This window comes from Cervus canadensis, chromosome 14 (genome assembly GCF_019320065.1).
Source record: "Cervus canadensis isolate Bull #8, Minnesota chromosome 14, ASM1932006v1, whole genome shotgun sequence".
Lineage (NCBI taxonomy): Eukaryota > Metazoa > Chordata > Mammalia > Artiodactyla > Cervidae > Cervus > Cervus canadensis.
Window position 1 is genome coordinate 4,308,205 of NC_057399.1, and position 288,358 is coordinate 4,596,562.

General features: G+C 37.6%; 2 protein-coding genes across 3 annotated transcripts; both read left to right on the forward strand.

The window, feature by feature from the left end:
* Positions 1-46,122: 46,122 nt before the first annotated feature.
* On the forward strand, positions 46,123-220,268 carry GLRA3 (glycine receptor alpha 3). Of its 2 annotated transcripts, XM_043487336.1 has the most exons (10): positions 46,123-46,560; positions 82,071-82,198; positions 97,764-97,831; positions 141,083-141,306; positions 154,626-154,708; positions 186,461-186,598; positions 188,214-188,428; positions 205,794-205,937; positions 208,181-208,225; positions 219,755-220,268. In XM_043487336.1, exons 1-10 carry the CDS (start codon positions 46,490-46,492, stop codon positions 220,031-220,033), a joined length of 1,395 nt encoding a protein of 464 aa, XP_043343271.1. In that variant the 5' UTR covers positions 46,123-46,489; the 3' UTR covers positions 220,034-220,268. The 2 variants fall into 2 exon arrangements, with proteins under 2 accessions (XP_043343271.1, XP_043343272.1); XM_043487337.1 differs by lacking the exon at positions 208,181-208,225 and having other exon boundaries at positions 46,490-46,560.
* On the forward strand, positions 91,407-93,123 carry LOC122453349 (aurora kinase A and ninein-interacting protein-like). Its single transcript, XM_043487338.1, has one exon. It carries the CDS (start codon positions 91,457-91,459, stop codon positions 92,390-92,392), a length of 936 nt encoding a protein of 311 aa, XP_043343273.1. The 5' UTR covers positions 91,407-91,456; the 3' UTR covers positions 92,393-93,123.
* Positions 220,269-288,358: the final 68,090 nt, after the last annotated feature.

Sequence of the window (288,358 nt, forward strand, 5' to 3'; positions counted from 1 at the left end):
ACCTCGAATAAACAATAAGGGAATATTACATTTTTCTTGGAAAGTATTTTTGGTAGCTGCTGCTGCTGCTTCTTCTTCTGCCATACCACACAGCATGTGGGATCTTAGTTCCCCAACCAGCGATCGAACCCACACTCACTGCATTTGAAGTGTGTAGTCTTAGCCACTGGGCCACCAGGGAGGTCCCTTTCGTAACTTTCATAAACCCCTTCCTATTTTCCAGTTTGGACCTACCTGAGAACAGAGAAATAGGCTACATTTTACTCATTTGAGGATACTTTAAATGCCCTAAATAGTCAAGCCTTTCATAAAATACATGCTCCAGTATATACTCTTAAACAATTTCATCTCTTATTTCCCAATTTTTCTTCTTTTCACACTGAAGTCAACAAAGCTGTTTATTGTCTCTGAAGTTTACGAACCCATCTGTGCCTTCATGAATTATGTATTTCCTACTGTGAATGTCTTTTCTCTCAGTCACTTCCAGTTGAATTCTACACTGGCTGCCATAGCATCTATAAAAGCTTAGCCACTGGAATTCTTACCTGCTACTAAGTCACTTCAGTTGTGTCCTACCCTGTGCGACCCTATAGACATCAGCCCACCAGACGCCCCCGTCCCTGGGATTCTCCAGGCAAGAACACTGGAGTGGGTTGCCATTTCCTTCTCCAATGCATGAAAGTGAAAAGTGAAAGTGAAGCCACTCAGTCATGTCCGACTCCTAGCGACCCCATGGACTGCAGCCTACCAGGCTCCTCCTTCCATGGGATTTTCCAGGCAAGAGTACTGGAGTAGGGTGCCATTGCCTTCTCTGAGAATTCTTATCTGAGACACAGTAAAACAAGTTTTATACATACATATATATATACATATATATATATATATGTAAATATTATCCTTATATCTGTACTTCTGCCGAGTTGTATTATGGGCAGTGTTAGTTGCTCAGTTGTGTCCAACTCTTTGCAATGCCATGGACTATAGTCCACCAGGATCCTCTGTCCATGGGATTTTCCAGGCAAGAATACTGGAGTGGGTTGGCATTCCCTTCTCCAGGGGATCCTCCTGAGCCAGGGATCGAACCTGGGTCTCCTGCATTGCAGGCAGATTCTTTACCCCCTGAGCCACCAGGGAAGCCCAGCTGTATTATAGAAAGGGAAGAATATTGTCCCAAATTGTTGTCTTTGCTTTCAATACAACTTATTTGTTTTATATATACATATGTATACACTATGCATTAACACATATATGATATATACACATATGTTTTATATATATATATACACATAGAACAGATAAACTATATATAATACACCTATTATACATACATATGTATATATTTTCAACACACTCATATAAACACACACACACATATCATAATCTTAACAAGTTCACAGTATTTCTGAAATGTAATAGTCCACTCTTGCAAGCTGAGATGAGCCTTCCCAAGCACATCACTGATTGGACTGCTTTGCTTCTGGTGAGCTGCTGCTTCAGATTGCCTGGGTACCTCCAAATAATAGAGATCAAAAATTCCTTTCCAAAAACAGTCCCTCTCTCTAGTACCCCCAGACTCTCAAAAATGGTGAGCAAAGTACTTTCAAACATAGTGATGCTTTATCCTACTTTATTATCCTTGATGAACTAAGAAAACTCTGCCTATAATGCATGTAGAGGATAATGAATTAGAAGTTATGAGAGACACTCTATATACTCACTATTTAATATTTCTGAGTTTCCAGGACACTTCAGTTATTTTACATGATCTGATCTGATTATTACCTGAAAACTAAAAATTCTGCTTTTTTTAAAAAATTTTTCTCTGTCTTGTATCATCATCCCACAACTTATTTTATATAGCATACTGACTCTTAGGGATAGATAAGTTCATTACTCTGTCATTTGTGCCATTTCTAGTTTTTAAAACATCACTGAGTAAGTTTAAAAGTAGTATTTAAGACACTACTTCAGTGTTTAAGTAGCAACACACTACTTACTGTGTTTAAGACAGTCTGGTTCTCCCACTGACTTGCTGTGTTACCTTGGCAACTCACCTGACTCAGTATTACTCCAATCAACCAGACAGGAGATTTGGTGGGGGAAGCCAAGGAGTAAGGGTTTCTTTCCTACTACTTGTTGGTGAGAGGAATCTTTAAAGATGAAAGATAGTCTAAAAGTAAATTTTTATGTAAAGACAAAATAAAAAAAACCAAGCATATAAATAGAGTGTAGAATAGAAATTAAAAGGTTAAATTAAGGTCAGTAAAGTATTATATGCGTGCATGTATGCTAGGTTGCTTTTATTGTGTCTGACTCTTTGTGATCCTATGGACGGTATTCCAGGCTCCCCGGTCCATGGGATTTTCCAGGCAAGTATACTGGAGTGGGTTGCCATTCCCTTGTCTAGGGGTTCTTCCCAACCCAGGGATTGAACTCTTGTCTCCTGCACTGCAGGCAGATTCTTTACTGACTGAGCCATCTGGGAAGCCCAAAATATATATTTGCTCCCCAAATTAGAACAAATAAAATAATACCAGGTTTTCTTTTAACTGTGTCTATAACAAATGAGAAGGAAAAATAATTTCCTTGAAACAAGTAAATATTTTTATCTCTGACTCATAGTTAAGCATAATAGTAAAAAAAATGCACTCATTATACAGAAAAATGCTAGCAATTAAAATATAAAATAGATCTTTAGACATTATTACTTTAGATACATATGAATAAAAAGAAGATGTATATAAGTAAAAACCAGGTATTTCATATGCTCATAAAGACCACTACAAAGAAATGTCCCAATTGTTCTGATTATGGTCATCATCTTTGTCTATTTGGGCAGCTATCCCAAAATACCATAAACTGGGAAGCTTGTAAACAACAGAAATTTATTTCTTACAGATCCGGAGGCTGGAAGTCCAAGATCAGGGAGTCAATATGGTCATATTCTGGTGAGTACTCTTCTGCCTGTTTTACCATGAATGCTTCTTGGTTGTGTCTTCATAGGGTGTAAAGGGCTAGGGACCTCTCTGCAGCCTCTTTTATCATTAGGGCAAAGCCCATCCAGAGAGCTATGCCCTAATAACTTAAGCACCTCCCACTGGCTCCGCCTCCTAACAACATTATCTTTGAGGTTTAGGATTTCAATGTATGAATTTTATGGCGACATGAACACTCAGACTATAGCAATCATATTACTTTAAAAAGATTTTTCATAAATAGAAAAGTAATTAAAATATCACACACACACTTCCTCTCTCTCTTTACAGTACATAGAGTGCCAGACCCATTTTGGTTAAATTAAGCAGAAAATTTTGTAACACTTTGCTTAGTTTATTGGCAAGAATATTATGAACACTTGTTAAATGAGTGACATGCATTCATTGTTTTCTATTTCTGCATCACAAATTACCATAAATTAGTGTTCTCTGCTCAGAATCTCTGCAGACTGACAATAAAGCGTTTGCCAGGATTGGGTTCTCAGCTGGATGTAGGGGGTCCTTATCCAAACCATTCAAATGTGGATAGAATTTAGTTCGTTGCAGTTGCAGGATCGAGGTTCACTTTTCTTCCTTGCTGTTGGCTTGGGGTTGCTCTTGGTTTGTAGATGCTACCACTTGGGTCATGTAATCGAGCAGCTTCAGTGACGTTATACAGGAGTCAGTGAACTGTTTCTGCGATCAGTCAGATGGTGAACATTTTAGGTTTTGAGGGCCCTTGGGTGTCTGATGCCACTGCTAAAGTCTGTTGATGTGTAACTATTCAACCCTGTTATTAAGCAGAATTACTTCACTCTATGGTTGTAGTGCAGCCACAGCCACAGACAATACATAAATGATATGGCTGTGTCTCCATACAATTTATATTTGTATTGAATTATAAAAATGGGCCCCGAGTCAGATTCGCTCCCCATGTTGGGGCTTCCTAGGTGGCTTAGTGGTAGAGAATTCACCTGCCAATACAGGAGACTTGAGTCTGATTCCTGCTTCAGGAAGACCCTCCAGAGAAGGAAATGGCAATCCATTTCAGTAGTTTTGCCTGGGAAATCCTATGGACAGAGGAGGCTGGTGGACTACAGTTCGTGGAGTCACACAGAGATGGACGTGACTGAGTGACTGAGCACATAGTTGATTTACAATATTGTCTTATTACATGTTGTCGGATGTACAGCAAAGTGATTCAGTTGTACGTACTCAGGGAAGAGTTTTTAAAGGCAACATTTGGAGTGAGAGTTGCGGAATGTGTGTTCAGCTCATGGACATTCTTCTGATTGGTTGGTGGTGAAGTAACAGGGTGATGTTTAGAGAACTTTAATCATTGACTTTCTGGTTCCAACCAGTCTGAGATCTTCATGCTTGTGATCTGCATGTGGTCACCATCCCCAGCCAGGTGAGGGTCTTAGTTTCACAGAACAACTCAAAGATCTGCATCACATTGTTACTATATCCCTTTAGGAGGAACTAAGAGTCATGTGACTATTGTTTAAGCTTCTGTTATGTCTCTTGCTTGACTGCTTTCCTTTGTTTCTGCCTTTTCCACTTTTATAATCATCTAGTGTTTGAGTCTGCTCTTTGAAGCTCTGGGAAAACCAAATAAGAAGTGAAGGATACAGAGGGGCTTATACCTAAGTGTATATGTGTGTTAAGTTGTTCAGTCATGTCCATTTCTTTGCAACCCCATGGACTGTAGCCCGCCAGGCTCCTCCGTCCATGGCGATCTCCAGGCAAGATTACTGGAGTGGATTGCCATGCCCTCCTCCAAGGGATCTTCCCAACCCCCAGTGATCGAACCAGAGTCTCTTATGTGTCCTGCATTTCAGGTGGGTTCTTTACCACTAGCGCCACCTGAGAAGCCCTAGGAAGGCTCCATAATGTTCTGCTCAGTTTCATAGTGAATTTGATATCCTTTATTCAAGGGAAAACAATCCATGGATTTGATGAGTACTGCTGCTGCTGCGTCGCTTCAGTCGTGTCCGACCCTGTGCGACCCCAGAAACGGCAGCCCACCAGGCTCCCCCTTCCCTGGGATTCTCAAGGCAAGAACACTGGAGTGGGTTGCCATTTCCTTCTCCAATGTGTGAAAGTGAAAAGTGAAAGTGAAGTTGCTCAGTCATGTCTGACTCGTAGCGACCTGATGGACTGCAGCCTAGCAGGCTCCTCCGTCCATGGATTTTCCAGGCAAGAGTACTGGAGTGGGGTGCCATCCCCATCTCCCATTGGATGAGTACAGTGTCTCACAAATAGTGGAGCACTTCCCAATGGACATGTTAGCCAAATTTCAGAAACAGAGACCTGATAGAAATTAAAATATTTGGGGCTTATCTAGGACTGTCGTGTGGGGAAAGATTCTAGGACTTGAATTGTGTTCCCTCGGACTACAAAATGGGGGAGGCTTATAAAGCCAAAAAAGTTGCAAAGTTATATTTAATTACATGACTTGTTCATTAAGAATTATAATTGGAGCTGGCAAGAATTGGGATGCTTGTTAAGTAAGGATTGATTGGGATCCAAAAATGCTGCATAGTTACAAGGGAGACCTTAAGACCACAAGGTTGAAGCTGGTGGGTGTTCTGAATACAGTTCGCGAAATCCTTGGACCCGGAACAGTTCAAAGAAAGTTCAAGCTCTCGTGGTGCAGAGACATGTTTGAGTCCAGATCCTCTATTTTTGTGTGCCTGAACTGTGATTACTCCATTATGATTTAAATTTGTCATCAAATATTTGGGAAGAGTAAGTTTTATAAAATTTTGGAAATAGCCATTTGGAAATAGGGCATGATGGGCTTGGAGGTCAGGAGTTTCCTTAAAAGTTGGCAGGTCAGTTGGGGAATAAGGAAAGGGGATTTGATTTAAGTTGGTTGGCTGGGGTTGTATATCCAACCTTATTTAGAACCAGGAAATCTTTACAGCTTATTGGTAATCGAGAATCAGCTGCCTGGATACACATATTACGTTTCTGGTCAAGTGGACCATTTACAGGGACACTAAATTTATTTAAATTTCAGTTTTCTGACACAGCACAGCAAGTAGCAGCAGCTCCATCTTGGACTTAACTTATTTCAACACTACGTTCTCAGTACACATGGAGTGCCTTGTAGTTTGTAAAACAGACATTAAGGATCAAAACAGTCAAATATTATAAACTGTCTTAAGTGGTCTTACAGAAAACATGAGTACTAAGAGAAATATGAGAACTACTTTAAAACCAGGTTTCTGGGCAAAAGTATCACTGACAAAATGTTAAGAAATATGAAAAATTAGAGGATGGGAGAAAAAGGAAGTAAGGGGGAAAAAGGAAGTAAGGAAAAAACGTCTTAAGGTTCAGAAGAGCTTGGTACATTCAAGGAATTGAAAGAAGGCTAAAAAAAATTATCAGTATGCAGAGATAGGAGGGAAGTTTGAGGTGAGAGAGGTGGGCATGAGACAGATTTCAGTCTCATGTAGGGGCATCCTTCTTAATCAGGGCAACAGTGCCCCCAAGGGGACAAAAATTGGTTTTGGGTCAGGAAGGAGGTGAATCTTACTCTATGAAACACAGATACTTACTGTAAATTAATAGGTATAGATTATATCTATGGTGTTATGATTTAATGTAGAGGCCATGATTAGGAAAAAAGTGTCTTAAATAAAAACTTTCTAAGGACTGAAAATGAGTATAAGTTTGAGAACCATCAACTTAGGGTAGCACCAGTCCTATAAGAAATAATTCTCCAATTTTAGTGGCCTAACAGCAGTACATTTCTCACTAGTATGTTCATGTGGCTTTGCTTTCTTCCACTTGATGATTCAAGCACACATTGCTTCTAAATTTTGGTTCAGACAGTTCCCAACGCCTTAAAGTTCTCTGCTCTGAGCTCAGAACCCAGTATCTTGCTGTCAGGTATATTGTCATGGTCCTATTCTCTATTAAATAAAAGATGATCATATGCCCTTGTCCCTTCATCCCTCCATTATACAGTTACAGAGCAGGGACGAGATATCCATTATAAAAAATACCTGAACATTCAGAGAGGGGTAGATATGGGGGTGGGGTTGGGGTGGGGAACACTAAAAACACAGTCCTGTAGCAAGGCACCATGAGGACCTGCCCTGGCAGAGATGGAAAAGTTACTTGATTAGATCCTGGTTCTCATCTGAGACCTAGCAACTGGGAACTTTGTCCTCTATGAACCTCAACTGTATTCTGCATGGTTTTTCCTACTTCATTTTCCTGGATAGTCACAGGTAAAGTGGATGTTAGTTATACACTCCATGCTGGTTGTAAGGTTTTGGCAGACTGCTTTCTGCTTAGGTAAGTTTGGGGATCTGGCGGCAGTTCTAGCTATAAATGTTAAAGGTTTTCTGTGCCGGAATTTGGTTTCTTTGACAAGAAAATCCCCTACAACTTGGGTGGGCTTCTCAGGTGGTGCTAATGGTAAAGAAGCCATCTGTCAATGCAGGTGATGTAAGAGACTTAGGTTCTATTCCTGGGTGGGGAAGATACCCTGGAGGAGGGCATGGCAACCCTCTCCAGTATTCTTGCCTGGAGAATCCCATGGACAGAGGAGCCTGGTGGGCTATAGTCCATAGCGTTGCACAGAATCAGGCACAATTGAAGCGACTTAGCATAAATGCACAACTGGGGAAAGTTTTTGCTTCTAGCCAGTTCAGGGTATCAGGAACCACACCATACTTCTTACTTAGAAATAGTTTTCAAGCCTGTCTTTTCTTTTGGTTCCTCTCCCCAACACCCTTCACTCTGTGGGACTTTTAGGCTCTGAAATGACAGCTTGTATAACTTGGCAGATGAGTAAACAGAATAACTCCTTCTGGTGCCCACTAAAATGGACTTCTTTCTGTGCTCAACAGTAGTTGATTTTCACAAATATTTCCAGGAATCCTCATGTGTGAACTGTCCAGCCACTCACATTTGTTCATCTGTCATTTTTTGGTCAAATTAATGCACATCTTCCACCACTATCACAAATAAATATCAACATTTCAGTCAGTATACTAAAAAATTATTTCTCTCTTATCTAACAGAATGGCCAGTTTTCCCTCTTAACCTAAGGACTGTCTTTCATCGAACAATTCAGAGAAACAATTTCTTTCATTGTGTGCTTCTGGCTGGTAGAGGTAAAAAAGGAAGGTGGGAGGGGAGTGAAGTAGGAAATGGCAACCCATTCCAGTATTCTTGCCTGGAAAATTCTATGAACAGAAGAGCCTGGTGGGCTACAGTTTATGGGGTCACAAAGAGTCAGACACGACTGAGCACAAACAAGGGGCCACCCTGAATCCAGGGTAATCTCATCTCAGAATCCATAATTACATGTGCAAAGGTCATTTTTCCACAGAAGGTCATCTTTGCCGGTTCTGGGGATTACAACCTGGACATACCTTTTGGGGACCACTGTTGAACCTGGTACAATCTGGTTAAAAAAAAGCCCCCCCAAAAATAAATAAAAGGTAGAGTGGGTGAGAGGACAGACCATGCATTTAACTTTCTCCTCTGTCTTGGTGCAGATGTAACATATATCACCTTGTTGAGAACTGTGAAAGGTCTGAGAGTTTTCGCTACTTGCAGATCAACAGGTTGGACTGCCACAGCTTCATGAATGCAGACAGAAGGCACGAGAATCCTGAGTCAGAAACTGTGGACAGTCTATCACTTACCCCAAAGCAGGTAAAGGGTTTTGAGCTGTCTTCTGCTGTTTCAATAGAATATCAAGGAGGTCGATGATCAAACTGTGTTTAAGTCACACAGGTGATGATTTGGAGGCCCAGCAGTTATGAAAACTTTGCCAGCTGCGTGGCCTGAAGGATCTTTGTTCCAGACCATGGATTCTACTTGTGCCCCCTGCAGGGGAAGCTCAGAGTCCAAACCCTGGAAAGTGGAAAAAAGTGAAAGTCCCTCAGTCATGTCTTATCTTTGTGACTCACTGGACTAGTGAGTAGGCCAGCAGGCTTCTCTGTCCATGGGATTCTCCAGGCAAGAGTTCTGGAGTGGGTTGCCATTCCCTTCTCCAGGAGATCTTCCTGACCCTGGGATTGAACTCAGGTCTCCTACATTGCAAGCAGATTATTTACCCTCTGAGCCACCAGGGAAGGCCAACCCTTGGGTCACCAGGGAATTTCAGCAGGCAGTAAAATTTGGCATCAGTGTATACGTGGGAGATATGCCGGAAAGCTGAGTAATTGTCCAAGTGACCAGCAAAATATCATCTTCAGCTAAAGACAAAAGAAAGATACTGAGGAGAGAAGAAATTCAATTCAAGGGAAGGTGAGTGTAGAAAATGTTTGGTAAACAGAGGTTGCCCTGCCCTGCAGATAAGTCTCTCAGGTGAAAAGTTACCTTTGATAATAGGTCCTTTCCCAGGTGGCACTAGTGGTAAAATAACCCACTGGCGAGTGCAGGAGATATAAGAGATGCCAGATTCCTAGGTTGGGAAGATCCCCTGAAGGAGGGCATGGCAACCCAGCTTCAGTATTCTTGCCTGGAGAATCCCCATGGACGGAGGAACCTGGTGGGCTACAGTCCATGGGGTCGCAAAGAGTTGGACATGACTGAGCGACTTGGCAGGCACAGAGACCCCTTGCAGGTACAGGTCCCCTTTCTAATGTAAAATAAATGTAGATTTCCTTTAGTAAAGGGTAACCTCTCTGTTTTCAGAGTTTCTCCTATGTCTGCAGCTTTTTTTTTTTTTTTTTTTAATAGCTCAAAACAATCCTTATGCCAAGAAGGCCCACTCTCGGACCATGGAAGGGATCCCCCTTCCTGCAACAGAAGTGTGCTACCTTCCATGGTTTGGGATGACATACTCTGCTGCCCTGCAATAGTCAAAAAGGAGGGACAAAAAATAAACAAACAAAAAAACCAAAAAGGAGGGACACTAGGAGGTTCACAGGGGTCACTGGTCCAGCAGCTCTGAAATATAGCTGGTCACATGTTTCACATCTCTTGATTAGTTTTGAAAACCTGGGGTTAACCCTACCTGTCATTCAGCTCCACTCTTTGGTTTTCTCCTTTTTCATGGAAGGTAGCACACTTCTGTTGCAGGAAGGGGGACCCCTTCCACGGTCCGAGAGTGGGCTCTTGTCGAACACTAGAAATAATCATATGAGGAGACACAGGTGCTAACAAAGCAAAAGACTTTATTGGGAAGGGGTGCCTGGTTGGAGAGCAGAAGGGTAAGGGAACCCAGGAGAACTGCTCTGCCATGTAGCTCGCAACACAGCCTTGGGTTTTATGGTGATGGGATTAGTTTCTGGGTTGTCTCTGGCCAATCACTCTGATTCAGCATCCTTCCTGAGGGCGCTTGCATGGTTCAGTCAAGGGGGATGCTAGTGAGGGGAATCCTGGGAGGTGGTAGGACATATGGGTTGGAGTCTCCTCTCTTGAGATTTCCTGAGTTCTTTGGTAACATGTTAGTGCTGTGTTCCTTACCAGGACCTCCTTTTTAAGATAACTTGTTCAAGTGGTTGTTACTATGGTGACTGTCCAAGGCGGGTGGTTTCAGTGTTTTCCCCAACTCTTTTAAAGCTGAATAATTTTATCAGTGTTCTTCTGCCAGCAGAATTTTGGAGATTTGACAACTTCCTTTCATCTTGCACTCTGTCTGCCCTTTCAGTCCAATAAACAGTGTTCACCGCACCCCGCCCCCCACTTTTTTTTTTTTTTAATAAGCTTTTCAAAAACTTTGTAGGGCTCCCCTGGACTTCAATGGAGTTAACTCCACTTGATAAAACCCATCTCTACAGATCTTTCCAAATTAATGCCTTCTCTGTTATAGCTTCCTGCTGAGATGGATAAGGGTCAGTGCCCCTTAAACCTCCTGGAGGCCCCTGGTTTGATTAAGAGAATCTAAGAGGCACACCCTTCATCTTTGCAAAGGATTTTTTGTGTGTGAGTGGATACTTTCTTTTTTTCTGAAGTTTCAGCAGAAGTTTAAAAAGTCACATTTTTGGCTTTTTCTTTGCCATCTTAACACCTGAGGATGTCCAAATTCAAGTCCTGGATCCTTTTTGTTTAACAGTTTACCCTCAATTTCTCTTTCTTGTATTTTTACTATAACCAGAAGAAGAAACAGGTGGCACATTTACCACTGGAAAATATTTACTTTTCATGGAATGCAAGATCTTAGTTCCCTGACTTGGTCTTGAACCCATGATCCCTGCAGTGGAAGTGCAGAGTCTTAACCACTGGACTGTCAGGGAAGTCTCCCAGAGCATTAAGTTTTATTCAGTGGGAAATTTTAGGACTTCAAGCCCCTGAGGCTGCATCTCAAGTAACCCTGAGAGAACTGCTCTGAGGAGGCGAGAGGAGGAGGAATCAGGTTATATAGAAGGTTTGCAACAAAGGGAGAAGGAAATGGCAACCCACTCCAGTATTGTTGCCTGGAAAATCCCATGGACTGAGGATCCTGGTAGGCCTGGGGTCGCAAAGAGTCGGACAATACTGAGCGACTTCACTTCACTTCACTTCACTTTGCAACAAAGGGAAGGTGGTCTAAACATCAAAAGACGATTGTTAACTAAAGAAAGCCAGGTATCTGAAGTTAAGGAATTTATTGCTTTTATATTTATAGGAAGATACAAGAGTCTGGGCTCATTGAAATCATTCCTTTGATATGCACCTCAGCTATTTGGGGCCAGTCTCTGGTATTCTCACAGCCTGAGTTTCCTCAGGGCTCAGCCTAGGGAAGGGCTTCCCTGGTGGCTCAGACATAAAGAATTTGCCTGCAGGGCAGGAGACCCCATTCAATCCCTGAATCGGGAAGATACCCTGGAGAAGGGAAAGACTTACACACTCCAGTATTCTTGCCTGGAGAATCCCATGGATAAAGCCTTTATATTAGCTCCCTTGGACTGTCATAAAGTACCACAAACTAGGTGGCTTAAAGCAACAGGAATTTATTCCCTCACAGCTCTGGAGGCTGGAAGTCTGAAATCAAGGTGCCAACAGGGCTGCATTCCTCTGAAGTCTCTCAAGAAAGATCCTTCATTGCCTCATCCTAATATTACTATTAATACTTGGTGTCCCTGTCGGTTCACTCCACTCTTAATCTCCATCATCATGAAGGAGGTTCCCTGTCTTACACCTTCAGATGGTGTCCCCTCCCTGTGTGTCTGTCCAAATGTACTTTTTCTTACAAGGACACCAGCTATTGTACTAAGCCCACCCTAAATCCCTTTGTGTGTATGTGCTCCATTGCTAAGTTGTGTCCAACTCTTTGTGACACCATGGACTTTAGCCTGCCAGGCTCCTCTGTCCATGGAATTTTCCAGGCAAGAATACTGGAGCGGGTTGCCACTTCCTACTCCAGGGGATCTTCTCGACCCAGGGATCAAACCACATTTCTTGCATCTCCTGAATTGTCAAGCATATTTTTTTAACCACTGGTGCCACCTGGGAAGCCCTCTGATCTCAATTCATTAGCCACTGAAATTAAAAAAGGTAAGAGTGCAGTACCAAAGTTAGAAGCAACTTTCCTAAAACTCATGGGAGAATCCCTTGACAATATTGGGATGGGAAGTGCATACATATAATATACCAGTTCCTATTAGATGTAGAAGCAACCAAAAAAAAAAAAAAATACATCAAATTGGTTCATAGGTCCCACCCACAAGGTCACATCAGCTTCCCTCACTTACTGTGCCTCTTATGAAAGTGAAAGTGAAAGTTGCTCAGTCGTGTCCAACTCTTTGCGACCCCATGGACTACACAGCCTATGGAATTCTCCAGGCCAGAATACTGAAGTGGGTAGCCTTTCCCTTCTCCAGGGGATCTTCCTAACCCAGGACATAACCCAGGTCTCACGCATTGCAGGAGGATTCTTTACCATCTGCGCCACCAGGGAAGCCCTGACCCCTATGAACCCTATCCAAATTGTATTAACTGTATTTGGGCATTTCTTCTTTCCTGGGCACCCCTGGGCACCTCTTCTCACTTCCATGAAAGTGAGAAGGTTGGCCCTTTGGGTGCCTTATCCTATAGAGTCACAGAAGTTTAAAACCCTCCATATCCCAAAGTTCAGAGTGTGTATGGCCTTTGATCCTCCTTGGGACCAGAGAGACCTTGGCCCTACCACAAATTCTTTTTATCCTTAAAGCCAATGAAATTGGAATAGAATGGGAGTGAGGGTCCAGTGGGTGAAGAGGGAGATCACAGCTTCACATTGGTTGGCAGGACACATTTTTTTTTAGGTTCAACTGTCAGCCATTCAGGGCTCAACCAAATGAAGTTTTTTTCTCTTTAAATATTTATTTATCTGTCTGCACTGGGTCTTAATTGCAGCCTGTGGGATTTTGTAGTTGAGGTATGTGAACTCTTAGTTGTGGTTTGTAGGATCTATTTCCCATCAGGAATCAAACCTGGGCCCCCTGTACTGGGAGCGGGGAATCTTAGCCACTGGGCCACCAGGGAACTCCCTCAACCAAATGAACTTCTAATGCTTTTACTACATGTAGATTTCCACATTATATAGCAAGATCCTCATTGCCAACATTATTTCAGCTTAGGAGTTCCTTGGCTCAGGAGCCACAACAGCATCATCTTTCGTATGGAGCCGTGGAACTGTGGAGAGCGCCCCATCTTCCTGACAATACCTCTTCCTCTACTTGCCCAGATAAGAGTGAAAATATCCAAGGCACTATTTGACCAGTTTGAATCATATTTCTCATCACTCAGCCTCTTTAACTTCTTTAACAGGCAGGGCACTGCTGCCCCCTCATCCTCCTACCGTCCAGTACATGGGTGACACCACTCAGTAATGAATTCCTGGAAATCAAGCCACTGATCTCAGAGTGTGGGATCATTGTCCTTTCTCTTTCATAGACAGAATCATCAAGAACTGTGAAGAGTTTGAGATTTTACCTTTGTTGTTGCAGTTGTTGTGTTCAGTTGTGTTCAACTCTTTGTGACCCCATGGACTGCAGCATGCCAGGCTTCCCTGTCCTTCACTATCTCCCGGAGCTTGCTCAAACTCATGTCTATTGAGTTGGTGATGCCATCCAACCATCTTGTCCTCTGTTGTCCCCTTCTCCTCCTGCCTTCAATGTTGCCCAGCATCAGGGTCTTTTCTAATGAGTTGGCTCATCACATCAGGTGGCCAAAGTATTGGAGTTTCAGCTTCAACATCAGTCCTTCCAATGAATATTCAGGACTGATTTCCTTTAGGATGGACTGGTTTGATCTCCTTGCAGTCTAAGGGACTCTCAAGAGTCTTCTCCAACACCACAGTTCAAAAACACAAGCCTTCTTTATGGTCCAACTCTCACATTCATACATGACTACTGGAAAAACCATAGCTTTGACCAGATGGACCTTTGTTGGCAAAGTAATGTCTCTGCTTTTTAATATGTTATAGAGGTTGGTCATAGCTTTTCTTCCAAGGAACAAGTATCTTTTAATTTCATGGCTACAGTAACCATCTTCAGTGATTTTGCAGTTTGAGAGTCACCATCCACAGTGAAGAGTTTGAGATTTTACCCTACCTGCCGGTTAACCAGGGAAGGGGACCAGAATATGCAACCCTAAAACATACTACTTTTGCATAACGATTATTTTGAGTTGATGGCAATTGAGGAACATTGGACACAGGGAAAGCTCTAAAAACAGAGCATACCTTTTCTTTGTGTATAAATAAATTAATTTTTATAAAGAAAATTTAAATGTGTAAAGGTGTCTCCTCTTCCTGGCAGGGGAAGAGGAACTCTTCATCCTAAGAACACAACACCTGAGATGACTCTAGATTCTTATCAGCCATTCTTTCCAAAGTGAAGAAATTCTTGCAAGGCTCTCGGCAGGTGAAATGGTACATTCTACTTCTAACCAATTAGCTTTAAGATTTTTAGTTCAAAAAATTATTTACAAAATCAAGAAAATATTCTTATCTTTATAGTCTCAATTTATTGATACTATTTCATGGTGTCAATGTATCATATGTAGATTATATTGAGGTGCTATGATTTATCTTGACACTTTATAATGCTAAACACAATCATTAGCTATACAGTATTAAAACTCTATTGTTTAAAATAAAATAAAAATTAATTCATGAAGTTATTTGAACTACTACCATATTCTAGGACACCAGCTTTTGCTAATTGTTTTCTATTTTTTGGTGATGGACCCACATTAATCCTCAGAGCTACTTGAGACCAATTAAATGTGTCTGTGAATGGCTAGCCAAGGTTAGCAAAACATCCACTTGAAATTAAAATTTATTAGCAGCATAGTTCTAATAGCCTGCCTAACTAGCTATAGACTATCATACACATTGAATATTATTTTAAAACAGAAAAATCAATTAAACCTCTCATGACTCTAAATATATTTAGAGTCAAGGCAGTATATCCTGTTGAAAGCAGCAAGAAATCAGGTCATCTTCCTTACCCCTCCACTCAGAGGTGGGTAAAATTTAATTAATATTCCATACACGAAAGTCAGTGTAATGTAGGTAAGAATATGGCCTTTGGAGTCAGACAGGCATTAGGACTGAGTCATATCTGCTCTCTGCTGTTTGGCCATAAACAAGTTACATAATTTTTCTGTTAAAAACAGAATTCAACTGAGTAAATTTTAAATTTATTCAATGATTCATGAATGGGCAGAATCCAATCTGGCTGATAGAAAGGGGTGCCAAGGAACATTGTAAAGTGAAGGATGTTCACGGGCAGAATGGAGTGGGAACAAGGAAGATAACAGGCAAAAAGCAGGCTGGTTATTGCAATTTTACTTTCCTTTGGAGGCTGGCGGTGACCTGTCAGGTAGATTAACTAGTGCTGATCAGGTGATTCCTGATTTTCTGGTTTAAGATTCCATTACAAGGAGAAACTGTAGTTAGGTTAAGTCTTAAGTTGGTGACATAGGGTTTAGCATAGGTAACTCCATTTTGGGTCTGTCATCTTGTTTTTAACATCCTTAAGTGTCAGTTTCTTCTATGTTACAGAAATAAAATTGGCAACTCTTTTATCAGTTCTTGATAGAATTAAGGAGAGATAAAGTATGTGAAATTTTACCCCAGTACCTGAAATTAGTACATACACAATTAAAGTTTGCTTTTTAAAAAATGTTTTATTGAGTATGTGTTAAGGTTATGAGGCTTCCCATCATAATGCAAATGTCCTAATTTTACATTCAGTTCAGTTCAGCTGCTCAGTTGTGTCTGACTCTGCGATTCCATGGACTGCAACACACCAGGGTTTCCTATCCATCACCAACTCCCGGAGCTTGCTCAAACTCATGTCCATTGAGTTAGTGATGCCATCCATCCATCTTATCCTCTGTTGGCACCTTCTCCTCCTGCCCTCAATCTTTCCCAGGATCAGGGTCTTTTCCAATGAGTCAGTTCTTCACATCAGGTGGCCAAAGTATTGGAATTTCAGCTTCAACATCAGTCCTTCCAATGAATATTCAGGACTGATTTCCTTTAAGATGAACTGGTTGGATCTCCTTGCTGTCCAAGGGACTCTAGAGTCTTCACCAACACCACAGTTCAAAAACATTCATTCTTCAGCGCTGAGCTTTCTTTATAGCCCAAGTCTCACATCCATACATGACTACTGGAAAAACCATAGCTTTGACTAGATGGACCTTTGTTGGCAAAGCAGTGTCTCTGCTTTTTAATATGCTGTCTAGGTTAGTCATAGCTTTTCTTCCAAGGAGGAAGTGTCTTTTAATTTCACGGCTGCAGTCACCATCTCCAGTGATTTTGGAGCCTAAGAAAATAAAGACTGTCACTGTTTCCATTGTTTCCCCATCTATTTGCCATGAAGTGATGGGACCCAATGCCATGATCTTAGTTCTTTGAATGTTGAGCTTTAAGCCAACTTTTTCACTCTCGTCTTTCACTTTCATCAAGAGGCTCTTTAGTTCCTCTTCACTTTCTGTCATAAGGGTGGTGTCATCTGCATATCTGAGGTTATTGATATTTTTCCCTGCATTCTTGATTCCAGCTTGTGCTTCATTCAGCCTGGTATTTGCATTGCTCATGATGCATTCTGTGTGTATGTATATAAATTAAATATATGTATATACAAATGTATATATGTATATACATGTATGTATATAAGCTAACATGATGTATATAAGTTAAATAAGCAAGGTGACAATACACAGCCTTGAAAAACTCCTTTCCCAATTTGGGAAATTTGTTGTTCCATGTCCAGTTCTAACTGTTGCTTCCTGACCTGCATACAGATTTCTCAGGAAGCAGGTAACGTGGTCTGGTATTCCCATCACTTTAAGAATTTTTCACAGTTTGTTGTGATCCACACTGTCAAAGGAGCAATTTGATCTCTAGTTCCTCTGCCTTTTCTAAATCCAGTTTGAACATCTGGAAGTTCATGGTTCATGTATTGTTGAAGCCTGGCTTAGAGAATTTTGAGCATTACTTTGTTAGTGTGTGAGATGAGTGCAATTGTGCAGTAGTTTGAGCATTCTTTGGCATTACCCTTCTTTAGGATTGGAATGAAGACTGACTTTTCCAGTCCTGTGGCCACTGCTGAGTTTTCCATAGTTGCTGGCATATTGAGTGCAGCACTTTCACAGCTTCATCTTTCAGGATTTGAAATAGCTCAACTGGAATTCCATCACCTCCACTACCTTTGTTCGTAGTGATGCTTTCTAAGGCCCACTTGACTTCACATTCCAGGATGTCTGGCTCTAGGTGAGTGATCACACTATTTGGTTATCTGGGTCATGAAGATCTTTTTTGTATAGTTCTTCTGTGCATTCTTGCCACCTCTTCTTAATATCCCCTGCTTCTGTTAGGTCCATACCATACCTGTCCTTTATTATGCTCATCTTTGCATGAAGTGTTCCCTTGGTATCTCTAATTTTCTTGAAGAAATCTTTAGTCTTTCACATTCTGTTGCTTTCCTGTATTTCTTTGCATTGATCACTGAGGAAATCATTCTTATCTCTTCTTGCTATTCTTTGAAACTCTGCTATTCTTTGAAACTTGATGGGTATATCTTTCTTTTTCTCCTTTGCACTTAGTTTTTCTTCTTTTCTCATCTATTTGTAAGGCTTTCTTTAGACAACCATTTTGCCTTTTTCCATTTCTTTTTCTTGGGGATGGTCTTGATCACTGCCTCCTGTAAAATGTCATGAATCTCCATCCATAGTTATTCAGGCACTCTGTCTATCAGATCTAATCCCTTGAATCTATTTGTCACTTCTACTGTATAGTCGTTAGGGATTTGATTTAGGTCATACCTGAATGGTTTAGTGGTTTTCCCTACTTTCTTCAATTTAAGTCTGAATTTGGCAATAAGAAGTTCATGATCTGAGTCACAGTCAGCTCCCAGTCTTGTTTTTGCTGACTATATAGAGCTTCTCCATCTTTGACTGCAAAGAATATAATCAATCTGATTTCAGTGTTGACCATCTGGTGATGTCCATGTGTAGAGTCTTTTCTTGTGTTGTTGGAAGAGGGTGTTTGCTATGACCAGTGCGTTCTCTTGGCAAAACTCTGTTAGCCTTTGCCCTGCTTCATTTTGTACTCCAAGCCCAAACTTGCCTGTTATTCCAGGTACCTCTTGAGTTCCTACTTTTGCATTCCAGTCCCCTATGATGAAAAGGACATCTTTTTGGGGTGTTAGTTCTAGAAGGTCTTGTAGACCTTCATGGAACCGTTCAGCTTCAGCTTCTTCAGCATTACTGTTTGGGGCATAGACTTGGATTACTGTGATGTAGAATGGTTTGTTTTGGAAATGAACAGAGATCATTCTGTCTTTTTTGAGTTTGCATCCAAGTACTGCATTTCAGACTCTCTTGTTGACTATGATGGCTACTCCACTTCTTCTAAGGGATTGTTGTCCACAGTAGTAGATATAATGGTCATCTGAGTTAAATTCACCCATTCCAGTCCATCTTAGTTCGCTGATTCCTAGAATGTCAGTGTTCACTCTTGCCATCTTCTGTTTGACCACTTCCAATTTGCCTTGCTTCATGGACCTAATATTCCAGGTTCCTATGCAATTTTGTTCTTTACAGCATCAACTTTACTTCCATCACCAGTCACATCCACAACTAGGTGTTGTTTTTGCTTTTGCTCCATCTCTTTATTCTTTCTGGAGTTATTTCTCCACTCTTCTGTAGTAGCATATTGGGCACCTACCAACCTGGGGAGTTCATCTTACAGTGTCCTATCTTATTGCCTTTTCATACTGTTCATGGGGTTCTCAAGACAAGAATACTGAAGTGGTTTGCCCTTCCCAGTTCTAGTGGACCACGTTTTGTCAGTGGACCATGTTAATTTTACATTAACTAGGTTCATATACCTTTGGAACAAACCCTAAGAAATACAAATTTCTGAGTTTTTAAAAACATCATAGAGAAAAAATTTAAAGTCAGTATACAAAGCCTTAGTGGATTAAACAGCTAGGAATCAAGTGCATTTCTAGTTTAGGTATCCCATCTGAAGATGGGATAAGATTCAGGCAAAAAATACTAGAAGAACATGGAAAAACACGTGCAGACACTGTTAGTCTGCCTAGGCCGCTGTAACAAAATAATAAGACCTGGTTTAACAAGAGACATTAGTCTTTCACAGTTCTTAAGGCTGAGAAGTCTAAAATCAAGGTGCTGGCAATTCAGTCCGTGGTGAAGACCCTTCCTGGATAGCACACAGCGCTGGCAATTCAGTCCGTGGTGAGGACCCCTTCTGGGATAGCACACAGCTTCCTTCTGGCTCTGTTATCAGGTGGTGGTTCTGATCCTTTTTCCTCTTCTTCAAAGTGAAAGTTTCTCAGCCATGTCCGACTCTTTGCAACCCCATGGAATACACAGTTCATGGAATTCTCCAGGCCAGAATACTGGAGCGGGTAACCTTTCCCTTCTCCAGGCGATCTTCCCAATCCAGGAGTCGAACCCAGGTCTCCTGCATTGCTGGTGGATTCTTCACCAGCTGAACCACTAGGGAAGCCCTCTTCTTACAAGTCCTCTTCTTATAAGGCTGCTAATCTCTGTAAGTCTCTCATGACATTATCTAAACCTAATTACCTCCTGAAGCCCCACCTCCAAAACCATCACTCTAGGGGTACTAGAGCTTCAACATATGAATTTTGGGTTGTGGGGGGAGTAATAGAAACACTTAGCCCAAACATATACTCTGGTAACTCCCATTTTTCTATTTAACAAATTGTCATGAACATTTTTTCATATTAATAAATGTTCTCTGAAAGCATGAAAAAAATTCTGTAAAAAGACACGGCTCAGGGGGTAGGGTAAACGTCTAGAAGCATTTAGTCAAGCTTGTTGTAACAGAGCAGTGCAAAAGTTGGGGCTGCATTTCAAGTAGTTTGAGAAATTAAGATGGTTTGAAGGTTGTGATCAAGTTGTTCTTTTAACAAGACATGACACTGAGAGCCAAGATCAAGAGTTCAGGCAAGAACTCCATCAAACAGGCAGGACACCTACTGTGTAGTTCAGTTACAGTAACTAAAGCCCAGAGCTTATGTGAACACATTTGGGGCTACATTTATCCCAAACTAGTTTGAGAATTGGGTATACTGAAACCTCCACATGAATCAAGGACTCTCAGACAGACAGCACTCCTGCTGTGAAAATATGATTTGTCCAAGCTTCCAGCTCTAGGAACAAGGCACACAGGTCATGATTTCCAGTTTGTGGTATATATTTCTTTCCAGATCCATCACTTTCTATTGATTGAAGAAGGAAAAAAGGTAACATTTCTTTCAGTTTGTTAATAAGGAAGCAGTTGTTACTGTAAATGACAATACATCACAGTCTTTAGGCTAAAATAGTTACTATTTAAATTTGTTTTGTGACAATATCTGTTGTCCTAAAAGATGTGGCTATTCTCATAAACAATAATTCATTTATTTCTTTTGCTATTTATACTGTCTTGTCCTCAGAGGCATAATATTATGCTACTATATTTGCCCTAAAAGTTGAAAGCAAATTCAAAGCACTCTTAGTTGGACAACCATGTGGCAGTGAGCTTCTTCCCTTTGTGCACTGTTACAGCTTTTCCAAAGATGCTAATCAGCTAAGGATGTGCAGCAATGAGATGGAACTGTGTTAGGCATATGCTGGAGGCATGTAGTTCAGTTCACCTAGTAAGAAACGTGGCACCTAACAAAGAAATGTTATGCATCACTTTTCGGGTTTCTGATGCTATACTTTATAAGAACTAGACCATAAATCAAGACAATTATGAAGATCCACCTCTTAAATGCCAGAGGACAGGTAAAGACTTTTAGGAAGAAAAAATACAAATCGCTTCAGTCACTTAATTGGAAATATTTTCTCCATGTCCCCACTAGACCTTTGTGATAGTGAACTATCATTGTATGATTTCTAATATGTTAATGCTCAGTTACTTTAGTATTGAACCCTTTTATTTTACCCTAGCTGGCTTCCCTGGTGGCTCAGATGGTAAAGAATCTGCCTACAATGTGGGAGACCTAGGTTCAATCCCTGGGTTGGGAAGATCACCTGGAGAAGGGAATGGCAACCCACTCCAGTATTCTTGCCTGGAGAATCCCATGAGCAGAGGTGCCTGGCGGGCTACAGTCCATGGGGTCACAAAGAGTCAGACATGACTGAGCGACTAACACACATATATTAATGTGCCCGTGTGCTAGGTCACTTCAGTCGTGTCTGACTCTTTCCAACACTGTTGACTGTAGCCCACCAGGCTGCTCTGTCCATGGGATTCTCCAGGCAAGAATACTGAAGTGGGTTGCTGAGCCCGGCTCCAGGTGATCTTCCTGACCCAGGGATCAAACCTGCGTCTCTTGCATCGCCTGCATTGGCAGGCAGGTTCTTTACCACTAGCACCACCTGGGAAGCCCATTATATATTAATATGTTATACTAAAGATTTTGAGTAAAAATGAAAGAAAGCTAAAGATTCATGTTTTAATGTGAGTATAGTTGGAAGGAAAGAAAGTAACTATTCATTATGTACTATATATATATAAATATATGATTTATTAGATCTTTTAGAAATGTTACTTTATAAGTCCTGCTTTATAGATTTATAAATATCATTCTTATTTTCTTTGTATAAGAAACTGTATTCTTTTAGACATTTTTACAAGAATATAAAATACATAATGTCATAAATTGGAGAGAATCCAATAACAACTATAATATGCACCTGTTTTACCCAGAGCAACATTGGAAAATCATTGAAAAATAAAAGGCATCACCTTTATTTTTGACCATCAGATCTCATCTCTAAGTTCAGAAATGCCCTTTAGCTATTTCTAAATTGAATTCACTCTTGGATAAATGTGAGGATTGAACAATAAGTTTGACTTTAGTGTTCATTTATAAACACAAAATATCATTTTACCTGAAAATGTTTTAAGATTTTGTTAGCCTGTAGGTTTTCCAAGAAAGCATGCAGTTTCAATACAACCTATATGCAGGTTGTAAGACTTGGATGAAAAATTATGACTCAGGATCCTGGACCTTAAAGGTAATGCATGATATTCAAGTACTGCTAAAATGATTATCTGTAGAGAGAAATGGTAGATTAGTCTAACTATAAAGTCATCGTAAGAAACAATGTCTTCTATATGAAATAGATTAGAGTAAGACACAAGACAACTCACATTACTCACCAACTCACCACAAGAAGTTACACAAAGTATGGGAAAAAAAATTCAAGAGCAATGATCAAAGTGGATCAACTCAACATTTATTTGTGAAACTCTGTGACCAAGTTGACATAATTTTCACAAGTATGAAAAGCTGACATATAAAACATAGGTAACCACCAGTGCTCCATTTTTAGGGATGGAGACAGCAAAGAGCAATACTCACGAGATTGGGTTGCTAGAAATTTCATTTTGTGCTACAGGAAAGCTAAGCCACCCAAGTAAAGTGTTTCTATCAGCTTTTTCCTGGAAGAAAAATTACATAACATGATTGGGATATGAGAAAATTTGGAAAAGTGGAGTAATAATATTTGATGTAATTTTTCCTGCATTAAGTTGGAGAGAACTTGGCTTTGAGCTCAAGGCACTAGAGAAAAGCAATTACTCTAAACACCTATGTCCCCCTAATTTATATGGCTAAAGAAAGAACAATTACGTGTTTTGTATTTTTATATTCTCTTGTGTATAGAAAATCCTTAGAGATAGGTGATTTTTGTTTGTTTGGTTTCCCGATTTCTCTCTTGAAGGGACAAATAAGATTAATTACTTACCGAAGGAAACCTTTATTTCTTAGATGTCATTTGACAATTAGAAAAGATGAAAAGCAAGCAAAGTAAAATTTCTCAGGCCCTGCGTGTTCTTATTTATTCTTCAGGAAATCCAGTCTCCCCCTAGATAATCTTGAGAAGTTCCTGGAATTGTCATACCCACTGCTCCAAGAAATGAGTCGTCTCCATGGCTACTGCATGCATTTTAGCACTTTTCTCTTTCTTATTTTGCTGAGTATCTCAGCTGTTGCTCTTCCCCAAATGTCAACTGTGCTACCAATACCCACTGGAGACACAACTGCTCCTGCTACTGCTACAGAGTCCCACAGCGGCCCCGAGAGCTGGCCTTCGTGCTGACCTTTGCACCAACTACTGATGACTGATAGTGTTGATGACCACAGCCTAGCCCAGGAGTACTCCCAAATTTGTCATCCTTCATCTTTATCTTCACTAATCAGCATAAATGTTGTCTCAGATCTGAGTTCTCAGATTTTTGTGTCCCACATTATAGAAAAACATCTATTTCCCTTCTCTCTGTCCTAGTCTGTCTGTCCCTTTTTTTCCATTGTCTTCCTTGCATGTTAGGACACAGGAAAATGCAGGTGAAAAGTCAAGGAGGATATTTACCTCTTGGACCTTACCTTAGGGGAGGAGAGACAGAGAATACATACATACATACATAATCATTACCTGTGAAGTAAATAAAGTTGTTTATGTGTTAGAAAGTTATAGGTATAGTGTCTGCTTTACACAGTCTAGTCAGGAAAGCCTTCCCTGAGACATGAAGGACAAGAGGAATTAATAAGGCAGAGAGTAAATATTCCATTTAGAGGCAATGATAAATTTAAATTCTTTAGGCAATAGAGAGCTAAGTATATTTAAGTATACTGAAAAACTGAAATGAAGCTGATCTATCACTGAATCTCCATGACTTGACTTGAATTTAAAATAAGTTTTTTCCCCTCCTTGGTATTCACTTACACATGTACGTAGGCCCTACTGCCTTCTTGAAATGTCCTAAGTATACCTACATCTTACAGTGAATATGATTTAGTCTCAAGTGAAGTCTTCTCTACAGGCTAAAATATGCAGTAATTAAAAAGCCAAGAAATTCCCCAAAATATGGAAATCCCCAAAACCTAAGATCAGGTCAGGCTTTTAAAATACTTTAAAACTATAAGAAACTTCAGCCCTCAGATTGGGAGAAAATAATAGCAAGCAAAGCAACAGACAAAGGATTAATCTCAAAAATATACAAGCAACTCCTGCAGCTCAATTCCAGAAAAATAAATGACCCAATCAAAAAATGGGCCAAAGAACTAAACAGACATTTCTCCAAAGAAGACATACAGATGGCTAACAAACACATGAAAAGATGCTCAACATCACTCATTATTAGAGAAATGCAAATCAAAACCACAATGAGGTACATTACACACCAGTCAGGATGGCTGCTATCCAAAAGTCTATAAGCAATAAATGCTGGAGAGGATGTGGAGAAACGGGAACCCTCTTACACTGGTGGGAATGCAAACTAGTACAGCCGCTATGGAGAACAGTGTGGAGATTTCTTAAAAAACTGGAAATAGAACTGCCATATGACCCAGCAATCCCACTTCTGGGCATACACACTGAGGAAACCAGATCTGAAAGAGACACGTGCACCCCAATGTTCATCGCAGCACTGTTTATAATAGCCAGGACATGGAAGCAACCTAGATGTCCACCAGCAGACAAATGGATAAGGAAGCTGTGGTACATATACACCATGGAATATTACTCAGCCGTTAAAAAGAATTCATTTAAATCAGTTCTGATGAGATGGATGAAACTGGAGCCCATTATACAGAGTGAAGTAAGCCAGAAAGATAAAGACCATTACAGTATACTAACACACATATATGGAATTTAGAAAGATGGTAACGATAACCCCATATGCAAAACAGAAAAAGAGACACAGATGTACAGAACAGAATTTTGGACTCTGTGGGAGAAGGCGAGGGTGGGATGTTTCGAGAGAACAGCATTGAAACATGCATATTATCTAGGGTGAAACAGATCACCAGCCTAGGTTGGATGTATGAGACAAGTGCTCGGGCCTGGTGCACTGGGAAGACCCAGAGGGATCGGGTAGAGAGGGAGGTGGGAGGGGGGATCGGGATGGGGAACACATGTAAATGCATGGCTGATTCATGTCAATGTATGACAAAAACCACTACAATATTGTAAAGTAATTAGCCTCCAACTAATAAAAATAAATGGAAAAAAAAAAAGAAACTTCAGGTTTCTTGTGCAGCCAGTCACTTCATCTCAACAATAAGTGAAAAGTTGAGCAAACTGAAAAATCAACAGCTCTTCTTAAATTCTTAAGAGAAAAGTGAAGTCACAGGGCAAGCCGGTGCCATCAAATTGAAGAGACTAATAGGCAAATACAGAGGATTACAACTTGCTCGAGCAGAAACCCACTAGCAGACACCATCACAGGAACCAGGGCCAGGGAAGGGAAGCCTGAATTTGCTCAATGATGAATTGATGGAGACTCTGTGTAGAAAAGTCTGAGGCAGAAAAACCCCAGAGGACCCAGAGTCATTGGAGGGTCTCACACTTCTGTGAAGTTTACAACCTGGAACTCTACCAGGTTCTCAGGGTGAATATCAAAGAAAAATCCTCCCATGTTTTCAGCAGGGTGATGGGGAAAGGAACTTTTTTGAAATACACCAGAGCATTCTGTACTTCTTAACAAGGTCTGTCCTCAGGAGACACTACTTAAGTATAGCCTAACTTAAGCTGCTTGGGTTTTATCAGAACCTAATTGATCTGAGGGAGGAGAGATATCCAACTCCAGACCATTCTAGCCGTCTTGTAAAGAAAAAAAAAAAAAAAAAAAAGAAAAGAAAAGAAAAAAAAAAAAAAACTGAGAGGCACTGGTGAAGTTCACCATCTACAGGCTCATTAAAAGACTGAGAATGAGAACTAAGCATAGAGCTGAAATGTATCCCCAGCTCATCATAACATTACTAAAGTTTTGTGTACAACTAGTTCCACTATTGCAACTGAATTCACTGTCATAATTGGAGAGTTCAGCACACCTCTAGCAGAAAATGGTTTCAGCAGGGAGAAAGTCAGTAAGGACATAATTGAACTAACACCCCCATGAATCAACTGTATATAATGGATTCTATAGACTACTTCATTTAACTTAAGCAAAATACTACATTTTTTTTCAAGTTCATCTGAAGCAGTCCTCAAGACAGACCACATTCTGGGCCATAAGACACTTCTTAACAAACTTAAAAATAATAAAAATCACATATCTCTTCTCACTGTCATTGTTTCATCCTTAAGTCAAGTACAACTCCTTTACGACCCCATGGAATGTAGCTTACCAGATTCCTCTATTCATGGGATTTCCCAGGGAAGAATACTGAAGTAGGTTACCATTTCCTTCTCCAGGGGATCTTCCCAATCCAGGGATCAAACCTGGGTCTCCTGCATTGGCAAGCAGATTCTTTACCACTGAGTTATCTGGGAAGCCCTATCTCTTCTCATACCACAGTGGAATTTAAAATAGAAATCAATAACAGAGAGATAATAAGAAAGTCCCATGATACAAGAAGATGAAACAACATACTTCTAAATAGCCCATGGGTCAAAAAGAAATCTCAGGAGGAATTAAAACCATTTTGAACTAAATGAAAGTAAAAGCACAATTTATCAGAATTTGTGGAACACAGGAAAAGCGATGTTTATAGGGAAAGTTAGAGCACTGAATGAATATATTAGAAAAAAAGGTCTAAAAGATTCCACTTTAGGAAACTAGTGAAAGCAGAGCAAATTCAATTCAAAGTAAGCAAAACAGATGCAATAATAAAAATTAGAGAAGAAATCAATGGAATTGAAAGAGTAGGTGAATGAAAAGATAAACTATGGTATATCAAGGTGATGGAATATTTTTTGCTACTAAAAAGAAATGTTATTAAGCCATGAAAAGACATGGAGGAAACCTAAATATGTATTAATAAGCAAAAGAAGCCATTCTGAAGAGGCTACATACTGCATGATTCTACCCGTGTGAAATACTGGAAAGGCAAAACTAGAGACAACAAGAGGTCAATGTTGTCAGGATTTGGAAACAAGAAGGGAGGAATGAATAGGTGGAGCACAGTTGACTTTTAGGACAGTGAAGCTATTCTGTATAATATTATAATAGTGGATACATGTCCTTAAGACATTTGTCCAAGTCCATACAATATAGTACACCAAGAGTAATGCCTTCTAATGCAGAGGGTACCTGTTCAATCCCTGGTCAGGTAGCTAATGGCTCGCACATGGCTCGCAGCCAAAAAGCAAAAACGTAGAATGGGAGCGTTATTGTAACAAATTCAATAAAGACTTTAAAAATGATCCACATCAAAAAATCTTAAAAAAAACTTTTAAGGTAAACTTTGGACTTTGGGTGACAGTAATGCTTAATGTGGGCTCATCAATTATAACAAGTATACTAGTTTGGGAATGTTGATGATGGGGAGGCAATGCACTTGTATGGGCAGGAGGTAAATGGAAAATCTCTGTGCTTTCTGCTCATTTTTGCTGTGAACATAAAGCTGTTAAAAATAAACTCTATTAAATACAAACAAAGTCTATTGAATAAAAACAAAGTAAGTCTATTAAATAAAAACAAATTAAGTCTATTAAATAAATACAAAGTCTATTAAATAAAAGAGAACCATTAGTACTTATATTTGCTAGACATCAAACTAATTTAAGATATCAGGGTCAGTGTATTGTATACAACAAATCTGAAAAACATTATGGTAATGAAAGAAATTAGTCACAAAAGCACACATCTTGTATTACTTCATTTATATGAAATGTTCAGAATAGGCCATTTTATGGAGGCAGAAAGTAGATTTGTGGCTCCCAAGGGCAGAAGACTGGGGAAAATGGGAAGTGACTATTAATAGGTATGGATTTTTGTTTTGTTTTAGGTGGTTAAAATGTTCTAAAATTGGATTGTAGAAATGGTTGCATAGTTACATAAATGTACTTATAAACCACTGAAATGCACATAGAAGAATGTGCATTTTAAAGGGTGTGTAATTTTAAAGGATGAATTTGTAAAATATGAATTGTATTTCAGTAAAGTATACTTACAGTAAATTATGTTTCAATAAAGCTATTTTTTAAAAGATTAATAAAATAGAAATACCTTTAAACCTTAAAATATTTTTAAGTAGATAAAATCAAATAGTAACAAGATTTACAAACGTTTCAGTTAATAACTAGGCTCCTCTGTCCATGGAATTCTCCAGGCAAAAATACTGGAGTGGGTAGCAATTTCCTTCTCCCTCCCAATCCAGGGATTGAACCTGGGTCTCCTGCACTGCAGATGGATTCTTTATCATTTGAGCCAGCAAGGAAGCCCTTTTAAGTAGATAAAATCAAATAATAATATAGATTTACAAATGTTTCAGTTAATAAGTATGGATGTTTCAAGAGAATTCTAAAGAAGTCAGAATTATTTGGAGAAACTGAAGCGTAAAGGAAAATATATAAAACATTGTAACTTTAATTTTATAATAAGTAACAAAAGGATTTTGTCCAAGATAACACAGAGGTAAAGTGACAGTCCTGGGACCTGAGTATCCATTGCTAAAAATCTTCTTTTGATATTAAAGTTTCCTTAAAATTCCAGTGTCTCAGCAAATAAATATCTTTTTCACCTTGAGTCATATTTTTAGGGGACTTCCCTGGTGGTCCAGTAGTTAAGACTTCATGCTTCCACCACAGGGGCCTTGGGTTCAATCCCTGGTGGGGTAGGTAAGATTCCAGATGCCACACAGCAAGGCCAAAATGAAAACAAACAAACAAACAAAAAGATCATATTTCTAGAACACAATAAAAAATCTATAAGGTGTTAAAAATAAATCCTTTTAAAATATTTACACCTCTCACAAATTTCCTCCAGGACATAAGAAAGGGAAAATGCATATTAAGTATTTTAGATAATTAACATTTCAAAAATGTCCAGAAAAAGACTAATAAAAATTCTTTGTATGCAAATAGAATACTAACTATCATGACAATAGATCTGAAACTGCAGCTGTGAAACAATTGTTTGGTTTTGTGGCATCAAAGCTCCGTTTCATTTGTTTTGGGCACCTAATTTAGGAACTTCTGTTTAAATAGAATCTGTTTAGTATGAAAAATATCCTTTGGTATGAGAATAGGCTGAATTGATGTTTAGACCATTTATTAGTTCTGTTACTACTAAGTGAAGGCAAATCAGTCACCCTAGCTAAAAATTCCAAATTACCAAAAAGATGCTATATAACTGTTCATAAAAATACACATTTTGCTCATTCATTCATTTAAAATATTTGTTTAGCCTCTATTCTGTGTCAGGTACATCAGTAAGTTTCAAAGCTGTGATGTAGACCAAAAAATATATATTGAATATTATCCTTAAAGGAATTTGCAATTCAGCTGAAGAAACAAGCAAGTAAATAAAAACTTGAAATACTTATGATAAATTCTATAATTGGTTTAATTTACCAATTTCATTAAAATGGTGTAATGTTTTAATTTTAGCATAATATTTTCTGCAGCATGCTTGGTGATATTTATTGCATTCAAATATTTTACAAGCATACTGCTTTATTTGTTACACTCAGAAATTTTATCAAATCTTGCCAAACTCCATTAATGATATGTTTTACTTCTTAAATTTGCTGATAATTGATTACAATGGCACATTTCCTTATACTGAAAGACCCTTGTCTTCTTCCTATAAACTCCACTTGGTTATAAAGAACTTCTTTCTTGGATAAATTAATGAGTTCTTTTTTTTTTTTCTAATAGTTTATCTAGGTTTCTGCATTAGAATCTGTCTGAAAGCTCATAGTGTTTTTTTTCTTGATTTTAAACTTATTTCTTGGTTTTCAGCTTTTTAATCTTTGGAATCAAGATTGCTGGGAGAAATATCAATAACCTCAGATACTCAGATGATACCACTCTTATGGCAGAAAGTGAAGAAGAACTAAAGAGCCTCTTGATGAAAGTGAAAGAGGAGAGTCAAAAAGCTGGCTTAAAATGCAACATTCAAAAAACTAAGATCAATCCAAAAGTCTACAAGCAATAAATGCTGGAGAGGCTGTGGAGAAAAGGGAACCCTCTTACACTGTTGGTGGGAATGCAAACTAGTACAGCCACTATGGAAAACAGTGTGGAGATTCCTTAAAAAACTGGAAATAGAACTGCCATATGACCCAGCAATACCACTTCTGGGCATACACACTGAGGAAACCAGATCTGAAAGAGACACGTGCACCCCAATGTTCACGCAGCACTGTTTATAATAGCCAGGACATGGAAGCAACCTAGATGCCCATCAGCAGATGAATGGATAAGGAAGCTGGGTACATATACACCATGGAATTTTACTCAGCCGTCAAAAAGAATTCATTTGAACCAGTCTAATGAGATGGATGAAACTGGAGCCCCTTATACAGAGTGAAGTAAGCCAGAAAGATAAAGAACATTACAGCATACTAACACATATATATGGAATTTAGAAAGATGGTAACGATAACCCTATATGCAAAACAGAAAAAGAGACACAGAAATACAGAACAGACTTTGAACTCTGTGGGAGAAGGTGAGGGTGGGATGTTTCAAAAAGAACAGCATGTATACTATCATGGTGAAACAGATCACCAGCCCAGGTGGGATGCATGAGACAAGTGCTCGGGCCTGGTGCACTGGGAAGACCCAGAGGAATCGGGTGGAGAGGGAGGTGGGAGGGGGGATCGGGATGGGGAATAAGTGTAAATCTATGGCTGATTCATATCAATGTATGACAAAACCCACTGAAATGTTGTGAAGTAATTAGCCTCAAACTAATAAAAAAATTAAAAAAAAAACAAACAAAAAACAATGAGATGCCATTTCATACTGACAAAAAAAAAAACAAAAAAAACAAAACTAAGATCATGACATCTGGTCCCATCACTTCATGGCAAATAGATAGGGAAACAATGGAAACAGTCTTTATTTTCTTGGGTTCTAAAATCACTGGAGATGGTGACTGCAGTCGTGAAATTAAAAGTTACTTGTTGCTTGGAAGAAAAGCTATGACCAACTTAGACAGCATATGAAAAAGCAGAGACATTACTTTGCCAAAAAAGTTCCATCTAGTCAAAGCTATGGTTTTTCCAGTAGTCATGTATGGATGTGAGAGTTGGTTGAACTACAAGGAAAGCTGAGCACTGAAGAATTAATGCTTTTGAACTGTGGTGTTGGAGGAAACTCTTGAGAATCCCTTGGACTGCAAGGAGATCCAACCAGTCCATCCTAAAGGAAATCAGTCCTGAATATTCATTGGAAGGACTGAAGCTGAAGCTGAACCTCCAATCCTTTGGCCACCTGATGTGAAGAACTGACTCATTGGAAAAGACTCTGATACTGGGAAAGATTGAAGGCAGGAGGAGAAGTGGATGACAGAGGATGAGATGGTTGGATGGCATCACCAACTCAATGGGCATGAGTTTGAGCAAGCTCCGGGAGTTGGTGATGTGACAGGGAAGGCTTGCGTGCTGCAGTCCATGGGGGTCACAAAGAGTCAGACATGACTGAACGACTGAACTGAAACTTATTAATTATAGCAGAGTATGCCTAACTTTATTTTCTTTAGAAACCTGCCTCAAACTTAGATTCATCAATCTGATAATTTGGTGATAAATTTATTCTTTATTCAACTCAGTAGGAATTTCCTTCATATATTTGTTACTTTCTTAAACTCTGTCATTTTTTTTTTTCTTATGGAAGTCCTTTTTCTTCCTTTTAAGTTTGGGTTTCCCTGGTAGCTCAGATGGTAAAAAATTTGCCTGTATCAGGGGACCTGGATTTGATCCCTGGGCCAGGAAGATTGCCTGGAGAAGGGAATGGCCACCCACTCCAGTATTCTTTCCTGGAGAATTCCGCGGATATAGGAGCCTCAAAATGAAGAACTGCTTAGTTTTTTTCCATAATAATTTATACCTGTTTACATTATTTGTCTGTGTTTGAAACATTTCTTTACTAGATCTTTCATATCTATAAATGGGTTCCAGTTTAGGTATAGTTCTATCAGTTTACCTACTGAAGTATTTAGTTGGAAAGTCATGTGATTTTAGTTCCAGAAAGAGTTTGTGATTGAGATACACTTGAGTTTCCTTAAGTGTTTTGTTATTTGTTTGTTCAAGTGGCTTTCTGTCTATTGTAGCAGCTCTACTTTGTTGGCATGAAACGTGTTTGTCATGACTGGATCTTCCTTTCTCTGGCTGTTAGAACATCTTAGATAGTTTGTGTTTTCTATATTAGCCCTCAGATCTGGTGGAAGTAAACAAGTGGAGACAGTCTGGCGAGCTTTACAAAACTGAGCTAGTTGTGTGGCACAGAAGGGCTGCAGGTCCCCTGCTGAGGAGCAATAGGGGGATGAAGCTTTCCTGTTCCCAGATCTATAAGCATACTCTCAACTTCAGGAGCAGAGGACCTAGTCGGGCTCCTTCCTGGTCCTCAAGGTCACACTTACTGGACAAATTTCCAGCAATGTCAAAATTTCCTCTGAGAATCTCTGTACTAGGATTTTCCAAGATTGTGGTTAACTTTACTCTACCCCAAGCCTGATGTGCTGCAATCCATGGGGTCACAGACAGTAGGACACGACTGAGTGACTGAGCTACAGCAGCAACAACAACAACAGCAACAACAACAACAGCAGCAACAACAGCAACAACAACAACAGCAACAACAACAGCAACAACAACAGCAACAACAACAACAACAGCAACAACAACAACAGCAACAACAACAGCAACAGCAACAACAACAGCAACAACAATAGCAACAACAACAACAGCAACAACAGCAACAGCAACAGCAACAACAACAACAGCAACAACAGCAACAGCAACAGCAACAACAACAACAGCAACAACAACAGCAACAACAACAACAGCAACAACAGCAACAACAGCAACAGCAACAACAACAGCAACAACAACAACAACAGCAACAAATCCCTTCCTTTGTAGAAACAAAGGAAGAAAGACTCTGTACCAGTTCTCTCCATCAAGATCTCCTCCAAGATTAAACCCTCACCTGTTCCCCCATATAAGTCAATTTCAACAGCAATTTGACTTGGAAAAGAGAAGTAGTCAAGAATTTGGAGAAAAGCTTTAAGGAGTCATATTATTAATTTGGTAGGGCATAAAATCACATAAAATGTGATACAAATGGGGTGGCTTAAACAACTGAAATTTATAGTCTTACAGTTCTGGAGGGTAGGATGTCAGCATCAAGGTGTTAGCAGAATTGGTTCTTTCTGAGGGCTGGCAGAGAAGGATTGGTTCCAGGCTTCTCTCCTTGAATTGTTAGATGGTCATCTTCTCCCTGTGTCTCTTTATATCATCTTCCTTCTAAATACGTCTAATCTCTGCATCCAGATTTCTCCTTTCTAAAAGGACATCAGTCATATTGGATTAGAACCCTAAATTATGATTTGTTGTGACTTGATCATCTCTATAAAGACCCTATCTCCAATTAAGGTCACATTTTGAGGCTCTGAAGGTTAGAAATTCAATTATACCTCTTTTCAGGTGATATAGTTCAGCCCACAATGGCCATGTTTAAGTCAGTTGTCTGTCCCTGATACTCTACTGAAGATATTAATTAATCTCTAGATTGGTGATGGCCTCAGATGCCATTAAGGAGGGCAAGTTTCACAAAATTCTGGAGATAGATAGAATAATGAAATGGCTCTAGTCCAAAGGACCTGAGGGGGATCGTGAGAACCATAAAATCATTATTATAAGAAAGCCTAAAATTTCATGTACATACTATGTATTACCAGTTGAAAAATAAGTGAGCATTTATAAAAAGGTGATAGGTTCCAAAATCACTGCAGATGGTGCCTGCAGCCATGAAGTTAAAAGATGCTTGCTCCTTGGAAGAAAAGCTATGACCAACTTAGACAGCATATGAAAAAGTAGAGACATTACTTTGCCAACAAAGGTTCATCTAGTCAAAGCTATGATTTTCCAGTAGTCACATATGGATGTGAGAGCTGGATCAAAAAGAAGGCTGAGTGCTGAAGAACGGATGCTTTTTGAACTGTGGTGTTGGAGAAGACTCTTAAGAATCCCTTGGATTGCAGGGAGATCAAATCAGTCAATCCTAAAGGAAATCAGTCCTGAATATTCACTGGAAGGACTGATGCTGAAGCTGAAACCCCAATACTTTGTTCACCTGATGCGAAGAACTGACTCATTGGAAAAGACCCTGATATTGGGAAAGGTTGAAGGCAGGAGCAGAAGGGAATGACAGAGGATGAGATGGTTGGATGGCATCACCAACTTGATGGACACAAGTCAGAGAAAGCTCTGGGAGTTCGTGATGGACAGGGAAGTCTGGCGTGCTGCAGTCCACGGGGTTGCAAAGAGTCAGACATAACTGAGCAACTGAAATGAACTGAACTGAACTGAAGGGATTGCTAAAATTTTTAGTTTTTTATAGCTTAGAAATGTATCACTATATATGAGTATTCTTCCTTTTCAAATTAATTAAGTCAGAGTTTTAGAGAAAATATTCTATTGAATTTTTCTGAAAGTAGTGTTGTTACTTTATTTAGAAATAACATATTGTAAAATACTCCAATCTGTAGCTGACAGCCATAATTCATTTAGTATATAAGACACATATATAATACTGAGAATGAGTATCAGAGTCAAAATTCACCTCAGGTGAAAAATGAAAAGAGCAGTCAAGGTTGTGTCATTTGGCGTTTTGTCTATTTTAAAGCTCTTTTATTTTTCTTATATTTATATAAGAGGCCTATGATGAAAAAAATCTACATGATAAGGAAACCTCCGCAGGAGTGTGGATATGAAATGGAGGTTTCATTGGTGGATGTATTAGTAAGTGGTGGAAGAGGGCATGGCAACCCACGCCACTGTTCATGCCTGGAGGATCCCATGGACAGAGGAACCTGGTGGGCTATAGTCCACAGGGTCACAAAGAGTAGGACACAACAGAAGTGACAGCACATACACACACACTAATAACTGATGAAGGTATCTCCTGACATTACAACCACATTTACTTAGCAGTAACTTTTAATTTTGTTAATTATTTGATGCAGTATCTATGTCCTCTATGATATGCCTGAAACCTGTTTCCTGCTATTTTCCTTCAGTCATCACTTTTTTCCCTACCAATAATATAAATTGTTGAGAAGTCAGATAAAATCTGAATGTAATTTCTGCCTTAAAATAATAATAATGTGATATTGGAAAAGCTTCTTAAATTCATGGGAACACATGATTAAAACATGAATAGGATTATGTATACCTTAGAATCTTGAGAGCAGAAATAAGACATAAAGTATCCAATACAGTAGGGCTTCCCACGTGGCTCCGTGATAGAGAATTTGCTTGCCAATGCAGGAGATGTGGATTAGATCCCTGGGTCAGGAAGATCCTCTGAAGAAGGAAATGGCAAACCACTCCAGGATTCTTGCCTGGAAAATTCCACGGACGGAGGAGCCTGGCGGGCCACTGCCCATGGGGTCGCAAAGAGTTGGACACAACTTGGCAACTATAAATAACAACATCCAATAGTAAACTGCACAGATATTATTACTCAAATACTATTAACCCCAATTTTTTCTGCTTCTATGATTTGAAGTTTTTTCACCCTTCTACAAAGTTTTCCAGTATACTTTTCATATATTCAAATTCTAAAAATGAACAGTGAACTGGTTTCAAAGCTTTGTTAAATATTCCCCACTCTATCCACATTTTCTAATCTCAAGCTTTCTATTTTGAAATAATGCTTTTGAACTCCCATAGCATTTCTCTTTGCTTCCTTCAATACTTACATTCTATGAACTATTATGAATATTCATGTATATCTTACACACAATGTGGAATTGTAGTTCTCCTATTCACATATGTATCACAGAAAGCTCCTAAAATTGTGTGTATTATAAACCTTGTATTTGTGAAGAAACTGCTTAGGGAAATAATTTGGAAGTACTTTTACAAGTTGTGTTTACTTGAAACCAAACATTCAGAGAAAGAATGAAATATCAAGTCAATTCAGTTCAGTTCAGTCTCTCAGTCGTGTCCAGTTCTTTGTGACCTCATGAACCGCAGCACACCAGGCCTCCCTGTCCATCACCAACTGCCAGAGTTTACTCAAACTCATGTCCATTGAGTCAGTGATGCCATCCAACCATCTCATCCTCTGTTGTCCACTTCTCCTCCTGCCTTCAATCTTTCCCAGCATCAGGGTCTTCTCAAATGAGTCAGCTCTTCGCATCAGGTGGCCAAAGTATTGGAGTTTTAGCTTCAGCATCAGTCCTTCCAATGAACACCCAGGACTGATCTCCTTTAGAATGGACTGGTTGGATCTCCCTGCAGTCCAAGGGACTCTCAAGAGTCTTCTCCAACACTATAGTTCAAAAGCATCAATTCTTCAGTGCTCAGCTTTCTTTTTTTTTTTTTTTCAGCTTTCTTTATAGTCCAACTCTCACATCAATACATGACTACTGGAAAAACCATAGTTTTACTAGATGGACCTTTGTTGACAAAGTAATGTCTCTGCTTTTTAATATGCTATCTAGGTTGGTCATAACTTTCCTTCCAAGGAGTAACTGTCTTTTAATTTCATGGCTGCAATCTGCAGTGATTTTGGAGCTCCAAAAAATAAAGTCAGCCACTGTTTCCCCATCTATTTGCCATGTGGGACTGGATGCCATGATCTTAGTTTTCTGAACGTTGAGTTTTAAGCCAACTTTTTCACTCTCCTCTTTCACTTTCTTCAAGAGGCTCTTTAGTTCTTCTTTACTTTCAGCCATAAGGATGGTGTCATCTGAGTATCTGAGGTTTTGATATTTTTTCCAGCAATCTTGATTCCAGCTTGTGCTTCTTCCAGCCCAGCATTTCTCATGATGAACTCTGCATATAAATTATATAAGCAGGGTGACAATATAGAGCCTTGACTTACTCCTTTCCCAATTTGGAACCAGTCTGTCATTCCATGTTCAGTTCTAACTGTTGCTTCCTGACCTGCATACAGGTTTCTCAAGATGCAAGTCAGGTGGTCTGGTATTCCCATCTCTTTAAGAATTCTCACCAGTTTATTGTGATCCACACAATCAAAGGCTTTGGCTTAGTCAATAAAGCAGAAATAGATGTTTTTCTGGAACTCTTGCTTTTTCGATGATCCAACGGATGTTGACAATTTGATCTCTGGTTCCTCTGCCTTTTCTAAATCCAGCTTGAACATCTAGAAGTTCATGGTTCACATATTGCTGAAGCCTGGGTCGGAGAATTTTGAGCATTACTTTACTAACATGTGAGATGAGTGCAATTGTGTGGTAGTTTGAGCATTCTTTCGCATTGGCTTTCTTTGGGATTGGAATGAAAGCTGATCTTTTCCAGTCCTGTGGCCACTGCTGAGTTTTCCAAATTTGCTGGCATATTGAGTGCAGCACTTTCACAGCATCATCTTTCAGGATTTGAAATAGCTCAACTGGAATTCCATCACCTACTAGCTTTGTTTGTAGTGATGCTTCCTAATGCCCACTTGACTTCACATTCCAGGATGTCTGGCTCTAGGTGAGTGATCACACCATCGTGATTATCTGGGTCATGAAGATCTTTTTTGTACAGTTCTTCTGTGTATTCTTGCCACCTCTTCTTAATATCTTCTGCTTCTGTTAGGTCCATACCATATCTGTTCTTTATTGAGCCCATCTTTGCATGAAATGTTCCCTTGGTATCTCTAATTTTCTTGAAGAGATCTCTAGTCTTTCCCATTCTATTGTTTTCCTCTATTTCTTTGCATTGATCGCTGAAGAAGGCTTTTTTATCTCTCCTTGCTGTTCTTTGGAACTCTGCATTCAAATGGGTATATCTTACCTTTTCTCCTTTGCTTTTCACTTATCTTCTTTTCACAGCTATTTGTAAGGCCTCCTCAGACAGCCATTTTGCTTTTTTGCATTTCTTTTCCATGGGGATGGTCTTGATCCCTGTCTCTTGTACAATGTCACAAACCTCTGGCCGTAGTTCATCAGGCACTCTGTCTATCAGATCTAGTCCCTTAAATATATTTCTCACTTCTACTGGATAATCATAAGGGATTTGATTTAGGCAGGAGGAGCAGCTCAAGAGCGGCTGAGAGGAGCTACCCCATGTCCAAGGTCTGGAGTGGTGACTGAGAGGAACTCCCCCACATCCAAGGTCAGGAGCGGTGGCTGAGATGAGATACCCCATGTTCAAGGTCATGAGCATGCTGTGCTTTGCTGGAGCAGCCATGAAGACATACCCCATGTCCAAGGTAAGAGAAACCCAAGTAAGACAGTAGGTGCTGAGAGAGGGCATCGGAGGGCTGAAACCACAATCACAGACAACTAGCCAATCTGATCACACAGAGCACAGCCTTGTCTAACTCAGTGAAACTAAGCCATGCCATGTGGGGCCAACGAAGATGGACATGTCATGATGGAGAGTTCTGACAAAAGGCAGTTGATTGGAGAAGGGAATGGCAAATCACTTCAGTGTTCTTGCCTTGAGAACCCCATGAACAGTATGAAAAGGCAAAAAGATAGGACACTGCAAGATGAACTCCCCAGGTCGGTAGGTGCCCAATATGCTACTGGAGATCAGTGGAGAAATAACTCCAGAAAGAATGAAGGGATGGAGCCAAAGCAAAAACAACACCAAGTTGTGGATGTGACTGGTGATAGAAGCAAGGTCCGATGCTATAAAGAGCAATATTGCATAGGAACCTGGAATATTAGGTCCATGAAGCAAGGCAAATTGGAAGTGGTAAAACAGAAGATGGCAAGAGTGAACATTGACATTCTAGGAATCAGTGAACCAAGATGAACTGGAATGGGTGAATTTGACTCAGATGACCATTATATCTACTACTGTGGTCAGGAATCCCTTAGAAGAAATGGAGTAGCTATCATAGTCAACAAGAGTCCAAAATGCAGGACTTGGATGCAATCTCAAAAACGAAAGAATGATCTCTGTTTGTTTCCAAGGCAAACCATTCAATGTCACGGTAATCCAAGCCTATGCCCCAACTAGTAACACTGAAAAAGCTGAAGCTGAATGGTTCCATGAAGACCTACAAGATCTTCTAGAACTAGCACCCAAAAAAGATGTCCTTTTCATTATAGGGGACAGGAATGCAAAAGTAGGAAGTCAAGAACTTGGAGGTGTTACACCTGTGACACCTGGAGTAACAGGCAAATTTGTCCTTGGAGCACAGAATGAAGCAGGGCAAAGGCTAATAGAGTTTTGCCAAAAGAACGCACTGGTCATAGCAAACACCCTCTTCCAACAACACAAGAGAAGACTACACATGGACATCACCAGATGGTCAACACTGAAATCAGATGGATTATATTCTTTGCAGCCAAAGATGGAGAAGCTCTATACAGTCAGCAAAAGCAAGACTGGGAGCTGACTGTGGCTCAGATCATGAACGCCTTAGTGCCACATTGAGACTTAAATTGAAGAAAGTGGGGAAAACCACTAGACCATTCAGGTATGACCTAAATCAAACCCATAATGATTATACAGTGGAAGTGAGAAATAGATTTAAGGGACTAGATCTGATAGACAGAGTGCCTGATAAACTATGGACAGAGGTTCATGACATTGTACATGATACAGGGATTAAGACCATCCCCATGGAAAAGAAATGCAAAAAAGCGAAATGGCTGCCTGAGGAGGCCTTACAAATAGCTGTGAAAAGAAGATAAGTGAAAAGCAAAGGAGAAAAGGAAAGATATTCCTATCTGAATGCAGAGTTCCAAAGAATAGCAGGGAGAGATAAACAGCCTTCTTCAGCGATCAATGCAAAGAAATAGAGGAGAAAAACAGAATGGGAAAGACTAGAGATCTCTTCAAGAAAATTAGAGATACCAAGGGAACATTTCATGCAAAGATGGGCTCGATAAAGAACAGATATGGTATGGACCTAACAGAAGCAGAAGATATTAAGAAGAGGTGGCAAGAATACACAGAACTGTACAAAAAAGATCCTCACAACCCAGATAATCACGATGGTGTGATCACTCACCTAGAGCCAGATATCTTGGAATGTGAAGTCAAGTGGGCCTTAGAAAGCATCACTAAGAACAAAGCTAGTGAAGGTGATGGAATTCCAGTTGAGCTATTTCAAATCCTGAAAGATGATGCTGTGAAAGTGCTGCACTCAATATGCCAGCAAATTTGGAAAACTCAGCAGTGGCCACAGGGCTGGAAAAGATCAGCTTTCATTCCAATCCCAAAGAAAGCCAATGCGAAAGAATGCTCAAACTACCACACAATTGCACTCATCTCACATGTTAGTAAAGTAATGCTCAAAATTCTCCGACCCAGGCTTCAGCAATATGTGAACCATGAACTTCTAGATGTTCAAGCTGATTTTAGAAAAGGGCAGAGGAACCAGAGATCAAATTGTCAACATCCGCTGGATCATCGAAAAAGCAAGAGAGTCCAGAAAAACATCTATTTCTGCTTTATTGACTAAGCCAAAGCCTTTGATTGTGTGGATCACAATAAACTGGTGAGAATTCTTAAAGAGATGGGAATACCAGACCACCTGACCTATCTCTTGAGAAACCTGTATGCAGGTCAGGAAGCAACAGTTCGAACTGGACATGGACCAACAGACTGGTTCCAAATAGGAAAAGGAGTACGTCAAGGCTGCATATTGTCACCCTGCTTATTTAACTTGTATGTAGAGTACATCATGAGACATGCTGGGCTGGAAGAAGCACAAGCTGGAATCAAGATTGCTGGGAGAAATAGCAATAACCCCAGATACTCAGATGATACCACCCTTATGGCTGAAAGTGAAGAGCAACTAAAAAGCCTCTTGAAGAAAGTGAAAGAGGAGAGTGAAAAAGTTGGCTTAAACCTCAACATTCAGAAAACTAAGATCATGGCATCTGGTCCCATCCCTTCATGGGAAATAGATGGGAAAACAGTTTAAACCATGTCAGACTTTATTTTTTGGGCTCCAAAATCACTGGAGATAGTGATTGCAGCTAGGAAATTAAAAGACGCTTACTCCCTGGAAGGAAAGTTATGACCACCTGGATAGTATATTTAAAAGTAGAGACATTACTTTGCCAACTAAGGTCCATCTAGTAAGGCTATGGTTTTTCCAGTAGTCATGTATGGATGTGAGAGTTGGACTATAAAGGAAGCTGAGCACTGAAGAATTGATGCTTTTGAACTGTGGTGTTGGAGAAGACTCTTGAGAATCCCTTGAACTGTGGGAAAATCCAACCAGTCCATCCTAAAGGAGAATAGTCCTGGGTGTTCATTGGAAGGACTGATGTTGAAGCTGAAACTCCAATACTTTGGTCACCTCATGCGAAGAGTTGACTCATTGGAAAAGACCCTAATCCTGGGAAGGATTGAGGGCAGGAGCAGAAGGGGATGACAGAGGATGAAATGACTGGACGGCATCACCGATTGATGGACATGGGTTTGGGTAGACTCTGGGTGTTGGTGATGGACAGGGAGACCTGGCATGCTCTGATTCATGGGGTCGCAAAGAGTCAGACACGACTGAGTGACTGAAGTGAGCTGAGGGGATTACGGCAAATATCACTATAATTTGGAGAAAAGATGACAGTATGAGAGTTAAAAAAGTAAATATCATAATACAGTGGGATGTATTGTCTTATTCATAAATAAGTCACTCTCAGAGTGAACCAGGGACACACATATAAACTCAAAGGTTACTTTTACATGGCCAAAGAGTATGTCTGGCAGTGCAATCTAAACAATTTTATGGAAAAAGAATAGGTTAAAAGAGATTAGTAGGAATGACATCTAGAAAAGAAAGAACTAAGGAGCAGAGAAAGTGTCTGCCTTTGTTTATACACTCAACAAATATTTCTTGATCATTTAATATCTGCCAGACATGTGCCAGGCATAAAGATACAAAGTTCTCCATCTTTCAGAAGTAAACAAAGACAAATTATGATTTGATCTGTGAAGGAAACAAATCCTGATATAAAAGTGAATGGGGGAAATTTTATTGAAAGGAGAGAGAAAGAGAGATATTTCAACCATGAGTTAATGGCTAGAAAGAGACTGGACACAGAAAGTCCAAAGGAAGAAGTTTTAAGTGGAGAAATGGTGTGATAAGAAATGGCTCATGTGACTAGTGCATGGGGGAAAGGGGCACCAGTGAACAGTGAGGCTGAGGAGATTGTGTCTTTTAGAACCAGCTGTGAAGAGGAATGTGGATTTCAATCTGTTGTAATGGAAAGGCATTGCAGTGTTTTAGGAATAGAAAGGAGCATCATTTGATTTAGTAAAACTAACAAAGTGCAAACAAAAATCCCTTAATATTTACAATGGAGGGTTAATCAAGGGAACTAAGAGATCAAACCAGAGAAGCTATTTGGAGACTGTTGCTGAGATCTATGTGAAAGAAACTTGTGGACTGTTCAAAAAAAATGGGTATAAATCATTGGATATTTCTATCACTATTTCAGAAAAAAATGGGTCATTTGATCAGCTAGCTAGTCACAATTAGTCTGTTCAGGAGGTAGATCTCTATGCAAAGATAAATTCACTAGACACACATACTTGGAGGTGATATCTATCACCACTTAAGATTAATTTTCCTTTACCTAATTTGTATTAAACAAGTGATTTTCTGATTGACTTTTTAAATTAAGACTTTTTAAATCTTCCCAGAGAGTGTTAATTCAAAAAAATGACTGTTCTAATTATTCTAAAAGTGGCATTGCTTTTTATAAGTTTAAAATCTGACATTTCACTCATACACAAGCTTTTGATGAGACGGCTAGAAAGACCTAATGCTACTGAATCTGATAAACTCTCAGTAAATGCTTTTAACCCCATACTACATTGAAAAATTATTTATTATTTATTCAAAAAATAAATAAAGTTTTCATTAAATAGGTCATTTTAGCAATATGTACAAAATATTATGTATGTTTTAGCTCATTGGTAGTAACAAATGAACATATGAAAAAAGCTTTGCCTTTACATCTAAATCGATCTACTTTTCTGTAGTTTAGGTAATATGCTTATATCTTGACACAGTAGTGAAAATACAACATTAAAGATAGCTCTGTGATTGTATGCAAAATAGTGGACAATGGGCTAGAAGCACCAAATTCAAGTTTGATACTGTCAACTTGCTGAGTACAAAGGTTCATAACCATCACTTTGGGCTATAATTACTTGCTGTAAAAGGAAGATATTAAATATGATGATTAATATCTCATTTAGTTCAAAAAGTCCCATGTCTGTCCAATGTGAAATAAAATCTATTAGTGCAAAAAGGAAATAATATAGACTTGAAGAAGAAGAGTAGAGACTTGGCCATATCAGAATCCAGCTTAATTTTACATGAATGGGCTGGTCAGTTACTCATCAGTCATGAAATGCTTTTTCTTTTCCCTCATAAACATACTCTTTCACCTACCCATAAAATCGGGACTATTAGTCTCAAAAGAGTAAAAGTTACAAGAATGGCTATCACATATGCAGTTGTATAAAATTTATTTTGACTTCATAGAAATAAAGAACAAACAATATAAAAATCCATAGGCAATAAGTGGAATTGCTAAATAACTGGTAAATTAATCATCAAATGTTAAGCAAGGCACTACAACCCACTTTGATTCATTTCTAATTATTTAATCAAAGTTAATCTACTAACCAATGCACTGTAACAAGCTTATTTGCTTACTAATTAAAAGTATCATGTTTCTAGTATGATCATGGATACATTTAACAAATATTGCTTATCAACTATATGCTACTTGCTATGCTAAATAACAGCCATTACTTCACTCTGGTGCAAAAGCCAAACAAATAAATGAGGGAAACAGTAGGTTGTTATAAGTAATTTGAAGGAAGTAATCATGATGATATGAAAAACAAGTAATATGGGGATTCTAGCCACCCTCTTATATGACATTATATCCAATAAGCTGATTTACTACATATAAATTTGATAAAGTATAGCATTCCAGTGTTTTCATGTTAATGATGAGATGAAATAGCAAACTATCCTGCCTTTAAACTATCATGTAACATAACTGTCTAGATTAATGTAAACAGAACTGTAAATATTATTCATTAATTTGTTCACTTAAACATTTGTTTGCTATTTTGGGCCAGGGAATGAATCTCAAAGGTTCTTTAATTCAATTCCCTCAATTTATTTTCAAAGGCATATTAAGTAAAGATATTTTAAAAGATATATTACTTTTCCAAAGATAGTGATGAAGCAAGGAACCCACATCCTCTTGAAAGACAGTAAGTTTTGTTTTTTTGGTTCTGGTTTTTGAAATGATTACTGCTATTCAAAAATGACCAACTAAACAGCATTTGCACTTAACTTTCAAAAGATTCACTGAAAAACTGGGTTGAAAAAAATTATTTGAAACTTCTCAAGATGGAAACATCCATAGGGCAAATCAATGATATTCCCTAAGAAGCTTCTGGAAGTTTTGAGATTTTTTTTCAGAAAACCAAATGTGAACAGAGACAGGTTTAGTAATAACATATAGAAATAAATCCAAAATTTACTTATACTGAATATAAATAAGCTTGTCCACTAAAGAGTAAAGACTTCTTTTCATGGTGCCCTCATTTGAGAGGGTTAAAAGGTGGTGACATAGTTTTCCAGTTAAATAGAGAACTATGGGATAATTGATATGTCCATTGTTGTTGGATTTAATTGAGAAGAAAAGGTTTGTGAGAAAGAAGAAAACATTTTTGGAGTATAGTTTAGTCATTGAGAAAGATAAGAGATTAAAGTAAGGCTTTCAGAATAAATACCTGAGGGGGTTTTGGGAAAAAGCTAAGATTCAAGGGGTGAATATTTCGACCCTAGTTTGTAGTAAATAAAAGCCACTGTAAGGTTCTAACAGCATGTTTTAATTATTAAAAATCCTATCATTTTGAGATGCATGAACAAACATAGAAACATGTGCACGCTTGCACACACGTACACACTTGCACACACACACACACATTCTTTCCCTTCCAGTCTTCCAATCCAAGTTCCTATATAAACAGTCATGGAGGGGAGAGGGAGGAGAAAGATGACACAAGAAAGATGTACCATATGATCTAGTTGTCCCTCTCACTAGACCTTAATGTTTAGACATGGAAAATGCGTAAGAAAAATGGTGTGTAGCGTTGTTCCCCACTAGTAGCCATCTCTTTAGATTTCCCACCTTCACCTTTTTTGGACCCTTATTGTGAGCGAATGAAACTCAACTGACAAGTCAGCAACGCTTCTCTGCCAGAAGCTGGCCAGGGTTGTGAGATGATTCTAGAAGCAACTGACTCCGCACCACGTTCTCTGCTCTTCCTTAGCCCTTTCCAAGGGTCTGGGTTCACTGCTGACTCTTGCATTTTGATGTAAGGTTAAAGAGACAGGGTCACTTCCGAAAAGACCTTTTATTACTAAAGTGTGCCTTCTGCCGGAAGGCAACAATGGAGGGTCCCTCTAAGTGCGATTCTGCTACCTAATCCATAGAGGCTGCTGACTCCCCCAGTTCTCAGCGCTGAGGATTCCCTCCCCCAATTCCCTCCAGTCGCGCTTTAGGCTCTGCACCAGTTACTCAATGCTTTTTTTGAAGTCCGGCTAGCTAAGCACCGCCTTCCGTCGTGAGTGGCCCGTCACTCTGCCCCGCTGTGCAGTTGTGATTGGCTGGCAAGGCGGTGTCGTTTGGCCCCGCCCCCGCTTCCCTTTGCCGCGCTAGTGGCTCGGGATTTACCCAAAGGTGGAAAGTGGGATTCCAGCGGGCGGCGCTTGGAGCAGGTGCAGACGCATTCCTGTTCCCGCAGTTGCTGTTTTTTCTCCTCCAGTCGTGAGTCTGAGTCAGGAAAGGACTAGCCGTCTCCCTTTGCCGCTAGAGCTCCAGTGAACTGCTGCCCAGAACCTAGGCACCTCAGACATCTCATTTCATCCGTTATTCCGCGGTCACTGTATAAATCACCTGCACGTTTGTAATCCCGTGAATCTCGCCGCAGCTCAATGCTCAGAGAAGGTGTCGAAAGGGAATTTCAAGAGTTTGAAAGAGAGGGTCTCCTTGGACCGCGGGGAGCTGTCTCAGGTGCTGAAGCTTTCCAGTCGTTGGTCTCTGCCAACACGACACGGAGTCAGGCAGCACACTCTCATTCCCGGCTCATTCACGGCTTCCCCATGCCTTGGATAAGACTCATTGCAGAGTCGTGAATATATCCCTCCGTATCATGGCCTACGTGAGACACTTTCGGACTTTAGTTTCGGGATTTTACTTCTGGGAAGCAGCACTGCTACTCAGGTGAGTCCACTTGTATTTAACAGTTGGAGAACTCATTCAAGCCTTACAACCGCTTGTCATTGATGTAACCAAGAATGCAACTCGAGGTTGACTTGTTGAAAGTGTCCCTTAAATAGTATTGTTTTCTATCTAACAATCTGTTTTCTATCTAGCAGTTTGTCTCTTGAGACCTCTAAAATATGTAACTTTGCTTTATTTTCACCAATTAATGTATTTTATTAACTGGCATCATCTGTTATTTGCAACTGAGGTTACCCTAGGAAAAAAAATATTTCCAAAGCTTAGGATTTTCCTTCTCAAATTGCATTTATAGTTTCTTTTTTCCTAAGTGAATTATAAATTCTGGGTGTTACCCTTGTTTTGAAAGTTAAAAAACATTTAGTAATTAGAAGTGGGACATTACTTACATTTTAGAAGACAAAAAATATCTAGAACATAAGCATTTAGTGATCAGAGAAATTCTGAATATTATTTATCTATCCAGAGGTTAATTTTAAGTGAATAAAATAATAAAGGCCTTGAAAGTACTGTTTTCTAAAGAACTTAGTTCATGGAGGCAAAGTGATAAATAAATCATTAGGTATGTTCTATGCCAAGAAAAATCATTTTGTAGAAAGTAATAAGAAGCCTCTGGAACAGTAAAATTGTTCTATGACGTGCTGTTTTCTTATCATCTCCAGTCACATTTGGTAGGCTCTTTTTCCTCGTTTTTCTTTTTAATTAAAAGAGAAGACATGCTAAGCACAAGATCAGTTAATTTAACCCCATTCTCAATGAAACAATATATAAGCCAATGCAAACTTTAATTTACTATTATAATTACCTTAAAATTTCCATTGTATGGTTCACAAGCTTTTCAAAAAGATTGAAATAAAAAATTTGAGTATTAAGTTATGTGTATAATGATTTCTATTTGATGTATGTAATTATTCTCTCTGAGTTGCTATGTCAATTTTTCATCTTTAGGCACCTTGAAAAATATAGCATAACTCATAAAAACTACCTTTAGTAACCAGGAACTAATTGTGAAGGCTACTATATTTCTGAAATTACTGATTTTTCCTGAAGTAAAGGGTTGAACCATTGTAAATCAGAATGTTTTCAGTGAAAAATATTTTAACATAGTAAATTTTTGTAACTTTATAACTGGTACAAATTTCATATGTAGTGATAAAAGCAAAGAATGTAGAGCTTTTACATTTATGTAAATTTTATGGAAAAGTGCAAAATTCATGTCATAAGTTGATTATTTTATTATAATTATCTGTTAGTATCTTAGATGATAATATTCATACTTATCTTCTCAAAGAAATCAGAAGAGCTTAGTTGATACTTAGATTTAGGAACTTTAATGTTGATAACTAAAATATTTTGATTGATGAGGTCAAATTTGTATAATAGAAAATCACCATGGTATTTGCTATAATATATTCTTAGAAAGAATTCATGTTAATTAATATTAAATAATTTAGTTTAAAATCCTTCTTATGAATAGTTCAGAAATGTAATCACTCAAAAAAGATATATTCAGTATAGAAATTTGTGCAATACATATATTCTTCATCATTTTCTTTTTCTTTCACAAATCAAATAAAAATTTTCTCTTTTTTCTCTTAGATAAAAGTAGCTCATCACTCTGAAGAATTTTTAATCATACATAAAAAAATCAAATATTTTAATTTTTCAGTGATGGTCCTTGAAGGAAAATTTCCTATAGAAATTTCCTTTTGAAAATGAAGCTCCCTCTACTGGAAATATCTTATAAAATACAGTTTCTTTACAGAAACTCTTTGCTCAGTGAGCCTATTTGTGAGGTATTGAGCAAAAAAGGAAAACATGTAAAGGAAAGATAAATTCAAACAAGTATTGTTTTAAGTTCACAAATATATCTTTTTAATTTAAAAATACTATTTCCAGGGAAATTTGGAAGTAAGAACAACAACCAGAAACCATAGATAGTTATAATTAAATGGCATACTAGTAGAAGTGTTTTTTTATGTTTAGTTTAAATTTTTTTTAACTGAGATTATAAATACACACAGAAAAGTACAAAAATAGCCACGTTCCATGTAAAGTGGCACAAACGTAATGCCCTCATGTAAGGAGACCCTGGATCAACAAGCAGAATTCTCAGTATTATAGAAGCATTCACCCTGCTCCCTCTTACCACCATATCCCTTCCTAAGCATTACTTTGCCTGAAGATAATCTCTATCCTGACTTATGCAACAATAACATTTTTTCCTGCTCTTGAACTTTCTATAAATACTTATTTGGGTCTGCTTTATTTTATGAATTGTATGTGTTTTAGCTATGTTGTAGCATGTAGCAATAACTTATTTTCAGCTCTATATGGTATTCCATTATGTGGGGGGTTCCCTGGTAGCTCAACTGGTGAAGAATCTGCTTGCAATGCAGGAGACTCTGGTTCAATTCCTGGGTAGGGAAGATCCCCTGGAGAAGAAATAGGCTACCCACCCCAGTATTCTTGGTCTTCCCTGGTGGCTCAAATAGCTTTAAAAAATCTGTCTGCAATGCAGGAGACCTGGGTGCAATCCTGGATGAGGAAGATCCCCTGGAGGAGGGCATGGCAACCCACTCCAGTATTCTTGCCTGAAGAATCCTCACGGGATCCTGGTGGGCTACAGTCCATGGGGCTGCAAAGAGTCGGACACGACGGACTTACTAAGCCCAGCCCAGCATATTCCATTATATGAAGACATAACAATTTATCCCTTGTCCTACTGAGGAATATTTGGGTATTTAAAAAAAGTTTTTGGTTAGTGCTGCTATGACCCTCCTTGAGCTTGCCTTTTTTGGTGAATACCTGTGAATACGTGCATTTTGGGGACCATGTGAGTTGGGTCCAAGAGTTTCACTGGGCAAAGAATTGCTGTAATATTGGATGGATATGAGTATGTCTAGCTTTAGTAGATACTGCAAGTTTTCTGACATAGTTGTACCTAGTTACATTTCTGTTAGTAATATATGAAACTTCTTATTGCTATTACTAGTAAAAAATTTTTATCAGTGAAGTATTATTATAAACATTTATAGCACTTTCTTAGACTATTATTGCAAACCCACAGATGCGATTGAAGTTTTTACTTTGGCATAATTTATACATTTTAGTAAATTAGTTTTATTAAAGCAAACAGCAGAACAAAAATATTTACTACTATAGTACAATTAGGAGTATTCATTATCAGAATACACCAGGTTATTAGAAACATAGTGTTTAAAAGGGACTTATTAAAGAAGATAATTCTTTTAATAAATACAAGTCGGAAACAGACATAAGAAATCTAAATTTCCTAGTAGTGACGTTTTTTAAATTTTCACCCTTTGCTCAGATATTGCTGTTTTTGAAAAAAAATTTTCTTTGGCTTTTGGATTCTAGTTCTCATCCTAGTGAAATAAAGAACAAAACACCAGTGTTCAGCTTTCTTTGAAATGTAAATAAGTGATGATTATGAAGAGCTTGCAGAGCAATTTCCAAAAGCAAGAAAAGTGCCAAAAGTATTCCATCTAAATTAATTATTTTCACAACATGCAATTTTGTTTTTCATCTTGATAGTTTGATAGCAACATAGACTTGCTATTTGGATAAAGTATGGTACATTGTGTCAAAAACTGAATGTATGAATTTCAGGGTTTATGATAATCACAAATAAAATGTTTTCTTGATTGACTTCAAAGTCTAGGAAAAACATTTTGGCCTAGAATGTCTTGTTTTTTTCCTTTTGGTATGTTTTGGAAGATGGGGAAAATTCTTTTTAATGTTGGGTCTATTTTCTTATGTAAGACTTTGAAGAAAAATGTACTTTAAGGAACAAAGTACTATTATTTATTCTTCTATTATGATAATTTCTTGTATGTAGGTACTGTAGCAGGATTCTATACAGTAAACATAATATATGCTTCTTTCCTTTGTTTCTATAAATACTATTACATTTTCCTAAGTATAGAAGGCTCATGGCCCAGTTCTTCAGTCAATGCCTCAAGCAGTTTGCCCTGCCGATTCAGGAAACAGGAAATAAAAATATTTTCTCCTGTATATAATTTTTCTCTTCCTTGATCCCTTGATATACTGAGGCCAGTCAATCACCAAGTATGTGTTTAATGTGTAATGTTAAGCAATTCAGCAAGATTTTTCACCATATTCTGTGCACACATGTTTGTGCTAGGTACAGTTTTGGCCATGGGTGATTGAGAAATTATCACCTTTTTCATAGTGAAACTTAGAGCCTAGAAGGAAAGAAAATACAAATGTCCAAGTGACAAAACAACAACAGAAGTGGCAATGTTTTAGGGATTGTGAAACAGGGAAGTTCTCCAGAGAATTAGTACTTGCACTGGATCTTATAAGATGCTTTTTCAATGGGCAGAAGTGAGATATAAAGAAAATATTCTATTTTCTATTTCATTTCCTATCATTAGGAAATGTATAGGAATGTAAAATCATTCCTATGATACAATCCTATAGAATGCTGAGGGAATGGTGATGGCCAAATTCAGTTGAAATATCTCCAGTTCATTGTTTAATTTCATATCTGCTAGCAACAACTATCAGAGAAGGCGATGGCACCCCACTCCAGTACTCTTGCCTGGAAAATCCCGTGGACAGAGCCTGGTAGGCTGCAGTCCATGGGGTCACTAAGAGTCTGGCACGACAGAGCAACTTCACTTTCACTTTTCACTTTCATGCATTGGAGAAGGAAATGGCAACCCACTCCTTGCTGGAGAATCCCATGGACAGAGGAGCCTAGTGGGCTGCCATCTATGGGGTCGCACAGAGTCAGACACGACTGAAGCGACTTAGCAGCAGCAGCAAGCAACAACTATAGAGCTGACTACAATAATAAACCTGCTGAAAGGTGGAGGAGTTGCAGCTTCCTTTCATAATGGAATATGGATAAAGTTTAGAAGCAAATAATTTAATTATAACTGAATAGTTATCATTATAGGAATGGTCTTGTAACTTGGCTCAAAAAAGCTCTACAAATCCTTCTCTCTCAGAGGTAGCATTTACCTCAAAATTACAATTAATCAGAAGATTGCTCATAACCATCAGGAATAGTAAAAACTATAATATGTAGACAGACAACAATGACAAGACTACTAGAAGATAATGACAGTCTGCTTGTTTTAGAATTTGGAGATCATGTTTGAATTTATCATCAAAATATGATCTCTCGAAAAAAAGGCTGTCAGGTAGAGGATTTGGATTGTTGGAAGAAAGGATGCCAGTGAATTTGGTTTGGGGTGTTTTGAGTCTGAGATGCTAGCAGTAGATTTGTTGTATCTTGCTGTCAGCTGAGAATGTAGAGACCCTGCTTGAACTGTAGATTGAACAGTTAAACTGTTACAGAGGTGATCACACTGTGTGCAGAAGAGAAAAAAAAAAAACAGAAACAATATTTATCTGAAATGAAGGCAGAACATTTAGAGCAGGCATAGAGAAGTACTCAGAGAGAGTTCTGAGCTAAACTGTGGTGGTGGAACTGGTCATAAACAAGTGACAAAGTAACAGATTTATCATAATTTTATGCTGTCAATCTCAAGGACTTGCTTTTATCAATAGCATATATCTATCACTTTTCTATAGAGCCTTCAAATGCTCTGTAGGTATGTTATTTACTCAGTCATATCCAACTCTTTGTGACCCCATGTACTGTAGCCCTCCAGGGTCCTCTCTCCAGGGAAGATTCTCCAGGCAAGAATACTGGAGTGGTAGCCATTCCCTTCTGCAGGAGGTTTTCCTGACCCAGGGATCGAACCCAGGTCTCCTACACTGCAGGCAGATTCTTCACTGTCTGAGCCACCAGGGAATCAATGCTCTAATTTCAACTAATCTCATAAACTAGTCCACAATCATGGATGGTATATTTTACCCACTTAAGTTTCCTGAGGGGATTTTTAAAGGAATTATTTTGGTGAAGATGCATCTTTAACTTTTCTTTACTTCATTAAGCATATAACATGGAGCCTCTTTGATTTTCCCAGCAAACCTGTCTCTTAAACTCTTCTCCAAAACTCTTGTCTTATCCTTATACTCGGATTAACTGTACTTATTGAAAATGAACTCCTGTGCATGCAAGTGTCCATGTTGAAACATGGATGGCTTGTCTCTCTCCACTAAAAGAAAGCTATAGTTTTGTTTTGCTTAGGAAAATACATCAAGTAGAGAAACAAGTGAGTCACCTTCAGATAACTGGTTCTGGAGTGAAGGCAGGCATTCTAAGACAGGACCAACTGTTTGGTAACAAGCAGAAAGTGTGTGAATAGAATGAGCTGTTCAGCCACAGAAAAGCTGTTCTAACAACTGCAAGGCAGCCACACACACTTTAGGAAATAAAGTTTGAAATCCTTAGATGCTGGCAGAGGAGGAAACAAAGTAAAATAGTTAATAAGCAGCCTCACTATAAAGCATTCCTGAAATTCAGAATCTCCATACTAGAGATGCTTTTAGAAGGAAGTATTACCAGTTACCTCTCAGACAACTTAATACACAGAGGCAATAACCTCAGTGGTACAATTAAGAATATCATAAAATGGAAATGCTATCAACATCCTCTGAAATAGTTTATTGCATGGAATAAGTTCCAATGCGAATGATGAAGAATTCCTAGGAGTTCATGCAAAATTTGCATACAGACAAAAATAACCAATTAGGAATGATAAACTCTGAGATATTTCTGATCCTATTTTACAAACATTGCCAATATAGGATGGTTGGGCTAACATCAGAGACAACTAGTTCATCCAATATCCTACCTAAATTTGAAAATCTTTCAAAAATATCTACAACAGGTAGTTATCCTGTGAACATTTAAATTTCCAACAATAAGGTCCTCTTTACCTGAAAAGGAAAATATTTATCAAGCCATTTTAATAATAAATAAAAAACAAAATGTTATTTTATTTTCTCCTGGCCATAGGAAACTTTCTCTTGCCACCTGTGGTTTCCCCTTCCTGCCAATATTTGTTTGTGTATTTTTTCTTCTTCTTTTTTTAATGCTTGCCTCTTTACTGAAAATGACTCATGGAGAGTGTGTTTTCTATTTGAGGCATGTTTTGAATCGATAGCCTTTTCCATGTGGTTGCTCCTTGTGTGAAGCTTATATGCTCCAGGTCTAGAGTGCCTGTAGCTCTAGAATCTCTTTGTAACATTATAAACATCTATTCAGCAATTATTACCTTCCAGGAAGAGTGCAATGTGCTTGGAGCAACAGAATCTCAACTCTCTATAATAAACCATTGTGGGTGTGTGTGTGTGCATGCGCACATCACCTTCACGTGTATGTTTTAGGTTTTCATGCAGGTCTTGTCTCTCACTCTTAATTGTTAGTCCCATGAGGATTGGATTGTTTTTGGTCTTGTTTTACTGCCGTAATATTTAATTCAATATCATGCGTGGAGTAGAGCTCCACAAACAACAAATACTGAGATGACGCATCTGTCGCCTCTCTTTATCTATAATTTTAGATTTGAATTTTATTTAAATCTGTGTTATTTACTTGGAATGAGAAGGGAATCTTGTGCTTTAGACACCATAAAGGATATAAAATCAAATAAGATGCCTTGTAAGACATTACCTGCTCTGAGAAGAAGTTGTAAAACAGATGAAAATTGTCAGCACCTAGTGGAAAAATAATGGATTTACTTCTCCTTATCACCAAGAGAAATTGAAATTTCTATTGTATAATGCATTATTTCTCAAGCTTTTTTTCCCATCATTGACTCCTAAAGAGCTTTTTGAGAGATATTTTTAGACTTTCTAATTGACTGCATGAAATTATAATATCACTGTGTATTATATATTTACTCATGTGTGGTATATAGATACAAATACATAGAGATAGATCTGTGCTTTATATGTAAGAAGAAGAAAATTTTTCACCCTAGAATCTGTTTGGAAATAAAAGAATAATCAGTAATACAATATCAAATGCCATAAAAACAAAAAGAAGTGTAGAAGATTATTAGCCACCTTTTCAGGAGCACTCTATGTACAAAAGCACATGTGCAAATATGTTATTATAATATGAATGGTGAGTTAAAGAAAAAGATAGGCAAAAAGATTCCCTTTTTAAAAATTAATTTTTATTGGAGTAGAGTGACTTTACATTGTTGTGTTAATTTCTACTGTACAGCAAAATGCATCCGCCATGTGTACACACATAGCTCTTCCCTTTTGGACTTCCTCCCCATTCAGGTCACTGCAGTACATTAAGTAGAGTTCCTGTATTACACAGTATGTTCTCATTAGTTACTTCTTTTATACATAGTATCAATAGTGTAATCCTTATATCCCAAGAGGCTATAACAAGGGAAAGTAACAGTGGACACAGTGAGATTGATAGTTCCTGATTTGTTTGTTTAATTTTGTGTTTACAGTGAAAGGGAATTTGAGCTTGCTTACATCTTGGAGAAAGAAGTCAGTAGATCAGGAAATGCTTAGAAAGACACAAGAAGGTTCAGGAGAGGAGAGGCAATGTCACTGATGAGATGAAAAGAAAGAGTTTTCGGAGCAGTAGTTGAAGGGTAGCTTTTGAGCCAGAAGCGTGTAAGTCTTTCTCTGGGACTAGATGCAGAATGTGACAGGAGTAGAGATGGGAACTGAGATTTTGTAATTCAGCAGCTGAGCACTCAGTTATCTCTTTGAAGTGGGAGACAAGGTCATTAGTCTGGGATAAAGATGAACAACAGAGCAGACAGGTTTAGGCTGATTTAGCAGTTACAAAACATAGAATAGAGCCAAGTCCATGTTACTTCTGCTACAAGGCAGGCTGTGCTCCCAGCTCTCCTAGAAGGGTTGGTCCAGCCTGCTACAGCAGAAGCCCCCTTCACCCTGCAGAAGAGCGGAATGAATTCTAGGATGCGATCTTTATTTTTTTAATTGATTGATGATGAGCTTACAATATTGGTTTGATTTCTGTCAGACATCAACATGCATTAACTATAGGTATACATATGTCCCCTCCCTCTTGAGTCTCCCTCCAAGCTCCCACCCATTCCCATCACTCTCGGTTATTACAGAACCCCAGTGTGAGTTCCCTGAGTCTACAGCTAATTCCCATTGGCTGTCTGTTTACATACACTAGTGTATATGCTTCCATGCTACTCTTCATTCATCTCACCCTCTCCATAAGTCTGTTCTCTATGTCTGCATCTCCATTGCTGCTCTGTGAGCAGATTCGTCGTCAGTACCATCCTAGATTCCATATATATGCATTACCCACTTAGGACATGATCTTTATTCAGGCCTCACTCATTTAGGTGGCAAAGACAGAGATAGAAACCACATCACCTAATTCAAATGAACTGCTTATTTTTCCAAAGAAGTACAGTGATTTATGTTCTCCTACGGTAGAAAAGAAAAGATCATACCCTTCTTTAAAAGGTGAAATATGACTCATTCAGTTAAAATCACAGTAAAAGTTTTAATTAACAGTTTCATAAAAAAAAAATCTAAGAATGAGACCCACTTTCAAACTTTCTGCTCTTCTCAGAGATCTATACATGCACACAGTGTAGGTGTGTACACTCACATCTCTGACCCTTTTCTTTTGCATCTTGAGAATAGGTAGTCTTTTCCTATGAGGCATTATCTCTGGGGATTTTGTTATGCTTGATTAAAGGAAAACATATATTCTTATAGGAAGAGGAAATAATGTCTATAATCCGGAAGCTTTTATAATCTTTTTGTTTCCCAGGAAACTGTAAATGTCTTGCCCAAAATGATTGATGTAAAGGGGAAGAAAGACTGGAGATGAGGGTTGAGTATTAGCTGAATATTAGCTTTAACTAATTGATATAACTAATTGATTTAAGGTAACCAACTGATTTAAGGTACAATCACTGATTGTATCTTGCTAAGATCTTCCCTCTCTTAATTTTTAAAATTAATTAATTTATTTTAATTGGAGGCTAATTACTTTACAATATTGTAGTAGTTTTTGCCATACATTGACATGAATCAGCCATGGGTGTACACCCTCTCTTAATTTTGAAAAAAATATAATCCAATAAAACCTTGATATATAGTCTCATTTTCACTAGAGGGAATTGAACAACATACTCACTACTATGTTTACCTTTCCTTACCACTTCCAATGATAAACTCCTTTTTGCTTTATTGTTGATTCCCTTCATTCTGCATCATTTCTCTATCCTTAAAGGGACGTAACAATCAGGTAAATGTAGGGCTTCCGTCACCACAGAAAAAAAAGTGTCCAGTAACTCAGATATGCTTAAGTCAGAACACATTCCACTGAAAGGTGACATTAACATAAACATTTGTCGTCACACAAAAGGGAAAAGCTACCATAACCTGAATAAGTCAGTGCTCTGTTGGTTCAATATTATTATGGAAGACACCTGAGTATGGCTCTGTTTTAATATTCTGTGTGTACATCTTTTCAGATTCAGAGACCCAGAGATTGGTGCTTTAAAATATCATTCTTTTATGCCCTCAATCTGGTTGATTTGGGGATTTATAAAAACACATTTTATTAGTAAGCGTTCATTGATGTAAGCACGATCAGTTCAAAGTCAAGCAGTACTATTTCTGCTGTATCACTTCTTTTGTAAGTATAACTCAGTTAAATATCTCAAGTAAAAGGATGATTTCTGTATCACTCACTTCTGGCTGGTGGGATTACAGTGCTTTTACCCCCTTATTTTTACGGTATTTTTATGAAATTTTGGGTACAGTCGACATAGACTAAAATGAAATTTACAGAATGTTTATAAAACAAGTTTTATGCACATTTTAAAGGTCTAAGAAGTGTTTTGTCAAATAAGATTCAGAAGAGAAATACAGTTCTTAACATTCCCTGCACATTGGTTTGATGTAATTACTTCTTAATCATCACTAGTTCCGAAACCACACACTTCAGGATGGGGAACACATGTAAATCCATGGCTGATTCATGTCAATGTATGGCAAAAACCACTACAATATTGTAAAGTAATTAGCCTCCAACTAACAAAAATAAATGGAAAAAAAATCTGTTAATAAAAAATAAAAAAACAAAAAACCACACGCAGTGATGTTTGGACAAGTTAAACTGGTTGAGGTATATTTGGAATAGAAGAAACAATATACTCTTGGATTGAATTTCAGAATACTCACACTTTATCAAATTGAGCTGTTGTTGTTTAATTGCTAAGTTGTATCAACTGTTTCACGACCTCGTGGACTGCAGCCCGTCAGGCTCCTGTGTCCATGGGATTTCCCAGGCCAGAATACTGGAGTTGTTACCATTTCCTTCTCCACGGGATCTTTCTGACCCAGGGATGTAACCTGTGTCTTCTGCATTGGCAGGCAGATTCTTTACCACTGAGCCTCTAGGGAAGCCAGTGAAGTTATATATTAGTGCTATTTGTTGATTTAGTTCCAGTGAGATGATGAGTGATGGGATCCAGTCTCTGCTTCATTACCCAAAGTTTCCAGCTAGCAGAGGAGATCATGGCATGAAAGTGTTAGGTGTCCACAATGGAAACGGGTGATTGATGAGAACAGATGGCCTGTAAGAATCCAGTGTAGAAGAGACCAGTTCCCACTCAGTTAAGCTAATAAAGGCAATGTGGAGGACCTGGCATTTAAGCAAAAGAACTAATAAAATTCTTTAAGACAAACATGTGATTGGGGCACATTCTGGGTTTTGAAGGATTACCACTGAAACTCTTAGGGTGCCCTGAGTGTTTCCTGACTGAAAGAAAATTAAGTCTGTTCTTCCAAGAAGATTTTACCTTTCTAATTTTGATTTTGTTGATGACTCAGTGTTTTTATTGGCTTTATTGTCCAAGAGTACACTGTACTCCAGAGTCAGATAAAAATCCCTGGTCATTTTTCAGTTGCAAAAAATAATATTTAGAGGTGGTGAAGTAATTTATGCCTCCTGGTGTGTGTGTGTTTGTGTGTGTGTGGTGAGTGGACACAATTTAAATAAGAGAGTTTCAGAAGATCATTTGTAGAGATTAGGGTTTAGAATCAGGCTAAAGGAGGAAGTTTTTTTAGGATAAGTCAGAGTGAAAAGAAAGAATACCCATTCCCAGAAGCAAGAGAGGGTCAACATTATTTTTGAAATTCATGATTGGCTTAAAGAAATCAAGTGGTATTTCACTGATTTGACAAAGAAAAGGTGATATTGCTAACATATTTTCCAGTGAACTTTGCCATTGGACTTTAGAATGTAATTAGTGTTTTTTTGAAATGCTAAAGTATGCAACTGCTGTAGCTAGCAATTGATGCTCAAAACCCATGCATCTGTATTTATAATTATGAATTTAATCATTATAGACACTTAGTTAAAATCAGTTTCCAGGGGTTTATGTGAACCCATATTACTTAAGTAATACATGATTGTGTTTTTGGTATGAAACTTCAAATATTTCAGGTAGATCAACACCCTCCCCCACCTTCTTCACCACTGCTCTTAATCCTTTCCTTAGATGAATGACTGAAATGATTTGGTGTGCTTTTTTTCCAAGATCATATTCCATATATTTATATAAATGTATGTGCACATAAAGAAACACAGAGTGATTTTTACATTTTTTAAAGAAAAAAATTTTAATTAGAGGAAGTATAAAGTTTGCCCACTTCATGTGTTTTCTTTCGGGGGGTGAGAGGTCCCATCAAGAATTTGTTTTGACCTTTTACCATCCTCTTATTTATTCTACCCTAGAAGAGAAAACTTAGTCTTCTATTTGAGGAGTTTGGAAGGAAAATCTGGGCAAGTGTAGCCTGGGGCCTGTCTTTGTCCTTTTTATGTGGGGCTTTGAATGAGGTGGGGCACGGAGGTATCATTTTCAATTCAACATTAGGAAGCCAGTGTGTCTTCAGATAGATAATTTCCCCCAAGTCATCTTTGTAACATCAGTTTGATCCCAATTTTTTTAAATCTTTTTGAAAAAAATTTCTTGAGTTTGGTATTTTGAGGAGTGGAGGAGAGGATGCTAATTTGAAGTCTCTTGGATCTCAAGAGTTATATTTAATAATAACTATCGTTTTGTACTTGCTATTTGTTTCACTCAACGATATTTCTTTAAACACTTAATACTTCAGAAAATGTACAATAGCCTTATTTTGCTTCAGTTCAGTTCAGTCACTCAGTCGTGTCTGACTCTTTGCAACCCCATGAATTGCAGCACGCCAGGTCTCCCTGTCCATTACCAACTCCTGGAGTTTACTCAAACTCATGTCCATTGAGTCGGTGATGCCATCCAGCCATCTCATCCTCTGTCGTCCCCTTCTCCTCCTGCCCCCAATCCCTCCCAGCATCAGGGTCTTTTACAATGAGTCAACTCTTCGCATGAGGTGGCCAAAGTATTGGAGTTTCAGCTTCAGCATCAGTCCTTCCAATGAACACCAGGACTGATCTCCTTTAGGATGGACTGGTTGGATCTCCTTGCAGTCCAAGGGACTCTCAAGAGTCTTCTTCAACACCACAGTTCAAAAGCATCAATTCATTCGGCGCTCAGCTTTCTTCACCGTCCAACTCTCACATCCATACATGACTACTGGAAAAACCATAGCCTTGACTAGATGAACCTTTGTTGTCAATGTCTCTGCTTTTTAATATGCTGTCTACGTTGGTCATAACTTTCCTTCCAAGGAGTAAGCGTCTTTTAATTTCATGGCTGCAGTCACCATCTGCAGTGATTTTGGAGCCCAAAAAAATTAGTCAGCCACTGTTTCCACTGTTTCCCATCTATTTGCCATGAAGTGATGGGACCAGATGCCATGATCTTAGTTGAATGTTGAGCTTTAAGCCAACTTTTTCACTCTCCTCTTTCACTTTCATCAAGAGGCTTTTAGTTCCTCTTCACTTCCTGCCATAAGGGTGGTGTCATCTGCATATCTGAGGTTATTGATATTTCTCCCAGCAATCTTGATTCCAGCTTGTGCTTCTTCCAGCCCAGCGTTTCTCATGATGTATTCTGCATATAAGTTAAAGAAGCAGGGTGACAATATACAGGCTTGACGTACTCCTTTTCCTATTTGGAACCAGTCTGCTGTTCCATGTCCAGTTCTAACTGTTGCTTCCTGACCTGCATATAGGTTTCTCAAGAGGCAGGTCAGGTGGTCTTGTATTCCCATCTCCTTCAGAATTTTCCACAGTTTATTGTGATCCATACAGTCAAAGGCTTTGGCATAGTCAATAAAGCAGAAATAGATGTTGTTCTGGAACTCTCTTACTTTTCAAATGATCCAGCAGATGTTGGCAATTTGATCTCTGGTTTCTCTGCCTTTTCTAAAACCAGCTTGAACATTATTTTGCTTACTGCTGTACAAATCTAAAGTAGGATTACATTAGAGATTTAAGAAAAAACACATTGATAGCTATCTAGGTGATCTTAAATTTTTATTGATGCCAACAATGGTACATCAGATAGTGGTGGGTCATAAGGAAGATGTGTCAGTAATTTAAATACAGACCATAAAGTTCCCTCTTACAATGACTGTTTATGCTGCCTTTCAATGTATTGTATAGACTTCATTTAAACAGCTTTGCTGTTTTCTTCTCTCCTTCCCCATCTCTTCTCTTTCCATTTGTACTTACTTCTTTGGTCACCTCCTCTAGTCACAAGGCTTCAAATATCAAATATTTGTCTATAGCACTTTCCAAACAATAAAAAAAAGATGTCCTTTCCCAGTCTTTGGACCCAATCAACTAACTGCATACTCAATATCTAGGATGTCATATGGACATCTCAAACTGCACACGTACAAAATCAGTCTCTGAAGTCTTGCTGTAAACTTGCTTCACTCACCGTTTCCCCCATTTCAGTTCATCAGATTTCTTCAGTTGTGTAGGCCAAAAATATGAACTTCTCCTTGACTACTCTCTTTAATCTCTTAGAAAATCATCTTACCTCAAGCTTCAAAATACATCAAAATATGACCAATTTCCATCACCTCCAATATGACAACTCTGTCTGAGCCACCATCACCTGAACTCTGGCTATGATCTAACTGATCTCTGCCAAACATCTGCGCCCCACTCTAGTCTGATTTAATAGATCAGTCATGGTGATTCTTCACAAATGAAAGGCAAGCCATTCCAGGTGCCTACACATTGCTTTAACAACTTCCATTTCACTCAGAGTAAAAGCAATTTGCTTATAAAGACTCATATGTTCACAAGTGGTTTGTTGTTCCATTTAATCCTCTGATCTGATTTCTCTCTATTATCCCCCCCTTCTAACTTGATTCTGGTCCCTTTTGGTTCTGTGAATACATCAAGTGTGTCCCTGGCTTAGACCTTTGCACTGGTTGCTCTCTCTACCTGGAATAGATACTTTGCTTCAGGTGGCCACCTCTGTGACCTCCTTCAACACCTGGATAAAGTGACCCTTCCTCAGTGAAGCTTACCCTAACAACTCTATGTAAAGTGTTCACAGGTCCCCCAAGTCCTGTCACTTCTGTTTATCTTTTGCTTTGCTCTAAATTTTCCTTCCTTTCAAAATAGCAAAGAATTTACTACTTTGTAATAGGTTTTGTTAATTGTGTCCCAGTCTGCTGAAATATAAACTCATGGAAATAAAGGATTTTGGTTTGTTTTGGTTTTTGCTGAATTCAAAGCCTCCAAACAATGCTAGGCATATTGTACATTTTTCAGCATCTAACAAAGACAAAGAGTAAGTGTAGGTACTAAATGCATCAGCCTTCCTTTTTTATCTTGCCTTGTCCATGACAAGTTATAAATAAATTCTTGTATTTTTAAAATCCTTTACTATAATCTTTTTTTCAAAGTATAATTTGCATATGGATTAAAAATCAAATGGGACAGAAAGCTGAAACATTGTTCATAGCCCATCTCCATCCCATCTTCATTGCACTTAATTGTCCTTCCTAAGAACAATCAGTTTTAAATGTGTTTTACTTATTCTGAAGGCCTTTTCCATAATCTGAACAGTATTCTTCTATTATTACTGTTTTATGTTTTGTTTCCTTTGCCTTTAGTTATAAGAAATGCTTCTTCAAAGACTCACTGTCTTTTCCCTCACACTCTTAATTCTAGGCACATATTCTAAACTTCATGCCCCTGTGAGCCTGATAGCAAAACGACCTTCCTAAATTTCTTTCTTCCAATAAAAATCAGATTGTTTTCTGATGTTTTTCACAGAGAACTCATCTGAAGAAATCCCACAGCTACTTTCTAAGTTGTATCAACTACTTCCAGGGTTCTATTTCTTAGTTTACTTCCTCATTTCACTACAGTATATTCTCCATGATTTTCTCAAGAGAATGTTTATGCAGGTATACTGTTCCATTCCTTGAATTTGTGGCTGCTTAACAACTTCTCCTTTGATTCATAGATTGGCTGTAATACTCGATTGGATATATGGAATGAAAGAACAAGCCAGCAAGAACTTTGCTGGCTTTTTCTTGTTGTCTGGTAGCATATACAAATGCCCATTTGCCATTCTTTTGTGTTTTCCTTTTTCTTTCAAATTCCTTTGGGATCTTCTCTTAAATCTTAATGTTTGGCAATTTTTCAATAATAGGTCTACCATAATTCTCTATTTGGACTCAGTGGGCTCATTCACTTTGAAAATATATGTTTTTATCTATTTCTGAAAATTCTCCCTCACCTCTGTCTCTCCATCTGTCTCTCTATTTGTTCTTCTTTTCTCATCTTGTAGAACTTGTAGGAATCTCTTATTTGCTGACATCTCATTCCTGTTGTCTTTTAATTAACGTTTATACCTCTTTTGGTATATTTGGTGTTATTTTTAAAAATATTACAAGAAAGAGGGAATAAATACACACACTTGCTCTTAAACTATTTAAAAACATACATTTCATTATTTACATACTTAGAGCTTTAACCATCTGAAAGTAGTTTATATTCATGCTATGAAATAGATCAAATTTGTTATTTTTGCCAATAATATGTGGTTGGTTATTGCTGCGCTGGTGGTCTGAACCTGTTACCTCTGCCAGAGACATCCTTGCCTTTGCTCCCACTCAGCTCACATTTCAGTCTCTTAGAAAGTCTTCATCAACCATGCCATCCAGCATGGCTGCTCTCATTTATTTTGTTTTGTCATCCTGGATATTTTCACCTGAGAACTTACAGCAATCTCTAATCATCTTGATTACTTATGTGTTCCTTTATTGTCTGTTTACATACATATATTTATATGATACATATTAAATAAAATATAGAAGAACAAATCCTCTTCTTCTTTTTTTTTTTTCAAATCCTCTTCTTTGTCTTATCTTGGCAACCTGCTCATTTTACTCTTCTATAAAATTTTTGAAATTTTGTTGTTGATATATTCTTAGATTCCTAAAAACTTGCTTTTGTTGTTATTTGGGAAATTCAGTGTACTTTTACTGAAACACTTATGCCTACAGTGATTAGTGTAATTATATATGTGTATAAAACTAAAGATTTAAGTTTATAATTTTAAACCTAATTATTGTAAATGCCCACTTCACAACTTTGTTCTCAGGTTAAAAAAAATGATTTACCAAGAGTATTTAAAGGGAATAAGAGCATGAACTATAATCTTTAGAAGTTTTTGCTGTAGCTTGCTCCTGATCTTTTCAAGGAAGATATTTTTTTTTGAAAGAATATATAAAGTAGCATCTGGACAAAGGCTCTATGTGCTCTACTTCCCAAAGAGACAGCAATATTCTAAATCAAATAAAGGGTGCTTTTATTGCTCTTTGGAGCTACAGTAAAGTTGAAAGAGCTGAATCACTGACTTTATCAGATAGCATCATTGGGAAAACATATCCTTACTTGAACTGCTCTCTTGAAGACCTAATGTCTGTGAAAATAATAACACATTATATGATTTATTGAAAGCTTACTGAGTTCCAAATCTTCTTGATTTTATATATATATATAGTTTATCCATCTTATGACATAGTTCAAGTACTATTTATTCATATTCCAAAAAAAATTATATAATATCTCCTATTTGCCAATCAATGCTCCAGGATTTGGGGATACAGTAGTAAGTAAGCAAAAATCCCTGCTCTTATGATGTTATCTTCTAATAGAGGAAAACATCAAATTAAGAGGGAATAAATAGTAATTTTAGCTCATGATATATTTTATGGAGAAAAGTAAAGCAGAAACAGAAAGGGAAGAGAGAATATGTGAGAAGGGAAGAGAGAGTATGTGAGAAGGGAAGACTTTTTCTTTTTTAAAATGAATTTTTATTGGAGTGTAGTTGATTTACAATGTTGGGTTAGTTTTAGGTGTACAACAGAGTGAATCAGTTGTACATATACATGTACATATGCATTCTTTTTAAATATGACCCATGACAGTGTATTGAGTAGAATTCCTTGTGCTATACAGTAGGTTTTTATTAGTTGTTTGTTTTTTATACGTGTATGCTTAGTTACTCAGTCATGTCTGACTCTTTGTAACCCCATGGACTGTAGCCTGCCAGGCTCCTCTGTCTGTGGGATTTTCCTAGGCAAGAACACTGGAATGGGTTGCCGTTTCCTACTCTAAGGTATCTTCCTGACTCAGGGATTGAACCTGGGTCTTCTGCAAGTCTCCTGCATTGCAGGCAGATTCTTTACCCACTGACCCATCAGGGAAGCCCATATAGTAGTGTATATATGCAGAAGAGAAGACAATTTCAAGGAGACCTTTTGAGTGAAGACTTGAAGGTGATGAAGGAGCAATATGGTGGATTCTAGATGAAACTGTCCTAGCAGAAGAAGTGGCAAGTGTGAGGGCCCTTAGATGCCAGCATGCTTATTAAAACTTTTCAAAGAAAGCATCCAGTAAAAAATCATCAAAAATATTTTTGTTTTTCAATGGAGATAACCTATTATACTGGGTAAATTTCTCTTAGATGTTTTAAAACCATACTTTAATTCAACAGGTCCAAAATTGAACCCACTGTCATACTTTCAAAGCTGGTCTCCATTTACACACTGTCCTATATTGGTGAATGATGTTTCCATCTATTTGGTGCTCAAGCCAGAAAGCTAAGAGTTGATGTCACTTAACTAATGCTGTATAACGCATTATCCTGAAATGTAGTGGGTTGAAAGAAAAATGAATAATTAGTCCATGGGTCAGAAATTCAAGAACAGCTTAAGTATTAATAGATGTTCTAGGTAAGAATCTTTCATTAGGCTACTGTCAAGATGTCAGCCTTGGTTGCAGCTACATGAAGGCTTGACTGGAGTAGAGAATCTGATTTCAAGGTGTCTCAGTCTGATAACTGGTGGGTTGGTGAATCCTACTGATTTTCTTCTATGTAGCTACTTGAGTGGCTGAGGAAGAGTGAATAATCCAAAAGAGAGCTGAGTGGAAATAGCAACACATTTTACAATTAAACTACAGGATTTGCATCATCAAGCAGTTACTTTGCATAGGGATCATTCAAGAAGAGGAAGATTAAGTTCCACCCTTGAAGAGAAGAGTGTCAAAAAATTTGAGTAAACAGACTGGTAGGTTGTACCAAAGGAGCTGAAGATAGAGATGTGGTTGGATTACTGATAAAATTAGAAAGTAGGACAAACTGGATGGATATGAATATGATATGTGGAATCCAAGAACAGTTGAGTTATCAAAGATTTTCCTCCTGAAAAATGTAAAGATGGAGTTGCCATTAGCAAAGTTTGGGAAGAATGGAAGAGAAACAAGCTTGTGTGAGAATAGTAAGAGTTTGCTTTATGTTTGCTTTTGTTAGAGAGCTAGGCTGCTGGCAATCTGTGACTATTTTATTCCAGTTTCAGAAACAGTGAGAATTTCAAGGGATGCTTAGCTTCCTGCTAAGACCTCTGTATTTTTGATTCATTCTTATTCAACAGTTGTAATTCTTTGTGCTTTCAAACCAACTCATAGGTATTCACTCCTTTTTATGTCCCTAAAATCCATAAAGCTTTCAACATGTGTACAGAGATTGTTAACCACTCAGCTGGTACTCTGAAGTTTGCTGCCATCCCTAAAGTACCTGGTTTACTTCTGTGAGTTTACTTTGTCTTAGATCCTTGTGCTATGTTGTGCTGAGTTGCTTCAGTCATTTCCGACTCTCTGCACTGTAGCCCACCAGGCTCCTATGTCCATGGGATGCTCCAGGCAACAATACTGGAGTGGGCTGCCATGGCCCCCTCCAGGGGATCCTCCCCACCCAGGGATCGAACCCCACCTCCTATGTCTCCTGCATTGGCAGGCAGATTCTTTACTGCTAAGTCACCCACCAGGGAAACCTGTCTTAGATCTTAGCCACATGATTTTTTTTCACTGTGTTTTTAGCTCTCTCATGCATGGTTTTGTTTTGTTTTCTTTTGAACCTAGTCTAGTGTTTTCAGTGGAAAGTTTAATTTGACTTAAAATATTGGCTTATAAATTCAATGTCTGATTGGCCTGGGGAGAAAACACCCTGTAGTTTCTTCATCTGTAATACACAAGTAATAATATCTAGCTAGAAAAGTCGTTATGAGAAAAAAATGATACCATATTTATATGAATCTTGTGCTTGAGAGATCAGGAAGCAACTCCATTTGTACTGTTAGGTTAATTAAAATATCCCAGGCCTCACCAAACTGCAGGGGGAAACAAGATCACTTTATTTATTTATTTATTTAAATTTGGCTTTAAGAGTCCTTGACTCTTTTTTTTTCCCCATTTATTTTTATTAGTTGGAGGCTAATTACTTTACAATATTGTAGTGGTTTTTGTCATACATTGACATGAATCAGCCATGGATTTACATGTATTCCCCATCCCGATCCCCCCTCCCACCTCCCTCTCCACCCGATCCCTCTGGGTCTTCCCAGTGCACCAGGCCCGAGCACTTGTCTCATGCATCCAACCTGGGCTGGTGAACAAGATCACTTTAAAATGATAATTATATTTCACTGGCACATTGCTCACAATGGTAAGAATTAAGATCCCAGTATTCTGTTAATTTTTATTTATATCTCTGAATCTCCAAAGATGTTCTAGAATCAGTCCAGTCAGTTCAGTTCAGTCGCTCAGTTGTATCCAACTCTTTGTGACCCGATGGACTGTAGCACGCCAGGCTTCTCTGTCCATCACCAACTCCCGGAGCTTACTCAAACTCATATCTATTGAGTCGTTGATGTCATTCAACCGTCTCATCCTCTGTTGTCCCCTTCTCCTCTTGCCTTCAATCTTGCTCAGCATTAGGGTCTTTTCCAATGGGTCGGTTCTTTGCATCAGGTGGCCAAAGTATTGGAGTTTTGGCTTCAGCATCAGTCCTTCCAATGAATATTCAGGGCTGATTTCCTTTAGGATGGACTGGTTGGATCTCCTTGCTGTCCAAGGGATTCTCAAGAGTCTTCTCCAACACCACAGTTCAAAAGTATCAATTCTTCAATGCTCAGTTATCTTTATAGTCCAACTCTCACATCCATACACGACTACTAGAAAAACCATAGCTTTGACTAGATGGACGTTTGTTGGCAAAGCAATGTCTCTGTTTTTTAATATGCTGTCTACGTTGGTCATAACTTTTCTTATAAGGAGCAAGTGTCTTTTAATTTCATGGCTGTAGTCACCATCTGCGTGATTTTGGAGCCCGACAAAATGAAGTCTGTCAGTGTTTCCATTGTTTCCCCATCTATTTGCCATAAAGTGATGGGACCAGATGCCATGATCTTAGTTTTCTGAATGTTGTTTTAAGCCAACTTTTTCACTTTCCTCTTTCACTTTTGTCAAGAGGCTCTTTAGTTCTTTGCCTTTTGCCATGAGGGTGATGTCATCTGCATATCTGAGGTTATTGATAGTTCTGCCGGCAATCTTGATTCCAGCTTGTGCTTCATCCAGTCCAGCATTTCTCATGATGTACTCTGCATATAAGTTAAATAAGCAGGGTGACAGTGTACAGCCTTGATGTACTCCTTTTCCGATTTGGAACCAGTCTGTCATTCCATGTCCTTTTCTAACTGTTGCTTCTTGACCTGCATACAGGTTTCACAGGAGGCAGGTCAGGTGGTCTGGTATTGCCATCTCTTGAAGAATTTTCCACAGTTTGTTGTGATCTACACAGTCAAAGTCTTTGGCATAGTCAATAAAGCAGAAATAGATGTTTTTCTGGAACTCTCGCTTTTTCAATGATGCAACAGATGTTGGCAATTTGATCTCTGGTTCCTCTGCCTTTTCTAAATCCAGCTTGAATATCTGGAAGTTCATGGTTCATGAACTGTTGAAGGCTGGCTTGGAGAATTTTGAGCATTACTTTGCCTAGTGGGTGAGATAAGTGTAATTGTGTGGTAGTTGAGCATTCTTTGGCATTGCCTTTCTTTGGAATGAAAACTGACCTTTTCCAGTCCTGTGACCACTGCTAAGTTTTCCAGATTTTCCAAACTTCCTGTGTCATCACAGCAAACAGTCCTTTCTCTTTAGGAAGGAATGATGCTTTAGTGCAAAATGCTCAAAACTGCAGGTGTTCTCAGATGTCTCAGTTTCTCTTTAGTTCTCCTGTAAAGAGACTAAAACCATAAAGAACTGGGAAGAACTGGCTCATCTCTCCCATTCTGGGTTTTATTTTTCAAACTGAGGCTTGAAGTGTCAACTGCTTGTTCTGACAACTCAGAAACTTGCAACTAATGATGTGATTTTTTTTTGCCCCCACTAAGAATTGTAACCCCATGGGACTGGTTTCTAAAGCTAGAGAATACATGTCCAACTGTTTTTCTCCCATATACCCTGAAACTTCTCTACTCGGGAGTCTGAGCACTGATTTATTCCCCACAGGTCACTTTTTCTTCTGGGCAAACCAACTCAGGAAAAGAGATACACAAAGATTTGTGCCCCCAGGTGCCAAGACTTGTCTCAAACCCACATTATGTTTCCTAGCTACAGCTTTCATATTTTCTCTCAATTTTAAGGTGCATTTTAGCAGGCAACTATATTCATCTTTAAAGCATCTATTATTTAGTGGTTATTTCTGTTTTCCAAACTTGGGTAGATTTTACTTTCTTGTTTCGTCAAAGGGGAAGGGAGGGAGTACAAGGGAAGGGAAAGAGACTTATCTTTTTGATGAATTTTAATATTTGATTTTAATGCTTAAGAAAATAAGTTTCTGTCAGTCTTTCAGAAATTGAAGTCTCTGAACTTTCAAGTGGCATGTCATTATAAAAATAAGAATATATAAGATTCTTAAGTGAAAAAAGTGTTCATGATGTGAATGTGTATGAGCCCACATAGACTTTCTGAGAAAGCTAATAGTAAATTTAGTATTTGGTACAGCATAGAAATGACAATCCAAGTGTGGGAGGCAGGCAGATCAGTGCAGAGATTTTTCATAAACAAAAGACTCCTAAAATATCCAAAGGTGCTTCCTTCAAAAGTATTGATCATGAGTGATTTGCTAACAACTTAGTAACTTGCTGTAAATACGACAGTTGTGTTGAAAGTATGAGGTTTAGACCAAAGAAAAAAGTTTCCTATCCAAAATTCATTCTAAATGCATCTTAGATTTCTTCTTATTGCCTCCCCTTACCCTGAGTTTATGTCTTTTAAAAAAATTTTTATTTTATATTGGATTATTTTGGGCTTCCCTTGTGGCTCAGCTGGTAAAGAATACACCTGCAATGCGGAAGACCTGGGTTCAGTCCAGGTCTTGGGTTGGGAAGATCCCTTGGGGAAGGGAAAGGCTAACCACTCCAGTATTCTGGCCTGGAGAAGTCCACGGACTATAGTTCACGGGGTCACACAGAGTTGGACACTATTGAACGACTTTCACTTTCAGTTTTCATAGTTGCTTTACAATGCTATGTTAGTTTCAGGTGTACAACACAGTGATTCAGTTATGCATATATATATATATATTCTTTCCCTTTAGGTTATTACAGAATATTGAGTAGAGTTCCCTGTGCTATACAGTAGGTCTTTGTTGGTTATCTGTCTTCTTTATGTAGGATGATGTTTATCCCAAGCTCCTGATTTATCCCTCCCTCATCCCTTTCCCCTTGGTAACCATAAGATTTTTTTCTACCTGTGTGAGTCTGTTTTTGTTTTGTAAATAAACTCATTTGTATCATTATTTAATATTATACATATAAGTAATGTCATATAATATTTGTCTTTCTCTGTCTGACTTACTTCACTTAATATTGTAATCTCCAGGTCCATCCATGTTGCTGCAAATGGCATTATTTCATTATTTTTAATGGCTGAGTTGTATTCCTTTGTATATATGTACCACATCTTCTTTATCCGTTTCTCTGTTGATGGACATTTAGGTTGCTTTGATGTCTTGGCAATTGTTAACAGCACTGCAATCAATATTAGGGTGCATGTATCCTTTCAAATATATGCCCAATAGTGGGATTGCTGGATCATATGGTAGCTCCCTCTACCCTGAGTTTTAATAACTTAAGAAACATAGTTTTGAGTATGTATTTAGAGATGATGTTGACTATTTAAAAATTAAAATAAGATTCCAGATTGGTCATGTGGAGTGCCACACTATGTATGCATGTATTTATTACCATCAGCTTTCTTAAATGATTACAGTTCTTTGAAGACAGTCTACTACAGTCTACAGTGTTGTTTCAGATATTACTGTAATTGGAAGAAAGATCTAGAAAAAATATACCATAGCAAGAATAGTAGGTGATTGGAAGCCTGCCCATATGCACAGCCTCCATCACTTTCATAAGTGGAGGGATAGCCTGAGTAGAAATGCTTTTAAGCCAAATAACCAATGTAATTTTGCTGATAATTCCTTTTGAGTCAAAACTGTGAATCTTTAGAAGTAAAAGATTAAAATTAAAATTAATTTAAATTAATATTAAAAGATTAACACAATAATTTATTAACCTTAAAAGAATCAAGAACTATTTCATCTTGCTCAAACAATAGTACTCTTGATTTCATTATTTAATTATTCAAATAATTTCATTTTATTCAAACAATTATATTCTTGGTTTTATTATTCAGTTATTAAAATAATTTCATCTTATTCAAAAATAATAAGTTTGGTTTTATTATTTAATTATTCAAATAATTTGAGATAGTTCTTGGTAATAGAGTTTAAGACATTCCACCAGGAATTTGGGACAGTGCAGGTATAATGTGTGTGTATGTGTTCTGTGGAAGAGGCTCAGTAACTATCTGGTAAGATGGTGGTGAGTCATCTTGCTTCTATTCAGATACATACAGAGAGGAAGCAGGTAGAACACAGCATACTGTTGCTACTCTCTATTTCTTTATGTTAAAAGTCAAGTGCAGAAATAACTGTTAGTGGAATCATACATTAATCACAGAAAATCTTATATTTTGATTGTGTAATCCTGTTATCTTCCCCTAGGGGTGCAGAATTCCTGGGGTTCTTAAGTAATGTGATGACACACCATACAAGCTACAACATAACATGTCTCCAGCGTGTTAGTACTGACCACTAGCTTGAATGTGGGGTAATAATTAGAGAAAAAGAATATACAGTGGCATCTCTAACTACTGGGAAATATTCACTGTCTTATTCTGCACATTAGTCCAAATATGAAACTTTTATAATAACCCATTACAATGAATAAATGATTGCTTGATAGGAGAGGAAAAGTTTTTTTTTAATGTTCTTATTCTATTTTAACCCTTAAAAATGTTTTTAAATTGAAGGATAATTGTTTTACAGAATTTTGTGGTTTTCTGTCATACATCAACAAGAATCAGCCATAGGTACACCCATGTCCCCTCCCTCCCGTCTTCCTCCCATCTCCCTCCCCACCCCACCCTTCAGCCTGTCACAGAGCCCCTGTTTGAGTCCCCTGAGTCATACAGGGAATTCCCATTGGCCATCTGTTTTGCACGTGGTATTGTAAATTTCTGTGTTACTCTCTCCATATATCCCCCTTCTCCCTCCTCTACTCCCACCTTGTCCATAGGTCTGTTCTCTATGTCTGCTTCTCTATTGCTGCCCTGAAATTAAATTCATCAGTGCCATCTCTTCAGATTCCATATATATGTCAGTATATGGTATTTATATTTTTCTTTCTGGCTTACTTCACTCTGTATAATGGGCTCTAGTTTCATCCACCTCATTAGAACAGATTCAAATGCATTTCTTTTTATGGCTAAGTAGTATTCCATTATATATGTACCACAGCTTCTTTATCCATTCATCTGTCGATGGACTTCTAGGTTGCTTCCATGTGTTAGGTATTGTAAACAGTGCTGCAGTGAACATCGGGGTACATGTGTCTTTTTCAGTTTTGATTTCCTCAGGGTATGTGCCTAGGAGTGCGATTGCTGGGTCTTATGGTAGTTTTATTCCTAGTTTTTTAAGGAGTCTCCATACCATCTTCCATAGTGGTTGTATCAGTTTACATTCCCACCAGCAATATATGAATGTTCTCTTTTCTCCATACCCTCTCTGGCATTTATTGTTTGTAGACTTTTTGATGATGACCATTCTGACTGGTGTGAAGTTGTATCTCATTGTAGTTTTGATTTGCATTTCTCAGATAATGACTGATGTTGAGCATCTTTTCATGTGTCTGTTAGCCATCTGTATGTCTTCTTTGGAGAAATGTGTCTTCAGGTCCCTTTCCCACTTTTTGATTGGGTTGTTTGCTTGTCTGATACTGAGTTGTATAAGCTGCTTGTATATTTTGGAAATTAATCCTTTGTCAGTTGTTTCATTGGCTATTATTTTCTCCCATTCTGAGGGTTGTCTTTTCACCTTGCTTGTAGTTTCCTTTTCTGTGCAAAAGTTTTTAAGTTTAATTAGGTCCCACTTGTTTACTTTTGTTTTTATTTCCATTACTCTAAGAGGTGAGTCATAGAAGATCTTGCTTTGATTTATGTCATCGAATATTCTGCCTATGTTCTCCTCTAAGAGTTTAATAGTTTCTGGTTTTACATTTAGGTCTTTAATCCATTTTGAGTTTATCTTTACGTATGGCATTAGGTAGTGATCTAATTTCATTCTTTTGCGTGTAGCTGTCCAGTTTTCCCAGCACCACTTATTGTAGAGGCTTTCTTTGCCACATTGTATATTCTTGCCTCCTTTGTCAAAAATAAGTTACCCATAGGTACGTGGGTTTATCTCTGGGTTCTCTATCTTTTCCATTGGTCTATATTTCTGTTTTTGTGCCAGTACCACACTGTCTTGATGACTGTAGCTTTGTAGTATAGTCTGAATTCAGGAAGGTCTATTCCTCCAGCTCCATTCTTCTTTCTCAAGACTACTTTGGCTATTTGGGGTCTTTTGTGTTTCCATATGAATTGTAAATTTTTTTGTTCTAGTTCTGTGGCCATTGGTAATTTGACAGGGATCACATTGAATCTGTATATTGCATTTGGTGGTATAGTCATTTTCACAATATTGATTCTTCCTATCCAGGAATTGGACTGTCTCTTCATCTGTTGATATCGTCTTTGATTTTTTTCATCAGTGTCTTATAGTTTTCCATATACAGGTCTTTTATTTCCTTAGGTAGGTTTATTCCTAGATATTTTATTTTTTTTTATTGCAATGCTGAATGGTGTTGATTCCTTAATTTCTCTTTCCGATTTTTCATTGTTAGTATGTAGGAATGCAAATGATTTCTGTGTATTGACTTTGTATCCTGTGACTTTGCTGAATTTGCTGATTAGCTCTAGTAATTTTCTGATAGTTTCTTTTGGGTTTTCTATGTATAGTATCATGTCATTTGCAAACAGTGAGAGTTTTACTTCTTTTCCAATCTGGGTTCCTTTTATTTCTTTTTCTTCTCTAATTGCCATAGCTAGGACTTCCAAAACTATGTTGAATAATAGTGGTGAGAGTGAATACTCTTGCCTTGTTCCTGATCTTAGAGGGAAAGCTTTTAGTTTTTCACCATTGAGAATAATGTTTGCTGTGGGCTTTTCATATACGGCCTTTACTATGTTGAGGTAGTTTCCTTCTATGCACATTTTTTGAAGCATTTTTTATCATAAATGCATGCTGGATTTTGTCAAAGGCTTTTTCTGCATCTATTGAAATGATTATATGGTTTTTATCTTTCAATTTGTTGGTGTGGTGTTATCACATTGATTAATTTGTGTATATTGAAGAATCCTTGCATCCTGGAATAAAGCTGACTTGATCATGGTGTATGAGCTTTTTAATGTGTTGTTGGATTCTGTTAGCTATATTTTGTTGAGGATTTTTGCATCTGTATTCATCATGATATTGACTTGTCATTTTCTTCTTTTGTGTTGTTTTTTCCTGGTTTTGGTATCAGAGTGATTGTGGCCTTGCAGAATGAGTTTGGAAGTGTTCCTTCCTCTGCAAATTTTTTGGAAGAGTTTCAGAAAACTAGGCATTAGTTCTTCTCTAAATGTTTGATAGAATTCCTCCGTGAAGCCATCTGGCCCTGGGCTTTTGTTTTGGGGGAGATTTTTGATCATTGTTTTAATTTCAGTGTTTGTAACTGAATTGTTCATAATTTCTACTTCTTCCTGGTTCAGTCTTGGGAGGCTGATCTTTTGTAAGTATCTGTTCACTTCCTCTAGGTTGTCCATTTTATTAGCATATGGTTGCTCATAATATTCTCTTACAATCCTTTGTATTTCTGTGTTGTCTGTTGTAACTTCTCCTTTTTTATTTATAATTTTATTGATTCAATTTTTCTCCCTTTTTTTCTTGATGAATCTGGCTAGTGGTTTGTCAATTTTGTCTATCTTTTCAAAGAACCAACTTTTAGTTTTATTAATCTTTGCTATTGTTTCCATCATTTCTTTCAGTTATTTCTGCTCTGATTTTTATGATCTCCTTCCTTATGCTGACTTTGGGGGTTTTAGTTCTTCTTTTTCCAGCTGCTTTAGATGTAGCATTAGGCTGTCTGTTTGATGCTTTTCTTGCTTCTTGAGGTATGATTGTATCACTATAAACCTCCCTCTTAGAACTGCTTTTGCTGAGTCTCATAGGTTTTGGGTCACTGTGTTTTCATTGTCATTTGTTTCTAGGAATCTTTTGATTTCTTTTTATTTCTTCAGTAACCTCTTTGTTATTTAGTAATGTATTGTTTAATCTCCATGAGTTTGTGTTTTTTGCCATTTTTTCCCTGTAGTTGGTATCTAGTCTCATAGCATTGTGGTCTGAGAAGATACTTGATACAACTTTAATTTTCTTAAATTTACTGAGGCTTGACTTGTGGCCCAAGATGTGGTCTATCCTGGAGAATGTTCCATGTGCACTTGAGTAGAAAGTGTATTCTTCTGCATTTGGATGGAAAGTCCTGAAGATATCAGTTAGGTTCATTTGGTCTAATGTTTCATTTAAGGTTTGTGTTTCCTTATTGATTCTCTGTTTTGGTGATTTGTCCATTGATGAAACTAGGGTGTTAAAGTCTTCTACTATTATTGTGTTGCTGTCAGTTTCTCCTCTTATGCCTGTTAGTGTTTGCTTTATGTATTGAGGTGCTCCATAGGTCTATGCATCTATGTTGGGTGCATAGATGTTTGCAATTGTTATGTCTTCTTCTTGGATTGATCCCTTGATCATTATGTAGTGTCTTTCTTTGTCTGTTAGGATATTCTTTATTTTAAAGTCTATTTTGTCTGAAAATAAGGATTACCACTCCAGCTTTCTTTTGGTTTCCATTTGGATGGAATATCTTTTCCCATCCTTTTACTTTCAGTCTGTATGTGTCTCTAGGTCTGAAGTGGGTCTCCTGTAGGCAGCATATATATGGGTCTTGTTTTTGTATCCGTTCAGTCAGTCTGTATCTTTTGGTTGGTGCATTTAATCTGTTTCCATTTATGGTAATTATTTTGATACGTATGTTCCTACTGACATTTTATTGATTGTTTTGGGTTTGTTTTTGTAGGTCTTTCTTTTCTCTTGTGTTTACTGGCTATGTAAGTCCCTTTAGTATTTGTTGCAAGGCTGGTTTGGTCATGCTGAATTCCCTTAACTTATGCTTGTCTGTAAAGCTTTTGATTTCTCTGTTAATTTTGAATGAGATCTTTGCTGGGCATAGTAATCGTGGTTGTAGGTTTTTCTCTTTCAGTACTTTAAATATATCCTGCCATTCCCTTCTGGCCTATAGAGTTTCTGCTGAAAGATCTGCTGTTAATCATATGGGTTTTCCTTTGTATGTTACTTGTTGCTTTTCGCTTGCTGCTTTTAATATTCTTTCTTTGTGCTTAGTCTCTGTTAGCTAGATTAATATGTCTCTCAATGTGTTTCTCCTTGGGTTTAACCTGTAGGGAACTCTCTGCATGTCTTGGATTTGATTGACTCTTTCCTTTCCTATGTTGGGGAAGTTTTCAACTATCATTTCTTCAAAAATTTTTTCAGTGCCTTTCTTTTTATCTTCTTCCTCTGGGACCCTTATAGCTTGCATGTTGGTGCATTTAATATTGTCCCAAAGGTCTCTGAGGCTTTCTTCAATTCTTTTCATTCCTTTCCCTTTATTCTGCTCTTCAGCAGTAATTTCCACCATTCTATCCTCCAGCTCACTTATCCATTCCTCTTCCTCAGTTATTCTGCTATTGGTTCCTTCTAGAGTATTTTTAATATAAGTAATTGTGTTGTTCATCTCTGTTTGCTTATTCTTTATTTCTTCTATGTCCTTGGTGATTGTATTAACTGTGTTAAATGCTTCTTGCATTTTCTCCATTCTATTTCAAGTCTTTGGAGCATCTTTACTATCATTATTCTGAATTCTCTTTCAGGGAGATTACTTATTTCCTCTTCGTTTATTTGGTCTTGTGAGTTTCTACCTTGCTTTTTCATTTGTGCTGTATTTCTCTGTTTTTTCGTCTTTTTTTTCTAACTTGCTCCATTTGGGGTCTCCTTTTCCCAGGCTTTAGGGTCGTATTACATCTTCCTTTCGATTTTTGCCCTTGGAGGGAAATGTTGGTTGGGTGGTTTGTGTTGATTTCTTGTTGGGGGTGACTTGTGTCTGTGTTCTCACTTCAGGGAGCTTAGCCTGTCCCCCTGGAGGCCTGGGGTCTTCTGCTGTCACCCAAAAGTTGCTTTGTAGGAGTTGTTCTGTATCTTGATGAGTTTTTGATGTATTTGGGGGGAGGCTTGTGATCTTCCCATCTTACTCCTCTTCCATCTTCTTCCCAGCCTCTTATTCTATTTTAAGATTAATGTTAGATGTAACATTTGAAAAAAATTATTTTATAAGTAGGTTAATAAAAGGTATTAGGAAAAGACAGACGTTTTTGGAAGTTAGGTACTGTATGAATGCAAGCAATTATCATTAAAATTTAGCATTTATCTGCCTAAAGAAATCAAATTGCTTCTATTTTGCTAAAATTGTAGGCATGCAGTATGAATCTTAATTACATGTGTTGCCCTTCATGGTTTTGTTTCTTTATTGTGCTATATGATACTTAATATATCTGAAAATTTACTGGTAGTTAGTTAATTAAAATTGTTGACTATTCATTACAGGGCAACCCAAAAGGTAAACTCTGTGTCTTTTCTTTTAAAAGCGAATCTTTACATTACTTACAAGAAAATATTTTTAAAGAGTTCTATAAAATAGTATTATGGGAATTAGCTGTTACCATGGGAGTAAACATAATTACCAAGCAGAGAAAGATGGATGGAGCTGTGAGCAGTGTGGTTCTTTAAATCATAAATACAATAAAACAAATACAAAAAGGAATCTGGGAAGACACTGTCAGAACAGTGATAGCAAAATTAATAGAATACCAACTTCTGTAAACTCCTTCCTCCGTGAAAGCAATGAGAAAACTGTCGAAAAAAGTGACAATCAGCGTTTTCAGAACTCTGGTAATTAATCAGAGACTTTCAGTAATCCATGAAGTAGTTTAATCAAGGAAAACATCTGAACCTTGGTAAGAACAATGGGATTTCTGGCTTGTAATTTGCCCTATTCCCTTCCTCTTTTCTGAGCTCCTTGGTAGCGTTGTAAGCCAATAGCACACAGTCACAGTAAAAACAGCAGCCTGGCAGCTACAGAGGGGACAGGATGGAATTCGAATTTCTTTAAAATCATATTCTTGGAAAATTGCCCTGATTTTACGTTTCTGGAGGTTTTCTGGGAGACTCCGTTTGCTTTTTCCTGAAGACGTTTGTGTATTTCTTAACTTCATGGGTACCTGAGGCAGTAGAGAACAGTGAATGCAAACAACAGACTAACCAAGAAGCTTGAAAGAAAAAGCAGTGGAAGGATAAATATCCATAGGGGTTTTGAAAAGCCCCACATATTCCTGGGCATCTACAAGTCCACACATATATCTGTGGTCATGAGATCCAGTATAGTGGGCTGAACTGCATGTTTTCAAAATTTACATGTTGAAGTTCTCACTCCCAGGGTCTCAGAATGTGACTTTATTTGTTGATAATTAAGATGTAATGAGGTCACATTGGTAGACTCCAACCTAACGTGACTGGTGTCCCTCTGGGAAGAGATTAGAACACAGATGCAAGAGAGGAAGGACCATGTGAAGACACAGAGAGAAGACGGCCACCTAGAAGCAAGGGAGGGAGGCTCTCGAAGGAAACTAACCCTGCCAACACCTTGATCTTGGATTCCTAGCTCCCAGAACTGTGAGAAAATTAATTTCTGTTGTTTAAACCATCAGTCAGTGGTACTTTGTTAAGAGAGCCCTAGCAAACGAATACCAACATGACCCTGAGCTCCTTCTGGTGTCTTTGGATCTTTTACGCAAATAGGAAGGTAAGGCTACAGCAGATTCATCAACTGCATGAGTCAATGTTGAAGAATAGGCCCATGAACTTAGGGCCCCCAGAAAATACTGGGAGACTTACTAGCCCTAGGAGTTTAAAAAAAAAATCACTGTCTAATTATTAGTTGGTCTCTAAGTCAACTAAACAGATATTCCCATAGTCATATATGATAAAGAATGTAGATTTTACTGAATTAGTTCAGAAAGGTCACTAGCCAAAGACATAAAATCAGCTGTTTTAAATATGTTCAAAGAACTAAAGGATACCATGCCCAAAGAACTAGAAAGAAAGTCATGACAATAGTATCTCACCAAACACAAAATACCAACAGAGAGATGGAAATTACAGAAAGACACAGATGTAAAGAACAGACTTTTGGACTCTGGGAGAAGGAGAGTGTGGGATGATTTGAGAGAATAACATTGAAACATGTACATTGCCATATGTAAAATAGATGACCAGTGCAAGTTTGATGCATGAAGCAGGGCACCTAAAGCCCATGCTCTGGGATAGCCTGGAGGGGTGGAGGGGGGAGGAGGGAGGTGGAAGGGAGGTTCAGGATTTGGGGGACATGTGTGTACCTCTGGTTGATTCATGGTGATGTATAGCAGAAACCATCACACTATTGTAATTATCCTCCAATTAAACAAATAATAAAGAAAATAAATTGCAGGAAGAAGAGAAGAGTAATTCTTCAGTTGAAAAGTGGAGTAAAAAAATTCACCAGAAGGCTTCTATTAGATTCCTATGACTGTTGTAACAAGTTACTACAAATTGGGTGGCTTAAAACAACAAAAATTTATTTTCTCACAGTTCTGGAGTCCAGATGTCTGAAATGAGTTCACTGGGCTCCAGACAAGATGTGAATAGGACCGCCCTCCCTCAGAGGCACTGTGGGAGAATATGTTCCTTCCTCTTCCAGTCTCTGTTGATCACTGGCATTCCTTGGCTATGGGCACACCCCTCTAATCTCTGCCTCTGTGGCCACACCGCCTTTCCTCTTCTACTCACAATCAAATATTCCACTGCATCTCTCTTCTAGGACTATATGTCACTGCATACAGAGCTGACCCAGATAACCTATGATAACCTTCTCCACAAATTCAAAATGTGAGTGCTTGCCAGTTCAGGGTATGCAGTCGTCTATTATTTTTTAAAAGTTGATGGGCAGAGTATTGAGATCCAGGTAAGTTGGTTTATTTGTTGGTAAAAAATGTAGAATTTTATTTTCTAACAACTGAAAGGAAGGGTTTTGCAAAGGAAACCCAGGGTAGTTTAGAAGCAGCAGTATGTAGCCAGGAGAACCCCAACAATGCCCTTTTCTGCTCACTGTTCTTGGACTATGGAAAATGAGCAAATGCTGAAGGACAGGCAAAAGTTTCTTAAAGCCAGATGGTAGGGGAAAGTTCTAGAGTTATTGAGAAGAGAGTAGGTTTTTTTTTTTTTATGATGATTATTGTGACTTTAGAATAAACTTTCCAGAGATCACCATGGCAAGCGGTTCAACTGACCAGTAATGATCAGAGATAAAGGATTACAAAGTAACATGGAGGCAACAGAATAGGGAGAGAAGAAGCTTCTGTTTAGAGAGAAAGCAAGAGAGACAGAATTCGAGTTATTGGGAAGATAAGTGACTTAGACTGTCCAGAACTAGATACATCCTCTAGAACAGGACAAGAGTTAATAGATGCTGTTAGCTGTGATACCATACTTTCATAAATGTTTTTCTCACATTATCATTGATATTAGATTTTACAGTTATGCTTATTAATTACTGAATATATGAGTGTAGTAGGTAATTTAATGGTTATGGCTCTAAGCCCATTTTCACTACTTGTTGGAAATTCTGGCAGGAGGAATTTAATAACTTGATACTTCTGAGAGTGACCACAAAGGTTCAGAGTTTGATAACGCTCTGAGTGACAGAGCTGAGGATGCGATTACTGACAATCTCTAGGAAGTAACATCAGGTCAAATATATATATATTTATTTTTATTATTATAATTATATATATATAACATATATATATATATATATATATTCAAACACATGTGTCCTCAGAAAGTCTACTTCACTTTCTTGAGCAAAGCTCTGTAGATAAAAAGATTCATTTGACACTAGCAAGCAGGCCCAGACCTTCTGGGGACTAGCCGAGGTAAATGAGGAGCTGAGTGGGGGTGTAGTCACTTGTTGGCTTCTAAGGAACATGTCTGAATGAAAAAAAATTACAATAACCCTCTACCTTTCCCGGACACAGCTTCTCATTGGATAATAGCCAAGTACACAGAACCACATTTATGGTAATTTCTCAATCTCCACGCACACATTTTAGATCTGAACAAAATGTACTGTAGAAGAGAGACACACAGTGAAAGCATAATAAATGTAACTGAATATGTTACTAATATAGGAAGCACTCATTCTGGTTGATGAAAAGAACATTATTGTTTAATATTTAGGGCAGAAGTTTTATTGCTGTTAAGAAAAAAAGGTGGTGTGTTTTTCCTCTATAAAAGCTATAGGAGCTATATTTCACAGCTGAACATTCACATTTTCTTATTCTTGAATCACACAGGGTAATTTTAGCTAAAAATTGCAATCAGAAATAAAGTTTGGATAAATACAAATTTTGAAAGCCTAATACTTTGGAGTAGCTTTGTTTCCAGACTTAACACAAATATTGTCACTGCTAAATACATGTGAAAACGTGTGAATTCTGACTGTAAATCTATAAATACCTGTCATGATAATATTAACTCTACAGTATATAAACCTTTTTTTGGGTTTGATTTCAAAGGTACTTTGTGCTTAGCATTTTAATATTACATTTTAAGGTAACAACTGTTAGGAAGACTTTTTGGTAAAAATCTTTTTCTTTCTTTCCTCACTTGCAGTTTGGTTGCAACAAAGGAAACAGACAGTGCAAGGTCTCGAAGTGCCCCAATGTCACCTTCTGACTTTTTAGATAAATTAATGGGAAGGACGTCGGGGTATGATGCCAGAATCAGACCCAATTTTAAAGGTAATTGTTCTGCTTACTACAATATATATAATTAAGCAAGATAAATTTCCAAATTGATTCTCCCCCAAATTCTAATACTTATTTCCAATAATCCTCCAAGCACCATGTTGATCAAAGAAGAAATATATTCTCGTGTTAATAGCTATCATAATTTGCCTTCTTTGGATCGTACAACATTACGTTGGTTTTAAGTGTACAGCTTCATGATTCGATTTTTTATACATTATAAAGTGATGGTCACAGTGACATTAGTTAAAAAAACCCTTAGAGAGTTTGTGGGAGAATGAACACATGTGTTGAATGTATGTATGGCTAAGTCCCTTCGCTGTTCACGTGAAACTGTCACATTGTTAATCCACTATACCCCCATACAAAATAATTTTTTTTTTTAAAAGAGAAAGGTGACAAAAGGAAACTCTTAGAAAATGCCTAGATAGATGATTAGACAATAGAAAAATGTTTTTAAAATACAAAATTCTTGGGAAAAACTTGTGGTGTGTTTGACCTCTCAGTAATTTATAAATTTTGAAAGAAGAAAACAAAAAAATCTTGGTAGAGACATTCTCAGACAATTTGCAAAAATTAAATAAGAATATTCAATCTAATTAACAGTCAATGAAGTTTAAGTTGTAATAATGTGATAGCACTTTCATCTTTTAAATTATTAACATTTAACAATAAGCAAGGTGAAAAGACAGCCCTCAGAATGGGAGAAAGTAATAGCAAGCAAAGCAACAGACAAAGGATTAATCTCAAAAATATACAAGCAACTCCTGCAGCTCAATTCCAGAAAAATAAATGACTCAATCAAAAAATGGGCCAAAGAACTAAACAGACATTTCTCCAAAGACGACATACAGATGGCTAACAAACACATGAAAAGATGCTCAACATCACTCATTATCAGAGAAATGCAAATCAAAACCACAACGAGGTACCATTACACTCCAGTCAGGATGGCTGCTATCCAAAAGTCTACAAGCAATAAATGCTGGAGAGGGTGTGGAGAAAAGGGAACCCTCTTACACTGTTGGTGGGAATGCAAACTAGTACAGCCGCTATGGAGAACAGTGTGGAGATTTCTTAAAAAACTGGAAATAGAACTGCCATATGACCCAGCAATCCCACTCCTGGGCATACACACTGAGGAAACCAGATCTGAAAGAGACACGTGCACCCCAATGTTCATCGCAGCACTGTTTATAATAGCCAGGACATGGAAGCAACCTAGATGCCCATCAGCAGATGAATGGATAAGGAATCTGTGGTACATTTACACCATGGAATATTACTCAGCCATTAAAAAGAATTCATTTGAGTCAGTTCTAATGAGATGGATGAAACTGGAGCCCATTATACAGAGTGAAGTAAGCCAGAAAGATAAAGACCAGTACAGTATACTAACGCATATATATGGAATTTAAAAAGATGGTAATGATAACCCTATATGCAAAACAGAAAAAGAGACACAGATGTACAGAATGAACTTATGACTCTGTGGGAGAAGGCGAGGGTGGGAAGTTCTGAGAGAATAGCATTGAAACAAGTACACTATCAAGGGTGAAAAAGATCACCAGCCCAGGTTGGATGCATGAGACAAGTGCTTGTGGCTGGTGCAATGGGGAAACCCAGAGGGATCAGATGGGGGGTGGGGTGGGAGGGGGGATCGGGATGGGGAACACATGTAAATCCATGGCTGATTCATGTCAATGTATGGCAAAACCCGCTACAATATTGTAAAGTAATTAGCCTCTAACTAATAAAAATAAATGAAAAAAAATAAAATAAAATGTCAAAAAGAAAAAAAAAGAAAGTGAAAGAGGAGAGTGAAAAAGTTGGCTTAAAGTTCAACACTCAGAAAACTAAGATCATATCATCCAGTCCCATCACTTCATGGCAAATAGACGGGGAAAGAGTGGAAACAGTGGCTGACTTTATTTTTTTGGGCTCCAAAATCACTGCTGATGGTGATTGCAGCCATGAAATTAAAAGACGCTTGTTCATTGGAAGGAAAGTTATGACCAACCTAGACAGCATTTTAAAAAGCAGAGACATTACTTTGCCAACAATAATCTTAATTATTTCAGTCTCAAATACATTATTATAAAATTTATTTCTGGAATACTGGTTTCAAATTTGTGGTTGTTTTCACAAGTACATTTGCATTAAAGTAGAATCTATGTTGCGGAATTGTTCTCCAATGTGGAGGACAATTCTTAAAAAATATTTAAGGTGACTTCATTAAAACATAACTTTGTATTTTCTCTTTTATATACTACTAACTTATAAAAACTGTAGATGTAGACATTTTTCTTTAAACAAAATTGTGATACTTATTTGTATGATTTTGTGTAATTTCTCTAAAATATAGTACATTTTAAAAAATTTGATTTGCTTGAGATTAAATATTTTAAATATTATTAAAATGCATTATACAAAAGTAGAAATAAATAATTCTCTTAATTTACTTTAAATTGGTCCTGAGCACAGATAGAATGGTCTCTTCCATTGAAAATTATCTTAGTAAATAATTAAATATAAATGTTAGCTATTTATAAAAATAAATGTTTAAAGACATTAAAACACTTAGATGTCTAACTTACTGAGATTATTATTTTTTTCCCTTCCACGCGTTAATCAACTATTCTCTTCCCCTCCAGAATAGTCATAATTTATCTTAAACCTTTCTGAGAATCAAGTTTCTCTAAGAAAGACTCTGTGCCTTTACCATAATTGGAGTATGAAATCTGTTATGTTTTAGTCCTATTAAATATAATGATTTTGAACTATTATAAAGAATGTGTTTAATAACTATAATTGGGTTTAGAAATAATCTTGGAGTCTGCTAAAAAAGAATTGGCAAATAAAGCTCCATATCTCACTAAATTAGTTAATCATTCAAAAGAAATCAGAATTTTGTACAAATCATTTAAAAAATTTGGTCTTAGGCCGAAGAAGTGATGTTTATAGAAGCAGTTATTTCCAATTTGAAAAAAAAAATAATAGGTAGATGCTAGTACTTCTTTCCTGGAATTTGAAATGTTTCCTTTAGAACTTTCTATTTAGGAAATAGAATGGAATGGAAGAGGCACAATTTATCAGGCAGAAGCCACACAAACTGCAGAAAGCTGGTGCTCCAGGTTGCTAGGCACGTGCTACTTTATATGTTTATCTGTTTGTTGTTTTATGACAGTAGTAAATATCATGTACCTGAACTTGGTAAAAACTAAATTGTCCAAAAATATTAGTGATGAACAGCTTCAACAGTTCTTCGGCACAATTCTACTTCTTAGAGGCAAACACTCCAGAAGGAAAATTGGTAATTTGCAGTGAGCATCTGTTTAATCTCTGATGGCTTTTTAGGCCCCTTACAAAGAAGGTGTTATGACCAGTTCTTTGCACTAACTAGACTGCTAATTGGATGCCTCCATTCTTGCATTCCACCTCGTCTGTTTGACTTTTTTTGGGCCAATGATTTTTCTTCCTGCAGGAGCAATATTTATTCATCTTGTTCACTATCTTTCAGTTGTTAGTTTTCTTGCATGTAATAGAAATGCTCTGTAGTTTAGGAGGGACCAAGTCCATTAGACTGGGTGCTGATACATGTTCTATCTGCTCTGTGTGTGTGGAAGGAGGTGGTTTTGTGCTATCTTTCTTGGGAAAAGGACATGTGACAGAGATGGTTCTGCCCTGGGCACAGCTTTGCTTTAGGTGAGGGCTGAGTTGCTAGGCTTTGGTCTGGGGTTCTCCAAATGCCAGAATAGAGATGACTTTAGTTTTGAGGTACTGTCAGGAACTCTTTTTTCCCCAATCATTTTTATTTATTTATTTATTTTTTGCAAACAGAAGTTGAATAAATTCTGGGAATCTAATGCATAACCTTGAGGTTATAGTTAATAGTTCTGTATTATATACTTAAAAATTTTTTTCTGAAGTACATTTTAATTTATTAATAAATTTTTTTTGAAGTATAGTTGCTTTACAATGGTGTGTTAGTTTCTACTGTACAGCAAAGTAAATCAGCTGTCTGTGTAAGAATATCCCCTCTTCCTTGGATTTCCTTCCCTGTAGTATACCACAGAATGCCGAGTAGAGTTCCCTCTACTATACATTAGGTTCTCATTAATTATCTATTTTATGCATAGTATCAGTAGTGTATATAAGTCAGTCCCAATCTCCCAGTTCATCTCACCTCCACAATCCCCCTTGGTGTCCATATGTTTTCTGTTTTGCAAATAAGTTCATCTATGACATGAAGTGAAGTGAAAGTCGCTTAGCTGTGTCTGACTCTTTGCGACCCCATGGACTATACAGTCCATGGAATTCTCCAGGCCAGAATACTGGAGTGGGTAGCCTTTCCCTTCTCCAGGGGATCTTTCCAACCCAGGAATCGAACCCAGATCTCCCACACTGCAGGCAGATTCTTTACCAACTGAGCCACAAGGGAAGCCCAAGTTCATCTTTACTATTTGCTAATAGAGTAGATCTTAAATGTTCTTACCACAAAATGAAATAGTAAGTACGTGACATGATGGAGGTGCTAGCTAATGCTAAAGTCATAATCTTATTGCAGTATATAAGTGTACTAAATCAACACATCGTATTAATGCATTTTAAGCTTATACAATGTTGTATGTCAATTTTATCTCAATAAAGCTGGAAAAAGAAAACACTTAAAAAGTTAGCATTGCTTACAGACTCATATTATTTCGAATCACCTTCATAAATTATGTCTGCAAAAAGAAAAGAAAAGTGCATCCTTCAAACCCATGGAAACCACAGGCCAGCCCTACTCTAGGGGACAATGGATGGCAGCAGGGAGCTTTTTGGAACAGGTATCCATGGCCTCTGCTATCCATCTAATGCCCCACCTCCTTTCCTGTTAATGGTGACTGAATTTTGTGCCTCTTAGCACGTTAGCTTCCTTCTTCATGTTGTACTAATCATCACTTATTTAGGCTTTTCTCTGTTTCATGTATCAACTATTTTCTTCTGCCTTCTATATTTTATATCATTAAACCAATTCTGACTTTCCTGTCATTCTCTTTGGTGTGATATGTCTAGTCTCAGTTTTATTCACTAATATCATTTTTATGTCCTCGGAAAGTAAGACAACCATGCTCAATCTTCCGTCTTGAAATAGAAGCTTCCAGGAGTCATTTGAAACTAGAAGCCAGTTTAACAGATAAAAAGCAATCAAACAGCAAATAAAAGTACATCCATAGGCAATAAAATATTATTTCACCAGACTATTTTGCTAGCTTTTTCTAGATTTTATTTCTTCTCTTTGACTCTATTGTTTAGGTCCTCAGTTGGTCTTTATAACCTTAAATCTAATTTGGATCCAGGCAGAAAGGACTGCCAGCAGTCACCTGTTTGTGTATTCCTCCTGTACATTTACCACATTTGTGTTAAGTTTTTTATTGTTTCCAGCGACCATTCCCTTTATCCAGGAATAACATTGTTTGCCTTCACTATGTCTTTGTGTTTGCTGTCTTTTCATCTGTGATATCCCTCTCTATTAATCCTTTTACCCCATTTCATAAATCCAATTTTCATATAGTCTATTCTGCTATAACACATTCTATCCCCAGAGTGGTATATGTACCCAATACTCATTTCTGCCCATTTTTTTTTCAGGGAAAGTTTTAGAATCTGTTTATCCATTTTAATTATTCCTATCCATCCAGACACTACTTTTCTTGAATAAAATTAAGTTTTTTTAAAAAAAGCTGTATTTTCTATTTGCATTTTTATATCATGCAAGGTCATTTTAACAAGAAAAATTCCTAATAATAAATCTTTCTAAAATTGTAGACAAACACCTGAGTCACAGATTTAAACTCTGCACCATAAGTTTTTAGATTTTGTTTGATTATTCTTTAATATATTCTCTCTGTAGTGGTTATTTCTCTTTTTTGTTTTAAAACAATCTCAGACTAACAGAAGATTTTCAAGTACAGCTTAGCACAGACTATTTTTTCCCCAAACCACTTGAAAGTAAGTTGTTGACCTGATGCCCCAATAGTTGGATGTATCATACAGATAAGAATATTATCTTAGATAGCCGCAGTCTCATCACCGAAACAAGCAAATTAGCATGGATATGTTGTGCTCAGTCGTGTCTGACTCTTTGAGACCCCTTGGACTGTAGCCCGCCAGGCTCCTCTATCCATGGGATTTCCCAGGTAAGGATACTGGAGTGGCTTGCCATTTCCTTCTCTAGGGGATATATTGCCACCATCTAATTTAGAGCTCCCATTCAGATTTTATCAGTTATCTAAATAATGGCTTCATAGCAAAAGAATCCAGTTTAGAATCACGTCTTATGTTTCATGGATCATTTCTCATTGTCTTCTTTAGGCAGAACAGACCCTCCTTCCTTTGTCATGATCTTGGCATTTAGAAAATATTATTCCTTTATTTAACAGAATGTTTCTCAATTTGCAATAGTCCAATGTTTCCTCATGATTCAGTTTAGATAATGCATCTTGATAGGAGTATCACAGAAATGATGCTATGTTCTAATTGCACCTTCTTAGATTGTGGACCTTGTAAATTTTTACCGTGACTGATGATGTTAATTTTTATTAACTGGCTAAGTGGATTCCTGATAGAATGTGTCTCTATATATACACATATACATGTAAGTATTCATATACATACATATTAATTTACATCTATGTATTTATATCTCTATCTTTTGAAAACCATGAGTTGTCCCTGATAGCTATACTACCCTACATTTATTCTAGTTTCTGAATTTCCATGTTTTAACTCCTTCATTTGACAGTAAGGCTCCCATTATTTTCTTTCTTTCTTTATTTGAATGCACTGGATCTTGGTTGCGGCATGTGGACTCTTAGTTGTGGTTTGTGAGACCTAGTTCCCTGACCAGGGATTAAACCTGGGCCCCCTACATTGGGAGCATGGAGCATTAGCCGCCGGACCACCTGGGAAGTCTTGGCTCCCATTATCTTTAATATAATTACATGTTTGATCAATACTTAATGAATCTCCTTTGTCTGTTGCGACTCCCTCTCCTGCCTGACTCCTGATCAGACTGTCACTCCCCTTGCCAGGATGCCCCCATGTGGACATGCTCCTCACCCTTCTCTGGTTCTAAAATCCCACACCTGGCTGCCTCACTCAGGCTTCAACACCCGGTGCTGGTGCTGTGAAATCCTTCTCACCCTGCTCTAGTTGACCACACTCCTGCAGCCATCCCCAGCTTGAAGCCTATTGTACACTGCCCAAGTGAAGGGCTTTCGGCTACGTTTTTCAGGAAGGAAAGGTAAAGGGAAGGATAAACTGGACCCTATTTTTAGGCCATCCTTTTCAAACCTTTTTTCTAGTATCTGAAACATAATTGAAAATATGGATTTAAAGTCATCAAATATGCTTTTGTCAATCAAAATAAAGTATCTTTCCTCATGACATGGCTACTATATATATATATATATAATAAAAACAAATCTAAACATAAAAACAAAATCTAAACAGATTTTTAAAAAGTTTAATCTTTCGATTGCATTCTTGTATCTTTAATAAGGGTGAGGCTTTAATGCAACATTAAAAATGTTTAGAGTCATTTTCATGAACACTTGTATTGTTTTTTTGTCTATTTGTTTACTCTGTATCTGCCTGGTGAACAATTCTTCCCCAACATGAATGACAATAAGGTAACTGCCAAGGCTTTGCATTGTACTTTGCCATTTTGCCTTGGTCCACCTCTGAACTTAAAAGCCACATTCTATTTAAGAAACATCTAAAAGAAAAAATGCTGCTGAAAACGTCTGCAGCTACTGTAATTTGCTTTTCAGGCCAATGATGGCTAATGCAGTGAACAATTTTAAAGCACAACTTGCCATATAGATCCTATAGCAGTTATTTGTTCTGTTGCTAAACATAGAGGTATATCAGATGGATGTAATAGCTTTTGCTTTGGCACAGAAGTAGCACATTGACCAAACGACTGCTAAACAGGTGATCTCTGTAATGGCAATAGAAGATCTACAGTCTTCTCTGAGCATCATTTTCTACACAACTTTTTAATACTGTATATATAATCAGGTCAGTTCAGTTCAATTGCTCAGTTGTGTCCAACTCTTTGTGACCCCATGGACTGGGGCACACCAGGCTTCTCCGTCCTTCATCAACTCCCGGAGCTTGTGCAAACTCATGTCCATCTAGTTGGTGACGCCATCAAACCATCTCATCCTCTGTTTTTCCCTTCTCCTCCTGCCTTCAATCTTTCCCAGAATTAGGGTCTTTTCCAGTGAGTCAGTTCATAGCATCAGATGGCCAAAGGACTGGAGTTTCAGTTTCAGCATCAGTCCTTCCAATATATATTAATAATGAAGGTAAAAAGACTTCTCCATGACCTGCCCTGATCTGACATGGACCAGAAGCTTAACATGCAGAATATACTGCTTTATAAATATTATGGTAGTGTATCTATCTTGTTCCTGGTAACCTATCTCCACCGTCACTGTCCTTGGTCAGGGCCATTCTATTTCCCATCTGAACAGTTACAATAAATCTGTTTTTTTCTGTCTCTAAGCTTTTGCTATCCATTCAACCATTCACCATGTTGTATTGGTTTACTTCATTCTCATGATAAAGAATCTTGTAATGACTCCATCATGTTCATGAAGTAAATTACAAAATACTGTGATTTTACTTTGTAGGAATTCTATGATCTAGCCCAAGACTATCTTTGGAAACAATAGACATTTTTTCACATTGCTTCATAATATATTTTTAAAATTAAAAAAATTAATTCTATTATGTTTTCTTTTAATTAGTTGGAGGCTAATTACTTCACAACATTTCAGTGGGTTTTGTCATACATTGACATGAATCAGCCATGGAGTTACATGTATTCCCCATCCCGATCCCCCCTCCCACCTCCCTCTCCACCCGATTCCTCTGGGTCTTCCCAGTGCACCAGGCCCGAGCACCTGTCTCATGCATCCCACCTGGGCTGGTGATCTATTTCACTATAGATAATGTACATGCTCTTCTTTCGAAACATCCCACCCTCACCTTCTCCCACAGAGTTCAAAAGTCTGTTCTGGGCTTGGGCCGGGGCGGAGCTGACGCTGAGGGCGGTGCCTGCGCCGGGGAGGTCGTGGCGTAGCTCCGCCCCCAGCGTTGGCGGGGAGATTCGAACGTCTGCCGAGTCTCTGATGGCGGTTGCGTGAAGTGGCTCGAGCTTCCAGCGGGTATCCTGTTGGCTTGGTCTTCTCAGCGGCCATGAGGCGCAGAGGCCCGGAGAAGGAGGAGGAGGAGGCCTGCGGCGTGTGGCTGGACGCCGTGGCGCTGAAGAGGCGGAAAGCGCAGGAAAGACAAATAAATGGTGCTGACCAGAGGAGTGTTTCATCTCATTCAGAAATTCAGACCAACAAAGAGTCTAAGGAAGACGCAACCCAGTTGGAACATCTGACCCAGGGCCTGGCGGATGACTTCATGGCACCCCCTTTAGTCACTTCAACCCCTGCAGACATCCAGGAAGCTGGACTTTCTCCTCAGTCTCTCAAGGCTTCTTGCCACCATGGAATAGAAACCCCATGCTTGACTGTGCTGTCTTTGTTCCGGCCTGATACCTCAATCTGTGCTGGAGAGAGTAAGGCCTCACTGGCCAGCACCTTCACCCAGGACCTGGAGAGTTCTTGCTTGCTGGACCAAAAGGAGGGAGAGGATTCTTCCTGTGAAAGGGAATGGCTTCATGGATCTAAGAAAAATAATTATCAGAGTGTGGAGAGACACAGTAAAACTGGGCACAAGGGCCATCAGCTCTTGGATAAGAGTAACTTGGAAGATGTGTCTGCCAAAAGAAACAGGCAGGCCCCTGTCCTTCAAACATACAAGGATTCCCGGAGTGAAGCAAACACAAAGGCAGTGAAACAAAGCCCTTGTCCTATTCCTGAGTTTTCCTGGGACAGTGAAAGGAATGACAAGGACTCCTGGAGTCAGCTTTTCACTGAGGATTCTCAGGGCCAGCGGGTCATTGCCCACAACTCTAGAGCTCCTTTCCGAGATGTAACCAATGACCAAAATCAGGGCTATGGGCAGGTCCCTAATAGCCCTTGGGCTCAGTGCCAGGACAGGACCACCCAGTTCAATCTGCAGCCTGATTCGCTCTTTACCCAGGACTCTGAAGGTAATCAAGTTATCAGGCACCAAGCCTAAATGTCTTTGTGAGGGTTTGGGTGTTTGTTTCTAAAAGTACCTAGAAATGACATGTAAGAAAGCATCTGCAGGGGGTGAGTATGTTTGAGTAGGGGAATGTAAGATCTTTGTTTTAGAAAAGTCATTCAGGAGAATGATCTTTGGTAGGAGGGAGGAGTGGGATGAGGCTGTAGTTATTGAGCATTTTCTTTGTGTCAGTAAAGCAGGTGGTACCACTTGTTGAGATAGTGTGATTGGCTTCATGTCTTGCCCTGAGGATGAGGTGGCTGGTGAATTCCCTGCATGAGTTGTGGTGAGCACTGAAGGGGCAGGGCAGGTACTCATCCCTCCACTAGAGCTTGCTATGCAGCCTGCACAGAGGCACCTCTTTGCCCTTACAGATGCTTCTGATTTGGAAGCTGCTGCTTATGGATGTGTGTTTTTCTAATCTTTGGCTGTAATCTTACCCACTCAACCTAAGCTTGTCACCATTATTCTTGACACTTTTTTGAGTGATGTTAGGCAATTCTCCCAGACCCAGGCATACAGGGGCAGGGAGGATAGACAGAGAAGTAGAATGATTAGGTACTTTTGTTATTTTATTTTTGTGGTAAATTTACAGCATTTTAAGGTTATATATGTTTAAACATCTCCCTGAAAAGGGCTGACTTATAATGAACTAAACGTGACTGTATCATTCTTCTACTACAAGGTGGGAGAGAACTCCCTTTGTAAAACTATGAATCCAAATAAATGACTGTTTACAAAAAAAAAAAAAAACCAGAAAAAACAAAAAACAAAAGTCTGTTCTGTACTTCTGTGTCTCTTTTTCTGTTTTGCATATAGGGTTATCATTACCATCTTTCTAAATTCCATATATATGTGTTAGTATGCTGTAATGTTCTTTATCTTTCTAGCTTACTTCACTCTGTATAATGGGCTCCAGTTTCATCCATCTCATTAGAACTGATTCAAAAAAAAAAAAGAAAATAAATAAATAAAAAAATTAATTCTATTATGGATATGTATTTCAGATATATGCATATATACATATCATGTGGATATATATATATATATATATATATATATATGTATATCTTTCTAATGAATGCTCTATTTTTGAAATTAAGATTTGGTGTCTGTGTGCACCCCAATGTTCATCGCAGCACTGTTTATAATAGCCAGGACATGGAAGCAACCTAGATGCCCATCAGCAGATGAATGGATAAGGAAGCTGTGGTACATATACACCATGGAATATTACTCAGCCATTAAAAAGAATTCATTTGAATCAGTTCTAATGAGATGGATGAAACTGGAGCCCATTATACAGAGTGAAGTAAGCCAGAAAGATAAAGACATTACAGTATACTAACACATATATATGGAATTTAGAAAGATGGTAACGATAACCCTATATGCAAAACAGAAAAAGAGACACAGATGTACAGAACGAACTTTTGGACTCTGTGGGAGAAGGCAAGGGTGGGATGTTTCAAGAGAACAGCATCGAAACATGTATATTGTCTAGGGTGAAACAGATCACCAGCCCAGGTTGGATGCATGAGACAAGTGCTCGGGGCTGGTGCACTGGGAAGACCCAGAGGAATCGGGTGGAGAGGGAGGTGGGAGGGGGGATTTGGATGGGGAATACATGTAAATCCATGGCTGATTCATGTCAAGGTATGGCAAAAACCACTACAATATTGTAAAGTAATTAGCCGCCAACCAATAAAAATAAATGGAAAAAAAAAAAGATTTGGTGTCTGAATCCCTTTACCTTTCTTTCTGCTGAAGAAGAGAACACATAACAGATAAGCAGTAAAATAGAAACCAGATCTGCTCTTTTGTTTGTACCAATAACCAGGCGAGGAACACGTCTGATAACTGCTGGATTGGACAATAAAGCTTAGACATGAAAGCACTGGGATTTACTTTACTACACATCAAACTGAGCTTTTGAAGCCAGGTTGCCTTTCTGTTGTTAGGAAGATTATATTGCATCTGGTGGGAGGCATGTTGCAGAAGCAAGACCTAGAGTCTTGTTCATTCGATGTGAGTCATCATGCTCCCAACCGTTAGGAGCGGTCCTCAGTAGCCACTTCTCCTACAAGTGACCATGGCTCTTCTGTGGAAACGTGCTATTTTAGAGAGAAAACAAGTGCACCCCAGGAGCCCTCCTTCCAGCACAGTGCTTAATACTGTTCCTTGCAGAATTTTTCTGGAGTCATTAGGTCGTACCGAACAGCGCCTGGTCCCAAGGAATGCATCAGAACAGACTTTATCAACTTCAGGTTACCAAAGCCTACACTGAATTTTCAACTTTAATCCAGCTTTTCACCAATTTTACCCACAATTTTATACATAATAATTAATTTAGAGGATGAGACCAAATAAATAAATAAAGTGCCTGTTCCTTGCTAAGTTAAAATAAGAAAATCATCTTCCCACTGTTTTATTTATTCCAATTTCAGCCAAAGAGATTGCACTCAGATTGAGCTGACAGTTCTGTAGCAGCAGTTACATTTGGGGCCATGTTTCCCCAACATAAATGTACCTGAAGTCGCATTTTATTGGAAGGTGAATTAACCCAATACTAAAACATTTGCGTTTTCCCTCTTCCAATGGATTTGAGTCAATAAAGCACAACAGAATTTATCTTAAGCAAAAGCGTATCCCCCAGATTCACATTGCTGTCACCAGCAAAGGAAAATAGCAGAGTTTTAGAGTTCTCAAGAGAAAAAGAGAATAACTTAGCTTCCTTGGTGGCTCAGAGGGTAAAGAATCTGCCTTCAATGCAGGAAATGCAGGTTTGATCCCTGGGTCAGGAAGATCCCCTGGAGAAGGAAATGGCAACCCACTCCAGTATTCTTGCTTGGAGACTCCCATAGACAGAGGAACCTGGAAGGCTACAATCCACGGGGTTGCAGAGTCAGACACAACTGAACAACTAACACTTAGAAAGTATCAAAGATTGGTTTTTAGTTTTTCAAGATTTCAGTCAGCCTGTGCATAAAGCAGAGACATTACTTTGCCAAAAAGTCCATCTAGTCAAGGCTATGGTTTTTCCAGTAGTCATGTATGGATGTGAGAGTTGGACTATAAAGAAATCTGAGCACTGAAGAATTGATGCTTTTGAACTGTGTTGGAGGACTCTTAAGAGTCCCTTGGACTGCAAGGAGATCCAACCAGTCCATCTTAAAGAAAATCAGTCCCGAATATTCATTGGAAGGACTGATGCTGAAGCTGAAACTCCAATACTTTGGCCACCTGATGTGAAGAGCTGACTCATTTGAAAAGACCCTGATGCTGGGAAGGATTGAAGGTGGGAGGAGAAGGGGAGGACAGAGGATGAGATGGTTGGATGGCATCACTGCCTCAATGAACATGAGTTTGAGCAAGCTCCAGAAGTTAGTGATGAACAGGGAGGCCTGGCGTGCTGCAGTCCATGGGGTTGCAAAGAGCTCAGACTGAGTGACTAACTGTAACTGTATTTATTTTAGAGTTCACCACCACTTACATTAAGTAAAATGCATATATACATATATAACTATATATATGTATCTTCTAACCATTAATTGTGACTTCATATTTCTCTTATGATGGGATAAATTAACCATAGAATAAAATATCTGTGCTTTTTCTTCTCTTTAGTCAGTTCAGTCCCTCAGTCATGTCTGACTCTTTGCGACCCCATTGACTGCAGCACACTAGGCTTCCCTGTCCGTTATCAACTCCTGGAGCTTGCTCAAACTCATGTCCATTGAGCCATCCAACCATCTCATCCTCTGTCATCCCCTTCTCCTCCTGCCCTCAATCTTTCCCAGTATCTCTCCCAGTCAGTTCTTTGTATCAGGTGGCCAAAGTATTGGAGTTTCAGCTTCAACATGAGTCCTTCCAAAGAATATTCAGGACTGATCTCCTTTAGGATGGACTGATTTGATCTCCTTGCAGTCCAAGGGACTCTCAAGAGTCTTCTCCAACACTGCAGTTCAAAAAACATCAATTCTTCAGCACTCAGATTTCTTTATAGTCCAACTCTCACATCCATACAAGACTACTGGAAAAACCATAGCTGTGACTAGATGGACCTTTGTCAGCAAAATAAAAGAAGACCTTTGCCTGCTTTTTAATATGTTGTCTAGGTTGGTCATAGCTTTTCTTCCAAGGAGCAATCGTTTTTTAATTTCCTGACTACAGTCACCATTTGCAGTGATTTTGGAGCCCCCTAAAATGGAGTCTCTCAGTTTCCATTATCTCCTATAAGAGGATGATGGGAGAGCAAGAATGACTGTTATGCTTCAGGACAATAAATCTAGAATGGAGTAAGCCTGAAGGAAGAGAGAGTTAACAGAATATCTGATGAGTCTGATATGGAAGTTTAGACATTTCAGAACTTGTGGATAATCTGATGACACATATGGAAGAAACTATATGAAATATATAAAACAATTATCCACTTCAGGAACATGTTTTGCAGAAAAGAAACAGTGATCATAGTGTATTATACGGTTAGTTGGCATACCATTTACTTTGTCATAATAATGTAAAACTGGGGACTTTCCTGGTGGTCCAGTGGCTAAGACTGCATGTTCTCACTACAGGGGGCCCAGGTTTGATACCTAGTCAGGGAACTAGGTCCCACATTGTTGTTGTATCGTCCAGTCATGTCTGATTCTTTGTAAATCCATGAACTGCAGCATGCCAGGCCTCTTTGTCCCTCACCATCTCACAAAGTTTGCCCAAGTTCGTGTCCATTGCATCAGGGATGCCGTCCAGCCATCTCATCCTCTGACACCCTCTTCTTCTTCTGCCCTTAATCTTTCCGAGCATCAGGGCCTTTTCCAGTGAGTCAGCTGTTCATATCAAATGAATAAACTACTGGAGTTTCAACTTCAGCATCAGTCCTTCCAACTAGCATTCAGGGTGAATTTCCCTTAAGATTGACTGGTTTGATCTCCTTGCTGTCCAAGAGACTCTCAGGAGTCTTCTCCAGTACCACAGTTTGAAGGCATCAGTTCTTCGGCGCTCTGCCTTCTTTACAGTCCAGCTCTCACAGCTGATTGAGAACTCAACTATGTTCATGTGAAAGTGAACTAACAAAAGAATTAGCATTAGGTATCAGTTTTTGTGATTTTATCTGACTTGCTGAGACAAGATGAACTGAATTATTTTAATGCCTATCACACAGTATTTCAGTGTTTTTTATTTATATAGCTATCAAGCCTAATAACAAGGCTTATATAATATCAAGCCTAATAACAAAGTTTTTAGCCAGATAATGAAATGCTTTGAATTCTTTTTTTAAAATGACATATAAGATGCATGGAATTATTTGAAAATATTTTAGATAAGCATCCAATGAGCCCTTCTGTTTTAATCTCTCTTTCAGGCCCTGCAGTTAACGTCACATGCAACATATTCATAAACAGCTTTGGTTCTATTGCTGAGACAACCATGGTAGGTAGGCCTGTTGACTTTATAATGAATTGCACACTGGAGTAATTTATAATCATGTTCATGTCATTTTTTTCCTGCTAATCTTATGTAATGTAAAGCTAAAATTCATATAATGAGATTTTAAAAGATAAAATTGATTGTATAATTAAATTACAATCAAGGCAGATAATATGTTTCATTTAGAGATGGTATATTAGTGAATAAAAGTAAGTGAAAACACAATTGATCTCTCCCATTTCAGTAACTATTAGATCTCACATTAAAACTAAAATTTAAAAAAAACACTAAAATTTTACCATATGAATTATTCATTTGCAATGTTCTTTAATAAGCAGAAATAAGCATAGGAGTAACTAATGTCATGTTTAATTATTCTGTATGCTTAAGTGTGCTTATAATGTTATTTTAAATATTTTGATTACTTTTCCAAATAAATGTGGTATCTGCTTAAATATCGTAAATATTTTGCAAATTGTGGTGTGTGCTTTAATTTAACTAAACTCACTGAACTGAGACTTCATTACTGCGTGATTGAGAACTTAATCAAGTTGTTAAAGCCCAACAAATTATCATTCCAAGCCCAACTTATTCTGCTTTGGATTTTATAACTTTCTCTAAAGATCATGTTGTATCTTTTCTTTGTCCTATATTTTCATTGTGCATTTTAGGGAAAATAAAAATGCAGAGATAGACTCATGAATCACTGAATATCTGTTAAGATTATCAGGGACATTTTTTAAAATTGAAACTATGTATTGTGCTTCTTAAATTACCTAGAGTTATACTTCATTCCTAAATTTAGCAAATGTAATCCAAATTAATTTTCAGAGTTGCTTTTAGCTAAAATATGATATGAAGAACTTAGATTTATTAGCTAAAACCATTATTAAAAGAATTATTCTTATTTTACATGTATCAGAATAACTTGAAGCAAATTTTCTAAGGAAAAATAATCTAATATGTAAATTATTTTATGGGGAGCTGTGTGGAGTTGTGTGTGTGCACATGTGTGTATATATGTGTACATAGAAGATCTTTCTCAACAGGAAGAGATTTTATTCAGGCACCACTTTTTAAAATGCTGTTTTGCTCATGTATACATTTAGTCATTTACCAGCATCTCTGTGGTTCTATTAAAACTCAATACAGTGTAATTACAATAAAAGTATCACTGGAAAAGAACTGAACTCATTTTGGGGAAATTGCATAGAATTTTCCTCATTGGACTATGTAAGTTAACACTTAGGTATGTACATATGTGTAAACACAGAGAAAATTATATTATTTGCTTGTATAAGAATACTGTGGTTCTGGTGCAAGTTTGATCCAGAAGTCACTATAATCCCGTTTCAGAAGTTGACCTATTATGGATTCTTGTTGAATATATGGCCCTGATTTATAATCCTGTATTTGTCCATACCCCATTCAAATCATATTCATAGATAAAGGAAACTCTACTGAATTTTTTTCTAACTAGACTTCCCAAATTATACTTCTAGCCCTGGCAACTTTCTCATTTTAATTGCTATTATACAACACTGTGTCATCCTGAAAGCCTGGACATATGTTTATACTTTCTCTTTTGCAAGATCACTTCAGTGAAACAGTTTCAACAGCAATAGTTGGAAAGGTTTCTAGCCTGATTTGTTTTTGTGGGATGGAGTAAGGGATTTGGAAAAAAGAGAGAACATGGCCAGATTTCCTCATTAAAACCTCAAAAACTGTCATGTTCCTGAAGGTCTCTGCTTTTTGTGACATTATTCATCAGTCTACCACCAAGTGGTTATAACACAAACTTCATAGGATGACTGTACCTACTAAACTTCTTACCCTTAATAATTTTAAACAGATTTCTTTGCAGAATACTACTATACCCAAAGCTTGAAAAGTATTACAGATACACCTTCTCAGGGACACTCAGTTTTATTTCCCTTCTCCAATGTAGAAATCCTGTCCATTCTTTCATCCTCTATCATAACGTATCACTTTCAAATCATTTTTAGCATCTATCATCTTCTTCTCCAGTTACGAGCAGCATCAGTGAATACTAATGAAACACCCTAGAGGTAAAATATTATAAAATTAATTAAGTCCACCTTAGTATCTTTCCTTTTAGTCTCCAAGACCCCTAAATATGTGACATTATTTTTATCCACGTAATCAGATTCAGTTTTTTTTTTAAATTAATGGTTTTAAATATAGTATCTGAAATATGGTGTCTGTCTATACAGGCATAGAGAGAAATTAGAACTTGTTGTTATATCGTTTACTTTAAAATCTTAAAATATTTTGCTACACTTAATTACTTTGATGTATTATATGCATCATTTACAACATCACTGATTTGCAACTAAACTTTATTCCATTGTTTTACTTGCCATAATATTAAGTTAACTTATTTTTACAAAGTCGTTCATACATTTACTCAACATTCACTTTTTTTTTTTTAACATTCACATTTTTTATACAAATATACTTTTCTTTTGTTCTTACAATAAATAACTGAATTCAACTAAGACAATGTGTTACATTGAGAGGACGGAATTTCAAATGACCTATAATTGTTAACAGATATCTTTGCATCTGAGAATTCATATCTAAAATAAAGCTAAATAATTTTCCCAATCTTGTCTTTGCTTAACAAAGGCCTTAACCATGCTCAGTGTTTTTACCAACCAACTAGATAACGCTCCCTCTACTGATCTAGTCTCTAACCTATTGTATCTCTCCCCATTTAAGAATAAACATTAGTCCATTTGAGGTAATGATTTGATTTTTGAGAAAATTTCTCTAGCTGATATTCTGCTTATTTAGCCATTTTTTTGAAAATTAAGTTAATTCAAATCTTTAACTTATTTTGCATTTACTTCTTGCACCAACTTTGTTTTTCTTAATATTTATGTGCATTTCTTCCCAATAGCATGAGTTCAAACTTCTTTTAACTATGAAACTCATCCTTTCCCGATGTTGATTAGTCTAAATAATACATTACCAGTCATTCTCACTTGAGTACAATTTTATTATTCTTGAGATAAAATCATTGAAATTTTTCTATGTATGTAGTGGAAATACTGAAGTTCCTTACTTCTCTTATGTTAGAGCCCTGGTGGCTCAGCTGGTAAAGAATCCTCTGTAATACGGGAGACCTGGGTTCGATCCCTGGATTGTGAAGATCCCTGGAGGAGGGAAAGGCTACCCACTCCAGTATTCTGGCTTGGAGAATTCCATAGACTGTATAGTCCATGGGTCACAGAGTCGGACACGACTGAGGAACTTTCACTTTTTTCAGAGTCAGATGTCATTATGTGTAATGAGATTCTCTAAGGATTTGTTCAGCCTCTATTCTACCAAATTCATTTTCTTCTTTGGCAGGTAATGATTTAACAATTGTCAGAAACCACAGTTCTTAAAAAGATTAAATTAAAAATATAACTTGTTTGCTATCATGAGTCACCCTTCTGTTTTACAGCATGGCCTTGATGAGAGAGGTGCATTTATCCTGATTTTTAAATGGGGTGGCAAGAGGAGCTCATAATTGTTTTTTTTTTCAGTTCCCCAAATAATAATTTATTCTGTATTTACAGTAATTGTTTTTATTGTTATGATGAGGTGAAGCTTAACATCTCTGCATTAAGTGCTTCTTGGTAAGCATACTCCTGTAAATCTGTGGTGAGTTGTGCATAAGGATTATATGCCAGGATGACAGCGTTTGTAAGTTGGGCTTTTTTTTTTTAAAAAAAAAGCCTCATATATACCTCTGCAGCAGTTTGGGTGTGTATATAGCATAGTATTTCAAAGTAGATGTATTGGCATAACCTCCTGCCTTCAGCAAACAGATGGCTCTCCATCTTGCCACACATATGTTGGAGAGAGAATTGCTCTGCTGTGTGCCTTAAGTCAATATTTACTCAGTGAACTGTGGCTTTTCACCAGAGCCCATAGAATAAATTAATTTCACAAAATAAAAACAAAAAAGGTGAGATGTTTGGTATAATGCTTTTTCAGATGCCTGTCTACGGAGATGTATGGTGGGATGGGTGAGAGTGTCTGAGGGTCTGCTGTGATCTCACAGAATGGTTGGACTGTATGCTTTTTCCATTTTCCACACAAATTATAGGTTCACATTTTAGTTGCAACAGTAATCCTGCAGATGTAGGTGTTACTTCAAATCACTGGATCATTAGATTCCCCAGAGAAATCTAAGCTAATATGGCATAAAAAATTGATAGTGTCATTTACATGTTCTTAATGGAATCTTTAAAACTCCTACACTGTCTTTTTTTCTAAGTATATTTTTATCAAATAAAGTTATGCACTTTTTGCAGAGCTATTAATAATAACATAATGCTTATGCAACTGTCACCATCTTAAGAAACTAAACATTACAAATACAAATTGAAATTGACTATGAACTCTTGCCCAAAGCGCATTTCTCTACCTTCCCAAAGAAAGCTTTGTTCCTGAATTTAATATTAAAATTCATTCTGCATGACTGAAAATGTCAATAGGATTGTCATACTGTAGTACTCACATATAACTTGATTTTTTTGGTTCAAATGTATATTTTTTGAGATAAGCCTTGTTTTTAGGCTTATCTTTCACTTTCATTTGAGCAAATATTCCATAATGTAGTTATCTGTTCTACATTTGTTGGACTTTTCGGTTGTTTGTAATGTTTTGCTTCTATAAAAAACTGTGCCTTGAAAATTATTGCGCGTTATCTCCCAATATACATACGTAGGCTATTCTGTAGGGGTATGTGTGAGTGGTGTGTGTGAGTGTGTGTGCACTCAGTCACTTGGTTGTGTCCGACTCTTCGTGACCCCATGGACTGTAGCCCGCCAGGCTCCTCTGTCCACAGGATTTCCCAGGTGAGAATACTGGAGTGGGTTGCCATTTCCTTCTTCAGGGGATCTTCCCCACCCAGGGGTTGAACCTGTGTCTCCTGCATTGGCAGGCAGATTCTTTACCACTGAGCCACCTGGAAAGCCCTCTTCTACACAGTATATACCCGGAATTGGAATAATTTGGCCCAAGTTGATATTCTCAGGCATAAAATCACTTGGTTCAGACACTGCTTTCCAAATTGGCCAGTCTGAAATACCTACTAGCAGATTTATGAGATTTCTTGTTTTATGTTTCCCACAGCTAGTATTTACCCACTTGTGATTTACTTGTTTCTTATCATATACTTCCTTGATTAAGAGTGAGATTATGCATTTTTCTTGAGTGTTTTGGAGTCACTTTGGTGTTCTTTGTGCAAAATGCCTCTATGCATTGTTTCCCAATTTATATTGATTTGCTTTTATTGTATACACACAAATGTAACCTCCAGCCCACCCACACACGTACATGCATTATTCCAAAGGTGAAAGAATACTTTGTCAGTTGCATGCATACAAATACCAATTCTGCTCTTTTCAATGTGTTTATGATGTCTTTGGATGTATAAATAATTTTAATTTTTGTTTACAAAATGTAACCTTGTTTTACTTACTGGCTTGTGTTTCTTTATCTTAACAAATTCTTCTCTCACCTAAGTTCACAAAGATATCTTCTTATATTTTCTCCTAAAAATGCTTTGCTTTTCCTATCTAGGTTTGAATTCACCTGGAATTTTGTGCAGTTCTATGTGTGTGTATGATGTGCAGGAAGCATTAATTTTCATTTACTTCACAATTGAGTAATTCTTTCCAATAATCCATAACTATACATCTGTCATATATGTTCCTAAGTTGAATGAGTCTGTTTCAAAGTTCTCAGTTCTGTGCCAATGATCAATGTGTCTATGCTTATCAATGTCATATTGTTTTTATTTTATATGTTAAATTAGACTCAATATTTAATACCTCCCAAACTCACCTTTTATTTGCACATCTTCCCTTCCAATTTTTATGCTTTAAATTTCGCATACTTTTTCTATCCTTCTCCTTTCCTACTCATCTCCTCTCCATTTTTCCTCTTATCTTACTGTACTAATTCACAATTTATGTATGATGCTAAAAAAATGGATGAAGATTAGCCACCTTGTCTTTTTTTTGATACCAGTTAGTTAGCATACAATATTTCACAATGAAGAATAGTATTAATTTTAGGTTTCTCCTAAATGATCTTTATCACACTGAGGAAGTTTTTTCCCATTAATTGGATGCTGAGGTTTTTTTCTTTAACTGTGAAGAGGCACTGAATTTTCTTCAGTAGTATCTCAACATTCATTTTTAAATGATTGCCTTCTCTCTTTTATTCTGTTAATATTATGGACTATATACAAATAAATTAATTGATTTTCGAAGAGTAAATCATCTTGTATTCCTTGGTTAAATCCTACTTGATCACAATTATCCTTTTGTAGTTTACTTGATTTAATTTTCTAATATCAGGTTTAAGATATTGAACTATGAATTTCTTTTTTCTACAGTGCCAAGAGCACAGTGTGGTAAAAATATTATGCTATGTTTCAGACAGTTAGGAAGTATTCCTTCTTCTACTCTGTGAAATAGTTTGTGTAAAACCAGTGTTATTTCTTCTAGAAGTATTTGGTAAAATTTAACAATAATGCTTTCTGAGTTAGTAATTTTATTTGTTGAAAGATTTTAAATGACAGATAAATAGTTTGTGTAAAACCAGTGTTATTTCTTCTAGAAGTATTTGGTAAAATTTAACAATAATGCTTTCTGAGTTAGTCATTTTATTTGTTGAAAGATTTTAAATGACAGATTTCATTCTTTGAACAAATATTGGACTATTTATTTTTTCTATTGTATTGACAACTAGCCAATCTGATCACACAGATCACAGCCTTGTCTAACTCAGTGAAATTAAGCCATGCCATGTGGGGCCACCCAAGATGGACAGGTCATGGTGGAGAGGTCTGACAGAATGTGGTCCACTGCAGAAGGGAATGGCAAACCACTTCAGTATTCTTGGCTTGAGAACCCCATGAACTGTATGAAAAGGCAAAAAGATAGGACATTGAAAGATGAATTCCCCAGGTCAGTACGTGCCCAATATGCTACTGGAGATCAGTTGAGAAATAACTCCAGAAAGAATGAAGGGATGGAGCCAAAGCAAAAACATCACTCAGTTGTGGGTGGGACTGGTGATAGAAGCAAGACTCGATGTTATAAAGAGCAATATTGCATAGGAACCTGGATTGTTAGGTCCATGAATCAAGGCAAATTGGAAGTGGTCAAACAGGAGATGGCAAGAGTGAACATTGACATTCTAGGAGTCAGCGAACTAAGATGGACTGGAATGGGTGAATTTAACTCAGATGACCATTATATCTACTAGTGTGGGCAGGAATCCCTTAGAAGAAATGGAGTAGCCATCATGGTCAACAAAAGAGTCCGAAATGCAGTACTTGGATGCAGTCTCAAAAACGACAGAATGATCTCTGTTCGTTTTCAAGGCAAACCATTCAATATCACGGTAATCCAAGCCTATGCCCCAACCAGTAATGCTGAAGAAGCTGAAGTTCAACAGTTCTATGAAGACCTACAAGACCTTTTAGAACTAACATTCAAAAAAGATGTCCTTTTCATTATAGGGGACTGGAACACAAAAGTAGGAAGTCAAGAAACACCTGGAGTAACAGGCAAATTTTGCCTTGGAGTACAGAATGAAGCAGGGCAAAGGCTAACAGAGTTCTGCCAAGAGAACACACTGGTCATAGAAAACACCCTCTTCCAACAACACAGGAGAAGACTCTACACATGGATATCACCAGATGGTCAACACTGAAATCAGATTGATTATATCCTTTGCATCCAAAGATAGAGAAGCTCTATACAGTCAGCAAAAACAAAACTGGAAGTGGACTGTGGCTCAGATCATGAACTCCTTATTGCCAAATTCAGACATAAATAGAAGAAAGTGGGGAAAACCGTTAGACCATTCAGGTATGACCTAAATCAAATCCCTTATGACTATTACAGGGGAAGTGAGAAATAGATTTTAAGGGACTAGATCTGATAGACAGAGTGCCTGATGAACTATGGACAGAGGTTCATGACATTGTACAGGAGACAGGGATCAAGACCATGCCCATGGAAAAGAAAGGCAAAAAAGCAAAATGGTTGTCTGAGGAGGGCTTACAAACAGCTGTGAAAAGAAGAGAAGTGAAAAGCAAAGGAGAAAAGGAAAGATATACCCATTTGAATGCAGAGTTCCAAAGAATAGCAAGGAGCGACAAGAAAGCCTTTCTTAGCAATCAATGCTAAGAAATAGAGGAAAACAATAGAATGTGAAAGACTAGAGATCTCTTCAAGAAAATTAGAGATAATAAGGGAACATTTCATGCAAAGATGGGCTCAATAAAGGACAGAAATGGTATGGACCTAACAGAAGCAGAAAATATTAAGAAGAGGTGGCAAGGATACATGGAAGAACTGTATAAAAAAGATCTTCATGACCCAGATAATCATGAAGGTATGATCACTCACACTAACTTAGAGCCGGACATCCCGAAATATGAAGTCAGGTGGGCCTTAGGAAGCATCACTATGAACAAAGCTAGTGGAGGCGATGGAATTCCAATTGAGTTATTTCAAATTCTAAAAGATGATGCTGTGAAAGTGCTGCACTTAATATGCCAGCAAATTTGGAAAACTCAGCAGTGGCCACAGGACTGGAAAAGGCCAATTTTCATTCCAATCCCAAAGAAAGGTAATGCCAAAGAATGTTCAAACTACAGCACAATTGCACTCATCTCACACACTAGCAATGTAATGCTCAAAATTCTCCAAGCCAGGCTTTAGCAATACGTGAACCATGAACTTCCAGATGTTCAAGCTGGTTTTAGAAAAGGCAGAGGAACCAGAGATCAAATTGCCAACATCTGTTTGATCATCAAAAAAGCAAGAGAGTCCCAGAATAACATCTGTTTCTGCTTTATTTACTATGCAAAAGCCTTTGACTGTGTGGATCACAATAAACTGGAAAATCTGAAAGAGATGGGAATAACAGACCACCTGACCTGCATCTTGAGAAACCTGTATGCAGGTCAGGAAACAACAGTTAGAACTGGATATGGAACAACAGACTAGTTCCAAATGGGGAAAGGAGTATGTCAAGGTTGTATATTGTCACCCTGCTTATTTAACTTATATGCAGAGTACATCATGAGAAACGTTGGGCTGGAAGAAGCACAAGCTGGAAATCAAGATTGCTGGGAGAAATATCAATAACCTCAGATATGCAGATGACACCACCCTTATGGCAGAAAGTGAAAAAGAACTAAAGAGCCTTTTGATGAAAGTGAAAGAGGAGAGTGAAAAAGTTGGCTTAAAGTTCACCATTCAGAAAATTAAGATCATGGCACACAGTCCCATCACTAGATGGGGAAACAGTGGAAATAGTGGCTGACTTTATTATTTTGGGCTCCAAAAATCACTGCAGATGGTGATTGCGGCCATGAAATTAGAAGACGCTTACTCCTTGAAAGGGAAGTTATGACCAACCTAGACAGCATATTAAAAAGCAGAGACATTATTTTGTCAACAAAGGTCTGTCTAGTCAAGGCTATGGTTTTTCTAGCAGTCATGTATGGATGTGAAAGTTGGACTATAAAGAAAGCTGAGAACCTAAGAATTGATGCTTTTGAACTGTAGTGTTGGAGAAGACTCTTGAGAGTCCCTTGGACAGCAAGGTATCCAACCAGTCCATCCTAAAGGAAATCAGTCCTGAGTATTCATTGGAAAGACTGATGCTGAAGCTGAAACTCCAATACTTTGGCCACCTCATGTGAAGAGCTGACTCATTTGAAAAGACCCTGATGCTGGGAAAGATTGAGGGCAGGAGGAGAAGAGGACAACAGAAGATGATATGGTTGGATGGCATCACCGACTCGACGGACATGGGTTTTGATGGACTCCGGAGTTGGTGATGGACTGGGAGGCCTGGCGTGCTGCAGTTCATGGGGTCATAAAGAATTGGACACAACTGAGCAACTGAACTGAATTTAAGGCCTTTTCACTACTTTCTGAATCTATGATTAATGTTAATCTTCTAAGAATAATACTACTCAAATTTTATTCCTCCATTTGTTCCTTCTGTGAAACCTCATTCTCTCCATCAGAGTCTCTCTTTTTATTTCTGTGCTGCATATTTCCTGTCTTTAAAAATTATCATTAGTAAATACGTTACAAGGAATTCATGAGTCCCAAATAAGGTGTAATTTCATATCAATCCATTTTAGATTCCTTCAGTACAAATAACTCAACCACTTACACAAAGAATATTTATTCACACACTACAATGATGATTGCTTAAATGCTACTTTGTCTCTGTTAGAAAGTTATTTAATTCCTTCTTCTGATTATCAAATTGACTTCATTGACATCCTATATTTTATCCAATTTACTTTTAAGTTTTATTCATCTTTTCCTTTTTAATATTTTGTTTAAATCTATGGGCATTAAAATTTTTGTTGTTGATTATAGGCTACATGGAGCACAGTCCACTCTGATAAATTAATCATTATATCATTAATAACTAGATTAATCTTAGCACAAAGTAGCTCTTAGATATATTTTGTTGAATATATATATGTACACATATAAATGGATATATATTTGTGTGTGTGTGTGTGTGTGTGTGTGTGTGTGTGTGTATGTTAGTCATTCCGTCGTGTCTGACTCTTTGCGATCCCATGAACTATGCCCTTCAGGTTCCTCTGTCAGTGGGGTTTTACAGGCAAGAATACTGAAATGGATAGCATTCCCTTCTCCAGGGGATCTTCCTGACCAGGGATCGAATCCAGGTCTCCCACTTAGTAGGCTGATTCTTTACCATCTGAGCCACCAGTGAAGCCCCATATATTTATGTGTGTGTGTATATATATATATATATATATATATATATATATATATATATATATATATATATATATATATATCTTGTATATACATATATAGGCTAACCAGAAGTATTGTTTCTAAAAAGAGAACTTTGCTATTGTGTACTTAACACAAGTGGATAATTTTTATTTTATTTTATTTTTTTTTTACTGTTTTTTCAGTATGATCTGTTTTTACAGTCTGAGTCCTGGTCACCATCTTAAATTGGTGCTAAAGTTTCTAAAACAGGAGCTAAGTAACTATTGTACATAATGCTGGCTCTTACTGCCCAAATGAACTTGACTTTTTAATTCACATGTTCCCATGGAATTTTATAATCTTTCCTCAAAATGGATGTTTTTAGCTGTATTGATAGATAAATTCAGTAAGAATGCTAAAATACAGTGTGAGAAGTTCTCTATGATAAGAAATAAAAGCTACCATATAGTGCTTATGGTAATTGAAGAGTAATGTTTCAAAATAAAAAATATCAGGATGCAATTATTTCAGGTATCAACTAGGTTTCACAGTAATGTTTTCTTTGATACTAGGAATGAAGTGTGTATAATTTGAAAAGTCCATTTTTTCCTGTTTTTTTGTAACCTTTCCCCAAATGAGTCAAGGGTCCTCTAATTTTTTTGCCAAACAATTCAGTTATTGTAAAAGAAGTTATTTAATGAGTGCCATAATAGTGTTCAGTGACTAGTTCTGTCTAATTAAATCTCAAAGTTAATAATGTGAATATAACATATAATTAGATAAATGCTATTTAACTTACTTTAAGAATAACCTGAAAGCATCCTGCTATCTTTTTCACAATGTATCTGTTAATATCTTATCTTCACTGCCTTATTTTTCTTACTTTGAGAAATGGGTAAAGCCTCAACAGATACAGCAGTGGCATTGGTCTGAAAGATTTTTAATTTCAAGCATGAGTAACCAGTGACTGGCAGCATGAATGTGTTCTGAACTCTCATTTATAAGCATGAATCAGAAATAGGCCATGTTTATGGGGGAGGTTGCAGAAAGATAGGTATCATGAAGGTTACACATCCTGGTGACCCCATAGAAAGAGGAATAAATCTCTGCCTAGTGTAGTCATCTACAAACCATCCTTATAATTACTGTATCCCCAAAAAAGACAGTCTACATATCCTATTCACCCAGGTAAATTTTTCTTATAAAGAATATCAAAAAGAATACAATTGTCCAGTTGTGCCACAATATTGTTAAAACAAACACAAAGTTTGAAAGCATATTTTCAATTCTGTGGGGGGAAGTGCCAAAGAGAAACTAATGCAAGAAAACAGAAATAAACTATTCAGAGCAGGGAGTTGTTGGCACATAATTCTGTAATTTATCTCCTTCCTTTGAACATGTGTTCTTATATTAATAGTTTCCTTTTACTCTGGCGGAGTAGATTGAAAGATTAATTGTATTTTGTTTTGAAATATTTGGGTTGGGAAAAATGAAGACAACTATAGGGGTAAATTTAGTATCAAAGACACATGCCACTTAATTTAACTCTGCTCTCTCTGCCTTACTGTAGACAAATATGCAATAGAAAGTGACTATTACTTGCACATAGTCCTCCCTAGTGGAGGACATTCTATAAAATGAATGTCTATAATTCTATAGAATTTACTGTCACAAGATCAATTAAGCACTTTTGTTGGCTGCCTAACAAGACATGGAAATGATCCGAGTCCAAGAATGGTTCACAACAATGGTGTTCCTCTTCATGGCATTTATATTAAGAGGTTTAATGAACAAAATTGATCTTACAACATATATCAACATTAAGAAGATAAAATGCAGATATTAACAAATCAGTCCTGGGTAGCCATCATCTGTCCAACCCATTCAGTTTTTCTGTAGATGATAATAAAGTCTTGTTTTTCACCTTAGGGTAGGGAAGACATTTGTGAGTGCTTGTTTCTTAAGTCTTCCAGCCCAACTAGGACTCTTCTTTCCATTCATTTTTTCCCCTTGGAATTAGTGAAGAATCCGCGCCGCCCCCTCCCCCCCCCACCAACTTTAGCCTACTGAGCTCTTATCTCCTCTATCCACTGCACTTGCCTCCATCCCTTTAATGGTGTTAGGCAGTGACATTGTTTCACTTCCAGACTTCCTCTTCAATTTGACTTTGAAACTACTATATTTGACCATTCACACTCCTTCCCTGTGTAGGCTTGTTACACACCAGGGCTCTGGTCCCTCCATTCATCTAAGATTTTGGCAGCTGTCCTCTGTCTCCAGGTCAGCCTTAGTTCTAAGTGGGTGCAGCATCCAACATCTCCATCCCCCAGACCTCATCTTCTGTAAGCATCTTTCTCACTTCCATCACCCACCTCTATGGATACCCGGGACTTGGTCAAAAATGAAATCTACTTGAAAGTTTGAACAGATTCAGACATCTCAACCTTTGATGTTAATTTCAAATCTCTTTTTGTCTCCTTTCAACATCAACTTGCATAAAAACAAAGCATACTGTAGTTATTTTAGGTTGAAATGGATACAGTGCAAAGATGAAAATTCTTATAAAAGTGTTGGAAGGATTGGTAGAGGCAGCTCCAGGTTGATCATCACTCAGATCATCACTAGATCACTAGATTACTTGATCATCACTAGATCACCAGAGTTGGCAGTCTCATGGTTACTTAATGAATGGGCAAAACATCATACACAGTGTGGTTTGTGTTGCTGCCATAACTCAAAAGGACCCAGGCAGGTCATACCACAACTCTACTCCAGTAAAAATTAATTAAAAAAAAAAGGCCCAGGAACATTGTAAAGCAATTATACTCCAGTAAAAATTAATTTAAAAAACAGCGCAATCAATCAGTATTGCTTCTCATTCTTCATGGGAAGGAAACAACTTGTAAAAGACAAGTTTTTTATTTAATTTTTAAAAAAATTAAATTTTACTGGGATATAGTTGGTTTACAATGTTATGTTAGTTTCTACTGAACAGCAAAGTGAACCAGCTATGCATATACATATATGCTTTCTTTTTTGGTTTTCTTTCCCATTTAGGTCATCATAGAGTGTTGAGTAGAGTTCCCTGAGCTATGCAGTAGGTTCTCATTAGTGATCTGTTGTATACATGCTGCTGCTGCTGCTGCTAAGTCGCTTCAGTCGTGTCCGACTCTGTGCGACCCCATAGACGGCAGCCCACCAGGCTCCCCCACCCCTGGGATTCTCAAGGCAAGAACACTGGAGGGTGTATACATAGTATCAATTTTATATATATATATATATATGTCAGTCAATCTCCCAATCAACCCCACCATCTCTCCCTGCTTGGTGTTCTTGAATTTGTTCTCTTCCTCTGTGTCTCTATTTCTGTTTTGCAATTAAGATCATGTATACCATTTTTTTTTAGATTCCACATATATCTGTTAATATATGATATTTGTTTTTCTCTTACTTCACTTACTAAGTGAAGTGACTTACTTCACTCTATATGACAGTCTCTAGGTTAATCCACATCTCTACAAATGACCCAGTATTGTTCCTTTTTATGGCTGAATAATATTACATGTCCTTGATTTTTAGAGTTATCCAGTCATACTCTAATCCCTCTATGCCCTAAAACATTGCTGAAGTCTCCTGGGGCCTATCTTCCATTCTCTGGCTCTTCCCAAGGCATCTGCTCTTTTCTACTCACCTATTCTATCAGCATGGTATCTTCAATATAGCAGACCAGTAGGGTGTCTTGTGAAGTTGGATGATCAATGTTCTCATAGACTTAGTTATGGCACAAGGCTGCAGGATTGGATCTATTCTGTTTTTACAAAGCAGCAAAGCTATCTCTACTGGATGCAAGTTGATGGTTCTGATGTTCTCTGCTTTAGGATGTAGAAAAAGTATATCATCAATTCATCAATCATAAAGCAGGTGCCAGTGAATGTAAAATAATTTGCTCTGATAAAGAAATTAAATATAGAACAACAGCTATCATGGAAGTAATAGCTGAATGAAATTAAGATTGTCTGTTGTCATTTATCAAGATTCAAGTCTTTTCTCCATAGTCTTAAAGGAAAGTTAGATGGAGATGTGAGGGGAATCACTGCTGCACCATGATACAGACTTTTGAAGGAGTCACTCATTTCTTTGGCTCCCTCAGGAATTCCATGCTGCTCTTCCTTAGCTATACTGAGAAGAAAACAGCTTCAGAAGATTCCATGTGCATCTTCCCATCTTAATAATTCTTACTTCATAGGTCAAAGAGATTATGTCAGGATTCTGCAGTTGGTGGGGTTTTATATACATAAACTCTATAGCCATTCATTTAGAAAAAAAAACATAAAATAAATTCACAGAATCATTGAAACCAATGTGAGATAAGCTCTCATCAAAATTTAATGACTATCTTTGTCTCCCATAACTTGTTACTCTGACCAGCTTACATAGTAGTATTTTGTATGTCCAGGCACTGGAATTAACTAAGAACTGTGGTCCAACATTTTCAGAAGCATTGATCCTTGTAGTTCCTGTTTCTCAGCATATATTCATAATATATTGCTTCTGAGTTCTATAGAAGAAACACAGCATGCATTTGTGATGTACTAAAGGTCCTTCTCCAAGGGAGCTTGACTCTGAATTCACTCACGTCTTCTAATTAAATGACGTTTGTGTGTCTCAATAACTTGAATAAATTCTCTATTTTTCAGCCTTCAAGTTCTTTTGATTATTCATGGCAAGTTGGATATCCCTTAATGAGTTACCCATATAGCTCAAGGTTATTGTCCCTGTGATCAACCATCTACCATCAAAGACCACTGTGATTCACCTGTTCTGAATAGGAACTCCAACTGTGCTCCAGTTATGGGAACTAAGTCTGCTTTGTCTCTGGGGTTAAGTATAATAAGTAATGCTAAGTGATACTTGTCACCCTGGCAACTATCTCACCACTAAACTCTAGGAGCCTTTTCAGTGGCCATATCTTATGATGGCAATAACTTTCAGAGCACACCCATCCCAGTGCTTTTTAAAAAGATCCCGTTCTGAAGCTGAAGCTCAAATACTTTGGCCACCTGATGTGAAGAACTGACTCATTAGAAAAGATCCTGATGCTGGGAAAGATTAAAGGCAGGAGGAGAAGGGGACGACAGAGAATGAGATGGTTAGATGGCATCACCAACTTGATGGACATGAGTTTGAGCAAGCTCCAGGAGTTGGTGATGGACAGGGAAGCCTGGCGTGCTGCAGTCCATGGAGTCTCAAAGAGTTGGACATGACTGAGCGACTGAACTAAACTGAACTGAACTGTTCTGAAGGAGGTGGGAGGGAGATTCAACAATGAGAGGACATATGTATACAAATGGCTGATTTATGCTGACTTCTATTTGGCAGAAACCAACACACACACACACGCAAAATAAACTTTCTAAAATGTGGGGAAAAGACCCTGTTCTGTGTATTTTCCAAGAGTACAGAGCTGGCTACATCCCAATTCTTAAGTCTTTAGAGATCTTTGATGATTGACTAACAAATGTATAGCATACCAGCCTCATTCTGCACATGTCCCTGCTGGTTCTAGCTTTTAGTTAACCAACTCAGCAAGCAACTGGAACCACTCCTAACTCCCTGAGCTCTAACACACTAAATCCAGAATCTCAGTAAGTGCACCCAAATCAATAAATTTAACCAGTTCTAAAATTTCATTTCACACGCCGTGGTCTAGTACTCTCAGAATCCATTCCATGTATAAATATTTATGCATATATAAATTAGGAGCATCTAGCAGTGCCTTGGGGTGTAAAACTTCTCCTGGAATTGGTTGTAACTGACTTGCTGACTGCTTTCTAAGATCTAATCTTAATTATAAGGTCAAGCGGGGAGTGTTGGATGGTAGAGATAGAGTCCAGTGAGAACAGGCATACCCCTCATCACTCTGGCCAGAAGAAGTTTTTGCAAACACAGGAGCAGTAGAGTTTTGTTGCTCAGCATACTTGGAGGTTTCTAAATCCTCCTAACCCATTCAAATGCTTGAAGCTTCACACCTTCTCAGTCAAGGCCCTAACATTAACATATGTCACTCTGCAAAGAAGTGAATCGTATGTTCTTTCTGGTTTAGTATCCCACAGGTTCATCCTTTGCATCTATTTTTTAGTCATGCAACCCTCACCCATGAAGCTATAGAAGATAAGACACTGTTTTACTTGCCAGGTTTATTCACAGTAAATGTTTTACCTCAGCAAAAACAGACAAATAATTGAAATCAGCCAGGATTTGAGATGGGCAGACCCCCGATATAATGCACACAGTAACAGATAAACTTCACTGTAGCATTACTGGGAATAACCCTGGAAGACACCACTTACCTAAGTAATCCAGCTTAACATTACAAACGATGAGGTGTGGCAACATTGACTGTCCCTGATGGCATGCACTTGGAAGAAAACAATATTCTTTCAGTGGATATTCCTGTTACAAATGAACAATATCAACCCAATTGTGAGACAGTATCAGACAAACTAAAATTGAGGGACATTCTGTAAAACCACTGGCCAGTATTCTTCAAAAGTGCCAAGGATATGAAAGCCAAGAAAAGACTGAGGGTCTCTCACAGACTGGAGCTTGTGGATAGCTGAATGCATTGTGGGATCTTGCATTGGATCCTAGGCCAGGGAAAAGAAAGACATTAGAGGGGAAAATTCTTGAAATTTAAAAGAAAGTTTGATAGTATGGTATCAAGGGGCTTCCCAGGTGGCACTAGTGGCCCCAGCCTGCCAGTGCAGGAGCCATAAGAGACGCAGGTTCGATCCCTGAGTTGGGAAGATCCCCTGGAGGAAGTCATGGCAACCCACTCTAGTGTTCTTGCCTGGAGGATCCCATGGACAGAGGAGCCTGGCCGGCTACAGTCCATAGGGTCGCAAAAAAATTGGACACTACTGAAGTGACTTAGCACAACACAGCACAGTATGGTGTCAGTGTTAATTTTCTGGTTTCAAACACTATACTATTGTCAGAAGATAATAACCTTAGGGGAGGGTGGATCATAAGTGTATAGGTAACTCTCTAATATTTATGTAAATCAGCAAGTCTAAAATCAGAATGAATTTATTTCTGGATTTATTTGTTTACTTTATTTCTGGATTTCCTAAGGGAATGTTTTTATTCTACAATGTATATGGAAGTTTGTACAATCCAACAGGTTGTTCTTTCTTGCTGCTGTGAAATGAGAAAAATGCAGGTAAACAGAAGAGGCCTCAGCGTGGACCTCTAGGCATCTGCCATCTCTCCTCTGTGCCATTGTTCTTTCCCATCAACTGTGTTCCTTCGAATGGGGATTGGGTTTCATAAGGACTTGGTGTCTTAATAAGAGGGTGTATTCACAGAAATTCTCCTCTAGGAATTCATGACCTTCTGGGAAAGCTGATCAAACGGCTCTAAGAACTGTCATTTGTCTGCTGTGATCATGGTGACTTTACAACTTGCAAACGGCTTACATTTCAAGTCCGAATTCCTGCCTAACTTTTTTTTTTTACTCTTGAAACAGAGAGGAAAAGTCAAACATTTCAAATATGAGAGGGGTATTTTACCTTCTTAAATTTCTGCATCAGTTGAAGCAGGATCTTGCCCTGTAAAAAGCCCAGTGGCTATTAGATTCAAAAGGCAATATATTTTGTAATCCTCTTTCTTTTCTGGGGCTTTGATTTCTTATTGCTTACTAGGGCTAAATTGTTTGCCCTTGACAATTTTTAGTACTACAGCTATTGAGGATTATGTTATAAAACTTAATCCATTCTGACCACGTCAACAGTCAAAGCAAGCTTCACTGCTCTTACTTTTCAAATCATATTTCTCAATATATCGCATATATATTAAAAACACTGAATGATTTGCCTTAACCTCAAATTATTTAGATATGCTTCTGGTCAATATGAATGCAGACATTGAACCATTGACTCAATTTTGGCTTCTCAGCTTCCTAATAAAATTGTTTCTTAAGATTTTAAAATATTTTCTTCCTATTTTTCCTTTAAAAACAACGCAACAGTTCATTAGTTGCATTTTCTGTTTCCCACATACTGAGATGACAGCATTACCAAACATTCTGCTGCTACAAAATAAAGGTTTTTTTTTTCTTCCTTTAATAACAATTTCCTCCTCATACTTTCAGCCCTTGCGTAAGTCTCTAAAACCCTTGAAACTTCTGCCTGCTACCTGGTTTCTAAGTCAATTGCATGTGTTTTACAGTTTTCTCACTGGAGGACCCATTTCTAGTTACCCAACTGAAGAAGATCAAACCACTCAATCCTAAAGGAAATCAACCCACTCAATCCTAAAGGAAATCAACCCACTCAATCCTAAAGGCAATCAATACTGAATATTCGCTGGAAGGACTGATGCTGATGCTGAAGCTCCAATACTTTGGCTAACTAATGTGAGGATCCGACTCAATGAAAAAGACCCTGATGCTGGGAAATATTGAGGGCATGGGGAGAAGGGGATGACAGAGGATGAGATGGTTGGATGGCATCACTGACTCAACAGACGTGAACTTGAGCAAACTCTGGGAGATAATGGAGGATAGAGGAGCATGGTATGCTGCAGTTCATGGGGTTGCAAAAAGTTGGACATGACTTAGCAACTGAACAATAACAAACTCCATTTCATGTACTGCTGCATGGCAAACTCTCCCAAAACGTGGTGGCTTACAAAAACAATAATTTCATAATTTTGTAGGTCAGAGTTTGGGGCAGTTTTTCTGGGCCTTTTTCACATGATTTCGACAGAAGTCACAGTGGGATGGTGCTGGTGGGTGGACCAGCAGAGAAAGTAATCAGCCACCACAGAAGAGGGCCGCCACCCTGGCTTTGAGCTGGCATTGTCTGTAGTAAGCAGTAGACTAAGACTCATGCAGTGAGGCCTGAAGGCCTGAATGAAATTGAGGGAGATCTCAGCATTTGTTCTTGTCCTATAAAATGGCATCAGTGAAGACAATTTACTCCATGCATACTCACCAGTAAAAATAATTTTCCTGTTATGAAAGCATTCAAGATTCAGTAGCAAGCTAATTCAAAGGGAAAATAATACACCAGGAGATTAAAAAATGAGCCAGGAAAAAACTAGATGTGGAAATTAAATAATCATAGATAAGTATTCCTAGAAGTTCTCACATCCAAATTGTGCTAAACCCACTCCAGAATTTGCATTTAATAAAGAATGTGTGTCCGTGAGCTTACAAATTCAAATAGAAGAGCCAACCTACAACTTGCCAAATATTTTGTCAAAGTGAAAACACATGGAAACTTGGCAATTTATATTTTGCCTGTGATGTTACTCTACACCTGAATACTTTTAAATATATAAGCATCATCCTAAATATCAGTAAATATAGAAATACTGAAATATTTAATGTTTTTTGCCCAAGAAGCAAAATACCTACTGATTGACTACATTTTCTTTCTGATTTTTGTGGGTTGCATATGTGTTATAATATTTAGGTAATATTGCCTTAATAGTAACTTGTCATTTTTTTTAAGGAAATGTTTCATTTGATACAGAAGAAGCAAACACTTCATCTGTTACTCTTAAGAACTATCCTAAATAAGGCTGTAATTGTAATCATTTCTAAAAGAAGCTAATTCCTCTACAGCTTTAAAGTGCAATTAATAGCCTCCACACAGCTTCTTGGCCAATCTCCAAATCATCAAACAGCTAGTGGAGAATTATCTGGATTGCTCAGAAGGAAAACATTGTTCTAAATACAATTTAATTTTGTCTTGAACATTTAATATATGTCTCACTAAAACTTCTCCAAAGTGAAATTTTTTCTTTTAATAATCAACATCTACCATTTCAAAGTAAATAATATACAATATAAGCCCTCATGAATTAAAGATTCTCCAAAGTCATAGGAGGTTTTTCAGAAAAACCACTGAAAATTTATATATTCATTAAAATATAAAGTGTTAAGAACAATTTAAAATTACTTAAACTATTTATTGGAATAATTTGTTTGCATGACCAATTTTTTCTACTGAGGACAAGTGTAAAAACACAAAATTCCTTTGTCAATAAGATATATTTATTTTTATGTATCAAAGCATGTTTTTTCCCAATCCAAGCTGTGTTCAAATTTCATTAAAATTATGAAGGGAAATGTGAACATTACTGCAAAATAATAAATGTAAAAATTGTGCTGGTGTATAACTAAAAATCTAAATATACTTAAAGGTTCAGTTCAGTTCAGTTGCTCAGTCATGTCTGACTCTTTGCAACCCCATGAATTGCAGCATGCCAGGCCTCCCCGTCCATCACAAACTCCCGGAGTTTACTCAAACTCATGCCCATCGAGTCGGTGATGCCATCCAGCCATCTCATCCTCTGTCTTCCTCTTCTCCTCCTGCCTCCAATCCCTCCCAGTGTCAGGGTCTTTTCCAATGAGTCAACTCTTCGCATGAGGGGGCCAAAGTATTGGAGTTTCAGCTACAGCATCAGTCCTTCCAATGAATACCCAGAACTATTCTCCTTCAGGATGGACTGGTTGGATCTCCTTGCAGCCCAATGGACTCTCAAGAGTCTTCTTCAACACCATAGTTCAAAAGCATCAATTTTTCGGTGCTCAGCTTTCTTCACAGTCCAACTTTCACATCCATACATGACCACTGGAAAAACCATAGCCTTGACCAGATGGACCTTTGTTGGCAAAGTAGTGTCTCTGCTTTTTAATATGCTATCTAGATTGGTCATAACTTTCCTTCCAAGGAGTAAGCGTCTTTTAATTTCATGGCTGCAGTCACCATCTGCAGTGATTTTGGAGCCCCAAAAAATAAAGTCTGACACAGTTCCTACTGTTTCCCCATCATTGTCCCATGAAGTGATGGGACTGTATGCCATGATCTTAGTTTTCTGAATGTTAAGCTTTAGGCCAACTTTTTCACTCTCCTCTTTCACTTTCATCAAGAGACTCTTCAGTTCTTCTTTGCTTTCTGCAATAAGGGTGGTGTAATCTGCATATCTGAGGTTATTGATATTTCTCCCAGCAATCTTGATTCCAACTTGTGCTTCTTCCAGCCCAGCGTTTCTCATGATGTACTCTGCATATAAGTTAAACAAGCAGGGTGACAATACACAGCCTTGACATACTCCTTTTCCTATTTGGAACCAGTCTGTTGTCCTATGTCCAGTTCTAACTGTTGCTTCCTGACCTGCATACAGGTTTCTCAAGAGGCAGGTCAGGTGGTCTGGTATTCCCATCTCCTTCAGAATTTTCCACTGTTTATTGTGATCCACACAGTCGAAGGCTTTGGTCTTCAAAGTAGCCTATTGAGTACTATTGGGAGTCAATAAAGCAGAAATAGATGTTTTTCTGGAACTCTCTTGCTTTTTCGATGATCCAGTGGCTGTTGGCAATTTGATCTCTGGTTCCTCTGCCTTTTCTAAAACCAGCTTGAACATCTGGAAGTTTTCGGTTCATGTATTGCTGAAGCCTGGCTTGGAGAATTTTGAGCATTACTTTACTAGCATGTGAGATGAGTGCAATTGTGTGGTAGTTTGGACATTCTTGGCATTGCCTTTCTTTGGGATTGAAATGAAAACTGAGCTTTTCCAGTCCTGTGGCCACTGCTGAGTTTTCCAAATTTGCTGGCATATTGAGTGCAGCATTTTCACAGCATCATCTTTGAGGATTTGAAATAGCTCAACTGGAATTCCATCACATCCACTAGCTTTGTTCATAGTGATGCTTTCTAAGGCCCACTTGACTTCACATTCCAGGATGTTTGATTCTAGGTGAGTGATCACACCATTGTGATTATCTGGGTCGTAAAGATCTTTTTTGTACAGTTCTTCTGTGTATTCTTGCCACCTCTTCTTAATGTCTTCTGCTTCTGTTAGGTCCATACCATTTCTGGTACTTAAAGTAGGAATACCTTAATGTAAAGAAAGGATTTGCATAATTTATTTACTTTGGTAGTGTTTAATGCTATATAGGTTCAGTATAAATCTTCCTTCCTTTGTTAGTCTGTTTTATAATATTAGTCCCCAATTTCAGGTAGTGGTAAAATAAGACCTGATTGTTGGGAAGTGACTAGGTAATGCTCTGACAACATCAGACTCTGCTATCAGGAAAAATACTTGAAATGCAAGGTGAGGCTGTTAGTCATTTCCAAGATTAAATATATTCCTGAAGACTTGTATGCAAGGCAGATTATAATAAGTATTTATTTTCAATTATAAATTTTATTTAAGCCATCTGGTTTCAAGCCTGAAAGTTAGTAATCATTCAGTTTACATAGTTACTGTTTTCATCTTTTATGTTGATTGTGGAGATATATATATACACACATATATGTATATATCTATATACATATAGATATATATCTATCTATATATATGGCATTCATTTCCAAAAACATTTATATCTTTAAAATTATATCACCTTGCAAATATCTCAATGAGATTCTTCAGTTTTCTGTAAATTAAACAGATGATCTCTATGTATTTTTAAACACACTTTAAAACACCCATATAATAAACCATGGGAATATTATGCCAAGTGAAAGAAACCAGACGCAAAAGACCATATATTGTGTAATTCCATTAGTATGAAGTCTTCAGAGTAGGCAGAGCTGTAGACACAGAAAACAGGTTAGTGGTCACTTGGAGGGAGGGAAGATGACAAGTGACCCCTTAGTGGACACTAAGTTTTCTGGAACTAGATAGAGTGATGGTTACACTATATTGTGAATGTACTACATGTCATTGATGTCTTTTTCAAGAAAAAGACACATAAAATATAATACAGCTTACATTAGATGTTCAAGGAAACATGGAAGATCTTCCAAAAATTATTATTCTGTGGTTCTGTTACCCATCTTTTAGACTAAGTGTCCCTCAGCTATCCTTGGAAAAGTATTCTTCCTGTTAGAGGGTCCTTAGAATTTCTTGTTTGATTTGAGGAGCTCTAAAGTGACAATAGGATGTTCTGAAGACCAAATGATAGTTCATTTTCCAGGAGAATTTGATCTTTTTGTTTGTTTGTTTTTTGACTGCATCATGAGTCTTGCACGAACTTTGTTCCCCAACCAGGGATGGAACCCAGGCCCCCTGCAGTGGAAGCATGAAGTCCTAACCATTGGACCACCAGGGAAGACCCAACTCTGATTTTTTTGTAATCCAAGTCATATTTCCAGTAGTGAAACAATTACTTAATGGAAGACCTGAAGATAAATTATAATAAGTCACTGCCAACATGTCATTCAATATACAAACTGAAAATTAAGAAGCGATATATGTAAAGGGTTGGGTTAATTTTAACATGGCAATTTTGTGATTAACATTAAGTAGAAATACAAAAAACAAATGAGCACATTCTATGTTGGTATAAATTTTGATAGAAATTTTGGGTCATGAATGGAAATGGTAGTGACAACATTTCTATGTCTGTGTGACTTCAACCAGCAGAAACATATAAACTTCCTCTTCCTACTTGGTATAGTATAAAGTAGAGTGAACAAACATTTTAGGGGCTGATTTTGGCAGAAATATAAGGCAGGAGATGATGCCATTTTCTGCATCTGTAGATTTGTTGGTATGACTTGGTGTGAAGGAGAGAAAGCATTCTGCTTGACTGTCTGGCACAGTTTGTGGGAAGGCTGAGCGTTGGGCATGCAGTTTACAGATACCAGTGGGTAGAATAAGGAGGCAAGAGAACCCTGGGGACAGAAGTGCATTGCTGGATAAACGGAGCCTTGTGGAGCTATAAAGGCAAAGATTCCTTTGTGACGTTACAACCAAAGAACAACATTAATTACTAGTTTTCATTGAAAGGAAGCAACTATTGGAAGTACTAACTGTGTGCAGTCTTTTTTTAAAAAAATTAATTATTTTGGAGTATAAGTTGCTTTACAATGTTGTGTTGTTTTCTGCTGTACAGCAAAGTGAATCAGCTACATGTATACATATATTCCCCTCCCATAAGATCATGGCATCTGGTCCCATCACTTCATGGGAAATAGATGGGGAAACAGTGGAAACAGTGTCAGACTTTATTTTTTTGGGCTCCAAAATCACTGCAGATGGTGACTGCAGCCATGAAATTAAAAGACGCTTACTCCTTGGAAGGAAAGGTATGACCAACTAGATAGCATATTAAAAAGCAGAGACATTACTTTGCCAACAAAGGTCCATCTGGTCAAGGCTATGGTTTTTCCAGTGGTCATGTATGGATGTGAAAGTTGGACTGTGAAAAAAGTTGAGCGCTGAAAAATTGATGCTTTTGAACTATGGTGTTGGAGAAGACTCTTGAGAGTCCCTTGGACTGCAGGAAGATCCAACCAGTCCATCCTAAAGGAGATCAGTCCTGGGTGTTAATTGGAAGGACTGATGCTGTAGCTGAAGTTCCAATACTTTGGCCCCCTCATGTGAAGAGTTGACTCGTTGGAAAAGACCCTGATGCTGGGAAGGATTGGGGGCAGGAGGAGAAGGGGATGACAGAGGATGAGATGGCTGGATGGCATCACCGACTCGATGGACATGAGTTTGGGTGAACTCTGGGAGTTGGTGATGGACAGGGAGGCCTGGCATGCTGTGATTCATGGGATTGCAAAGAGTCAGACACAACTGAGCGACTGAAGTGCACTGAACTTTTGGATTTCCTTCCCATTCGGGATACCACAGAGCACTGAGTAGAGTGCCCTGTGCTATAAAGTAAGTTCTCATTAGTTATCTATTTTATTATAGTATCAACAGTATATATTTGTCCATCCCAATCTCACAATTCCTCTCATTCCCCCTTTTCTCCTTTGGTATCCACATATTTGTTCTGCATATCTGTGTCTCTATTTCTGCTTTGCAAAGAATATCAATCCCTTAACTTTATGTTTCCAGGTTCGTATATAGTTAGATTTTCTTAAAAATTATAATTTTAAGTAATTCTTCCCTTTTTAAGAGTATAACTAAACATATGGATAATGAAGAAGTCAAGGGGAGATTAGAAATAACCTTTCTGAGCCTCAAAAGAATTCTTATGAAACTGCTTTCTTCCCTGTTGGTGTAGCAAGTGAGAATGGAAAAACATTTTCCCAATGGGCCATTATTTCAGAATCAGTGGCCCCAAATGACCATCCCCCTTGTGGTGAGGTTCCTAGAGCAGATGGTACAAGCAACAAGGGCTTATGTTAGGAGCAATTATTCCACTATTGCCTATTGAGTTTCAACTTTGTGAAGCATGGTAACCTATGTTGGCTGTACTGAATTAGAAAATCTTATAACACTAAACCAGAGAAACATTTGTTAGGGAGTTTGCACTTTATCCTTGTTTCTTTTAGAAAGAAAAGCTATTTTCTGATTATTTGAAATTAGGGCCTCTGATTAGGGCTTTTATAAACAGAAAGCATTCTAAATTATTTCTTTCACTTGTCTATAAATCCAGTGATTTTTTTTTGCCTTACATGTCCTACTTTCTTGAATGACTAACAAAAAACCCCGAAAAAACAAAAAAACTTGTTCTAGAACTGTCTTCAAAAAGTGAGGATGAGAATGTATGGGATTTTAAGGGACACACACACACACACACACACACACACACACACACACACACATCTGTCTCTTAATGCTGCTGTAATAAACTGCCACATACTTAGTGGCTTAAAACAACAAAGATGTATTTTCTTATGATTCTGGAGGTCAGAAGTCCAAAATGGATTTTACTGGGCTGAAATCAAGGCTTCTGAAGGGCTTTGATTTGGAGGCTCTAGGAGTGAATTCACCCCCTTGCCTTCTATAACTTCTGGAGGCTGCCTACATTCTTTGGCTCATGGTCCCATTCCCTCATTGTAAACCAACCCATTCCCACACTAGGTCACTCTGACACTGACTCTGCCTCTTTTTCACTTCTATGGATTCTTGTGATTACATTGAGCCCACCTTGGATAACTCTCTAGGTTCTTAGTCACATGTGCAAAATCTCTTTTGCCAAATAAAGTTAACACCTTCACAGGTCCTGAGGATTGAAATTCAAATGTCTTTGGGCCACCACTCTACCTACAAAATAATATAAGATGTGCATAGAAAGATGTTAATAAAAAATGTTATAAATCATAAAATATATCACATTAAGTATATAAAGGGTTTCCCTTGTGGCTCAGCTGGTAAAGAATCAACCTGCAATGAGGAAGATCTGGGTTCGATCCCTGAGTAGTAAACACCTTCCAACAACACAAGAGAAGACTGTACACATGGACATCACCAGATGGTCAATTGATTATATTCTTTGCAGTCAAAGATGTTGAAGCTCTATACAGTCAGCAAAAACAAGACTGGAAGCTGACTGTGGCTCAGATCATGAACTCCTCATTGCAAAATTCAGACTTAAAGAAAGCAGGGGAAACCACTAGACCATTCAGGTATGACCCAAGTCAAACCCCTTATGATGATAGTGGAAGTGACAAATAGTTTCAAGGAATTTGATCTGATAGACAGAGTGCCTGAATAACTATGGACAGAGGTTCGTGACATTGTACAGGAGGCAGTGATCAAGAACATCCCCAAGAAAAAGAAATGCAAAAAGGCAAAATGGTTGTCTGAGGATGTTTTACAAATAGTTGAGAAAAGAAGAGAAGCTAAAGGCAAAGGAGAAAGGGTAAGCTATATCCATCTGAATGCAGAGTTCTAAAGAGTAGCAAGGAGAGATAAGAAAGCCTTCCTCAGTGATCAACACAAAGAAATAGAGGTAAACAATAGAAGGGGAAAGACTAGAGATCTCTTCAAGAAACTTAGAGATACCAAGGGAACATTTCATGCAAAGATGGGCACAATAAAGGACAGAAATGGTATGGGCCTAAGAGAAGAAGAAGATATTAAGAAGAGATGGCAAGAATACACACAAAAACTATACAATAATGATCTTCATGACCCAGACAACCATGATGGTGTGATCACTCACCTACAGCCAGACTTCATAGACTGTGAAGTCAAGTGGGCTTTAGGAAGCATCACTATGAACAAAACTAGTGAAGGTGATGGAATTCCAGTTGAGCTATTTCAAATCCTGAAAGATGATGCTGTGAAAGTGCTGCACTCAATATGCCAGCAAAATTGGAAAACAGCAGTGGTCACAGGATTGGAAAAGCTCGGTTTTCATTCCAATCCCAAAGAAAGAAGATGCCAAAGAATGTCCAAACTACTGCACAATTGCACTCAGCTCACACACTAGCAAAGTAATGCTCAAAATTCTCCAAGCCAGGCTTCAACAGTATGTGAACTGAGAAATTCCAGATGTTCAAACTGGATTTAGAAAAGGCAGAGGAACCAGAGATCAAATGGCCAACATCCACTGGACCATAGAAAAAGCATGAGAGTTCTAGAAAAACATCTACTTCTTCTTTATTGACTATGGCAAAGCCTTTGTTTGTGTGCATCACAACAAACTGTGCAAAATTCTTAAAGAGATGGGAATACCAGATCACCTTACCTGTCTCTTGAGAAACCTGTAGTAGGTCAAGAAGCAGCAGTTAGAACTGGACATGGAACAACAGATTGGTTCCAAATTGCTAAAGAATTATGTCAAGGCTGAATATTATCACCCTACTTATTTAACTTCTATGCAGAGTACATCATGCAAAATGCTGGGCTGGATGAAGCACAGATTGGAATCAAGATTGCTGGGAGAAATATCAATAACCTGAGATACACAGATGACACCACCCTTATGGCAGAAAGTGAAGAAGAACCAAAGAGCCTCTTAATGAGTGTGAAAGGGGAGAGTGAAAATGATGGCTTAAAATTCAAGATTCAAAAAATGAAAATATGGCATCCAGTTCCATCACTTCATGGCAAATAGATGGGGAAACAATGAAAAAAGTGACAGACTTTGTTTTCTTGGGCTCCAAAATCACTGCAGATGGTGACTGCAGTCATGAAATTAAAAAATGCTTGCTCCTTGGAAGAAAAGCTATGGATGAACCTAGACAACATATTAAAAGCAGAGACATTACTTTGCCGACAAAAGTCCATTTAGTCAAAGTTATGGTTTTCCCAGTAGTCATGTGTGAATGTGAGAGTTGGACTATAAAGAATGCTGAGTGCCAAAGAATTGATGCTTTTGAAATGTGGTGTTGGAGATCACTCTTTAAAATCCCTTGGACTGCAAGGAGATCAAACCAGTCAATCCTAACGGATATCAGTCTTGAATATTCATTGGAAGGACTGATGCTGAAGCTTAAACTCTAATACTTTGGCCACCTCATGTGAACTAACTCATTAGAAAAGACCCTAATGCTGGGAAATTTGAAGGCAGGAAGAGAAGTGGATGACAGAGGATGAGATGGTTGGATGACATCACCAACCTGATGGACATGAGTTTGAGCAAGCTCCAGGAGTTGCTGATGGAAAGGCAAGCCTGGCATGCTGCAGTCCATGGGGTAGCAAAGAATTGGACATGACTGAGCAATTGAACGGAACTGAAAATATGTAAATGGAAACACACTACAATGTGTAGGGTATTACCCTGAATTAACATGGTAGTTCCAATGGGCATTTCCGGTGATTAATTTCATATTCATATATTAATATTTTGGTAAGTAGTTACATAAATCATGTATGTGACAGTGTATAATTTAATAACACACTGTTCTATCACCACCAAATTTCAAAACTGAAACATTACCAATATGAAACATACCTATATAACCCTTCCCTAATCCCATTCTCCTAAGGTCTCCCTAGGTTACCATTGTCAACCATTTTGTGTTTATAATTGTTTTGCCCTCAAAATTTTATTAGAGAGATGGAAAGAGATACAGATAGATAGATAGATTGGTAGGTATGTAGGTTGGTAGATGAGAGAGAGACACATTGCTTGGTTTTTAATTTTACAAAAGTGGTGCTATAACATATTTTTTATTTATTTATTTTTACTAAATTTAACATTTCTAAAATTTAGCCTCATTGCAAATAGTAGTATTAATTCATATTCACTGTTATATTGTATCTGATTTTTTTGACATATTATGATATATTATACATTTTTCTGCCAATGAATACTTGGATTGGTTCCAGTTTTTGTTTTGTTTTTCACTATCACTAACAGTGCTGCTATAAATATTTTGTTAATATCACCTAGTGTGCAAGTGGAAGGATTTCTTAAGATTTATACTTAGAACTAAAATTTTGGTATCTTGAATTTCACAGATCAAATTTACAATACAGTTTTTGCAATTAAAAAATTGCTGTGTCAATTTTCCCCACTTTTTCTACTTTCAGCTGCAGTATATAAGCTATCATTTGGCTCTATGTTTTTGCCAAAATCTGTGTCATCAAACCTCTTATTTTTAACAATCGAGTAGGTTAAAGTGGTATCTCAATTTCCAGTGTTTTAAGGAATCTCCACACTGTTCTTCATAGTGGCTGTACTAGTTTGCATTCCCACCAACAGTGTAAGAGGGTTCCCTTTTCTCCACACCCTCTCCAGCATTTATTGCTTGTAGACTTTTGGATAGCAGCCATCCTGACTGGCGTGTAATGGTACCTCATTGTGGTTTTGATTTGCATTTCTCTGATAATGAGTGATGTTGAGCATCTTTTCATGTGTGTGTTAGCCATCTGTATGTCTTCTTTGGAGAAATGTCTGTTTAGTTCTTTGGCCCATTTTTTGATTGGGTCATTTATTTTTCTGGAATTGAGCTGCAGAGTTGCTTGTATATTTTTGAGATTAATCCTTTGTCTGTTTCTTCATTTGCTATATTTTCTCCCACTCTGAAGGCTGTCTTTCACCTTGCTTATAGTTTCCTTTGTTGTGCAAAAGCTTTTAAGTTTAATTAAGTCCCATTTGTTTATTTTTGCTTTTATTTCCAATATTCTGGGAGGGGGGTTATAGAGGATCCTGCTGTGATTTATGTCGGAGAGTGTTTTGCCTATGTTCTCCTCTAGGAGTTTTATAGTTTCTGGTCTTACATTTAGATCTTTAATCCATTTTGAGTTTATTTTTGTATATGGTGTTAGAAAGTGTTCTAGTTTCATTCTTTTACAAGTGGTTGACCAGTTTTCCCAGCACCACTTGTTAAAGAGGTTGTCTTTTTTCCATTGTATATCCTTGCCTCCTTTGTCAAAGATAAGGTGTCCGTAGGCATGTGGATTTATCTCTGGGCTTTCTATTCTGTTCCATTGATCTATATTTATGTCTTTGTGCCAGTACCATACAGTCTTGATGTCTGTGGCTTTGTAATAGAGCCTGAATTCAGGCAAGTTGATTCCTCCAGTTCCATTCTTCTTTCTCAAGTTTGCTTTGGCTATTCAAGGTTTTTTGTATTTCCATACAAATTGTGAAATTATTTGTTCTAGTTCTGTGAAGAATACCATTGGTAGCTTGATAGGGATTGCATTGAATCTATAGATTGCTTTGGGTAGTATACTCATTTTCACAATATTGATTTTTCCAATCCATGAACACGGTATATTTCTCCATCTATTTGTGTCCTCTTTGATATCTTTCATCAGTGTTTTATAGTTTTCTATGTATAGGTCTTTTGTTTCTTTAGGTAGATATACTCTTAAGTATTTTATTCTTTTTGTTGCAGTGGTGAATGGTATTGTTTCCTTAATTTCTCTTTCTGTTTTCTCATTGTTAGTGTATAGGAATAGGCATACACACCAAGGAAACCAGATTTGAAAGAGACATGTGTACCCCAATGTTCATGGCAGCACTGTTTATAATAACCAGGACATGGAAGCAACCTAGATGCCCATCAACAGATGAATGGATAAAGAAGCTGTGGTACATATACACTATGGAATATTACTCAGCCATTAAAAAGAATTCATTTGAGTCAGTTCTAATGAGATGGATGAAACTGGAGCCCATTATACAGAGTGAAGTAAGCCAGAAAGATAAAGACCAATATAGTATACTAGCACATAAATATGGAATTTAGAAAGATGGTAACAATAACCCTATATGCAAAACAGAAAAAGAGACGCGGATGCACAGAACAGACTTTTGGACTCTGTGGGAGAAGGTGAGGGTGGGATGTTCTGAGAGAATAGCATTGAAACAAGTATACTATCAAGGGTGAAACAGATCACCAGCCCAGGTTGGATGCATGAGACAAGTGCTCAGGGCTGGTGCACTGGGAAGACCCAGAAGGATGGGATGGAGAGGGAGGGGGGAGGGGGGATCGGGATGGGGAACACATGTAAATCCATGGCGATTCATGTCAATGTATGGCAAAAACCACTACAATATTGTAAAGTAACTAACCTCCAACTAATAAAAATAAATGGGAAAAAAAATGGTATCTCAATATCTTAATTAGCACGTCTTTATTTACAAATGAGTTTGAACGTTTTTTCACATATTTATTGGACATTTGTGATCTCTGTCCAGTGAAGCATTTCTTTTTTTACTGTAGTCTGCTCAGTTGTTTGTCTTTTTCTCATACATTGGTGTGAGACTTTTTATATTTTGGCAATGGCCAATCATAAGTTCTACCACTGTGGCAAATATCTTTTTCCATTGTGGTCTGTTTTTTCATTATCCTTAAATAGCCTGTTGGTGAATAGAATTTCTTAATTTTGACATCATAGAATTTATTAAAAAATCTACCTCACGTCAAGGCCATAGAATATTCTGCTATATTTTCTTCTATTTTTTCAGTTTTACTATTCTGCTTGAACTTTTAATCTACCCAAACTTGATTTCTTGGGTGGTATCATGTAGACATAGAATGTGACCATTTTGCCATAGGCAGAATCATTTATTAAGCACCCAGCTCTCACCTAAAAACTTTTTTTTTTTGTCAAATAAGGACTGTTTTCAGGCTCTTCCTTTAGTCCTATTAGTCAGTTTATCTTTGCACCAGTATCATAATCTCTTACAGCATTTTAGTCATTTTAAGCATCTATTACATGAAATCTCTCTACATTTGTTCTTTATTTATAAGCATGTCTTAGCTATTCCTGGGTCTTATAATCTATAATCATACAATTTATAAGATTTTCTTGTCAATTTCCTCAAAAAACTTGGTGGACTTTGATAAAAGTTGCGCTGGATCCAACAACTAATTTAGAAAGAATTGCTCACTTCATAATATTTAATCTTTTTTGTTTAATCATGGCATCTCTCTCCATTTAAATATTTACATTGTAAAGAAATTATGAAATGTTCTGCATGAAAGAGTTTAACATATTTTAGAGGTATCTCTACATATGATTTTAGTCTTAGTATATGATAATATCTTTTCAATTTTTCAGTTCATTTGAACCCCATAAATTCAAAGACTAGTCAAATTTATATCCACTTGGATCAGTTTGCATTCATCATTTCTTTTTGCATTTCAGAACAGAATTCTGTGGGTTTTGTACTGTCTTTTTAAAGTAAATCAATTAGAAGTTCATTTTGTAAATGTTCAAGATTAAACTGTGTATTTTTCTGTACTGACTCACCTTCAATTTTGGAGATTATATTACTGAGTACACTATTCAAAGTCAACTATAATTTCCTCTTAGTACTTTGAGTAATTTGACCCATTGTATTGTGAGTTTCATTATTAATGTTGAGAAGTCTGCTGCCAGTCTAAGTATTTTCCAGTGTAGGTGATAAGTGCTTACTGTACACATGCCAGACAATTAATCTAGCTGAAATTCTATAGACTTAAGTGATTTTCAGTATTCACACAGTTGTGCAAACATCATCACAGAGATTTTTGGATATTTATTTTTCCCTAAAATTCATGTCACTCCCTGGTTCCCCTCAACTAAGAAACTATTTACTGTCTTTTAATGTGGGATAAATAAATGTTTATTGGAAAACACTAAATAACTTTGATCTTTTAATACTTTTAACTTGAATAAATTCTGGTGAGTTTTTGGCTAAGATAATATATTCTACGTCAACTTTTCAACATCAGTTCAGTAGTCGCTCCATCGTGTCCCACTCTTTGTGACCCCATGGACTGCAGTATGCCAGGCTTCCCTGTCCATCACCCAACTCCTGGAGCTTGCTCAAACTCATATTCAGTGAGTCAGTGATGCCATCCAACCATCTCATCCTCTGTCATCCCCTTCTCCTCCTGCCTCAATCTTTCCCAGCATCAGGGTCTTTTCCAATGAGTCATCTGTACCCAACAGGTGGCCAAAGTATTGGAGCTTCAGCTTCACCCTCAGTGCTTCCAACAAATAATCAGCACTGATTTCCTTTAGGATGGACTGGTTGTATCTCCTTGCAGTCGAAGGGACTCTCAAAAGTGTTCTACAACACCACAGTTCAAAAGCATCAGTTCTTCGGAACTCAGCTTTCTTTATGGTCTAACTCTCACATCCATACATGGATACTGGAAAAACCACAGCTTTGACTAGATGAAACTTTGTCAGCAAAGTAATGTCTCTGCTTTTTAATATGCTGTCTAGGTTCATCATAGCTTTTCTTCTAAGGAGCAAGTGTCTTTTAATTTCATGGCTGCCGTCACCATCTGCAGTGATTTTGGAGCCCAAGAAATTAAAGTCTGTCACTGTTTCCATTGTTTCCCCATCTATTTGCCATAAAATGATGGGACCAGATGCCTTGATCTTAGTTTTTTGAATGTTGAGTTTTAAGTCAGCTTTTTCATTCTTCTCTTTCACTTCAATAGGCTCTTTAGTTCTTCTTCACTTTCTGCCATAAGGATGGTGTCATCTGTGTATCTAAGGTTATTTATATTTCTCCCAGCAATCTTGATTCCAGCTTTTGCTTCATCCAGCCTGGCATTTCTCATGATGTACTCTGAATATAAGTTAAATAAGCAGGGTGACAATGTTCAGCCTTGATGTAATTCTTTACCAATTTGGAACCAGTTCGTTGTTCCATGTCCAGTTCTGACTGCTGCTTCTTGACCTGCATACAGATTTCTCAGGAGGCAGAAAAGGTGTTCTGGTATTCCCATCTCTTTAAGAATTTTGCACAGTTTGTTGTGATGCACACAATCAAAGGCTTTGTTGTAGTTAATAAAGCAGAAATAGATGTTTTTCTAGAACTGTCTTGCTCTTTCTGTGATCCAGTGGATGTTGGCCATTTAGGCTCTGGTTCTTCTGCCTTTTCTAAATCCAGCTTGAACATCTGGAACTTCTCAGTTCACTTACTGTTGAAGCCTGGCTTGGAGAATTTTGAGCATTACTTTGCTAGTGTGTGAGCTGAGTGCAATTGTGCAATGCTTGAGCATTCTTTAGCATTGCCTTTCTTTGGGATTGGAATGAAAACTGAGCTTTTCCAGTCCTGTGACCACTGCTGAGTTTTCCAAATTTGCTGGCATATTGAGTACAACACTTTCACAGCATTATCTTTGGGGATTTGAAATAGCTCAACTGGAATTCCATCACCTTCACTAGCTTTGTTTGTAGTGATGCTTCCTAAGGCCCACTTGACTTCAGAGTCTTTGATGTCTGGCTGTAGGTGAGTGATCACACCATTGTGGTTATCTGGGTCATTAAGATCTTTTTATATTCTATCTCAACTTTTCAACATACAGAAAATAAATATATTCCATCTCAGCTTTCAACATACACATGCTCAAATACATGTATGTACTGTTAAATATTCACATCTTACTTTTTGCAGAAAGTAACTGAATAATTATATGCTGGGGCAAAATTTTTACCAAGTTAAAAATTACATGAATATAAAATATATTTCCAATAGTTTAATCAAGCTAAGTACCACTTCTTAACAACATCTTTGATAACATCATCAATAACTTTAAAAATAGGGATATCAACTGAGCTCTTTAACCTGGGAAAAAACATCCTTTTCAAAATTTAGTATGTGAATGTATAATTTGTCAAGCCAATCTCATTAAATCAAATTATAAAGAAGAAGGGCAGTGATAATTGCCACTATAAACCCAATTTTAGAGCTAAGTTTTACAGTCAATTGGGAAATATTCAAGTGATCCAGAAAAAAATAGCCTCTTTGGTGTTTCTTGTTCTATTTTGTAATGATTATTTTTACAATACCATTTTCAAAGTCTTGTTTTAGAAATATCTTCTTTTTTTCAACATGATTAAGATTTATACAGTTTTCACACAACAGCAGGATACAAATTCTATTCAAGTTCCCATTGATTATATACCAGGAGACACTGGAACATATCCAGGGACATAAAACAAGGTGCAAAAATTTCATGGTCTAAAGGTATTACAATCATACAGAGTCTGTTCTCTTATTTCTGTGGAATTATGTTAAAAATCAATATCAAAAGATATTTGAGAATAACCCATATATTTTTAAGTGCAAAATGACATTTACCAAGAGAGATCTTTGACTTAGCTATTGAAAGCTTCAATAAAGTTAGACTAAGTATGAACAGTGGAGAAGGAAATGGCAGTCCACTCCAGTATTCTTGCTGGAGAATCCCATGGACAGAGGAGCCTGGTGGGCTACAGTCTGTGGAGCTGCAAGCGTCAGATACAACTTAGCAACTAAACCAAAACTACAACCACAAGTATGAACAGAATGCTAGATTTCCAATTTATATTCACTGAAAACTTTGATATAGTTCCATTTACTCTGGCATTTAATATTACTGCTAAAAGTGTAGAAAGCTTATTATTTTAGCTTTTTAAAAACCTTTTTGTTTCCAAAAAGTAATTTTTTTATTTAAAAAATTTTTGAATAAGACTTGAAGCTTCCAATCCAATTCTGAATATAAATACTATGTTGTTTTTAAAAAGCCCAGTAAATTAATATGTGATACAGTGTTATTAACTAAAGTACAGATTTTATTCAAATTTCACAAAATTTTATGCTAGTGTCCATTATTTGTTTTCACACCTTATTCAAGATTCCATGCTATATTTAGTTGCATTGGGCAGTTTCAGCTTCATGCAACAAATTCTGATAAATTATTTTTTCATTTTTATTGCTACAAATATTTTCTAATTTTCCTTGTTATGGCCTCTTAGATAAACCCATCATTTAAAAGTGAACATTTAATTTCCAAATACATGGAGTTTTTAAGTGTCTTTGACATTAATTTCTAATTTTGATATTAATTTCTCACTTAAATGCTTTCCTCTCAGAAATATTGTCTTCTGATAATATGCTCCACAGATTCTTTGTTAAGTATTTTATAATACTAATTCTTGCTCAGATTTATTGAGACATAAAGAAAAAATTTCTTTGGCTATTGAAAATAAATGAGCACTTAAGTTTTTTCACAGATTGCATAATTCCATATGCACTAGATCCTATTCAATCATATGAAAAAGTATTTGTGTTAAAAAGTGCATCATATAGCCACTGGAATGATGAATAAGAAGAATACCAGGAAATGCTAAAATACATTAAGTGAAAGGAAAGATGCAAAAGTGCAGCTAGGATAGAATTTCAACTGTGTGACAGTGTGTGGGAAAAAGAAAAGAAAGAAGGCAAAGGTATCAAGTTATCAACAGTGCTAGCATTGTTGACATCTTTTTTTTTTTTTTTGATCTGTAACAATACAATGTAAAAACACCTGCACACAACAATTAAACAGAAACAGCAGCAGGTCCTAAAGAGGTAGTAAGGTTGGGTGTGCCATGTGCATGTATGAGTGAGGGACAGGAGGAGAAAGATGAAGGAGGAGACAGAGACACAGAGACAGGAATAGAGAAGGAAGGCAGGGAAGGGTGGGGGGCAGGCTTAGTTGCTGGGTTAGAAATTTCCTGAAGCACCAGGGAATTTAAAAATGAACTGAATTATGGATCACGGGAAAGAGAAGCACTTAACTTGCTTTGTTAACATTAGGCTATTATTTCTCTCTACTATTTTTTTTTTTCCTAATTGGTCATTTCAGTTAGTTGCTAGCAATCATATACATCCCTATAAGACAAAAGATGAAAATAATATTCTATATGTCATTTTAGCTGATCTAATACATAGTGTTATGTTTTCTACTGAATTTGTTCTCCCACCAGGGTACCTTTTATAGAGAAATGACAATGTGGCAACTATTATTTAGTCTGGGCACACTTAGATTTAGTGCTTGTAATTTACCATCAGAGAGCATGTTGATCAGTAAATCCCCAAATTCCTTACCAAAAAATCCCCACCATTAACCCCATAGACCAGAATCTGTATTTGTTTATAAAATGTTTGGTTTGCATACAGGGGAATCATGAATGGCTGTGGATCACACAGTCAGTAAGTACATTGTTAAAACTCTGGAAACACAACTTCTGGGCCTGAATTACCACTCTGCTATTGATAGGTCTGTAATTCTGCTGAAGTTACTTAATGTGTCTTTGTTCTGTTCTCCAGACCTGTGAAGTTAAGTACACCTAATAACACTTACTTTATAGATTTTCTCTGATGATAGTAGAAGTAATCCATGGAGCACCTAGTGTAACATTAGCACAAAGTGAAATGTGAACTGTACTTACTGTGATGGAAAAGAGCCTTATATACTCAAAACAAATTTAATATATGTATATGTATGTATGTTTATATATAAATGGGGGAGGAAGGTCGATAGAATAAACACAGAAAATATAAAAATACAGAAATGTTGAAATACAAAAGTTAATGATATTTATCATAATAGTCTTGCAAATTTTCAAAGATATTTTTATTCACCAGATTTCAGCATTACAGTTATCCATCCCATGTTCTCTTCCATGGCAAATTCAGTTACCCCAAATTCAAATAAAAGTGCCACTAGTACTTCAAAACTAATTTAGACAGAAAATACAAGAAAATTTCTATTTACTATGGCTGTTAATTTTGAGAGTCGAACATTTAGTGAGTGTGGTTCCAAGTACGTGACGTAGATCAATCCAGTGCTCACAAGAGCCCTATCAGGGGAAGTGGTGTTATAATCATCCCTGTCTCACCACTGATCAAACAAGGTCCAGAGAGAATAGAAAGCTATTCACTACATTTCATTCCTTTGTATGGCTGAGTAATATTCCATTGTATATATGTACTACATTATCATTTGTAGAGACATGGCTGGACCTTGAGACTGTTACAGAGAGTGAAGTAAGTCAGAAAGTAAAAACAAATATTTTATATGAAACAAATATCACATATATGTGGAATATAGAAAAATGGTATAGATGATCTTATTTGCAAAACAGAAATAGAGACACAGATGTAGAGAATAAACATATGGACACCAAGGGGGGAAGAGGTGGGTGGCATGAATTGGGAGACTGGGATTGACATATATACACTGCTATGTATAAAATAGGTAATTAATGAGAACCTACAGTGTAGCTCAGGGAACTCAGTGCTTTGTTGTGACTGATATGGGAAGGAAATAGAAAAAAGAGGGGATACATGTGTATTTATAGCTGATTCTCTTTGCTGTGCAGTAGAAACTAACAACACTGTAAAGCAATCATACTCCAATAAAAATTAATTTAGAAAAAGAAAAGCTATTTGCTGGGAGAGCTGACATTTGATACCAAGAAGATTTACTTCTGAGCCTAGTGTATTAATCATTATAATATTAACCTAATAGAATTACTATTTACTTGTATCTCGTAATGTAAAATTTCAAATACTAGGAGAGAAAGTGTAGTGTGGTTCTGTAATTATTTACTATGTGACATACATAGGGAATTTAAAGTACATTTTAATGAATGCTTACTTTCAAATCCAAATGTGGTATATAATTTTACTTGATCAACAGAATGTTTTCGTGCACAATTAATTTAAAGTAGTTAGAATAACATGATACACTCTATTCTAATAATAATAATAAACTTGAACTCCAAAATGTCAAAATTAGTCTTTATATATTTATGAAATAATGATTATGCTTCTATCACTGTTGTGTAAGATTAATACACTGGTATAACATTTAGAAACAACTTATTAATTATATAACATGCAAAATGATGAAAAAATAAAATTAACTTCTGAAGGGTTTGCAAGTATATATATATTACTACAAAAGACATTTCTAGGGGAAAAGAATCATTAATGTCTCTGTCCTAAAATATGATTCCAGGCATGTAAATGTCAATTCAGCTGCCTTATAAGACTTAGGAATAAATTTAATAAATGGGTAGATTTTAGAAATGTGAGATAAAAATATTGATTTTGCTATGATGTATTGTCTCATTTTTTTAAAACTCACATATGACCTTTCTACATTTTCTCCCTTATAGAAGCAGAGCCAGGAGAACAGGGAAAATCCTATTAATAAAACACACCTGAAACTAACACAAAATTGTTAATAAAAATAAATAAATAAAACAGAAAACCACCCAAAACAAACAAAGACACTTAGTCTTTAAGTATATCCAAGGAATGACTGAATTTTTAAACTGACTTTAGTAAGTCCATTTAACGTTTTTTTTTTCCTCTATAGGCTGCATACACATTTATTGGTCTCTGTTTTGCAAAGCTGTTTCCTTCCTTGATCTGTGATCTTTTGTTACAAACAATTTATTTCAAGTTGAGTTACATGGATAACAAGTTGAGTTACTCTTCTTTTAGAGTGGTATTATTTGAATATGTTGTTTTATACCCTTTTCTTTGCACATTTTCACATATGATCAGGATTCAAAAGGGATCCTCTGGTGGCTCAGACAATAAAGAATCTACCTGCAATGTGGTAGACTTGGGTTCAACCCCTGGGTTGGGAACATCCTCTGGAGAAGGGAATCACAATCCACTCCAGTATTCCTGCCTGGAGAATTCCATGGACAAGAGGAGCTGGCAGGCTACAGTTCATGGGGTTGCAAAGAGTTAGACATGACTGAGAGACTACACTTTCACTTCCTTTCAGAATTCAAAAATAATTAATATAATAGGTTGCTGAGCATAGATGGGATACATTGGCTTGAGGAGTTGGGCTTAAAAGTTTATTTTCAAAAAGCTGAAGTTGACTGTTTGATAGGGAAGCTTCCCATCACAACGTTCATTTGCAGGCAGGTCAAAACCTAAACTGTGTGGACTGTTAAAACCTAAGTTTCTGGGTTTTCAGGAAATAGTCATTTTTCAGTTATGCTTTGGACTCTGGCTCTAAACCATAGGCCTAGACATGTTAGTAAACAAAGATAGTTCTGGTTATTCACAGAAGGAGCACACTGGATATAGGAAAACATTTGGCTGTGGTGACAGATGACAGCTGATGTTTTCCTTGTGTGAGTTATAAATAAACTGAAGGCTACTTGATGTCTTTTTTCCCAGCTCATTCTTGGAGCAAAAAGTGTTTCTGGAAGAATCTGCTATTGTATGTATCAAATTTATCACTAAATCAATCACTTAAAGATGAGGAGAGTCAACCAAATTTTATCACATATGGGCAGGCTAAGTTGCTTCAGTCATGTCTGATTCTTTGCGACCCCGTGGAGTCCTCCAGGCTCCTCTGTCCATGGGATTCTCCAGGCAAGAATACTAAAGTGGGTTGCCATGCCCTTCTCTAGGGGAATCTTCTCAACCCAGGGACTAAACCTGTGTTTCTTAAGTCTCCTGCATTGGCAGGTGGGTTCTTTACCACTAGGGCCACCTTATCACATACGCTGCAGCTTGAAAGTTCTCAGCATTGCAGAGTACTCCATCAATAAATTAGTTACAATATAAAAATACGGCAACTTTTTAAAAAAAGTCTTAAGAATCAGTCTTAAAGGAATAATCAGTTATTTTTCCTGGAAGATATCATCATAACTTGTCTTGTTTTAGTCTTTCCCTAGAGGTCAGGCAGAGGCAAACTGACTCTAGTCCCATCACTGATGCATTTGGTGGCAGTTAGGGTGGAGGCACAGATTACAGGACAGTGAGGGATATGGGAACTGACTACCAGCCATGAAACTATACTTCTGAGCCCTATGTTAGGGTAGGATGACCTATCCTTGTGGCTTGTGAGATTTCCACATCAATATGAGTTTTGTGGTAGAAAGTTGAAGTGATCTCTGCTCTGTTGTCACTTTAGAAGATACATGGGGCAACTGGAAAGCAGAAAAGTACTATCTGGTGTGTAACCTCAGTTCCAGTTAGAATATAAGAGTCCCAGTGCAAAAATAATGATCAAGGGAACATATATATTTGTAACATTCACTTCAAACTCTGAATTTGACCTCATTGCAAGATAACCAATCTTTGGGTCTAATATTATGGAAGCATTTTTTCTGATTATTTGGTTACTCAATTCTGTTGACTGGTAATTTGGTGTTTAAAGAATGATAAAATAGATGAAAACAGATATTCAGTTTCTCTGAATATCTCCAGCCTTAGCTATTTTCCATGGAAATTAAGCTTTCTTAAAAATGCTCATTTTACTTATGCTTGTACTAAGTCTGCATGTTTATTTGCTCATTTCAAAATTTTTTAGTCACAGATAGTACTTACATACTGTGTACGAATATAACACAAACACATGGTTGTCGATCTTTGTCACTCTATACCTTAGTCAAGGCTATGGTTTTCCCAGTGGTCATGTATGGGTGTGAGAGTTGGACTATAAAGAAAGCTGAGTGCTGAAGAATTGAAGCTTTTGAACTGTGGTATTGGAGGAGACTCTTGAGAGTCCCTTGGACTGCAAGGAGATCCAACCAGTCCATCCTAAAGAAGATCAGTCCTGGGTGTTCATTGGAAGGACTGATGTTGAAGCTGAAACTCCAATACTTTGGCTACCTGATGTGAAGAACTGGCTCATTTGAAAAGACCTTGATGCTGGGAAAGATTGAGGGCAGGAGAAGGGGATGACAGAGGATAAAATGGTTGGATGGCATCACTGACTCGATGGACATGAGTTTGAGTAAACTCTGGGAGTTGGTGATAGACAGGGAGGCCTGGGGTGCTGCGGTTCATGGGGTCGCAAAGAGTTAGACACGAGTGAGTGACTGAACTGAACTGAACCTTAGTCTGGAAACTGTAAGCAAGAATTTGATTGGAATCTTTGACTTTTCTTTCATTAATAACTATGAAAGATCTAATTGGGAAATCTCATAAGCCAAATCTTAAAGGATTACTGGCAATAGCTTTCCTTTATTATTCCAAAACCACCTTTTATTTTTACCACTTCACCAGTTTCATAGAACCTTTGTGATATATTAAATATGAGAAAATGGGGCTTTATTGTAAAAAGTGCATATGTTTATTTTCACAAAATAAGCAGCTTTCAATAAAATTTTACTAAATGCATTCTGGATGCTAATGGATACCTACAAAAAGAAGTGATTCTAAAATATTTTATTCTGAGTGTCCAATAGCAATTCAGTATTTTATTCAAGAGAGTAAAATTTGAATGGCACAGCAAAATATAAGCATGATAAAAGTGTGGTCTTCTGTGACCTTTTCTTTGGAGGCATGTAGAAACATTGGCAAAGCCTCAGAAGTAGAGGCTCTTGGTGGTAACGACTGAGGATTGAGGGGTATGGAAATCTCACATGGATGTCAGCAGTTTGTGCTATAATTCAGAGAAGCCAAAAGACTAACACATACAATTCTAAGCTTTTAAAAACAAGCCTTTGCCCCTCTTTCTTTCTTCTGTCACAGGATTACAGAGTGAATATTTTTCTTCGTCAGAAATGGAATGACCCGCGTCTTGCATATAGTGAATACCCTGATGACTCCTTGGACCTAGATCCTTCCATGTTGGATTCCATTTGGAAACCTGATTTGTTCTTTGCCAATGAAAAGGGAGCCAACTTTCATGAAGTGACTACAGACAACAAGTTGTTAAGAATTTTCAAGAATGGGAATGTTCTTTATTCAATAAGGTGAGCATTTAAGTGAAACACAGTAGTGGTTTGTTTGTTTTTTAGCTTTTAGGGAGTGTTTTGAATGTTTGAGTAAGTGCTTTCATTGTCCCACTTAAGTTCCTATGATATACCATTTCCCAAATATATTTAATTAACATTAAGATACCAAGTTCCAGATCCAGGAACTATATGAGTAATTCTTGGAAATCCACTTTTTAAAATAAATGGCCTAGGTTCTTACATCAGGCAAATTGGTGGGTGGTTTAAAGGTAAATTGAATGTAGTTTGAATCATATGTTGTGATTACATTTTTCTGTATGCATACTTCCTTTAAATATTTATACATGAGGTAATATTTAGGTTTGCTTCTCTGGGATCCATTTCCCATAAATTATTTATCAGGTGTATGTAGTTTTTAAAGATGTCCTTGAACTTCTGTGGTCAATCTTTAGAAAAAGATCTAATTTACATTTTAGTTATTTACTATACATTTCTCAGAAGACCATGTAGCCTTTCAAAGCTAATACCAAAACATAGCAATAATATCAAAATATAAACACTAATAGTAACATTTCTTGACAGTTGAACTTCGGAACTCATTCAAATTCAGCTTTGCTATTTATACCTAATATCAAATAGGTATAAATTCAGTAAATAGGTACTTACACTAATCTACTTGAAGAATTGTGCTCCATCTGAAAAAAGTCTAAACTAAAATGACTGTCTTATTTATTTTAATTTTATCTTAATTTATCTCAATTTTCTTAATTTATCTTAATTTTCTCTTAATTTATCTTGATTTTCCATAATTATTTTTAGTCACTTAGTTAATTTTTTTGAAAAAGAAGAGAAGGTTAGGATCAGAATTCATATCATATTTCTTCGAAGAGACAATATACTCTATAGCAATAGGTAATTGCTTCAAAAATATGTGTATCACCAGTAACATATTTTAAAAGTATCAAGGTAAACTAGGCATTGTATCTATAGCTTGAAAGTTAAATCCTTAGATTTTTACCTCTCTATTTTCTAGTTTTTAACTTTTCTTTTCACCAGGAATAGGTATATTTGCTTTTGAGTTCATCTGCCCAATATCAGGTATAGTTGTTATTTTTTCCATGAAATAATATAAAAATAGAAATAACAGGAATGAAAATTTAATCTTACTACCTTAGTGATTTTGAAAACATTTTTATACAAAGTTGTTTTGTAAATCATGCTAATTCCTTATCCCAATATATATGATTTTCATATTTTTTTATTCCATGTGAAAAGAGGAAAGAACCAGTGAACTCTAAGAATAATAAAATCACACATTCTAAACAACAGAGAAATGATAGATTGGGGGCCAGTGGAGGACACCTCAGGCACCTGTGGCAGTATAACAAATGATCTAACATTTGTGTCATTGGAGTCTCAGATGGAGACAGAGAAAAAGGTATAGAGCTACAAAAAATATTAAAGGAATTAATGGCTGAAATGTATATATTTTGCAAAAGGCATAGATCTACAAATTCAAGATACTGCCTAAATCCCAAATCACATCACACACAAACTTCTGAAAACTAAATAAAAATACAGATAATATTGAGAGCAACAAAACCTTACATGCAGGGGAAAAACAATTGAAATGATAACTAATTTCTGATCAGAAATCATAGAAACCAAAAAGAAGACATGCATTTTTCAAGTGCTGAAAGAAAGGAACTGGTATCCCTGGAATCTTGTTCAGTCGCTTAGTTGTGTCTGACTCTTGACGACCCCATGGACTGTAGCAGCACACTAGGCTTCCTTTTCTCCTGGAGTTTGCTCAAACTCCTGCCCATTGAGTTGATGATGCCATCCGACCATCTCATCCTCTGCCACCCTCTTCTCCTGCCCTCAGTCTTTCCTTTCACCAGGGTCTTTTCCAGTGAGCCAGCTCCTCGAATCAGGTTGTCAAAGTATTGGAACTTCAGCTTCATCATCGGTCCTTCCAGTGAATATTCAGGGTTGATTCCCTTTAGGATTGATTGGTTGGATCTCCTTGCTGTCCAAGGGACTCTAAGAGTCTTCTTCAGCACCACAGTTCAAAGGCATCAGCTTTTCAGTGCTCAGTCTTCGCCATGCTCCAAGTCTCACACCCATACATAGCTACTGGAAAATTCATAAATTTGATTATATGGACCTTTGTACCTGGTGAAGGGCTTCCCTGGCGACTCAGCCAGTAAAGAGTCTGTCTGCAGTGTGGGAGAGCTGGGTTCTATCCTGGCGTCGGGAAGATCCCCTGGAGAAGGAAATGGCAGCCCACTCCAATATTCTTGCCTGGAGAATTCCATGGACAGAGGAGCCTGGTGTCACAGAGTCGGACATGACTGAGTGACTAACGCTTTCACTTTCACCTGGTGAAAATATCCTTTAGGAATGAAGGGGAAATTGAGACATTCTTGGATAAAGGAAAATTAAGAGAATTTGTCACAAATAGACCTCATGGCGCTGCTGCTGCTGCTAAGTCATGTCAGTCGTGTCCAACTCTGTGTGACCCCATAGACCTCAGCCCACCAGGCTGAGTGGATTGCCATTGCCTTCTCCCCCTCATGGCACTAGTGGTCAAGAACCTGTCTGCCAATGCCAGAGAAGTAAGAGAGGGTAGTTTGATCTCTGGGTTGGGAAGATCCCTGGGAGGCAGGCACTTCAACCCACTCCAGAATTCTGGCCTGGAGAAACCCATGGACAGAGGAGCCTGATGTGCCACAGTCGATAGCGTTGCAAAGAGAGTGGGACACGACATGACTGAAGCGACTTAGCACCAGATAGGTGGGCAGACTTCCCCTCAAAGTACAGCTAAAGGAAGTTTTCTAAACAGAAAGGAACCAACAAGAGAAGAAACACTGAAGCATCAAGAAAGAAGAAAGGAAACTGTCATCAGAAATATGAGCAAATATAATAGACTTTTCTTCTCTTCTTTAATTTTCTAAATTATGCTTGACAGTTAAATCAGGAATTATAACATTGGTGTAAGAAAAAATGCCAAATAAGAAATAAGAGAACTTTTTATAATTACATTGGCAGAAATTAATAAGATGTAATATTTAGTGCTAATACCCTTTTGTAGGCAGGTGACTTGATATTAACTTTCAGAAAATGATTTGTTGGGTTATATAAAAATGTAAAATACATTTATCCTTCAACCCAACAATTCTGCTTCTAGGAATTTATTTTATTTATGTGTTCATGTGTACAACAAGACACATTTACAAAGATACACACTACACCACTGATATAGCAACAAAAGACCCTGTATATTCACTAATGAGAACAAGGCAGAACAAAACTACAGCCCCAAATCATGAAATACTCTTCAGGATCTAGACCTAAATGTATTCATAAGAAAATGCCTTCAAAATATCCTTAAGGTTAGAAATGTTTCATGCTTAGTTTTGTTTAAAACATTCTATATATTTAAGCATAACAGTGTATGTAAAAACATACCTATATCTGGGGGGAGCTGGACAAACTGGGAGAGCAGTGTTGACATATGTACACTTACTATATACATGTATAAAGTAAGTAGCTAGTGGGAAGCTGCCGTATAGCACAGGGAGCTCAGCTCCATGCACTGTGGTGACCGAGAAGGGGGGGTGGGGGTATGGGGTGGAGGCTCAAGAGGGAAGGGAGATATGTATACATATGGCTGATTCACGTTGTGCAGCAGGAACCAACACAACACTGTAGAGCAATTATACTCCAGTTATAAAAAACAAATAGACATTGTTCTCTTAACTGAAAAAATAAAATAAAATATAAAAAAATACACATATATCTAATTCCATACAAGAAGTTCAGAAGGATGCTCACAATTTGTTAAAAATAATCAATTATGGAAAAGAACCAGAGAATTTAAGTAGAATTAAAGGTGAGCTATAAATTTCCCTATATGTAAGTTTATATTATTTGAACTTTTTAGTAAGAGTTATATTTTACTTATGAATTAAATACCTATATTTTAAGTGACAGAGGCTTTTAACCTGAAGTCATGGTCTTGATTCCTCTGTGATGTGACTTTGTGATGGCTATCAGGGGATCCATAACAGGCATAAACAAATCAAATTTACTTCTTTTTCTGAAAACAAACTTTGTGGAAGATATAATTTGTTTTTAATTTTAAGGTGCTGTTTCATTTCAGAGATTTTGGGTGTCACAAATTGCAAGAATATATCACCAAGTAGCTTGGAAAATCATTTTGCAAAATTATAATATCTAGATTTGTTGAAATAACAGTGTGTGTGTTTTATTGTATCCTGATGATTATGGCTATTTAGTTGTTTATATCAAGTCTTAATGGACTTGGAAAATGGTGCCATCCATTATAAATTGCCCACATTTCTTCTAATATTTTGAGAAAAGTTATAGAATAATTCAGAATTGCATCTTTCTTCTTTCAGTATGAGTTCAGATGAAACAAACGATGTCTCTTGGCATCTAGTTTTTGTTTGCTCTATCCTGGCTCACATGATCAAAGACTAAATTCATGTTTTTTTCAGTTGTTTTTGGAAATTTCACAGGACTTTGAAATTTCAAATGGCAAGCAGTTTCTTTGTTAACAAAAGTTGTGCTTGGGAAAAAAAATCTTATTCGATTTACAAATGGAGCACCTGTGATGTTTCGTGAGCAATCTGCTTTCTTGCTTGCTCAAAGAAAGAAGAATGTCCTGGCAAACCTGACCTATTGAACTTACTATTTGTCTGTACTTCCTCCTTAAAGCCACTAAAACAAAGAAATAAACTGAGTAAGGAATGAAATGACATTAACACACAGGAAGATGAAAAGAATGGGAAATAAGAGTGACAGATGAGTGATGACGAGATATTTTAGGAAGCTTGAAAATGAATGCACTTGTGAAAACTGACTTCACAGAGATAGCCAAAACCTAAGACAAAATGGGGGAACCTAAAAGGAAGAAAATAATATCCTCAAATTTTTAGAAATTTAAGACAGCTAAGACATCAGAAAGAGGGGGCTAGAAAGGAGATTAAAAAAACAAAGAGTTGAGTGACTTCCCTGGCGGTCTAGTGGTTAAACATTCACCTTCCGGTGCAGGGGGTGTGGGTTCAATCCCTGGTTGGGGAGCTAAGATCCCACATGCCTCTCAGCCAAAAAACCAGAGCATAAATGATAGAAGCAATATTGTAACAAACTCAATAAAAGACTTTAAAAATGGTCCACATCAAAAAATCTTTAAAAATTAAAAAAAAAATTTGATGTAAACTTTACAGGAACAACAGTGAGCCCTTTATCCTCACTTTCTTGCCCATGTTTCCCAGACTAGGATCTGCTTTTATGCCTTCTGATCTGGGCAGAAAGCAGAAGGACAGAAAACTCCAACAAGGGTGTTCCACGAACTTCTGGAGTAGGGACTACAGGCACAACTGGTCTGTCACGAAGCATCACAGCAAGGAAATGAGTACTGGGAGGTTTGCACACCTGTCCTCTGCAGAATGTCTAAGAGGAAAGATCTACAGACAACTGGGGAATCACCAGTGAAAAGTCTGAGCAGCCATCCCATGATGAATGAGTCGTGCCATTACTCAATGAATCATCTTCTGCTCATTGAATTCCAACTAGTTTTTATTACCTCATTCTTAAATATAAACAGACATTGGAGGACATCCTATAATAATAACAGTAATAAAAAAAGAAGCAGAGGTCAGAATAAACATGCAGAAGAAATAAAGAGCAAAAAGAAGAAAATTAAAGAAATAAAGAGAAAAAAAATTACTCAAGAGAAAATGCAAGAAGCAGAAGAGACCATGAAAAGAAATCTCTGGGCAGAAATTAAATAGGAGACTTTCAGGAAAGGAGAAATGAAGTCATTCAGAGCATAGGAAAGTACAGATAGTAAACCAAAGTAGGAAAAACATTAGTGGAATATTTGAAAGATGAAATGGAGAAATCTGCCAAAAAGCTGAATCAAGATACTGAGAAATAGGAAATAGGAAAGAAAGGATATGAAATGCAGAGTATCAATACGAAGGTTCAATATCTGACTTGAAAAGAAATAGAGACCTCCATGAAAAATAAGGAAGAGATCCACTGTCTGCTCTGTTTAATCATTGAGAAGGCCTTGGTTCTGATAAGGAGTTTGTTGAGTTTGAAGTAATAGTAGGGAATAGAAACTGAAGTGATCATTAAAGTAAGACAGTTATTAACACTGGGGTAAACAAGCACCATCTAAGAGCTGTAATTATGGCAAACAACTAAACTTAACTATGAACATTAATTGCATATTCACAACATGTAAACACTGAATATTAATTTCACCATTAATTTTTACATAATTAAATTTTGAATTCTGCTGAAATGTTAAGTACATAGAGTGTAGTATAAGGGAAGTAAATTCTTATTTTCCTTTGTAGCAAATTAATAGGAAACTTCACACATTTTACAAATCCAGCATAATGTGCTAGCAATTTAGATACAGAATGTAAATCCCAAACAGATTTCCAAAGAAGGCTGCCTCTGAGGAGCTAGAACTGAATTGGGGGTAGGGATGGGTGGGGCAAAGCTCTTTTCCACATGTTTTATGTAATTGTCAAGCTTCTAAATGACATCCGTGAATTACATTGATAAATTTTAAGTAAACTATATTAACAACTTTTATTATAATTTTTAATTATGTTGATAATTTTTCTGTTCTTTTTTAACATGATTTTTATTCATTTACTTGCAAGAGAAGAATTCTGCATTTATGTCAAATTTAAAAAAAAAATTGGAATATAATTGCTTTATGACATTGTGTTAGTTTCTGCTGCACAACAAAGTGAATCAGCTGTATGTAAACACATATTCCCTCCCTCTTGGAGTGGAATGCTTTTCAAGCGAAGGTGTTCGGACAAGACACATGATTTTGGATTGTCAAGTTTGGGATTTGACTTTATTCTACTTACAAGGTTAGCTTATTATGTACTTCATGGGTGCTGACTGCAGACACAGGTCTCTGGGATCAGAGACAGAGGAATGAATTACTCACTGCCAAGCAGCAGGCGCCTCGGCACATTTGCCCAACTTCCTCATTGTCCTCAGGTCTTGTGGGAACAATACAGCAGACACAGATGGACACAACACATCCAGGGATCTGCCACACAATTGTGGAACCCTGAGACTGGGGATCCACTGCTTTCATAGCAAGCTGCAAGCAAGCCTTCTCTTTGTCCACGGGAATGTGATCTCATCTCTCAGAATTAGCAGCTACACGAACAACCCTGAGAAATAAAATGGTTCAGGAGAAAGTATCGTCAGGGTCTTCCATTCTCAACAGACACAACAGGAGGTAAATTTACTTACTGGCTGTGGTTTGGGACAGGTCTCTTTACCTGTGAAAGGCTCATTTTTCTTACATGCATAATGGTGAAAATACTGAATACCTTGAGCTTGCAATCAACTACATAAATGACCTAGATAGTGCCAGGCATACAATTAGCACTAAAGCTTTTATTTTTATCTTTCTGAAGAGAAAACAAAACCCCCAGAAGTTTAAATTCTGGTCTTTTCCAGAATCCATAAATGAGCAAATTTGTGGACTTTTGCAAATTGTCAGTCTAAGCCTTGGTTTTATCACTTGTGAAATGAGAATGGCAAATCCTCATCACAAATTAATGAAAGCACATTATTGGCAGTTCAGTACTATCTACTGCTTCCTTTAAGTGAAAGTGAGTGAACTCGCTCAGTCGTGTCTGACTCTTTGCAACCCCGTGGACTGTGGCCCATCAGGCTCCTCCATCCATGGGATTCTCCAGGCAAGAATACTGGAGTGGGTTGCTATTTCCTTCTCCATCTTCCCGACCCAGGGATTGAACCCAGGTCTCCCGCATTGCGGGAAGACACTTTTACCTCTGAGCCACCAGGGAAGCCCTGCAAATGCACACTAAGACATTCAACTGTACTGTTTATACTGCAGAAGCATGATTGTATTAACCATCAAATTCCAGGAAGAAACTTTACCTCAAAAATACCATGCACAGCAACTTGTCAAAGATAGTAACATAATTTCAACTTTTACTTAAGCTGACTGTGATCACAGTTCCATATACTCAAAGCTATGGTTTTTCCAGGAGTCATGTATGGGTGTGAGAGTGAGGGCCAAAGAAGGCTGAGGGCTGAAGAATTGATACTTTCAAATTGTGATGCTGGAGAAGACTCTTGAGAGTCCCTGGGACAGCAAGAGATCAAACCAGCCCGTCCTAAAGGAAATCAACCCTGAATATTCATTGGAAGTTCTGATGCTGAAGCTGAAGCTCCAATACTTTGGCCACCTGATGTGAAGAGCTGACTCACTGGAAAAGACCCTGATGCTGGGAAAGATTGAGTGCAAGAGGAGAAGGGTGTGACAGAAGATGAGATAGTTAGATGGCATCAGCAACTCGATGGACATGAGTTTGAGCAAACTCCAAGAGACAGTGAAGTACAGGGAAGCCTGGCGTGCTGCAGTCCATAACAGGACTTAGTGACTGAGCAACAATACTTATTATTATCACTCTTTCTTTGAAATTTGGTTGTGAAAATAATTAAAGATTACTTATACAATATATACTTTTTTGAAATTAGTCATTAATTTTTAAATAAAAAAGCAAATATTTCAATTGATGCTTTTTAAAAATTTTCTAAAAATTTATGTTTAATTGAAAGATAATTGCTTTACAGAATTTTGATGTTTTCTGTCAAACATCAACATGAATCAACCATAGATATACATACATCCCCTCCCTCTTGATCCTCCCTCCCACCTCCCTCCCCATCCCACCCTTCTAGGTTGATACAGAGCCCCTGTTTGAGATCCCTGAGACATACAGCAAATTCCCATTGGCTATCTATTTCACATATGATAATTTAAGTTTCCATGTTACTCTCTCCATACATCTCACCCTCTTCTCCCCTCTCCCCATGTCTGTAAGTCTGTTCTCTGTGTCTGTTTCTCCATTGCTGCCTTGCAAATAAATTCATCGGTACCATCTTTCTAGATTCCATATATATGCATTAATATATGATATTTATCTTTCTCTTTCTGACTTACTTCACTTTGTATAATAGGCTCTAGGTTTATCTACTTCATTAGAACTAACTCAAATGCATTCCTTTTAATGGCTGAGTAATATTCCTTTGTGTATATATACCACAACTTCTTTATACATTCATCTGTCAATAGACATTTAGGTTGTTCCCATGTCCTAGCTATTGTAAATGATGCTGGGGTGAACACTAGGGTACATGTGTCTTTTTCAATTTTGATTTCCACAGGGTATATGCCTAGGAGTGGGATTGCTGGGTCATATGGTGGTTTTATTCCTAGATTTTTAGGGGATCTCCACACCGTCTTCCATAGTGGCTGTATCAGTTTACATTTCCACCAACAGTGCAAGAGTATTCCCTTTTCTCCACACCCTCTCCAGGATTTATTGTTTGTAGACTTTTTGATGAGGGCCATTCTGACTGGTATGAGGTGATGCATACCTCATTGTAGTTTTGATCTGCATTTCTCTAACAATGAGCAATGTTGAGCATCTTTTCATGTGTTTGTTAGCCATCTGTATGTCTTCTTTGGAGAAATGTCTGTGTAGGTCTTTTCCCCACTTTTTATTGGGTTGTTTGTTGTTCTGGTATTGAGTTGTATAAACTGCTTGTATATTTTGGAAATTAATCCTCTGTCAGTTGTTTCATTTGCTATTATTTTCTCCCATTCTGAGGGTTATCTTTTCACCTTGTTTATAGTTTTCTTTGCTGTGCAAAAGTTTTTAAATGTAATTAGGTCCCACTTGTTTACTTTAATTTATCTTTGTGTATGGTGTTAGGAAGTGTTCTAATTTCATTCTTTGTTGATGCTTTTTAAGATGCTGTTTATTCAAGGGAAAGTGGTTTACAATGCCATAAAATATATGTTGTAAGAATATTTTGCATGTGTTTGATTATGTACAGTCTTTTGAAGAGGCCCATAGCTTATATTAGCTTCTTAAAGGGACCATTAACAAGACTGAGATTGCACAGGTGATGAGTTAATAAGCTATGATCATCTCTATAATCAGAGGACAACAAGACTCCAACTAGAACACTAGTTCCAATCTTCCTTCTGGTGCTCCAACAATATGATCTCCTGAGAGTTATTTACTTAGTTACTCTTTATAGAATTATTCATGATGAACCCAAGTAAATATGTAAAATCCATGGGCAGATTTCTTCTATTTTCTAAAGTTTAATGACTAAGTTTCTTTTTGAACAAACCACATATGTCATTTACTTTAAAAACTCATAGTGTATGAAAATCATCATTTTTTATGTTACAGAAATGCACATTTTCAAAGTCATATTAATTAAAGAACTCATTTTCATGAAAAGCATTCTAATGCCCTTGAAAGGCAGTTGACTTAAAGGTTAAGGGCATAGAATCTACAGCTAGACTCTCAGAGCTATTGATTCAGCTCTATCAATTTCTGCTTTACATATCAGGTGAGTTAAGTCTTAATCTCCTCATCTCTAAGTAAAGGTAACATCACTTAGCTGTGTTATAAATTCATATTAAGAAATAAACAAATTAAGGCATATATGAAGTATTTAAAATAGTGCCTGTCACATAGTAAGCAAAAAGTATTACCTAGTATGATATTACAGATAATATTTCAATGCTGATAGTTGAGGCAATTGTCCTTATAACAGTATGTTTAGAAATATTAAAAGCTAATAAAATACTTATCATTTGCAAATAAAGCCTAAAGTGGAGTCAAAAAGCCTTTTTACGAAATACTTCAGTTAATGGTTGGGACCACATATTCTGGGCAAACAAGCAATGCTTGTTTAAAAATTGGTAATACCTTGATTTTAATGAGGTGAATTGTTTAGAATAGATTATAGTCATCATCTTTTTTTTTTTTTTTTTTTTGGACGTTGCTGCTTAACTAAGCCAAGATGTTTTAAGGGAAAATGAAAGAAACACACATCCTGTTTGTGTGTCTTGTTTCATAAAAGAGAACTCCATGTCCTCTCTTACACAATATTTCCTAAACAGTAGAGAATGTGATTAGTTACATCTTGATTTAGTTTTCTTTTGATGTGGTCAGGACAAATCTTTAATTTATATGTTTTAATAAAGAAATGCAGGATCACACTCACCAAGGTGACACATTTTTTCATCCCTGTGCTGTTAAAGAAGTTATTGTATTATACCTTAAACAAAAAGAAAGTCAACAAATAGATTTTTATTCAGGGTATGATTTATGACAGAAATTCTACAAACAGTGTTTTTCCTTGCCAAATAATTCCTTCCAAGTATCTTTTTTTTTTTTTTAAGAATTATGCAATGTCTATTTTTTTTTTTACACCAGAAAAATAGCGAAGATATGAATTTGACATCACATGCATGGTGAGAGCCTGGAAAAGATTCTAAGAATGCTATTTACTTCCATACAAAAGGTCACAGAATTAATTCTCTAAGCCAATATTTGAAACTGACTGGCTAGAGAGTCTTGGATGTTTGGGAAATTAATGAGTGTACATTCAAATTGTACTTGTACATATACTTCTAATAACCCTTTTCACAAGACAGAGAGCATTGTGCCCAGCAGATTTTACAATTACCTTTTGAAGAGAGAATTTTGCAGATGGACAATAAGACACTTGCAGGATCACTTAACCTAGCTGAGTTAGGAGAAAACTTGCTTTTGAAGAATCAATTCCGTGGATTCTTTTAGTGTGCTATGGACTCTAACTTGAATGAATTGTCAGATGACCCCCTGGGACTTTTAAAAATTCAGCAGCTTCACCTCTGTCAGCTTATGCCTCTCAAATGACATCACTGGGACCCCACCAAGAGTATTCACTGTCAGATGTACATCATTATAGCTTTATGTCTATGGCCTACATAAAAATGCTACTTCAGGGAATGTGGTTGCATTTAGTAGAGCTGATGGCTAGTTTTTGCTAAAACTTAATTTTTTTAAATAAGTGATTTAATTCTGTCATCTTTGTGTTCATACTGTATAATTTGGGGGAGGAGGAAATGGGGAAGTCTGGGGTAGTGAGAATGTGCTAATAATCCTTAATAACTAACATTGATTGTTTACTAGGTGTCAAGCACTTGACTGAGCATTTCACAGATTAACTAATTGCTCACAACCTGTCTCCAGAATAGGTATTATTATTACCTTCCTTTTGGAGATATGAAAACTGAAATAGAGTGAAATGACATAATTGGAGACCATAAAGACTTTGGTCACAGAGTTTAGATGAATGACTCAGTCTAGGATATCTACTAATACACTGCATTTCAGTGGGAAAGCTTTCAATAAAAGGGGCTGGCTAGAGAGTTCTTAGAAAAGAACTTCATTTGAATAAATTTGGATTTATTTGGATCTGGGTTTCTTTTTCTCATATCCAGAAACTACAAATTCTTGGAAATCCATGAAGATAGGTAATCCCTGAAGTCATGTACTCTTTAAAGGAAAAAAAACAAAACATTCAAGTAGTGAATTACCTGGAAAGTCAACATTATAATACATTCTGAAATGAGGAAAAGTAGGGTTCACCATCATGTCGTCTCACTTTGTGTGAAGTTACATCAAAAGTTTGTTTGGTGAACACAGAATATGTCACACATGTTTGAGAGGGCTATTTTGTGGACCTAATACAATATGGTGAAATGCTGTAATTCCACAACAGGGAAGCCCTAGTACTGAGAATTTTGGAGTCCTCTAGATCCAGAGTTTTTTCCGCTGGATGTTCACTGAGAAGATCTTCAGTGTAGTTAAAAAGACAGTAAAAGATGTCACATGAAATTACTTTCTGGCACCCAGACTTTTCACATCCAGATTCCAGACCTTGGATCTATTGGGTTGGCCAAAAAGTTCATCTGGGCTTTTCTGTAACATCTTATGGAAAAACCCAAATGAACTTTTTGGTCAAACCAATACTTGCCTCAACCATATTGTCTCTGTGATTTGGGGGAACTGTGTCTTTTGGCCTTTGGTATTAATTTTGTAAAGCTTACTCTCAAGTATCTTTTTTAAAAGGGTCTTTTCTGGAAATAGAGACCGCTCTTAGATATCTCCATCACTATCTAAAGGAAAGCATAAATATACAAAAAAATAACTGTGATTAGATGTTTATATATACAGCTTTTCTTCCCTCCAAAACCAGATTTATTTAAAGGATACAGTTATTTCACACTAAATAATATATACAAGCTGGAGCAAATTTTCTTGAGTAGATGTTAGCCACAACCAAAACAGCATTGTTTTCCATTGTATCCTGAACAATAGACTATTAATATGACATTATAAATTTCTTTGTAAAATGATTACTTCTAATTCTTTCAGGTTGACATTAACACTCTCCTGTCCAATGGATCTCAAGAATTTTCCGATGGATGTACAAACATGTATAATGCAACTGGAAAGTTGTAAGTAAGAATAACGTATGTTTTCCTGAATATTTAAAAAAATATAATAGATATAGATACTCTCAGATTACTCTCTGAATATCATTCTCAGAATACCATCTCACCCTCCTTCTCTCAGAATTCCCTTATACTCTTTCTCATGGATAATGAAATCAAACCCTCCCTCACTCAGATACCCTTTAACCAAACTTCTCAAAGTAATTCCTGTTATCATTCTTCTAAAAATTACCTCTGACTCTTCTCTCAGAATTCTGCAGACTCTCTTCTTTCTCTTAGAATTCCCTCAGACTCTACTTACTCTCAGAATTCCCTTGGAATCTCCTTCTATCTCTCAGATTTCCCTGACTGTCAGTCTTTCTCCCATAATTACATGAAATCTCATTCTTCACAATAATATCTCAAATCTTATTTTCTCAAAATTCAATTTAAAGGTGTAAAAATTCCTCTATACTCACCTATAAGCAGGATTCCTTTCACCAAACCTCTCTCTGAAATAAGTATAAAATTCCTTCACTCAGAATTGCCTCCTACAAACCTCACTCAGCATTTACTTAGAAAAGTCCTGCTTTCTCTCAGAAATCTTTCATTCTGTCAGATTTCCCTCGAAGAAAAGTCCTTCTTTCTGTCAGAAATCTTCTCTCTCTCAGGTTCCCCTAGAAGAGACCTTCTTTCTGTCAGGTTTCTATAAAATAACTTTTATAGATATCTTCTTTCTATCAGGGTTCTATCAGAAAGGGTTTCCCTGATATTCAGTTGGTAAAAATCCTCCTGCAATGCAGGAGACCCCGGATCGATTCCTGGGTCAGGAAGATCTGCCAGAGAAAGGATAGGCTACCCACTCCAGTGTTCTTAGGCTTCCCTTGTAACTCAGCTGGTAAAGAATCTGCCTGCAATGTGGGAGACCTGGGTTGGGAAGATCCCCTGGAGAAGGGAAAGGCTACCCACTCTAGTATTCTGGCCTGGAGAATTCCACGGACTGTATAGTCCATGGGGTTGCAAAGAGTTGGACACGACTGAGCAACTTTCACTTCAATCAGAAAAGTCCCTCCTTTTGTCAGAAATCTCCTTCTTTCAGTCAGCTTTCCTCAGAGAAGTCCCTCTCTCAGTCAGAAATCAGCTTCTTTCTGTCAGGTTTCTCTCACAGGAAAAATCTTTCTGGAAGAAAACTTCTTTCTGTCAGTATCCCTCAGAACTATTCTTTCTGTCAGAATCGCCTTCCTTCTGTCAGGATTCTCTCCCAGAAAAGACCTTTCTGTCAGAAAACTTCTTTTCATTATGTTTCCCTCAGAAACATTCTTCTTTCTGTCAGAAGTCCACTTCTTTCTGTCAGGTTTCTCCCCTCAAAAAACACATTCTTTCTATCAGAAATCTCCTTCTTTCTGTCAGTTTTCCCTCAGAAACATCCTTCTTTCTGTCAGAAATTCTTTCTGTCAAGTTTCTCTCCCAGAAAAGACCGTCTTTCTGTCAGAAATCCCCTTATTTGTGTCAGGTTTCCCTCAGAATCATCCTTTTTTTTCCTGTCAGAAATTGCCTTCTTTCTGTCCCTATTTGTCTCCCAGAAAAGACCTTCTTTCTTTTTGATATCTCCTTCTTTCTGTTAGGTTTCCCTCAGAAACACCCTTATTTCTGTCAGAAATCTCCATCTTTCCATTAGGTTTCCCTCAGAAATATCCTTCTTTTTGTCTGAAATTTCCTTCTTTCTGTCAGGTTTCTCTCCCAGGAAAGACCTTTCTGTCAGAAAACTCCTTCTTTCCATCAGGTTTACCTTAGAAACATCCTTCTTTCTGTCGGGTTTCTCTCCCCAAAACATATTCTGTCAGAAATCTTCTTTGTGTTTGGTTTCGCTCAAAAATGTCTTTCTTTCTGTCAGAAATTGCCTTATTTCTGTCAGGATTCTCTCCCAGAAAAGACCTTTCTGTCACAAAACTCCTTTTCATCAGGCTTCCCTCAGAAACGTTCTTCTTTCTGTCAGAAGTCCCCTTCTTTCTGTCAGGTTTCCCCCTCAGAATCATCCTTTTTTTTTCTGTCAGAAATTGCCTTCTTTCTGTCACATTTCTCTCCCAGAATAGACCTTCTTTCTGTCTGATATCACCTTCTTTCTGTTAGGTTTCCCTCAGAAACATCCTTCTTACTGTCGGAAATCTCCTTTCTGTCAGGTTTCTTTCCCAGACAAGACCTTCTTTCTGTCAGAAATCCCCTTCTTTGTGTCAGGTTTCCCTCAGAATCGTCCTTTTTTTTTTCTGTCAGAATTTGCCTTCTTTCTGTCACATTTCTCTCCCAGAATAGACCTTCTTTCTGCCCGATATCTCCTTCTTTCTCTTAGGTTTTCCTCAGAAACACCCTTCTTTCTGTCAGAAATCTCCATCTTTCCATCAGGTTTCCCTCAGAAACATCCTTCTGTCAGAAAGTGCCTTCTTTCTGCTAGGTTTATATCCCAGAAAAGACCTTCTTTCTGTTAGAAATACCCTCCTTTGTGTCAGATTCCCTCAGAAACTTCCCTTTTTTTCTATTATGTCAGAAATTACCTTCTTTCTGTCAGGTTTCTCTCCCAGAAAAAAACCTTCTTTCTGTCAGAAATCTCCATATTTCCATCAGCTTTCCCTCAGAAACATCCTTTTTTTTTTTTTTTTTTTCTGTCAGATATTGCCTTCTTTCTGTCAGGTTTCTCTCCCAGAAAAGACCTTCTTTCTGTCAGAAATACCCTTCTCTGTGTCAGGATTCCCTCAGAATCGTCCTTCTCTTTTGTCAGAAAGTGCGTTCTTTCTGTCAGGTTTCTCTCTGAGTAAAGACCTTCTTTCTGTTAGAAATCCCCTTCTTTGTGTCAGGATTCCCTCAGAATTCTCCTTTTTTTTTGGTCAGAAATTGTCTTCTTTCTGTCAAGTTTCTCTCCGAGAAAAGACCTTCTTTCTGTCAGATACCTCCTTTCTGTTAGGTTTCCCTCAGAAACACCCTTTCTGTCAGAAATCTCCATCTTTCCATCAGGTTTCCTTAGAAACACCCTTCTTTCTGTCAGGAATTGCCTTCTTTCTGTCAGGTTTCTCTCCCAGGAAAGAACTTTCTGTCAGAAATCTCCTTCTTTCCATCACATTTCCCTCAGAAACGTCCTTCTTTCTGTCAGATTTCTTTCCCCCAAAAAAGGGCCTTCTTTCTGTCAGAAATCTCCATCTTTCTGTAAGTATTAGCTCCCCCCAAAACACATTCTTTCTGTCAGAATTCTCCTTCTTTCCATCATATTTCCCTCAGAAATGTCCTTTTTGTCAGAAATTGTCTTCTTTCTGTCAGGTTTATCTCCCAGAAAAAACCTTGTTTCTCTCTGGAATCTTCTTTCCATCAGGTTTCCCTCAGACACGTCCTTCTTTCTGTCATCTGTCAGAAATCCCCCTCTTTCTGTAAGGTTTCTCTCCTAGAAAAAGACGTTCTTTCTGTCAGAAATCGCCTTCTTTCTGTCGGGTTTCTTTCCCAGAAAGGACTTTCTGTCAGAAATCTCCTTTCTATCTGAATTCTCCTTTTCCCCCCAAAAAATTCTAGAAAAAGCATGTAAAAAATTAGTAGATTTATAAAAACGGATGGTATGTATTATTTGTTTTTTAGTTTTTTTCTGACATTTACTGAAAAGACATGTTATTTTGCACCTGTTATGGATTGGTATCTGTCTTACATACACTCTATACACTCTATACTGGTATTTAAAGTAAATTTGAAACTAGAACTACCATTTTTGAAGATTAAAAAATATCTATTCTCTTTATATGCATCAATGGTAAAATGGATGCTAACTTTGAAAAATATGGTACTTTTTAAAAAATTGAGCGCGTGCTGAAATACAAATCTTGTTATGTGTTATTTCTCATACACACAGCAGAACTGTTTTTATTGTCATGTTTCCACCTGTGTAAATCGTTACTTTGAGTATTTTTACCCCAATTTATCGAGGTGATAAGTACCAACTACGCCTTCTTTCTGTCAAGTTTCTTTCCCAGAAAAGACCTCCTTTCTGTCAAAAATCTCCTTCTTTCTGTCAGATTTCCCTCAGAAAGGTCCTTCTTTCTGTCCAAAATATTAACACATGAAAACTTTAGGTCCTTTTATTTCTTTAAACTTATCTGTTTATTACCCCAAAGTTGGTTGGTTTTCAGTTTTTAATGCCATACACAAAGATGACATTATGTAATTTTTTTAAATACTCCGTCATACTCAGAAAAAAATGCCTGTTTGACATATTCTTTTAGAAGAAAATTGCAGCCGGAACTTCAGAATTGGGTGGCATGAGTCCTGGCCTGTAATGTGGTGAATCTGCCACTAGAGGGCATACCTACTTCGTAGGGGGACTTGCTGCCAACCCTGCACCCTGGTTTTCTCTTAAAGTAAGGAAGTGCAAATATCTATTTCTCTGATAATAAAATTTAGAAGATAATATAATATCTTCTTGTTAAATTTTAAATACATTATATAAGTAAGTGGATTAATTTAATTAACATAAGTTAATTAATGTGATTATATTAATTTACTCAATTAATATTTACATTTTATTAACTTAAATATTAGTCACATCCATGGATAAATTACTAAATTAAATGAAAGGAAAATAAAAATTTAGTTTTAATTGGGAGATCTATTTAGCAATAAAAATGGGAGGTTGGAGTTGGGAGTGGGAAGCAATACAGGATTGCTTTTCCTAGCTTTGCAATTCCTAGCATTGTTGATTTCTAACTCAACCTTGAAGGCATTCTGAGGACAGGTATCTTTGTTGCAAAATTAGGTACATGGGAGAGTGTGGAGGAAAAAAAATTATTTGAAAAATAGTCTAAGACAGACTGGTTCCCAAATTATTAATTCAAGAATACTAAATATTATCCAATAGTGAGGAGCTGTGGAAGATTTAGGAGCAAGAACAGGAGTTGGTTAATATTATGCTCTTGAAAATTCTCTCATACAGATGAATCAAGTTATTTAAGAAGGTTCTATAATACTCCAATGAAAAGAATAAAAGTAGGAGCAGAGAGGAGCAGTGTGGAAGGTAGATACAATAGAGATTGATGCTATAGAGGAGGCAAAATGTTATCTTTACCTTCTTAGACTCCTCAGCCTTGGCCTGAAAATTAAATAGAAATAAAACATGAACAGAAGAAAAGGATACAAATTTATTTAATATAAGTTTTACAGAGGGAAATGAATAGTCAAGGAAGTGGCAAAGCCTAAATGCTTTTATATCAGGTTGAACAAAGAAAAGCGAGAAGCAGCTGTGGAAAAGTAATGCTATGTGAGGAAGCGAAAGGAAGGTGAGAATTATTTTAACAAGGTCTGTACAGAATTCTCTTGGCTTTGTTCCCCTGTTGAAGAGTGTTTCTTTTTCTCCTAGTACAAGGAATACATCTTTCACATGGAAGATTTTACTCTACTGTTTTCGGAAAGAAAATGAGAGATTAGAATGCTCTTCTCACACCTGCTGTTTTTCAGGTGCCTTTAAAATAATTCTTCTGCCGAAGTGGCATATTTTGGGGGTGCATATTCCACTGCTCTTCATTCACTTCAATACAAAGTGGATGCAAAGTCTCTGAGTGCCCACTTAGTCAGAGACAAAGAGCTTAGATAAGTAGAATCATTTTGGAAATACTGACAGAGAAAAAAACAGAATGAGAAGTAAATGTTAAAAGGAATATTGATAAATCCAGTTTTAATATATTTGTGATTTGGGAAATGTACATAAAAAGCCAAAGGAAGGAGTTAGAAATGAAGAGGTACTGTTTTTTGTAATTTATTTTTAAGTGAAGGAAAATTACATTACAATGTTGTGTTGATCTCTGCTGTGAAACAAGGTGAATCAGCTGTAAGTATACACACATCCCCCCCTCTGGAGCCTCCCTCCCATGCCCCATCCTACCCCTCCAGTTCATCACAAACACGGAGCTGAGCTCACTGTGTTATGAAGATGTACTGTTATGAGCCATCTACAGAGTAGTTCAACAAGATGAAATTTCTAAAGGAGAGAGTATAGAGATGCAAGCACACCCACAAAGAAGAATCAGCTCTTAAGAAAGATCTACATTCAGAGGTGGTTGTTGTGCAGTTGCTCAGTCGTGTCCAACTCTTTGCTACCCCATGGACTGAAGCATGCCAGGCTTCCCTGTCTTTTACAATCTCCCAGGGTTTGCTCAAGTTCATGTCCATTGAGTCAGTGATGCTATCTAACCATCTCATCCTCTTCCACCCCCTTCTCCTCCTGCCCTCAGTCTTTCCCAGCATCAGGGTCTTTTTCAGTGAGTTGGCTCTTTGCATCAGGTGGCCAAAGTATTGGAGCTTCAGTGTCCTTCCAATGAATATTCAGGGTTTACTGGTTTGATAACCTTGCAATCTAAGGGATTCTCAAGAGTCTTCTCCAGCACCACAGTTTGAAAGCATGAATTCTTCTTTCAGCTCTCACATCTATACACAACCACTGAAAAAACCATAGCTTGACTATATGGACCTTTGTTCGAAAAGTGATGTCTCTGCTTTTTAGTACACTCTCTAGGTTGGTCATTGCTTTCCTTCCAAGGAGCAAGTGTCTTCTAAGTTCATAGTTGCAGTCATCATCCACAGTGACATTGGAGCCCAAGAAAATAAAATCTGTCATTGCTTCTACTTTTTTCTCCTTCTATTTGGCATGAAGTGATGGGAGCAGATGCCATGATCTTAGTTTTTAAAATGTTGAGATTTAAGCCAGCTTTTCGACTCTCCTCTTTCATTCTCATCTAGAGGCTCTTTAGTTCCTCTTTGCTTTCTGCCATTAGAGTGGTATCATCTGCATATCTGAGGTTGTTGATGTTACTCCTCGCAATCTTGATTCTAACTTGTGATTCATCCAGCCCGGCATTTCGCATGATATACTCTGCATATAAGTTAAATAAACAAAACGACAGTATACATCCTTGTTGTCCTCTTTTCACAATTTTGAACCAGTCAGTTGTTCCATTTAAGGTTCTAAATGTTGCTCCTTGATATGCATACAGGTTTCTCAGGAAATAGGTAAAGTGGTCTGGTATTCCCATCTCTTTAAGAATTTTCCAGTTTTTTTTTTTTTTTTTAATCCATACAGTCGAAGGCTTTAGCATAGTCAATAAAGCAGAAGAAGATGTTTTTCTTGTATTCTTTCCTTTTTTCTATGATCCAATGAATGTTGGAAATTTGATCTGTGGCTCCTCTGCCTTTTCTCAGCTCAGCTTATACATCTGGAAGCTCTGGGTTCATGTACTGCTGAAGCCTAGTTTGAAAGATTTTGAGTATAACTTTGTTAGCATGTGCAATGAGCGCAACTGTACGGTGAAGAGGAGGGAATGGGAAACCACTCCAGCATTCTTGCTGCGGGAACCCCATGGAGAGTATCAAAAGGAAAAATGGAAACTTTACCCTTAGATTAACCTGAAATGCTAAATCCTATCACTGAGAATTCCACTGAAATAAAGGAAGAATGTTGTCCATTTATATGGCCCAAGTTCAGATCTTTCCTTTATGAAATCTAAAGGCCTGTCGCATAGTCCAGGGGTCCCCATCCTCCAGGATCTAATGCCTGATGATCTGAGGCAAAACTGATGTAATAATAATAGAAATGAAGTACACAACGAATGTAACAAACTCGAATCATTCCCAAACCATCTCCTCCTTCCCCTGGTCTGTGGAAATATTGTCCTCCACAGAAATGGTCCCTGGTGCCAAAAAGGTTGGAGACCACTGCCGTAGTCTACTTATTCCTCAAATCTCAACAGAGGTTTAGCCAACTACTTTTATTTATCCCAAATTTTAATATACCATTTCTTCTGGTCTTGAATATCCTTCATTCAACCTCAGAAGAGAATTCTGAAAAAAAATACAGTGAATGCTTGCTTTGGGGTGAAAAGAAATTGTGTTAGCTTATTTTTCTTTCTTGGTAGTAGTCATTTTTTCACTCTCCAAGTCCAGCCAGAAAATACAGGCCAATTACCTTGACAATTTGCATTTTCCAAAATTTACATCAGTAGAAACCTAATAAAATATTAAATAATATACACTACAGAGAGCATTCTACAATGAAGCTTTTTGTTAAGTGTTTTATTTAATTTTTAAAACAATCTATAACTTGCACCCCAATTTTTGCTGGCAATATATAAAACTGAGTGGCATTTCTAGTGAAGATGAAATAAATATTAAAGTGATCGCTAACTTTGCTTCTGAGAATTAGATGTACTAATTTAGTTTACTGAAGTTCAGGATTCAATACATGATTCATTTTTTTTTAGTTGACTGTATGAAGTAAGTCAACTAAAAAAAAACAAAACAAAACATACAGTTGACTGTATGAAGTAAGGGGCTTCCCTGGTGGCTTAGAGGGTAAAACGTCTGCCTGCAATGCAGGAAACCCGGGTTCAATCCAGCGGTCAGGAAGATCCCCTGGAGAAGGAAATGGCAACCCACTCCAGTACTCTTGCCTGGAAAATCCCATGGGCGGAGGAGCCTTGTAAGCTACAGTCCATGGGGTCACGAAGAGTCGGACACGACTGAGCTATGATGACACAGATATGAAGTAAAACATAGGGCTATCTTTAAAAAAAATAAATTTTTATTGATATTACTGTTTTACTTATAAAAGCATCTTACTTGTTTCCTTCATAAATAGCTAATCTATGAGGGAAGGAAACATAGCTATTTTATAATTTATACTACACCCTTAAGGAATTTACAGTGCAAATCAATGTGCAGAAATAGGGGTAAGGAAAAAAAGATTTAATTTTCAGCTTTCATTTATGCCATAAAGAAACTTTCTAAATGGGCAATTTTTTTCCCTAGTTAAAAAAAGAAATAGAGGATATGTTTAATCTTGAAAGAATATTGGATAGTACTTTCTTTGAGTCATAATAAAGCTTTCTTGATCATTAAAAGACAGTGTTGACTTTAAAAAATGTACAACATGAGAGTTGTGAGTTAAATCTTATTTGGGACAAAATGAGGACTTAGCCCAGGATATATCATATCAGATAGCTCTGAGAAGCTGTTCCAAAGAGCCAAAGGGGCAGGGGAAGAATGGGTACATATGTGATTTTGGTGAAGAGGGAATACATGCAATCAAACACATAATTTTTATAGGTTTCTGTTAGTCACAAGAAGCAGTCATCTCCATGAAGGATTGTAGTGCTTTTCTAGTTATGAGGAAATATGAGAACTGGGCTCATAAAATTGGCTCCTGAAAGTATCTGTCTGAAGCCCTGTTCTGCCAGTTTTTCCCTGAGCACAGAATGCCTCATTTCTATTCTCCACCCTGAACTCCTTTCAGTGGGTGTTGAAAATCAGCAGCTGCAGCAGCACGTGATTTAATCTTTGTAGAGGGCTTCCCAGGTGGCTCAGTGGCAGAGAATCCACCTGCCAATGCGGAGGTGCAGGAGATATGGGTTCAATCCCTGGGTTTGAAAGATCCGCTGGAGAAGGGAATGGCAACCCACTCCAGTCTTCTTGCCTGGAGAATTCCATGGGCAGAAGAGCCTAGCAGGCTACAGTCCATGGAGTCACAAAGAGTCAGACACGACTGCGTGACTAATACTTTCTTTCAAGAGGTAAATAGCAAGTGCCTATGGCGAGTGCCAATTTGTAGTTGGCGACAGTATGACATAGGATACATAAACTATCACTATATTCAATAAACAGTATAATTATGTGTTTCACATCTAAAGAGGAATGTAGGTAACAAAAGAGGAAAACATCACCAGAGAAAGTTAAAGAAATTTTAATTATTCAAGTTGGAAAAGAAAATATGAGAAATAATTCATTGATGAAAGAATTCTTTCTGCAAAGAACAGTCTAAATCCCTAAAATTACAGTAAAAGTTACTTATAAGAGTTAAAATGAATAAAAATTACTGACTGAAATTTTAAGAAGCTTTTGAAATATGCTTTAATGAGGTTTTCAAATAGATATATCTAAAATAGATGGGAGGTCTTTGCTATTTAATTTTTCAGATTCATTTCTAAACCATGTCTGATAAGATTCAGATTGGTTAATCTGGAATTTATGTTAAGACTAATTTTGAAAAAGGTTACAATTATTCCCTAATAACTTCTATTGTTATTCAAGCTTTTTCATAATTTAAAAAAGGTGTGAATATTATTCAAAATAATATTATGCTTTTTGCCTGGCTAGTTAGAGATACAAATTGTTCTTATTTTCTGAGTAGTTATTACTTAAGCCTCTGTAGTTACAATGGTGGTTAGAAAGCAAGTTATCTCAAGACAAAAGTTTTCACTATTGAACTAACTAGCTACTTGGAAAATCAGTTCCCACTTAAACATTAAATATTCCATTCTATTTAACACATTTATTTAACATATTCTATTTAACTCTCCTAATTTGTCCATATATTTGTAATTTGAATTTTTGCTAATTATCAGGTAATCTGAGTGATAATCTTTGCTTACAAAGCTTAAGAGACTTTCCCAAAGTCACACAATTAAGAAGTAGACAAAGCAAATTCCTGTGAATTAATAGCCCACAAACTTACATCAAGCAGCATTCATTCAGTCACTTTGAACTCTATCTGACAATTTCAAAATATTTATAATGTGTGATTATGGTATACATAATTTAGCTCTACAGTTAAATATACCCAGTAATTTTACTTACTTTCTCAGATGAAAAGGCTTATAGTTCCTTCTTCTGCCTATTTCTCCTCCCCTGAATGTCTTCCCTTGTATTATAATTGGCCTAAACCAAGTTGTGGGTTTCTCAAGTGGTTCTAGTGGTAAAGAACACACTTGCCAATGCAAAAGATGTAAGAGATGTTGGTTCGATCCTGGGGTTAGGAAGATGGCCCTGGAGGATCCTGAGGACAGAGGAGCCTGGAAGGTTACAGTCCACAGGGTTGTAAAGAGTTGGACATGACTGAAGCCTCTTAGCATGCATGCAAACCAAGATGTACTCCTCCCCACCCACCAATGCACATCCCCCCACCCCTGTTCCACCTTGGCTGACAATGCCAATCATTTTGTGACATGCAGTCTAAGATTTAAGATCACAGGGAGCTGCAAAACACTCTTGACCCAGACCACATCTACATCAGCTACTGTAGATACCACAAGTAAGTTCTACGTTATCTTGTTTCATGTCTACCCAATTGGGTGACTTTTTTTGACTAATAACAAGTTTGCCTTTGCCCCAGTTAAGCATCATTATGTTAGATTCAGCCCATAATCCTTACCTGATGATCTGTATCTTTTCTGGTTAATAGTCTAGAGAATTGAGCAACATACCATTATACAATCCGAAAAGGGCCCGTCTGAGAAAATTCTTCAACAATGCCCTAGAGGTATTCTTCTAGATGGAGTACTACTCAAAAGAAAAAAATTAACAATTGTTCTTTAAATCAGTTATAAATCACTTATGCATATTATCCTTAACAGTATTTTGAAATCCTTGTTCATAAGGGTAACCTAAGAATTCATTCAATATCTACATTTACCTTAGAATTCCAGCACACTTGGTCATAAGATCATGATATGATGATAATAAGCATGGCTTTTCCTTTATGACGCTATTGGCATCTACTGACCATGGATGGCTTCCTAACTTACCTGCTTACAGGCTAAATTTTAACCTCTCCAGAATTTTGTGAGTTTGGTATTAAGATCCTTTATCTTTAATGCACAGGCTACCTGTTAATAAACTTGAATATATTCTCAGCTTTAATCTCATAATAGCTTAGCAGTTCTTCAGGCCACTTCTGACCACCTTTTCTCACAAGTCACCCTCTATCCAATTATATTTTTATATTTCCTTAATAATAACTATTACTATATTTCCTTGATAATACCTATTATATTTCCTTAATAATATCTATGAGTTCCAACCCTGCCACTACATCCAAGCTCCTAAAAATTGTCTCTTTTATTCCCAGAAATTATGATGAAAATTAAGATAATGTTCTCTTTTCTTTCTCCTAACCACAGATAATCATGTGTGCATGTCTTACCTAGAGCAGTTAAGGTGGCCCACTGTGATTATATTTAAACCATGGATTCTTTATTTTATTGGAATATAATTGCTTTACAATACTGTGTTAGTTTCTGCTGTACAATGAAGTGAATCAACCATATGTGTACATATATTCCCTCCCTCTTGAACCTCCCCCTACCCGTCCCTGTCCCACCCATCTAGGTCATCACAGAGAACTAAGCTGAGCTCTCTCTGCTTTACGGCAGCTTCCCACCAGCAATCTATGTTATGCATTGTTGTTGTTCAGTCCTTCAGTCGTGTCTGACTCTTTGCGACCCCGTGGACTGCAGCACACCAGGCCTCCCTGTCCATCATCATCTCCCAGAGCTTGCTCAAACTCATGTCCATTGAGTCGGTGATGCCATCCAACCATCTCATCCTCTGTCGTCCCCTTCTCCCTCTGCCCTCAATCTTTCCAGCTTCAGAGTCTTTTCAAATGAATTAGTTCTTCGCATCAGGTGGCCAAAGTATTGGAGCTTCAGCTTCAGCATCAGTCCTTCCAATGAATATTCAGGGCTGATTTCCTTTGGGATTGACTGGCTTGATCTTTTTGCTGTCCAAGGGACTGTCAAGAGTCTTCTCCAACACCACAAGTTGAAAGCATCAATTCTTCGGCGCTCAGTCTTCTTTATAGTCCAACTCTCACATCCATATATGACTACTGGAAAAACCATAGCTTTGACTAGATGGGTCTTTGTTGGCAAAGTTAAGTTTCTCCTTTTTTAATACTCTGTCTAGGTTTGTCATAGCTTTCCTTCCAAGTAGCAAGCATCTTTTAATTTCCTGGCTGCAGTCACCGTCCGCAGTGAGTTTGGAGCCTCCCAAGATAAAATCTGTCACTGCTTTCTTTTATATTTTGTCCTACCTCCTTTCAAAGACAATGGGCTGCTTTTCTGGGCGTCTGATGTCCTCTGCTAGTGATCAGAAGTTGTTTTGTGGAGTTTGCCTAGAGTTCAACTGTTCTTTCAATGAATTTGTAGGGGAGAAAGTGGTCTCCCCTTCCTATTCCTCTGCCATCTTAGCTCCTCCCCGTCTGTCACTGTTTTCACTTTTTCCCCATCTATTTGCCGTGAAGTGATGGGACTGGATGCCATGATCTTAGCTTTTTGAGAGTTTTAAGCCAGGCTTTTCACTCTCCTCTTTCACTTTTATCAAGAGGCTCTTTAGTTCTGCTTTGCTTTCTGCCTTGAGGGTAGTATCATCTGCATATCTGAGGTTGTTGATATTTCTCCTGGCAATCTTGATTCCAGCCCGGTATCGTATGATGTACTCTGCATATAAGTTACATAAGCAGGGTGACAATATACAGCCTTGATGTACTCTGGTAGTGTATATATGTCAATCTTTTTCTCCCAATTTATCCCACCCTCCCCTCCTTGCTGTGAACTCTTTAAAGAGATTATCAATTAGCTCTGTGGAATAAGTGCCCCCTCTACACACAGTGAATGCCTTGAGGCTAACTCATCATTTTACCCATGCTCTACTTTTAACTCATGCCATGATACCACTAAGGTCTTCTGTAAGCTATGCTGTTCTCATTCTTCTTCTGCCTCAGACTTTCAGGAGTTTTTCTTTTTAACTTTTAATTTGGTAAAATACACATACGTAAGGGCTTCCAAGATGGCTCAGTGGTAAAGAACCTGCCTGCCAATGCAGGAGACATGGGAGATGTGGGTTCAATCCCTGCGTGGATAAGATCCCCTGGAGGAATAAATGGCAGCCCATTCCAGTATTCTTGCCTAGGAAATCCCATGGACAGAGAAATCTGGCGGGCTATAGTTCAGTGGGTTGCAAAGAGTCAGACATGACTGAGTGCCTAGGCAGGCCTGTACACATACATACTTAAAATTCACCATCTTAACCATTTTCAAATGTAAAGCTCAGTATTGTATAGCAATCGCATTGCTGTACAACCAGTCTCCAGAATTTTCTCATCTTGTGAGACAAACTTTGTACCCCTGAAACAACTCAATATTTCCTCCTCCTTGCAGCCCCTGGAAATCACCGTTATATTTTCTGTTTCTGCCAGGATCCAGCCTCGGCAGGATCCAGGGGATACCCTCAGGATGAACGGCGTTGGTGAGAGAGAGACGTGAGACCAGCCTTGATAGGGCCAAGTCTGCGAGGGAGAGAGAGAGAGAGAGAGAGACCAGACAGGGGGTGCAGCAGGGTCTGGCAGAGTCTGGCAATGCTTTATTTTTTACCGTGGCTTTTATACCCTAAATTAGTACATTTCTAAGGGGAAGATAGTTAAACATTACATCAGCTTGTTCTTCACGAAACCAGGGTGTTTTCTGCATGCTTCTTTGTTTATGAGGGTCTTGTACATTATCTTCTGGCCTTGGGGCCTATTGACATTTTATGACCTAGGTGAATGCAAAGCTGTTTTCCGTAATCTATTCTTTAATGAACACAAAGGTCAGTCCTTTTGCAGAAGTTATCTGTTAAATTTATCTAAAAGGTTTACCACACAAAGACTCTGCAGCTCCCCTGAGGCAGCCCCTGTTTAGCATTCCTGGTTAAAATTAACAATTCTAAACTCTTATTTTTCTAAATCTTTAACTATAACCGCTTTTAGAGTAATATTTTATGTTCTTTAGTAGGGCTTCCTCACCCCCGAAGGGCTCTGTGCCTATTAGGGCCTTTATGTGATCAGGTTCTTTATGCTGTTTATGATTAAGGTGTTGTGAGCAGTCATGTGCACTAGTACGCTTTTGCCAAGCAGGCTAGAATGCCAGCAAAGGGGTCTAAGTTGAAACACTCCTTTCATCCTGGATAATCTTATAGGATACCACCGTCCGGCAGACATATTAATTAAAGTTCTAAGTTGATTCTGTTTGGAAAGAGATCGGGGAAGGCCTTCTACCTGTGTCACAGAAATTAGGGAGTAGTCTAATATAGCAAGCATCAGAAAGACAGAGATCATCTTTAAGGTGAGCGCTGGGGCAGCTTTTCGAAATCCCTGAAGTCCTGATCTGCCTTGCTTGTCAGGTCTCCTCCTCACGACCTTGTCATGGGTGGGATCTCGTGTGCTGGCTCCCGGCATGTTTCCATGGGTTTGATTACTCTAGATACTTCATATATGTGAATTGTACATTATTTGTCTTGTTGTGAGTTAACATAATACCCTCATGGTCCATCCATGTTGTGGAATGTATGAGAGTTTCCTTCATTTTCAAGCGTGAGTAATATTCCATCGTGTGCCACATTTTGCACGTGATATACTTGAAATTCATTCATTTGTTGATGGATACTTGGATTGCTTCCACCTTTTAGCCACTGTGAATAGTGCTGCTATGAAATGGGAGTACAGATCTCTCTTCAAGACCCTGCTTTTAATTCTTTTGGCTATATATCCAGAAGTGGAATTTCTGAATCATAAGCTAACACTATTTTTAATTTTTTGAGGAACTGTCATCCCATTTCCCATGATAGCTGCACCATTTTCTGTTTTCACCAGCAGTGCACAAGTGTTCTAATTACTCCTATCCCTGCCGACACTATCTGCATTTTTTTAGTAGCCATCCCAATGGGTAGGAGTTTCAGTAATCCTTTTAGAATACTCAAGGTCAACCTAGAGGGATGGAATGGGATGGGAGGGAGGTTCAAGAGGGAAGGGACATATGTATACTTATGGCTGGTGCATGGTGATGTATGGCAGAAACCAACACAATATTGCAAAGCAATTATCCATCAATTAAAAAGAAAAAGAGTACTCAAAATCACCTTCAATTTAAAGTGTTATGTCATTTTTCTGGGATCCTACCATTTTCTATTTATAGCTCAGAGTTGTCACAGTTTTCTTTCTTGCTCAATTAATTCCCCAAGTAACCCCAGTTCCTCCAGCCCTCCTATTTGCCACCTACTCCAAATGATCTTTCCAGAGTATGCTTTTTTAAAACTTGAATAATCCCTTCTCCAGAGGTTGTCCTATGTTCAATCTCAATAACTCCTTAAACTGTGCGATGCATTGCCACTACCTATATAAGAGAACAAATCCAGGAAAATTCATTGTACCTTCGTCTTTCATTAAGAAACTATGTAAACTATGTAGATCTATTATTTTTCCTGATATTCAGTTTTCTCTTTTGTAAGATAAATGAACTGCATTAGATGACAACAAAGGTTCCCTCAACTCTAGGATCCCATACATTTTTCAAATATGCAAGACCATAAATCTGACATGTAACACTAAAAACATCACATCTAAAAATCATGGTGTATCTACAAAAAGGAATTGAGAAAAAAAAATGAACAATGAAAAAAAATTATAACTTGAATTATCTATAATGAAAATCAAGAGGAAAACAAGCCAAACTAAAACACAAAAAAATGAAAATATGAAAGAAAGATAAAAATATGTAATGAAAGTTTGGAGAAAATATTTTTTTTTTAATGGAACACAAGAATGTGATTAAAGAGTTTACATGAATACACTGATGAGATGGTCTTTAGAAGCATTTATAATGCAATACTGAGGTCAAAACTCAGGACCAGTGGTGATGACAATGCCCGTGGCTGATAAATTCACTTTTCCCTCTGGGGCAGCTATGGCCATAGATTGCTTGTGTCATGTTGTACATATCCTGTTCACTTTCCAGAAGATTTTAAAGTCTCTAAGGCATTTATAGAATGCTTAATCAAATTTCTGGAATCTCTTAAGTCCCAAGTAAGCTTATGTCTTTTTCACAAAATATCCTACCTGTGGTAGCCAGTCCCTAGAAATTTGTTGATTTCTTTGCTTTCTGCATAAGAGTGGAAAGAGAGTCCATATGCAAATTTATAAAACAGAACAAAATGAAAAAAATAAAAAGCCAAACCCACTATCAAATTGTTAGCACTTGTTAGGAGTAAGGACTCATATCATTGCCAGTCCTTAGGTCTGCTGGAGAACTTTTGACTTAAAATAATAAATACAATCATTATAATGAGTTCATAAATGTGAGCAATTTCTGCAGTATGCTCTTTATATATTAATATGATACAAATATGCCATCAATAGGGGCTTCCTAGGTGGTGCTAATACAACACCTGGTAATGAACCAGCCTGCCAGTGCAGGAGAGATAAGAGGTGCAGGTTTGATCCCTGGGCCAGGAAGATCCCCTGGAAGAGGGCATGACAACTTACTCCAGTATTCTTGCCTGGAGAATCCCATGGAAGGAGGAGCCTGGTGGGCTGCAGTCCATGGGGTCACACAGAGTCAGACACGACTGAAGCCACACATGCCATCAGTAGAAGTCAGAGCTTTGTCTAGGAATAGTGAGTTTTTTCCCCTAAGTTAACAGCAGTTTCATAAAGTTTTCCAAAATTACTCTTTTGGAACTGATGTGAGTAGTCTGGACACAAGTTCAATCACTCAGTTGTGTCTGACTCTGTGCTGTCAGCCCATGGGCTGTAGCACCCCAGGCTTCCCTGTCCATCACCACCTCCTGGAGCTTGCTCAGACTCATGTCCATCGAGTTGGTGATGCCATCCAACTATCTCATCCTTTGTCATCCACTTCTCCTCCTGTCTTCAATCTTTCCCAGCATCGGGGTCTTTTCCAGTGAATCGGTTCTTTGCATCAGGTGGCCAAAGTATTAGAGCTTCAGCTTCAGCATCAGTCCTTCCAATGAATGTTCAGGACTGATTTCCTTTAGGACTGACTGTTTTGATCAATGTTTTGATCTCCATGCAGTGCAAGGGACTCTCATGAGTCTTTTCCAACACCGAGTTCAAAAGCATCAAATCTTTCTTTATGCTCCAAATCTCACATCCATACCTGACTACTGAAAATACCATAGCTTTGCATAGATGGACCTTTGTTGGCAAAGTAATGTCTCTGCTTTTTAATATGCTGTCTAGGTTGGTCATGGCTTTTCTTCCAAGGAGCAAGAATCTTTTCATTTCATGGCTGCAGTCACCATCTGCAGTGATTTTGCAGCCCAAGAAAATAAAGTCTGTCAGTGTTTCCATTGTTTCCCCATCTATTTGCCATAAAATGATGGGACAAGATGCTATGATCTTAGTTTTTTGAAAGTTGAGTTTTAAGCCAGCTTTTTCTACTCTCTTCTTTCACTTTCATCAAGAGGCTCTTTAGTTCTTCTTTGCTTTCTGCCATAAGGGTGGTGTCATCTGTGTATCTGAGGTTATTGATATTTCTCCCTGCAAACTTGATTTCAATTGTGCTTAATCTTGCCTGGCATTTCACATGATGTACTCTGCATATAATTTAAATAAGCAGGGTGACAATACACAGTCTTAACGTACTCCTTTACCAATTTGGAAAATCTGCCTGCAATGCAGGAGACCTAGGTTCAATTCCTGGGTTGGGAAGATACCCTGGAGAAGGAAATGGCAACCCACTCCAGTATTCTTGCCTGGAGAATCCCATAGACAGAGGAGCCTGGCAGGCTACATGGGGTCACAAGAGTAGGACACGACTTAGTGACTAAACCTAAACCTTACCACTTTGGACCCAGTCCATAATTTCATGTCCAGTTCTAACTGTTGCTTCTTGACCTGCATACAGATTTCTCAGGAGGCAGGTCAGGTGGCCTGGTATTCCTATCTCTTTAAGAATTTTCCACAGTTTATAGTGACCCACACAGTTAAAGGCTTTGGCATAATCAATAAGGCAGAAAGTGAAAGTGAAGTCGCTCAGCGACCCCATGGACTGTAGCCTACCAGGCTCCTCTGTCCATGGGATTCTCCAGGCAAGAATACTGGAGTGGGTTGCCATTTCCTTCTCCAGGGAATCTTCCCGACCCAGGGCGATAAGGCAGAAGTAGATGTTTTTCTGGAACTCTCTTGCTTTTTCTATGATCCAATGAATGTTGGCCATTTGAGCTCTGATTCCTCTGCCTTTTCTAAATCCAGCTTGAGCATTTGGAAGTTCTTGGTTAATGTGCTCTTGAAGCCTGTCGTGGAGAATTTTGAGCATTACTTGGCTAGCATTTGAGATAAGTGCAGTTGTGCAGTAGCTTGAACATTCTTTGCCATTGCCTTTCTTTGGGATTGGAATAAAAACTGACCATTTCCAGTCCTGTGGCCACTGCTAAGTTTTCCAAATTTGCTGGCATTTTGATGCAATACTTTCACAGCATCATCTTTGAGGATTTGAAATAGCTCAACTGGAATTCCATCACCTTCACTAGCTTTGTTCATAGTGATGCTTCCTAAGGCCCACTGGACTTTGCATTCTGGGATGTCTGGCTCTAGGTGAGTGATCACACCATTGTGGTTATCTGGGTCATGAAGATCTTTTTTGTACGGATCTTCTGTGTATTCTTGTCACCTCTTCTTAAGCATCTCTGCTTCTGTTAGGTCCATACCATTTCTGTCCTTTATTGTGCCCGTCTTTGCATGAACTGTTCTCTTGGTATCTCTAATTTTCTTGAAGAGATCTCTAGTCTTTCCCATTCTGTTGTTTTCCTCTATTTCTTTGCACTGATCACTGAGGAAGGCTTTCTTATTTCTCCCTGGTATTCTTTGGAACTCTGTATTCAGATGGGTATACCTTTCCTTTTATCCTTTGCCTTTAGCTTCTCTTCTTTCCTCAGCTGTTTGTAAGGTCTCCTCAGACAACCATTTTGCCTTTTTGCATTTCTTTTTCTTAGAGATATTCTTGATCACTGCCTCCTCTACAATGTCACAAACCTCTATCCATAGTTCTTCAGGCACTCTGTCTATCAGATCTAATCCCTTGAATCTATTTGTCACTTCCACTGTATGATCAAAAGGGGTTTGATTTAGGTCATACCTGAATGGGCTAGTGGTTTCCCCTACTTTCTTTAATTTAAGTCTGATTTTTGCAATAAAGAGTTCAAAAAAAAAAAAAAAAGAGTTCATGATCTGAGCCATAGTCAGCTCCCAGCCTTGTTTTTGCTGACTCTATAGAGCTTCTCCATCTTTGGCTCAAAGAATACAATCAATCTGATTTCTATTATGACCATCTGGTGATGTTCATGTGTAGAGTCGTCTCTTGTGTTGTTGGAAGAAGATGTTTGCTGTGACCAGTGCATTCTCCGGACAAAATTCTGTTAGCTTTTGTCCTGCTTCATTTTGTACTCCAAGCTCAAACTTGCCTGTTATCTCTTGACTTCCTACTTTTGCATTCTAGTCCCCTATGATGAAAAGGATATCTTTTTTTTTTTTTTTTTTTTGGTGTTAGTTCTGGGAGGTCTTGTAGGTCTTCATACTTCAGCTTCTTTGGCATTAGTGGTTGTGACATGGACTTGGTTTACTGTGATACTGAATGGTTTTCCTTGGAAACGAACAGAGATTATTCTGTTATTTTTTAGATTTCACCCAAGTACTGCATTTTGGACTTTTTTGTTGACTATGAGTGCTAATCCATTTCTTTGAAAGGATTCTTGCTCACTGTAGTGTATATAATAGTCATCTGAATTAAATTCGCCCATTCCAGTTCATTTTAGCTCACTGATTCCTAAAATGTCTATGTTCACTCTTGGCATCTCCTATTTGACCACTTCCAGTTTACCTTGATTCATGAACCTAACTTTCCAGGTTCCTGTTCAATATTTTTCTTTACAGCATTGGACTTTACTTCCCTTCCATCACCAGTCACTTCCACATTTGGGCGCTGTTTTTGCTTTGGCTCAGCCTCTTCATTCTTTTGGAAGTTATTTCTCCACTCTTCTCCAGTAGCATATCGGGCACCTACCGACTTTAGGGAGTTCATCTTTCAGTGTCATACCTTTTTGCCTTTTTATACTCTTTATGGGGTTCTCAAGGCAAGAATACTGAAGTGGTTTACCATTCCCTTCTCCAGTGGACCACATTTTGTCAGAACTCTCCACCACGACCCGTCCATCTTGGGTGGCCCTACACAGCGTGACTCATAGCTTCATTGAATTAGACAATGCTGTATTCCTTGTGATTAGTTTGATTATTATTCTGTGATTGTGGTTTTCATTCTGACTGCCCTCTTATGGATAAGGATAAGAGGCTTATGGAAGCTTCTTAATGGGAGAGACTGACTGTGGGGGAAACTGGGTCTTGTCTTGATGGGCAGGGCCATGCTCAGTAAAACTGTAATCCAATTTTCTGTTGATGGGCAGGGTTGTGTTCCCTCCCTGTTGTTTGACCTGAGATCAAACGTGTTAGGGGTAATAAAGATAATGGCGACCTCATTCATAAGGACTTGTGCATGCATTGTTGTATTCAGCGCTCCCCACCCTGCAGCAGTCCACTGTCAATCCACACCTCCACCGGAGACTTCGAGACACTCACAGGCTGCATCAGTCTGCTAAAAATTGCTCTGGAAGTAGCTGACATTCTCATTGGTGATTAAACCTTCCTTCTCAGCCTGTAATGATCACTGTTTCTCTCATCTCCACTAGCAAATAGCCACGATATAATCCTCTGGATGCAAAAATCCTCAATTCTTAAAATTAGTTTTTCATGTTTACCTAGCATTCAGCTAGCAACTAATGACTTAGAGCACAAAAATACTCTGGTAGCATGAATTACAATAAAATTGAATAATTTAACAAAAAATTTTGTTAAATAACAAATATTAATTATCTCAAATAATATAAAGATATTGCCAACTGAGTAAAGCTTTAAACTTCTGGTTCATTTGTGATGAGCGATTTAAGACACATGCAACTTTAAGTAGTAAAGCCCTCAACACCTTTTGGTATGATGAGTCCATCAAAAGTCCATCCCATTTGTAAACATACTAGTTTAGTTGAAATTTTATTATTGCAAGTTCTCACAACTGTATTTATGGTTCCTATAAATCTACCTTTTATGAGTCAGTGCTGATTTTGCGGCATAATTTATTTGAGGATAAAAAGAATAAAGTCATTCACTTCCTGTTATTCAGATACTTCTCTGCACAGATGTCACTTTCATCTTAGGTATATTTGATGTTATAGATGTTGACCTAACTAAAGAAGTAAACAAAAGCAAGCTCAAATGACCAGAAATTGAGTTTACTGGGAATAGCAGAGGAAATGCAATTCGAGAAATCCATGCTGTAGCAAGTTCCAAGACGTCCATAGAGGGTTTTGTTCTTGGAATGCCATTTATGGGCAAGGAGTGCAAAGAGGGACAAGTCCAGTCAGAGTCCAAGCAGGAAGTTCATTGTCTTGAGGGTGGGGAGACATTCTTGGTGGATGTTTATTGGTCAGGAGGTAAGTCTCCATCTCTGTAAATCAGACTTTTGCAGAAAATCAGTCTCTCAGTTCTTAAGTTCCTTTCTGAGGGTACATGCCTGAGATTCTCCATTTTATATCCTCCAGATTCATTTCATTTTAGATAGAAATTTTTTTCACATATAGGCATTTATTGTATATAAAACATCAGCTATCTTTTGCCGCATTTGGCAATGCTTAAAGTTCTAAAAAATAATTAAAAAGATTAAGAATAGAAAAAAATATATAAATTCCAAGAGACCTGAGAGGAAAAATGTAGTTTGTTTATATGGAAAATTGTAAAATAATAATTCTATATTTCATTTTTGTTGTTCTATGTATTAAATGTGAATTTCAACATTCGACATCCATTTATTACCATAATGCTAATTATATTGTCTTGTGTACGTCAATGAAGGTATTGTAGTGAGAGACATTTTATAATATTTCATCTTGAAGAGAAGTTGAACTAAAATTTTTAAATTTTATTCCAGCCGTGTTAAAATTTCTGTTATTTTGTAATGATACTCTTCAAATGCTTCTGGAACTAAGATTCTGAAATGGGTTCTCTTGCTAATATCATGTAAGACTTCCTTCTCTAAGGTTAACCTAGCTTTTGGTTCTTGTGAATGATTAGTTATACTGACATATCAGGCATCAGGAAAACTTTGGTCCAATCAAAGGTTTATAGCTCCTTCCTGTTCTTTACTCAAACCTTATACAACCTTTGCTGCTGCCAAGTTGCTCAGTTGTGTCCAACTCTGTGTGACCCCATAGATGGCAGCCCACCAGGCTCCTCTGCCCCTGGGATTCTCCAGGCAAGAATGCTGAAGTGGGTTACCATTTCCTTCTCCATTTACATAGACTTAAGGTGTTGCAAAACTGATGTTGGCTCACAGAGTCTGTTTGAATTGTTTGGGTCTATGAAATAAACAAATCAATTTATAAATTTGAGCAGATCTGAATCTCCAACACTCTGATAGGCAGACACAAAGTGTTTTTCCAAAGAGGTAGACAGGCAGAGCCCTCCCATACCTCTCCCAGGGCAGAACCAATTATATACCTTTTCCTCATTAAAATGGGATCAAAATTAGGTCCTTTTCTGACTTTAGTTGAGATTTCTCATAAGAACTTTAAAACATGGTACATTCAATGTGTGATAATTTTGTGAAGTTTCGAAAAATGTGAACAAAGTTATCAGAGTGATTGTCATTTGAGAAGACTGACTTGGAGTCAGGAATTTCATTTCCAACATTATCCTAAGAGAGAAAGAGAGAAAGCTTACACGGATGATCTATGATAAAGTATTTTAGGTCTTCAAAGACAAATGTAACCAAAATACTAGTAGAATAATATTTGTGCATGTTAAGTCGCTTCAGTAGTGTCTGATTCTTTGTGACTTTATAGACTATAACCTGCCAGGCTCCTTTGTCCATGGGCTTCTCCAGGCAAGAATAACTGGAGTGGGTTGCCATGCCCTCCTCCAGGGGATCTTCCCAACTCAGGGATCAAACATGCATCTCTTAAGACTCCTGCAATGGCAAGTGGATTCTATACCACTAATGCCACCTGGGAAGCCCAGGATAATCATTATAGGTTATTTATACCAGGGAATTTTAGTGAAAATAATTTAACAAGCCTAAGAACTTAAAACCACATATAACAGTCTGCTTTATGGTAAAATTATTCAAATGAAATGCACACATTATGAATTACAACGTTTTAGTTAAATACATTTTGACATGGCAGTCAAATATATCAGGTCAATAAAGTTTACTGAAGTAACATCTCTTCTGGACAAAGACTGACAGCATCTGCCAAATGTGAGCATTTTCTTCCTTTAGTTTTTAAAATTCCAGCTGTTCATTAAGAACAGGAGATTTCAAGCTGGATTAAATCCAGCTCCGTCTCTCTCTTTCTCCTTATCATCAGGGTGACCCTATAATTTATCATCAAAATGGGGATGCTTATGAGGATAAATGAAGGGCAATACAAGTATTTAAATTACTGTATCTTTGTAATATCTATTAACTGATTTTTTTTATATTAGTGGATGACTATAGTTATAATGTATAAAATATAATCCTTCCTAAAGATATAAAGTATATAAAAGCAAATCAAAGTAATTTGGAGCCATCTTTAAAGCTGCAATTTTTGTACTAAATTTGTAACTGTTGATGCCATTGGTGGACCCTACTGTATAGACTATACAGTCTTATTGAGAAAATAATCTCTATATAGTTGAGATGGCTAAAGTATTTGATAATTTCAGAACTTAATTTCTTTGTATTGAAATATTAATAGCCAACTAGTTCAACCCATATATTTTTACAGATATTGCCTTTCTCTTCAATAAGTAACTTTTATCAAAAAAATTTTTATAGGACAAAGCTCAGTCAAATTAGTCACTTTTATTTAGGAATCTACAAATTTTCCACCTAATTTACTTTCTGGAAAATATGCCTTCTGAATTTCAATATAAATTATCCACTTAAAAACAAACAGTCCATCAATATAATCTTCACATAAGATGTTCCAAAATAGATTTATTACATAAATAAAAAATAAATATTGCACAACATTTGAGACCTCAGTGTTTCTCTCTGTTGTAGGGATTAATCTCAATGTGTTACTGTTTATAAACATCATATTTATAACTCCCGTTTGCTAAAAAGCTTCAGAATCTAAAATTTTAGTGCCGCATTTGTAAAATAATTTGACTAAACATTTTTGATTTTGAATAAAAGCAACAAAAATTTGGAGAACCTATTTACTGAAAGTTTAATACCATTGCAGAATATATAAGCTGAGTTATAAAGTAATTCTTCAAATTTTGATTTTTCTCACTTCTCCATTCCTCGTCCCCTGGTAATCACCATTCCATTCTTTGATTCTATGAATATGATAATTTAAGATACTGCATATATGTGAAATCATGCCCTATCTGCCTTTCTTTGACTCGCTTATTTCACTTGACACAATATCTTCAAGCTTCATCCATGGGTTGCAACAATGAAAAATGACTATCATATGATCCAGTAATCTCACTTCTGGACATCTACTGTAAACGTTAAAATCAGGATCTTGAAAAAATACTAGCACTGTTGTGTTCATTGCAGCACAGTTGACAGTAGTCAAGATGTGGAGACAACTTTCTTATCCGTTGACAGACGAATGGATAAAGAAAAGGTAGTACGTACATAACAGTGGGGACTGCTCAACCTCTAAAAAGAAGGAAATTCTGTAATATGGGGGAAAGTCTTTTAGTCTCTAGAGGTGGTGGTTTCTTAAAGATTGGTTGCAATGTGAAATTGGAAACCACTGCAATGAATTCTTTTTGTTGAAGTGTAGTTGATTTACAACATTACATTAGTTTCAAGTGTACAGTAAAATTCAGCAGTTTATCTGAAAAAATACATATATATTTTTCAAAGTGGTATGAATCATTTTGCTATACACTTGCAATGAACTGTTCAGACTCTTGTAAATTAAAATCTGTTTGTCTGTCTTTGATATTAAATGGATCTCTTATCTATGCATGATTTTATTTATCTTTTATTTTTTATTGAAGGATAATTGCTTTACAGAATTTTGTTGTTTTCTGTCAAAGCTCATCATGAATCAGCCATAGGTATACATGTGCTCCCTTTTTAACCTGCCTCCCATCTCCCTCCCCACCCCACGCCTCTAGGTTGATACAGAGTCCCTGTTTGAGTTTCCTGAGGCATACAGCAAATTCCCGTTGGCTGTCTATTTTACAGATGTATGGAAAGAGTAACATTACCATATGCATGATTTTTAAAATTATGCCTTGATCATTTGGAAAACAATGGCTTAATGAGTTATTCAGATATTCCAAACATTAACACATGACATTATACAATATTGAAAAGTCACATTTGTTAATATCACCATTGAGCTCATCAAAAAAAAATTTTTAGGGGATGGAAAAAAAATTTTACCAAAAGTCTAATGTTGAATAAAAAGCTCAAAATCTACCATTGACAACAAATACTGTCTGTTTCCCTCAACATGAGAGTTTCACTCACTTCCTTTACTTTCAAGAAAATGTTTGGTCATATTCCTAAGTGTAATAACCACAGCTTTTAGTAATTAAATTTATTGATTTTTAACTGAAGGATAATTGCTTTACAATATTGTGTTGGTTTCTGCCAAACATCAACATGAATCAGCAGTAGGTACACCTACGTCCCCTCCCTGTTGAGCCTCCTTCCCACCTCCCTCCCCACCCCCCATCCTCTAGGTTAATAACCACAGTTTGCCAGTCATTTGTTTTTTCAAGTAAAAATAGGATTTCAAGCAAAACCAGTCGACTTGCTTGCAAATCAGTCACACCAGTGCTTTTCCTTGAAACAACCATTGTGTTTACCGTGTGCAGCTGAAGTGTTTTATCCATACTTTCCATTTTGATACACAGAATATTAAAAGGACATGGACATAGGGGTCAAAATTTAATGAGATTCTGATTGTTACTGTTTTTATCTAGGATTTAGGGCATTCTTAAATAAAAGTGGTAATGTTTATAATGCAAGATGTGGCTGTAAAGAATACAATAACCACTAGCACAGTTTGGTGCCACTGTTTTTAACTATGCTAAACACTAGAAAAGTGAAAGTGAAGTCAGTCGTGTCTGACTCTTTGCGACCCCATGGATTGTAGCCTACCAGGCGCCTCCATCCATGGGATTCTTCAGGCAAGAATACTGGAGTGGGTTACCATTTCCTTCTCCAGGGGATCTTCCCGACCCAGGGATCGAACCCAGGTCTCCCGCATTGGAGGCCGATGCTTTAACCTCTGAGCCACAAGGGAAGCCCAAACACTAGAAGTTTTGCTTATTGGTTTTTTTTTTTTTTTTTAATCACCTGGGCAAATATCAACACAATGAAAAAGGCAGATAATGTCTTACGAGTATGAAAGCAGTTTGGATCTTGTATATCCCATGAAAAGATTCTACTAGAGTAATATTTCTAAAGCACAGTTTTTGTCACGTCACTGCCCTGCTCAAAAAGATTCCAATTGGTTGCCATTACCCACAGGGAATTTTTTAAAAAATCAAACTTTTCAACCTTGAGATGAAATTTTATATGATCTTACATTAATTCATCTTTTCATTCCATATGCTTCTTCATGCAAACTGGCTCTATTGCTATTCCTATTATAAACCTTGAAAGTTTGTGATTTCTTTCAACCAATCATACTATTTCCTTTGCATGAGTGTCTCACTTTCTCTCATATTCTTTATATACAGGGCTTGCCTTTCTTCAAGGTCCAACTCAAATGAGGTTTAAGTGGCTATTATAGATCCCTCTTCTGAATGCACATAGCACATTTACCATGACACTTACTTTGTACCTGGTAATAATGCTCGACATCCCCAGTAGGATGCTTTTACATATTGTCAGTGCCCAATAAATACTTGAAGAAACAAGTGTTTGGTTTCACTGAGTCATTTGTTTACATGCTTCCTTGCAAATCCCCTATGAGATTGTTGGCTGAATGTAGGGTTAATGTCTTTGTTCCCTCAATAAAATATTCCTTCTTGTGAAACTCATTATGATACAAGGCAATTCAACTCACAGCCTTGAACTCATTAGCTAGTCTGTTCACCTTGGCAATTCCCAGAATTGTATAAAGTTCTGCCAGTCAAAAACATAAGGATGCTAAGACACTGTGCACTGTGTGGAGAAGTATTGATCTTTTTAAAGTTATGTTTGAAGGCTTATTGAGGCAAAATTACCATTCATTTATTTTCCTTGAACACCCAGTAAATTACTTAATAAAAGTATTACCCCCCCAAACTTGCCATCTCACTATTTTTCTTCTGACTTCAAACTTAAATAATTTAAGGAAATAGCATACTCTGATTAGGATATGTGGAGAGTGTGTGCATGCTCAGTCCTGTCTGACTCTGTGACCCCATGGACTAGAGCCCATCAGGCTTCTCTGTCCATGGAATTTCCCAGGCAAGAATACTGGAGCAGGTTGCCATTTCCTTCTCCAGGGTATCTTCCCGACCCAAGGATCGAATCCAAGTCTCTTGTGTCTCCTTTATTGACAGGTGGATTCCTTACCACTGTGCCACCTGGAAAGTGCCATTGGTTAGGATATACCCAAGCCTTAAGTTACCTAGTGTGGATGATTATTATAAGAGCAAGTTATGTATGCTGCCTATAAACTGCATCAGAGACTAACTAAAGCTTGTCTTTGAAGGAATTTCAGAGAGCTACCTTCTTTTCACAGAAGACTCTAAGAAAAATTTAGAATGTAAAAAACAAAACCGAGTTTCAGTTCATTTCTCCATTCATCTAAGTTGGGAAATGTCTCACATATTTTGTCTTTAGGGATTGCATGTGTGAAAGAATAAGGTACCTGTTTACCTAGAAATAGGTAAGAATCAAGGCATGTTTTGCTAACTCTTGGTCCTTGAGAAATGTGCATCTATTTTCTCCCTAGGTGAAATGATATTTACAATGGCTATATCAAAAGACTTACAAATAAAACTGAAAGCCTTCTATTATTATCCATCAAATCATTCATTGCAGGGTTCAATGAAATATATCCCAGTGTAAGCGAGTCTTTGCTGTGCTAAGTCCAATCATCTGGAAGACAGTCCTGCAGGTTCTCATATGTGTTCGGGAACCAGAATTCATGCATGTCCCCCTCAATCTGGAGGACTTGACAACCTCTACCAAATCACGCTTGCTCTATAATAAGCTATCACATGGCAGCTGCTGCTGCTAAAACTTTGATAGTAGGATCCCAGACAGTCTATGCAGACTCTCTCACCATGGATGCCCTTGGTACCACCTTCCCCATATCCAGTGGAGTGGATGATGTGAGGTGTGCACACGGGTCAGGTGGGTGGGGTAGGTGTCAGGCTTCAGTTGCCACCACCATGGCTGGATGCAATTCAGCTGTTTCAGGGATGTCCCATTCCAGGTGTTGTGGGAGGAGGGGGGGTGATCAGTTCCCTTCCAGACACATCACTCTGTTCAGTCTAATCTGTGCATCACCAGGTATTTCTACTATTATCACACACACAGCCTCCTGTCTACAACATTATCTGGCACAGAATTTGTTTGGGAGTTTCTCGTATTTGCTGTTTTCATTCACCTAGAGCTTTTGTTTCCTTTTTCTGACCCCTTGACTTAGTTCGGAGAAAGAAATGGCAAACCACTGCAATATTCTTGCCTTGAAAACCCCATGAAGAGTATGAAAATGCAAAAAGATATGACACTGAAAGATGAACTCCCAGGTCGGTAGGTGCCCAATATGCTACTGGAGGCGTGGAGAAATAACTCCAGAAAGAATGAAGAGACAGAGCCAAAGCAAAAACAACACCCGGTTGTTGACATGACTGGTGATGGAAGTAAAGTCTGATGCTGTAAAGAGCAATACTGCATAGGAACCTGGAATGTTAGCTCCATGAATCAAGGTAAATTGGAAGTGGCCAAACAGGAGATGGCAAGAGTGAATATCAACATTTTAGGAATCAGAGAACTAAAATGGACTGGAATGGGCAAATTTAACTCAGATGACCATAATATCTACTACTATGGCAAGAATCCCTTAGAAGAAATGGAGTAGCCCTCATAGTCAAGAAAAGTCAAGTCATAGTTCCTCTGCCTTTTCTAAATCAACTTGAACATCTGAAAGTTCACATTTCACGTACTTTTGAAGCCTGGCTTGGGGAATTTTTTGGGCTCCAAAATCACTGCAGATGGTGATTGCAGCCATGAAATTAAAAGACACTTACTCCCTGGAAGAAAAGCTATGACCAACCTAGACAGCATATTAAAAAGCAGAGACATTACTTTGCCAACAAAGGTCCGTCTAGTCAAGGCTATGATATTTTCAGTAGTCAGGTATGGATGTGAGAATTGGACTATAAAGAAAGCTGAACACTGAAGCACTGATGCTTTTGAACTGTGGTGTTGGAGAGGACTCATGAGAGTCCCTTGCACTGCAAGATCAAACCAGTCAATCCTAAAGGAAATCAGCCATGAATATTCTTTGGAAGGACTGATGCTGAAGCTCCAATACTTTGGCCAGATAATGGGAAGAACTTATTCACTGGAAAAGACCCTGATGCCGAGAAAGACTGAAGGCAGGAGGATGAGGGGATGACAGAGGATGAGATGGTTGGATGGCATCACTGACCAATGGACATGAGTTTGAGCAAGCTTCGGGAGTTGGTGATGGAAAAGGAAGCCTGGCATGCTCCAGTTCATGGGGTTGCAGAGTTGGACATGATTGAGCAACTGAACTGAACTAACTGACTTAGTTCAGAGGCCAAACTGTGCTTCTTCTTTGGCCCTACCTCCAGGGCTGTTGTGAATGTTGGCAATCATCTTCCCCCACAGGTTACATTTCACGTTGACTCCTTCTCTGCAACAGTCTTCAAGTGTACATTTCCACAGCTCACTCACAGGGAAGAAAAAGATAAAATTCTGCTTTTCTTGGATACCACTACCATAGACAGAGGGCTTCCCTGATGGCTCAGTTGCCAAAGAATCTGCCTGTACTGCAGGAGACCTGGGTTTGATCCCTTTGATCCCTGGTTTGGGAAGATCCCTTGGAGAAGGAAATGGCAACCCACTCCAGTACTCTTGCCTGGAAAATTCCATGGACAGAGGAGCCTGGTGGGCTACAGCCTATGGGATCCCAACAAGTTGGACACAACTGAGTGACTTCACTTTCATTTTCTTTTCTTTCTATAGACAGAGGACATCATTTTAATTTACTAAACCATGCTGGCTTACTGCAAAATACATTATTTAATTCTGTTTTTAATTGACTCATTGTATGCACAAAAGTTTGTGGAGTTTGTCCCTCCACAAACTTGTGGATTTTTTTTTTACACTGGATATCAAACATTTCTATCTAAAATACCCCTTTGTCCACTTTGGGACTCGGGACATAGAAGCAGATGCGATAAGCGAAAGCAGTTAATGATTAAACCAAGAAAGGGATCAGCACTGGATTCCCTCCCTGGATGTTATAGTTCATGTTATTTCGTAACCAGTGACAATTTCAGCTTTGTTTGAAAAGGTCCTGAATACTTTGAGAAAAGGTGAGGGAGGCCTAATGGATTGGAGCCAAAATGAATCATTGAGTCAATGCAGTATCTGCCTATCCTAGGGAAAGGATGTATATGCTATACTTATTGCTTTTTTGCTTTATTTGCTCAGTCGTGTCTGACTCTTTGCGACCCCATGGACTGTAGCCTACCAGGCTCCTCTGTCCATGGGATTCTCCAGGCAAGAATTCTGGAGTGGGTTACCATTTCCTTCTCCAGGGGTTCTTCCCAACCCAGGGATCGAACTGGGGTCTCCCGCATTAGGCAGACGCTTTAACCTCTGAGCCACCAGGGAAGGTCCCAATTAGCTTACTACATTTCCTTATGTTATTTGATAAACATTTCATATGAGTAGACTCCAGTAGCCTGAAATTGTGCAATGCGTAGCTCAATCAATAGAGTTAAAATGACACTATTTGGTCTTCTCATTCTATGGGAAATCTACAAGTGATTTGTTAAAATTTCTCACCTTTGAATGCCTTGTTACATTCTAAATATTTTTATTATCTTTTGCCTAGTTGGGTACACAATGAATGATCTCATATTTGAATGGCAAGATGAGGCACCTGTACAAGTGGCAGAAGGACTCACTTTACCCCAGTTTCTGTTGAAAGAAGAGAAAGATTTACGATACTGCACTAAACATTACAACACAGGTAGGGGTTGAGTGTTCTTTATTACACTTATGACTTGTAGTTATAGGCTATCCAGATGCTAGGCTAATTATTTCAGCAATTTATAGCTGAATGTTTTTTATAGTCATCGAGCAGAGAATGGACATCTTTAAAATTTACAGAAGTTTTGACTCATTGCGTGTTGCTATATAATTGGTTTGTATGAAACAAAAGAAATGCTTGGAATTCAGTTATATTTAAATAATTTCTCTTTTTTAAACACCTATAGTTAAAATAATAATGCTCTTTTCAAAAAAGTTCCTTTAATTTCTATGTGAGCAGTAAAATGTACTTTTTAACTTTCCCTATGTCATAAACATAGGATTGGGGATTGAACCCCTGTCTCCTTCATTGGCAGGTGGATTTTTATCCATTGAGCCACCAGTGAAGCCCTGTACCATTTATTAAAGAGATCATTCTTTCCCTACTGAATAGTCTTAGTCCTTTTTAAAAAATCAATTGACCATAAATGATCAGTTCTTGACTTTCAGTTCTATTCCATTGATCTGTATATCTTTACTTATAACAGTACCACACTTTGTGATTATTGTAAATTTGCAGCATGTCTTGAAATTACAAAGTGTGAGTTCACCAAATTTGTTTTTTCCCCTCAAGGCTATTTTGGCTATTGTAGGTCTCTTGCATTTTCTTTTTTTTTTTTTTTTAATTTTTTTATTAGTTGGAGGCTAATTACTTCACAACATTTCAGTGGGTTTTGTCATACATTGATATGAATCGATTTTCATACTAATTTTAAGATCAACCTGTCAATTTCTACATAAAACCAGGTGGGATTTTAATAGAAATTGCAATAAATTTGTAAATCAAGATGGGAAATATCACAATTTTAACCATAAAACTTTTCTGATTAATGGCTACACAGTGACCTTTTTTTATGATCTTCTTTAATTTTATTCAACTTTTGTTATTTTTTTTATTGTATGTTTTGTACTTTTTGTTAACTTTATTTCTAAATATTTTATTTGGTTCTTATACAGATGGAATTATTTTCTCAATTTAATTTTTGGATTGTTCATTGCTAGCATACAGAAACATAATTGCTTTTTCTATACTGGTAGTGTATCTTGTAACCTTGCTGGACTTTTCAGCTCAAATAGATTTTTAATGAGTTTTTTAGGATTTTCTAAATACAAAGTTAGTGGCTTCTGCTTACAGAGATAGTTTTGCTACTTACTTTTCAATCTAAATGCCTTTTATTTTTTTGCCTAATTATCCTGGCTAGAACCTCAAGGTACAGTGTTTAAAAGAACGTACAAAAGCAGACTTGAATCACATGAAATAATAGACCTTTTAGTACCTGGACAACTATGAAGTGCTAATAAAATGTGAAATAATAATTTTATATATTATTTCCTGAAATAGCACACTTTTCTATTACATTGCTTCTAGATGCCAACATACAAATAAAAAAAATATTTTTTAGAAACCAATTTGCATATATGGCTTAGGATCCCATTTCATTATAACATTATAATGTTTAGGGCAAAATTGTTATGAAAGCAGCATTGTGACCTTTGATGCAATAGTGAAGCCATGTTTTTTTACCAATTGCTGCATTTATTTTGCAACCAATTAGGAAAGTTTACATGTATAGAAGTGCGATTCCATCTTGAACGACAAATGGGCTACTACCTGATCCAGATGTACATTCCAAGCCTCCTGATTGTCATTCTCTCCTGGGTTTCCTTCTGGATCAACATGGATGCTGCCCCAGCCCGGGTAGCCTTGGGAATAACCACTGTGCTGACCATGACCACACAGAGTTCAGGATCACGGGCTTCCTTACCAAAGGTGAGTGCCCTGAAACGGCAGACACACATACGTGCACTCATTTGTATATGTATCATTATTTTTGCCAGATCCTTTTCAGGGTATTTACAATTGGTCTCTGATTTATGACAGTTCGACTTAAAGTTTTTGGACTTTTGTACGGTGTGACAGTGACAAGCATTCAGCAGAAACCATACCTCCAGCTTTGAATTTTGATCTTTTCCTGGGCCAGTGATGCATGGTATCTGCTCTCAGGATGCTGGGTAGTGGCTTCTACAGCATCCATCAGTCATGTGATCAGGGAAGGTAAACAGTGGATACACTCACAACCCTTCTGTACCCAGACAGCCATTCTATTTTTTCCTGACATACAGTATTCAATAAATTACATGAAATAGTCAATACTTTATTATAAAATGTTGGGAAGATCCCATGTAGGAGGAAATGGCAACTCATTTCAGTATTCTTGCCTGGAGAATCCCAAGGACAGAGGAGCCTGGTGGGTTGCAGTCCATGGGGCCGCAAAGAGGCAGACACGACTGAGCATCTGAACACACAGGCTTTGGGTTAGATCATTTTGCCCACTAAGTGTTCTGATCATGTTTCAGGTAGGCTGGCTTAGGCTATGATATTCATAGGTTAGGTGTATTGAATGGTTTTTCAACTTAAGGTTATTTTCAACCTACAGTTAAATTGAGGAAGATCTGTATTCATCGCCAGTTTTTAAAGTAATATATAATCGAGGCAGAAAAAACATAAAACAGAGACATAGGTGAAGGAAAAAATTCTACCAATGATATCTCTTATCCATAGTTTGTTATGACCACCAATTATTTAAGCATCAATAATACTCTTATGCTCTATAGAATTTATTGTCTATAGATTTTTAAATATGTAGAAGTTTATCAAACTTGCATGTAAGTTAAATCTGTAGAGTAATTAAAGGGCAGTATATGACTCCATTATATAGATGTGTCATGATAATCTATGCACTATTAGGACTAATACAATAATGAACATTTGTATAATGATTGTTATATACATGAATATATATGTGCAAGTATGTACATACATATATATACACGGATATATAACTCTACATGCATTTTGTACTATTTTTTTAGTATTAATTCTTAGAACTGGAATTGTTGCATTGATAGCTGTATGCATTGATCTGTATTGCCAAATTTCCCTCGAGAAAAATTTATAGCAATTATACTCTCACAAGTACTGTATGACAATGCCAGTACCTTACACCCTGGGCCAAATACAGTGTTTACTTTTTTTTTTTTAGTGTTTACTTTTTTGTACGTGTGTTTGCTTTGGCTTTTCAGCAGCCATAGGTCAATAAAAAGAAAAACTTTTCTAATACTTACATAATATTTCAGTCTGTGCTGAGCTGCCAGAATTAAAACTATTCCTGTATGAGGTTTGTAAAAGACCCAGTACTGTTTTTTTTAAAGATGTGGTGAAATAAAACATAGAAGTCCTTTTTATCCATTTAGCAGCATAGCAACAGAAAATTATTTTCTTTTCCTAAATGGTTCCTAAGAAAGAAATTTCTACTATCTAAATTAAGTAATCCTGTCTGGCCTCCAGCAAGCCCCACTTTATTTTCATGACAGTGATGTAAATGAATGTAATAAAATCATAGTAACTCTTCTTGTGTATTTGACGCTGTCTTCCCACCATGCTGAGTAAATGATAAGTCTGTTGTCATGGCTTCCTTCATCCCTTACTATGGATTGCACCTCTGACTAATTTATTCAGTTAAATATATAAATAAATAAAAGTTTATGGCATAATATTTTATTAAAAATTTTACTTACTATTGAAAGAATTAATCAATAGCAAAGCTCACTCTGCCTTGCTAAGATTGAATGGTTGTCTTTCAAAATAAGGTCTACTTTTATTAGCATATAATTGTCTTTCAAAATAAGGTTTACTTTTATTAACATATAATTGTATTTTCAAAACGATCCATATCAACTAGTGTTTTATAAAATATTCTCTAAATGAAAACTATAAATCTGTTTATAAGATTCAGTTCAGTTCAGTTGCTCAGTCATTTCCGACTCTTTGCGACCCCATGAATCGCAGCACGCCAGGCCTCCCTGTCCATCACCAACACCCGGAGTTCACACAAACTCATGTCCATCGAGTCGGTGATGCCATCCAGCCATCTCATTCTCTGTTGTCCCCTTCTCTTGCCCCCAATCCCTCCCAGCATCAGGGTGTTTTCCAATGAGTCAGTTCTTCGCAGGAGGTGGCCAAAGTATTGGAGTTTCAGCTTCAGCATGAGTCCTTCCAATGAACACCCAGGAATGATCTCCTTTAGGATGGACTGGTTGGATCTCCTTGCAGTCCAAGGGACTCTCAAGAGTCTTCTCCAACACCACAGTTCAAAAGCATCAATTTTTCGGCGTTCCGCTTTCTTATAAGATTAGGTGCTTATTTATACACATATAAATGTCTCAAGGGCTCTGAGTAATAGTTGAAGTTCCATAGTCGATTTGTAAATGAAGTTACCAGTTTACTCATTGATTTTCCTCACTGAGCTCAACAGAAATGAAAGCTCATTCATTCCATAAGTTGTTATCCAGAAAGTGGGGGTACTTAATGATCTGTTTAAGGAAACTACAGATTCTATGAGGCATAGCACAAACACATCTGGATAAAGAGATTAAGGTAGAATTAGGAGAGCATGAAGGGGTGGGTGGATGAAGCAGAAATAAAGAAAGCAATAAATTAAAAAGAAACAGAATGGAGACAAGAGTTTTGTTTTTTTTTTTTTAAGGAAGAAAGGTCTGAGATGACTTCATTCTTTTTCTCAAGAAATTTTTTAAAAGGCATTAATTTCATCAGGATCTCAGGGAAGGAATAAATTTTCAAGTATGAAGTCAATTACATTACATACATCAGTTGAGTTCAGTTCAGTTCAGTTGCTCAGTCATGTCCGACTTTTTGCGACCCCATGGACATTACATACAAAGATGTATACAAAGTCTATCTCTCAGATCATAGAGACACTGGAAGTATGATAGCAGATTTATTTTTGACCCATAAAAAAGAACTGATTAGCAAACAGAAATCTTGAGTTAATAATTATCTTAGCCTTTGTGATATTTAGGGTACAGGTTATGTGCAGCAGTTATGTACATTAGAATTCAGGATGGTATATGCTGAAGTCTGAGAATAAACAAAAATTTTCCTATTGAATGAGATCATTCAAAAGGGTAGAATGTCTCTTGAAAGAAAATGCACTCCTGATATTGTGATTTGGAGAGGCAAAGGGCAAGGGCTCACACTGGATTTAGGAATAGAAGTCTGAAACCATGCACCTTAAGATCTGCTATGCTCACCCTCACAAAAGAACCCTCAGATGCCTGAAAATCTTGCCATGGGAACATCCACCATTCTCCTACTAATGAAATCTAGGAAGGAGGAAAACAAATTTGAATTCAGGAAAACAATAGGGGATTATCAGACATGGGAGGAAGAAATGATAAATCACTAATTTATGATCATCGCTAAGTGTTTTGTCAGGCTCTGTGCCAGTACATCTCCTGTAGATAAGAAAGAACTTGGAAATACGTCAAATAAAACTCAAAGGAGAAAATCTCTGAGAATGTACTTGAGCCAGCACCTCGTGAACTATAGACCTGAGACTCCTCTCTGAAATTTCCTGTTGCACTGGCCTCAACAGTGTCGTGAGTCAGGAGTATAATAGCCCAAAGCAAGAATACGCCTGTGATTCATTTCTTGGAGCTTAGAGCAATCTGGCATTTCCGCAGTGCCTGCACTAGGTGAGAAGAGGGTGCCAATGCATCCTACTGCCAGCAAATTTTTCAAAGTTAGAAAACTTTAGGAATACTTCCTAACATTGTTTATTTGGAGTAGAATGAGTGAGGAAAAATGGTGGTGATCACAGAGTCAGGTCATGGAGGGTTTTATAAAACTTGGTAAGCATAAAGCTTATTTTGGATGGATTTTGGAGGGATTTTATTGAGAGGAGTGATCACTCCCATTTCTATGTGAAGATCAGATAGAAGAGGTAAAAATGGAAGCAAAGGTGCTACCATGAAAATGATACTTCAGAGCCGAGGATGATCTGTCTAGGTTGGTAGCTGCAGAGATGAAGCATCACAGGTGGAGTTAGGAAGATGTAGATTTTTTTCTTTTTTTTTTTTTAGAGAAAATATATTTGCAGATGAAAGAGACAGGATTTGCTTCTGAAATGAATTTTGAGGATTAAGGGAAAATCAGGAGTCAAAAGTGGCCTTCAGCTGGGTAATGGCATGTAGTGGTAATATTTACTCATGAGGAAGGTCAGAGAGGTATTAGTTCTATGGCTAAGCATGTTAACTTTGAGATGCGTATGATAGCCACATTGAATTGTCAAAAAGTCAGAACTTCCAAAGTTCTGACCAGGGACATCCAGGCCTAAGGCTTCAAGGAGTGAACTACAGATTGATAGGGAAGCAGACCAGAGATGATTCTTTTAAGAGCAAATGAAAGTCCAGAAAGAAGAGGAAGTATATTCAAAGTATATTTTAGTGTATATACTGTATATTCAAAGTGTCTTCCCTCCTTTCTTCCTCTAGGACTCTGTCTCCCCCACGCACAAGAAAAGGTTATACAGCCTAGTTACAGCCTAGACCCACTTACCTCAAAACCCTTCTCATAAACTCTTTGAGATTCCCAGCATTTTGTGAATTTTTTTCTTTAGATGTGGAAAAGCAATACTCCTTGGGAGAATTAGATTTTAACCCAAGTGAAAGAGAGAGTAGTGTTAGTCATTAAACTATTTTGAGTATATATTTGATTTATACTAATATGTTGTTAAGATCTTGACACTGAGGGAATTATTCAATATATTTTTTATTCAGTATTGAGATGGGTAGGAATAAAGAAAATAATAAGAGGGACAAAATATAATTTTAATTTATAAACTATGATTCTAGAAAGAACTGCTTTAGGAAACTCCAGGAAAGTCTGTGTATACAGCAGTATCTTCCTTTATTCGGTCTGTCTGTGAAACCCACCAGGAGTAGCTTTTTGAGAGGATGGTCTATCCTTTACATATTTTATCCTCAGAATGTGATACAGGTCTATAGAGTAAATATCATGCAGATATTTAAAGACAATGTGAATTTTTAAACTTTGCTTAGTGGTTAACTTAAAAAGCAAGAATATGCCATTTTTTGTCCCTCTAAAAAGAATGTAAAACTCAGTTGAATTACTTTTTATTTATGAAGAATCATATGCGCCCCTGAGAATCACCAAATTAATGAAAAAGGTATTAAATATTGCATGTATCTACCTTGCAGTATAATAAAAACAATGGTTCTTAGAAAACATCACAATAGCTTTCATAGTAACTTTTATTCTTCTTGAAATCATCAACTATAGAATTGATTACAATGACTAGATAATATAAATCTAACTGAGATATTTATAATTGGATACCATGATTATGTGGGCACGTGGAGGCCTATTGGCATTACACTGAAAAGACAGGGGATGGGAAGGAAAATGAAGTATTCGTATTCACTATTGCCATTTCTAATTAGTTCTCATTCTTCTAAAAAAAATAATAAAAACTGCCCTGCAGTTTTAAAGGAGAGTACATTGTAAATATCAGCAGTAATTAAATGGGGAGAGGGATTGTATAGTAATCAAGTTTTCCTATTGATAACTATTACTGTCAATAATGTTTTGTTCCTCACTATTTGAATATAAGATTCTAATATTGGGTCTTCCCTGAAGGTCCAGTGGTTAAGATTTTACCTTCTAATGAAGGGGGTGTGAACTCTGTCCCTGGTGGGAGAGTTAAGATCCCACATGCTTTGGGGCCAAACAACCAAAATATAAAAGAAGCAGTATTGTGACACGTTCAATAAAAACTTTAAAAATGGTCCACATTAAAGAAAAAAAACTTTTGAATAAAGATTCTAGTATCTATTCAAAGTATAGTTAACAAAATTTACTTCAATCAAATTCAATACAAACATGATACAAGTGGGCTCATTTTTAATTCATTAAACATGACACAATAGTTATTAAGTATATTTAACTTTATAATACAGTATTTGATGTGAGTAATATATGTAATTTAAAAGTGTTTTCATTGAGTATGTTAATAGTTTTTTTCCCTGTCTTATTCCTGTAGGAAAAAGAGAAAGAAAAAAGGTGCAAAAATTTAAAAAATTATTTACTCCTGCCCTTTCTTTTAAAAGCAAAAGGTATACTACATATGAATATTATTCAATTTTATTACTGTTTTTTCTGTCTTCAGTAAATAAGTAATTCCTAAACATATGTAGATCCCATAGTAAGAATAGAAATTGATAGTTGTCTCTGGTTCTATATTTGATCTTAGTGCCTACAGTTAATATGCTTACTGGGTCTCATTAAGCTGAATTTAACAATTATCAAGCAGGTCCTCTGTGGATGCCATAGAGACAGAGCCATGACATAAGATCTTAAATCTGATGGCACAATTTGGAGAAAATATATGATCAAATCACAAAGTTTAAAAATTTTTGAAATGACATAATACAGGAGCTTTAACATCAAACTAAATTTACAAACAAAAGCTGTTTATGCAACTTGGAGCCAATTTTAATCTATTTAATGTCTTAAGCTCCCTTTACTGTATTCACATAAATCCTACAGTCATACCATGACCCCCTCTCCCCGCCGACAGATAAAATCTGATGTAAAACTCCCCCTTTGCCAAGGGAATAAAGAATTTGGTCCCCAAATCAGTGTTGGACATAGCTTACAAGTTTTATCTGTCTTCCTGATTTCTGGTTGAAGTTAAATATGAAAATGTCAGATCTTGAGGTGCTGGGAAAAGGGATTGGAAAGGTATATAGGTATAATAAAGATGATGTTCTAGAAATACAAAACTTCCAGTGCAAGAATGCACAGGGGAGAGAAGTCGCAAATATAATTCAACTTTCCTTAAGCAGGTCACACACAAAAAAATGTTAACAAATGTCAGTAACAACGTGCACCTAAGTAGCATTTCTAGCAACATTTAGATTTTTTGCTAGTCTTAAGAATCCTGTCCTATAGAAAAGATGGCAGTAAAGCTCCCATAATTGAAGCAAAAGTCAGGGACAGCGGAGTGACCTTTCAAAATACCTTACCCTTTTTAATTGTGTTTTTCTCATCTGGTGATTGGAAAGATTTGTCAAGTTCATGACTTAGGATATAATGCAGTTCTGCCATTATGATTCTCTGATACATTTCATTTCTTAAAGTAAAAGCCTTTACATGGCAAATAAAGACTCTATGCAAAGCATCATTCATTTACTAAGTTTATGAGGATCGTAATTAGTATGAACGTAATGTGTAGGATTCTGCAGTTGTGAATTGCCCTCCAGGATGATAAACATCAGAGTTCACAAAATCTGTGTGATTCACCACCTAGAATTCCAAGAATACAGTTCTGCAGACAGTTCATTTTCTTTTTCAGTTTGCTTCATTTTACTTTAACACTTAAAAAAAAAGGTTATTTTTTTCATCTCTCTGGCTTTTAGTCTTAAATGAAACTCAAAATAATTTTGAAACTAATATATTTTTTCCTATAAAAGTTACAATATTTAAAATTCTTATACAGCTTTTACACTGGGAGAAATGAGGGACTAAGTGTACTACAGTTTGGTTTTTACAGATCCAAAGATAAATAAATACCAATGTGATCCGAAACAAACCCCCCTAGGAAAAAAGCCATGACACAAGCAGGAAATTTTTCAGCATAACTCAGAAAAAAACCTTTGAGCCACTTGCCCATTCCACAGCCAGAATTACTCATCAGTTTGACAAGTTAGAGGAACTGGGAGAATTTACCAGGATTGATCATCATCCAATGGAGAATAAATCACCCTATTGAAAGAACTGTTTTAACTAATCAAAAGCAATATACTGTGATGTTTTGTTATACCTCTTTCTTAAATAAAAAGCAAATTTGGACTGAGAGAAGACTTGAGAAAATGTTCACTGTCCTGGGATATTAACCTTGTAGAGTGCCTGAGTGTTGGTTTGCATTGGATTTGGAGATTCAAACCACTTTCTGGTTTAATCAATTTCTTATCCTTCAAAGCTGTGCTTCTTATAAGTGCACTATAAATTTCTATTTCTAGAAATTCTTGATAATAATAGTCTGGGTTATAACATAAATTAGTAAGTATAATTTGCTATAATTAGGTAGTCTGGCTTATAGTCTAATCAATATTTACCTATTCATGCATTATCATCTACCAGCTGTAGTTCAGGACAGCATTTGTCCTAAGGCAATCCATTTGATCATTTCTATGCATGGTAAGATAAAGTTATGGATCTTGACAAGAAGCCTCTCAACTACACCAGACGGTGCCATTCGTATAGTTTAGCTCAGTCAATGATCTTGTAAAGGAATATAATATAAATTGTTGCTACTTAATTATCTCACCAAAAACTTGCCTTACATTAAATTGATTTATGAAAAATTGCATGATATACTTGCAAGCCATCTCTTCCTCTGAATCAAAGAGGAACACAACCAGATGACTTTGGAGGGTGTATGCACACATAAATGAACAGTTGGGTCTGGTGGAACAAGTAAGGGACAAGGATGAGTATTAACTGGTGAGGTGTGGTCCATACTTGGAGGCACAGTCTTTTTCTTTTTTTTTGAGACTCTGTGTGGTACAAGCACACCATTCCTATGCCTGAATTTGCCTGGCAGCCTGCCTGTCTTTATAATCTAAGTAATCTATTACCTCTGCTAGAGTAAATCAACGCTTCAGAGGACTACCTGGACTCTTTTGTAACCCGCTTATGACTAATTTTACTGAACTCTGTCCTGACATGGTTTGAACAAATGTGGAGTTAAAGATCAGTACTGTTTGTTTTTTTTTCCCCCTCTGTCATCCTCTCATTACTTAACAGCTGCTCTCTCTAAAGCAGTGAGTTTTGCCCTTTAACAAAGCTGCTCCTGTGAGCTGACTGTGGCTCAGATCATGAACTCCTTATTGGCAAATTCAGACTTAAAGTGAAGAAAGTAGAGAAAACCACTAGATCATTCAGGTATGACCTAAATCAAATCCCTAATGACTATACAGTAGAAGTGAGAAATAGATTTAAGGGACTAGATCTGATAGACAGAGTGCCTGATAACCATGGACGGAGGATCATGACATTGTACAGGAGACAGGGAGCAAGACCATCCCCAAGAAAAAGAAATGCAAAAAAAAAAAAAAGGGCTGTCTGAGAGGGCCTTACAAATAGCTGTGAAAAGAAGAGAAGCAAAAAGCAAAGGAGAAAAGGAAAGATATACCCATTTTAATGCAGAGTTCCAAAGAATAGCAAGGACAGGTAAGAAAGCCTTCCTCAGCGATCAATGCTAAGAAATAGAGGAAGACAATAGAATGGGAAGACTAGAGATCTCTTCAAGAAAAAGAGATACCAAGGGAACATTTCATGCAAAGATGGGCACAATAAAGGACAGAAATGGTATAGACCTAACAGAAGCAGAAGATATTAAGAAGAGGTGGCACGAATACACAGAAGAACTGTACAAGAAAGATCTTAAGGACCCAGATAATCACAACGGTGTGATCACTCACCAGTGATCACCAGGAGTCAGACATCCTAGATTGTGAAGTCAAATGGGCCTTAGGAAACATCACTACAAAGAAAGCTAGTGGAGGTGATGGAATTCCAGTTGAGCTATCTCAAATCCTAAAAGATGATGCTGTGAAAGTGCTGCACTCAATATGCCAGCAAATTTGGAAAACTCAACAGTGGCCACAGGACTGGAAAAGGTCAGTTTTCAGTCGAATCCCAAAGAAAGGCAATCCCAAAGAATGCTCAAACTACCGCACAATTGCACTCATCTCACACGCTAGTAAAGTAATGCTCAAAATTCTCCAAGCTAGGCTTCAACAATACGTGAACCATGAACTTACAGATGTTCAAGCTGGATTTAGAAAAGGCAGAGGAACCAGAGATCAAATTGCCAACATCTGTTGGATCATCGAGAAAGCAAGAGAGTTCCAGAAAAACATCTATTTCTGCTTTATTGACTATGCCAAAGCCTTTGACTGTGTGGATCGCAATAAACTGTGGAAAATGCTGAAAGAGATGGGAATACCAGACCACCTGACCAGCTTCTTGAGAAATCTGTATGCAGGTCAGGAAGCAACAGTTAGAACTGAACATGGAACAACAGACTGGTTCCAAATAGGAAAAGGAGTACATCAAGGCTGTATATTGTCACCCTGCTTATTTAACGTATATGCAGAGTACATCATGAGAAATGCTGGATTGGATGAAGCACAAGCTGTAATCAAGATTGCTGGGAGAAATATCAATAACCTCAGATATGCAGATGACACCACCCTTATGGTAGAAAGTGAAGAACTAAAGAGCCTCTTGATGAAAGTGAAAGAGGAGAGTGAAAAATTTGACTTAAAATCAACATTCAGAAAACTAAGATCATGGCATCCAGTTCCATTGCTACATGGCAAATAGATGGAGAAACAGTGGAAACAGTGGCAGACTTTATTTTTGGGGGCTCCAAAATCACTGCAGTGGTGACCAGCCTAGACAGCATATTAAAAAGCAGAGACATTACCTTACCAACAAAGGTCTGTCTAGTCAAGGCTATGGTTTTTCCAGTAGTCATGTATGAGTGTGAGAGTTGGACTATAAAGAAAGCTGAGCACCAAAGAATTGATGCTTTTGAACTGTGGTATTGGAGAAGACTCTTGAGAGCCCCTTGGACTGCAAGGACATCCAACGAGTCCATCCTAAAGGAAATCAGTCCTGAATATTCATTGGAAGGACTGGTGTTGAAGCTGAAACTCTAATACTTTGGCCACCTGATGTGAAGAGCTGACCCATTTGAAAAGACCCTGATGCTGGGAAAGACTGAAGGTGGGAGGAGAAGGGGACAGACAGAGGATGAGATGGTTGGGTGGCATCACCGACTCAATGGGCTTGAGTTTGAGTAAACTCCAGGAGTTTGTGATGGATAGGGAGGCCTGGCGTGCTGCAGTCCATGAGGTTGCAGAGTTGGACATGACTGAGAGACTGAACTGAACAGAACTGAAAGCTGCTCTAGTTCTCCCTTCAAGATATCACAGTGATCAGATCACAGTCCACACTTGTCTTCAATCCTGGGCTTGTCAGCATTCTTGTTTTTTCTTTTTTTTTCATACGCACAGAGTAGACCCTTCCCCACCTCCACTCACTCTGCCACCTGTGAGCTTTGTCTCCCTTCGAGACACAGGATGAGGTTGCACCTCACAGATCTGTTCTTGTCGTGTTGACTGTAAATAGTTCTGGCTAATGCTAAGGCAGGAGACTCAGTTCCATCCCTGGGTCTGGAAGATCCCCTGGAGGAGGAAATGGTAACCCACTCTAGTATTCTTGCCTTGAGAATCCCATAGACAGAGGAGCTTGGTAGCCTGCAGCTGATAGGGTCACAAAGAACCTGACATGACTGAGCATACAGGCACAAACAAATAAACAATGAGTTTTGAGCACAGTGATCTGTGCCTCTTCTAGCCTGGAGTATTTATTACCAAATGTGAGACGACCTGTGCCCTAGTTTTCCTCTGCTGTGGTCACCACCAGTGTTCCAGAGAGTGACCACACTAGGAGCTGAGGTCACGGTGTGACGACACTTGTTCAGAGTCACCATTCAGCTCTGCATGGACATGGATTGACCTTTGTTGTTTCAAGCCAGTGAGATTTGGGGTTGTTTGTTATTCTTATCAAATCATAGCTAGAATCCTCCTATGCCCACTTCCTTGTATCGTTAGAAGTAGATATAAAGAAATTCATGCTTAGGCAAGTTTCCTGAACACGAATGCTTCCCAGAGTCAAGGGGACTGGATTCCAATCTTTATAACCAGGATAAGTAATAATGATAAAATCCGATATGCATCTTTTCAGGACTCCAGAAGCAGATTTTCTCTGTTTTCTAATGATAACATTGCAAAGTATTGGGTTGGCCAATAAGTTCATTCAGGTTAAAATAAACAGAAAATTTATCTGGAAAAAAAAATCACATGATCTAAGAAGTCTGTAGAATCAATGATACTTATATTCCTTCCTCACATTATAAAACATTTTTTAAAGTGAAAAAGATAAGGCTTTGCACATTCAAATGTGCAAACCCAGCTCTGCACATTCAAATGATAATTTATCAAGCTTATCTCTTCCCAGATTATCACATGGCAAGTAGGCAACTGTCTCATAAAAACACTTCACTATAATTAATGTGAGAATATTGTTGAGGGGACTCTGATTGTATTTCAAAGGATAAAATGTTTCCCTGATAGAGTTTTGCTTCTGCAGAGCAAATATCTGGTTTCTAATGTGGTAATTACATTCTCACAACTCCTTTTCTACATTGTCTACTAAGAAGTTGATTGTCAGATTTTAGGATCAGCAAACATACAGAACCCTCCAATGTTCATGCTATGTAATGACTTCACCCTTAACTATCATGTAAAATTTGAAGAGCCTGGAATATTAAGATACAGATAATTATTTCTACTTAGTGTGCTCACAGTTGTTAAGTTATGGTGGTAGCTTAAAAAGACGGAACCTAATAACCAGGTGATGTAGAAGAGTAGTTGAGTTACAGATTTTTTTAGCCAGATGACCAGTATTCAAATCCTAGCTTTGCAACTTGGTAGCATCCTAAGTTTGTCCAGGTTTCTATAAGAATATCATAGATGAGGTGGTTTATAGACAATAGAAACTAGAGCCTGGGAAGTTCAAGATCAAGGTGCTGGCAGATTCAGTGTCTGGTGAGAGCCCACTTCCTAGTTCATAGATGGCAATCTACAGGCTGTGTTCTTTAATGATGGAAAAGGCATAACACTCTCTGGGGTCCTTTTTATAGGAGGGCTAATCCCATTCATGAGGGCTCTACCCTCATGACCTGACCACTCCCCAAAGATTCCACCTCCTATTACCATCACCTTAGAGGTATATGTCAACATCAGGATTTTTGAAGGGCCATATTCAGTGTATAGCAATAGCTATGTGATGTTATTTTTTTTTTTATTGGACTGTAATTGCTTTACAATATTGTGTTAATTTCTGCTGTACAATAGCGTCAATCAGCTATACTTACATATATACTCCCTCCCTCTGGAACCTTCCACCCACCCCACCCCTCCAGATCATCACAGGACACTGAGCTGAGCTCCTGTGTTACACAACAGCTTCCCACTAGCTATCTATTTTACACAGGGTAGTGTAAAGGGATGACAGAGGATTAGATGGTTGGATGGCATCACTGACTCGATGGACATGAGTTTGAGCAAGCTCTGGGAGCTGATGATGGACAGGGAAGCCTGTCATGCTGCAGTCCATGGGGTCACAAAGAGTCAGACAGGACTGAGCTACTTAACTGAACTGAACTGAGTGTATATAATGACAAGTTATTTCACATGTCTCAGTCTCCTCACCTTTAAAAGAGGAATAGTTGTGCGAATTAAAAGTGTTACTTTCGGACAGTTACTAAGAACACTCAGTAGTTCTACAGACACTCCTAAGAACATTCCTGGCTTGCTAGTTATTATAATTATTTCTCTTATAATAAATGGCCAGTGGTTGCAAGTCACTCCACATGGTTCAATCAACTGAATATTATCTGAGAGCCCATCATATAACTGGCAGTGTGTTAGGTCCTTAAAACAAAAAGGTGGATAAGACCTGGCCCTTGCCTCAACTCACAAGATACATTAGCCTAAAAGGAGAAAGATATGTAAATGGATAATGATGATACAGTGGGGCAAGGTCAATAATAAGATTAATTATTTAGTGTTTGCTGTCAACACATAGTTTGCTAAAATATCAGTATAGATATTTCACCTTGAAATCCTCAGGGACATACTCATTTTTGCATTCTTCCACCCAAAGTTTTAGGAAAATGGCCCTTAGGGGTTGTGGAACAGAGTAATTAGCTGCAGGGTGGGGGGCATTTAAATGATGCTCTCCGGAAGTCACCTTGTAAGAACTACCCACAGATAAATATCGTTACAACTGCAATGAGTCATCTGAGAGATGGGTTCTAGGAGGAAAGTGGAGGTAAGAAGGTGAGAAGGGCTGTACTGATCTGAGCATTTGGAGAAGGTTTCCCTGAAATCATGGCTTTTAAGCTAAAGTCTGAAGGATTTAACAGGGGTTCCATAAAGGAAGGAGTGTTTCAGACAGAAGTAACAGGGAGTTCAAAGCTGCTGAGGCAGGATGGAGCTTGTCCATTGATCTCTTTGCCAAGAACTAGAAGAAACACAAAGAATGATGGGCAAGTAAGAAAGTGGCCTGAGATGGTCGTTGTATCACACCCTCAGAGAGGCCTTCAGGGACTGTACCCACCTAACAGCCCCCTGCACACTGTCCCTTTCCCATGACCCTACAGGGGTTTCATTATTGAAGTTCTCTTAAATTATCTTTATTTATGTGATTATTTTTGCTGTCTATTTCCCCCCTCTTGAATGTTGGTTCCAATAGCACAGGGAACTCAGTTCAGTGCTCTGTGATGACTTAGAGGGGGATGAGGGGTAAGAGGGAGGTCCCAGATGGAGAGAATACATGTATGTATACATGTAGCTGATTCACTTTGTTGTATACAGCAGAAAATAACTAATTGTAAAGCAATTATACCCCAATTTTAAAAAAGATAGACCTTGTCTGTCTTACTATCTTTGTAACTTCAGCCCTAAGAGAAACTGAGAAACAGATTATGGTGGTTGAGATCAATACACAATACAATGTCAGTAAGAAAGGACAGAAAATGATAAATTTCAGAAATAGCAAAAAGGTAGGATTCCCAGACTTGGTTTTTTTTATGTGAGATTTGGAGATGAATAGAATCTAGCCTTTAATGAGGAGGAAGAGGCAGTTATGTGTGTTTGCTGGTTGAGTCCAGTAGAGATTCCTAGCTTCTTTCTCAGTCAAATGAAGACTGAGGAGCATGAGACATCCAAAAGCTACTGTCATGTAAGAAACAGGCTAGGGGGAGGTTTCGTCAGGAAACGGGAGGCTGGGGGCTTTGAGTGCAAAGGAGGAATTGGATCCAAAGTAATAGTTAAGGGCTGAAAGTGACAAGTTTCAGTGTGAGAACATAAGGGGCCCAGGCCGTGTCACTGAGGATCTCAGGAAGAAGAGGAGAGGCCTACAGAGCCGAGTGGGATTGGGTGGAGGGAGGAAACCCGAAGAATGCAGGTCAAGGAGCCAGGGAAGAGCGCGCTTCAGGAAGGAAGCGGTCTTCCACACGTGGCTTTGGATTGGTTTCCAAGACAACGGTCTTCCCGGCCAGTGTGTCTAGTCAGCAGACATTTAGGCTTCATTTTCTCATGCCCCTGTACCCAAGGAATAACACCAAGGAGAGACTGTTACCTAAAATAAGATCACGTTTCCAATAGCATGGTGAACGATGGGACCATGGAAAGGTGGTCCGGGGGATTGGCTGGATTAGAATGAGGCTGCTACAAAGGACAGGGGCAGGAGTGGGTGGAAACAAGGTGGTACCAGAATCACAGGGGATGAGTGTCGTGTGTCATGAATATGTTGTCAATGTGTTGGTGAGGAAACTGCTGTTTTATTTATTTTTTAAACAGGTAGAATTATTTAAATTATTTATTTATTTATTTTTGTTTCTTGGCCACAGTTTATGGCATATAGGATCTCAGTTCCCTGACCAAGGATCAAACCCATGCCCCCTGCATTGGAAACACAGAATCTTAACCACTTAACCACCAGTGAAGTCCCAACTGCTGTGTTATTTTAAAGTTACTAGTGCTAGAGTCCCAAACCTTTCAGGGCTTGTGCTTGCTGTCCTTGGAGGGTCAGTGAGGATGGAGAAGAGAGAGAATTGAAGTTGGTGGGAGTCAGAGGAGAGGATGAGGAGAGTTGACTTTTCAGTCTCAACAATCAAGTATTGATCACAAGAAGCAGAATGTGGGCTGCATAGATGATGTTTGCATAGTTCTATTGTCAAAGGAAAACAGTTGTCAGGTTCATTTGAAAACCATATTTCTTATTTGATCTCTTGGTTCATGTCATTATAGATCCAGGTTGTTGAAAAAAAATGCACACACACTTTTTCCAAGGAATGGTGTAGCTTGAGATGGTGCCTGTGAAAACTGTATTACATCTTCTGGGACCGTATGTATTTGAAGGCAGCCAGAAATTTCTGACACAATTGCAGAACTCATGAGATTTAAATCTATGCTTTACAAACATATGGGCACTTAGCACAACCATGGAATAAATTGAGGGCATACATCTCTCTGCTTGGTAGAGTTCTTTCTGATCAGCAGAAATCACACTTAAGATACAGGAGGAGATGCAGAGGGCCCCCATGTCGGCACGTCTCACATGTAAGTTGACACCACTGGAAGTGGTGTGAGTTGACACTTCTTTTTAAAAGAAAATCAATTCAGTTCAAGATATTAACAGAGCATCACTCGAGATAGTGAATTTCCACATGAATCATCATCTATGGCTCCCTCCTCCCTAGTGTTTTAACATTTTGCACCTTCATTTATCTGCTCATTCAGTCAGCAAATAAACACACACACTACTGTGATGGTGAACAAAATGAATGCCATCTGTCCTCAAAGAGTTCACACTCTAAACAAAAAGAAAACAAGAAATAAGCAATTACAGTGCAGTGTGTTCGGGTAAGCACAGATGTCATAGGATTCAGAATCAGATTTTGGCAAAATTTATCCTGAGCCCTGAAGGGTCAGTCAACTGAGTGTGTATAGGAGAGTGTCCTTTTCTTTTAGAAAAATACCTAAGTATCAGGGCATCACGTCTGCATATAATAGTCAAATAATTCAGGGAGAAAAACATGAGATCGAGATTAAGGGGAGGGAGAGAAATGTAAGTAAACATTAACGACTGTTGAACTTGGGAGTTCTTTTTACTGTTCCACCAACATGTCTGTAAGGTTAAAATTATTTCAAAGTAAAAAATAAATTTTAATTAAGAAAATATGGAGCTACAAGTTCAACAGTATTTTCTATATCTCAATATTACTTCAGACCTTTTCAAGTATTCTGCTACTCTGCAAGTATCTTTCAATGTTACTGCACACTTTTCAAGTATGATACTATCTTACCCTGAAGATAAAATTATATTTCATCTTATTTTCTTTCATCATACATTTGGTCTAGTGCTTCATTTGAAAAAAAATTTGTTAGCAAGGAATACACATTTTAATGTATGACTAATACATAAAACTTGCAAAAATTTTAAGTAAAAAATTTCTAATGTATAAATGATATAATTTAGGAACAGACATCCATTTTTGTTCTCCGTGGAAGTAACAAGTCAATTTTCTCACTCTCTCTTTCCTGGTTAGGTCTCATATGTCAAAGCTATTGATATCTGGATGGCAGTGTGCCTCCTTTTTGTGTTTTCAGCACTTCTGGAATATGCAGCGGTAAATTTTGTATCAAGACAACACAAAGAACTTCTGAGATTTCGACGAAAGAGAAGGAGTAAGGTAAGTGATTAAATGCATGAAGTTCCTTGGCATACAATTCTCCCTGGAAAGTGAATTTGTTATGTTTAATGGGAATGTACAGAAAGAAAATGGAGACAGGAATTCAAAGAGAGGACTGTCCTTTGATTTTGTCCAACTGAAACTTATGTTGTCAAAAATTGCTTCAGGGAGAAAATAGTAACATCTAGCTGCTTTACAATACTTTACAGAGCAGATCTGGTGACACCAGAGCTTTATCAACTTCTTTCTAATATCTGTCCTGGAATAACATCATTTTTTGCTTCAACTAATAAAATCTATCATTTCTTATTTGTAACGCTGTAATGTTTCTGATGACTTTACTTGACACAAGTCATCAACTATTGCTATTAATTTTTTCTTTTCTTGAACTAATTCCTTGAATGTTTTAATCAAACATTATCGATTTATTGTATAATACTCTGATGTTCACATAAAGCTATGTGGTCTCTTTTTTATACATATTTTTGGTTTTTGAGACATTTCTTCTGGATCCCCATTGGAAACACAGTAAGGTGTATTTTTGCCTTGCTGTCACCTGATAAATCAGGAACATCCTTGGGAGACCACAGGAATCTGCAGAAGTAATCTTCTAATTGGATTTGGATGTACAGGATGAGGTTGTTCCCCTCTAATAAGACTTATAAGGTCATCTCTCTTTATATGCACATAATTTCAATCAACCCTTTTCCTTTTCTGAAAGAGTTTCTATCAGCCAACCTATCTTTGAGTTTATGTTTAATGTGAATGTGCCAGCTGACATTTTAAAAAAGCAAATAGACTCAAGCTACAGAGAAATGTCAAAGTCATATATTACAGGGGAAACTGTGACCAGAATCCAATATACTGAGATATTTAAGTCGAAACGTTCTCAAATCTTAAAATGAATAGTCTGGTTTATATATTGCATTCATTTTTAAGAATTTAATTTTTAAAGAATTTTTTATGGTTTCTGAAGGACTGACTGTAATTTATATATTTATAAAATGTTTTAAAAAACCCTAAGCCATGATCTCTCAGTGCTGAGTCTACTCAATTTAAACATCAGAAGCAATAATTTATTCAGTAGTATCTAATTGACTCCTCAGAATCATCACCTGCTCCGGTAAACATCCCAATTCACTGTAGCATGGGAGAAATTTCAGCATTACAATACTCTGGGTAAGACGACTGACAGAAAAACAATGCCAGAGCTTGTATTTGACCAATTTTTTATAAACATTAAAGCACATCATTTATATATTAACATATATTTTCGTGGAGAGATTAACTTTATCTCCTGCCCCAACCTCTCCTGGTCTGCTGGTGTCCTTACACTTTTCTCACCTGCCTCCGCGTCTCTCCCCTCCCCTTCTTTCTAACCTCCCTTACTTCTCATTTGCTCTTCTCTCTCATGATACCTGGCACAGGCTGAAACATGGTGAAAAGACAGAGCATTCTGTATCCCAGGAGTGAAGGTGTGGTCACTTTTTTCCCTCCTGAATGACTGATCAAGACAATTTTTCCTTCCAACATCATGAATCAATAAAGCATCACTTATCTCCCCCTCTCATTTTGATTCACTTTTTCACATTCTACATTTTTCTACCTTTCTTCTCCTTCCTTCAATGTAGGATGTATCAGCCACGTGCTGCCAACACCAGAAATGAGGGGTGTACACAGGTGGTGTTCCAAGGGGAGATGAGAGCTCAGACCTTTTCTGCACCCACCACATATCTGGCAGTCAGAGCAGCCAATGGATAACATAATGCTCTACAAATTTAGACACTCATTTCTGGTTCTTCCTTAAAAAAAGAGAATCCATACCACAGCAACTCTTTATTCAGTTTTACCACCTGTAAGTGTATTGGGATAAAGATATTTGACACCCTTTATTATTTAGCTCACAGAAAAACAGCAAGATTAATTTTTCTAGTGACTGGCACTCTAGAAAAGGGTCGAAGTGCAAAAATAGTAACATCTGATTATATTTCTAATCACCATTTAAAATACTCAGCGAACATATACTGTAATTAAGATATAGTGCAGTAAAGAATATTTTTTTTTTTTTTTTAGTTCATACTCTGGGGCTGGATAGCTTGTGTATGTGAGAAACTATTAATTGATACATACGTTTGTTTAGATGATCTGTGCAATGAAAGCCAATTGTGCAATTATATTTTAACCATCTATGACTTGATTCTCTGGTTTCTCAATCCCTGTTGGTCCACTTTACCTTCCCACAGACAGAAGCTTTTGCATTGGAGAAGTTTTACCGTTTCTCAGACACGGTAAATTCGTTTTCTTAACTCTAAGTAGAAGAATGTGGTCATCAGTTTAAAAAAAAAGCAGACAGCATCCTCTGCACTCAGGCAGTGTTGGGTGGGGAAACACAGACCCCTGCACACTTAAAGCTGATCTACCACCAATCCCCTTCAGCTAAGGGTATTCTCTTCTTCTAACAATTCCCTTTGTCTCTCTTCACTCAGTAAAAAAAATTTGAAATGTTATCTTTCATTCTATGAACTGAGCTGTTTGTTTGGTCAAAATAATTTTTAAATATATATTAAACAGAAATATCACATGTATCTTATAATATTGTCTGTAGAGAAAATAATCATACACTTTGACAAAAATAGTTGCAAAATAGATGGGACGTTTATTTGTACAAATAAGTTCTAAAAACAGCTCCTCTTGCCAGAAAATAGACCTAAAAATAAGGCAAAAATAAAATGCTTTCTCCAGCTTATGTATCTTTAGAAACTATTTTTAATGTTAAGATATGTTGAGATTCTTTAGAGTAAATGAATGATTTTGGTTTTGACTTCAGCATCCTTAAAAATGTTTGATTAAAAATAGATCACAAGGTCACACCTACAATTAGAATGGCTAAGTGTTTAGAAATGTAATCTACAGTAGAGCATATTAGTAATTTGACTTGGAGATCCATAATATATGACTCTGATTACATTTTAAATATACTCAAAGCCAAGAATTTAGCTTGGGAAATCATATTCAAACAGTCCAGTCTACTAAATTAAAATTTCTGGAATAAAGTATATTAAAAAATACCTCTCCTGATGATTTTTACCACAAATCTCAGTTAAGAATAGACATAACTAGGTGAATACACAACAGACATACTGTTGGATGAATAGTGAAGTGATCTTAATTTCATAACAAGTATCTAGATCAAAGATTATTTTAAAGTCGTTATTAATTATATTCCTATATTATAATACTCCCTCTATTATTTTTCTTTTCTACTAAAATTTCATAGTTGTTCCCACTGTAACTACCTACTTCAATTTTCATCCCTGGGGGGAAAATTCACATGATCCAATTAGTTTTATGCAATTATCCTAACTAATTTTTTTAAAAAATTCATTGCTTTGAATTTTCATAATGACGCATAGTTGCCTCTTTGGGAGAGGTATACATTTAAATTTTCAGTAACTAAACAGTATATAAGGAGTGTTAGTATGAAATATATATTCAATTAGATATTGCATGACAAAACAGTACGAAAATAACTCTGATGAAAATACAGATTTCCTTTGCTAGCATTCAATAAATACTTATTTTTTAAAAAAGAAACAATATGGTTTACTAACTATATTATTTAAGAAAATGCAAATACATTTTACAAATACAATAAATGAAAATACATTTGATTATAAATATATGCATCACATTTATTTTTATAACATTCTAATTATCATTCAGGTTGATGATAATTAAGGTTGATCATTTTCACTTTTTGAAAACAATTTTTCTCAACCTATAGCCCTCTGGGCCAAATGAATTCATCATTAAAAAAAAAACCAAAAGTATCTACTTTGCTTAGTGACAGTCTGAGCAATCTAAATTATTAAATTAATATAATCAAGATAAGTCTAAAAATTAACTGAATACCCTTTCCTTTTATGAGTACTGATTTGCATGTTTTTCATAGTATTTTAATTCGGCAGAAGAAGCAGTAAATAAAATTGCCCCATTATAGAAAACTTCACATAACAAAGGGCCTTACACTGATAAACATATTATTCTGGGGAAAGTTTTAACTTGGTTTAGCATTTGGCCTAGGCACTGCATGCGATCTTTTACACCTTACCTTTTCCCCTGTAAAGGTACAAGGGATCCTTTTTGTATACTGTGAAAGAATACACGTTTGCACTTGTATCCAAATTTCCCCACCCCACACTGTTTTAGCCTGCTGTGTGCCAATCACACACCACCGCACCCTGCCATAAATGCTTATCCCCAGTGCTGTGTGTGTGGGTGTATGCATGATACAGAAGTGTTTTGGTTAGAAGCTGCTCTTCCCATGTATGATATCATTACTTTAGTCCTGGACGGTTTAAACAGATGCAGAAATATTTCTGAACATATGTAATTTGTTGAGAAATATGGATGTTATGGGATTGCTTTAATGCATTTCATACAGCTTTTGCTTTGCAATGTAATAATGCAAGTTTGCTGAGCAAAAATACATTCACGTGGTGTTCTAGTATATCTTCCTGCTTATTCTTGTATATTGTTACTTGTGTATGCAAATGAAATAAGAATGGACCACAAATTCTAGATTGAAAAACTAATTGCCAAGTGTATATTTTTGCTTGTTTCCTTTTTAAAATAATTGACTGTATTTTGATTATCTGTACAAAAACTTATTTATGTATGTATTTATGTCCTGTATTACTTTAAAAAGTAACTCAAGGTAACTATTAAGAATAACAAATAATTGATTTTTCTGCCTTGTGTTAATACCCTTTGTGAGGTCTAGAATATAAATGTGAAAATAAATATAAATTTAGGACAGATATAAATATGAAAAATGTGAAGAAAGCGTTAGTCGCTCTGTTGTGTCCGATTCTTTATGACCCCATGGACTGTAGCCCACCAAGCTCCTCTGTCCATGGAATTTTCCAGTCAAGCATACCAGAGTGGATTGCCATTCCCTTCTGCAGGGAATCTTCCTGACTCAGGGATTGAACCTGGGTCTCTTGCATTGCAGGAAGATTCTTAACCAGTGAGCCACCAGGGAAGCCCAATTATAAATATATATATATACTCTTTTGGTTGAATGGATGAGGCTTCATGGTTGGAAGCAATGTAGTACCTGTATACATGGAATTATTTTATAAAGTTTCCATTGGAGGTCAGTTTATGCTATATTCTAAAATAGAAGATATTCTTTCAATAGGTAAGTATTTGATATATACTTGAAAAAAAGTAGTTTCTCAACAACTTCAAACTAAATTCTACTTGAATGACTGATGTACAGGGGTTAGAAATTTCTTCTTATGTAAAAGAAAAATTATAAAAATTTGATTATTTCCTGCAACATGTATTCCAAGTGTATGTTAAATACAACTATTTCTTAATCTCTATCCTCTCTGAAATATCTGTTTAGGAAAATAATATTCAATATAGTAATATAGTCTCTACTTAAGTTTACATGCTGTATAGTGACTTCCATCACACAGTTAAATAAAATAGGCACACTGCTTTTTATATATGCTATCTACTGTAAAATATTATCTTATGTCACACTATGGTGATAAGTTGGCACTGAAAGAATCTAGAACATTAAGTTAGAAACAGATATGCAGATTTTTAAAAAATATTATTTCAATTTTCAATTCCCCTATGTATGTATATATATTTTCATAAAGTTTCACCTAAAATATTCATCCTTTTAAGCTTACATTTTACCATTCAATAATCTCCAAACCATTTCTGAATCTAAATTCAATACACCAAACATAAATTTGGCTAATTTATAACTACTTCATGAAAGTGGAAGTGTTAGTCGCTCAGTCGTCGTATCTGACTCTTTGTGATCCCATGGACTGTAGCCCACCAGGTTCCTCTATCCATGGGATTCTTCATGCAAGAATAATGGAGTGGGTAGCCATCCCCTTCTCCAGGGTATCTTCCCAAGTCAGGGACTGAACCTGGGTCTCCTGCATTGCAGGCTAATTCTTTACTGTCTGAGCCACCTGGGAAGCCCAGCTAATTCATATGTCATCTATAATAAATGCAAGGTTCTCCTGGGAGCTAAATTTCAAAGAATTTTATATTGACAGTTGACTTGTAAGTCTAAAGTATTTTTAACATCATACATAGTTGTATTCTTTTAAGCCTTCCATATTTGGGTGGGTGATGTTTAATAAACAGGATTTTTGTTTTAGGCTGATACATATTTTAGAGAACAACTTTTAATTCATTCACATACCTCACCTAGCCTTAGAATTTTCTAAGTGATGCTTATTTCTCTCAACAAAAACAAGCCATTGTTTTGTTAATTAGCAATTTTCAAAAAAATTTAAAAACATTAAAAAAAATCTACATACTTTGAAATCATATAAATGGGAATTAATATCCATTTACTTTTCCTCCTTCTGTCATTTTCCTATTTGACAATTAAAAGTTACAGAAAGTTATTTAAACAAAACAACCTTTAGGATAATTTACTTAACCTCTTCATTGTATAAACAACATCTCAAAGGTATTCACTAGGGGGAAAACATCAGGATGAAAGTAACATATTTAATGCTGTTGTATCTCACAGCAATTGTTATAATTAATCATCATTCAGTCTGGGTTATATGATTAATAATTTGTAACTACTCACTAGCAATCTTCATGCTTTCACCATGCCAGCAAACAGATAAGATTCTTTTGTTGCTATTTTAGAACTAAGAAGAGGATAGGAAATTAATTCTTTTCTCATATACATGATAGTATATTATGTTTGATGATAAAGATGAAGAAATTCAATTGAATAACTATATCTGCCCATGAATTTTCTTTCTGTAATAATTCTAGTTATAATATGCATGTTACATGAGTCAATCTTTGGCATAATTCTCTAAATAAAGTGGAAAAGCACTGAGAATGTTTCACAGAATGGTATTGTTGCTTAATTATTGAAACATTTTTCTCATTTCCATATTTAGTGAAAACAGGTCCTCCTGCAGAAAGAATTATGCACCAACAAAATGACTTTTTATATTTTTTATTGCCTATCCTTCTAACTTGCTTGAAGCATATTGAGACGATTGACTTGTGGGTAAACTAAGCTGTTTCTTCAATTTTACTTCTTGAATCAGCCATGTTCTTTAGTTCATTTTGAATTCATTCTATTTAATCTTTATTATTGTCTATATTTTGAGTTGTAAAGGGGCTTAATATCATGAACTTTAAACATTGGCTAACCTATAGTGAGTCAAAAGTTTTAGATGTTTGTCTAAACCTTGCTTTTGTGGCCTTCACTCTATTAGAAAGCCAAGCTGAAGGTAGCTCCAGAAAATTGAATTATCTCAAAAAAATATTTGAGTGCTAATTGGAATAAAGAATATCACTGCACTTGTAAACATACATAAGCACAGGATAATCTTTTGCCTGAGTTTTACAAAGCAAAAAAATTAGTTGTCATAAAATAACTTGATATACTTTTTAGTTATGTGCTTAGTCACTCAGTCATGTCTGAGTTTCTGCGGCCTCATCAACTGTAGTCCACCAGGCTCCTCTGTCCATGGACTTTTCCAAGCAGGAACACTGGAATGGGTTTGCCATTTCTACTCCAGGGGATCTTCTTGCTCCAGGGATCAAACCTGCGTCTCTTGCATTGGCAGGCAGGTTCTTTACCACTGTGCCACCTGGGAAGCCCCCCAGGTGGCAGGTTTTGAATGACAGGTTTTAACAAGGGAAATATTTTTACTGAAATGGAAGATTTCTATTTCTTCACCTCCAAAATTAACAGAAAAGCCACTGATGATATGTTTGTTAGTGAAATCATATCCCAGATGCTTTTGAAAACGATATAGCACCAAATCACATTATAAAATGTAATTGTCAAAATTCTATTCCTAAAATATTCTTTGGTCCATCATAAATTTAAAAATGAATAAAGATACAGTTCACATAAATAGGCTCACATACAGCCTCTCCTAGACACAGCCTTACTTAAAAACAGGAATTGTTAAAAAATAAAATAATACCTCAGTACTAGCCCAAATGTCATTACAGAGTATGTTTTCATAAACTACCACTTAAAATTTAAATTAGAAAGTGTTAGAGGAATTCAAAAAAATGTTACATCACCATGAATTCCAGCTAACTAGGATAGCTGCATTGTGTCTTTTGGGAATTTTTGTTTCTACACATTTGAGCATTATGATCACCCGGAGAGCTTGGAAATGCAGATTACAGGGACAACCTAAATGTTAATGAGTGAAAATCTGTGCAATTGAGATCCAGAAAACTGGATCTCAGCCATGCCTCCAAATGATTCTGAGACAGCTGTTGCATGGACCTCAGTGTGAGAAATCTTGTCCTGGCCTGGACTGTCATTATTGCATGCACATAGAATATGGTCATTTTACAAGTTGTGGCCAGGTTTCATGCTAGGCCAATGCTGCATGATGATGTTAAAGTTTCAATTTTTCAAAAGTGTCACTTTCTATTAAAATCAATATTCAAAGTAAAGTGGCTTTGTCAGTGTAGCTCCATAGCTGTGATTACAGGTTTGAGGAGGCATTTGTACTTTCAAGACAGAAATAAGCTTTGATCTCATATGTCATTTGCTCAGCTATTCAGTAGGATAAGAAGCAAGAGAGACAGCAGATAAAGTGTCTTCATCTAAGTGGGAGGCCTTCCAGCTACTCAAGCACACAGGACTTTTAGATCCCGCTTCCACAGGGAGCATGAATGGCTTTCTAGTCTAAATAAATACATATAGTATGATGCGTAGAAATGAGCCCTTCAACTGGGAAATACAGCTGTAGACCCAAAACCACGACATCAGGTGATACAAAAGGATAGAAAAGGGAAACCTGTGAGGTGGGACTGAGTTAAGTAATAGCCTTCCTATCCCCCCCATGCCCCGCTGCCAAACACACACGTCCACTACCAGAAACCAGAAAACTTTCTAAAGACACTTGCTTCTTACCGTAACCGCGTGGTCTGCGTGCTAGTCCAGTGAACCAACCAGCCAACTGGTCATGTCCTGACCATCCTGTCTTTAGTGATAATGGTGTTTTCTTTCTTTCTTTTTTTTTTTTTTTCAGATTTTTATTTTTTGTGTGGGTTATTTTTAAAGTCTTTATTGAAGTTGTTTCAATATAGCTTCTATTGTTTATGATCTGAGTCTTATAGTAATAATGTTTTAATTTCTGTTTAAAACACTGCTCTGTGAGCTGATGGAATTTGATATACCCTTACTATGTTGTGCTCTTGGGCCATTTTATACACTGATCATTTGTAAATGTGTTCCTTTATCCAAAGAGATCTATTCCAGGGGCCCAGACTGATATAAAAGTGCCTGTTTCAAGCCATAAATAGTATTTTCAGCTGTGGCTTTTGTTATAGTGTAAACAAAGCCCAATATGGACTCTCTCTCTCAAAGTCACTCAGTTTTGTCCAACTCTTTGTGACTCCATGGACTGTAGCCTGTGAGACTCCTCTGTCCATGGAGTTCTTCTGGCAAGAATACTGGAGTGGGTAGCTATTCCCTTCTCCAGGGGATCTTCCCAATCCAGCAATCGAACCCAGATCTCCCACATTGCAGGCAGATTCTTTACTGTCTGAGCCACCAGGGAAGCCCTATTTCTTCTATAGTCAGTTGACTTCTCTAAGAGCTCTGGGCAAAGACCCTAGTGGCATTCCATCTGTCAGCTTTGTGTTAGCGCTTGTCCTCGGGAGATTGAATCCAAAGGCAATTTTCGAGCAATTTTTTTTTTAATCTTGTTAATATTCTGGACAAGCTCTGACCACATCAATGGCTTCAGTGGGCAACAGAGGGACATGTTATATCCATTGCCGCATGGTTCAGACACCACCATGACTATGTCAAAAGCCAGTCTAAGACATCTGCCTTGGCACATAGTTTCCTTCTGAGCCAGCAACTAGATGGGGACTCTATCTAGTTTCTACCCGGGAGTTCCTATAATGAAACTCCTAAACAGTTTTTGCCATGTCCATCTGGTAGAGGCTGTTGGGGGGATTTCCTTAGTGAACTCAAGTGTTCAGCCGTCAAAGAGCTGGACATGACTGCATGCAGCAGGCATAAGGAACCATAGCCCAAGATTAGGCTCAAGACAGAAAATGGCCAGGCCCTTCATTCATGGTCACATCCTTTCCAATTATATTAATACATTTAGTCGTTGGCTGATGCCACCTACTGGATGTATCTTGAAAGTGAAAGTGAAAGTTGCTCACTCGTGTCCGACTATTTGCAACCCCATGGACTATACAGTCCTTGGAATTCTCTAGGCCAGAATACTGGAGTGGATAGCCTTTCCCTTTCTCCAGAGGAGCTTCCCAACCCAGGAACCAAACCAGGATCTCCTGCATTGCAGATGGATTCTTTACCAACTGAGCCATCAGGGATATATCTTGGTGGTGGTTTAGTTGTTAAGTCGTGTCCGACTCCTGCAACCCCATGGACTGTAGGCTGCCAGGCTCCTCTGTCCATGAGCTACAAGGGAAGCCCACTAGATATATCTTAGTCCCTTATTTTCCTATCTGCATGTCATCATGGTCATTCTACTATGACCGTGATGCCTATGAACCCAGTATCACTGTGCCCCATCAGCTTCTTAATATTATTCTTAATATCATCTTCTCATTTTCCAACAGTCTGATTGCACATGGTACACTGGCTTCCACAGTCCCAAAGAGCTGTTTTTACCACCCATGGCTATTCAGTGTTAACCATGGCACAGTCTGGGACCCCACTCAGAACTGGGCAAGGAGAACTTGGCCTTCAGACTTCTTTCTGTCTTTGCAGATGGAGTCAATTCAGCCACCCTGTCAGCCCCTTTGGTTTGCATTCCCACTGGCATCACTGGATTAATTTCTGAGATGAAAACAGCAGATTGAACAGGGTTCCTTAAGGGAAGCAGCTGCAGTAACTTGAAACCATTTCCTTCCTCCCGACTGGCGACAACCTGCCAGGAAACCTTTCATAGGAATCCTGTCCATTTTTGCTCTTTTCAGTCTGAGTTTTAAAAGTCACCTCAAGAGAGCTGACAGATAGATTCTTCTCTAGCCAAGCTCTTTCTTCTGAATGGCCCAGATTTTTTTTTTTTTTTTCCCATCAGTGAAACCCAGTATGTCAGCTGCTGGGGTAAACTCCTCCACAAATCATACATCCCCTTCTTCCTTGCCCAAAGGAGAGCCTCCTGGGAAGCCAGGCCTAGGGCGCTCCCTGAATCACCGTGTCTACCAGAGTGTAGGTAAGAGGATAAGGCTTGAGGAATCTAATTTATTTTCCTTCTATTATTATTATTAATTTTTGTTTAGTCACTAAGTGATGTCTGACTCTTTGAGACTCCCATGGATTGTAGCCTGCCAGGCTCCTCTGTCCGTGGGATTTCCCAGGCAAGAATACTAGAGTGGATTGCCATGCCCTCCTCCAGGGAATTTTCCAGACCCAGGGATGGAACCCACATCTCTAATGTCTCCTGCATTGCAGTCAGGTTGTTTACCACTGGAGCCCCCTGGGAAGCCCGTTGCACAGGGATTATCAATTCTCAGTTATATCTTGAACCACTTTCCCCTGTTTTACAACCTAGTTTCCCACTGGTTTTATCTCGATGATCACCCTCCTGCTAATTCAACAGGGCATACAGCTGTGTCATCCGTCTCCCAATAGTACAATTTATCCCCAGTATTTTCCCTGCAGGGTTTGCTATCTCAAACTCAGGGAGGATCAGGGTCAAGTTCTCACCAGAACTCCCTCCCAGAAACTTGGGCCACATTGACACTGAAAGGGTCTGAAAGCCAAGTCACCTTCCATCACCACTGCTGAGGTTTTGGGTTCAAACTGTCAGTCAGACCCTCCAGACGCAACAGACTTCAACCTGATATTGTGTTTATTCAGTCCTCTAGGAGCAGACAAGGCAGATAATACACCAGACGCAGCATCTGCATCTTGGGGGTGGGGAGGCAGCCACTCAAGCGCCTTCTTGGCCCCCGGCTCTTCAGGCCACCACATAGCTCCCCCAGGGCAGGAGCCACCGCACAGGGCACAAACTCCTCATTCCTGTTACCTTAAGGCCATTGTTTTCAAGGAAACCATCATGCAGTACACCTTAAGTTCATACAGTTCTGTGTCAATTATTTCTCCATAAAGATAGAGAAAAATCAAAGAAAACAGTTATTTAGCCTTAACAATCCCACAGAAGTGAAAACTATTGGCAGTATAAATGAACATCCTTTTTAAAGATTGCTGAGAAATCAATTTCCAGTTTTTTTTGTAAGATTACAACAGTTACGTGTACTTTGGGTCATCAGCTTTCATTTCAGACTTATTTACTCAAAAGTCAGTTACTTATACATCTTCCATTCAGTTCAGTTGCTCAGTCGTGTCCGACTCTTTGCGATCCCATGGACTGTAGCACGCTAGGCTTTTCTGTCCATCAACAACTCCCAGAGCATATTCAAACTCATGTCCATTGAGTCGGTGATGCCATCCAGCCATCTCATCCTCTGTCATCCCCTTCTCCCACCTTCAATCTTTCCCAGCATCAGGGTCTTTTCAAATGAGTCAGTTCTTCGCATCAGGTGGCCAAAGCATTGGAGTTTCAGCTTCAGCATCAGTCCTTCCAATGAATATTCAGGACCGATTTCCTTTAGGATGGACTGGTTGGATCTCCTTGCAGTCCAAGGGACTCTCAAGTCTTCTCCAACACCACAGTTCAAAAGTATCAATTCTTCAGTGCTCAGCTTTCTTTATAGTCCAACTCTCACATCCATACTTGACTACTGGAAAAGCCATAGCTTTGACCAGATGGACCTTTGATGGCAAAGTAATGTCTCTGCTTTTCAATTTGCTGTCTAGGTTGGTCATAACTTTTCTTCCAAGCAGCAAGCATCTTTTAATTTCCTGGCTGCAGTCACCATCTGCAGTGATTTTGGAGCCCCAAAAAATAAAGTCAGCCACTGTTTCCACTGTTTCCCAATCTATTTGCCATGAAGTGATGGGACTGTATGCCATGATCTTAGTTTTCTGAATGTTGAGTATTAAGCCAGCTTTTTCACTCTCCTCTTTCACTTTCATCAAGAGGCTCTTTAGTTCTTCTTCACTTTCTGCCATAAGAGAGTTGTCATTTGCATATCTGAGGTTATTGATATTTCTCCCAGTAATCTTGATTCCAGCTTGTGCTTCATCCAGCCCAGCATTTTTCATGATGTACTCTGCATGTAAGTTAAATAAGCAGGGTGACAATATCCAGCCTTGACATACCCCTTTCCCAATTTGGAACCAGTCTGTTGTTCCATGTCCAGTCCTAACTGTTGCTTCCTGACCTGCATACAGATTTCTCAAGAGGCAGGTCAGGTGGTCTGGTATTCCCGTATCTTGAAGAATTTTCCACAGTTTATTGTGATTCACACAGTCAAAGGCTTTGGCATAGTCAATAATGCAGAAGTAGATGTTTTTCTGAAACTCTCTTGCTTTTTTGATGACCCAACAGATGTTGGATAACTTATTAGCCAAATAGAATTTTTTCTTGCCCAGTTTATTTAGATGGTCTGGCAATATGTAGAGAATACCAGAATATTTAGTTTTTCCATTAAAACATAACACTTGAGAGTTTTATTGAATGGACTCATGTATATGATACAGCAGGATAAATCATTAAAACTTGACTGGGAACAAAAGTCAACTCACCTTGATATGCTTTATCTTTTCATTATAATAATGTTATCATTTATCATGATAAAGCCTCAGTTATGGTTCTGAAGCACTTGTTATACATGCCTTGCCTTATTCTATGACTTCAGTGCTTCTGTTTTTCTTATGACAGGATGATGAGATAAGGGAAAGCCGGTTCAGCTTCACAGCTTATGGAATGGGGCCGTGTCTGCAAAGCAAAGAAGGTGTGACCCCAAAGGGCCCCAACCATCCTGTCCAAGTAATGCCGAACAGCCCAGATGAGATGAGGAAGGTCTTTATCGACCGGGCCAAGAAGATTGACACCATCTCCCGAGCCTGCTTCCCATTAGCCTTTTTGATTTTTAATATTTTCTACTGGGTTATCTATAAAATTCTTAGGCATGAGGATATTCATCAGCAGCAAGATTAAGTCTCGGGGAGTGTGCAAGTGTGCAAACTCAATCAAGTGTGGCAACTCAGAGGGAAGGCTTTTTGCCTAAGGGTGTTTCTGTGTGTGTATGTGTGTGTGTGTGTGTGTGTGTGGTTTACAAATGATGACCATTGTGCTCAAGTGACGTATGGAAAGGTGTGATTATGACTTGCTATGCAAAGTCATGAGGCAGTTATGATTCTTTTAATGAATACAAAATATGTGTATTATTGGGATTCTATTTCATTAAGATTATCTGTTCTTTCATAGTAAATTTTACAAGTGGACATATTATTGTAAATGTGTTTCTATATAATATGATGTCACATAATAGTACATGTGAAAACTGCTTTAAAATTCTTTGATTTTTCAATTCAGTATTAAATATCACAAAAGTTAAATTTGCACAGAAAACTTTTAAAAAGGAAAAACAGGAAATGTTGAAGATTTAAAAAATGTAGCTTGAGGCTTTAAAATATTTTCTTATAGTTACAAAACAAAAATAATCAGATATTTAAGTGACAAATTCACTCAATAACAACAGAAAATTGTACATACAAATGCTATAGAACCAACTTAAGTAATAGAAAATTAAAATCAAAAGATTAAAGTAAAAAAACTTTTATTGTTTATATACTAAATTTAATTGTTTAAAATATCAAATTTCCCTCTTTGGAAATGTTTTTAATGGCCTAAGCAATCATATTATACATAAAATCTACTTTTCTTAACTTTATATATCTGTGAATGAATGTAGATATACTAAAAACATTATTGTTTTTAAAAAGTGTTATAGCTATGTATTTTTCTTTGTTGCCAAGCACTGAAAAAATTCAAGCCAGCATCTTTGTTTTGTTAGATTTTTAATAGTTGGTTAATCATCTGTAAGTAATTATGTTTATTGTTTTGATGTAGTTGAACAAAGTTCAGTAAGACTTTTATATTTTAGTTTAGAATGAGGCTTTAAAATTCAGTAGGATTATAGTATTTACATTTTGGTAAAAATGAATTTGATGAAAACCAAAATAGATTTAGGAAGATTTTTTAAAATAAGAACAGACTTTCCATCAAAGTTATATGGGTTCCAACTCATAGCCCTAAACATAAGGAAGGAAGATTTTAATTCTAAATTATATAAATAAGTCACTTCTATACATGAGAATTGATTGTTTTGTATTTATGAATTAATAATTTCAATATATAAGACATCCACTAGTTGTGAATAATTCTAAATAAAAATTTTACTTAAAACTTATCAGCAACCCCATGGAATTATTTCAACTACAATGGGGCATTAACTCATTTCGTGCAGTGTAATTAGGTGCAAATACATGATAGAGTTTTGGGGTTAAGTTGAACCAGACTCTGATTACAGTTTTGCTATTTTTTGCATCAGTGTTGTATTTTTAAAAAGCTCTATAATCCTTTTTAAAAATGTTTAATTACTGGTCAGATTCTCTAGATGGAAACTCAAGCCAAATTACTGACAGAGAAAGGTTTAATCATGAAGAAAACAACTAAATCAGATTTAAGAGGGATAAATAAGGCACTTCTGAACAAGATGGTACTATTTTCTGATCTTTAACTGTTATTAAACTAAAAGCAAGAGCTTCCATTTAAAGCTAAAATGTTTCAATGTTATTGAACTTTGGTCTACCTAATTGTACTTTTAAAAAAGCAAATTTAAAAATAATGTATATTTGGCAATTTTTGCTACTAAAACACCAAATTTTCTTACTTTGTAGGTAATTTAAAATATAATTAGGGGGGGAAAAGGGTTGCCATTTAATGAAAATGCCACAGCAGAAGATACTACTAGGTACTTTATTTTGAGGACTCTGCATCTCGAAGTTAAACATGTCCTTCTTCATTGAGTGTTTATGAACCAAAATCATGGAAATATATTCTTGTACTAAAGGTAGATTAAAGCTTGATATGTTGTTTGTGTTCTCTGAGGATAAGCTAGTGGGTTTAAATCGATGATAAGCTATGTGTTGTCTCAACATATCTCTGAAATACTTGAATACATTTTTCTATACTTCATACATCTTATTTTTAAAGTTCTTCATCATTGCTTAAATTAAATGAATTCTGCCAAAGCAAACATACAATGTTTGCTTAGACATACATAGACATAGGCAATGAACCTACGTCCCTAAAGAAATTTATGAACATCACTTGTTTTTACATTTGAGAATATTAAAAGTGTCTCTTTTTTTAAGCTTGAAACTTGGAATGTTTCCAATACATATACTAGCCACTAGTATACAAAAATACTAGCCATGAAACAACTTTTTCAGCAAGGGCGTTGATATGGTAGAAATCTCTATATCTCAAAAGTATTAAATTTTACTTAGGTATATATATACTTATATATATGCAAAGAAAATACTCTGAAAAAATTATTTTTTAAATTTAAAATGGAGTTCCCTGGCAGTCTAGTGATTAAGACTCTGTGCTTCCAAAGGAGGGGGCACAGGTTTAATCCCTGATAGGGTAACTAAGATCCCACATGCCGCATGGTACAGCCAAAAAAATAAAATAAAATACTCTGATGTTTCACTCATATGGCAATAGTGACATCACAAATATATCTGAATCCAAAAAGTTTAAAGGAACCTGTCCCCTTTAATGAACTCCTCAATTCAGATCAGTTCAGTCGCTCAGTTGTGTCCGACTCTTTGTGACCCCATGGACTGCAGCAGCACACCAGGCTTCCCTGTCCATCACCAACTCCCGAAGATACCTTTTAAAATGAACTCCTAGATACCCTTTAAAATGGTGAAACTTTATTGTAATTAGTATCCTAAGGCAGTATTTGCCTAAATGACCCTGTGTCAAACCCTGATATTTCAAATTAAACCAATTGCAAATCTATTAATGATGTGTAAATTAAAATGTGTGCATATGCCCTGAGTACTCACACATAGGTTGAAATTCCAATATGGATATTCTGAAGCATTTTGAAATGGTCACATTGGAAAGTTTGTTATTTTTCTACATGCAATTTGCTTCACTTTTTTTCTAATTTTGTATCTCAACCACTGAAATCTGTGGTTGCATGTGAATTTTAGGAAACCCTGTATTGATACCTTAGCATATACCATGTAACATCTTTTTCTTTCCCAGCTATTAGAATTGGAGTTTAAGTATAGTGAGGACCTAGAACTTTCTTTACTATTTAAAACAGATTCCAGAAAGTTGCTGTAGAAGCAGAAAGCCAAGGGTTTCTAAAATGTCTCCATACTTTCTGGATGTTTCTCCAGAACACTTACTCACCTGGAGAGCCTATGCCTCCCTCATTAGCTGAATTTAAGGGGCTGTACTGACTACTGATCCTATAGTCAATTCCTATTCTATAGGTATATTCATTCTAACAACTTTTACTTTAATTTTAAATTACAGATGCTTTCAATCTGTATATCCCTAAAATATGGGTACATTCATTGTGCTTATAAATTCCCAGGATCTTATGGAAGATAATGGAAATTTTAGGGCAAAACAGTGAGAAAATGAGGCTGCATGTTTGATGGAAGAGAGAAAGTTGTTAACTGTTTTAGCACTCTGTGCAACTTATGTAATTATGATTTTAAGAGAAAAATAAGTGTATCCTCCGTACTATACATTCCCTTTTCTGAATGTCTTTCACCCTGTTTTTAAAAATACAGTTTTCTATTCTTAACATGATATACCTCAACCTGCTTCACTTTGGAAGACTGAGTTATATTGGCAGCTAAATTGTTCTTTCATCTACAAAGCACACATTCCATGATAAGTACTCAAGGAAAGATGGGACTTGCCAATACTAAACATAGAAAATGTTTCAATATTAAATAAATAGGAAGTGGGCAACACTGACATTCACAGGTGTCCTCTAACAACCAGTTAGAGCTCTCTCAGAATGAAACTCAGAAGGCATATAAGCCACAGTTCTTAGACCAATGAATCATTAGTAATCTTTGAGGTCCTGTCTCCAACTCTAAATAGATTTCACAGACCTTGAAACATAGATAACAAGAGAAGTTCTCAAAATTTATGAGCATATACCATCTGTATTTCTCATCTAGTTGATCCTGACCTAGTAAAGAAAAGCGAAACACCCTAAGAACGCAGCACTGACTTATATAGTCTGTCTGTCCATACTCATTAATGCTGACAAGGCAAAGACTGCAAGGTAAAGAACTTGACTGAAACACATGAAAAGAATAAGTATGGGTTCCACCTCAAGGCATTTTAATTTTAACAGTCTATCCAAGGCAAATATCGTCAATGAAACTAGGGCCTATGCATTAATATTTATGTTAGTTCATTTAGGGGATTAGTTGGAAATTGTTTCAGTGACTCAAAGAATAGTTTCTGCACCTTTATAATTGCAAATTTGTCTTTTGAGTTATATTTACTTATCAAGAACAATTATGATAATGACATTTTGCTTGTTCATTTGGGTATTCAATTTTTAAACTAGATCATTATATTGCCTATCCTTGGCTTTTGGACTGAGTTACACGCAATTATAGACATATTGGAACTTTTAGCACCATCACCAGCTCTGGCAGACTATACAGACTTGCCACTGTCATGTGCATTTCAGAGAAGAATTGGGTTGCAAAAACTGCACAACTTTTTAAAGTGACAAATTTCAATATTTCTTAAGACTGTATCCTGAACTAATTTGCTCAAGCAAAACTAAAGGATTTTCTGGTGCAGTTTTTCCAAAATTTTTGACAAGACCACTTTCCTTAGCTGAGCCTGTCTGAACAACGAGCAGTCGAAAGGTAAGACCATGAGGATTAGAATTCCAAAAAAGACTGCAATTTTGAGTATAATGGCAACCAAATCTTCTTCTCCACAATGCCTACATAATTCCTTATTGTATCCTCTTCTTGGGACCATTCATAGCAGTGCAGAAACAATCTTCTCCATCCCAGTGATCAGTGAATAACAACCTTTAACTAAGCAAACAGTCACCATCTCAGTTTCCATGACTTATTTTAGACCTTCAAGTTCACCAACTCATCTCTTAATGAGGGATGCTAAAAAATGATAAGAATTAAAGTTTGTGTCTAGAAGACAGTGGGCTGCTTTTCAATTAAATATTTTAGAAACTACAGTGCATATGAACACACAGGCTCCCCCTTGATTGAATACAAATAAAACACCCATAATAACTGATCTGTCTTCCTCAGCAGATGCATTGGTTTTTATTTTCTGGTTCAAGTATTACAAACAGTGATGAAAAGTGAAGTGAAAGTGTTAGTTACTAAGTTGTGTCTGACTCTTTGAGACCCCATGGACTGTAGCCTGCCAGGCTCCTCTGTCCACGGGATCCTCCAGACAGAAATACTGGAGTGGGTAGCCATTTTGTTCTCCAGGGGATCTTCCTAACCCAGGGATTGAACCTGGGTCTCCTGCATTGAAGGCAGAGTCTTTACCATCTGAGCTACAAGGGAAGGCCCAACAAAGAGTGATAAAATATAGCAATCTCGTTTTATTCTTTATTTTTTTGTTTGTTTTATTCTTATTGCTATATAAACTCTCTGTGAATAAACAAGTAGGACACAGTAGGAAGGAACTGTGTTAATTTAATAACTTTAAAATTAAACTTTTATCCCAGCCACCATTCCTCTTTAAAAATATACTCAACTTCCATAAGGAAACAGTTGTTGTTCTAAATACTTAAAAAGTGAAGCACGTATTCTTTGATAACAAGGATGCCTAGAGTCCATGTGTAAAATATAGCCCCTGAGGATTTGAAAATAACTCAGGCAGGGAAATATCTGGAGAAGCTTCTACCAGAAATCAGCCTAAAGAACAGAATCCTGAGCCAGTTGCTAGGATACTCTTACTCATTCTTTCTTCTACCATTTTTATGTTGCCTTCATCTCTTTGCTTCCCTTCCCCCAAACACACATGTGCATGTGTGCACACACACTTATCATTGCTGTTGTTCGTGGGATAAATGTCTTCAAACTGGAAATGCAAAAAAAAGTCAGCTTTTCTAGGAAGATGTTCTTAATTCTGTGATGTGTTTTGCAATATCAGTGATTTCTGGTGGGAAATACAAGCAGTGCAGTCTTTTGACTTGGCCATCTCTTATTTATGAAACCAGAATATTTTGGCTCAAAAACATAAGAACAAAGCTATGTGAGTCAAATTTTTCTCCAACTATTAGTGATAGAATTATAAAACACTGCTTGGACTGTGTTTGAAGAATGACTAAATATTTGTCAAACAATTCTTCCGAAAGACAATCAGTAATAACTAGTACTACATATAAAACACATTAAAAGGGTTTTGATAGTGGTAGAGTATTATTTTAAAAAATAATGATTTTGATTCCTGGCTGTACGTTAATATCCCTTACGCACATTTTTGAACACGTATACACACTGGTGTTCAACATGAGATTATATAATTCAATCATTGGTTTAACAAACATTCCTGTAGCACCTTCTAGATACCTGACATAGTTGTGAGGGCTGAATTTGGTATGTTCCAAGTAAGTATGGAACTCTGGGTTATTGACAAGAGTTCCACAAGTGAAAACAATTGACATGAACATACACAAACTTATTCTTCTAATAATACTCAATTTATCACTGAATGTTTTATAATTTTTCTTTCTTCATATTCATTGTAATTATTTCTCATTTACGTCTTTATATTTAAAAATTAAAGATAAACCTTTGAGTTGTTTCAGTTCAGCTTTCCTTCCAGTGTCAGAATCATCACCATCTGTGGTACATTCCTGGTACAAAATGTACCAGAATGCTCCTGAATTACCCACATTCTCCTGAAACTCTTAGAGCAACCGAGAGTTCATTATTCTGAATGCAGCCTCTTCCGCTGTGACACAGCTTTAAGTGATTTAAAAAAAAAAGTTTATCAAGAGATGACTTTTACTTAATATATTCCAACTAAGTAAGTCTCCCCCATCCCCTTAAGGACAGTGCATCATGTGTTTTTTCATATCTACTTCCTGTGTGGGGGCTTCATCAATATTCCTTTTTAATCTCCTATCACTAGCTTTATTCTAATTTCAGTAAATTATTGATACACTTTGTGTTCAACAATGAGATGTTTCAGGTGCATAAAACAATGAAATATAAAATTGTCTTTGTCAATAAATAGAAATTGATAAAATTCTATGTAAATCATTTGTAGTATCTTTAAATGTCTTCCTATAATGTGGCAATAATTTTCAATTAAGTGTTTAACAATGTATTTCATGATATGAAGCTGTTAAAAAAAAACAAAACACCCTAATGGGGCTTCCCTAGTGGCTCAGATGTAAAGAATCTGACTATAATGTAGGAGACTGGGATTTGATCCCTGGGATCAGAAAGATCCCTTGGAGAAGGGAATGGCTGCCCAGTCCAGTACTCTTTTCTTTTTTAAAATTTGGTTGCACCAGGTCTTAGTTGTGGCATGTAGGATCTAGTTCCCTGACCAGGAATCAAACCTGGGTTCCCTGCATTGGGAGTCTTAACTACCAGACCACCAAGGAAGTCCCATACTCCTGTATTCTTCCCTGGAGAATCCCATGGACAGAGGAGCCTGGTGGGCTGCAGTTCACGGGGTCTCAAAGAGTCAGACATGATTCAGTGACTAACACTTTCACTTTATCAGTCAAACATAAAATTTTCAGAGCAAAGCTATTAATATAATAAAAATGTAATGAATGAAGTTGTTTTAATTGTTGCTTTTTTTTTTTCTGGGATGGTTTTAACCAAGGTGTCTTCAGGCAAACCCACTACATATTCATTATTCAGTCTGGCTTGTAATGTAAATGAAGAGTAAGAACCTGTGTGTCAAAGTTCAGGAAAGGTTCAGAGTGAGACTGTATTGAACATGCTTGAATAATTTTGCACTCCTTCACTTTCATCTCTATGAATTATGCAATGGCTTTTCCTTAAATTTGTATTTTAATGTATGATAAGATTATGATACTTGGGAAAAATAGAACTAGACTGCCTGTCTATGAATATTATATAAGCTGCTGTGGAAAACAAAATGAAAAGAAAATGTGCCATATATTTTCAATGTACTATTATAATATTATATACAGTGATTTATTATTCATGAGCCAAGATGTTTAAAAGACTACCAGAAAAAGTACGGCTATTCTATGGTGTTATTTTTTTTCTGTAGATTTAAAACACATCTTCCTGAGTCTGATGTCTGTCTACTTTCCTGTCCAGATGATATCATATTTTTCAGGAAACTATGCTGAAAATATATTTAAAATTGTATGCATTGTTTTATCAACTTGTTCCTCTTTGTATGATCTTTAGTTCAGTTCTGAAAGTTACAAATTCTCAAATCAGAGTCATTAACTCATGTACAGTATATAATATTTATCATGTAACTAGATAATTTGATCAGAAACAATAAAAATTAACTCTTTTCAAGAATATGAATAACTCTTCTGTCGCATTTTTTTAAGTTTTATGAAAGGGTCATGTTTTCTGCATTTCTGATGGAAGTTATTATACAGAGATTACAAACTTGGTAATACACCATTCAGAGAAGACTTAATATATGTATATCATTACAGAAAAAGTACAGGAAAGAGGCTGGTGAATGGAACTTTTCAACTTAGAATGAGAGAAGACATATGACTATTTAGAAAAATTATTTCACATTATTTTTTAATAAGTTTTGTTTGTTTGAAAGTCTTTTCCTTCAAATCTCTTTGTTGAATAAACCACTTCTATTTAATTTGCCCATAGAGACCATTTCAGAATAGAATGTTGGTCTTTTCTATTTTTAGAATTTCCATGTGGTGTTTTCCTCTATACAGTGAGGCTAGAGTTTACTGATAATACAATAGTTGGCAAAGAAATAAGAAAAATTAATGTGTCAGAAATTAAGAAATTATTGCAATATGATCTGTGATAATTGGTCTCTCATTTTCAAAGTACTTATAATTTAAATGTAGTTTTGTATTTATGGAATGCCCAAGATTCAGGAAAATTGATGGGCTGGAAATTGCTGGCTAGGTTGGCATTGTGTTTTCCTTAATGACCTGGCCTTTACTAACTTCTTGAGTTGCAGTTGAACGGTTCATACCACAGTGTCAGTGGAAACTCTTGGCTGAAATGCTGTCATAGACTCAAGCAAGGTCATCTCAAAGTATTAAGTGCTAGAGATATCCATGGTAAAAGATGTTTAACCAAAATGTATATGAATAAGCATCACATGCACAACTTATTGATAAACTATAACTTAAAAAAATAAATGTGTATTTTCATGGTTTAAAATATTTTCATTATTCTCATATTTTCTATTTTCAGTACCACTGAATTGTTTGTTTTTTCTTGGTATTTTATTCCAGTTTACTCTTGCTGACAATTTCTTTCCTGATAAACTTATTTTCCCTTTATATATGTATTTCTTGTTTCTAACTTTGTACAGTTTCCATCGCTAATTACCTGTTCATGGAAAAATTAAATTGGAATGAGACTATTATTAACTGAACCATGGTACACTGAAAATATGTAGCTATCTTATATTGTTTCCTTATATTTGACCCTGTGTGTTGTCTTATCAAGTTTTCTCAGGAAGTAGTCTTTACCCCAGTGATGTGCTGCTCTGAAAAGCCCACTCAGGACACTGGGAACTTGGGGTTGTTCTTACTCATGGTCCCAGATGTGACAAGAGGCATTAGCGGCCTAAAGACTTATTCTCCAAACAAGGTATACTAATTAGAAATCTAATGACACATCTGCCTGTCTAGCCTCATGGCTCCTGGTCTTCCAAATGGGTCTCTGTTTAAGCCATCCAAAAAACAATCACTCAGTCTTCTGAGATAATAATGTCAGGTTCATTTTCTTCAGAGTAAATAAACAAATTAGAATCTTTTAAATAGTTACAGAAGCAATCGTATTTATAGATTTATAGGGTCTTTTTTGAAATAGTTACTTTTCTCCAAAAAACTAATTTTGTACAGAATGACCTAGCTTGAAATACTTATTCTATGAAAGATTATTCTTGTGAGTGCAACCTTGCATTTACTAAGTGACTAGTCAAAAAATATGGAATAAAATGTAAATAAGACCCCATGGGAATTTATTCAATTTCCAAATTATTTGAAACAGAGTAGAAAATCCAACAGTATAGTTTTGTTTTTTTTTTTAGTTACTAGGAAGTTTGCTGCTAGGAGGTTGACAATGGATTATTGCATCCCTTGAAAGAAATAATGTTTTAATCTGCTACTTCATATTTAATAAATACCAGAAGTCTACTTGTTGGTAATATTATCTCTGAGTAATACTATCCTTCTTTGTTCCTATCATCATCAACAAACCTTCCTGAGTCCCTCCTGATTTAGGCAGTAGAAACCCCAAGCGGCGGTGAACAGGAAAGCTGCTTCCACATTCAGGAGCAAAGCAAGAAAGAAAACATTTGCAGGAACCATGCGTCATGGATCAGAAGCTTATTTCATGCACAATTCATGTTAGTACTGTTTATGAGCAATAATTAATCTCTATACAAGACCTTTTCTAAAATTAAGGAATTTAATGTGTTGCATTTAATAAAATACTTTCCCAATTCATATTATTGACTCCATTTTTTCCATGTTGAATGAAAAAGAGGAAGCATGAGAAATAACTGGAAATAACATAGTCTTTGTAATATACGTTGAGTCTGAAAAATCAGAACCTATTTGCTGATGCTAAATTGGTTATGTTAAAAATGTCTTTTTCATACTGTCTGAAAAGTTGACTAGTGAAAATATTGGGATATATAGAAAATGTTATTTTATTTATTTAAAGAAACACATCTAGGGGAAATATATTCATATGATTTATTCACCTGACAGGCATTATAATTTAGTTTCTAAAAGGGAAATTTAAGAAGCAATATTAATGTGATAGTATTTAATATTATTAACATCTTTTTATTAACTTTTACATTACATTGGTATTATTTATGATAAACATGCATGCCTTTTAATATGTATTATACATTGTATTCTTAAGCAACAAAATATGACAAGTTCACATGCCTTATCAGCATAACTAACTCTCTAACTGATCAATGTGCTTGATTTTTATGACTCAGAAAAGTAATTACAGAATATAAAGGTAACATACAATTGTCTGTTTTAATATCATTATTCTGCATTATTTCCTAAGTGAGATGGCCAAAACACCTTTGGCATCTTCAGTAAGCATTACAACTACTAACTCAGTACATACAGAAATGTCTTTGCTAAATAAGAAAATACAACTACTAACTCAGTACATACAGAAATGTCTTTGCTAAATAAGAAATAAATCACAACCATCTTGTGCTAGGCCCTATGTACCCTTGGTTTCAAATAAGTTCCCAGAATCATTTAAAGAATAATTACTCATACCCAGAATTTTCTTGAAATTTCCTGTAAATGAAGACTTTAGAATTATGTTCATAATGTATTTATTATTTTATTATGTATAATGATATTATACATATATATTTGTTATTTATTATATTTTCAAAGAATATACATGCTTTCCTCTTACAAATGTAAGCTGCTCTGGGTCTAAACCACAAGATGGCTCCCTCCCATTGGTTTGGGAATTTTAAATGCCATTTCATTGAGTATTTAGGGCAATATTCTTGCATTTATATAGTGTATTTATATAGACTGAAAATAAATTATACAAATCAGTATAATCCTGCTCTTTAACAGCTTTATTAAGCAGAGTTTTGAGGGATAACCTATTCAATTCAATATAATTTAATTATGTTACAAGTTATGAAATGGAGCCTAAAAATAGAGGCGATTTTGTTCCATGCTTCGGATCCCAGTAACTACAGAAACCAGAGCTATCCTCTCAGTTAGTCCTTGTTCTTGATCTTCACGTGGAGATAAGAAGGCCCTGGTTTGCTGTGGTCAGAAGTTCTAAGATAAATATTAATATCTTTCTGGAGTGACAATTTCACTACAGAGTCTGAGACACCTATATCATGAAAGAAATATAAAGTTAAAGTGAGTATCAGATACTAAAGAGAAATTCCAGTGTCACAGAGAGAAAACTGCCATGGTACCCATTTTATTTTTCAACTCCATTCCAGTTTTATCAGGGATTCTTGCTGGGAGCAAGTTGTTGCTCCTGAGCAACATGCTTAGTTGCTCCTGAGCTAATATAAGAAGTATAAATACAGAGTCAGCACCACTGAGGATATATATTAGATCTAAAGACAAGAAAACATATGCAGGGGTCTCACCATCATCTACATTGCAACTTTCAGGTTTCACTTCTGTGTGCTTTGTTTCATGTCCACTCACTCTTCCACACTGGAGGCCAGACAGCTGGAAATGTGTGCTCGGCTGCTCAGACATGTCCGACTCTGCAACCCCAGGCTCCTCTGTCCATGGAATTTCCCAGGCAAGAATACTGGAGTGGGTTTCAATGCTCTCCTCCAGAGGATCTTCCCAACCCAAGGATTGAACCCATGCTCCTGGGTCTCCTGCACTGGCAGGCAATTCTTTACCACTGAGCCATCATGGAAGCCTCATGCAACACCAGGAGATGGTACATGTAGAGACAAAAAAAAGGAAAGAAGACAAAAGCCGTTACTCTGTCTCTATACTATCCCAGCATAGGAAGCAACTCCATCTTAAAATATTGACAAGATTGGTTTAATTTCTTTGACTGAGTGACCTGGCCACTCATACTGTAGAAGTCATAGGCCCACATATCAAATATTTAAGAGAGGTGATCTATGGAAAATTAAAATACATTTTCAAGATGACCTAGTTTTAGTTCAATCATGAGTCATATTATTTGTCTGTTTCAATGCAGGATTTAAAATCTATACTTTCAAAATAGCAACGGTGTCCTAATCATATTCCTTAAGCTACAAAAACTTGTTTATTTACATGTTTCCTTTTACTTTTTCTCTCTAGCTTTTAATATATGGATACATTTCATTTGTAATTTCAGTTTCAATTTAATTATAAAAAGGAGACTATTTTAATTAGACATTAAAAATGTTCATCTCATGCACAAATCCCTGGGTTTGAAAAGCATTTAGATAAGATCTCTTTATTCATCTCTGCTCTATGACATCCCAAGTAAAAATAAATACATTGCAAGTCAATTTTTGTACATGGTAAATTTTTAATTTAAGAAAAAAATTATAGATGACTTACTCCAATTTCAAAATAATTTAAAAACATAGGAATTGACAGCAGCCTTGAAATACCATGCTAAACCTGCTGAAACTGCAATAAGTAGAAACATGCATCAGAAGAAGAAAACAAACATGAAATTATTTGGATTGTCCTGGAATGTGAAGTCAAGTGGGCCTTAGAAAGCATCACTATGAACAAAGCTAGTGGAGGTGATGGAATTCCAGTTAAGCTATTTCAAATCCTGAAAGATGATGCTGTGAAAGTGCTGCACTCAATATGCCAGCAAATTTGGAAAACTCAGCAGTGGCCACAGAACTGGAAAAGGTCAGTTTTCATTCCAATCCCAAAGAAAGGCAATCCCAAAGAATGCTCAAACTACCGCACAATTGCACTCATCTCACACGCTAGTAAAGCAATGCTCAAAATTCTCCGACCCAGGCTTCAGCAATATGTGAACCATGAACTTCCAGATGTTCAAGCTGGTTTTAGAAAAGGCAGAGGAACCAGAGATCAAATTGCCAACATCCGCTGGATCATCAAAAAGCAAGAGAGTTCCAGAAAAACACCTATTTCTGCTTTATTGACTATGCCAAAGCCTTTGACTGTGTGGATCACAATAAACTGGAAAATTCTGAAAGAGATGGGACTACCAGACCATCTGACCTGTCTCTTGAGAAGTCTGTATGCAGGTCAGGAAGAAACAGTTCAAACTGGACATGGAACAACAGACTGGTTCCAAATAGGAAAAGGAGTACATCAAGGCTGTATATTGTCACCCTGCTTATTTAACTTATATACAGGGTACATCATGGGAAACGCTGGGCTGGAAGAAGCACAAGCTGGAATCCAGATTGCTGGGAGAAATATCAATAATCTCAGATATGCAGACGACACCACCCTTATGGCAGAAAGTGAAGAGGAACTAAAAAGCCCCTTGATGAAAGTGAAGGAGGAGAGTGAAAAAGTTGGCTTAAAGCTCAACGTTCAGAAAACTAAGATCATGGCATCTGGTCCCATCACTTCATGGGAAATAGATGGGGAAACAGTGGAAACTGTGTCAGACTTTATTTTGGGGGGCTCCAAAAATCACTGCAGATGGTGATTGCAGCCATGAAATTAAAAGACGCTTACTCCTTGGAAGGAAAGTTATGACCAACCTAGATAGCATATTTAAAAGCAGAGGCATTACTTTGCCAACCAAGGTCCGTCTAGTCAATGCTATGGTTTTTCCAGTAGTCATGTATGACAGAGTGAGAGTTGTGAGAGTTATGAGAGAATGTGAGAGTTGGACGGTGAAGAAAGCTGAGTGCTGAAGAATTGATGCTTTTGAACTATGGGGTTGGAGAAGACTCTTGAGAGTCCCTTGGACTGCAGGAGATCCAACCAGTCCATCCTAAAGGAGGTCAGTCCTGGGTATTCATTGGAAGGACTGATGCTGAAGCTGAAACTCCAATACTTTGCCCACCTCATGCAAAGAGTTGACTCTTTTTGGAAAAGACCCTGATGCTGGGAGGGATTGGGGGCAGGAGGAGAAGGGGACGACAGAGGATGAGGTGGCTGGATGGCATCACTGACTCGATGGACGTGGGTTGGGGTAGACTCCAGGAGTTGGTGATGGACAGGGAGGCCTGGTGTGCTGTGATTCATGGGGTCACAGAGTTGGACACGACTGACTGACTGAGCTGAACTGAATGTTTGAAAGTTAAACTAGGAACTTCTGTGCTTTTTATTACTCACCCTTATGTCTTTCTTTAAGTATGCATTATTCTTCAATAAATCTATGACATTTTTATTGCTTGTTTGATGGTCAGCATAAAAGCTGAAACTGTGAGTTTACTCTTACTTTCTGTACATTTGCTAAGAAAATTTCCTTAAGATATTATTGCTTAGCTACCATTTTCAAAACCTGAAAAACAAGCACATAAATCAAGCCATAGTCATGGTTGAAATAAATCACAAGAAATTTCGATGAATATAATATTTTTCACATGACTTCTTCTGGCAAGTTAGAAGCCATCACAATAAAGCCAGATTGAGTTTCACTGAAACATTTCAAGATAAATATGTTATCTGCTTCTTCAAAATTTATACCTGCCTATGTCTTCACCAGGTTTTAGAATGAATCTAGGGGAGATTAATGAGGTTCAGGCTTCCTGCTTTATACATACCACACTAAATGAGATCATCAACCCATGTAAAAGTTACCTAAACCTTGGGAGTGGTCAAGAAGCAGTTCAGTTGCCTCTGAGCCAGATTAATTTTCTCTAGTCACTGCTAATGAAAAGAACAAAAAACAACAACAACAAAAGAGGTGTGAAAAAAGAGTACTTGAGGTTAAAACTCTGTGGATTGGCCTTTGTTATAGATGCTAAAAATCACAGCCTACTACCTAGTATTAGATGTGTCTCTCTGCACCTTTCTTTAACCTTAGTGTCACTCCACACATGAAACTATGAGCAAGCTTTTCCTTATACACAAGACTAATATTTTTTACAATCTATTGATGGAGTTAAAAGTCTAGAAATGAAGATCAGGATCAACAGAACAAACACACATTCTCCCTAATTCATATCTCTAATACCACATGACTATAGATCTTCTAATATCCCCATTAGAACTGCATTCTTAAGAGTAGAGTCTGTTTTTTATTGGAGTATGATTACTTTATAAGTTGTGTTAGTTTCTGTTGTACAATAAAGTGAATCAGTTATATGCAAACATATATCCCCCCTTAATCCTCTGTCCCATCCCCCCATCCCACCTCTCCAGGTCATCACAGAGCACTGAGCCAAATGTGCTTTACAGCAGGTTCCCACTAGCTCTCTACATTGCATTATATTTATGTCAGTCCTAGTCTCCCAATTCATCCCATCATCCTTTTTCCACTCCCAGGTCCACATGCTTATTTTGTATGTCTGCGTCTCTATTCCTGCCCTAGAACTAGGTTCATCTGGACTATTTTTCTAAAGTCCACTTATATGTGTTAACATATGTTATTTGTTTTTCTCTTTCTGACTTACTTCACTCTGTTTTTGTAACCTTAACATCAAGTACTTATCTAGTAAGTAATCAACCAATATATAGTTGCTTTATAAATAAATTAATGAACTATAGCAAAGTACCAAATGTTGGCTACTGTAGAAATTGAGGCATATAATGAGCTGTCAGCATGCCCCTAACCTGGCTTCCCTAATAATTCCCTTTAAAAATTAAATATAAATATTCAGAATAGACATGAGCACCAATCCAGTCTATGGCATGTGAACTTGCTTTATGCTTGTTGTTGCTGTTGTTCAGTCGCTGAGTCATGTCTGACTCTTTGTGACCCCATGGACTGCAGCATCCCAGGTTCTCTGTTCTCCACTATCTCCCAAAGTTTGCTCAGATTTATGACCATTCAGTTGGTGATGCTATCTAACCATCTCATCCTCTACCGCTCCCCTTTCCCCTTTTGCCTTCAACCTTTTCCAGCATCAGGGTCTTTTCCAATGGGTCAGCTCATCACATCAGGTGGCCAAAGTACTGGAGCTTCAGCTTCACATCAGTCCTTCCAGTGAATATTCAGGGTTGGTTTCCTTTAAGATTAACTAGTTTGATCTCCTTACAGTCCAAGGGACTCTCATGAGTCTTCTCCAGCACCACAATTTGAAAGCATCAATTCTTTGGCGTTCAGCCTTCTTTATGGTCCAACTCTCATGTCTATAAATGACTAATGGAAAAGCCATTTATGCTTTATGCTTATGTCCCTCTTATTAGTTGGAGTTAAATTATGTTTCCGTAGTTCATAAAAGAAGGCATTTTAGTGCTCTAGAAGTCTCTCACATTCAGAATTTATGGTCCCATACATACCTTGAGCTTGGAAAGTTGAGAGTAGAAGAGAATCTGACCCACTAAATGTAATAATGCATTTTTTATAGGAAACAATGTAATATAAAAACACTTAAAATTTAAGTTTTCTATTTGCCCTCCCCAAATAATATTATTATAAGGTGAACTTTAATTCATACCTAGTCTGTTAATCACACTGTTCCCAAATTATCAACAATCATTTGCCACTATCCAGATTATTCAGTATGATTTAATTTGTATATTGTTACCACTACAATTGCTGAATTTGTGTCTCTGTTTGGTTTATTCTAAATTCCTTCTGACTCTATCCAGATTTTTTCAATCATTGAAACTATTTCTAATCAGTGTGATCCTCTATTTGCTGTTTTCTCACAGAAAATAAAACCAGGAGAATTTTCTTCCAGACAGTTGTGCTTAGTTCTTTGGGGGGCTATAATTTACTCATAAATATAACAGGATAGAAACTGTCAGCAGCACTCTGCAGAATGGGCTTGGGACATACACAAACCAGGGGAACAGGTGAAAAAGCAACTCAGTGAGACATTTACTACCATTTGCAAGAGGTTTCCTTGGAAACAAGTTCATACCTCAGGGAATAAATCTGAAAGCCACCTGCAGCATTTTAAACATTTTAATCATTTTTCATTAGTGAATTTCAATGGGATGTGTTCACCTTTAAGTTTCAACAAACGTTACTCTAAGGGACTCCTCAGTCTATATCAAAAACATCTGTGGTAACTTTGGGGATCTTGGTGAATTCCATCAAAATTCAATAAATTGAAAGAAAAATGAGAAGACTGATGATATTCAAAACATGTATGTAAGTAATTTACTGTGAACATAATCCTCTGTGTTCTGTGTCAGCACTGTTGTAAGTTGAAGAGACAGCATGCGGTCAACTGGTATTGAGTTGGATTTCAATCATTTGCATATTTTCAACCATTTTGCAAAGTTTCACAGAACAAAAGAATCTAAAGGAGATGCAAAAACATAATTGTATCTGAGCCAGTAGCGATTTACTATGCAGCAAAGGTGAGAATCACATGAAAAACTTTCTCAATGTGTTATATAACAAAAAAGTCATCTTTCCTAGGAATTACCGTAGTATCTGGAGGCTAGCTGTGATATGTCCATTCATCCCTGTGACTCAGCGCTTCTGATGAATAAAGGAAATTAATACGCACATCCCTCTGAGAATTACTGTGATTCACCATGATGTTACTATGTGTGATAATGTGTGCTTCTATAGTGATTGATGGTTCTGGGAAGATTTCAAGGAAGAAAAATTATTACCTTCTGATATAATTGGTGACCAACATTACTAACAGTACTATCACTTCATCCTCCCATAGTATTTATAATCCCTTAGGTAGAGATACTTGTGAAGATACGTACATTAAAGACTGAATAGAAACCCTGTGCTCCAGAAAAAGAAAATTAATGAGATACAAGGTGAGTATTCTTTGAGAAGGATCATATTCATATAGCTGTAGTTACTTAGACACAAAGGATATTCTACCACAGATGTTTCAAAAGGTAGCAGAAAAAGTGGCTAAGACATGAATACTGGAGCCTAACTATCTGATTAAAAACTTAGCTGCACCATTTAGTCGTTGTCCGTGGAACTACCAGCACCATCTATCTTAGATGAAAATTTTAAACCTTGCTTTCCCATTTATTTCCTCTTCTGTAAAACTTAGATATTTAATAGAATTATCATGAAAACTTAACGCATTATTATTTGTGAAAAACCCCTTAAAATAATGCTTATGAAAATGAAACACAAACAGCATTTTAAAATTTATTTTTATTTTCCTTCCTATCTGCTATAATTTTAGAGTTTACTTTCACATTGTTTTTATATTTTGCAAGTAATTTTAAACTGTCAGTTATCTGCAGGAATAGGGCTAACCTGTATAATCGAAGTACATTGACAACCATAATGCTTTGTTTTTTTAACTTTTTTTTTATATTGGAGTATAGCCAACTAACAATGTTGTGATATTTTCAAGTGAATAGCACAGGAACTCAGCCAAATGTATGCACATATCCATTCTTTCCCAAATTCCCCTCCCATCCAGGCAGCCACATAATATTGAGCAGAGTTCCCTCTGTGATAACATGTTTTTAGATTCCTTCAGACTGAAAGGAGAAAAGGCACATTTGTATTAATTCAGGTGACACAGTTTTATTATAAAGATACGGAGAAAATTATAAAAATAATCCAATGCTGCTGGAATACAAATCCACGGGGATAAGAACTCGCCTGTTCATGAATATACACTTGGCACAGAAGCAATTGATAAGTATCTGTGGAATGAAAAATGAATAAGGCACTGCTAAATCAGTATTCCCAGACCTTGAGAAGCCATCCAAAACACACACTGGAACACTGGCAAATGTCACCACCTGGTCACACCCTCACAACTTCCTCATTGCTTCCTGCTCTCAGTGGCTCACTATTCCAAGGCTCTGGCTTTCAAACATACTCCTAATTTATTTCAACTGCTTTCATGAATAATGGCTGAGTTATTCTCCCCTAGCTTTTTCTCCATGTATAGTAGCTGCTTCAGACTTGTCATGTCTCTACACTGTTAGTTTCTGTTCCCATTATCAACTACTCACCTCTCATCTGGTCTCCTAGTTGGCATTACCGATTACTAAGCCCCTCAGTCATTGCTGCTCTTCAGTCACTCAGTCATGTCCAACTCCTTGTGACCCATGGACTACAGTAAGCCAGGCTTTCTTGTCCTTCACTATCTCCCAAAGTTTACTCAAACTCATGTCCATTGATTTGGTGTTGCCATCCAACTGGCTCCTCCTTTGCTGCACCCCTCTCCTCCTGCCTTCAATCTTTCCAAGTATCAGAGTCTTTTCCAGTGAGTCAGTCCTTTGCATCAGGTGGCCAAAGTATTGGAGCTTCAACTTCAGCATCAGTCCTTCCAATGAATATTCAGGGTTGATTTCCTTTAGGATTGACTGGTTGGATCTCCTTGCTGTCCAAGGAACTCTCAAGAGTCTTCTCTAGCACCACAGTTTGAAAGTATCAGCTCTTCCCTAACATTCATACATGACTACTGGAAAAACTATGACTTTGACTATACTAGATTTTTTTTCCTCTTAGTTTTGACTAGGTCCCCTAGTTAAACTCCACAAAAGCAAGAATTTAACTGGTTTGGATCATCACATTTCAATATAGTCTGCTTCTAGTGGGCAGAACTTTGCATCTCTGTTAGGTCTTAATCTGTTATCCACTTTATTACATTGGCCTAGGTTGGCTTAGGTAACCACTTCTTGTTCCATTAGCTGTGGTCAATATAAGAGAGTCATCTAGTATAGTGATAGGAATGTTAGAAAATACAATCTGTGTGTAAGAAAAGTTTAAGGAGACTGTAAGAATAACAGTCATTTGGAGTTCTCCAGAAAGGAACCCACTATATAGCAAAATGTTCACTTGTCCTATCCAAGACAAATTCATAAATTACTAAATAAAGTCCGCGGACATTTAAGTTGCTTCCATGTCCCAGCTATTGTAAAAAGTGCTGCAATGAACACGTGAAGCATGTGTCTCTCTCTGGGTATATGTCTAGTAGTGGCATTGCTGGGTTATAAAGTAGTTCTATTTAAAAAATAAATAAATAAATAAAGTAGTTCTATTTTTAGCTTTTTAAGGAACCTCCATACCATTTTCCATAGTGTAAAGCACTGTAAAGCAACTATACACCAATATAAAAGTAAGTGAAAGTGAAAGTCACTCAGTAATGTCCAAGTCTTTGTGACCCCATAGACTAACTATACAGTCCATGGAATTCTCCAGGCCAGAACACTGGGGTGGGTAGCCATTCCCTTCTCCAGGAAATCTTCCCAACCCAGGGATTGAAATCAGATCTCCCACATTGCGGGCAGATTCTTTACCAGCTGAGCCACCAGGGAAGCCCGAGAATACTGGAGTGGGTAGCCTATACCTATTCCAGTGGGTCTTGCCAACCCAGGAATTGAACCAGGGTCTCCTGCCTTTACCAGCAGAGCTACCAGGGAAGTCATAAAAAGTAAGATAAGAAAACATTAAGGTTTCTTTTAGGAAAGGGGGTGAAACCCAAAAGTATTTTAAATGATGAACAGTGTCACTGGTGAGAGGCAACAACTGAAAGGGTAAAGGAAAAGTTTATAAATCATTCCATCACCAGTTTTAAGAGAAGTAAAACATTCATTTAGGAGGACTTATCCTGTTATTCACGAGTTGTGTCACCAAAATAAAATGGAACTAGGTAAAAACTTGTGGAAGTAACATCAGATGTCAGGGATTGCATGTACCTTTGCCAATCCAGTCTCATACATATGAAGATCCTTCAAACAGAGTTAACTGTAGAATTTGGAGCTGTGTTTCCATAGATGTGGTACACAAACCAAGTCTAACTCGGGCACACATTTGTCCACTAAAACTCCCACCATGGTCACTTCAATAGAATCCTTCTATTTTCTTCACCATACATTACATCTTTCATAGCACTTATTGAAACAGGTCCTGATCACTCAAAACTACCACCACTATCATTCTTGGGGTGCCCCTTAGTTTGAACTTTTCCTCAGATTACATCAGTTACAGCCTGACCACAGGGTTTCCAATTCATACCACTTTAGTTCTATGATCAACACAAGAAAACTACATTCTTTTTGTTGTTGTTATTGTTGCTTTATTAGTGTGCCCTGGATGTTTCTGATTTGAGCAGGGAAGTTTTTTTTTTTTTAAATATTTATTTGTTTGGCTGCATCAGGCCTTAGTCGTAGCAGTGGGATCTTTGTTGCAGCTCAGCCTTAGTCGCAGCAGTGGGATCTTAGTTGCCCAATTAGAAATCAATCCCATGTCCCCTGCATTGCAAGACGGTTTCTTAAGCACTGGACCACCAGGGAAGTCCCTGAGTAGAGAAGTTTTAATATGAGAACATAAAAGTGGTCTACACTCTCATAATTAAGATGGCATTTTAGAAGCATAGAAGAAATCCCTAAATAATCTTTCTATTTCCTTCATATTACTTTTCACCAGGCTACTTACTGTTCATTTACCTATATTTTCCAAGCCCTCTCTGCTCCAGCTGCAGTTTTCTAAGTCTTTCTTTTGTCTCAACAGATTCTCCTCCCCACCAGCTTTACTGAAGTATAAAAAGCCTACGACAAGATGATCTGATACACATATGCATTGTAAAAGGAGGTTCACAATCGAGTTAATAGAGCCACCACCTCACATGTTTACCTTTAAGAAAAACATATTTTAAGGACAAATTGCAAAACAGGTTAAAAATACACTTTGAGTGAATCAGTGCTTAATAGTCAAAAGGTAAAGGCTTAAAGCTCTAGCTAGTTTTTAAAAAATTTAATTGAAGTATCTTTCCCATACCACAGATTAAATTGTACAACTCAGTGGTTTTTAGTATATTCATAGTTATGTAACTACCATCATTATCTAATTCCGGAACATTTCATTGCCTTAAAAAACAAACCATACCTGCTATCAGTGATTCCCCCATTTCCTCCTACCATTCCCTTACCAACTGGCAACCAGTGATCTAGCTCTGTGGATTTGCATATTCTGAACATTTTGTGTAAACTAAATCTTAACAATACCTGACCTTTGGTGTCCGAGTTTTTTACTAAGCACTGCTTTCAAGATTCATCCATGTTGTGGAATGAATCAATATTTTACTTCTTTTTATGGCAAAATAATAGTTCATTGTATAAATAGAACAGTACTTGTTTATTTTTTATTATAGTATTTAGAAATACAATAAACAGAATTGCTGAGACCACAGAGTGCAGAGCGCTTTTCAGTCCAAGAATAGCTGGTAAAAATGCCATCTACAAGCAAACACGGCTCAACTGTTTGGGTTAAAAAGGTCAGTCAATTCTGTTAACAAGACTTTAAAAATAGCAACTCAAAATTTGACTCAACTGAACACACATCTCAGAAATGCATTCAATATGGGTATACTGTGTTCAAAAGGTAAGATCTCTGATAACAGTGACTCTTAACCTTCTCATATTTTTGAAAATTATGTTTTGTTTTTGCTTTCCTTATTGAACAGAGGCTTCTAGTTGATGAGTACAATCTAAACTATTGTGGATCTCACATGTCTTACCAGTGGTGATCTGGACATAGTGCAGTCATATTCTTTGGGATTGAGTCATATCTGCATTATTAGTCAAATTACAAGACTGTAATACATTCAGTTTTTTTTTTTTTTTTACATTCAGTTTTTTAAAAACATATTTATTGAATCTTGAGGATGTACTATACTTTGACCATGGTGTAAATATATCCACTGCTGCTTGGTATGACCATTCTAAGGCAGTGACATAGGTTTGTCATGTATTAAAATTATTTCATAAATTACTAAGCACGTACTCTATATACATGACATAGTTAAGTTGCAGTCAATCTTTATGCTTGGAGGATGAGTTTTCTTGTTATTTAACTTTTTAAAATTGAGCATTAATGTAAGAAAGGTCTTCCCTGGTGGCTCAATGGTAAAGAATCTGCCTGCAATGCAGGAGGAGATGGAGGTTTGATCCTTGGGGGTCGGGAAGATAACCTGGAGAAGGAGATGGCAACCCACTCCAGTATTCCTGCCTGGGAAATCCCAGGGACAGATGAACCTGTGGGCTGTAGTCCATGGGGTCTCAAAGAGTAGGACATGACTTAGTACACAACAACAAGTATAATATAGTAAGAAAGCAAAATTATCTTGTTTGAAAATATGAGAATTTAAATGCTAAAAGGTAATTATTCTAAATATGGGTGTTTTTTGTTTGTTTGTTTTTAGAGATCTAGAAGTATATAGTCATAAACATAAATACTTAGTTTATTTTTCCTCTTGACCATTAAGTCCAGAATAGTAAATCCAATTATTTGCCATTAATTAAGGCTTCTTATTACTTAGTTCCTGGTTACTTTACTTTATACCTTAAGTTTTTAGGATTCAATCTTTTGGTTTATTTTTGATCACCTTGGACTTTCTTGTCATGCTATTACAGTGACTGCAAAGGTTTTTTTTTCCCTGTGAGAGATTTGTTCCATATATCTGTTTGGATATAATATCCAAAATCAGAAAAAGCAGAACAAATAAATGATGAAAGAGTCTAAGTGTGAGAATATCCAGTGAGAAAATAAAAGCTTCCATGAAAACAGATACAAAAATCAACTAAGAAAAGATATGCTTAGAACAAAAGAATTAAAACATCAGGAAAAAAACCAAATGGAATAGATTAAGATTTTCAACACAGTTATTGCTCTTGGATGCTTCACGAAGAGAAATAAGAGCTGAACTCTAGAAACACATCAGCAAAGAAGTAAACAAATAATGAGAAATAAACACAACCAGAATCCTACTCAAATTCTATGATTTGAAAAAAAGATGCCTCATCCACTAGAAAATCTATTAACCTTTTCATTGGTAAGGAACACTGATGAAACTTGCTGTTCTACTGGGAAATTTTTACTTCCATTGGAGCAGAGACCTATTCCTACCTAATCTTGATGAGAACTCTTGGATTTTGAGGTAAGCTTCCTGCTGTGATATAGAGTATCTTCAAAACAGAGTGCTTGGTGCTCCTCAAATCAGCCAATGGTGAATTCACCACTCAAATACTGATATAAGTTTGGAAAACTTCTTGTCCCCATGTGATGAATATTTTTTGAGAGTCATTCAATTATTTACATGGAGCATGACAGTCATCTCCAAGACATAAAATAATATCATTGCCATATTTATTCATAAATTTTCTCATTTATTAAAATGGCATTAGATTGCCTTAAAATAAAAGATTTTGATAATGAGTGATGTTGAGCATCTTTTCATGTGTTTGTTAGCCATCTGTATGTCTTCTTTGTAGAAATGTCTGTTTAGTTCTTTGGCCCATTTTTTGATTGGGTCATTCATTTTTCTGGAATTGCGTTGCAGAAAGAATGATTGTTATATATCTGTAATTAATATCTATATCACACTTATATCTGGTGCTAGCTCTACTTACTCTATCTAAATTTATCTCCCAAAGGCAATTTTAACACGGTCAAACCTAATAGACATTTTAACCCTTGATTTTCATGGACCTTTTGATGGCAGCTGTCTTCAATTGTAACTCTCTTTTCATCTCACACGATGTGTAATTCTCAGAAAATTCCATCCAAAAAAAAAAAAAAACCAACTTCAACTATCACCCATGTGATAACTACTCTCAGATCATTGTTGACAGCCCAGTTCCCTGACCAGGGTTCCAAATTCATTAAACTCACATTAAATTCATTTCTAATGTCAGACTTGGACATCCCAGGTAGCACTATTGGTAAAGAACCTGCCTGCCAAGGCAGGAGATGCAAGAGACATGGATTAAATCCCTGGATCTGGAAGGTCCCCTGGAGTAAGCAATGGCAACTGGCTCCAGTATTTTTGTGCCTGAAAAATTCCATGGACAGAAGAACTGATGGACTGCAGTCCATCGGGTTGCAAAGTGTCAGACATGACTGAACACATAGCACAATGCAAGACTCAACTAAACTATACAATTTCTTGTGTTCTCTCTCAGAAGCATCACTAAATTGTGCCCTAAATGTTCAAGCTATCTGAAATGTTTTCATTCTCACTCTCCACTCTTTGATTTTTTTCAACTTTTTGTGTTTTAGTATTTTTGTGTTTTAGTATTTATATTCCCTCTGACATGATTATCATTTAGATCTTGATCTTTTTTCATATGGATTCTAAATCATTTCCATACTGCAGGTTTTAGTCACCCCTCAACCAGTCCAAAAGGTTAATTCTAAAAAAGAAAGATACACTTTGACCCTGTCACATCACTGCTTAAAATTCTCTGCTGGAACTCTGTCACTGACATCCTGCTACTCTAGCCTTCTCTCTCACCTGGGACCTATATATATCTTTAGCTCCAAAAATATTAAATTACTTACAAATTTCCAAATATTACCACATGTCAAGGCATTTTTATCCTGTTATTCTCTGAGTTTGGCATTCTAATATATGTGTTTAATATCATGTCATTATCATCTTATAACACTAAATTCCCCTTGAAAAATAATATCAAATGAATTATAGAAATATGTTGAATATGTTTAATAGTAAACTCAGGCTTTTCTCTGAGTCTCTTTTTCTTGATTTCCAAAATACTCAGTGCATACATCTGTTAAAACTGCTTTTCTCTGTTATCATTATTTTCTTGACCATCTCGCCAAATTTCCTGAGTTCCTTGAAAAAGTGTAAGTCGCTCAGTCATGTCCGACTCTTTGCAAGCCTATGACTATACAGTTCGTGTAATTCTCCAGGCCATAATAGTGGAGTGGGTAGCCTGTCAATTCTCCAGCAGATCTTCCCTACCCAGGGATCGAACTGGGGTCTCCTACATTGCAGGAGGATTCTTTACCAACTGAGCTACCAAGGAAGCCCGAGTTCCTTGAAGTCAAACTTAATTTTTTTGACTTAATTAAGTCAAACTTAATTTTTCACAGTATACCTGTGACTAACACATCAGCTAATAGCTAGTTATACTCCATAAATATTTCTGAACAAGTAAAATGGAGAACATGTTTGAGACAAGCATAGTAGGCCCTCAAGAAAAGCAAAAGTATAATATAAAATGCCTGCTTCACTCAGTCTTATAGCATATAATCTGTATATTAAATAGATATATAAATACTTATGTATCAGTCAGTCAGTCAGTTTAGTAGCTCAGTTGTGTCCAACTCTTTGCGACCACATGGTCTGCAGCACACCATGCTTCTCTGTCCAACACCAACTGCTGGAGCTTACTCAAACTTATGTCCATTGAGTCAGTGATGCCATCCAACTATCTCATCCTCTGTCTATCGCCTTTTCCTCCTACCTTCAATCTTTCCCAACATCAGGATCTTTCCCAATGAGTCAGTTCTTCGCATCAGGTGGCCAAAGTGTTAGAGTTTCAGCTTCAGCATCAGTCTTTCCAATGAATATTCAGGACTGATTTCCTTTAGGATGGACTGGTTGGATCTCCTTGCAGTCCAAGGGACTCTCCAACACCACAGTTCAAAAGCATCAATTCTTAGGTGCTCAGCTTTCTTTTTAGTCCAACTTTCACATACATACATGACTACTGAAAAAAACATAGCTTTGACTAGACAAAATTTTGTTGGTAAAGTAATGTCTCTGCTTTTTAATATGCTATCTAGGTTGGTCATAGCCTTTCTTCCAAGCAGCAAGTGTCTTTTAATTTCCTGGCTGCAGTCACCATCCGCAGTGATTTTGGAGCCCAAGAAAATAAACTCTGATACTGTTTCCACTGTTTCCCCATCTATTTGTAATCAACTGATGGGACCGGTTGCCATGGTCTTAGTTTTCTGAATGTTGAGTTTTAAGCCAAGTTTTTCACTCTCCTCATTCACTTTCATCAAGAGGCTCTTTAGTTCTTCTTCACTTTCTGCCATAAGGGTGGTGTCATCTGCATATCTGAGGTTATTGATATTTCTCCTGGCAATCTTGATTCCAGCTTGTGCTTCATTCAGCCTAGCATTTTGCATAGTGTACTCTGCATATAAGTTAAATAAGCAGGGTGACAATATGCAGCCTTGACGTACTCCTTTTCCTATTTGGAAACAGTCTGTTGTTTCATGTCCAGTTCTAACTGTTGCTTCTTGACCTGCATACAGATTTCTCAGAAGGCAAGTCAGGTGGTTTGGCATTCTCATCTCTTGAAGAATTTTTCACAGTTTGTTGTGATCCACACAGTCAAAGGCTTTGGCATAGTCAATTAAAGCAGAAGTAGATGTTTTTCTGGAACTCTCTTGCTTTTTTGATGATCCAGCAGATGTTGGCAATTTGATCTGTGGTTCCTCTGCCTTTTCTAAATCCAGCTTGAACATCTGGAATTTCACGGTTCATATACTGTTGAAGCCTGGCTTGACATATCCTTATGTATATTTATATTAATTTTACAATAACACAGATCATAAGGTTGAGAGAGATAGGCATTTTCATACTATATTTTGTATTTGTATATACATTTGCATTTATATGTAATATTTATGAATATTAATATTTATATTTAATATTTGCAGCAGAAGTCTTTCCATATGTTTGAAGCAATGTGCTTGCTTTTAAGATTTAAGTCAGTATATGCAAGCACTAAACAGGCTAAAAATGTGTTAATAGCATTTGTTTAACTTTCTAGCAACATGTAGACCAAAGAACATAATAGCAGAATAAATTGTAAAACCAATCTTCCTGTGATGGTACCTCGGCAACACCCAACCTCTATTGGTACAAATTTATTGTAGTTTCATTAGGCGTTTCCTCATCATTAAGACACACCCAATGGGTGTAAGCCTCCAGAAGCTCATTACTTAAAGCAAGATGACATTTTATTGTGAAATTAACTGTGAACCTGTTTGAAATTTAAAGTAGGAACATTTTGTACCAGGTTGAGATGGTCTCAAGAAAACAATAACTCTGGTCTACACCTTAAAGGAACTTATTACACATTCTTTTAAAATTTATTTTATGGGCATATAGCTGATTTACAATGTTGTGTTAATTACCGCTGTAGAGCAAAGTGATTTAGTTACACACATTTATATATATATATACATACATATATATATGTTCTTTTTCATATACTTTTCTGTTATGGTTTATCACAGGATATTGGATATATTTCCTTGTGTTCTATAATAGGACCTTGTTTATCCACTTATGAGATGCTCTTGTTTTTAATATTTAAAATGATTTGTGTGTTTAGTAATATAATATTCCATGTTCCTTTTTTTTTCTGAGATGAGACATTTCTTCTTTCATAAAAAATCACAATACATTAGATGAGTATTAGGCCATTTGAGGTTTAATGTACATACATGACAAAAGTACTCTGTTTTTAATAGTTCCAATGATTACAAAGAGAGACCAGAAGAGTAGAAGAGGGCGGCAGAGGATGAGACAGTTAGATAGCATTGCCGATTCAGTGGACATAAATTTGAGCATCTCTGGGAGATAGTAAAAGACAGAGGAACCTGGTGTGCTGCAGTCCACGGAATCGCAAAGAGTTAGACAAGACTTAGTGACTGAACAACAGCCAGAAGACAGCCTGGAGACATCTGAGAGAGCAAAAGATTGCGATCTCAGGAGCTAAAGTCTGTAAGTGACCACTTATACCTTGGCTTCCTCAACTATAGAATAAGGGTAATAATACCCTTTTTCAGAGGGCTGTGAAGTATAAATGAGATCACACACATCTGAGCACAGTTCAGGACCTAAATGATAGTGTTTGTGTTTGTTTTTGTCTGTTTTATCAAATTGATTAGAAAGATGTATTAAATATACATAATACAGCTAGAAAAAGTCTTTTTAACTTTTTATTTTGTATTGGAGTTCAGCTGATTAACAAATGTGATAGTTTCAGGTGAACTATCAGTCAAGGGACTCAGCCATACATTTACATGTATCCATTTGCCCCCAGACTCCCCTCCCATCCAGGCTGCCACATAACATCCCTATGCCACACAGTAGATCTTTGCTGGTTATCCATTTTAAATATAGCTGTGTGTACATGTCCATCCCAAACTCTCTGACTATCCTTTCTCCTCATTTCTCCCATGGGCAACCATAAGTTCATTCTCTAAGTCTATCAGTCTGTGAAAAAAAAAAAAATTTATTTTAAAAACTCCGTTAACTTCTTTGGTTATTCTCTCTAGGAATATTTCTGGCAGTCTATTCTGTGACCTCTACTGTACTGACTGTTACTGAAAATGTGAAAACAACAAGTCAATTCCTGCCCTGAAAGTAGTTTACAACTAGTGGGGGACAACAAGTAATAAATGAGGAGTTTCATTGGAACCATGAGCTCCTTGAGGATGGGGACTGCAGGCTTCCATTTAACACACCATCTGGCGGAGCACATGCTCCAAAAATATCTGTCATTATGAAAGCAATTTCATATTTTAAGGTACGGGGAACTAATTTTGGTTTATTTATGATTTAATTTGAATTTTATGCTAACTAAAATTGCCTTTTTTGTGGGCTATCAAACATACATTGTACCGCTACTTTAATTAAAGGAAAGAGTGCATTTACCAGAAATAAAGAATGTTCCCTGGTAGCTCAGACAGTAAAGCATCTGCCTACAATGTGGGAGACCCAGGTTTGATCCCTGGGTCAGGAAGATCCTCTGGAGAAGGAAATGGCAACCCACCCTAGTACTCTTGCCTGGAAAATCCCATGGGTGGAGGAGCCTGGTAGGCTACAGTCCATGGGGTCGCCGAAGAGTCAGACATGACTGAGTGACTTTACTTTCACTTTCTTTTTTTCAAAGAATGTTCATGTTAAAAACAAAAATTAAATGCCTCCCTTCCTGGGTCACTAATGCTGGTCCTCCTTCAATGATAAGACTCCCTGCCCATGTGTCATACTGACTTGCTGTATATATGCTTTTCTATTTTTATGAAAACTTGAAGGAATGTATACCTGACTTGTTTGATGTTCTATGTTCTGACAAGATCTAAAACTGTGCTGAAAACCATGCTTCTCCAGAGCAGTTCCTCAGGGTTACCTGAGAGGCTGTCTTCCAAACTATAGTCCTCAGTTTGACTCAAATAAAACTCTTTTGTGTTCCTATTATAATCAATTATAGATTGATTTATTTTTGTCAACAGTTGAAAGAAGGAAACGGAAAGGAAGAGAAGGATAAGCAGGAGGATAAGAGGATAAGAGCAACTGTCAGAGAAAGTATGAAGAAAACGCATTAAATGTGAACAAGTATTTCAAATAGTTTGGGAAGAAGAGGTGATCTTTGAGCTTTAAAACATGAAGTGAAGGACTTCCCTGGTGGTCCAGTGGTTAAGAATCCACCTGCCAATGCAGGGGACATGGGCTCAAAAATCCCTGATCCAGAAAGATCCGACATGCCACAGAACAACTAAGCCTCTGCACCACTACTACTGAGGCTCACACTCCCAGAGCCTGTACTCCACAACAAAAGAATAGCCCCTGCTCTCCACAACTAAAGGAAGCCTGAGAGCAACAGTGAAGACCCAGTGCAGCCAAAAATCAATCAATAAATAAACATAAGGAAAAAAAAGATGAAGTGAGGAAATAGAAGAAAGCTATCTTGGGTTTAGGGAACATGTGTGATGTTGAAAAATCAGAAATTAGCACAAGTGGCCTGGAGAAGTTCTGCTGGATGTGAGTCCAGGTCCATGGAGTGGAAAGAGTGATGAATTTGGTGAGATTCCAGGTTGGAAGGCTACCCTGATAGCTCAGTTGGTAAAGAATCTGCCGGCAATGCAGGAGACCTGGGTTTGACCCCTGAGTTGGGAAGATCCTCTGGCGAAGGAAAAAGCTACCCACTCCAGTATTCTGGCCTGGAGAATCCCACGGACTATACAGTCAATGGGTCTCAAACAGTCGAAGACGACTGAGTGACTTTCACTTTCACAGGTTAGAAAGATGGTGTTGGGATAAAACTGTGAAGATCCTGATAGTCAAGCATGGGTTTTGTAGAGATAAGAGGGTTTTCTCTTAGATAATGGAAAGCAAGAAAAATGTGTTATTGGAGGAGAACCACACTTGCTTTGTTTTAAGAAAAACCATCAGGCTTCTTTGTGATATACGAGTTACAAAGAGTGGTGACAGAAAGGCCACTTAGGAGGATAGGGCAGGAATTCAAACAAATTATCATCAGCCAGGCTGGATTTGGATAAAAGCATGTAAGAGGCAAAGGTTTTGGAAAGCAGTTACTTTCCCCCTTTAGCAGAAGTGTCTGCCTCTTCATCCACCCCAGGGACCATGCACACTCCTTCTCAATTCCTTCTGGCTGCCCACTGCAGGGTTTGAAAAATCCACCTATCCTGGTCCCATGATCCAGGAAATGAGTCATCATTCAGGCAAAACTTAACAGGCTGAAACTGGCATCGAAGTTCATGATAAACAGGAAACCAGCATCCGTATAAGCATGAGAATAAAAGAAAATGAGAAGTCACTAAACTGAAAAGCAGGCAATAAAGTGAATGAACAAGAAAAGACCAGGAGAAAACATGAAATTTCTGATGAAGATACAGCAGATATTTATGCAGTAGGAAAGCACCCAAGTGGCTAGAGATAAATAAAGATAAAAAGAAAAATAGGAAATCCACAAACTTTGGATAATCAGACAACAGGTGCATAGCACCAATGACAGATCTTAATGACGAATAGCTCCTATATGCTTCAGTCTGACTTACTTTATTTGCTTCCTGCTGGTATAAGTGTCTCTGTCATTCTTTTTTTTTCCCCATTTATTTTTATTAGTTGGAGGCTAATTACTTTACAATATTGTAGTGGTTTTTGTCATACATTGACATGAATCAGCCGTGGATTTACATGTATTCCCCATCCTGATTCCCACTCCCACCTCCCTCTCCATCCGATTCCTCTGGGTCTTCCCAGTGCACCAGGCCCAAGCACTTGTCTCATGCATCCAGCCTGGGCTGGTGATCTGTTTCACGCTAGATAATATACATGTTTCTATGCTGTTCTCTCAAAACATCCCCCCCTCGCCTTCTCCCACAGAGTCCAAAATTCTGTTCTGTACATCTGTGTCTCTTTTTCTGTTTTGCATATAGGGTTATTGTTACCATCTTTCTAAATTCCATATATTTGCGTTAGTATACTGTATTGGTCTTTATCTTTCTGGCTTACTTCACTCTGTATAATGGGCTCCAGTTTCATCCATCTCATTAGAACTGACTCAAATGAATTCTTTTTAATGGCTGAGTAATATTCTATGGTGTATATGTACCACAGATTCCTTATCCATTTGTCTGCTGATGGGCATCTAGGTTGCTTCCATGTCCTGGCTATTATAAACAGTGCTGCGATGAACATTGGGGTGCACATGTCTCTTTCAGATATAGTTTCCTCAATGTATATGCCCAGGAGTGGGATTGCTGGGTCATATGGCAGTTCTATTTCCAGTTTTTTAAGGACTCTCCACACTGTTCTCCATAGTGGCTGTACTAGTTTGCATTCCCACCAACAGTGTAAGAGGGTTCCCTTTTCTCCACACCCTCTCCAGCATTTATTGCTTGTAGACTTTTGGATAGCAGCCATCCTGACTGGCGTGTAATGGTACCTCATTGTGGTTTTGATTTGCATTTCTCTGATAATGAGTGACGTTGAGCATCTTTTCATGTGTTTGTTAGCCATCTGTATGTCTTCTTTGGAGAAATGTCTGTTTAGTTCTTTGGCCCATTTTTTGATTGGGTCATTTATTTTTCTGGAATTGAGCTGCAGGAGTTGCTTGTATATTTTTGAGATTAATCCTTTGTCTGTTGCTTCATTTGCTATTATTTTCCCCCAATCTGAGGGCTGTCTTTTCACCTTGTTTATAGTTTCCTTTGTTGTGCCAAAGCTTTTAAGTTTCATTAGGTCCCATTTGTTTATTTTTGCTTTTATTTCCAATATTCTGGGAGGTGGGTCATAGAGGATCCTGCTGAGATTTATGTCGGAGAGTGTTTTGCCTAAGTTCTCCTCTAGGAGTTTTATAGTTTCTGGTCTTACATTTAGATCTTTAATCCATTTTGAGTTTATTTTTGTGTGTGGTGTTAGAAAGTGTTCTAGTTTCATTCTTTTATAAGTGGTTGACCAGTTTTCCCAGCACCACTTGTTAAACAGGTTGTCTTTTTTCCATTGTATATTCTTGCCTCCTTTGTCGAAGATAAGGTGTCTATAGGTTCATGGATTTATCTCTGGGCTTTCTAATTCTGTTCCATTTATCTATATTTCTGTCTGTGTGCCAGTACCATACTGTCTTGATGACTGTGGCTTGGTAGAATAGTCTGAAGACAGGCAGGTTGATTCCTCCAATTCCATTCTTCTTTCTCAAGATTACTTTGGCTATTTGAGGTTTTTTGTATTTCCATACAAATTGTGAAATTATTTGTTCTAGTTCTGTGAAGAGTACCATTGGTAGCTTGATAGGAATTGCATTGAATTTATAGATTGCTTTGGGTAGTATAGCCATTTTGACAATATTGATGTTTCCAATCCACGAACATGGTATATTTCTCCATCTGTTTGTGTCCTCTTTGATTCTTTCATCAGTGTTTTATAGTTTTCTATGTATAGGTCTTTTGTTTCTTTAGGTAGATATACTCTTAAGTATTTTATTCTTTTTGTTGCAATGGTGAATGGTATTGTTTCCTTAATTTCTCTTTCTGTTTTCTCATTGTTAGTGTATAGGAATGCAAGGGATTTCTGTGTGTTAATTTTATATCCTGCAACTTTACTATATTCATTGATTAGTTCTAGTAATTTTCTGGTAGAGTCTTTAGGGTTTTCTATGTAGAGGATCATGTCATCTGCAAACAGGAAGAGTTTCACTTCTTCTTTTCCTATCTGGATTCCTTTTACTTCTTTTTCTGCTCTGATTGCTGTGGCCAAAAGTTCCAAAACTATGTTGAATAGTAGTGGTGAGAGTGGGCACCCTTGTCTTGTTCCTGATTTCAGGGGAAATGCTTTCAATTTTTCACCATTGAATGTAATGCTTGCTGTGGGTTTGTCATATATAGATTTTATTATGTTGAGGTATGTTCCTTCTATTCCTGCTTTCTGGAGAGTTTTAATCATAAATGGATGTTGAATTTTGTCATAGGCTTTTTCTGCATCTATTGAGATAATCATATGGTTTTTATTTTTCAATTTGTTAATGTGGTGTATTACATTGATTGATTTGTGGATATTAAAGAATCCTTGCATTCCTGGGATAAAGCCCACTTGGTCATGATGTATGATTTTTTTAATATGTTGTTGGATTCTGTTTGCTAGAATTTTGTTAACGATCTTTGCATCTATGTTCATCAGTGATATTGGCCTGTAGTTTTCTTTTTTTGGTGACATCTTTGTCTGGTTTTGGAATTAGGGTGATGGTGGCCTCATAGAATGAGTTTGGAAGTTTACCGTCTTCTGCAATTTTCTGGAAGAGTTTGCGTAAGATAGGTGTTAGCTCTTCTCTAAATTTTTGGTAGAATTCAGCTGTGAAGCCATCTGGTCCTGGGCTTTTGTTTCCTGGAAGATTTCTGATTACAGTTTTTATTTCCATGCTTGTGATGGGTCTGTTAAGATCTTCTATTTCTTTCTGGTTCAGTTTTGGAAAGTTATACTTTTCTAAGAATTTGTCCATTTCATCCAAGTTGTCCATTTTATTGGCATAGAGCTTCTGGTAGTAGTCTGTTATGATCCTTTGTATTTCAGTGTTGTCTGTCGTGATCTCTCCATTTTCACTTCTAATTTTGTTAATTTGGTTCTTCTCCCTTTGTTTCTTAATGAGTCTTGCTAACGGTTTGTCAATTTTGTTTATTTTTTCAAAAAACCAGCTTTTCACTTTGTTGATTTTTGCTATGGTCTCCTTAGTTTCTTTTGCATTTATTTCTACCCTAATTTTTAAGATTTCTTTCCTTCTACTAACCCTGGGGTTCTTCATTTCTTCCTTCTCTGGTTGCTTTAGGTGTAGAGTTAGGTTATTTATTTGACTTTTTTCTTGTTTCTTGAGGTAAGCCTGTAATGCTATGAATCTTCCCCTTAGCACTACTTTTACAGTGTCCCATAGGTTTTGGGTTGCTGCGTTTTCATTTTCATTCGTTTCCATGCATATTTTGATTTCTTGTTTGATTTCTTCTATGGTTTGTTGGTTATTCAGAAGCATGTTATTTAGCCTCCATATGTTTGAATTTTTAATATTTTTTTTCCCTATAATTGAGATCTAATCTTACTGCACTGTGGTCAGAAAAGATGACTGGAATGATTTCAATTTTTTTTTAATTTACCAAGGCTAGATTTATGGCCAAGGATGTGATCTATTCTGGAGAAGGTTCCGTGTGCACTTGAGAAAAAGGTGAAGTTGATCGTTTTGGGGTGAAATGTCCTATAGATATCAATTAGGTCTAGCTGGTCCATTGTGCCATTTAAAGTTTGTGTTTCCTTGTTAATTTTCTGTTTAGTTGATCTATCCATAGTTGTGAGTGGGGTATTAAAGTCTCCCACTATTATTGTGTTACTATTAATTTCCTCTTTCATACTCGTTAGCGTTTGCCTTACATATTGTGGTGCTTCTATGTTGGGTGCATATATATTTATAATTGTTATATCTTCTTTTTGGATTGATCCTTTGATCATTATGTAGTGTCCTTCTTTGTCTCTTTTCACAGCCTTTATTTTGAAGTCTATTTTATCTGATATGAGTATTGCAACTCCTGCTTTCTTTTGGTCTCCGTTTGCGTGAAATATTTTTTCCAGCTCTTCACTTTTAGTCTGTATGTGTCCCTTGTTTTGAGGTGGGTCTCTTGGAGGCAGCATATATAGGGGTCTTGTTTTTGTATCCATTCAGCCAGTCTTTGTCTTTTGGTTGGGGCATTCAACCCATTTACATTTAAGGTAATTATTGATAAGTATGGTCCCGTTGCCATTTATTTTGTTGATTTGGGTTTGCGTTTATAAAACCTTTCTGTGTTTCCTGTCTAGAGAAGATCCTTTAGCATTTGTTGAAGAGCTGGTTCGGTGGTGCTGAATTCTCTCAGCTTTTGCTTGTCTATAAAGCTTTTGACTTCTCCTTCATATCTGAATGAGATCCTTGCTGGGTACAGTAATCTAGGTTGTAGATTATTCTCTTTCATTACTTTAAGTATGTCCTGCCATTCCCTTCTGGCCTGAAGGGTTTCTATTGATAGATCAGCTGTTATTCTTATGGGAATCCCTTTGTGTGTTATTTGTTGTTTCTCCCTTGCTGCTTTTAATATTTGTTCTTTGTGTTTGATCTTTGTTAATTTGATTAATATGTGTCTTCGGGTGTTTTGCCTTGGGTTTATCCTGTTTGGGACTCTCTGGGTTTCTTGGACTTGGGTAGCTATTTCCTTCCCCATTTTAGGGAAGTTTTCAGCTATTATCTCCTCGAGTATCTTCTCATGGCCTTTCTTTTTGTCTTCTTCTTCTGGGACTCCTATGATTCGAATGTTGGGGCATTTCACATTGCCCCAGAGGTCCCTGAAGTTGTCCTCATTTCTTTTGATTCTTTTTTCTTTTTTCCTCTCTGCTTCATTTATTTCCACCATTTTATCTTCTACCTCACTTATCCTATCTTCTGTCTCCGTTATTTTACTCTTGGTTCCCTCCATAGTGTTTTTGATCTCATTTATTGCATTATTCATTTTTAATTGACTCTTTTTTATTTCTTCTAGGTCCTTATTAAACATTTCTTGCATCTTCTCAAGCTTTGTCTCCAGGATATTTTCTGTAACTCCATTTTGTTTTCAAGATTTTGGATTATTTTTATTATCATTATTCTAAATTCTTTTTCAGGTAGATTCCCTATCTCCTCCTCTTTTGTTTGACTTGGTGGGCATTTTTCATGTTCCTTCACCTGTTGGGTATTTCTTTGCCTTTTCATCTTGTTTAGATTGCTGTGTCTGGAGTGGGATTTCTGTATTCTGGTGGTCTGTGGTTCCTTTTTAATGTGGAGGTTTCACCCAGTGGGTGGGGTTGGACAATTGGCTTGTCAAGGTTTCCTGGTTAGGGAAGCTTGTGTCGGTGTTCTGGTGCGTGGAACTAGATTTCTTCTCTCTGGAGTGCAATAGAGTGTCCAGTAGTGAGTTTTGAGATGGGTCTATGTGTTAGGTGTGACTTTGGGCAGCCTGTATATTGATGCTCAGGGCTATGTTCCTGCGTTGCTGGAGAATTTGGGTGGTATGTCTTGCTCTGGAACTTATTGGCTCTTGGGTGGTGGTTGGTTTCAGTGTAGGTATGAAGGCGTCTGGATGGTCTCTTATTACTTAATGTTCCGTGTAGTCAGGAGTTTTCTGGTGTTCTCAGGTTTTGGGCTTAAGTCTCCTGCCTCTGGATCTCAGTTTTATTCTTCCAGTAGTCTCAAGACTTCTCCAACTATACAGCATTGATAATAAAATTTCTAGGTTAATGGTGAAAAGATTCTCCACCATGAGGGACACCCAGAGAGGTTCACAGAGTTACATGAAGAAGAGGAGAGGGAGGAGGGAGATAGAGATGAGCAGGAGGAGAAAAGAGGGGACTCAAGAGGAGAGAGACAGATCTATGCAGTTCTCTGTTCCCAAAGTGTTCTCTGTAGCCCAGACACCCACAGAGATTCACAGAATTGGATTGGGAAGAGAAGGGGAAGGGAGGAAATAGAAGTGTTCTGAGGCAGAAAATGGAGAGTCAAAAGTGGGAGAGAGTAATCAACACACTCCTAAGTAAAAATGGGTACTGAATATTGGATTCTTAAATGTCCAAAATTGATATCAAATACTGGAAAACAAAGATGAAAAATCTAGAGTAGAGGATAGACTCTTAAAAATACAATATTAAAAACAAAAACACAAAAAATTTTAGAAATATATATGAAGTTCGGTTTAAAAATATGGCTTCTCCTTTTTTTTTTGGCAAGGTTATAGTGAAATGAAAAGGATATCTATAGGCCCCTTCTGGTGTAGTCGGTGTTACCTACAGGGATTTTAATCTGTTGCACCGGTCCCTTCTGAAGTGGTTCCCTTTGTTTATTTGGCTTCTGTTTGCCAGACTCTTCAGTGTCTAGTTTCCGCCCTGACACAGGTGGGCGGAGGTGGTCTCTTGTTTAAGTTCGCTGGTTCAGTCCTGCTGCGGGGAGGGAGGGGCACTGCAGACAGGTATCGCTGTGTGTGGGGAGCACTCAGAGTTCCGGCCACACTGGGTTTGCCCCCGCTCATGGGTGTGTGCTCTCCCCGTCTACACTGCTCAGGCTCCCAGCTGCTCTATATAGAGTGGGCCCTGCATGGCATGCAGTTCCAGTTTTCCGGTATTCCACAAAAGCACGGACTCGGTTGGTCCTGCTTTTTGTGCCTTCCCCGGCCCGAGCAGCTCAGGCAGCCAGGAGCCTGACGGGCGCACTCTCCCCGGGTGTGGTGCACCTTCTCCCCTCCATGGTCCCAGCCTCAGCTTCCGCGCGTGCCGGTCTGGTGCGTGAGCCTTGTGTCTATTCTTGGGAGCTGGCCTCTAGCCGCGACCCTCCCAGTGGATGTCGACCATCCAGAATCTCAGGAAGTCTTGGTTAGAAACTGGAGGCCTGTTTGCAGTTTGGTAGGGGGTGCTGTCTCTGGGGCTGAGTTTGCCCCTTTCCCCTCCCCGCTGCCTCCGGCGGGGATGGGTTGGTCCCCCGCCGGCTAGCTTTTCTCTGGAATTGCTCAGTCCCTTTGTTCTGCGAACGGCCAACAGTGTGTTCAGGCCGGTTAATTTTCTCTCTCTCTCTTGCGATCCCACAGTTTAAGTTGCTATCTCAGGTTAGCTCCCTCCGATTGCCCTCAGGGCATTTGGGCCTGGTCCTTACTCTAAGCAATGCCGCCCGCTTCTCTCCGTTCCTCCCCCACTGGCTGGTGGCGGATGCGGGCGTCTGGGGTACTTTTCTGCTGGGAGTTGCCTTTAGGCATGTAATCTGTGGGTTTTATTTATTTTTCCTCCCATTTAGGTTGCCCTCCGAGATTCGAAAACTTTCCCCAGACCCACCGGTGAGAGGGTTTCCTGGTGTTTGGAAACTTCCTCTATTAAGACTCCCTTCCCGGGACAGGTCTCTGTCCCTAGCTTTTGTCTCTCTTTTTATCTTTTATATTTTGTCCTACCTTCTTTCAAAGATGATGGGCTGCTTTTTTGGGCGCCTGATGTCATCTGCTAGCGGTCAGAAGTTGTTTTGTGAAGTTTGCTCAGCGTTCAAATGTTCTTTCGATGAATTTGTAGGGGAGAAAGTGGTCTCCCCATCCTATTCCTCCACCATCTTGGCTCCTCCCCTCTGTCATTCTTATAATGCACACTTTGTGTGTTTGTGTGTGTGCATACTCTGTCATGCCCTACTCTTTGTGACCCCATGGACTGTAGACTCCCTAGGTCCTCTGTCCATGCTATTTTCCAGGCAAAAATACTGGAGTGGGTTGCCATTTCCTCCTCCAGAGGATCTTCTCAACCCAAGGATAGACCCCCTGTCTCCTGCATTGACAGGCAGATTTTTTACCACTGGTCCACCTGGGAAAAACAACAAAATCCATTTCGAGGAATAGACTGGAACACTTTATCCTGCTTCCCTGATTATCTCCGTTGTCCTGCAGGTCTTTGCTCTGAAGCTAGGCCTTCAATACTGTTTGTCTCTCTAGCTTTTGGTTCCAGGTATTTTTCACCTTCCTGTAGGACTTTCACATCCAGGAAGGTCTCCCTATAAAATTGATATCGCATGACTTTCCACTGGATGAGCTCCCTTTCCAGCCTACTTTTATGCCTTCACTTGGAAAGTTCTAGAAAGGCAAAGCTAAGTGGTGAATCTGGGATCAAGAATGTATCTGGCTCGGATGAAGGAGTGGACCTTCCAAAATGAAACCATTCATTAAGCCGATCCAGGCAGCTCAGACTATTGTTGCTACTTGGAACAATTTGTCCTTGTTTTTGTTTGTTGTTTTGCTTGGCATGTTTTAGATGATGCTACATGTAAGCCAATATCTTTAATGATAAACCCATTTAATATGTTGATTTGTAATAACCCTAGAAAGCATTTTATAAGCCAGATGAAAGGAATGACGTTTGGATGAGTGGAAAATGGAAATTCAGTTCCTAGTATCCTGTCTTCCACCACCCATGCGAACATCCAAATTCCTGAGGCCTGAATGCCTGCGATTGAGCACTGATATCTTAGAATAAAATGACCCCAACTCTTTTTTTTCTTTTTCTGTGTAGTCACTGTGTCTTCTGCAATATGATCCTTAGTGCAAACTTTGGAAGCACATATACTAAAATTGCCATATGAAAGTAGCTGTTAACCTAAACACAGAGGATTATACCAGAAATTCTATATATATAAGCATTATACTTGCCAAAGATGATATATCAAAGTTGGTTTATGTGAGAAACCAGCCACCTCTATCATGGTTGAAACAAATTATACCCCCCAAACACACTCTATATCAAAAGGCAAGAAACAATTACAATAAGAATGATCATTTTCAAAAAATCCCACTATTGCAAAGTATTGCACTGTTTTTAAAAATACATTGCCTCATTTAATCTCCTTGATATTCTATGAAGTGGGCATTAAGACTCCATTTTTATAGACATGACAATGAAGGTTTTTAGTGAAGTTAGCATACTGAAGATAACAGCAAGAACACATACTTAAACACATATATGTAAATATATGTGTTTAAAGCAAGATGTAGTTATGAAAATAATAAAACTTAAAAATTATGCATGTAGATCAGCCTTTCATTTATTCAAGTTCATGGTGACAGTCATAGCTCTCCTAGGCCAAGAGTAAACTGTCAATAGATTGTCTTTCAAAAGAGAACTAAAATGCTAATGTTTTACTTTCTCTTGTTTATCAACTTGAAAAAAAAAATGAAGAAGACTAAAATATTGAGTCATTTCAGTATTAGAAGGTTATTCTTCTCAATTATGGATTCTTATTATTTATAGTTAAGTCATTCTTTTTAACAAAAGATTTATTGAATTCCTCCCATGTAGCACCCATCAGTATATACCCTGGAGATGCAACAGGTAACAAGGAACTCCATATCCCCTTTGTCATGGAGCTTACATTCTAATTCAGGACATATGCCTAAACTGAAATTCCAAATCAGGATCAGTGATATACAGGTCATAAAGGACTTAGGGAAAGTGAAAGTGTTAGTCGCTCAGTTGTGTCCAACTCTGTGACCCCATGGTCTGTAGCCCACTAGGCTCCTCTGACCATGGGATTCTCCAGGCAAGAATATCAGATTGCAGTAGTCATTCTCTTCTCCAGGCGATCTTCCAGATTCAGGGGTTGCTTAGGGAAAGAATTAAAGGATGAGCTGGTGTCAGGAAAGATACCTCTGATCAAGTTTAGTGAACCTCAGATATTTTGGTCTATCCAGCCAGATTTGTGAGCTATTTATTCTTGGTGCTGAAAAATTTTGGACAGACCATTTGCCAAGGTACCTATTCCACCTACCATGAAGATAGGATGGGATCTCTTCCCCTGTAACACTCATTAGCTTGGGTATGAGCACCTAAGCCCAAAGAGGGCAATCAGAATCAGATACCTTAATAGAGAAAAAGTTCCCATCTCATGGAGTTGGTAAACTTGTAAAAAGCAGGCTGCTGTCATGTTTACAACCCTGAACTAATTTGTTTAAGAAATAAAGAGAAGAAGAGGAAATCTTCAATACCATTGCTGGTTGTGACTAAGGCCACAATCACCTCTGTGCCTTCTAGGTCGAGGTCAATACATGGCCCCTCAATTGATTAAGTTATTTAGTTCTTGTCATGGGTTCCCATATCATTATTCATGAAAGAGTCATGAATTCTTCACAGGTGAGATTTCAGCTTTGGCATGAATGACCCAAAAGAAAGAATTGGGAAGAATATGAACAAAACAGCATCTGTGGCAGTGGAAATGGTAGGTGAAAGTTTCCTGGGATAGAAAATAATTTTAATTTTTCCAGGAACTAATAGCTATATCACCCATTAAGAGAAGAATGAGCAACAATGTCTATTGTGATTATATCAAAATTATAGCAAAAATCAATGTCAGATTGGAATCCCTCACCAATTAAAAAAAGAAATTCTTTAATTAAAGAAATAAAGGGTAGGAGAGAAGAAAGGAAGAGACAGAACTGTCAACTGTAAACACTTGCTTTCATAGAAAAAATTTGAAAAAAATATATAGACCACCCATTAGAACAAACTAAAGGGTTTTGCATGAATTCTGAGGAAAAGATCAATATGAAGTAGTGGGTGGTGTTTTACACACCAGCAATAACCCATTAGAAAATGCAATAATATAAAAAGAGTTTATGTGTGATAGTAGCAACAAACATGGTGTTTCTAGAGGAAAAAATTATTAAAAGAAATGTAAAATTGCTATACAGAAAAATTATAAAACCTCACAGATGGACATGAATAAAATTTAGATACTTCAAGAAAGACATTAATAGAGTGGGAAGATTTAATGTTATATATATTTCAATTTCTCCTCACTATATCTACAAATCAAATGTAACTCCAATCAAAATATCCAGGGAATTATTCATGAAGCTACTGTAAGAGGGTGAAAAATGTTCCCTGGGCCCTCTTAGAGTGTTAGACTGGGACTGAGAAGACAAATTCACAGGAGAAAAGTATTAATATATAGATATTTCCATGTACATCACAGCCCCATAAGAAAATAAAGACCCAAAGTAGGAGCAGAAAGACCCAAACATTTATATATTCAGTTCAGTTCAGTCCAGTTCAGTCACTCAGTTGTGTCTGACTCTTTGCGACCCCATGGACTGTAGCACACCAGGCCTCCCTGTCCATCACCAACTCCTGGAGTATCCCCAAACCCATGTCCACTGAGTCGGTGATGCCATCCAACCATCTCATCCTTTGTCATCCCCTTCTCCTCCTGCCCTCAACCTCTCCCAGCATCAGGGTCTTTTCTAATGAGTCAGCTCTTCGCACCAGGTGACCAAAGTATTGGAGTTTCAGCTTCAACATCAGTCCTACCAATGAACACCCAGGACTGATCTCCTTTAGGATGGACTGGCTGGATCTCCTTGCTGTCCAAGGGACTCTCAAGAGTCTTCACCAACACCACAGTTCAAAAGCATCAATTCTTTGGCGCTTAGCTTTCTTTATAGTCCAACTCTCACATCTACACATGACCACTGGGAGAACCATAGCCTTGATTAGACGGACCTTTGTGGACAAAGTAGTGTCTCTGCTTTTTAAAATGTTGTCTAGGTTGGTCATAACTTTCCTTCCAAGGAGTAAGCGTCTTTTAATTTCATGGCTGCAATCACCATCTGCAGTGATTTTGGAGCCCAGAAAAATAAAGTCAGCCACTGTCTCCACTGTTTCCCCATCTATTTGCCATGAAGTATTAAACAAAGAGTAGCAGCCCACTCCCCCAAAAATAGCTAAAATGTATAGGAAGGTTAATGAGAGATAAGAATTATGTTTCAAAGTCTATTTGCACAGATTTTTCTCGGGCTCAATTCAGCTTCTCTGGTGATAAGAATGTTTCTTTTCTCCTGTAACAGAGAAGGTGAACCTCATATCAGAGTTTTAGCTCCCAGTTTCAGGCAGAAAGAGGGGGAACTACTTTTGGTAACTGCTGTTTTTCAAGTGCCTTTAGCTCAAAATAATCCTGATGCCAAGTGGCATATTTTAGGATAGTATTTTCTACCACCTTCACTACCTAAGCTAATTCTAAAATGCATTTGGAAAAGTGCAAGTCCAAAGACACCCACGGCAATTTTGACACCAAGGTAGGCCAATTAAGTCTATCCAAAAGCTTTTCTTCAGCATCTTGTTCAAAAGTCATCTATGACTAAGGCCTTCAGCTTATGAGAAATGCAGAAGCTCAAGCCCTGCCCACACCTACCAAACTAGAATCCACACTTTAACAAAATCCCAGGTGATTTGAATTCAAATGAAAGCTTTCAACACAATCATTGTGGTATTTATCATTATACCTTCTCCCCATGGATCAATCTTTTGACTTTTGATTTTAGATTTCAGCATAAGCTTTTAGGCTCAAAAGGCCAAGGCATAGAATTTGTTTTGCTTTCATTCTATAACATATGCTTATCATTAGTTAATATTTAGTGTTAGTGGCTCAGACTCTTTGTGACCCCATGGTGTGGCCCACCAGGCTCCTCTGTCCATGGAATTCTCTAGGCAAGAACACTGGAGTAGGTAGCCATTCCTTTCTCCAGGGGATCATCCCAACCCAGGGACTGAAGCTAGGTCTCTTGCACTGCAGACAGATTCCTTACCATCTGAGCCACCAGGGAAGCCTTTGCTATGATCAAGACCTAATCTAAATTTTCTCAGTGTGCTTTCCTTATATAAAGACCAGAAGAAATATCATCCCAGCTAGAAATGTATACCTTTCATCCTATCATCCTTAAGGAGTACCATATATATATAGTGAAGTTGCTAAGTTGTGTCTGACTCTTTGAGAACCTATGCAGCCTGCCAGGCTCCTCTATCCGTGAGATTTTTCCAGGCAAGAATAGTGGAGTGTGTTGCCATTTCCTTCTCCAGGGGATCTTCCTGACCTAGGGATTGAACACAGGTCTCGCACACTTCAGGCAGACTCTTTACCATCTGAGCCACCAGGGAAGCCCAAGGAGTACCATACCATCTAGTTATTTTCTCCCATAAGTCTTTCCTCTGATGAAACACAGAGAAACAAATGAGTAATACCATTGATTGATTGTAAAGGAAGCTAAAATAGCAGGGAAGTTACAGGTACCTTTAGTAATTCTGGACTTCCCTGGCGGCTTAGACAATAAGGTATCTGCCTACAATGCGGGCGACCCTGGTTCAATCCCTGGGTTGGGAAGATCTCCTGGAGGAGGAAATGGCACCCCACTCCAGTATTCTTGCCTGGAAAATCCCATGGACAAAGGAGCCTGCGGGCTACAGTCCATGGGGTCACAAAGAGTCCGACACGACTGAGCGACTTCACTTTCACTTAGTAATTCTGCTGTGACATTGCCCTTCCTTAGCTAGCTTCTCAGTTGAATTTAATGTTTCCTTTTCGTGGTTGACTTTCTTGCTCTGCTTTATGGCAACAACCCCAAGCCCTTCCTGGTTTTGAAGCACTTCCTGCTAAAGCTCCGCTCTGTGGTTCCCTCATGGACTACCACCTCTATTGTCAATAGATCAAGGCCCTGGGGCCTTGTGCCCTCCCCCCAGCACCACAGCCCCGTCAGCACAGCCTGGTAAGACACACAGGATGGATGAACGTGCTTTTCCTCCTTTGCATTTCCTTCTACTCACCTCACCTCTGTTCTGCCAAGGACACAATTTTGCCCCAAGGTGGTTTAGCCATGGTGGTAAAGAATGGAAATGTAAAGTAAGTGTTGTCCTTATTGAGACATTGAGATTTAAGATTTTGGAGATCCCAATAAGCCTATAGACTTAAATAAAAAACTTTGACAAAAGAAGTATTTTCCAGAGACTTCCTTGGTGGTTAAGAATCCACCTTGCAAAGCAGAGGATGCAGGCTTGATTCCTGGGCAGGGAACTAAGATCCCACATGCCTCAGAGCAACTAAGCCCACATACCACAACTACTGAGCTCAAGCACGCTGGAGGCCATCTGCTCACCACTAGACAGCCCATGGACCGCAACGCAGATCCTGCATGGTGCAACTAAGACCTGACTCAGCCAAATAAATAAATTAATTAAATATTTAAAAAAGAAGTGGTCTCCAAACAGTTTAATATCTTCCAAATACAACAAAGCCCAGTATCTGGGCAAACTGACTATTGAGATCCCTAAAATGGAAGCAACCTAAATGTCCATCAACAGATGAATGGATAAGGACTATGTGGTATATACGTACCATGGAATATTACTCAGCCATTAGAAAGAATGAAATAATACCATTTATAGCAACATGGATGGACCTAGAGATGATCATACTAAATGAAGTAAGTCAGACAAAGAAATATCAAATAATATCACTTCTATGTGGAATCTAAAAAGAAATGATACAAATAAACTTATTTACAAATGAGAAACAGACTCACAGACTTACAGAAGACCTTAGGGTTTTCAAGGAGGAAGGATGAGATATAACAAAGAGGAAGGATGGGAGATAGTTACAGAGTTTGAGATGGACATGTACACACTGCTATATTTAAAATGGATAACCAACAGTGTTAGTCGATCAGTTGTGTCCAACTCTTTGTGACCCCGTGGACTGTAGCCTGACAGGCTCCTCTATCCACGGAATTCTCTAGGCAAGAATACTGGAGTGGGTTGCCATTCCCTTCTCCAAGGGACTTCCCCAACCCAGGGATTGAACCCAGGTCTCCTGCATTGCAGGTAAATTCTTTACCTTCTGAGCCACTAGGGATGCCTCTCAGGTACCAGTGGGGGGAAGCAGAAAGGTGGGGATGAGAGGGGTCCCAGTGATGAACAGTGATGTGACACCAAGAGAGAGGCTGTGAGGTCTGTGGCTGTGGATGCCACACTTAGGACTGTGGAAAACATCATGAACCCAACAGGAAGCCTCACAACAATTTTTCAGCAGAATAACTGAGGTAGATTGTGGTCTGACTTTCCCAGTTCTCCAACTCCAGTTGCACCATCAATGTCCTAAGTCCTGGTCATTCTTACCATGTTTAAAATTTCCATGCACTTCATGCCACCTTGTATTTGTGTATTTTTCCATTTCCTGAAAATTTGCTCCCTTTCTGAACTGGCTGGGTGTTCTATTCCTTAAACTCATCTCAGGCATAATCACCTACCAGAGTCTGCCCCTGCTTATGGCACACCCACTACCAGTCACAGCATCAGAGTCTGCCCCTGCTCATGGCACACCCACTACCAGTCACAGCATCAGAGTCTGCCCCCTGCTCATGGCACATCCACTACCAGTCACAGCATCAGAGTCTGCCCCTGCTCATGGCACATCCGCTACCAGTCACAGCATCCTCCACCTGGGGACTGAATTTCTCTCTTCTTGTTTCCCAGATCCCTGCAATTATCCTCAATATTCCTTTCTCACACTTACAGCAATGCATTGTAATTGTGTTTCTCCTCTGTCTGCCCTGGACTGATCTCCCTGAAGGCAGAAGTTATTTGCTACCTTTGTAGCACTAGCATCTAATTAATGCTTGATAAACAATTCACGCTCAGTAAAGGGTTCTTGAAATAAAAGCAATGAAGGTCCAAAGGTGGCCAAGCAGACCCACCTGATTAGAACTGCCTGGGAAATCAGAGTAGACTTTTTCTTGAGAGGTGGACAATAGGTCTTAGAATGTTTAATTTTGATAGAAATATGTTATATTCTTTAATAGCATAAAATTAAAAGTTTGTAGTATGAATTTACAGTTTAAAAAATTTTGTATTGGCGTATAGCTGATTTACAATGCAATAGTTTCAGGCATACAGCAAAGTGATTCAGTTATACATTTATCCACCCTTTCTTCAGATTCTTTTCCCATATAAGTTATTACAGAATATTGAGTCCAGTTCCTCGTGATATACAGTATATCCTTGTTGATACCTATTTTCTATATAACAGTGTGTATATGTTAATCTCAAACTCTGAATTTATCCTCTCTGCCATTAGTATCAATGCTTGATTAAACTATGATATATAATTCCTAGCAAAATTTATTGCTGCATGAATGCCCACAAATAAGTTGCAGCTAGGTACCATCTATTACCTAGATAGTAGGGTCTCAGTAAATCCTGGATTGGCCAAAAGTTTCATTTGAGTTTTTCTGTAAGATTTTATGAAAAAACCACAATGAATTTTTTGGTCAACCTGATAATACTGAAAGAACAAAATGTTAGGAAGATTAAATATAAAGTAGTGTAATGTAGGGCTTCCCTGATAACCCAGTTGGTAAAGAATCCACCTGCAATGCAGGAGACCTGGGTTTGATCCCTGGGTTGGGAAAATCCCCTGGAGAAGGGAATAGCTGCCCACTCCAGTATTCTGGCCTGAAGAACTCCATGGACTGTATAGTCCATGGGGTTGCAAAAAGTCGGACACAACTGAATAACTTTCACTAATATCACTAGTGCAATGCAGGCAAACACAACACATACAAACATTCACTGCGCATAAGGCTATCTGCTAGTAGTTCCAGCCTGATGACCAAAAACAAAAAAATCAGATGTGGTAACACTTTGAATCTGTGTACATTCAAAAGCTGAGCTACTTCTGTTCTTCTACCAGGCTTCCCCAGCACTAGTGGTAAAGAACCTGTCTGCCAATACAGGAGACATAAGAGACAATGATTCTATCCCTGGGTCAGGAAGATCCTCTGGAAAAGGAAATAGCAACCCAGAATAGCAATACAGAATTCCAGTATTCTCGCCTGGAGAATCCCATGGACAGAGAAGAGTGGCTGGTTATGGTCCATAGGATCTCAAAGAGTCAAACGGGAATGAAGTGACTTAACACACACATATTCAGAAACAGCTAGAATACATAGCTGTGCCGGGTTCTGCATCAAAGAGTCCAGATGCTAATCAAGATGATGACAACATCATCACAGAGAGTGTGATGAAGGAAGTATTGAATATTTCAAAAGTGACAACAGTTGCTGTGATCTCTGATGGTCAGGAAAAACTTTAAGGATCTGCTAGAAACTTGAGTCCTTGAAGGATGGAAAGTTAAGGAAACCAACATTTAGTGAGTATCTATAACAAGTCAGGAAGATCACCTGGAGGAGGAAATGGCAACCCACTCCAGTATTCTTGCCTGGGAAATCCCATGGACAGAGAAGCTACAGTCCATGGGATTACAAAATGTGACTTGGCGGCCAAACAACAACAATGTAATATGCTGGATACTTTCATAGGAATTTTATAAGACTTCTCATTTTAGCCTCATAGAAATTCTATGAAGCAGTATTTCTGTGCACATTTCACACATAGGTAAAGTAATTGCCCCAAGAAGGCAAAAAATAAAAAATAAAAAGTATCGACCCAGGTGTATGAGGTTCAAGCTATTCCTTCCCATGGGTAAGAGTCAAGCAGGTGATGAGCAGGGTTGGGCCATTGAAAATTTTCCTATGAGTAAAAGGGAGAGGATTAGCAAGAAGGAAATGCAGGATGTGAGTTGAAGAGTGAGTAAGTGAAACTGTCAAGCTGGAGACTAAATAAAATCAGGATCGCCCGACAATGTGTATGTGCTAGCCCTTCACCTTATCACCAGAATTAACTTCCCAAAGTGTGTATCTGTTCTCTCATTTACCAAATATTTCCTGAGTATCTTCTCTGAACCATGCATGTACTAGCTATTTGGAAGCATTTTTAAAACTCAGACAAAAAATTTTTTGTTCAAACTAAAAAACTGAAAATAAACATAATACATAAATAAATTGCTTTTAAAGGCTGCTAGGGCTTAAGAAAAGAGCATTGTTTTTTCAAAGTACAGATTTAATCTTATCATTCTCCTCATTCTAGATATTTTATTATTTTTCTGGAGACAATGGAATAATGTCTTAACCTCTGAGCAAGTTTTCAAGGCTCTTTATGATCAACCCAAAACAATAAATATTTCTCTTTATCCAACCTCTACAACTACCCTGAAAACAAACCATACCAAGAAACCATATCCTGACAAAACGCCATACAAAATTTACTCATATAGTTTTTCACTCCTGGGATAGTACTAATCTACTTGGAGTTACTGAAATTTCAGTCATCACTTAAAGACAAATTCGAGTACCCCTTCTTTTTCTTAGTCAACCTGAGTTAGGTTAATCTCTATCTTCTGTTTGTATTTATCCATCTCCTCAAATTTACGGTAAATTTCTCTGTAAGAGAATTGATAAAAAGATGACAAAGTGGTGTAGATTAGATTTTGAAGGTCCTTAAAAGCTCCACTTAGGTATCTAAGTATTTCCCTCCTGCATAGTCACTTGATATAATTAATAATTATTCCTTTGTGGTTTATAAGACTGCATTTACATGAAATCTGAAAGCATAAAGTCAAATATATCCCACTGAATAAAATCCAACAATGAGTACTAGAAAAAGAAGAATATATATGTGTGAAGAAGATTTAAAAAAACAAAAGAAGCTTTATATAACACACTGTAAACAGATCACATTATTCTGCAAAGGTGGAGACAGAAGAAATAAGAAAGCTAGAAAATTAGAGGGGGACAGGTTGAATTGGGAGATTGGGACTGAGGTGCTGGAGAAGACTCTTGAGAGTCTCTTTGGATTGCAGGGAGATCAAACCAGTCAGTCCTAAAGGAAATCAACCCTGAATATGCGTTAGAAGGACTGATGCTGAAGTTCCAATATTTTGACCACCTGATGCGAAGAACTGACTCACTGGAAAAGACTCTGATGCTGGGAAAGATTGAAGGCAGGAGGAGAAGGGGGCAGCAGAGGATGAAATGATTGGATAGCATCACTGACTCAATGAACATGTGTGTGAGCAAGCTCCAGGAGATAGTCAAGGATAGGGAAGCCCAGCACACTGCAGTCCATGGGGTAGCAAAGAGTCCACACACTGCCCAACTAGGGCTTTTAGACCAGGGCTTGTTTCCATGTTTGAGAAACCACACCAAAGATAAAGTTTAAAAATAAAGTTGTCTTCTTTAAAATATGTTTACATACAACTTCATAGGACAAGAAAAGTAAACTAGGGTCAAGGGCAGGAGGAAAAAAAGTCAAGAGCAGAGATAATTGAGAATATTTTAAGTAATCAAGTTAGAGGACCCAGCTAATTTATATCACATACAATGCTAATCCTGACTTTTTTTTAGTTATTTTGTGTGCTGAATAAGAGAGAAATGAGAAACAGGACAATTGGGAGAAGTCTTTAAGATGAAACTGGATTCCTTGGGGGAGGGAGGGGACAGAGTCAAAAGTTCAGAAGACATTAACATTCAATGTACTTGAAATATATTCAAAAAAGTGTCAAGATGGGGAAAGGAAAGAAACAAAGAAAGAAAGAAGTGAGCAGAAGAAGAATGGAGAGAAGGAGGCAGAGAGAGGAGGAGGAAGGAAACAAGACTGAAAAAATAACCTTCTTGGCAGTGAAAATTATTTCAGCTTTTTGGGTTTTTCACCATGAATGATATGATTTCACTTTAAAGGTTGATTAGAAAATACAATAAGAAGATACAAGGCATGAGTTTATAAAAGCATTTGATGAAGAACTATGAAACTAAGCAGAAGCTGTCTATTAACAGAGAAAATGAAAAAAAAATATTGTAAGAAGCAAGAAAAAATAAGTGCAGTTATATTTCTTATCTCAAACCAAAGTTAGACATCCAAAGCCAAGCTGCCATGATGCCCATGAGTCCTGCAATAAAGAACATTGACAGATACAAGACTCCCTCATCAGTCATTCTGGGGCTCTGCCTTTATGTACAAAAAGATAAAACAACAACAAATTGGATTTTCTAGGTTATTTAAAGAGATTGTTGTTGTTGTTGTTTAGTCAGTAAAGACCCTGATGCTGGGAAAGATTGAAGGAGGGAGGGAAAGGGGATGACAGAGGATGAGATGGTTGGATGGCGTCACCAACTCAATGGACATGAATTTGAGTAAACTCCGGGAGTTGGTGATAGACAGGGAGGCCTGGCATGCTGCAGTCCATGGGGTTGCAAAGACTCAGACACAACTGAGTGACTGAACTGAACTGAACTGTGCTAGAATATCCCACCACAACATTTGCCTCTGTAGCATATAGATTCTTCCAGCAAGGGTTTCCCTGGTGGCTCAACAGTAAAGAATCTGCCTGTAATGCAGGAAACCCAGGTTTGATCACTCAGTCAGGAAGATCCCCTGGAGGAGAGAATGTCTACCCGCTCCAGTATTCTTGCCTGGAAAATTCCATGGACAGAGGAGCCTGGCCGTCTACAGTCAATGGGGTCACAAGGAGTCAGACATGACTGAACGACTAACACTTTCACATTTTCACTTATTTCCAGCTAAAAGCCAATGAGAACCATCAAACTGGGGAAGAGCTCTAAAAATGGGGCACAAGTTTTCTCTGTGTAAAGGAAATTTCCATTTGTAAAGGTATATCACTTTCTTGTACCAGGAAAAAGACAACTCAACTCACCAGTAGACTCTGACGGGTCTGTGTTACAAATGCTAAATGATCCTTGTTTACCGTACTTTTCAGGGGCCTCTTCCCATGACTTGTGCTTACTCAGAATTCCCAACCCTCAAAACCCATTTACTTCCTCTAGGCTAGGATGGTGTATAAACACAACTCCTGGGACTTCTGTGGTGGTCCAGTGGTTAAAATTTTGCCTTTCAAGGCAGGGACTGAAGGTTAGATTGGTTGGGCAGCTAAGATCCCACACGCCTCAGGCCCTCCCACCCAAAAACGAAACCACCATAAAACAGAAGCAATACTATTGCAACATTTTCAATAAAGATTAAAAAAAAAGAAAGCAAACTTCTAACCACTCCTTTGGGTTACTCATCACTGAGTACTCTCACTTGCACATGTCACACACCTTACTAAAATTCTGTTCATGTTTTCTCTTAGCAATCTATTTTTCACCAGTTTAATGTATAGAGCTCCAGATGATGAACCTAAGATGGCAGATGAAAAACAAAGCCCAAAATGTGAAATTTCACAATTGTGCTGACTTATGTTTAATTCTAAAGTCTAAAAGAGTTCTTATTAGGGATTCTAATTTTAATATGATCTTTAAAATTAAATCCCATCTAGTGGTCTCATCTAGAAGCCTTAGGAGATATAAAATTCAGTTCCTGATTTGAAAAAATGCTTATGTCACACTTGACCTTAGAAAGTTATGACAAACAGTGATATAATATATATTTTATTCAAAAGACTAGTAATTCTTTGGATAAGACAACTTTAAAAAAAAAATTGAGTTGTTTCTCATGTGTTTCAAGAGTATTTTATTTATGTATCTATTTATTTATTTATTTTGGCTGAATGGCTGCATGTGGTACCCTAGTTTCTCCACCAAGGATTGAACCCACAGGCCAGCTCCAGGGAAGTCCTAGGGACAGCTTATTACATCAAACAGGCAAACTAGTTTTATTATTAAGTGTGGAACATTTGTTACTGCTCTCAGTATGTTAGTGAAGTTTAACTACAGAGAGTTGTAAGCCACAGCAGAGGCAAACATAAGTAATAACACACTGGGGAAAAAAAGGCAGAGTTATTTGTACTTTAGCACCACATCTGAGAAGGGAATAAATTATCAACCATAAAAGAGTCAAAACTTAACAAGCTGGATATTTAATTTATATTTGTGGATGATATTTTTGTTTTTATTATATTTCTCACCAATTTCCTTTGGCACAGCTGTCTTTTCCTTTGTTTAATTTTAACATACCTCCTAGGAAAGTTCTTTGCAACATTAAAAAATAGTATACAATATATTTATTCTAAGTGTGCAAAATAGCCAAGTTTTCACCTTTCTCCACAGTCCTCTGGATTTCTAAATCTGGAATAAACAATCATCATAGAACGTAGTTAAATTATTTTTGAAATTATTCTGGCTTTATTTGTTAAGCAACAGCCAATAAATGCTCATTTTTTTTTTTTTGTTCTGTTTTGCTTTGGTTTCTAAGTTTGAGTCAGGGATTTCCCTTTACAGTTTTGCAGTGTTGTGGACTCTGCCAGCAAGTTCATGAGAACAGTTCAATAAAAAGTTTTTACTTTTCAAACTACTGACTAAATATTAGTTGGGAGGGAGTATGGTATAGTAGAAGGAGCACAGATTTAGGTTTATATTCTTTATTGCAAGCCTCTCTTGTTCCTCACTGCCTTCATTTTGAAGTTGGAAAAGTACTGCCTACTTTTCTGTTGTAATGATTAAGTATAATGTACATAAATGTATATAATGTACTCATAGTATGAAAATAATAAATAGCATCTGTTATTATGGTAAATCTTAAAGCTTAACAAGTTCTATTCTGCTTACCTCCTCACTAAAACAAAACACACTCAAACATACAGACTTACATACATACTATATAGACATATTTTGCTTGGGTCATATTAAAAATTGCAAAATACATGTGTTTATGTTGGCAGAACAAATCTCAGTTGATCACATTTAGCAATAGCTTCTTATTGGGTGTCAGACATGAAATAGTCACCCCAACTACCACATAACTGCAACAAATAATCTGCATATTTTGAACACAAGCAATTGGCTTCCAAATGAGGAAGTATTTACCAACCTTAAAAACATGTGCAGAGTAACTCAGATTCTGCTGATCGCTAAAGGGGAAAGAAAATATTTTTACATCCAATAGTTCAGAGTTTTACAAATCCATAACCAGAAAGGTTAACTAGACTAGTAGTGTCTGAATGACAGGACAGATTTAAAACAGTGGTAATTATAGACAGTATTTGCAAGACTATGAAATACATAGAGGGCAAAAAGTGGACTGTCTCTCAGTGGATTGTACAGTTAACCACACAAAGCAATTCAGCAAACTGTTTTCCACAAACTGCACAACAGCTACCTGTCAAAGACAAAGCCAGATACTAGTTAAAGGTGGTAAAAACATCTTTGATAGTGATAACTCCTGCAGTTGGAAAGACTGCAGCGTAAGCTTAGCCCTACTTGGACTGGTGAGGAAGTGACTGGGGATTTTAAAGGAAAAGTGAGGGAGTGGAGTGGGGATAAGCAGAGACCCAAGCAGAGTCAGGGAATTGAAACATTATTAAAAAATGGGTAAGAGGTCAATGTCAAGGCTGCCTTGAGGCCAGCTGTGCCTTCCAGCTAGCACTTATTGAAGTTGAGATTCTGTCTTCCCACAAAGAGCAGACAGCCCCATTGTTCCTGATGATTACATTTCAAAGGAATGGCTTTCAAGTCCTTGAAAAAGATACCTTTGGTTGCAGGGGAGACCTATATATATATCTCAAAGGGACAGAGGAAAACTTGACTATAGTCAGTTTGTTTGTTTTTGTTAAGTGCTCTGGGGGCCTATCCTCAGGTGTGGGCTGGAACAAAGGTAAATTGTTTTGGTGGCCTTAAGCTTTTCCAGACAGGAGCTCCAGGCGGTGCCGGGGGCTAGGACAACCCAGGGACAGTCTTCCGCTTCCAAAAATCATATTGGAGTTTAGTCAAAGAGAGAACTTCTGTCACAGTTTTCTTAACTATGACACGGCAGCTCCATCTGCTTAAGGACAGACCATTATGCTAAAGTCCACTTTTAGAGGGCTTCCCTTGTGGCTCAGTGGTAAAGAATCTGCCTGCCAAGCAGGAGATGCAGGGCACTGGGGTTTGATCTCTGGGTTGGGGAAATCCCCTGGAGAAGAAAATAGCAACCCACTCCAGTATTGTTGCCTGGGAAATCCCACTGACGGAGGAGTCTGAGGACCCACATTCCATGGGGTCGCAAAGAGTCAGACACAACTTAGTGACTAAACAACAGCAATAACTAGTTGTAGATCCTATGTGCACAGCCTGCTTCCCTCTGAACCACGGCACTATCTCACAAACCGTCCAACAAATAAATCCAGGCCAAAATGTACAGAATTTATAGAAAGGGATATGCAAGAAAAGATAGGTATAATCACAGTGAAACAAAAACCATCCGGCCATCCCTGGAAAAACACAAAAACCAAACTATTCAGTGCATTGAATAAATTCTTATTTTGTGCAAATTCTTTTTCTGCAGCTATGGGGCACCTAGAGTTACACACATATAACCCTGCATTCAGGAGCCTAACGTCCAAGAATGTTTACTAGTAACTGGAAATAGGAAGTGGTGTATGATTGGTGTCTTTTAAGTGGTAGAGATTACTTTTGGCATTGAAGTCCCAGGGAAGATTTGAATAATTCAGTAAGGCTTCATGACAGAGGTTGAATAAGCCTTGAAGGAACAGTCAGATTTCAGTAGTTAGAGGAAACAGTCCTCTATGGTTCTCAAAATGAGAAGACTCCATCATCAGGGAAGAGGAAATTGCAAAAATTTCAAAACCTGTACCCAGGCAGAACCCTAGGGGGACAGACCTCCTCACCCATATCCTCTGCTGTAGATCCTCCCTGAAGTACCCACCTAATACTATCTGATGCACATTTCCTGAGTTGTTTTATAGATGCTAAAACTCCCACCCAATGGAAGAAATTAACTACTTGATGACCATGAGCAGATAGTCCCCAGGCCTATGGGAGCTTAAGGATTGATAATGCTGATCCCTGTCACACTATCTTGTTACCACATCTTCCAACCAATCAGAACTGTGCATGAGCCGATCATATACTCTGAAAACCCCCTCCCTCACCTGGCTTTTAAAAATGCTCTGCCATATGGTAATGAATCTGCCTACAATATGGGAGACCCAGGTTCGAACCCTGGATCAGGAAGATCCCCTGGAGAAGGAAATGGCTCTAGTATTCTTGCCTGGAGAATTCCATGGACTGAGGAGACTGGTGGCTACGATCCATGGGATCACAAAGAATCAGACACAACTGAGAAACTAATACTTTCACTTTCAGCCTCAATGGGCGGCTTTCAGCCTCAATGAGCTGCGCCTATAGGGGAGAATGGATACATGCAGTGTAAGGCTGAGTTACTCTGCTGTTCACTTGAAACTATCACAATGTTGCTAATCGGCTACACACCCACACAAAATAAAAAGTAAAAAAAAAATGCTTTGCCAAAGTCCATTGGAGGGTTCAGGCTTTTTAAGCACCTAGCTATCCTGCTCTCCTTGTATTTGTACCTGTGATAAATGCTGTACTTTCCTTCATCACAACTTAATGTCAGTAGGTTGGCTTTACTGTGTGTGGGTGAGCAGACCCAAGTTTTGTTCCACACAAACCCACAGATCAAAAGAGAATTTAGGGATTTTCCTCTTCATTAATAAGTTTTTTGCAATTGACTGTGAAGTACAGTCCTTCCATATATATTTGGAAACTAAATGAATTCAGGTATTGATCCACTCTTCAAGAGAGATTTTTATAAAGAGTCAATGTTAAATTGGGAAGGAGTAAGGAGTTATCAACTCCCACATCTGACACCTCCTGACTTCGCTCTGCACCACATTACCTTGTTAATCCAGGTCTAGTGAAGGGTAACCCTGAGGGAAATAGCGAAAAGATGCTAAAAATTACTAGCTTGGGGAAGTTGTTGAAGCCATGAATTGGCATGGGGACACTAGGCCCTGGAGAATGATTGGGAGGAACATAGGAAATTCCGCATTGGGCTCATCTGGTGTGTTTCCTAAAGAATGGAAGTGAAATTTTCTCTTTGTCTGTAGGACTGAAAAGTATAGAACTTGAGACAAGCAGAAATTGAAGATACAGGTTTTAGAACAATTAGTTTGTAGGTGGTTCATACAACCACACGAGTGGAGCAATAACTCAAAATCCACATCTTTTTTTATTATTAAAACAGCAAAACAAATCAGATTTATTAATAAAAACACTAGATTTTACTAGATGTACAGTTGAGGGGTAGAAACCTTCATCAACATAATTTCTACCAAAAATAGGCCTTTATTAACAAAGATTAAATTCAATAATTATCAAAAAGCATCAGTAGGATAAGTTCAGTGCATTATTCAGAATAAAGTCATATTTTAGGGCTCCTATCAAAACATGGTTTTCTTGGCCAATGACCCCTGTCATTTTATTGTATATCCCTATTTTAAATTTATAGTTTCTAGTTCACCATTTTAAGGAAACCAGGTTAGGACCATTCCATAAATATTTACTGAACTGCTAGCAGCTGCCAGGTAATAGAGGTACAAAGATGAAAACAAGAGTACCTGAGTGTTATTCTTTGTGTGTTTTTTTTTTTTAAACTAATTTTATTGAGTGTCTTTTAGTTTCTAGACAGTGTCCTGGCACTGATGTTGCAGTGATAAGAGAAACCCAGCCTTCAAGTGCTTACAGTGTAGTAGTTTTGGTTGTTGAATACATGTTGAATCAACAGTGGGAAGATGGATGTTTCTTATGTTTGCTCATCATTTAGACAATAGTGACAGTTAATTATGTTAACTTAAAATTATATACATTATAAATAAATATAATAATATTTATATAAATATATATTATAAAAAACAGCTAATTATGTTTCTTATGGCAGAAAGCAAAGAAGAACTAAAGAGCCTCTTGATGAAAATGAAAGAGGGGGGTGAAAAAGTTGGTTCAAAACTCAACATTCAGAAAACTAAGATCATGGCATCCAGTCCCATCACTTCATGGCAAATAGATGGGGAAACAGTAGAAACAGTGAGAGACTTTATTTCTGAGGGCTCCAAAATCACTGCAGATGGTGACTACAGCCATGAAATTAAAAGATGCTTGCACCTTGGAAAAAAAGTCATGAGGAACCTAGACAGTACATCAAAAAGCAAAGACATTCCTTTGCCCACAAAGGTCCGTCTAGTCAAAGCTATGGTTTTTTTCAGTAGTCATGAATGGATATGAGAGTTGGACTATAAAGAAAGCTGAGTGCCAAAGAATGAATGCTTTTGAACTGTGGTGTTGGAGAAGACTCTTGAGAGTCCCTTGGACTGCAAAATAAAATCAGTCCATCCTAAAGGAAATCAGTCCTGAGTATGGAAGGATTGATGCTGAAGCTGAAACTCCAATACTTTGGCCACCTAATGTGAAGAACTGACTCATTGGACCTGATGCTGGGAAAGATTGAAGGCGGGAGAAGGGGATGACAGAGGATGAGATGGTTGGATGGCATCACCGATTTGATGGACATGAGTTTGAGCAGGCTCTGGGAGTTGGTGATGGACAGAGAAGCCTGGTGTGCTGCAGTCCAGGGGTCTCAAAGAGTTGAACGTGACTGAGCGACTGAACTAAACTGAACTGAACAGTTAGTTAGGAAACATGACAGTGTTAAACTGCCCTCTTCTTTAAAGGGCATATTGCTTAATGACTTGAATATTTGTGTCCTCCAAACAGGAGGAGACTGCTGTTATGTCTGTATTATATAATGCTGACAAATTCTTAGTAAACGTTCATATCCTCTCAGACCACATGAAAACCATTCCGTGGTTTGCCTTTGAAAATATCATGTTGCAATTCCCAATATTATGCTTACAGTCACTTATCAGTTGCAACCAAGATTTGCATCTTCCTTGAAATATGAACATTTTTCAAATTTTAGTGGTAGCACAAGTTTCTAAATTCTCTTAGGTGGAAGTCTTCCCAGTCTATTCTACGTAAAATCTTGTTATCCTCATCTGTGTGATATTTCCTCTTGAATTTTAGTTCCAATATCAAAGTCTTTTCTGGCCATTCTTTTAATATTTTGACTGGATTTTCATTGAGAAAAACTTGGTATCACTGTTAGAAAATATTTGGTATTTAGTATCTAGTAACCATGACATATCTTCTTCTTCCATTTCCTTAAAGCCCAACATTTGTTGTTGTTCAGTTGCTAAGACATGTATGACTCCTTTTGACCACATGGACTGCAGCAGACCAGATTCCTCTGTCCTTCACTATTTCCCCAAGTTTGCTCAGATTCACGTCCATTGAGTCAGTGATGCTATCTAACTGTCTCATCCTCTGCTACCCCCTTCTTTTGCCTTCAATGTTGCCCAGCATCACAGTCTTTTCCAGTGAGTTGATTCTTTGCATCAGGTGGCCTAAGTATTAGAGCTTCAGCATCAGTCCTTTCAATAAATATTCAGGGTTGATTTCCTTTAGGATGGACTGGTTATGAGCTTCTAATCCCATTCATGAGGGCTCTACCATATGATTTACTCACCTTGGAGATTAGGAATTCAATTACTAAATTCTGAGGGGACACAAATATTCAGACCATAGCAGTACTAAATAGTAAATCCTTTTCAGTCTGCAAACTATAAAGTCAGCTACATTCTGAGGGATTATTGGGTGACTCTGCTTCATGATTCTTTTTAGAGGGGAGAATTGCCCCTCATCAAGGTGTATTGGAATTCGTTTTCTAATTTTCCAAAATTCTGTAAGGATTTGTTTCTTTTTCTCTTCATGTCTATAGCACTAGAAAAGTTTGCAAGCTTCACAGGTATTAACTTCATTCAATGAGGCAAAGTCAAGATTCTTCAGTGGGTTATTCTGATAAAGAGGGAGAGGGATGGCTTGTTTTCTGATATTTGCTGTCTCTTGTCTTTTCTTGTGGGACTCCTGCCAAATTTCTCCCCTTGTTTTTTTCTCCTTCACCACTGAACTCTAAAGTGCTGCTTCTCCCTTTGGGTTTTACAGTTTTCCTCTCTAGAAGCTGTGCTTCGAAGTCACTTTACATCATGGTTACTTTCTTATTTTATTTTTTTCATGCATATGTTTGCGTCCCTTCCATGCCTGGTCTACCAGGAAGCTCCTTCATTTTTTAATAAAGTAATTGCATTGATTAACTACTTTATTGGCCACATCATACAGTGTGTGGGGTCTAGTTCCCTAGCGAGGGGTCAAACCTGTAACCACTGGACCGCCAGGGAAGTCCTGGAAATTCCTTCATTTTATATTTTGATTTTCTTCAGATTCAGAGTGCATTCCCCTTTTTGGTGATGGTTAAGATCAATCTAGGACCATCCCTTTCTCCCTGGTTTCTTCCCACAATTTCTTGGCCTGCTTTTTCTTGCCACAAAACTTTAAAGCAGGATAAGCAAAGGACAGACTGTTCACTAGAATTTTACCCTTTTGCATTTAAATTCTCCAGTTATGTTGTGGGATAAGCATTCTCTGTCTTCAAGTTTGAGAGGAGGTAGTTTTTTCAAATCCTTTTATTTTTCTGTGGTATTTGAGGAGGAAGTATTGGAAGACAGGGACCAAAGCAGCAACTGCTGTCTTCAGCTATCCTGAAATTACAGGAACTTTTTATCAACAAATAGTGTTGAAATACTATCCTCTAAGGATAGTAAAATTTTAAAAAAAATAACTTAAACTCCACCCTCAGGCATCATACCAAGCAGAAAAATTTAATTTGGGATAGATCATAGGCCTAAGCATAAAGGCTAAAATCACAAATCTGGAGAAAACCATAAGAGAGTGTCTTTTTGACTATGGGTAGGTGAAGATTTCAAGCTCAACATTCAGAAAACTAAGATCATGGCATCTGGTCCCATCACTTCATGGGAAATAGATGGGGAAACAGTGGAACACAGTGTCAGACTTTATTTTTTGGGGCTCCAAAATCACTGCAGATGGTGATTGCAGCCATGAAATTAAAAGATGCTTACTCCTTGGAAGGAAAGTTATGACCAACCTAGATAGCATATTAGAAAGCAGAGACATTACTTTGCCAACAAAGGTCCGTCTAGTCAAGGCTATGGTTTTTCCAGTGGTCATGTATGGATGTGAGAGTTGGACTGTGAAGAAAGTTGAGCACTGATAAATTGATGTTTTGAACTGTGGTATTGGAGAAGACTCTTGAGAGTCCCTTGGACTGCAAGGAGATCCAACCAGTCCATTCTAAAGGAGATCAGTCCTGGGTGTTCATTGGAAGGACTGATGCTGAAGCTGAAACTTCAATAATTTGGCCACCTGATGCAAAGAGTTGGCTCATTGGAAAAGACCCTGATGCTGGGAGTGGTTGGGGGCAGGAGGAGAAGGGGACAACAGAAGATGAGATGGCTGGATGGCATCACTGACTCGATGGACATGAGTTTGAGTAAACTCCGGGAGTTGGTGATGGACAGGGAGGCCTGGTGTGCTGTGATTCATGGGGTCACAAGGAGTTGGACACGACTGAGTGACTGAACTGAACTGAACTGAACTGAACTGAGGTGAAGATTTCTTAAGTATGACATAAAAAGCAATAACCATCAAGCAAAAAATGATTAAAAGACTATTAAAATTAAAATCTTTTCATCAAAAGATTCTATTAATTAAATGAACAAGCAAGCCACAGAATTTGTAAACATAGTCATAAAATTCAAAAGTGAAAAAAAAATATATTCAGACTATAAAACCCCTGTGCTGTGTGTGCTAAATCACTTCAGTCATGTCTGACTCTTTGAGATTCCATGGACTGTAGCCCACCAGACTTCTTTTTTCCATGGGATCCTCCAGGCAAGAATACTGGAGTGGGTTGCCATGTCCTCCTCCAGGGGATCTTCCGGACCCAGGGATTGAACACACACCTCCTGCATTGCAGGTGGATTCTTTACCACTGAGCCTTCGGGAAAGCCCATAAACAACCTTTACCACTCAATAGTTAAAAAGACAAGTAATTCCATTTTATAAGCCTTCTAATAGATATTTTAGAAAGAATTTATGAATGACTAGAAAGCACTTAGGAAGGAGTCAAAATTATTAGTTATCAGAGAAATACAAATTAAAACCACAGTGAAATACTACCATGCACCTATGAGATTGACTAAAATGGAAATCTCGACATCTTATGCTATGTTGCAAGCAACCAGAACTTTTATACATGGCTGGTAAGAATGTAAAATGATACAGTAAACTTGGGGGAAGACCTGGCTGTTTCTTATACAATTAAATATGCACTTATAATACGACCCAGCCATTGCATTCCTATATATTTATCCAAAAGAAATGAAACCACACATTCACAAAAACTGTTCATGGCAGGCTTATTCATAATAGACAAATACTCTTAACAATCCCAATGTCCATAAACAACATATTGCATCAGCAAATGTTAGTATCTTCATTTAATGGATGGTTTCTCAGTAATAAAAAGAAATGAATTGCTGCTACATTCAAAAACATAGGAGACTCTCCAAAATATTATGTTAAGTGAACACTAGATACAAAAGTGTACGTACTATTAGAGTCCATTGATTTGCAGTTTTAGAGCAGGCAAAATTAATTAATGGTATAAACAACAACTGAAGCAAACATACATAACATTTGTTGCCTCTGGTTGTGTGGAGAGGTGGTAATTCTCTGAGAAGAGGTATGGGGGAATTTTCCAGAAATAGTAACATTCTACCTTGATAAGATTGTGGTAGCATGGGTATAAGCATTTCTCAAAGCTCATGAAATTGTATACTTTTACCTTTGGGGTATTGTATACCTTTTTGTATACCTTTACCTTTTACCTTAAAAAATAGGTAGTAACTTACAATAGCTGTTACAGTGTACAATTTGTATACACTACAATTTCTGTAGTGACTGCAAAACACCCCAAATTACAACTTCTGTGGAAAAGAAATATTCTGTAGAATGGAAATCCCATAAAATGAAACTACTTTAATTATATATTTGGCTTAGTCTCAAGCATGTTATACAGGCTACAAGCTCTTGTGCTAGCTTGTATTCTATCAAATATGATCATGATAAAGCTGTTTGGAATAATTAAAGAAACATCAGCAAAGACCACCAAACTTGCTGCAGCAAAAATTGTTTTTCCTACAATCTAATCTCATTTCACACTTTCAACTTGTGATTACTAAAAGTCATCAGATGGAGCTGAGAAATTACTCATGAAATTGACCCTTCTTAACCATGCATCTCTCATCCCCGGGAAGAAAAGAAAAGGTGCTGGGTCAAAGCCTAGAATTCCATTATCCACATTAGTTTGGTTGGCACTTGCTTGATACTAAATGCTGTAAACTGGTTCCTGATGAACAATGGTGCAAAACCAAAGCATAATTGGCAGAGAAAGCTGAGAAGCCCAAAGAAAAGGCCTAAGGCATCTATGTCTAAGATCCACTGGCTGAGCAATTCCAGAAAGGAAGGCGCGAGGCCAGCATCTTGGTCTGAGCAGTCCTATCGTATCATCATTTCATGAGAACTTGGCATTATATCACGAAAAAGCCAACATCTAAAGTTGGAACTTGTCTTGGTAAGCAACAGTGTTCATATACTTTTAAAGATAGAATTGCACTGTCTCCTCTGAATTGACTACTTTTGCTTTCTCATATTAAATATTTTAAGAGATCTGGAATTGTCCAAGGTCTTACCATATTTCAGGGAAGGCAGGCTAGCGAGAAGCAGCTCTTGCATGGGACCAGCATGTGGGTGGAGAGGGTCTTAGGTCTGGTTCCCCAGAAGCACATGCTGAGACCAGGAATCATGTACAAGGCATTCCCTAAGGAGGGACTCCTGGGGAGATGGGGAGATAAGGAGATGAGGGAAGCAGGTCAGAGTGAAAAGGGGAAGCCAAGCACAGAGGGGATGACAGCATGAGTCCTACCACTGGATGAGCTTTAGCCTGATCCCAGAGACCAACAGAAATGAAAGGGACACCTCAAAAGGTATTCCAGAGGTGAGGAAGCCAGGCTTTCATAAACTTTCCTACTCAACAGCCACTGTTTACCAGTAGTTGGGGTGAAGAGTAGGAGACTTCCAGGTACTTCTGCTCACAGCATCTGCTGGCAAATCTGCTCCAGAGGCCCCAGAGCAGCTCTCTGAAGGGGGACCCTGGCCACTGAAAGCAGATCTCAGGCATGCTCCCCACCCTCGGAGAAGACTTAAAATGGTGTCCAAGAAATCTAGGGGAATAGCAACATTGCCCACTAAATCCAGGACATTTACTACCACAATTGTCCAGGAAAAAGTGGTCACTTGAGACATAAATGCTCATCAATTAGCAACTTCTCTTTTGTTCTTAAGCAGTAGTTCCAGCACTTATTCTCCCAGTCCCTGGCAAGTACATATTGTTGTTGTTTAGCCACTAAGTCGTGTCCAACTCTTTACGACCCCATGGACTGTAGCCCACCAGGCTCCTCTGTCCATGGGATTTCTCAGGCAAGAATACTAGAGTGGGTTGCCATTTCCTCATCTAGGGGGTCTTCCTGGACCAGGGATTGAACTGTGTCTCCTGAATTGGCAGATGGATTCTTTACCACTGAGCCACCAAATATATATATATTTGGTATATATATATATATATATACTATGTATTTATATGTGTGTATTTTTAGTACATATAGATCTACTTATCTTCTTTTTAGTGATTAGAAAGTATTCTAGAGTATGTATTGATTAAAATTATTTTCTCATTCACCCACTGATGGACATTTCTATTTATCATTTTTATTGCTTTCTTTAACAAACTGTGTTCAATAAATATCTTTACATGTGTATTGGAAGATGTTTCTGTGTGTGCACAAGAAAAATTGCTAATAATGAGATCACTAGATCAAAGGAAATATACATTTTATAATAACTATAAATAACATATAAAAACCTGAATTACTATGTTGTACACTTGAGACTAATATAATATTTCAATCAACTCTACATCAATTTTAAAAATAAAATACACAGACATAGAAAACAAACTTACAGTTACCAAAGGGTGAAGGGGAAGGATAAGTGAAGAGTTTGGAATTCATATATACATAGTACTATATATAAGATAGATAAGCAAGAAGGGCTTACCATATAGTACAAGGAACTCTGCTCAACATTCTGTAATAAACCAAATGGGAAAATAATTTGAAAAAGAATAGATACTTGCATATATATTTATACAACTGAATCACTTTGCTCTACACTTGAAACTAATATAACATTGTAAATCAACTATATTCCAATATAAAATAAAAATTTTTTAAAGGACCTGAAAAAGAATATCTAATATCTGCCTATATCCTATGCTTAATCGCTCAATCATGTCCAATTGCTTGTGACCCCGTCGACTGTAGTCTGCCAAGCTCCTCTGTCCATGGGGATTCTTGCTGCATTCTCCAGCAAGAGAATGGAGTGGGTTGCCATGCTTTCCTCCAGGGGATCATCCCAACCCAGGGATCAAACACAGGTCTCCCTCATTGCAAGTAGATTCTTTACCATCTGAGCCACCAGGGAAGCCTGTGTATATATGTACATATACATCATACATGTTTGTGTATAACTAACTCACTTTGCTGTATATGTGAAAATTGTAAATCAACTATACTTCAATTTTTTAAAAAAGGTTGAATTAAGGAAAACCAGACACCTGAATACTTCTACAATCATGAGCAATAAAACAATGAAATCTTTTTGGTCAAGGTCAAAGATAAGAATTGTGCCATCTGCATTATCTAGAGAATAACACTGATACATGCATTTTATCATGAGCTTTTATATGCAAATACCAGTGTCTTTCAAGGCTTAAAGTATAGAGGTGGCAAATGTCCTTGAATACAATGAAGGCTTAGTAATTTTCCAGGAAACTATTTATAATTAATATTAATAAGATGATTCATTATTACATATAGCCAAACATGAGTAGTCTTAATGTCTTTTAAAAATTAATGCCTTTTATTTTAGAGGCACTGTAGTGAAGAAAATATCTCAAATAATACAATTTGTCTTATGAAAATTGTAGCAATGTGGATGTCAGCTGCAAACAGAGGCTCAACATTTTGTAACCACAGAAAAGACTGACAATGCCACATGTCTGCTTGTCTCAAACCGCCCATATTTTAGTACTCTGGAGAGTACCTCCTCTCTTGTTAATCCACACAGATGCTGAGCTTTAATTGGCAACTCATTCTGAAATCTCTTGGGACTTTCGAGCACTCTAATGTTGACATTTGCAGGATGGAACGTTCTAGCAACAGAATGACCATCAGCTAATGACTCATACAGCACAGCTTTGTGTTTCTAGTCATGCACTGAAAACAAAAAACTAGACGCTGACCTGGTGGTAGGTCGTAGCCACAGCCCCCTGCCCAGGTTTCTTCTGTTTACTAGAGAAACAGTCTCCTGGATTAGACCCTCAGTCCAGGGAGGAACACCACTCTGAGCCAGGATTCCTTAAATAACTTACAATCAGATAAAAGCTACTAGAGAAGAAAAAGTACTGTTCGTTTTTATTCACTCATAACATGTGAACATGACAAATTTTAAAAATTGGAATAATAAAAAAGATATTAAGAAGCTCACCATCTTATCATTTGACTGATTACCCTTCTTTGCATCCAGCTTTCAGCTAAGACTCTGTGTGCCCCTTTTCACTTCAATATGTTAAGTTTTGAAGGAAAGTAATTATTGTGGAGTTGAGGCATTAAAATGAGACTAGAGACATAAATGTTCTCTCTTCAACTGTAAGATCTAACCCAGATGCTTTTCTTTAATTTGGTAAAAAAAAAAGAAACGTTTTCCACGCCATTTCTGTTTTCTTCCCCCCATTTAAATTACTGTGTGTATTTCAACTCTTCCCCTCTATTCTCCTGTGCAACCTCTTCTTTAATTTCTTAACGCTACATGATTATGGATTAAATTGAAACAAACTGCTTAATTTCTCTGTATCACAATTCTTTTTGAAGCAAAGATAATCATAAAACTATAGACTGCTGTGCACCAACCACTGTAAATATTAGTGAAGCAATGTATGCAAATTCTGGGAAACAAATCCCAAAGTTCCCCACCCAAGATAAGATGCCATTATTATCCTTATGAAAGTTTACCAAAATGCCACAGGATACATACACTCATGACAGCCATGATGCTTATGGTCGCAAATAATAGAAACAAAAATCAGTCCAGGTAGTTTATTCATTTATGAGCCTGAGAGCCCAGGAGGACAAACTTTAGGCATTACTTGTTCAAGGGTTATTCTCTGTTTTTTTGTTACTAATTCTCTAGGCTCTGTATTCTTTCTGTACCAACTTCTTTATGGAAGAATATGTCACTGCTGGTTGTGTTTGACCTTGCTTATATCTCTTCTCTTCTTACAGTCATCAAAAAAAAAGAAAAAGAAAAAGAAAAAAAAGAAATTCCAAGCTCTGTGGGGGAAGGCGAAGGTGGGATGATTTGAGAGAATAGCATTGAAACATGTATGTATTTCATGTATTTCATATGTGAAATAGATCACCAGTCCAGGTTTGATGCGTGAGACAGAGTACTTAGGGCTGGTGCACTGGGATGACCCTGGGGGGTGGGATGGGGAGGGAGGTGAGAGGGAGGTTCAGGATACGGAACATGTGTATACCCGTGGCTG

What these genes read in the sequence shown, in the direction of transcription:
- GLRA3 (XM_043487336.1), top strand. Translation starts at nt 46,490, where the DNA reads ATGGCCTACGTGAGACACTTTCGGACTTTAGTTTCGGGATTTTACTTC. An exon ending in CACTAAACATTACAACACAG is followed by an intron (nt 186,599 to 188,213) that starts GTAGGGGTTGAG and finishes GCAACCAATTAG; the next exon opens with GAAAGTTTACATGTATAGAA. An exon ending in CACGGGCTTCCTTACCAAAG is followed by an intron (nt 188,429 to 205,793) that starts GTGAGTGCCCTG and finishes TTTCCTGGTTAG; the next exon opens with GTCTCATATGTCAAAGCTAT.
- LOC122453349 (XM_043487338.1), top strand. Translation starts at nt 91,457, where the DNA reads ATGAGGCGCAGAGGCCCGGAGAAGGAGGAGGAGGAGGCCTGCGGCGTG.